We start from the raw sequence: 288,358 nt of genomic DNA, 5'->3' as shown, positions 1-288,358 counted from the left end.
GTCCGTGGATAGACTTTCTTTCAAAAACTGTAACTTTGAAGAATTACAGATCACATCAGAATCACTGCACTGAAAGGCTTCTCTTCTAATGGAGTTCATAAGTGGTATTATCAGGTTTTTAGTAGGATTTGCAGCTACTTCATCAGACTTAATTCTACCTGGTGTTATTTTACAAACTCGGACATTGACAACTCCCTCACAGTGGCAGTTCCATCTTTGCATTGGTGTCATAACCACCAGGATATCTTTTTGTGCTCTGGAGAACAGATTTCTGCTCCATCCCTTCATCCCAGAAGCCTGCCTTTTGCACAAAACAAAAAAAAAAAAAAAAAGAGGACACCTCCTACCCCTTAATCCTCAACACTGCAGTTAAAGACCTTCCTGAGATGGAGGTGTTCAAAGGTTGAACCTTCTCAAGCTGAACAAAGAATCACAGAATCCCAGAATGTCAGGGATTGGAAGGGACCTCAAAAGCTCATCCAGTGCAGTCCCCCCATGGAGCAGGAACACCCAGATGAGGTTACACGGGAAGGTGTCCAGGCGGGTTGGAATGTCTGCAGAGAAGGAGACTCCACAACCTCTCTGGGCAGCCCGTTCCAATGTTCTGTCACCCTCAGTGAGAAGTTTCTTCTCAAATGTAAGTGGAACCTTTTGTGTTCCAGTTTGAACCCATTACCCCTTGTCCTGTCATTGGTTGTCACCCAGAAGAGCCTGGCTCCATCCTCCTGACACTCCCCCTTTATATCTATAAACATTAATGAGGTCACCCCTCAGTCTCCTTTTCTCCAAGCTCCAGAGCCCCAGCTCCCTCAGCCTTTCCTCACACGGGAGATGCTCCACTCCCTTCAGCATCTTTGTTGCCCTGCACTGGACCCTCTCCAGCAGTTCCCTGTCCTGCTGGAACTGAGGGGCCCAGAACCGGACACAATATTCCAGATGTGGTCCAGGTTCCCCATTTCTCACATGTGTGCCCTAGAGACATGGCTCTCCTGCAAAAAGTAGCACCTCCTTCTCCACCCTTTCCCCCACAGAAATGAGTAATGGAGTTGTCTTCTCCAATGCTTGAGTTAGATGTCTAAGCCTAGGGCTTGGGAATTTTCCTTTGACATGTTGTATGATGGGCATGGTAGTGGCTGAATTTGAGTCTGGCTTTTCAAAGTGGTGTAAAAGCCACCTAGTAACATCCATGTTATTAAATCAACCACCACCGCTGGTATGCAAATGCTTATATACTGCCTGGCATGTTTTCGGTATAGGTCAACCAGCGGTCTCCTAAACAGCTCCTCAGCAATCTTGGGTGAGTACAGGTCAAAGAACAGTTCCCATTTCTGGTGGGTCCCTTCCAACTCAGGACATTCTATGATTCTGTGATTTTGGTCATTAAAGAGGTGCAAAGCAGGACCTGTGAGCACCAACTGGCTCTTAGACACCAGCCACATTGTTTTGGAGGACTGTGAGTTTGACAGAACAAGTTTAGGTGGTCCTGTGCTAGTTAACCCTCCAAGCCAAAGAACATTTGTGCATATTTAATGTATAATACAGGCATACCTTTTGTAAGCCTATGTCAAAAAGATAGATTCTCCAAATCTCATCTAATCCTGGTGGTGCCAAGGTCCCACAAACCCTTGAATTATGGGTGCTAAAGTGTTCAGAAAGCACTGCACAAACTTAGAACGACCTCATTTTTTAAGTGCAAATACACGTAATCTCCCACAGAGCAGCATTAGCAGAAACTGCAATGATGCCAGTTTTATAGTCCAGTTTTAAAATATTAAACAAAATTTGGAAAACCTGTGTCCATATCCTTCTCTTTGCTTATTTGGGGCAGAAAGTGGAGTCCCCATCTCCATACAGGGTGGCCCTGCTTCTCCTAAGAGACTTTTCTCAGTATCTGCTATCAAACCTGTTCCTCCTAGGTATAACAATTAGCTGCTCATTAAGGCGGAGACCACACCTCAGCCTACCATATGAACTCTTTATTTGCTGGAATAGGAGAGCAATCACTTCTTTTTTTTGTGGTCATCCCTTCTAGATGGCTAATTTAATAAGAGAAATTTTGTCTATATGGGGGACAGAGGGTGGGTTGTATGTGGTTTAGGTTTTGTTGCTGTTTTTCCAGCTATGTAAGTTTAAGTTACAAAAGGCTTTCTGCAAGTCTAGTGTTGAGACTCAAACTGAAGCAGGTGCATAGAAGGGTTATTGAGACACCAGGAGTGAAGAGTCTGGCTGGTTTGAGGATGCTTTGAAATTTTCGGAGCAGCTGAACCAAGACTGAAAATTGATAGAATTGCTGATAGGAAATACCTCAGGGGAAATAAGAACGGAAGAGGGAGAAATTATTTAAGCTAAAGAGCAGCAAAGTTGCCATGAGTAAAGACAATCTGGAAAACAAAGAATGTTCCTGGAGAGGAGATACATAATTCACTTGATGCCCTAATTTTCCCATCCATAAAAAGGGGATTCTTCCATAAAAAACAGTTTACTGCTGAAGCTAGCAGAAATATCATCTCTATCAGCCCTAGTCAGTATAGAACTATCACACAGTTTACTTTTTCCATGGTTTTCACTGAAGATTTTGTTCAGGTAAAATCTGCATCAGTTTATTCAGCTTTAGTCACAGAAGCTCGGCTTTGAGAAGACAGAAAGGATCTAGAAATCTCAAAAAATAATAATAAAAATAAAAGTCATTCCTCACCTGCATATCAGATTTGGTGTGTAAAGATGTGTCACAGTTAAGGTGTATTTCTAAACAGAAAGTCCTAGGTAGGAATAAAACTCTTCCTGGTGGCACACAAAATTTTCCAGGTTTAAAGGCTGTGGTCACGTTAACCTCCTCCAAATAGATCAGAGAGCTGTGTCTATCTGCTTTAACTGGCTTAGAATACTACCATTGAAAGTGAAGCTATTTTGCCTTGTGTTTTTCTTTTCATAGTCCAGGAAATACATTTATTCTTTGTAATAAAAATGTTTAGACACGGGCAAAAAAAGTGTTTATTTCAATGACATTCTCCAACTTTCCAGTAGGAAAATTCAGACCAAAAAAAGCCTGAATTGCAATTACTCTTTTCATTTGCTTTGTTTCTTTGTTTTTTTAATTAAAAGCATCAATTTTGGTGGTGTTTCCAAGAAGACTTTGTTACAAGGTTTTGTTCCCTGAAATGAATGAATAAATGAATCATAATCAGACTGCTGGAACCCAAGGACTGCCAAAATGTCCCACATCTGGCACAATTAGGCTTTTATTTGTTAACCGCCTGTAATTTCCTTAAGACCCAGATAGACACCACGGGGCACGCTGATGCCAGCCAAAACCAGCAAAATCAAATGGTGTTTAGTGAATTGCTGTTCTAGGCCAGCAAATTTCAAGATTTTGATGAGAACTGTGGGGAAAAAGCACTGACAAAACATCGTCTCCCTCTGTTGGTATGTGGAATGATTCTTCTTTCTATAGACTGTATTCGTTCATGTCAATGAACAGAAATGCAAAACAGAATCCAGACTTAATTAAATATCCTCACATCCTTATTTCTTGGATTTAATTTTCATCTCCATTCAGAGCTCTAGTGAAAGTGTAACTATCACATCACAAGCTGCCTTTTACTGTGAATACATCACTTTCTTAGAATCATAGCATAGTTTGGATTGAAGGGACCTTCACAGCTCACCTTGTTCAACCCCCTTGCCAGAAGCAGGGACATCTTCACCAGCTCAGGTTGCTCAGAGCCCCGTCCAGCCTGGCCTGGGATGAATCCAGGGATGGGGCATCTGCTCTTGCTGTTCTATCAGCACACAAAGAGAATTCAACTGGTCATTCATTGGACAATTGGTCATTTCAAGTGCAATAGCTATAATTCCCCTCCTCAGCCAGAGTTTTCCCTGAAAACATTGGATGCTGGGCAGGACTATTATAAAATTTGTGGATCTAATGCTGCTGATGGTATTGGATCTGCATCCGCTTGCACAAGCAGAATTTACCCACATGGCTGTCAACTAAAAGACGCCATTTTGCCCCATTGAGGGTGTAGCACATTACCATAAATGGATGAAAATTCTTCTGGATCTTGCAGAATGCAAACACTGAGGAATGCATTAAGCTGTTTCAGAAATTAATCAAAGTGAGGAGAGGAGACGCACACCCAATCCCCAGTCCCAAGTGGTAATTCTTAATTGTCTTCTGTTTGGATTTGCAAATCTGGACCAAAAAAAAAATGCTCAGAAATATTGTAAAGGACAAAACTATACAGTTTGAGAAGCACTGCCAGGAATTCCTTCCTTCAGAAGCCATTTGTGAATGTAAACCACTGGCAGAAAGCTCATTTCTAGCAATAACAGCTATGTCATGTTTCCTGGAACGTAGGCAGTGTGGAGTATCATAGGAAAAGGAAAATAAACACGGGTTCACTTTCTGAATCACCAGCCATAAATTCTTACTGAGGAAAAAAAAAAGCACCACACACACACAACTCAAAGGAAGTTAATACAGCACCATAAGAGTTTTCTGACCCCTTCAACTAATGTGTCAAGTGGAGCTAATAACCCCTTTTCCAAGCTAGGATAAACCTATAGCACTGAGCGATGTGAACAAAATAAAGACAAGCCGCATCCTCCTTCACTTTTTGAAGTGGGACATGGTGTAAAGCCAGTCTTTCAACCTGTTTTCTCTGCTTTTTAAACTCAGATCTTGCCACTTTCATGGTTCCTTTTCCACTTTCTCTCTTCTTTTTTGTTGTTCTTTGTTCATTTGGTTTTCTGGGTGGTTTTTTTTTTTTTTTTTGGTTGGTTGGTTGTTTTTTGGGGTTTTTGTTTATTTGTTTTTAAGTTGCTTGCCTCAGAAGAGAGATAGCAAATCACACCAAGTCCCACAACGGTGCCTCCCCTGGTGGCCAACATTTCCTTTAATGCCTTTAAAAATTATTAGGGATTGATCCTGAGCTGGCGAAAATAAACATAGCAGTGCAGAAACTATGCTGATATATGTTATCAAAGCCTTTAAATGCACAAGGACCAGATCGCATCTCCCGCTGCCTGTAGTACTGGGCATATCACCTGAGTGTCTGGTCCCTGAGCCATACAGGCAGCTAGTACCAGGAGAGTTTGGGCTTAGACTTTAACCTCATGCTCTGTATTAGAAGTAGCACTGGGTATGTGTTGCATCAAGATATTTCAGGTGTGTAAGACGCCCATGGAGATCGCTGTCCTGGGGAACACAAGCAAGACCGACAAGTCCAAAGCAAAGTCCAAAGGATCTAGCACAAAGGTCATTCTGGCTCTCCAGTTTGGCGTGGTTTCATTCTACCCAAGTCAGAGCAAGCCAGGTAGTGTAAAACTGGCCAATTACATGGTGAATTAAACCTCCAAATCTCTCACCTGCCTTACACTAATAAAGAGAAAAATCTCAGAATAAGGAATTCCCCAAAGAAAGTTCTACCTGGAGGGATTACTGGGAATATCACTGCAACCTGAATCTTGGTGTCTTTATCCTGAATCCCCAGAGCCCCGTTTGGAACTCATAGCTGACAAGAAGTGGTGATGGGAGGAGGACCCATGATGCCTTTGACATCCGACGCCCTCTGAAGCCGTTCCAGGAGGGTGAAGGAGTCACCCAGGCTGATCTTTATCGCCTTCTTCAGGCAGCCTCTCTCTGGAGAGATGGCAAAAGATCAGTATCTGCATGCTTCAGAGGGACAAATTGTTAGCCTGAGTAGGAGCAACAATAGAGGCTTTGAGGACATCGGTGGCCAACTGCACTGAAGCATTCCTTACCACACACTTACCTTCATTATATCCCTGCTAATCACCCCTCTGCCTTTCAGCGGTGAAATGTTATCGCCCTTCAGCAAGGCATCAAACCAGAGCTGCAGAGGGATTGCTAATGCCGACCTGCCCTTCTCCTCGACATGAAAGGCAAAAGAGAGAAAACAACTTCGGGGCCGCGTTGTGCTGCTGGGAAAAGACACTTTCAGCTTTCTGAAGTAAGGCTGTGCAGACAGCTCAGGCTAGACAAAACCACTTAAAGACCAAGTCAAATACATTGCTTCTCTTTATCTCTTGCCAGTCAGTGTTTCTCGGGCCTTTTAGTCTGTTTTTTTTGTCCTTTGCTTTGCTATTTATTGTGTTTGTAGCTTTGCAAAAGCACAGCCGAGTTCTGCTCCATAGTTTTGTCAATGTGGCCTTGGCAAAATGCTCCATGAAAACTGAATTCTAATGGGAAATTCAGCTTTTGGATTTTGGTTTTTGTGACTTCTGAAATGTGCCTACTTCCTGTAGGGGAAAAAAAAAAAATATATATATATATATATATATATATAAAAATCTAACCATAAGAGCAATTCATAATGGAAATATTTTGGTAAAGATGTACAGCTGGAGTGTCTCACGGACATTATTTTTCCTCATGCTTCTGTTTTTCACTTGGCAAAGGAGGGCACACAGGAATATTCTCTCTATGAGAGTGGTGGGGGAGAAAAACCCAACTCGATTTTAGCAGCTAAATGAATTCTGAAGCACAGTGGTTTGATGTGCACTATGTTTGTGTGACTTTTCAGCCCCGAGCACTTGGGTTTTGTTCACCCTTATGTAAACTAGCATCATACATGCACTATCACACATGAAGTCCACCTACAGAAGCCTGTGATTCTTCCATGGGAACCTTCATCTGGAACTTGATGACTTGTCCAATGACAATACCAACAACACTTTTATCTATTCCTGCTTTGAGTGGCAGGCTGAACTAGACATTCCAAAGATCACTTCCAAACAGCGCATCCATTTTACTCTGGCTGTGTTAACTAGAATTTATCAGCTCTAAAGAAAGCCTGTGCTGACTCGCTAATATAGAGACATTGATAGTAGCAGAGATAATCCCCATTCGATATGTTCAAGAATTTCAAATCACTAATTTATTGTTTGATCACTCAGTATTTTACCAAATCAACCATGTTGTGACTGTTGTCAAGGCAAAATTGATTTAATGTATCTCTACCTGTTTTTACTTGATCTTCCTTTCCTTCTCAATTTACTGACTTGTGCTGCTCTTCTCTACCAGCTACATTCTAAACCAGATCAACAATAAATACAAAAAAATCCAATTGAAACACTACAGTGACCTTCGTTTCTTAACATAAGCACAAGTGAGGCTGATACATTTTAAGAATCATCACTGGTGGGATGAATTGCCATCTGCAGATGCCTTCTCTTTATCAGCTATGGAAGGAGGTTAAATATATAGTTTCTTCAAGATACACAGCTTTTAGGGCCTGAAGTGAGGAAGATAAATCCTATAATAAGTATTTTCAATAAATTAAAACACTTTGGTGGTTGAATCATGCCCAGGCTTTATAAAAACAAAGATCCACAACTCATACCTTATATTCTAGTTTGATTTTCCATGCCAGTTGAAGGTGAACCCCTGGAGCCCAGCTAGGAGTGAGTTAAACCATCTGCTGTGTGGGCCCACTGACAAAACACTGACAAAAGCTTAATTTTAAATTATGCTTAGAAATCAGTGTAAGATATGGACTACTTCACACTGACTGCTTGCTTGAGGCCATTCTAGTATGGGAGCTAAGACTTTTTAATAGTACAGACACAGTCTGTTGTAGCCCAGCTGGCCTTAGTGCCAGAGAACAGCCCTGTAAATATTTAATTGGTGTAGGTGCAATCAATGGGACCCTCCCCTGGCCTATGTCACTATTATGAACCGGTATTAATTAAAAGTTCACCCTCCAACTGATCTAACATCTAACAGATGCTCAATTTATTTCATTCCACGTTTTTTTTTTAATGGAAAATCTCAAGGTGTTGAATTCTCCCCTTGCTGGATTGTCTGCAGGGGAACAGTCTAACATTTGAAGGCAATGAGACTATACATTAAGAAATGGGCTGTAAGCGAAACACGGTCAGCTCATGATTCACCCAGACAGAGTTTACCCTCCTCAGTTCTCACACTTCACTGTTACAGAACAAGAGTCCCACTGTTTAGCATCCCCCCTAATTCTTCGGCTTCTCACTATTTATACTTCTCAGGATTTATTCCAAGGGTGGAGCTGGTGGTGTTGGGAGATGAAATTGCTCTGTTTTTCATGAACAGAAGTTTTCAATGGGTAATTTACTACTGTATAATTAAGCTTCAGATTTTGTTTTTACTTGGAAATGTTTTAAAAAGGAAGCCAGCTATCTGGTCGGATTTGTGATGCACAGTTGATGAGAAACAGAAACCCAAAATGCTGATCAGAAATGGTTCAACAGAAAGAGGTCTCAGGTCCTCATAAGAGAGTGAGCAGAGGCTGGTATTTCCAGGAAGCTCCCAGTATTGCCCCAGTAGATGTTCGCAGCAGTTGAGAGAGAGCTCTTTTTTTGAACAACACAAGGATATCTGTCTCTCTGCAAGTCCCTCCTTACTGATGCAGAAGTGAAAGATAAGAGGGTGAGATTCATAATACAGTTATCTACATGGCTGAAATAATCACCCCAGGCTCCCTTTGCAATCACTGGAGAGAAATAAACTCCCTGGAGAACTTCTTTTCCAGAGGTCTGTGGAGCAAGTCAGTTGTCCTGTCCTGGACACTTTCTTAAGAAAATAACATCCCGGGTACCATAGCACAGAAGTAAGGTCAGTTCAGATGATGACAGCTGGTTCATCCCATCTCCTGAGATGTATTTGAGTCTCGAAGGGGTACTTGTCTCCTGGATTCTCTATTAAGTACAGGGAAGGACTGGACAGCTACTTAGAGTTAGGTGAGATGTATCCTACACAGAAAGATGAAGCTGCTGGTGCTTTAGCTCATGATATTTTCCAGCTTGGAAGAAGTAACATAGCAGTCCTATAAGTATATTATTCTGCCCTCTTTTCCCTGTCTACAGATCTTGCTACTTGTTTTTTAGGTCTACTGTAAAGCCAACATACTGAAAGGTGTATAATAGTTCCTTGTTGTGTCCCAATGAAATGGCTAAAGAAAACCTCACAGATCAGGTATTTTATCATTTTTAGATCATCAGAGAGCTTTCTCTTCCTTTGTTTTTGGCACCATGTGAATGCCAGTTATACTCCTCCTATTCAATTGATTTTGATGTTTAAATCAGGCCTCATCATGGATAACATCTTGGTAATCTAATACAATCATCTCTATCAGGATTTAATCTCCCATTCAGTGCCCCTTCAAAGCAAATATGAGTTTGAGTATCATAATCCCTGATTGTTGGGTAGGAAGCTCTAGTCTATCTTATGGGGATTCCTGCTTTTAGCATGAATCTATTCATCTCATACAGAGCTCTCTGTCTATTTGTAAATACAGGACTTTGTGAAGGCCAGTTATAAAAAAAATAAAAAAGCTATAAGAAGTATAGACAAACACCTAAAATGTGAGTTGATGTGAGCAGCAAATATCAGTAAGCCCCTAAAGCTTTCATTTTCAAAACATGAACCAGGAAGATGATTTATGTAGAATCATAGAATGTCCTGGGTTGGAAGGAACCCACAAGGATCATCGAGTCCAACTCCTGTCCCCACACAGGACAACCCCACAGTTCACACCATGTGCCTCAGAACATTGTCCAGTCTCTTCTTGAACACTCTCAGGCTTAACTGAATGTAATTCAACTTTTTCTAGCTTTTTACTGCTGATGAATCTCAGAGACAGGTTGCTGGGCTATATGGGCAGCTATTCTCCTGTATTTGCCTCTGGAGTGTCTGTACAAGTCAGTGGTTTTGGTTAGCAGTAGCTAGAACACCTTCTTTAGTGGTAAGTCTTCCAACAATGGTATTTCTGTGGGCTTCTAAAGGAGCTGAGATCCAGGTCTTACTGGGTGAGTTGCTGTAGAGACAAAAAGCATCTAACATCTGCCATCTTGCCTAAAAAGCAAACAGTGTGAAAGAAAGGACAGCAAAGAGATCTGGCCAAGTTCAAAGAGCACTGCAGTGCTAGAAGAACAACAGGACCTATGTCCATCAGTCCCAGGTCAGTGCCTCACCTGGGCGCACCACCATATGGGTTGAAAGAATCCACTTGACTATCATACAGCCCAGCAGCAAGCCTGCTCCCATGGCTTTAATTGTCTAAATATGGCAAAGAGCCTGGCCTTCTCCTCCAGTAACTTGGGCCCTTGATAGCTACAAAAATAGCAAAGCAGCGCAGACATCAAGTCGGCAAAACACTCGTGTTCCTTACCATGAAGCACAGAGCAGCCATTTGCTACAGGTCATCACTGCGAGGATCCTCTTTCAGAGGGTATGTCAGCACAAGGTTTTTCGAAAGGCTCTCCCAGGCCACATCTCTTTCCTTGGTATCTGGGGCTTGTTGATGCTGGCACAGCACCTGGGAACAGGCAGGAGGCCAGCCTAACAGATTGGCATGTTTGCAGGCAGGGAAGGAAGCTGAGCATCTGGCTTTAAACACCGGGGATCAGATTTCTCTCTGAGGGTGTTGACAGGAAAATGCATGCCGGTGTTCTGCTGCTGCAAGGACTGCTAAGGGAATAGGACGTCTCTGAGGGATTTGTTGAGACAGTTTCACTTCTGAGGTCTTTCCTTCCTACCTCCTGATCATCACAGAGCCATAAAAAAAGGGTCTGAAACAGCAAGATCATCTCTTGATACCCCACAGACTTGCCAATGGCAGAAGTCACCTCTGCGAGCTCTAGAGGAGTTCAGGTCTGTCAAATGAGCGCCATGAGCCTCAACAAGTGTAATTCTCTGCAGCTGGCCACATTGAAGTGGGTCTTCTTGCTGGCAGGCATCACTCCATGTCACATATTACTTCAGCCCTAAGGTCAATAACTGGCCACTAATATGGCACCTACTTGCTGCATCCTTCCTAAAACAGGAGCAAGACAAGGAAAAGGAAAAAAAAATCCTAAGAAATAAGGGATTCACTGAGGTGAGGTAATGCAATCAACATATCCCTATTTCCCTGACACCTTGGACTGGATTTATCTTACCACCTTTAGCCAGCTGAAGTTAGGCAGACAGTCTAAGCCAGTTCTTTTGGCTCCCTCCATGCTCTAAGGATTCAAAAAGAGGCCCCCAGAGTTTTGATGGATCTTGCCTTAATGCAGACAAGGCAAATCAGCTCCTGGGGGTGCCTGTGTCTCTTGGCTACAGACAGGTCAGATTTACCTTGGACCTCATAGACATCTGTCCCTAAGCAAGATTAATGCCTCTTTATTAATTCAATTCCCTTTTTCCATGTATTCAAAAGTAATAACTTTCTTGCAGCTTTTGGCAGAATTCAGCTTTGTTAGACAGTCTGAGACCCTGAGACAAGAGACTTTAATGGCAGCGTGTTATCTAGACATGGCTGCTGCAATAATTTTGCTCCTTACTGCTCTAAAAGGCTTTCCAGAGCTGCTAAAGAATGACAGAAAGGTTATTTAACAGCAAGGGCTTGGCTTCTGTAGAGGCAGCTGTTTAAATGACATCAGTATTACCAGTCACTGCTGTATTCCCACAGAGAAAGAGAAGTGGTGGCTTCTTTTGACTTATTAAGAACGAATGAAGACAGAAACCGTGGGGCTGAGAGGGGACCCATTACCACTGCAAGAATTGCGGTGCCATTTCTTCTAATGGGTTCATTTGTCTGAGCAACCACTTTGTGATGTGAGTGGGTCTGGTGAGAATGCAAGTAATGAAAACTACTTGTACTGAGTTACTAACATTTTGGAGGGAAAGGAAAAAAATGTTTATTTGTCAATTGATTTTTTTTTTTTTTAATTTATAGTTGTCAGAAAATAAATAGATGTAAAGAACTAAATATTCTGGTGACATTTTTCAAAGAGTCAAAAATCAAAATGTTGCATGTTAAACTAAAATCAATGTCGACAAACACTTTCTTAGCTCTACTAAAAATTGCCACTGAAACAAAGAATATTTTCCAAAGCCTTTTTCCTCCTTTATCTTAGATCAGCAGGCTCCCCCTAAGACCACCTTTCTTCTCAGGAATGAACATGATAGGAAAGGCAAACAGCATCAATAAAATCATTCAGAATGGTGTTGGCACAGCAAGAGAAGCTGTGGGTATCCTGTGGCTTTTAGAAGTGAGTCTTGATGGTCTTTGCAGTTTGTGCACATACATAAATTGGTGGGAGTCCATAGGTCCGGCTTTTCCTTCTGGCTACTGCAGACATTTGTGGTGTAATTTTGGACAAGTTCCCATCCACAAGCCGTTCCTCAGTTTCTCCATACTTAGAGGGTTACAATATTCCCTTTCACATGTGGCTGCGGAGTTCCTGAAGGTGAGGAAAATGATTAGACTCCATAGGCTCCATAGGGACCTGCATCCATATTATTTGATGGGGAAAGCTGTATATTAAACCCACATCTTACCTGTGTCTAAAGCAAGAGACTGAACCAGACATCCCTGCAGCTATACACATAGGGACTCAAGGTAGATGCACGCCATGTATAGTTTAGGTACAAGACAGATTGTCCCCCAAAGAGGGCCTTCTCCCCAGCTTTTCATGAAGCATCAGTGGTTTCCATGAGATGTGATGCCCCAAGGAGAAGAGGCAGTGGACAGAGAAGAAACCTGCTTAATATGCTAAGGAGAGGAAAATGGAATGTAAGTCAGAGCTGTCATCCCCTTCCTGACCCCAGCTGCAGCACATACTTCTGTCCGAAAGTATGTTTATACTGGAAAACAGATATATGTCCAGATTGCAAATATATAAGTGAAAGCATAGGAAAGAGAGCCAACACTTCTTCACTTCAGACCCTGGTATCTGAATTATCCTAGGTTGTATACCTGGGATATAAACACTTCTGTATATATGTAAGTACAAATACACACACGCACACACTTGTAGAGTCACAGATGTGGCACTAACTGTGCAAAGCTAGTTCCAGGCTACTGAGAATGGCCACCACAACAACAACATTGAGAAGATGGTGCTCCTACTGCCAGACCCAGATTGGTTTCAGTCCTACACTTTGAACATCATGAACATCATGCAGATGCTTCCCCAGAGCTTCCACCTGCACAGAGCCAGTTTGCAACCAGTAAATTTAATCCCCAACACCCCATCATTGCCACTTTGAGGCGAGCTCCTTCAAAGCTATCCAGGTGTCTGTACTCTATATGTCACCAAAATTCTGACTTCTGGTTCCAGGCAAAGCCACAACGAGGTCCCTGTTCCGCACGGGTGCATCAGTATTTTGGGTTGTGAGAGTTGTTATCCCAGGGCCAGCACCAAGTCTGAGCTGGTTGTGGACCTAACTGGCATTAAAAGAATGTCTGCTGTTTTCAGGTTGGGCCTAATACTGAATTTTCAGGCAGCTAGGCTCAGTTCTGTGTGCTTGGCGTCTGTATTTCATAACACCTCTCCTATAAGGACAGGCTGAGAGAGTTAGGGTGTTCAGACTGGACTAGAGAAGGCTCTGGGGAGACCTTGTTGTGGCCTTTCCAGACTTAAAAGGAGCTGAGAAGAAAGTTGAGGACAGACTTTTTAGCAGGGGTTGTTGCAATAGGACAAAGGGTAACAGTTTTAAACTAAAGGAGAGGAAGTTCAGGCCAGACATGAGGAAGAAATTTTTGATGCTGAGGGTGATGAGAGCCTGTTCCAGGTTGGCCAGAGAGATGGTGGATGAACCATCCCTGGAGACATCCCAGGCCAGGCTGGACGGGGCTCTGAACAACCTGAGCCCGTGAAGATGTCCCTGCTCATGGGAGGTGGGTTGGACCAGATGAGCTTTGAAGGTCCCTTCCAACCCAAACTATTCTATGATACTATGGTTCTATGACAGAGTGGGGGTCTTTAACGTAGCCTTGTCATTGAACAGCAGCTGGTTTGGAAGCATGGATTGTCTCAAACTTTAAAATAATTCCCCTGGAGCAAATGCCAGGGTGTTAACAGGCTGTTAGAGATAATCCTCCCCAGTAGCAGGTCTTCCAGGGAAATGGCTGCTCCTGAAAGGTGGTCACAATGCTACTGCAGCCAAAAAGGTTTCAGATGAGGAATACTTGCCACTCCCTGATTACAAAACACCTTATGCTTCCTTCACCTCGGTCAAGATACGCAACAGGGAGTGACACATTCTAGCTCTTTTGAACACAAAACATCATAAACAAACATGTCTTTCAGCAAAACACTTGCTCCGGCTTAAAGGTTACTCTTTATCTGACAATGCCAGCAACTAAAAAAAGAGTAAAAGAATAATTTTAAAAGAGAAGAAGAGGCTTGTGTGTGAAGAAGCCCGAAGAGGGATCCAGCCATGTGACTCCTGCTCAATAGTGAACCTCAATAGCTCTGCTTTGGTTACTTATGGCATTTGCATGCTACAACCAGCACATAGAATCATAGAACAGTTCAGGTTGGAAGGGACCATGAAAACTTATCTACTCCAACACCCTGCCATGAGCAGGGACATCTTCACGTGCTCAGATTGCTCAGAGCCCCGTCCAGCCTGGCCTGGGATTTCTCCAGGGATGGGGCATCCAACACCGCTTTCGCCAACCTGGGCCAGGCTCTCACCACCCTCACTGTAAAAAACTTCTTCCTCATAATATCACCACTGCTAAGCCCTTCATGGCTGAATGAGTGCTTTGTGATCTTCTTTTGGGACCATAAAACAGGGACAATGGGTGGGGCAGAAAGAATAGCTCCCATTTTCCAAGGGAGAAGGATCTGCCCGTTGCAAAGCTCCAGAGACTGTGGACAGCTGCAGTCAAGGATGAAGTGCTGTAGTCTGGAGGGAGCTCCTGCAGGAGTGAACTCACACGCTGTAAAGCAGCAAGTGCTTAAGGCCAGACCCCATAAATCCACCAAATTAGATGCTGGTGACATTATAGACCCGTTTTGTTAGTTTTTCCAGCTGAGCTGCAGACCACAGAAAATGATTTATACACCAAGAGTAGGGATGGTGGGGGAAGGGAGAGCAGGATGGGGGGAAGGGGCAAAGGGGAGTGACTCACAGTATTTAAATTTCTAATCAATTCCTTTCTTCAGGAAGGAGGAGAAAAGTAAAAGATAAACTTTTTCCTGTTGCTGGGAAGATGAAAAATATACAAACTGGAGGTGAGAGGGAAGCAGAAAAAGAGAGCTAAAAATCTTGCTTCCAAGTTTGCATCTAGAAGGAAGAGAGGCAGCAGCTGCCCTGGAAGGGGCAGGACATGAGGTGTTGCAAGGACAAGGTAAAGGGGAGGGGAAGATGTGGACCAGGGTTCAGCACATGCTTGGGACACCTGGCATAGAGGCTTGTAGGAATATTACACAGAGCTCCTTGGCCTTCGATATAGACTAAGAAGAAGACAACCTTGAGAACATGACTAAAGGGTTAAATCTTTTTCTTGAAAACAAGGCACAAGTGCCTGTGTGGCTGATGTGGAGACCTCAGCTGGAGGGAAAACCAACCATCTTGGCTTTAATTTCACTATAAAACCAAACTGTAGGTGAGAGTAACTACTTATCTGGGAAAAACTTCAGAAATTGGTCTGAACACTCCTGCCTCTCAGTATTTACCTGGGTTTTGATGGATGATGAAGAACTTAGCGGAGAGTTCTCCACAGCTGAGACTGAATTGGATCATTCCCCATGCATGTTAACAGTCATGTGGTCGGAGATGGATGTCCTACAAAAGCAAATGAGATGATGAGTTCTTCAGGACCTGCATCAGTCATTCCTGAAACAGTCACCTGCAGAGGGACAAAGTTATACAGCAGTAAGATCCACTGAGCTGTGAGTCACAAGTTGTCGGGTCTTCTACTGACTGCTGCCAAGTAGGTTATTTAAATAACTGACTAAAACCTGGCAGATGTTTTCTCCATCAAATTTAAAAATTAAGGATGAACACAAATTTTCCCCTCCAACTAGTATGTGGTAGAAATTTTCGGGGCTCTTTACAGCTAAATAAACTCATACTTTGCAGAAAGGATCTTTTCCTGTGGGGGAAAAAAAATAGTTTAATCTTGGACACAAACAACTTAAATCTTAATTTCTAACTGAAAAATAAAAATGTATTTTGCTGGTAAATGATTAAAAGCATATTTTCTTAAAAATATTCTCTTTAAGCACAACGGAAATTTCTCATTGACCTTTTATTCTCTCTCAATTCCTGTTTATGGATCTAGACAGAAATCCCACACTATATTAGACATCAGAGGTACCTAAATGTAGTTCATCCCCTCATAGCTGATATCTTAAATAGATTAAATGCATCATCCACTAAACATTTCTCTCCTGTGGATAAACCAGCTGTAGAGATTTGAGTCAAACCCTGCCCTGTATGAATCTCAGTTCTTGACCATGAGGACTACTGTTGACAGCAACAGTTTGAATTTATCACTAACTGCTCTTTCCAAGCTTCATAACTGCTTGGCATAGCCTGTGCAAGCTGACACATCATTGGCATCTTCTGACGAGTTTCCTTAAGATGAATGACTCTTTTCAGTGGTGTCCAATGACAGAGTAAGGGGCAATGGGCACAGACTGAAACACAAGAGGTTTCATCTAAATATGGGGAGAAACTTCTTTACTGTGAGATGACAGAACCCTGGAAGAGGCTGCCCAGAGAGGCTGTGGAGTCTCCTTCTCTGGAGACATTCAAACCTGCCTAGACACCTTCCTGTGTGATCTGCTCTGGTGAACCTGCTTTAGCAGATGGGTTGGACTAGACAATCTTCAGATGTCACTTCCAACCCCAACCATCCTGTGATGATTGATTGTATTGGACTTGGCTGGTGTGGAGTTAACATTCCCCATAGCAGCGCTCATAGTGCTGTACTTTGCATTTGTAGATAGGAGGGTGTAGAAGATACCTTGGTGTCTTGGCTACTGCTGAGCAGTGCTTGACCAGCATCAAGGCTGTCTTTCCAGCCCACCCACCAAAGACCAGTAAGCAAGGGGTGGGCAACAAGTTTGGAAGGGCCACAGCCAGCTGACCCAAAGGGATATTCCACACCATACGATGTACTCAGCAACAAAAGCTGAGAGAAAGGAGAAGGAGGGGAGATCTTCACTACTAAGGTATTTGTCTTTGAAGCAACCACTTTGTGTGACAAGGCCCTGCTTCTCACAAAGTGGCTGGACATCACCTGGGAAGTAGAGCATAAATATTTTTTGCTTTTCTTTGTTTTCATGTGTGACTTTGCTTTTCTTTATTAAACTGCCTTTATCTTGATCCATGTTTTTTTCAACTTATTTTCTCCTCATATCCTGCTGAGGAGGCGGGATGAGAGAGGTGGGCATCTGGCAGCCAGCCATGGTAAACCCACCACAGTGGTCACACATGGCCAATGTGGCAACGAAATATAAGCAGAGCCTCACTACTGTGTTAAAGCTCTGGGCTTTTGCATTTCCAAAAGGGATTGGGGGCTCAAAAGGAGCCTCTCAGAAGGCACATGGTCCATGGAAGCAACTGCAGACCATCACATGCACCCTTCAGCCAACCTGGTGAGTCTTCCAAGGGCATGTGGGTTCTTTTCTTCTTCCCTCAGGTTATTCCCAGGAAAAATGAAGGTTATACTCAAAGTGGAGAAAAAAAAAAAAAAATACTGTCATAGTATTTTTGGAGATGAGGAGAGGCTGAGTGATGAAGTCATGTACCAAGGACCACACAGAAAGTCCTAGACTAAGTCAGCACTTAAACATGGAGCTCTGAAGTAACAGACTATTAGTTCATACTGTCTTTTTCCAACACACACACATACACAAAAGATGATTTTCCTTTCCCTCTCCTCTCCTCTCCTCTCCTCTCCTCTCCTCTCCTCTCCTCTCCTCTCCTCTCCTCTCCTCTCCTCTCCTCTCCTCTCCTCTCCTCTCCTCTCCTCTCCTCTCCTCTCCTCTCCTCTCCTCTCCTCTCCTCTCCTCTCCTCTCCTCTCCTCTCCTCTCCTCTCCTCTCCTCTCCTCTCCTCTCCTCTCCTCTCCTTTTTTCAGTCCAGCAGTTCAAGTTTGCTCCCTTTCACACTTGGGCCCAATAGTCACTTAATTGTTATCTAGTATTGCTCAGCATGCTTGATCACAGCCTCAATCAGTAGTTAATTTACTGGAAAATACCCAGAACAAATTTGGAGGCAGTGTGGAATCTATGGGTAAAACACAGCTGTTTCCTAAGCTACCTGTTAAATTCTTCCCCCACCAAACCATCATCCTTGTCATTGTATTTTCAGTGCTTTAAAACTCTAAACATATTTGTTAGCTTTGTTTTTATATAAAGGATTTCTGCTTACCCTCCAATTTCTTTTCTTTATCCACCTGTTGCTGAAGGGGTTTCTCTGTCCAGATATAGATTCCTGTAATGTAGATGTTGCCATGTGAAGAATGTTCCTAAATTGAATAAGATTGATATTTGAGGAAAGTATTTTATCTCATTCAAAAGTGGATGTCTAAAAATAGGTCTAATTAATTCATTGCAACTTCCAAATGATAATTCTTTCCACTGACTATAAAGTGAACTACGAGTAACTAGCTTAGACAAAAACCTTGACACAATAGATATCTAAAATGTGATGAGACCGATCTCACTCATTGAAATTTCTTTCTCACCCTCTGAAAGACATACTGTTGAGTTTGATTTCTCTCAGTCTAGTACCTAGCCATTCAAATCAGAATCATACTACATATGTAAATAAACAGGTTATTTTCCAGAGAGACAGACTAGAGTATTCTTGTTACCTTCTCATTTCATGAGGAAAACGGCAACATGAAACAAGCAACTTTTTCCCTAATAGAAGTTTGTGGAAGGGACAGGAGACATATCTAATTCAGATTAGGAGATTGGAAATGCAGGTCCAAGCTGAAATGTCAACCTTTTAATCTAAAGATGCACAGCACATAGAAGATAGAGATGAACATTTATGGGGAAAAGCCATGTTTCTTTCTCCCTAAATTGAAAGTAAGGACTGTAAGAAAGTTTCTTGAGAAAGAAATCTGGGATATTTCAGGGATTTGTAGGAGTTTTTTGTCCCAGACAAGTTTCATATAAATAAAACCTTCTCCAGGTGATTGCAACAGTGCTGCTCCAATCATTATTGTTTAGTCTGGACTTCCAGCTAATGACAGAGATTTGATGAACATTTAGGAGGGAATTAACCTCATGTAACTTTAAATCCAGATTACTATAGATAAGCTACTCCATGTAGATACCCTTAGTAATCTACAAAGACAAATGAGCAATGAATAGTGAGCATGTCTCTTCTTACCCAGTTCCTATTCTAATTTTAGGATGAGATGAGATGGATCCATGGACTCTAGTTCATCCTGGAGCTCCATCAACATGGAAGGAAACAGTTAATCGGTGCAAATGTAGATGTCTGTATTTAATCAGATAAATTTCATGGTAGAATCCTGATGTTCATAGTTGCACACAGGCAAGATGTACTTAATGCTGTCATGATATACACAGATAAATGGACCAAGAAGACACAATCAGACCAAAGTCATAAATCACATGGCTACTGCCTTTGCTCATGCAATTCTGATAACCACATATAAAGATTTGAAAACAAATATATTGTCCTTCTGACAGTAAAGAAATGTTTTTAAATAGCAAGGGAGAAAAAACAGCTGAAACAAGATTTGAGACACATTCTTTTCTTGATGGCCATTTTGACATGTGAAGGAAAGAGATCAGTATTAAAATGAAAGGAAATATTTTCCCCTCTGATTTTTTTGTAAATATCCTAATGGAACATTTTGACCTGATTTGAAAAATTTTGACAAGCTTGTGTTGTGATGTGAGTGTCAGGTTGCCCAGCAATGCCAACCCATACAAGGAAACAGGCAGGATCCTGCATTTGAAATGGCTTTGGATACAAATAAGGGCTATATTTTGCAAGTTGTCCAGAGTCAACGGGAGATTGGGAGATCAAGGAGAAAGTATTAGCCTTTATGAGGTGAAATATTTAGTACCACCATTTAAGGACTGAAATATTTTTTCAAATATGGCTCTTAATGATTATTACTTACCCAGTGATTTATACAGCTTAGTTAACATGCAGCACAAAACTCTGTTCTTGCTGTGACCAGCTAAAGCACCTATAGATGTCTCTTGATTCGTCATCTTCCTCTCTTCTCTTCTTTGGTTTTTATATTGGACCTTTTTTATATCTCTCCCTCCTTGCAGTAGATCTAATGGCCTGCCAGGAGTGTTTCACACTCACCTTTACAGCCATTACATCCACCAGAATCATCAGTGTTGAAAGAGTTAACATCAGCGTGACCTTCCAGGGCTTTCAAGCTAAAATTTGCATAAGGCACCAGTGGAAAAGAGGAGGGATGAACTTCCAGAAATAAGGTTTCAGAGCCTCTCCAATTTTAGACAATCATCACAGAATCAATTTGTGGAGGAGTTTATCACAGCAGCTATGGGTTATAAAAATATAAACCCACAAGGAAGGATATATTCTGTGGGACTCGTGACAGCCCACAGTGAAAACTTAGGCCCACAGGAGGACCAGAAACACATGAATGGGACAAGGTAAAGGTGTTACCTGATAGCGCAGGTGGAAGGACCCTGTGTTTTTACAGCTGGAGGACCAGGGTGCTAGGACGTTTCCCTGGGTTCAATGCATAATTCAGACCTAGTAATTGCAACTGCTAGGTAAGGGCATGGCTTTATTATATTTTCTTAAGACCTATCATTGCTGTTAGAGTAAGTCTCTTCCAGGTCAGTGCCAGAGCATTAAAGGAGGGGAAAGGATTTTTACCACGAGAACAGATTTTGCTGAAAGAAAGTGTGAATTTTGAGCATGTTTCTGAGCATGTTATTCTGATCTCACCCCCCAGCTCACTCCATGGCAATGCTAATTCCCACATCCTGGGAACATTAGGTCAATTGTTTGTCAAATTACCCAGGTGAGATCACACTTGCAATGAGCTCGCTTTCACCTGAGGCTGCAGCTGGGGTCCAGGCAAGATCTTGCTATTCCCTATTTTTATCCACCCAGGCATTATTCTGTGTAATAATTTCCTTTGGAAGAGGTGGGTAACCCACCACAAATCCTTGAGAAAGACTGACCTCTTCTGGGAAGCCAAAACACAGCTGCTTAGGAAACCTGAAACCAGACATTGTGCCCTGGAACTTACCCCGGGGATTTTGGGCAGCAAACTCTCGGCATTGGCCACTAAACATTTTCAATTATTTTTTTTCTATAGACACTTTCTTAAAGATGATTTCTGCTTGCTGACCGTTTGAGCCCCAAAGGATTGCAGGCTTACACTAGCTAATTTTATATTTTCCCTCATGTCCCTCATGCTTATTTTTAAGTTCAACAAGATTTTCCCAACCCATTTAACCCTGTATCATCCTCCAACTTCTCCTTTCTGCTTCTTCCCAAATGTTTTAGCCCTTTTGCTGGTGCTCAACATTGGTCATAATCCCAAAGTCATAGGTGTTTCCATTAAAATGATCAGTCCCTTTAGCTTGCTGACATTTTATTGCCTGCAGCTTTTGAGAGATCTCTGCACTAATTGCATCTACTTCACCCAGAGCTGCACCAAGGTGTAAACACAGGTGTTTGATATAATAGTATAGTTAATAGGTGTTCTGGTCTTTTGCTTGGGTGGAGTGCTGCACTATGCAGTACAGTGATATGCCCATGTTATTAATATTTATTTACTCCATGGTATCCTGAACCATTGCTTCTCTCCTCCAGGTAATGCAGGGACCCCCTCAGGCATTTGTTGAAGGTTTCAGACAGTCAGAAAACTACCTTGATTGTAGCTTAAGGTACAGCACCAAAAGCAATCTCATACTTAAGAGGCAGCATGTCAAGATGCAGACAGTCCTTTTTGTAAGGTGCTGTGTTTTGTTCAGCGTAGGCATGGTGGAGCATCTTCCCATAGTTTGGTATCAGCAGCACTAACGTTTGGCATCTCCCAAAACAAAGAGTCCTGCCAGGGATGCCTGGATGAAGGTGGCCAGCTTAGGCTGTGGGCCCCATGGTGTTTTCTCTTGCTTCCAAGATATGCCAGACATCTGGACAGTTTGAGCTGGGATATGGCTGAGGGACGTGGTGAGGTTTGTGTGCATATCATCAGGGCCCTGGCCACACCAATAGCTATTAATTGTCCTTACCAGCCATGTTTGGGACATACACCCCAGATAAAGCTGACCAGGAGCAGGATCATGAGCTTGTATCCAGCTCCTGGGCTAATGAGTGGAGAATGTGAAGACAGTCAGTACTATTAAGGTCTATTGGTGCATGCATGGCCTTGAAACGTATCATTTGAAGGATGCAAATTTAAGCAGGAATTTATAAGAGAGATGCCAGAACTGACTTTACAGGCCTGGCCACCCAGATCATAGAATCATTTACGTTGGAAAAGACACTTCGAGGCCACCAAGTCCAACTGTTAACCTAACACTACCAAGTATTAAAAAGACATCTGAAAAAGAGTCCCCTAAGCTTGCAGAACCACCTGATTTTGCACTCCAATATAATGAACAGTGACTTCCCAAGTGCTGTGTAAATTCTCAGTCATAGCTTAGATGATTCTTTACACTTCAATGACTTTAAGAGCCCAGCTTTCACATGTCTGCTCTGTTTCATTGTCCCTCTTGAAAACAAACTATTCAGGGACATAAGAGTCTGGTTCTGGTGTGCAGTCCATCTCATACTGTGAGCAATGCCAGCTATTGTAGAGGAAACTTTGGCAAAACAGGTGATCTGCTAAGGCTTGTCCCAGGTCTCTCATTAGTCCAGGTTGCCTCAAGTTTGACATTTAATAAAACCTTTTAATCCATTCATATTCAGTGATGGAGTGCCTGTTTTTTCTAGCCAGGTAAAAGTCCATTCCTTGAATCTGTTACATTCCTGTGTTAGTGCTCTCCAAGGTCCACTTCCATAGTGTGTGGAAAAACATTTATTTTTATCAGGTTTTAATTTCTCCATCTTTTTATTTAAGTTGAATGTATCACCAAGGTGTCTTTGCCATGGATCAAGGTGGTAGCGGTGTTTATACATATCACAGGCCAAAACATGGTCCTGCCCAGGGAAGCTCACTCAAGGAGGTTGTAGCATGGAGGGTGTTGGTCTCTTCTCCCAAGTAGCAAGTGATGAGACAAAAGGAAATGGCCTCAAGTTGTGCCAGAAGAGGTTTAGATTGGATATTAGGAAAAAATTATTCATGGAAAGAGTTGTCAGGCATTGGAACAGGCTGCCCAGGGCAGTGGTGGAGTCACCATCCCTGAAGGGTTTTAAAAGGCATTTAGACCACATTCTTAGGGACATGGTTTTGTGCTAGAGTTAGGTTAGGTTGTGTTTGGACTAGATGATCCTGAGGGTCTTTTCCAAATGATTCTGTGATTCTATGATTACTCAGCTATCCTCACCATCTCTTAAATCCATTAAGAAGACCATTAGCTTCAACTGATATTTTTGGTGACATGAGGAATTATCACCCATTGAAATTAAAAGAGAGGGAGAGAGAGAGATAGAGAGAACTTTACAGTTGACTTAAGGTGAATAAGAGGACGCTGACCTGCCCAGTCTAGTCTGTATGACCCATGTCCAGGACCTCAGTGAATTCCAGTAGCATTTGACAGAGAGCCTTGGAGCTTAGAGGAGAATGAGATGGGATAACTGACCAGCAACATTTTCCTGCATGAAGAACAAACACCCAAGCAAAGCAAATTTTTCCAGGCCAGGGTTATTGATATTAAAACCACAGAACTTAATTAAAAATGAAGGTAATTAAAGCCAGATGCAAGAAAGTATTTCTTTTTTTCCTGCATACCATGTTGTAGACTCATAGCATGACTCACGGGGAGAGAGCTGTAAGTCAAGGTGACTGGGAACGTTCAAGGAGCGATTATCTGGGATCATTAGTGGGGCTGGTGGGCGGCAGCTATAAACCGAGAACAGGTCCTGATGAGGTGCATGGCCTTTAACTCCTCTGGTATGTAATGAGAGCTGTAAATCTCCCGGTTACAGGCAGCGGTGATGCGGGGGTATTCAGCCAGAAGCCTTGCTTTAATCTCTTTGTGACATCAAGAGAAGAGGAGAGGAGGGGGACCCTTGCCTCCAGGACCTGAGTGATTTGATCCTCTTGAAATGGGCTAAACTACCCATTTTCATGCGGGAATTACATGTAGCGATGTGAAGGTTGGAAAGTAGAGTTCTGGTCCAAATAGCTTTGGTATGAACCTTGAGGAACTGCGTGGGTTTCTGGGGATTTACACCTTTCAGAGCAGAGCCTAGAGTTTTGTATCTAAAATCCCTGAGCTTGTCCACAGGTATTTTCTTTCCTTTCTGGATACGTCTGAGTGTTTCAGAGAGTGTTTCAGAGATGACCGGGTGTTCACATAGTACCAAAATACTGATCTGACCCATGGTGATCCAGGTGTGAAACTCAAGGCTGGGACAGCCTCTGTGTGCAATGAGTTCCCTGACAGGTCCTAACAATGTCTTACTGTATGAACTGGAGCAACTTGTGACCTTTCCCCCTGCCTCTGTGTCCCTCACTGAAATTTGGGCTACTCATTTTGTCCAGAAGACAATGGACTGTGAAAATTAATAAGGACTTGATTCATTTTACCTAATATTAAATCAATATTTACCTAATATATAGATTAAACAACTCAAGGAGGAAAAATAAGGTGGTATGAAGCAGCCAGGAGGCTATGGCCTCTAAGTCAGGAATTGTTCACAGACACTTCACAGTCCTTTCTCCAGCTATTGTGGCTGAAATACATTTTCATTCTTGAAAATGCTGGTGTAAGTGCTCATGTAGTTATTTTCTAGATCATGGGGTTAATTTAGGCAGTTAGACTTGTGTCATTTATCAGGAGCAGGTAAAGGTGTATTAACATGACCAGTGATATCCACTGGTTGGGAGACAGGACTTCACACTTGCCTCAAGCCACAGAGAATTTTAACAGCTAAAAATCCAAAATCTGAGGTCTTCTGGCATTTCCCAGCTCTCCTGGACAACTACCCCTGAATATTCCTGATGTAAGAGTTTCTGCCTCTGGCAGCAAGAGCACTTATGTACTGCGAAGGAACTGCCTACAAACCATTGGATTCAAATGGACCACATCTCTGAAAGGAATTTCCAAAGCTTTTCTGGGCAACGGTTACAAGATGATTAGCCATCTGCAAATCCAGACTGATCATGAGCTCACCATCTTGCTGGCCTATCTCATATTGCAACCATCTAAACTTTAGACCCAGTTTTTCCCATTTCTAGATTTGTACACGTTCTCCAGTGACTATCTCCATTACCAATAAGTTCAGTTGTGTGACTCCATGAGCTTTCTGCCTGTTTCAAAATTTGCTAGGTTTAAGCCAATATCAACGCTTATCACCCTTTTCATATGTCTGTTAAATATTGAGTAGCCTGTATTCCCTCAATATTGACTTCTATGCTCAAGCCCAAATAAGAAGTTGCAGTTAAACTTTGTTCCTCCAAACTTTTGGCTGCAAATTCCTATCTAACCTTTTTCAGTTTATGTATATGTCTCTTTAGCAAATTGCATGAACGCTTTTGCATAAACACACCAGACACAGCTGGTCAGTCTTGGCAAGCTTCAATTATTTTTAGGGGTAAAAAAAAAGTCTGGTAGCCAGTTTTCTGAATATTCCTGGACATGGACAGAAATGCATTTGTTAAGTTTTTTATTAATTTCAGTTCCCCTTAATTTGCAGGCTAAATATATATATATATATATTTTTTTTTTTTTTTCTTGGGTCTTACTGGCTGGCTTACATTCTAATTCTTTTTCTTTCTGCAAAGCCTGAAGCTCCTTGTCTTGTAGTTTTATGTCCTACTTTATACAGTCTTAGATGCTTTCACATTCCGTGAGCTGCACCATTATTTCCTCCTTGAAGAACAAACCACAGTTTCCCTTTTTGGACACTAGAACCCACTGCCAGTGCCAATAGTGGCATTTTCATGCTGAGAAATTAGCTAATACACAGGATTTTGAGAAAAAAAGCATCAGCTATTGGGGCGAGATCTGTGAATTTACAGTGACTGTAGCTAAGTTTCCATTTACCAGAACACAGCAGCAAAAGGTTCTTTCCTCATAGTTCAAAATCTCTTTCTAGACAGCCAAAATGTTCTCTTATTTAGAGGTTTTTTCTCATGTTCGTATGATCAGCATCGGGTTTTTGTCTGTCTCCTTGGCATTCCTGAATACGCATTTATAACTAGATCCAAACAAACCCTACCATTGCTGTAGCTAAACTTCTAGCTTTCTAAGTAGGTTCTGGTCATTCCATACTTCACTCTGGAAAGAAATTTAATGGGATATTCTTTTACATTTATCTTAAGAGATTGGTACCCTTCCCTAAAAATACTTTAAACACTATGACAATGACTGGTATAATTTATCTGTTAGACCAAATGTTTGAGAGGTCCACAGTGCTAAAAACTGGAGGTCCTGGTGTCTCCTCCACCTCTCCCATTCCTTCCTTGCCTCAATGAGAAGAAAAACACCGTGCTTTTCTGCTGCAAATTTGTGATTGCATTTTCCCATGTTCTGGTGTTACGCTATTTTACCTGTCATTGCCTTTAAAACCATTAGCATTTTCATCAGCAAAAAGTAAAGACTTTGGACCTTGATAGTACTCTTTTTGGTATTTTATTGGCAACTGTACAAGCTAGGAACATGCTTCTGGCTCCCCATGAAATCTGAGGTTTTCCCCAAATTGCCAGACTCCATGAGCCTGGATTTTATCTGAAAAGAACAAAAAGAAACATAAAATATTTCGAAACTTCTTTTTAGGAGTGAGCAATTGTGTTTATTACATGCTCGCTTTGTTGTCTCTGATCTGTTTTGAATCCTGAGTGTTTGAAGTGCTTAAGCACTTGATTATCTTGGAACATATGGTACCACCGATTTCTATAAGAATGCCAATGCCCTCACAAAGTTACGCACATGCTTAGAAATGTTTTGTTGGAACAAAGATAAAGGAAAAAAAAAGAGTATCAATTCAGCTGTCTGAAAAAGACTGCAGAACCATCCACTCCACACCACCCACATGTCCATTGAATCTCAGACTTTCGTTAGCATTTTCCCCTTTCTAACCTCTTTTGCCTCTGTCAAATTTCAAGAAAATTTTCCTTCTGCTTTTATTTTATTTTTGCTTACTTTTTGTTTGTTTATTTATTTGTTTTTAATTTTTACAGGGTTAAACTTCAGGAGTTTTTGTAGATAAATTCCTGACTTCAGGAGCATCCTTCCCACCTTTTCATTCTAAGGAAGCTGATGCAAAATTTCTCCAAGAAATAATGGTGTCCTTTCAACTGGCTGCAAAGGGGTTTGAATTAGGCCTAATCCTTGGTGGCAATCATGTTTCCACTAGCTGATAAAATTGCTAATTCAAGATTACTAGACACTGACATCTTTGCAGTTCCAGATCTCAGGCACTTGATTATTTTTCAGTCTTACTTATGGACGAATTGACTTTGGATGTGTGTTGAATGTGCAAAGCAGAGGTTTGACATGAAGCCAAAGACCATCTTTTCAGAAATATTGTCCTTCCCTTATACAATGGTTTGCTTGGCCTGCAGACTTTTTTTTTCCTTTAACTGCAAGCAATCAAAAGGTCTTTTGGTAAACAATATACTGTTGATTACAAATTTAACAGTGCTGTATGCTGTTTGGCAAAAGAGCTAATTTCTTCCTTGCTGAACAATAAAAAAGGATTATGCTGCTGTTTCAGATGTGGCATGCGCATGCCTGGTGAACTCCACTCTTTGTGAAGATGAACATCTGTCTTCTTCCATGTTATGGCCTACGTCTTCCTGCCTCTGACCCAAGTTGAGCCAAAGGATAGAAGAACAGAGGTCTTACACCTCATTGTATATTCTTCAGGTAATGGACTCTGACTTAGCATATTCTGGCAGGATAAGAAGACAAAGTTTGGCCTCAAGAGTTTAGGAAGATGTGCAACATGAATGAAAGTAAGTGGCTCTTCTCAGGTACAGAGGAAATTCGATGTATAAACGTACTCTTAAAAGTTGAAAGCTAACCTCTGCATGGCTGGACATGTACTCTGCAGCCACAGAGCTGGGCAAGGAAATGAGGTACAGGTGATGAGCAGAGTGAAATCAACACTGGCAGGCTGCACCTGGGATTATATCAGATTAAATCTGAAATATTAGAGATTTGGGCCATAGTCAGGCTTTTGTGCCTTCACCAAAGGTGAAGCCGTGGGGAAGCCTGGGGAAAGAACAGCTGAGCTTCTCATACTGACAAAATGAAACATGGTGGATCTGAAGAGGAGCCTGATCTTTTATTTTTCCAGCCACAAAGCTCAATAGTTGCACCAGTTTTAGTGAATTGATTGATCCAAGGAATATTCCCAGGCACTCAACCCTAACTACATTATAGTAAACTGTTAGACCAATCCCTGGCATAGTTTTAGTCTTGGTCAGCTATCACCTTCCCAAACCATTCCTGGACACTCTTTGGGAATTTGAGCATTGCAGGGACTGAACACAAAGGTAATTGAGATGTGGATACTTGCTTCTGGAGACAGAGGAGCAAATGCAGATCTTTCTATATGATGGCTTCAGAGCCAGAGGGCAGACCTTGGAGCCTGGCAGGGATTGTCATGGCAGAACTCCTGCCTTTGGGAGATTCAGGCTTGTGTACAGCAAAGAAAACAATGGACCTGATCACAATATCCATAAATTAATTAAAGGGTGAGCCTTTGTGCCTGGTCTGTTAGTTTTATTGAAGTAGGCTGCTGAAATTGGTGAGAATAGATGCCAATGCAGACATGACTGTCAGCCTCGGATCAGTACATATCTACCAAGCATTTCTGTTGACTGCAAGTCATAAAGCTAAACAAGATCTGAAAACATCAATAAATTAGATTAAAATATACTTTTGGATAAAGGCAACATGAAAGGCCAAAAGGAAGGAACATTCTGCTTAGGAGGAATCATTAAAAACAAGTAGAACTATTCAGGATGGATTGCTGGGTGATGATAGAGGCCTATAAAATTGTGAGAGGAAAATAAATGAAAAGGGATTGACTGTTACTAGTTTACTCCAGTGCAAGAAACAGAGGGGATCAAATTAATTCAGCATGTGGCATGTCGAGTACTTGAACAAACTTTGAAAGTCCTCGCCACAAGAATCTGTGGATGCCTATAGCCAGAATGATTCAAAAAGCAGATTTATCTACAGCTCTTAAACAAATATGTGACCTCTGGCCATGAATTGTTGGAAGCTGAGGTATTATTGGGAGAAGAGCACTGTGTACTTGTCCTGATGTTACATTTCTCCCTAGAGGAACCAGTGGATGTCCTGGGCAATGTGGGTCTTCAGGCTGGTCCGGTGTGACCATTCCTATGGTTAGACATGGATTTGGGGAAGGAAACCTATTCCAGTGGCTTGTAAGAGAATAGCCAGTCGCTGCCACTGCCTCCTGCTTCTTTCCACTCCACCAGACATGAAGCTTCTCACTCTGCCATTCTTCATGCTCCCTGCTCCCTCATTTCCATCCTCTGCATCTCTCCTGCTAGGTGACTCCATATGCCAGAAGCAACTGATCACTACCTGAATGTGGGTCCTGGGGAAGGAGAAAATCCTTAGAACTACATCTGCTGATGATAAATCATCTAGTAGGATCCTCCCTTAGAGGAGCCCTCCTCATTGTGGCTCAGCATGGCACTTCCACCAAATCCATCACTGCTTCTGCTCCCATCACGTAGCATGATGAGGTATCAGATGCATCACTGCTGATGTGCATTGGACACCTGACCTGGCACGGTGCTACCTCCTCTTTGAAGATGAAGGGATCTGACAACAGACCAAAGCTGAGGCAACCAAGATGTCCAGAGTCTTCTGAGTTAGAGTGGCTTCCTGGAGAACCCTTCTCAGTTCCCATTCACATGAGGTCTCCAATTTCTACAATGCATCTTCCCTGAAAAGCACAAGAGACCTCAATAGAGTCTGAGGTCCATGAATAGCAGGATTTGGACCTTCCATGTTTGTTGGTGTCCCAATCTGGATGAGGTTCATCTTGGCAGCCTTAAGGGGAAAGGCTCCCTACCCCATTAGCTCTCCATTGAAGCCATCCAGATTTCCATGCAAAGCTTTTTTATTTGGAAAACGTGACCACTTGTGGCAAACAGTATTTATGATTTAAGTTTTTGTTGTTGTTGTTCCGGCTGATGTGAAACTCCTCAGCTTTACAACGAAGGTTTAATAAAGTCTATTAAAAGGGTAAATATAGCAACTCCTTTTTGGAATTTCTTCCTTTTCTTTCCTTTTCTTTTTTAATTGATGCTTTCTTAGAGGTAAAACTTTTAATGCAATGGCAAAATATCAGGAGTAATTAGATTAAATAGGGAGGGGAGCTGTCAAAATTTTTTTGAGTGCTATAAACCAGAAATGAAACAAAACTTACTTTATATTTGTAGACAACTGTGTGTGTGTTTGTATATTTCTCTAATACTTGCCAGTTTTGCTCTTTTTTCTTCTTTCAAAGCACTACAAGCAATAACACTGTGGATGATAGAACCCTTTCTGTTTATTCCTGTTTTCTTTCCAATAATGAATAAGCTCGAAGGGCATTATTTTAACTAGGCTCTTGTAATCCTTTAACGGCGCTTGTTGAAAATAAGACCCAGCACTGCCAGACACCACACAGCAAAAAGCTGCTTAGTGCCAAACTCCTTGGCACTGGAGAAACTGGAAACTGGCTGATTTTTCCTCCTGTTCTGTGTTTGAATATGCACCTTCCTGGGTCCCAAAGAGAGTAGGAGTCCAGGCAACACCTGAAATTCGGTCCTTTTCCTCAAAGAGTGATGGGGATGACACTTTGTGAACCTCTTGGTTCAATGCATTGCCTACAGGGTGGGCTGAGCTTTAATGAGTTGGAAGCTCTCAGTGTTGCAAGGTTGGTATTGCTGCTTGGTCAATGACCCTGAAAAGCCAGATGAAAGTTTCTCTTCTAGGGGTGTTTGTTAGGCTTTCTACAACTCCTTGCCATTTTGCCAGGGGTATATTTCTCTCTGTAGCTGCTCTGAATCCCACTGTAGCCCCTCTTAGTCATAACCATGAAATAACCTGGGGCAAAAGTAGCAGGGGGGTATTCATTATTACAACATTTGTCTTCCAGTGCAACTGTTACTTGTACCAAAGCTCTACTACCCAGGAGGTGGCTGGATATCGCCTGCTGATAGGAAGTACAGAATAAATCTTTTGTTTTCTTTGCTTCCACACATGGCCTTTGTTTTTGCTTTATTAAACTGCCTTTGTCATGATCTATGAGTTTTTTCCATCTTATTTTCTCCTCATCCCCATCCTCCTGATGAGGGGAGTGATAGAGTGGCTTGGTGGGCACCTGGCATCCAGTCAAGCTCAACCCACCACACTCTGGATTGTCTAGAATATTTTTCCTGATTGCAGGAACCTCTCCAGTGCAGATTTGCCCCTTCAGACAACTCTGATGGTAGCTGATCTGCTTCCTACAATCACGGACATTTGTCACCTCCAACATTTTGAACTTGAGCTGAATGTTAAAACTTTTTCTTGCTTTGCCATGGCCCTGAATACTGACCCAACTGGGTACCTGAGACCTCCTTCTGGACCCCTAAAACCAAAGAAAAGCATCTCTGAGAGCCGGATGAAGTCCTCAATTAATCACATCGCACAAATACAATGAGCACCGTTGAAAAACCTTTTGTAAAATTGAGATAAGCTCCCCTGATTGCTTCCTTTCACCAGTGAGTTCATCAGAGTGCTTTCATTTTCCATTCACGCCTGAAGAGCCTAGTGGGAAAAATGACAAACTGGAGGAGCTACCTGCATGCACCTGGGAAAAACAAACAGGGCTTGGAGATAAGAGAAAGTGAGAGAACAGAGAGATAAGAAGAAGAAGCAAACACTTCTCTCTCCTTTTCTTCCTCTCCGTTTCCTCCCAGGAGCAGCAGAGTTCACAACGCTCTACTCTCCAACCTGCAATTCAAGTGCAGAGTGGTAGATATTAGTTTCCTGATATACCTGTTATTCTTGTTAGCAAAGTGAGGTTTTTCCATGTCTTCTAAAGACACCAGCTCTAGATAGCTTGAACACACATTTTCTTAATGCTGAAGCTGAAGAGTCCCAGGTCTGTAGGTTTCTTGGATAGGAGATGCCACGGGAATTGTGAGCAAATTAGCCCCTGATCCAACTGACAAATACCAAGCCATGGAAAATAAATAAGTTGAAAGTCAGTCCCAGGCCCCACTGCTGAGCTGAAGGGCAAGGATGCAAAGGGGTGAGTGGACATGCCTACAAAGAGATGGGCGTGTGCTACAGCAGGTTGCAAAGACCCTAGTAGTCATGGCTCACACCACGGGTCTTCAAGGTCCAAGGGCCTCTCTGCAGCAGCCTGCATAATCCATACTGGTTTTGCCTACTCAAAACGTCAGCCCATGTCTTTTGTTGTCTGAAGCCAAAATGGTCCCTGTTCTGAGTTAAACAACTGTTTTATTCTACCTTAATGTGAAGAGGTTTCTGCTAAAGGTTTTATAAGTGCTTCTGAAAAGAAACATCCTGCAAATCTGAGAGTCTACTGCACTACTTTTAAAATTATGCGACCCCTAAAGAAAACCATTAAGGAAAAAAAGGCCTATTAGGTACAAGACAGCCTCCATCTGCCCCATGGTGTTAGGACAGATGTGTCCCAGCTCACAAGCTGAAGTCACTTGGTTTGTTCAGTTTGGAGAAGAGGAGACTGAGGGGAGAGCTCATTGCAGTTACAGTTTCCTTATAAGGGGAGGAGGAAAGGTAGGCACTGAGCTCTTCTCTTTAGTGACCATGACAGAACCTGAGGGAATGACAGGAAGATGTGCCAGGGGAGGTTTAGGTTGGACATGAGGAAAAGGTTCTTCACTCAGAGAGTGCTGGACACTGGAACAGGCTCCCCAGGGAGGCGTCACAGCCCCAAGCCTGACAGTGTTCACGTCCTCAGACACATGATGTGCACTGTGGAGTTGTCCTGTGCAGGGACAGGAGTTGGACCCAATGATCCTTGTGGGTCCCTTCCAACCTAGGACATTCTGTGATTCTATGATTCTATGAATAAGTAAATGTAGGTGCGGCCATGCAGGTATCAGTGAGTACTCGGTGTGTCAGCTCACAGCCCAGGCAAGGCAGCCAAGACAACAGGAGGCTGAGGGGAGACCTTTTCTCTCTCTACAACTACCTGAAAGGAGGTTAGAGTGAGGGGAGAGTCGGTCCTTTTTCCCAAGTGATAGGATGAGAGGAAATGGCCTCAAGTTGTGCCAGGGGAGGTTTAGATTGGATATTAGGAGCAATTTCTTCATGGAAAGGGCTGTCAGGCATTGGAACAGGCTGCCCAGGGAAATGGTGGAGTCACCGTCCCTAGAGGGGTTTAAAAGATGTGGAGATGAGGTTCTGAGGTTCTCAGGTTCTCAAGTGCCAGTCTAAAGTTAGTGGTTTGACCTGATGATCTTAAAGGTCTTTTCTAACCAAAACAATTCTATGATTCTATGATGTCCATGGTACAGTTCAGCTGGGAAAGCACGGGTGTGTAGAGCCATCCACTGGAGATTCTCTCAGATACCCAGTTGCCCTCCAGCTCTCATTTCAGGGGAACACAAAGAGGTGCTCCTTCACCCTCTCTAAACCAGTGGGGAATCTGGTGAAATCAGTCTCTAGGGCAGAGGTGGACCAAGAAGTGAACCGTGCTGCCTGAAGTGGTGCTTCAACCCAATCTTAAACCCGTGCTTAAGGTTGACCATCCTTCTTCCTATAGACTGGACTTCAAAGGTCTCAGTGACAGGTAAGACTTGGTGGGGGAATGACCCGGGCACTTCTACACCTTCAGAAAAGTTCTATCTGGTTGACTCCAAGCCAGTGACAAGGTAGATTGGCTTCTCCGTCATTCAAATCTGCTTTCCCGCCCCTATTTGAAAATCATGACCTTTGAGGCCAGAAAACACAATGACAGCAAAATTGGCGAGTCCATCTGTCTACAGAAGGGAGTGAACTTGGCATCCTTGCATGTCTGGAAATTGAGCTGTTTGTACAGGGGGAGGGCAAGGGAGAGCTGTCATGTATGAGGTCTAAAATCGACCACTTACATCAGCATAGCGTGCTACAGAATAATGAGAGTCCTGCTAACAAAGCTGACATAAATAAAACCATGTTCATTGCTTCACTTCAGAACAAAATATTTTCCCCTAGGACAGAGCTTATAGTCATAGGAATTAGCAAAATGCATTCTCACTTCTGTTCAAGTGTGATTTACTCCAGTTACTAAGTATGCACTGGTATAAATCTGTCAGAATTAGACAAGAATAAAAGAAAAGATGGGCTTATGGTTGAAGTGCTGGAATGGCAAATGGTGGTCAGGAAACTTTACACTGCTACAGACTTTTTTTGCTGAATATTCAACTAATCATATCACTATTTATACTCACTCATTCCAGATCATGTAGATCCATCCACACACACAAAAAAACTCCTATTTTCCTCCCCATTTATATAATTGGCTTACTAGTTCTACCTTATTTATCTAGACTGTTTTTTTCTGTGAGTCAATGAATATGTTTACAAGCCAAATATCTCAGTTCTGCTGTGTGCTGGTTGAGGAGATCATTTAACTTTGGTGATTTTGTTCTAGTTTTCAGAAAATTAAAAAAATATATATATATTTTTCATGGACCAATATATTTGCTGTGGCTTAAAGGAGTTCTTTCCTATGATTACAGAATCAGAATTATTTTGGTTGGAAGGAATCTCTGGAAATCATCCAGTGCAACCCACCTGCTAAAGCAGGTTCACCAGAGCAGATCACACAGGAATGTGTCCAGGTGGGTTTAAATGTCCCCAGAGAAGGAGACTCCACAACCTCTCTGGGCAGCCTGGTCCAGGGCTCTGGCACCTCAAAGGAAAGAAGTTTCTCCTCATATTCAGATGTTTCTCTTCCTGTGTTTCAGTCTGTGCCCGTTGCCCCTCACCCTGTTGTTGGGCACCACTGAACAGAGTCTGGTCCATCCTTTGACACCCACCCTTGAGATATTTATCAGTATTGATAAGATCCCATCTCATCTTCTCCAGCTGAACAGAACCAGCTCTCTCAGCCTTTCCCCATCAGAAAGATGGTCCAGACCCCTCAATATCATGAGGCTAAATTTGCAGAAGATATTGAAGAGATCTAAGGAGGACAGAAATGCTGCTCAGCCAGCATGCTGTAGATCAGCTCAATTATTTGAACACATCTGCCTACTTGTGGTGTCCTGAAATATTCCATGGTCTCTTCCACTGCTTCTAGACAGAAGCACCGTTCTGTTAGACAACTTGTGTGGATGTATCAGATACCCCTTGGTGCTTCAGGTGGCCCTGGACATCTGTACTTAGACAGCTGAAGCAACCTTGGACTTCACTCACCCTACTGAGGCTCGCTGTTGTTACTCATGCCAAATGTCTAGGGCTCTTTTGACACCTTGGTGTATCTGAGAGGTTGGCACAAGGCAGGTAGGTGAGAGATGGGACCTATGAGAGACCATGGACCTCCTATGAGAGACCCCGTGACCTCCTGGAACAGCAGCTACTGAAATGGCCTCAAATCCTGATGCACAAGCAGCTGAATCGAGCCCTGGGTGTCCAACCCTAACCAGGCAAAAGAGAGATTGTCCGTGTGCAGCCGCTTACAGCTGGATGTTTAAAGTATTTACTTTGGCTGTGGAAAACTTCTTTGCCTGGTCTAAATTCCTGTTATTTTGCTACCAAGGAACACATCTTATCTGCTGCACATGGGTTCTCCCTTATAAAAACTATTACACTTTGTGTCATGTTTAAATACCCACTGGGACAGCAAAAGAAAGTTCAGCTCATTCAAGAGCTGCAGAGTTCAAGCACATCCTGGGGTGGACCCTCTGCAGGATGAACCTCCACCTCTGCTAGACCCTCTGCTGCGCCTCAAAAGTTGTATGAGCTGACATCAGCCCACCACACTGGAGAAGTGCTGCTGCCTCTTTGCTGAGTGCCCTGATGATTTAAGGAATAGATAAGGCAGTTTGGATTTTGGTTTTGCAAACACTGTGCAAGTTTCTTCCTGTCTCAGTCAAAACATTTCATTTTTCAAATGTTCTTTTTTTTTATATTTTTTCTTTTTCTTTCATTTATTATTTTTTCACTTCACACTGACAAGATCTGTTGATTTTGACTCAAGCTGATGTCAAACTCTGTTCTGGAGTTGGACAAAACTGTAATCTGGGAAAGGGAGAGGTCAGAAGGAGGACAAAGAAAATCAGAGAATCACAGAATTGACTGGGTTGGAAAAGACCTCAGAGATCATCAAGTCCAACCCTTGGTCCAACTCCAGTCCATTGACTAGATCATGGCACTAAGTGCCATGTCCAATCTCAGTTTAAAAACCTCCAGGACGGTGAGTCCAGCACCTCCCTGGGCAGCCATTCCAATCCTGACCACTCTCTCTGCAAAGAATTGCTTTCTCATCTCCAGCCTCAATTTCCCCTGGCAGAGTTTAAGCCCATGCCCCCTTGTCCTATTGCTGACTGCCTGGGAGAAGAGACCAATGCCCACCTGGCTAGAACTTCCCTTCAGGTAGTTCTAGAGAGTGCTGAGCTCAGCTCTAAGCCTCCTCTTCTCCAGACTAAACAAGCCCAGCTCCCTCAGCCTCTCACCATAGGGCTTGTGCTCAAGTCCCTTCATCAGGTACTCTTAAGAAAACAAATCCAAGACCACTTTTGTGCATGTAGGGCTGCTCCCAGCACACTGGGTATCAGCTCAGGGTCTACGGGAAATCTATTACCAACATGGAACAACATGGTCACTGCAGTGACCAAAACTAAAGCAAGACTGTGATATGCCTCTCAGTGTATTATTTGCGTAGCAAACATTTTAACCCATAGAAGAATTATGACAGGAAGCAAGTTGTACCAGGGGAGATTTAGATTGGATATTAGGAAAAATTTCTTAATGGAAAGGGCTGTCAGGCATTGGAACAGGCTGCCCAGGGCAGTGGTGGAGTCACCATCCCTGGAGGGTTGGACAGATGGAGATGAGGTTCTCAGGGACATGGGTTAGTGCCAGGGTTGGGGTAATGGTTGAACTCGATGGCATTGAGGGTCCTTTCCAACCAAAATTATTCTATGATTTGATCATTGACTGTCACATTTTGCTCTTCCAGGGCCACACTGGAGACAGCTGTGGGAGCAAATCTAATCATTCAAGGGGTTTTTGTTCAAATCAGCATCTTTGGTCTGTATTAAGTACTGACAACTGGTCTGTTTAAGCAGTGATCTGGTTCCACTTGTTGAAGTGAATTTTCTCAAGCATCCCGGTCCCTCATTTCCCTCTCCTGCTTTCCACCAAGACATAAATGCAGCTTTACTGCACCCAGCACAGTACACAATCAGAGCAGGGTGTTAATAACAAACAGGCACTGCGGAATTAATATTCCCCTCTGCAGATGTATCCCGGAGAAGTTGGCACAGCTGCTGCAGTCTGCAGGAGCGCTGACTAGTGAAGAAGCACATTTTGTTTTTCCTCTGCTAATAAGACCCCAAGCCACAATTGAGCAATGGAGCAATTATTTTCTTTAAGATGAAATTCTGACTCATGCAAAGGACTCTTAAAAAAATCACTTCTTCCCCCCACCGCCTTTTTGTAGCAAAAATCCCATGGTGACCTTCTGTATCCTTTCCTGTTCACAGTTAACTGGAATGACAGCTCAAGGTCAAGAACAAAAAGAACATGTGATTGAAAGTTATGTGGAATAAAGTGGTAAGTTTCAAAAGACCAGAGATAAATGAGATAGAAGGGAATTTCATTGTCAAATATGAAACCATGGCTGATCTCCAGTATCAGTGTAAGACATGGAGGTCACAAAAAAAGAAGCAACAAACAACAAAAAACACAAAAACAAAACAACAACAAAATCACAAACAAACAAACAAACAAAAACAACAAACAAACACCAACCAAATTTTTCATATTTTTCTTAGTATCCTTAACTGATAGGGAGATACAAGGCTCAATCAACATTCTGGCTTTGAACAATTGTTAAACTTCATCTTGATATTGGATTTGGTGGTGAACTTTGAATGTCTGCCTTTAAAATGTCCTGACGGACTCAGGACTGGTCAGGTCAGGTCAGAGTAGCAATCTGCTTCAGCTTCAGCTAACCAAGGAATTATATACACATCATCACATCCTATTGTGATTTCAGATCATGCTGGGCCAAATGAGGGATATAAACTACTGTGCTAGCTTTAACCTGGGCAAAATTGGGAGGAGAGTCATCATAAGTTAATTATGGAGGCAGAAAGAGAAATCTGGGAGAAAATCATGATAAAAGGAGATTAAAATCTTGACAGAACATGGACAGAAGCTGCTATGGAAGCCTGCAAAGAACTTTGTGATTGGTCTTTAGTATGCATGTAGCTAGGACAGAAAGTATTCCAGATGATCTTTCTTGCTTCTACCTGTCAGCCAGCATATGGACCATGGTGGCATTGGCCAGTCTTCCAAAACTCTAAAAGCAAATCATTGTTGAGACAGAAACAACTTGCTCTGCACTTTGAAGGAAAGCAACTCTTCTGGTTCTCCTGGGGTCATGGCAGGAGCTGTGCAGCTCAGCCACAAAACAATATCATGGAGAAGTTACTCTACCACATTGGACACAACCAACACAAGGAGAGAAGATGGTTCAACTTGCTGCAAATGAAAATATTCCAAGTGTGGCTGATAGATGACGTTTGTCCACAGTGTCACATTTGGGTCCACGCTCTGGCATGAGTTACCTGAGAGACTCCTGGGAATGCAACAAAGGCAGAAATGTAGCAGACAGTTGAACAGTTCCTATATCTCGGGACTGGCCACCTTTCACAGGGAAAGTACTACTGGATTTTAATCCTTTATTATTCAGAAGAGGCCTAAGCTATGTGTGAAGAGGAAAGGATTTCATATATGAAGTCACAGGTTTGGCAGATATAAAATCTGCCAATCATGAAATGGACATATCCTTCATAGCTGGGAGCAGTAATATGCTTGGAATGAAACACTGATGAATGGCCCATTGACAGAAGCCAACAACAGGGCAACCTACATAAAGAGCAGAACTTTCAGCTGTGGATAACCTCCAGCCTCATGAGATCCTCACGTTCACTTGGTAGAAGGTTGAACAGACCAAGTCATCTTCAATGCTTGGTTACATTTAATTCATACATCGTTTTATCTTAGAAGGATCAGGTAAGACTTGAGTTCTGGAAATCTGAAGACACAATTTGAGAAGAAGAACGTACCAGATAAAAAGGGTCAATGCTCTGCAGCAGTTTGATAAGGCAGTGCCAAACAGGAGCTTGAGGAGACATCTTCTCTTGATGTCCAACAAGCAGCCAGGACTAAACTGCAACTAGAGCAGCCACAGACCGACAAAAAGGTATAATATGGAGAAAGGGATATTGTTCTGGTAACGCTGGAATGTCACAAAACAGCACCCCAAAAATTAACTAATCATCTCACACAGAGCTTGATGACCTAGAGAAGTCTCATATGGGAGAGCCAGAAGAAATTTAGGTTGGTGAGCAAAAGCCTGTGGACACCAGCAGAATGAAGTCAACTAACAGAGTGGAAATAAGATTTACCTCAGTGGAGGTGGTGTGGACAGAGAAGAGTGGCCTGACGTTCAGCCCACTTGAAATCATGCAACACCTAACAGACCATAGGAGATTGCAGAGCAAGATCATAGGCCTTTGATAGAACATCCATGGTCTCTGGGGCCACAAAAGACCTGCATGATAAACAGGAATGGTGAAAAGGGCACTTTAGCTTATATTCAATATTTCCGAGCTGGAGTGGGATCAATTTATGGGAAAGTTTGTATGAAACAATTGCACAGGGTGGAGATAAGACACATGAAAATTGTTCTGGCCTACAATGCTAAGTAACAACAAGATAGGTATCTCAGGAGCTTTTTGAAGTGGATCTAGTTTAGTGGTATTCATGGGATTGTGTCCTTGAAACATTATAACAGACTCTTTTTTTCAAAATGACTTCAGCTTTAGGAAGTTCTTAGTAGTCAGTTATCCATGCAGGAAAGCTGTTGTTAATAGCTGGGGTTCCAGTGGGTGAGACTTAAGAAGTGTATCAGAGTTATATAGGACCAATTAAATTCTTACATGCAGCAAATGACTACTTTACAGCTTTCAACGTCTTCTGCAGTCTACCCAAGGTTCTCTTACTTCCTTAGTGTTTATTTTTTTCTATCACCATTCTGAGGCTGCCAGAAAAGAATAAAAAATTAAATTAATAAAAAACAGTAAAAAAGAGAAAAGGAGAAGGACAATGAATATTAATGGAAGGCAAACTACTAAAAATATTAGCAGGCGTTTACAATCAAAGAGAGCCCAAACCTCCCAAGTTGCTTCTGCAAATTGCATGACATTTTTTATAGTGCAGTTTTGTGGGGTACAGAGATTCGAAGCGATGGAATTATATGACTGGGATGGTTTTGGCTCAGGAGTTTTTTTGAAATGCATCCTTCTTGTTGGATTGGGCATTTTCACTGCCTGCAAGCAGTATATTTGACTTTGTTCTGTGTTCAGTGGGAAAATTTACTTTTGTTGAGCAACAAAGGCTCGTTCCCTATGATAAAGCCTCTCTGATTTCAAGAGCAATGATAATGAGTTGCTCCCAAGAAACTAAGGACAATATTTAATCAGCCAAAAGAGTACATGAGATTTCAGTCCAGAGCTACATATGGATATAGGGGATAGCCAGAGAACATCTTGCAAATCTAGCTACACCGATCCGATTTTAAAAGCCATTTCATCTAGCAATGAACTTCCAGTGAAGTTTGTTTTTATAAACTACCGTGCCTGACAGATTGAGCTGCTGCACTGAAGCAGATTTAAGAGTGTTCAGTTGGCCTCTTCCTACGTGTTTGGTTGACAAACCACTTTTGCCAGATTTACATGAGCATGTCCTTCAGTGAGTTGTGATGCCTCCACAGGTCCTCTCCAAAGCTTTTCTACCCCTCTGAGGTGGGTGAGCACTTCTCAGAGTGAGTCCAGCTTGCAAAATGCAACCCCAAAGGAGAGGAAACTGGTTGTGGCTGGGAACCATAGTGTATTGTAACTTAGAGACTAAAAGAGTCCTATGGTCCCACCCAATGCCAACCGTTCTACAATATCCTAAGGGCTGCATGTTTTTCCACATATTGCTCAATTTATTATTTGCCAGTTCCAAGTATAGCAAATTCACAGAGTGAGAAAAATCTCATTTTGAGTTGGTTTTGGCTTTTCTCTTGCAGTTGGACTCATTTGGAACAAAGTCTTTATGCTTTATTACAGCAAATGCCCACGGGTTATTATTTTGGAGAGCCATTAGGGAAAGGAGTCCAAGTAGAGGGGGGCAGTGGGCTGAAGGGGGGCCAGGAGAAAAGGCGCAAAGCTTCTGAAATGCATAGTTTTTCACCTTGCCATAAAAACAAATGGTGGAGAGAACCTGAGCTAATAAACACCCATTGAGAATGGGGTGATTTTTTTCCCCCTCTCTTTGGCTTTTACCACTGCTGGTTTGGTTTGGGTTTTTTTCACCTCTTTTTAAACACATATAAGTCATGGAAAAAACACCAATCTATTCAAACTTACAAAGAAATACCCTGAGCCAAATTAATTAAATATATATATATATATATATATATATATATATGTAAAAAATAAAAGGGGGTAGTGAAATTTGAGTATGGATACAGCCAGATCAAATAGATGGGTGGATAGACATGATATAAGAATGACTTGGGAGTTCTGGTCAACAACAGGCTGACCATAAGTCAATAATGTTTCTGTGTGGCCAAGAGGCCAATGGTGCTTGGGGGGCATTAAGAAGAGTGTGACCAGCAGGTTGAAGGAGGTTCATCTTCCCCCTCTGCTCTGCCCTGGTGAGGCTGCATCTGGAGTCTGTGTTCAGTTCTGGGCTCCCCAGTTTAAGAAGAACGAGGAATTACTGGAGAGAGTTCAGTGGTGGGACACAAAGATGATGAGAGGCCTAAAGCATCTTTCTTATGAGGAGAACCTGAGAGAGCTGGGGCTGTGCAGCTGGAGAAGGGAAGCTGAGAGGGATCTGATCAGTGTGATCAATATCTCAAGGGTGGGTGTCAAGAGGATGGACCAGACTTTGTTCAGTGGTGCCCAACGACAGGATGAGGGGCAACGGGCACAGACTGAAACACAGGAGATTCCATCTGAATATGAGGAGAAACTTCTTTACTGTGAGGTGCCAGAGCCTGGACCAGTCTGCCCAGAGAGGTTGTAGAGTCTCCTTCTCCGGAGACATTCAAACCCACCTGGACATGGTCTTTTGTGGTCTGCTCTGGTGAACATGCTTTGGCAGAGGGGTTGGACTAGATGATCTCCAGAGGACCCTTCCAACCCCAACCATTCTGTGATTCGGTGACATGTAGACAGGACTGGAAGCATGGACCCAGATGTGAGCTGTCCTCCTGTGCAAGGTGCTGTACAGGCACCAATCAGACAACTTATGGAGCTGCCCATATAGGAGGCAGATCAGAAACAATATCAAGATATGTATTAAATCAATAGGACAGTTTTTCTCTCAGTTTCTATGATTATTTTTCTCTGAGTTCAATGTGTCTCCAGCCTTTCTTTGACTGTTTATGTCAGCATTAGGTGTTAAGAACATGGTACATGTCAATGAACTATTCATGATTTGGTAACACTGTTATACATGATTCTATTAAACATATCTTTGTCAAAAAAAATAAATTGTTACTTATGCCTCAATTAGACAGAAGATGGGATTGATATTCAGTCAGAAATAATTACCTGTTCCTCTGTATAGTCAATAGTGAGAAATAACTCTATGATAACATAAGCCACAAAAGAATACGAGTTTGAGATCTAAATTTACATTAAAAAATATAAATAGGTCAAAAATAAAATCAAGCGAGGAGGATACTATACTCCTTAGGCATGTTCAGGTCATTACTTTTTGGAAAATTTATGTTATGGATTAATTTCCTTCAGAAATAGGACACTGCATCCATTGTTCACCCAAGTGTCCACCCACAAATCAAATAGAGATTTGAAGTGGTATAATCAGTCATTTTATTTGGACAAAAATATTGGAGGTGATAAAGTTTGGGGCTTTTTTGGATAAGTATAATTGACAGTTAGAAGGCTCAAAAATTTATATAGATCTTTTCTCCAACAGAAAATATTTTCTGAAGCTAAAGTATAAAAGCTTTTGTGAAAACCTGTTTTCAATGTAATTTTATTTGTTGAGTCTTTTTCACTTTTAAAATTACAGAAATAAGGAAGAAAAGCTTTTTTCCCGCAACAGACCGCCTCTTCTCCTTTATTCTGGAAATAAATAATACAAGAGAGCCAACACCAAACTTCTGTCACAGGTTTAACAGAGTTGTTTCATGGAAAGAAAAATATTTAGAATTTTCCATGAAAAATGAAAATAATTAAAATTTAAAAAAAACAAAAATTCATTCATTTCAGCAGTTGTAATCAAAACCCCCACTTTTGGCCTACTCAGTTCTACACTAATTCCAATCAAGGGAGGCAATCAGCCACAAAATCTGAGCAAATATTTCTCTAACCAACACCATCCTGATTAATAGCATTGTCAGTATACACAAAATCACACATTTTCTGGAACAGGAGGAGGTATTAGCAAAAATGAAAACCATCTCCATGTGCAGACAGAAAAGCACGTGTCTTTCCTTGTTCCAGCTTTACTGCATTCATTACTGGCCATGACCTGCTCTAACTCCACCTCATGGTGACACCAACGATGGAATCCATATGACAAGTTGTGGACTTCACCTCATCCAGTAGCAACCATATAATCAGATGAATCATGTCCCAGAAGTTCCTATTCCTCCCTGTCAACCACAAAGGGACCCCAAAGTGATGATTTCTGTAGCGTTAGTGGAGATGAATGGGAGACAAGGGGCCAAGTCCAACGCAACAATAAACCATATGGTTGCTTGTAATGTACTGAGAACAGATGGATCAGCGAGAGATTTACAGATGTAATAATGCCATATGATCCCAACCCCATAATGAAGTAATATTATCCCCAGTTTGCAGATGAGGAAATTGAAGCATAGGGAAGCGTAGAGCCTAGTCCAATGTCTGGTGAAACCAAGTTATTTGTCTGTCATTACCCATGATGAGGAAAACCTGGGAATATAACACAGGCATTTTGAGCCTCGTCCTGTAATAGGGAATCCCAGACATAAAGTGTATGGTTATGCATGGGACCTGCACCTCACATGGAAAGTCTCCCACTTGGCTGTTCAGCCTTCTATAGGTGTTTAAAAGACATGTAGATGAGGTTCTTAGTGACATGGTTTAGACGTAGACTTGGCAGTGTTGGGTTAGTGGTTGGACTCAATGATCTTAAAGGTCTTTTCCAACCAAAATGATTCGATGATTGTATGATCCCAGTAAACCAGCTTAGCGCACCCTTCAAACTCTTGTTTCACTGCAGCTCTGAGGAAGACTTCTGGTTCTCTCCTGTCTTGCTGCCCATGAGTTCAGCTCTTTGGGGAGACCCCAGAAAGCAAAATAGTGAAAGGGTCAAGAGTGTTTCTGCTGTTAAGAGTCACATTGCTGACCGTTCTGGGAGGACCTTGGTTTGCACCTTTTCTTTCTTCACCACAGGACATGTTCCCAAGATGTGGAGTGTTGGACACTCCATGGACAGTAGAGCCAGCGCTTTCCAGAAGCATTGCAATTTCTGTGCCTGAGCCAGTTGAGCGCATTGCACATTTTCTTTCCAAGGCAACAGCCTCCCAGTCCCCAGGGATCACCAGAAATGGGTATTTGGCTAAAGCTCATGCTGTCAGTGTAATTAATTCAACTGCTTCTGTTTACCATCTTTCTCAAGGGCAAACTGGGAATCAGCAGGTCAGAGTTGGGTGAAGTGGTGACTGTTTGTAGCTGTCATCTTTCCCAAGGGCTTCGGAGGCCTTTTCTTGGTCCAAGTAACCCCAAACCCGAGGGAGAAGATGTGGCATCAGCAAGCACTACAGAAGCTGAACACAAAATGTTCCAGCCTCCGAAAGGATCCATCCATCCCACAGCTTGTTACCATGATGTCCTTGAGGAAGAAGATTGTTGAAGGTGGGACACAGGCTGCACGAGTTGTCCTAGATGGCCCCAGAAAGGTCAGGGGCTAAGCATCCCAACTGCAGAGCATGGAGACTCCTTTCATGGAACATCTATGCAAAACATTGGATAAAAATGTAAAGCTGCTAAAAATAAAGCAAAAGCGTGGTCACAACACCAAGCTACAGAGATAGCTCTGAACTGAAGAGCTGCATAGTAGATCTCCTCTTGCTACAACACCCAATAAAACCTGGGATAATGTACTAAGCCCATGGTTTAATGGTGCAATGGAGACATCCTCCAGGAGAGTCTAAACCAGGGTAGCCCCATGGCACAAAGCACCAAATCAATACAAGTGAACTGGTCTGGATCAAAAACATTTCATAGAATCACAGAATGTCCTGAGCTGGACAGGACCCACAAGGACCATGGAGTCCAACTCCCGTCCCTGCACAGGACACCCCACAGTTCACATCATGTGTCTGAGGACATTGTCCAGTCACTTCTTGAACACTGTCAGGTTGGGGCCGTGACACCTCCCTGGGGAGCCTGTTCAGTGTCCAGCACCATCTGGGTGAAGAACCTTTTCCTCATGTCCAACCTAAACCTCCCTTGGCACACCTTCCTGCCATTCCCTCAGTTCCTAATTTAGGTGTGTTCACTATGCATAGGCTAATTTTTCATGTTGCTTGGCCTTTTGCAGTTGGTGGAGAAGCGACTTAAGGGCCAAGAGGCAGAACAAGCTGTGAGTCCCACCTGCTTGCTAACGGAATGCATGCAATCATCCAGGTTAAGTATTTCCTGACCTGGATCATTACTGTATTGCTGGAGCATCTGGCTGTGGGGAAAAGATTGGAAGCAACTGGGCCCACCACTTTGGCTGACTTGTTCTGAATTTCTGCCCATGATGAGCTTGGTGATGTCAAGTTACCTTGTTCCATCACATGTATATCCAGCTTATACACATTCCCCATCCTCACAGCTGCAGTGTGGGGTGTGGGTTAACGTTACACTGAATCTGGTGTAAATTGCTCCTGTGAGCAGTGATCATCCCCCTTCTCCTTCTCCAGCTATGTGGGTTTTGATACTCTCAATTTTGATACTCCAACAACAGCCCAGCCACTTGATAAATCAGAATAACTGGTGGATCAGACAGAAAACTGAGAAGGTTCACTTCAGATCAGTTCATCGATCGCTTTCACCTCTTGGCTGTGCAATAAGTAGGTCCAGCACAAGGGAGGGAGGGGGAACATGTGGCTGAGGCCACGGAGAGGAGGGAACAGGCCATTCCCTCCATCGCCAAATTAGGTGTGACATGAAAACTCTGGTTTCATAATGGTTTAAATGGCCTAAGGCTGTGGGGATGCTTCTTCCCCCCCTCCTCTCTTAATTCTAGCAACTTTTCCATGCCAGCACTAGCCCTCAGGTGGCTGTTGGATGTACTGGATTAGGTTATTGATGTGGATGGGAGATTTTTGTTTTGTTTTGTTTTTTCCTGGTTAAGGTTGCAACCAGGACAGGTCCCTCATCTGGCTCCCCCCATAGCTGAGCAAGGTGCAGTAGGTGGGAGTTGCAGAGGGAGAGGAAAACCATGGATTTTACAGGCAGGACAAATATAATCATAGAAACACTCACAGAATGGTTTAGGTTGGAAAGGACCTTCAAAGCTGACCCAGTCCCACCCCTGCCATGAGCAGGGACATCTTCACCAGCTCAGGTTGCTCAGAGCCCTGTCCAGCCTGGCCTGGGATGTCTCCAGGGATGGTTCATCTACCACCTCTCTGGGCAACCTGGGCCAGACTCTCACCACCCTCATTATAAAAAATTTCTTCTCAATGTCTGGACTGAATCTCCCCTCCTTTAGTTTAAAACCATCACCCCCTGTAAACTGCTGTCCCAAGACACTCTCCAGCTCGGTTGCAGATAATCAGATTTGGGGGGCAGAGCAGGTCAGCACAGCACCGACACAGCAAACCAACAGCTGACATGCAGTCGAAGGAATTGATAGTTTCAGGTGGGCCAAACGGGATGTTTAAAGAAGCAAAAGGAGAAGGCAGGTGCTGCAATGTGCAGACAACAACCCTACGCAGGGGCTGCTTGGGACGGGTGCTCTGCAGGGAGGCAGCGAGCAACACTCTCGGGGAGAAAAACGCAACAGGAGGACACGGCGTGAAAGAGTTCAGGTCCTTGCAGAATCGAGGCATGATGCAAAACATGCTTCTTTGTATGCCCTCATGTCTGCTGTCCCTTTCTGGACCAGGCTGCTTTCTTTACCCTTCCTCACATCCCTGAAGGGAAGTTTGGGCACAGCACCTCTTGGTTCCATCCACCAAGGTGACTCCACCATTGATTCTGCCTACCCTTTTCCAGCACCTCCACCACCCTGGCTGAACTGGACACCAGATTATTCTGTGAGTGATGTCCCCTTGATTCAAGCTGAACCAGGTTAGTTTTTAAACCTTTTTTCCATCATTCAGAAAAAAACCAATTATATTCTCATCTGTTTAGCTCCAACATTACTATGGGCTTTTCAATGGATTCCACATTGTGCCCTCAGTTATAACATTAAACCAGCCAGCTCCAAACCACAGGATGATTGAAACATTCTGGTTCATCAGGGCGTTCCAGCTCACGTCAAGCCAAGTTATTTTAAATACATCAAAATTCATGGGATGCATAAAGAATGCAGGTCAAACTCAGTCACAGTCTGTGGCTGATAGGAGTGGTGTTCGAAGAATGCTGCGGGAGGAGAGGGTACCCCTCCCTTCTTTGTGAACTTAAAATGAAATAAAATAAGTCAAAAAGTATATACAATAGATCTGAAGTTAGTCCACGTTACCTGGAAGAACCTGGGCAAATATGTCTTTGAGTCCTAAGTCTGCCTGTCTGGAATACGATGAGTCCATGACCTCCAAGGTGATGTCTTAAGAACCTCAACGCCCAGCAACGTCTGGAAGACAGGACCAAACAAATCTACAGACCTGCAGGTGTCCAAGAAGCAGCATAATCAGGGGATGTATCGCTTTCCCCTCCCAGTCTCTTAAAAAAGCGAGGACAGGAGAAATACGGTATAATTTGACACCGGAGCCTACAGATCCATGACATTTGAAATTAGGGAGTACACAGACTAGGAGTATGAGATCACAGGATATGTTTTCTGAAGGACTGTTTTTTATTTAAAATTCCCCAGTCTGAAAATTGTTACTGGAATATATTTATTTTCCTCAACAGAAAACCTCAACCAACCAGTACTATGAAAGTGCTTCTTAAAATACTACAAGAAATACAGAGTTGTGTTTCTTCTTTATTAAATATGTCAACTTTGGGTGAATGAAGCCTTTGAAAATTAAAACCCAAATACCATCCAATTTTTGGAAAATCATTCAGGGTTGGTTTTTTTTTTTTTGTGATTTATTCTATTGCAGCCTATATTCTGATCGATCAGAGCGTATACAATAATTTGCAGCTTTGCTGGATTCATTCAAGGCATCAGAAGTGATTGTTGGCCAGTGTAAACAATAGTAACAGTGATCTTCAACCCATTTGATGTGGTTTTAATATTTCAGTAAATCCATACATTTTTATTTTTTAATAAGAATGAGAAATTTAAAAGTGAGTGTAAATGTATATTGTGTTTGCAATAATAGCTGGGAATTAGTCTGAGTGTATTACATCAGCCTGAGACATTAATTTTTCAGTATTCTGAGCTCCCTTTTGACTTTGAGGCCAAGTCTTCGAGCTGCTGGGTGCATTGAACTTTGACTAGATTTGGATCCCTTGGGGGATGTTTGCAACATCTGTCCTTCCTGCAGTGATGCTGAGCTCCTCTGCTTTAGTTCAAAAGCCTGATTCTGCTATATTTAGATGCTCAGGGTCTGATTATCTCACCTAAGATCCAGTCTTAGGACTGTAGGCACCCTCTAGTCTTCTGTAGTCAATGAGGTCGCAGCTGCGACCAGAGGCCAAATCTTCCCACTAAAAGGCAGGCTGAATTGTCCTCTGGAGGTACTAACTTCTATCCACTGATGATGCAACAACCCTAACGTGACCTCAGTTGTCATGTAGGTGGGAAAGCTCTACAGAGGGATCTGGACTGGCTGGATCATTGGGCTGAGACCAATTGCATGAGGTTCAACAAGGCCAAGTGCTGGGTCGTGCACTTGGGTCATGACAATCCCAGGCAGCGCTACGGGCTTGGAGAAGAGTGGCTGCAAAGCTGCCTGGTGGAAAAGGACCTGGGGATGTTGGTGATAGAGGCTTAATATGAGCCAGCGTGTGCCCAGGTGGCCAAGAGGCCACCTGGCTGGTACCAGCAGGCCCAGGGCAGTGACCGTCCCTGTGCTGGGACCTGGGGAGGCCAAACCTTGAATCCTGGGGGCAGTTTTGGGCCCCTCACGCCAAGAAAGGCCTTGAGGTGCTGGAGTGAGTGGAGAGAAGGGAACGGAGCTGGTGAGGGGCTGGAGCACAAGTGTGATGGAGCGGCTGAGGGACCTGGGGGGTTCAGCTGGAGAACAGGAGTTGAGGGGATACCTGATCTCTGCAACTGCCTGAAAGGAGCTTGGAGCCAGGGGGGAAGTCGGGCTCTGCTCCCCAGGAACAAGTGACAGGATGAGAGGGAAACAGCCTCAGGTTGCACCAGGGGAGACTGAGGTTGGATCTTGGGAGCAATTTATTTATGGAAAGGGCTGTTGGGCATTGGAACAGGCTGCCCAGGGCAGTGCTGGAGTCACCATCCCTGCAGTGGTTGAACAGACGGAGAGATGAGGTTCTCAGGGACATGGGGTAGTGCCAGGGCTGGGTTATGGTTGGACTCAATGATCTTGAAGGTCTTTTCCAACAAAAATGAAACAATGATCCTATGTAGATGCCTCAAATCTGTGTCAACATTGAGGTGGGATAAACATCAGTGTAAGGCACAACCATTTTCAATGTCAAGGACCATTCCCCTTTATGCAGAATCTTGCACAGTAGGATCCTTCAGGCTTGCAGAAACAATTTTAGTAGGAGCAGGAATTAATACCTCTGGAGAAGGGGTCTCAGAAATTCTTGCCAAAGCACCATCAGCCATGCTTTCCACCTTTTGCACTTTTTCACCTCTGGCTCCACACTCTTGGCCTCCCATCTCCCCCATCCCGCCCAGCTGCAGCTCACGCTTATGAAGCCATGGAAAAGAGCTGGTGTGGAAATTATTTTCTCATGTACCTGGAGACCAGCATAATTTCATATTAGAAGCTAAAATTAAAATCCTATTATAATAAAAGTAACTGGAATCCCAGGGGGACAACATACCAAACATTAGCTGAAAACACCTTCCTAAGCATGCAGAGAAAATCATAAGGGAGAATGGCATCTGTTACTAACATCTGAGTGCAAATTCCTTCCACCTGCCACGGGCAGAAAGTCAAAACCCCTTCATTTTCTGCTGAGCCGCCCATCTAAAGGACACTGTAAAGTGCATTAAGTGGCTTTCCACTGTGGCCTCCATGGATGCTATTTCAGGCCCTGCCATCAGCCAGAGACAAGGAGGCACCTGGGGATGCTGGTCCAGCTGACCAGTTTGCATTTCCCAGCTAGTGTGGAGAACAATGGAATGCTTCCATTTCCTGAGCAGAAACCACAATGGTTTGTATTTCTATAGATATATCAAGGCAGGCTAGAAAATAACTTACGAGGGCAATTGCAGTCACTATAGGAAAAGCTCGATTCAAAAGAGATGAACATAGTCTTTGGGTAGCACCAGCAAGCTAAGAACATAAATACAACAGTAAATCATAATATCAAGATCTTATCATGTTCCATGTCAACCACAAACCTCAAAGCTATTTTTGAAGGTCAACGACATTAGCTCCATGTGATGCTCAGGGAAACTGAGGCACACAATGCTGGCCCTGAATTGCCCAACAAAGCTGGAAATATAGCCTGTATCTCTGAAGTCCTCCAGAAATCCTTCTGAAAGCAAAAATCAAGAAAACAGGGCAAATCTGGATCTCTCTGCCTGTTGCTCACACACAGTGCAGATCTGCAGAATGAGTACTTCTGATGACTAATGAACATAATGAAGTTTAACAAGGGCAAGTGTAGGGTCCTGCACCTGGGGAGGAACAACCTCAGGCACCAGTGCAGGTTGGGGTGGATGTGCTGAAAAGCAGCTCTGCAGAGAAGGACCTGGGAGTTCTGGTGGACAACCAGTTAACCATGAGTCACCAATGTGCCCTTGTGGCCGAGAAGCCAATGGCGCTTGGGGTGCACTAAGAAAAGTGTGACCAGCAGGTCAAGGGAGGTTCATCCTCCCCCTCTGCTCTGCCCTGGTGAGGCTGCATCTGGGGTTCTGGGTCCAGTTCTGGGCTCCCCAGTTTAAGAAGGACAATGAATTACTGGAAGGAGTCCTGCAGAGGGCTATGAAGATAATTAGGGGCCTAGACCCTCAAGGGTGGATGTCAGGAGGATGAACCAGACTTTTTTCAGTGGTGCCCAATGACAGGATGAGTGGCAACGGGCACAGACTGAAACACAGGAGGCTCCATCTGAGTACAAGTGGAAACTTCTTTCCTTTGAGGTGCCAGAGCCTGGAACAGGCTGCCCAGAGCGGGTGTGGAGTCTCCTCTGGAGACATTCAAACCCACCTGGATACAATCCTGTGCAATCTACTCCAGGTGAACCTGCTTCAGAAGGTGGGTTGGACTAGATGATCTCTAGAGGTCCTTGTATCAAAGAACCCAGAACTGGACACAGCACTGCAGGTGTGGCCTCACCAGCACTGAGTTGAGGGAGGGATCACCTCCCTTGATCTACTGGGGGCCCTCTGTAGAGCTTTCCCACCTACATGACAGCTGAGGTCACGTTAGGGTTGTTGCATCATCAGTGGATAGAAGTTAGTACCTCCAGAGGTTGCCTAAAGCAACCCAGGACATCATTCACCTTTCATACTGCAAGAGCCCATTACTGGCTCATGTTCAACTTGGTGCCCACCAGGACCTCCAGGTCCTTCTCTGCCAAGATGCCCTCCAGATGTGTGTCCCCCCCAGCATGTCCTGGTGCAGGGTTGCTCCTCCCCAAGTGCAGGACTTGGAACTTCTTGTTGAACTTCATGAGGTTCATGTCAGCCTATTTCTCCAGCCTGTTGAAGTCCCTCTGGATGACAACACAACTCTCTGGAGTATCAACCACTCCTCCTAGTTTGGGGTCTTCAAAGTTGCTGAGGGTACACTCTGTGCCGTCATCCAGATGATTAATGAAGATGCTACGCAAGAATGGACAAGTATTAACACCTGGAGCACACTGCTAGTTACTGGCCTCCTACTAGACTTTGTGTTGCTGGTGACCACCCTGTGGGCCCAACCACTCAGACAGTTTTCAATCCACCTCACTGTCTGCTCATCCAGCACATTTATATGTTCTAAAAACACCACAATGTGACATTTATGGAAAGCGTTATATAAAAGCCAGGAATTGTTATTAAATCTCACCCTTAGTCAGCAAAACGCTTAAACATGTGCTTAAGATTTAGGGTAAGCTTAAAGCACTTCGGGACTCAAACACCTGATTAAGTGTCGTGCTGAAGTGAGAGGGATTGCTGAGCAGTGGTAACGCACTCCCAGGTCACCTATCGCACTTAATGCTTCGATGTTAACAAAGTGCAACCTGGAACGAGGCCAGATTTCCCCACCGAGGTGCTCTGCAGCAGGAACTTGTCACTGAACTGCCCCCCTGCAGCCCAGTCCTGAAATCATAGAATCATAGTATCATTTTGGTTGGAAAAAACCTTTAAGATCATCCAGTCCAACCACTAACCTAAGACTGGCACTAACCCATGTCCCTGAGAACCTCACATCCATCTGTCCAACCCTCCAGGGATGGTGACTCCAGCACTGCCCTGGGCAGCCTGTTCCAATGCCCCACAGCCCTTCGGGGAAGAAATTGTTCCCCACATCCAACCTCAACCTTCCCTGGCGCAACTTGAGGCCGTTTCTTTGTGTCCCTGTCTCCCCTCAGCTCCTGTTCTCCAGCTGAACCCCCCAGGTCCCTCAGCCGCTCCCATCACACTTGTGCTCCAGCCCCTCACCAGCTCCGTTCCCTTCTCTCCACTCGCTCCAGCACCTCAAGGCCTTTCTTGGTGTGAGGGGCCCAAAACTGCCCCCCAGGATTCATGGTTTGGCCTCCCCAGTGCCCAGCACAGGGACGGTCACTGCCCTGGGCCTGCTGGCCACACCAGTGATGGTACCAGCCAGGATGCTGGTGGCCTTTTTGGTCACCTGGGCACACGCTGGCTCATATTCAACCAGCTGTTGAGCAAATCTACACCATCCTTTTGAGAGGCAAAAGCCCCATTGCTCTCCCTCTTCCTTACTACTGTCTCACTCCCATGGGCATCCTTATATGTCAATGGTTTAGCAGGGCTGCTCCAGCTCCACAGGTTTTTCTCTAAGCTGGACCAACTCCACAGCGCTAAGCAGGAAAGCTGAGATCAGCAGAGCACGTGCCTGGCACCCTGGAAGGCTCGTCTTGGAAACCAGACGGCTCAAGGCTTAACTATGTACATCAGGTTGGCCTGGTCAAGGTGCACCAGCTGCTATAAGGCAAAAGCTTATGAAACAATCATCCGTTGCTCTTATTCCCTCCAACCTGAATGATCCAGGATCTAAATAAACTCTTAGGAAACAATAAAATAAAACAAAACAAAACAAAACAAACAGAATCTCAGTATAATAGAAGAGTTTGGGTTCGAAAGGACCTTCAAAGGTCATCTAGTCCAACGCCCAAATCTCGAACTCAGGCTTCTCAACTTAACCCTTCTGCTGCCACATTAGAAAAGGGTTTAAAAAAATGCTAGTTTAAAATTGAAGCCACTTGACAGAAGCCAAGCTGGACTTTTAAACTATTAAGCAAACACTTTCCCACTTCAAACAGGAGGCAGCTTGAATCCAGGGTGCCTGTTTTTGTCTCTGGTGTGCCCTGTCTCCAGGCACTGGATTTACCTCGATGAGGCAAAAACACCCATCAGGGACAGCACGGGCTTGCTGGTCTGGGAATCACCTTCACCACGGGGAAATGCTGGTGGGCAAAGCCCAAACCAGGACTTTCCCACCAGGTCCATGATGGACAAACCCAGCAGGCCCATTCAAGCACAGCACGGCCAGCCAGGCCAGGGGGGTGTTGTCCCGCTCTGCTCGGGCCTCACCTGGAGCATTCACTGTGTGCAGGGCTGGGGACACAGGATAACAAAGATATGAAGCTACTAGAAGGTGTCCAGAAGAGGCTACAAAGTTGGTGAAGGGTTTGGAGGGGAAGCCATATGAGGAGCAGCTAAAGTCAGTGGGTTTGTTCAGCCTGGAGAAGAGGAGACTGAGGGGGGAAGCTCATGGTGGCTCCAGCTCCTCACAAGGGGAGCAGGAGGGGCAGGGCTGAGCTCTTCTCTTCAGTGACCAATGACAGAACCCAGGGAATGGCAGATGTGCCAGGGGAGGGTCAGTTGGACATGAGGAAAAGGTTCTTCCCCAGAGGTGCTGGACACTGAACAGGCTCCCCAGGGAGGTGTCACGGCCCCAACCTGACGGTGTTCAAGAAGAGACTGGACAATGTCCTCAGACACACGGTGTGAGCTGTGAGGTTGTCAGTGCAGGGACAGGAGTTGGACTAAACGATCCTGGTGGGTCCCTTCCAACCCAGGACATACTACGACTTTATGATTCGGACCTTGTGCCGAGTCGCAAACACACAAGCCCAGGGTGGCTGGCAAGCCAAGTGCTGTTTATTCTGCAAAGCCCAGCTGTTAAACCTACGACTAGGACCATTACAAGGTTATTTTTCCCCTCTCCCAGGCTGAGGTTTGACATTGCTCACACGCAGCGAGCAGATACTGCTGCCACGCTTTGTCATATTATAAACACAGCAAATTCCCCTCCTAAAAACTCTTCCCAGAGGCGAAGCTTCAACACTCACAAGCAGCTTCGCTCCGTTTCCTTCTGCGAAGAGCATGCGTGTGGTTTCAAAGCTTTGGAAACACAGATGGCTATTATGAGGCTTTAGTTAAATTAATTAGTTGCCTGAACAGAACTCCTTCCACCACTTCTCTGAGGACTGCAAAGTGTCACGTTTATTACCAGCGTTTCGATGATTCCGCAGGAGATGTTCAAGCTCCCATGCAGAGTTGTATTAAACTCCAGCCACTTCAGGCTCACTCACCATTGCCATGAGCATGCTCCAGATTATAAACTTACCGTATGATTCATCACAATCTAGTTCTGGTTTGCAGGAGCTGAAAAGCTTTCCCAAGTAAAATATTCTTAGTTAGGTTTGAATCTCTCTCGTTTTTTTTCTTATGTCTCTTAAAATCCCCAACTTTTCACATTGTAGTAATAGACCTGCAAAAAACTAACAAACTGTTCATATAAAAGGCAAAACTTATCATAGAAGTACGTCTTTAAGCCTCATGTTGATAATTATTTCAGCATAGAACAAAGCACAATATTGTTTGGCGCATGTTACCTGCTACATCTTCCCCCGCGGAGCATTTGTCCAGGTCTGTGACACTGGAAAATAACAGAGCTTGGGTTTAATGTAGAAGGGAACTTAGGAGGCTCCAAGTAATTTTGGCAATAACGGAAGCTGTATTATTGCATAGAGAAGCCTTGATCAAAGTGAATTCTTTATAGTTGTGTACCAAGAGGTTCACAGAATCACAGAGTGTCAGGGGTTGGAAAGGACCTGGAAAGCTCATCCAGTGCAATCCCCCAGCCGGAGCAGGAACACCCAGATGAGGTTACACAGGAAGGTGTCCAGGCGGGTTGGAATGTCTGCACAGAAGGAGACTCCACAACCCCCTGGGCAGCCTGGGCCAGGCTCTGCCACCCTCACGCCCAACAACTTTCTTCTCAAATTTAAGTGGAACCTCCTGTGTTCCAGTTTATACCCATTGCCCCTTGTCCTATCACTGGTTGTCACCAGAAGAGCCTGGCTCCATCCTCCTGACACTCCCCCTTTCCATCTTGATCCCCAGGAATGAGTCCCCCCTCAGTCTCCTCTTGTCCAGCTCCAGAGCCCCAGCTCCCTCAGCCTTTCCTCACACGGGAGATGCTCCACTCCCTTCAGCATCTTTGTTGCCCTGCGCTGGACTCTCTCCAGCAGTTCCCTGTCCTGCTGGAACTGAGGGGCCACAGCTGGACACAATATTCCAGGTGTGGTCTCCCCAGGGCAGAGCAGAGGGGCAGGAGAACCTCTCTGACCTACTGACCACCCCCTTCTAACCCACCCCAGGTACCATTGGCTTCCTGGCCACAAGGGCCAGTGCTGGCTCATGGTCACCCTGCTGTCCCCAGGTCCCTTTCCCCTACACTGCTCTCTAATAGGTCATTCCCCAATTTATACTGTCTAAATTCTGACATGTCTAAGCTGGGCTTAGTCCACTCACTTTGATAATATTCCACCAGTTGATATTCTCCCCCCTTTTTTTTTAATTTTTAAAAAAAGGCCCATCCTAAAAGCCAAAGTGCTCCATTAAATTCTGTTCCACAATACAAGGGGTTGGATAAAGTATTTTTTACCGCAACTTTGCAGTGAAATGAACACAAGGGAGAAGATCACTATTTCAAGATATTTAATAAGAAGAGATTACAGATTGAAATGAACTCTAGCTAATGCACGGCGCTAGAATGTGTCACTTCTTACAAACAACATTGCCATTTTTTGCTTTGGACAAGTTGGACAAACAAAAACCACAAGATACTGAATCTGACGCAACAGCGAGTGCTAAAAATCACAGCAATCAAAAGTATGGCACAGAGAACGCTAAAGTAAATGCTGTGTAATTAGTGTTTAAGTTTGGCAATCCTGGTTCGGACTAATTCAGTTTAGAGATTCATTCCCAGTAGTCAGCACCAGGTTCAGTTCACATCTATCTTGCATAACCTATACTTTGAAATTCATGAAATAATTAGCTGTGTAAACATCTTTTCCTCTCACAGTAAACCAAAAGTGATTTGGGTATTGGAAACAAACAAGGGAACCGCAGACAATATTTTATTTCACAGTACACAATGCATATATTTATATATATATATCTAATCACCACGGTCAGCAATTAAAGTGCATGCCAGTAACAACTTGGACTGTAAATTAAGAACCTGCAGTGCAGAAGCACTTTAATGCTAACAACCTAATATGAAATAACACAGAACAAGGTAGAGTAAGATCTTGAAAACAACATGCTCCATGTGATTTACCGCATCTTTCTTTAAAAGGAAGGCGGAATTACTCTGATACAGGAAAATCTCACATCAGCTGTCAGTGGAATAAACAGTTCAAAGCTTCACCGGTAAAAATGTTGCACCAAAAGTGTTGTATTTGAAAGCAATACAAGAACTTTTTACTATAAAACAGCTTAAAAGACATTACAACAGCTACTTTGAACTAAAATAGCTGGTAAACTGTAGGAATTGATGAAATGCGAGTTCTCCGCCACAGGTGATGGATATATGGGTTATCAAGTAATTTAGGGGGGGAAAAGGTCTCCACTGTCCTGTAGTCTCGATGGAGCCAATTGTAAACTCAACAAAGCCTATTAGACAACAACTGACATTATTCCCTTTTATTTTAGAGATATAGGTCTACAGAAAGTCTTGAAATGCTTCACCACCAGTTAGTGCAAATAAATAATAGACCCAAGGTAAGACGGATGCACCACAACTATAAAATATTATACAGATGTCTACAACTCTGCCCATAGGGCCCTCAGCCCATGAACCTGGAGCAGACACCCAAAAACCACACGATGCTCCACACAACTCATGAATTTCCCATTTAGAGATTCGGAGCCAAAGAGCAGGGAGATCCTTGGAAAATGAAGGACAGAGCAGGGACACAAGACTTTGTACCAACATCCATCTGAGATGCGGCAGCCCAGATCCAACATGGTATTTAGGGACCACATAAAGTGAACGACATGGTCGTGATGCCAAGTTGATGCCTCTACCAATACATGCACATGAACCTTCTTTTGATTTCCCAGGATATGGCAACAGACACTTGTGGCCACTTCACTACTGAGTACATAAAAACCACGATTGAAACCTATTAAACTATGTGCTCAGGGAACACAAGTTTTTATCACCATCAGCTTACAAAGAAAAAGCCTCAGTGATCTGCAGTTGGACATCTGGCCCTTAGTTCAGCTATTAAGTGTTTTCAAGAAAGACCTTGAGAGAGAATTAATAAGCTGTAATCATCTAAAGTGCTCTCATATGCAGTTCATTTCTCCTTCACTGTTGCAGTAAAAAACCAAAACAAAACCAAAAATCAAAAGCAGCAACATAAAAAACCACATAAAAGTTGATTTAGATTATATCGCATCCCTTCGTATTTACAGGTTTACTGTAGTAAAGAATCCACTATCCTTGTTTCACCGCAATTAAAAAGTGTTGGCTTGATTAATCCTAAAACAGTCTCCAAACATCACCCAAGTCTGGAAACGTTTTCAAAACCCTCAGGAACTCGACAGCAGCAGCGTCATGTTCCAGACAATATTGCGACCGCCTCCCAAGGTGTCTATTAAAGAAACAACTTCAAAAATACAGTTCCCCGATCCTCCTCTTCCTCTCGATACCTGCGGGCGCTATGTTAGTCTCTTTATTCTGCGGTTCTGCTTGTCGATATTCAGCGTCGCGCGGTCGACGGAGGTAGTGATGGAATCCAGAGCTTCGTCCTGTCTCTCCAGCTCGGCCTCTGTCTCCAAGGCGAGGCCCTTCAGCTTCTGTAGGATCTGCCAGAAGAAAAGAACTTTCAGTGATCGACCAGCAGGTTCTTTGAGAAATGTAATAAACCCATGGCAATTAGTTATTTCATTGCTTTAAACAACTAAATTGGAGAAGAGGAGACTGAGGGGTGACCTCATTCATGTTTACAGATATATAAAGGGGGAGTGTCAGGAGGATGGAGCCAGGCTCTTCTCGGTGACAACCAATGACAGGACAAGGGGCAATGGGTACAAACTGGAACACAAAAGGTTCCACTTAAATATGAGAAGAAACTTCTTCATGGTGAGGGTGCCATAGCCTGGCCCAGGCTGCCCAGGGGGTTGTGGAGTCTCCTTCTGTGCAGACATTCCAACCCGCCTGGACACCTTCCTGTGTAACCTCATCTGGGTGTTCCTGCTCCATGGGGGATTGCACTGGATGAGCTTTCCAGGTCCCTTCCATCCCTGACATTCTGGGATTCTGTGTGATTCTGTGGAACTCATTTGTTGGGACTCCGCCCTGGTGAAAAGACACAGGTCTTGCTTCAATAAGCTGAGCTGAGATGAACTAAACAATGAACTAAAGCCCAGAAAAATCATATCTGAAATGTAAGGGTTATACAGGGGTGGGAATAAATTAGAAAACTGGTGTAAACATCAGCTTTTTGCAGGCTCTGTATTTATCTCCTCAGTATCGCTGTGTCTTAAAGCAGCAGCTTGTTGTGCACGTTGGGAGCCCAAATTCAGGCAGGGAGCAGGTCAGAGGATGGAAAAGGTTGTTTGATTACATTACACTGAAGAAAGATGGAGCAGAAGGAAAACGTGAGTGTTGGGCAAAGTAACAAATAACTTTTTAGGTGCTAGAGGGTGGTGTGGTATGAAGGGACGTCAAGGCGGCCAAGGCTGAGGCTGCAACTGAGATGAGAAGCAACAGATGCGCTAGCTATAGCTCTGTTCCAGGCTGCACGCGTTATATTACACATCAACCACTTTACACTACACTTAGAAAATCACTGTTCGTGTGTGGGACTGTGAGCAAACACCCTGAGCTACCCCAAGATTGTGAGGAGAACCTGCTGTCTGAAAAAGGCAATAGATATCGGTCCAAACGGGGCAGAAGCTTCTGAAGTGAAAGGAGAAGCCAGGCTGATGCGTTTTTAATGCTAGGAGACACCCATAACACCCTACGCCGACTTATGGGTACGCCTGCTCAACTTCAATTTTCCATCAGTTCACACAACTGAGTTCAAGAGCAGAGATCCAAACAACACAAGTAAAAAAATCCATCTTAATTCCTCAACCTGCAACACCGGCTCCTTTTTGCAGCAACCCAATGTGTGAGTTATACTGTTGCCTTTTCTTCCCTCTTGTGGCTAATCCCTTAATACGCCTGGTTGTGTGAACCGAAAAGCACCTGCCTGATTGACAAACCTCAGCTGCTGGGATGTATGAGGGGGAAATTCAGAAGCATCACATCATACTGACTGGAAATCCAGCTTCTCGGTCACTTCAGATAGTAAAGGGGTCGTCTCTGCTGGCCTGCACCATCTGCTTCCTTCAAAATCCACAGATATCCTGCTTAATAAGAGCACTTGATCCATCAATTGCAATAATAAGTCTCCAAGAAAGCAAATTATCCCAGCACTACACCAACTGCTGTTGTACACGAGCATCCAGATAACATTACTGAAGATACCAGAACTGCACCCTAACAAAATAAATTGGTGTTTTTTACAGAAAAACAATCGTACTCTATATATGTTTATGTTTTTTTTCTCGCAACAACTGGCAAACTCTATTTTCTTGTTTTCCTTTTAGAATAAACACCAGCAGGCCCCCAAAAAAGCTGCTGTGAAACATCGAAAGCCCCTTTACCCACACGAGGGGCTGAATTCTGCAGCAGCCCCGTGAGTTACTGGTTTGGGTAAAGCAGCGTGAAACATCAGATGTAACTGGAACTGCAGGAGAATTGCACACAGACAAAATGCTTCACAGAATCCCAGAGTGTCAGGGGTTGAAGGGACATCGAAAGCTGATCCAGTGCAATCCCCCCATGGAGCAGGAACACCCAGATGAGGTTACACAGGAAGGTGTCCAGGCGGGTTGGAATGTCTGCACAGAAGGAGACTCCACAACCTCCCTGGGCAGACTGGGCCAGGCTCTGCCACCCTCACTAGGAACAAGTTTCTTCTCATATTTAAGTGGAACCTCCTGTGTTCCAGTTTATACCCATTGCCCCTTGTCCTGTCACTGGTTGTCACCAGAAGAGCCTGGCTCCATCCTCCTGACACTCCCCCTTTCCATATTGATCCCCATGAATGAATCCCCCCTCAGTGTCCTCTTGTCCAGCTCCAGAGCCCCAGCTCCCTCAGCCTTTCCTCACACGGGAGATGCTCCACTCCCTTCAGCATCTTGGTGGCTGCGCTGGACTCTCTCCAGCAGTTCCCTGTCCTGCTGGAACTGAGGGGCCACAGCTGGACACAATATTCCAGGTGTGGTCTCCCCAGGGCAGAGCAGAGGGGCAGGAGAACCTCTCTGACCTACTGACCACCCCCTTCTAACCCACCCCAGGTACCATTGGCTTCCTGGCCACAAGGGCCCAGTGCTGGCTCATGGTCAGCCTGCTGTCCCCAGGGCTCCCAGGTCCATTTCCCCTACGCTGCTCTCTAATAGCTCATTCCCCAACTTACACTGGAACCTGGGGCTGTTCCTGCCCAGATTCAAGACTCTACACTTGCCCTTGTTCTATTTCATTACATTTCTCCCCACCCAACTCTCCAGCCTGTCCAGGTCTCTGATGGCAGCACAGCTTCCAGTGTCACCACTCCTCCCAGCTTGGTGTCATCAGCAAACTTGCCGATAGTACACTCTATTCCCTTTATCTAAAGCTGGACGTCAGCCACGGTAGTGGGATTTATCTCATAAATTATCAGCTTCTTCCTTAAGTCACAAGCAGCTAGAAATTCGTCTGTGTGAATAACGGGTTTGCAATTTGGCTGCCAAAGCAAAAATACAAAACCAACCACGGATCGAGCTTAATCTACCATCCTCTATTCTTGTGAAAACTATGAGCTAAAAATCACCTCTGTTTCTATCCCAAATGAAACGCTTCAAGTTCTTTCACTGAAAGAGGAAAGCGAGGAGCAATTCCCCAAACTGGAGGTGATCGATGTTGTGTAGGATACGCACCAAAGAGAAAAATGACATGATCAGAACCACCATGTGGAGGATCCAGGACATGGGTCTGAAATAAGGTCTTGCCTGTCCTGAGGGAGTCATTTTACTACCTGGAAATGGGAAGTTCAGAGGTGGCTCTCCCTCCATCCTTCCTGTGAGCTTCTTCTGCATATGTTTTTACAGATATAAACATACACATAAATATATCATATAAAATAGCCAGCGCTGTAATACATGGAATAACTCCTACCATTCATAGAGTCACAGTAGAATTAATATTGGAAAAAGATTTCTGAAGTTCTTGTGGTCCACTCCAACCACAAGCAAGACCAGCTTCAATATTGAGTGAAAATTATACAGTTTCAGCCTCCACTCCAGTAAAATTTTAACTCTTCACATTAGGTTTGAAAGAGAAAAGACCTCACTTCTCCAGCATATCCTAAAGGACGGCAGTTAAAGACATTTGCTTCATCATTTGCAAATGATTTAAAGAAGGTTCACAATGGTATTTTTTCAGCAAGTTTACTACGAAGTTTTACCCATGAACATTCCAAAATGTGTTTTCCAGCACAGCCAAATAAAATCAGAAGTGTCCGCTGATGTTTTTTAGATAAATGGAGCTGGTGAGGGGCTGGAGCACAAGTGTGATGGAGCGGCTGAGGGACCTGGGGGGTTCAGCTGGAGAACAGGAGCTGAGGGGAGACAGGGACACAAAGAAACGGCCTCAAGTTGCGCCAGGGGAGGTTGAGGTTGGATCTGGGAACAATTTCTTCCCCAAAGGGCTGTGGGGCATTGGAACAGGCTGCCCAGGGCAGTGCTGGAGTCACCAGCCCTGGAGGGCTGGACAGACGGACATGAGGTTCTCAGGGACATGGGTTAGCACCAGTCTTAGGTTAGTGGTTGGACTGGATGACCTTAAAGGTTTTTTCCAACCAAAATGATGTTATGATTCTGTGGCTTAATGTGTTCTTCGGAATGGTTCCTCTGTCATCACATTCTGCTCCAGCAAAGCACAAACCTTCGGAGGTTTTTCACCAGGCAGCCTTAGCAGTGTGGTAAATTCAGCTTTCCTGAGCCACGTCCTCACCAAGCACATCTCAGTCTGCAAAATCCACGGAGATGAGCACAGAAGAGAAATACAGAGACACACAGTGAAAGCCTCCAAGGGATCTATGCAGCAAAGCTGGGGCTGGCATGAGAGGACGTAGAGAATAAGAAGGGACATTGCCACTTCCCCATCTCTCCAAGAGGCACCCAATTTGTAAATCAAAACTGTGCCAAAAAAAAGGCCCAGGTGTACCATGAAAACAGCTTTAGTTTTGAACATTACTTTTGATAGGCTTCCTGTTCATTAGAGCATACTCAACACTGAAAAATACAGAAAGAGACACAACTGTTGAGAACAGAAAAGCTTTTAAAATACGAAAGCAGTAAAATGGAAACTGGGTCGGCTACAGGGCTCTGCTCAGTTCACCTGCCAATTAGGCTCAGCCTTGAAAGGCAGCGGGTGATGATGATGTGGTTACTCACACACAAAAATAAAAGGCAAGCGGCTCGCTTTCATCTGTTAATTCTTTTTGCCTAAGAGAGTCTGGTAATAGAACCTTAACCCTTTGTCTGTCGGCATCTTTGACTGTTCAATCTGCTGCTCAATCCAACAGGAGCTGAAATGGTTAAGATGCTTTTCCAGTACAGCCCACAGAGCTTGCTGGAAAGAGTTACTGGAATCTGAAGTCTGGCCAGCGCTGGTCACTATTTTTGTGAAGCAAAATGATGGCAAGATGTCTAGTTATCACCACTCCGGTTCTGCCAGCGGTGACTTCTGGGCCAGCACATAATTTGGATGGTGAACCAATACATGAAAACTCAGCGTGAAACTCCTATCTGTTACACAAAGCCAAGGAGCAGGTATGAGCCCATCAAAGATGCATTTTAAAGGAGTATTTTCTCGAGCACTGGTCAATGGCACGTTGAGGCAGCCTCAGATTTATGCCACCAGATTATAATTTGGAAAGTCTGATTTATCTCTGTGGCTCTCCCACAGATTTTCTGTGTGATTTCAGGCAAGTTACCTAATATTCCCACGCACAGAGTTCTTGCTGTAAGAAAAAGAAAAAACAAGGAAGCTAATTTGTCACTGCTCTCCAAATCCACCCTGTGTTGAATGTTCAACTTGGGCCTTGCTGGGAGAACACCAGAGAGACCTGGACAGGCTGGAGAGTCGGGTGGGGAAAAATTTAATGAAATATAACATGGGTAAGTGTAGAGTCTTGAATCTGGGCAGGAACAACCCCAGGTTCCAGTGTAAGTTGGGGAACGACCTGTTAGAGAGCAGCGTAGGGGAAAGGGACCTGGGGGTCCTGGTGGACAGCAGGATGACCATGAGCCAGCACTGGGCCCTTGTGGCCAGAAGGCCAATGGTACCTGGGGTGGGTTAGAAGGGGGTGGTCAGTAGGTCAGAGAGGTTCTCCTGCCCCTTTGGTCTGCTATGGGGAGACCACACCTGGAATATTGTGTCCAGTTGTGGCCCCTCAGTTCCAGCAGGACAGGGAACTGCTGGAGAGAGTCCAGCGCAGCCACCAAGATGCCGAAGGGAGTGGAGCATCTCCCGTGTGAGGAAAGGCTGAGGGAGCTGGGGCTCTGGAGCTGGAGAAGAGAACACTGAAGGGTGACTTTATCAATGTTTACAGATATATAAAGGGTGAGTGTCCGGAGGATGGAGCCAGGCTCTTCTCAGTGACAACCAATGATAGGACAAGGGGCAATGGGTATAAACTGGAACACAGAAGGTTCCACTTAAATATGAGAAGAAACTTCTTCATGGTGAGGGTGGCAGAGCCTGGCCCAGGCTGCCCAGGAGGTTGTGGAGTCTCCTTCTGTGCAGACATTCCAACCCGCCTGGACACCTTCCTGTGTAACCTCATCTGGGTGTTCCTGCTCCATGGGGGGATTGCACTGGATGAGCTCTCCAGGTCCTTTCCAACCCCTGACACTCTGTTATTCTGTGAAGAGGTGTCCATCCAAGCTACATACCCCAAGTTCTCATGTAGACTATGGGCAACTAAATAGATCAGTTTACGTCCCGATTCATCTGCTCTGTTTTATTTACCTGCTTGGGGAGTTCTGCCTGCTCCCCTGTGCTTTGGCTCAAGTGAGAGCCAACCAACCAGCTTAAACTGGAGAAAGTCACGACGTGGATACAAATGGAATGACAGGAGAGGACTCAAAGCCCATGAACCTGCTCAGTATTTAGTGTTAATACTTTTTCACTTTGCCACAGCAGCTGAAGACCTAAATCCCAAGTGTCAGGCACTGCACGGAGACTGTATCCTAAAGATCTTACAACAGAGACCTGGAGTTCGGTTTGGGTCCTGAGATGCCATCATAATAATGCGATTTAGCTAAAGCTTGTGAAATATCATCTACCATCTCAACACAGCAAACATCCAGCAGTAAAAACAAAACACAGAAAGTGCTGTTGTGCAGGAATATTGGCAGCTGTAGTCTGAACTCCCTGAAATCCTCCCCGAGATCCACTCCACTATCCCTGTGCAACCAGAGCACATATAACCTACAAATGGCTCCTGAATGCAGCTTCTCCGTCCAAGATCACCTGTTATTAGGAAACAAAGAAGTGTCACTTGCGCTACTCTGAACTGGGGTGCAAACTGAGGTTTTGACAGTGATAATTCGTTATGATTTCAGACGGTGCTTCACCTCTGTGTTGAACTGATTGCAGGAGAGCAGGAAGGGCTGACAACACCTCATCTATTTCAAATCATGGTCCCATTATCAGCTCAAATCCACAAGCTGAGTGATCTCACACTGAAAACATTAAGAGGGTGTTCACACCCTCTCCTGCTGGACTAGGAAATGGGCAGGGAAACAGCAAAGAGCAGAAACATCTTAAACCACCGCAGCACAGTTTACTAGAGGCCATTTGTCAACGCCTCATGAGACAAGTGCAACTTGCCATAACAACAAAAAAAATATATATCTATGGATTTGCGCTGGTTTAACATGTTTCCTGGTTGGGATTGCAGCTATCAGTACTCACCTGGGGCTACGCAAAGCACAGATGTTCCTTCTGCTTGACTCAGAGTTGCATTTGGTATATGGATACTCCAAGTCTACACCAGCCACTAGCAAAAGTGCTCCTGCCTGCTCTAGAAAATCAGGCTCTCTTAGAGCACAAAACTTCTGAGTGCCGAAAACACTGGTATAGACAAGTCTGACAGGACAGCAGGACCCTTGGATCTGAAGCTCACAAAAGCAGACAAATTTTAAAGCACCAGCTCTTTGGAGCCAGCGGCTGTTAGCAGAGTACGCAACACTCACTTTTACCACCTTTGTGGCTGGTTTCTCCTGTTATTTCTGCTTAGACTGATACAGAAGTCTGATTTTATTTACGTTCTCAGGGAGTACTAAGCACTTACGGTTCCATTAACATACACTGGCCTTGTCTGGAAACAAAAAAATACTCAAACAGCTCCACAGGCTTAACCACCTTTTATTTTAGTACCGTTAAATACTTAACTTACACACTAGCAAATACAAAGTGTTAGTTGTAAAGACCTCAGTTCTCTCCCTGTATTGTGCCTTCCAAAAAAATAAATCCAGGCCATGGTCATTACACATGTCTGTTAAGATCAGTTGCCTGTGGATCGCTATAGGCCATGGAACTAGGCCATCCTATGAGCAAATTTGGTATTTAGCACTTGGAATGAGCGGTTCCTCAACAAAACACCTTTTCCTCTGACCTAACGGTTGTGATTTCCTGCGACGAGGGCACGATAAAAGGGTAAATAAACACTGAAGAGACTTGGAAAGTAGCAAAGGACTGAAATGAAACCGTCTAGACCCAAGCAGACAGCAAAAAAGCAAATATCACATATTGTGTCCAGTTGTGGCCCCTCAGTTCCAGCAGGACAGGGAACTGCTGGAGAGAGTCCAGCGCAGCCACCAAGATGCTGAAGGGAGTGGAGCATCTCCCGTGTGAGGAAAGGCTGAGGGAGCTGGGGCTCTGGAGCTGGACAAGAGGACACTGAGGGGTGACCTCATTCATGTTTACAGATATATAAAGGGTGAGTGTCAGGAGGACGGAGCCAGGCAATGGGTATAAACTGGAACACAGGAGGTTCCACTTAAATATGAGAAGAAACTTGTTCATGGTGAGGGTGGCAGAGCCTGGCCCAGGCTGCCCAGGGGGTTGTGGAGTCTCCTTCTGTGCAGACATTCCAACCCGCCTGGACACCTTCCTGTGTAACTTCATCTGGGTGTTCCTGCTCCATGGGGGGATTGCACTGGATGAGCTTTCCAGGGCCCTTCCAACCCCTGACATTCTGGGATTCTGTGTAAACCATCACCCCTTGTCCTATCACAACAGGCCCTGCTATTGATGAGATGTTTGGACACAAAAGGACAAAGCAGCAGGCTACACCTCAGCAAGGTGGTCAGGCATTGGAACAGGCTGCCCAGGGCAGTTGTGGAGTCACCATCCCTAGAGGGGTTTAAAAGGCATTTAGACCACATTCTTAGGGACATGGTTTACTGTTAGAGTTAGGTTAGGTTATGCTTGGACTCAATTATCCTGAGGGTCTCTTCCAACTGAAATGATTCTGTGATTCTAAGGAGCACCCCATACCCTGGCTCACATTCAGCTGCTTAACACCACACAGCTGGAAATGAGACAAAGCTCCTGGCTCCTTGCCCTGCTTTTTACTCATGGACTTAATCCTCTTCTCAACTATAAAACACTACATCAAATATAACCTCAGATAAAGCCTCGACATACCTTTGATAAGCATTAAATACCCTGCTCAGATGCAGTTGCGAGATCTTAACCTTGATGCCTTCAGGGGTTCAACACCTGAAAGGCTTTGCAGAGGGTTTACCTTGAACCCCACCAGAACACATCCCCAGCCTCCACATCTTTCAAATCTGCTTTTACTGGTAGGAACTCCCCACTTTGATCATGCTTCCCATCACCTCCACATCTTCACGCTTCCCCTCTAAACATCACCGTGCTCTCTCCTAACAAAACCGAAACATCCTGAGCTATTCTCCCTGTGCTTTAGAGCAAGAAGCAGCTGCTGTCCTGGGAGCAGCCGCAGAGATAACGGTCCATCCGAGATGAGAAGCTTCATTCCCAGTTCACAAGGCTCATTGAGAGCTGCTGAATTTCCCCATTTACTCCGCTTCTCCAGTCGCAGCCAAATGATTTGGTGACACCACGGTTGGTGTTCAACCATCAGGATCTGGCCCTGGGGAAGCAATTCCTGGAGACCTTATTTTACAAGGTGTAGGAAAATGTGTCTTCAATTGTAGCCCATGATCAACAACCCTTCATATCCTATTTAGATTTTTTTTGGGTCTGGCTACAAATCAGAATTATACTGCTGAAAAGTTGACATTTAAGGGAGGAACAAATAGCCCCTATGAACACATAACAGCTGAAGCAAGTGTATGTGTGCACAACTAATAATGATATTTGTACAACTACGGGTGAAAAATACTCTCCCTTAACATCCTCCAGAAGGTCAATGCTGCTTCAGAAAATGCTTATTTTTGATAAAATGATAAATCATGGAAATAAGCTCTTTAAAAGATGAGAACAGAGAAAGATTAAAGGGTGAAGAGCCTATTCTGGTTTTGAAAAAGCCCAAATAAGATATTGCAGTTGAAAGATCTTGGTTATATTTTGGTTACAGAAGCACGTTTTGGTCTAAAGCTGTGTGTTTATGTGGTGATTCCTAATATGGAAAAGGAACAGGTGTTTTATAGGAATTATGGAATGTAACTTAAAATTATTAATGACTGGAATAATTGTTACTCTGTGCTCAGCAATTATTGGGAAAAACATACTTCCTAACTACAAGTTCTCTCTGTGTGTTTAAAAACACTTTGTTTAGCTTTGTGAATGTTTCTCAAATAGAACTGCTACTCCTTTCTAAAAAGAATAAGATAGCATAGGGGAAACACAAAAAAGCTGAAAATTATTTCATTGTTAAGCTTCTTAATCTTCAGAAAAATCAGGTTAAAGATTTCCCTTGGCTTATAATCCTATCACTTAATAGATTTTGCCGATAATCCTTGACTTGTTCAAAAGAGTTAAAACAAATATAAAGTTATCAGGGTATTTTAAATCACAGGCTTGATATTTTTAAAATATGCACTGTTAGACTTTGGGAGAGGAATATTTTGTGAAGAGCAATGCCTACATTTCTGATGATTAAAAAATGCATGTTATTAAGGAAGAAGAGCGAGTGAAACAACTCTTTGAGTTATCTCAACTCATACCTGTTTAAGCTCTTTTGCTTCTTCCTGGGAGATCTTCTCTTGCTTCTGGAGCTGAGCCTGGTCATTGTCCATCCCTTCTTTGCCTTCCACCGGAGAGCTGGGCTGCAACACTCCTCCCACAAGTCCCGTGGCTGCAAGAGAAATTCTGTGGTCAGACTGGCACCTCCTGTACCCAAGGTTGTGATCAATGGTGGTTGGAGGCCTCTAGTTCGTGGCGCTCCTCAGGGGTCGGTGTTGGGTTCAGTCCTGGTCAACCTGTTCATCGACAAACTGGATGAGGACACTGAGTGTACCCTCAGCCAGTTTGCTGATGATTCCAAATTGGGAGGACGGGCTGACACCCCACAGGCTGCGCTGCCATCCTGAGACCTGGACAGGCTGGACTGGGCAGAGAAGAGCCTGACGAAGTTCAACAAGGGCCAGTGTAGGGTCCTACACCTGGGGAAGAACAACCCCCAGCACCAGTACAGGTTGGGGTGGACCTGCTGGAAAGCAGCTCTGCAGAGGACTTGGGAGTTCTGGTGGACAACAGCGTGACCATGAGTCAACAATGTGCCCTTGTGGCCAAGAGGCCAACAGTACCTGGGGGGCATGAGGAAGAGTGTGGTCAGCAGGTCGAGGGAGGTGATCGTCCCCCTCTGGTCTGACCTGGTGAGGCCACATCTGGAGTTGTGTGTCCAGTTCTGGGCTCCCCAGTTTACGAAGGACAAGGAATTACTGGAGAGAGTCCAGCAGAGGGACAAAAAGATGCTGAGGGGTCTGGAGCATCTTTGTGATGAAGAGACAGAGAGCTGGGGCTGCTGAGCTGGAGAAGCTGAGAGTGGATCTCATCAGTGTTTACAAATATCTCAGGGTGGGTGTCAGAGGATGGACCAGACTCTGTTCAGCAGTGCCCAGCAACAGGGTGAGGGGCAACAGGCACAGACTGAAATACAGGAGGTTCCATCTGAATATGAGGAGAAATTCCTTTGCTGTGAGGTGCCAGAGCCTGGACCAGGCTGCCCAGAAAGGTTGTGGAGTCTCCTTCTCTGGAGACATTCAAACCCACCCGGACACCTCTGTGATCTGCTCTGGTGACCCTGCGTTAGCAGGTGGGTTGGACTGGATGATCTCCAGAGGTCCCTTTTACAGACATCAGGATAGAAAGTCTATCAGATGCCAGAGCTCAGCGCCAGGTCGAAAAGCTGGTGCCCAGCTGGCTGGGCAGACGGTGCACACCCAAGAGCTTTGGATAGCATTACCTCCCCGTGAAAGGGGAGACAAAAGCTAAACCCAAGTACCAAACCCTAAATCCCTCTCAAGTAATTACTGCAAACTCCTAATCCCCAGAATTATTCGGTTATCAGCCTGAGAGTCGCTGGACTCAGACACCATCAAGATTTAAGACAAGCGAGTCATTCACTGTGCTAGTGTTACTCTGTGCAAATGCTCCCTGTATTCCGGCAGGCTAAGAATCAGGCACTGAAAAACACTGTTTCTGGTTAAATTAATGTCACGGTAATAAAATGAGGACGGAATGACAGACCTTCCTACAGCAGCAAACAGGCAGACGAGATTCTTTATGTTTCTTATCAGTTGAGTGTCACCATACACTAATTATTTCATTAAAAACAAGAAATCTATCCGTATCACCCCATTAATCTCGCTGAGGATAAGAACAGGAGGGGGACATGACAAAGGTGCACAAAAAGAATGGGGTGAGGAATAAGACCTGGCATTTTCCAGTAATTTTCTAGTTTAAAAAAAGAGGCAGAGAACTGAATAGGGAGTAGAAACATTTAAAAAGCGATTTTGTTTCGTGTTACACCCAGTTGGACAGTGAGACTCGCTGCCACCACATGAGGATGAGAAACTACTAAACCTCTGAATAAAGTGCTAGAAATTCATAATAATGAGAACACTCGGACATAGGGGTAAGCAGGAAAAACTCAGCAGCCTTGAAAGGGATAAAAAAACCTGTGAATCCCAGTCTCCAGCTATAGGATTGAGCCAGCACTGCCCTAAATTATCATGCAGATGCATTGGGGAAATCCTTGCGCTTTTTAATCCTGAGTAGCTGTTATTAGATGTTATTGAGGACATTATTGATTAGGAAATTACTGAATCGGAATCACAGAATTGACTGGGTTGGAAAAGACCTCAGAGATCAAGTCCAACCCTTGGTCCAACTTCAATCCACTTACTAGATCATGGCACTAAGTGCCATACTGGCTTGAATCTTATAAAACAAACCTCGCTGCTTCGTCCCAAGTATTTAAACACCCATGCGGGCACGGTCCACAAAAACAGTGAGAAAAGACACGCAAAGCAGCTAAAAATACTTTCAGATAATCTGCTGTGTACAAAACTCTTCACAAATACCTCTCCTAGGTGGAATTGAGCCAAAACTCTCTAAGAAAGGCGAGTTTTTGCTATTTACTTATATAAATGTGCAATAGGCACAACTTATTATTTTTGTTCCTCTTTGCTTTTAGGACAAAAGAGAAAAAAAAACGGGAAAAATCAGTATTTCCACCATGTGAGCGGGCATGGAAAAAACCCAGAGGTGCAATCACAGAGCGTGAGTGCCACCTTGCGACAGAAACCAGACGGCGATGGACTCCGGGGAAGGAACAAACAAGGGTTTTGGTGGAGCTGGAGAAGTCAGGATTTCCATAACTTCCAGTTTTCTTTACTGCCATTTCCAAATTAAACAGTCAAAAATGCAGGTGGGGGTAGGAGAGCAATATTCTTAACTCACTGACTCAGATGCAAACAGGGCAGAGCAGTGGGAAATTAAGCACAGTAGGGCTGTATAACCAATTATTTTATGTAACTGGTCTTAAGGCCATCAGGAACCGCACACCAATTCGCTGGAATAACTCAGGACTTAAGAAACCAGCAGGTTGTTTTTCCTCCCAGTTGTTGTGCTGACATTTTAGTGCCAAATGCCCAAGACTTACTTCCTTCAAAATTAACAAGCTTTTCCAAGCTATGGCCCTTGACGACTTGTCAACAAGAGGATATTATCCTCCCTGCCGAAGTCCAGTTTTAGCTTGGTGCACAGAAATAGGTTCATCATCTGTTTTACTGTATCATTTCTCTGCTCGTTTTTAATGCGTTGGCACAAAATCCATCCACCAATTTGCTCTTTTGTCACTGACAATTTGGAAAAGAAGAGGATTCAGGCATGCTGAGAGAAAGAAATTCCTAACAGACAGAAATTCAACAGTTCTGCAAATGAATCCAGGGCTGGATTACAAAAAGAATAGAAAATACAACCCTCTCTGGAATTTTAGAAGTAATAGTAGTAAGGAATGTCACTCCTATTGTTGTGAAAGGGTTTCAGTCTCCACTGTTTGCTTTAAACAATTCAACTAAACGCTCACCTAATCTGAGTCCTAAAATCTCCTATATACAAACACCTGAAGTTCTGGAACAACAAAACTGTATTTAACATATGAAAATTAATGTGATGTCGAACCCACACGTTACTTAAAACCTTGCTGGGCTAGAAATTTGGTTTAAACTTTGTATAATTAAGTGAATGGCAATATTAATATAAATATGCCTCCAGCTATAAATTGACAAAGGTAAAAACAGCAATGACAGAGGAGTCTGAAGCATGTGGAGGGAGGGAAAAATGGATTTCTGATGACCATTCCCCACACAGTGGCACAATATTGAATGGGTGACCACCGGAAAAAGAACGACATCGTAGTTAATACCCAGGCCAGCAGCTGAAACTCAAATTAAGCTAATCCTTTCACAAAGTGGTGTGGAGGTAGTGACAACACCAGCTGAGAGCTCGATGTTAAAGAGGACTTGGCGTGTTCCAGCTGCCAGGTTCCTGAGGGACACTCAGCTTCACATCTACACGCCAGAGGCTGTGCTGCCATCCAGAGACCTGGACAGGCTGGAGAGCTGGGCGGGGAAAAATTAATGAAATAGAACAAGGGCAAGTGTAGAGTCTTGAATCTGGGCAGGAACAGCCCCAGGTTCCAGTGTAAGTTGGGGAATGACCTGTTGGAGAGCAGTGTAGGGGAAAGGGACCTGGGGGTCCTGGGGACAGCAGGGTGACCATGAGCCAGCACTGGGCCCTTGTGGCCAGGAAGCCAATGGTACCTGGGGTGGGTTAGAAGGGGGTGGTCAGTAGGTCAGAGAGGTTCTCCTGCCCCTCTGCTCTGCCCTGGGGAGACCACACCTGGAATATTGTGTCCAGTTGTGGCCCCTCAGTTCCAGCAGGACAGGGAACTGCTGGAGAGAGTCCAGCACAGCCACCAAGATGCTGAAGGGAGTGGAGCATCTCCCGTGTGAGGAAAGGCTGAGGGAGCTGGGGCTCTGGAGCTGGACAAGAGGACACTGAGGGGGGACTCATTCCTGGGGATCAATATGGAAAGGGGGAGTGTCAGGAGGATGGAGCCAGGCTCTACTCAGTGACAACTAATGATAGGACAAGGGGTAATGGGTTCAAAATGGAACACAGGAGGTTCCACTTGAATTTGAGAAGAAACATGTTGGGGGTGAGGGTGGCAGAGCCTGGCCCAGGCTGCCCAGGGAGGTTGTGGAGTCTCCTTCTGTGCAGACATTCCAACCCGCCTGGACACCTTCCTGTGTAACCTCATCTGGGTGTTCCTGCTCCGGCGGGGGGATTGCACTGGATGAGCTTTCGATGTCCCTTCCAACCCCCGACATTCTGTGATATAGTAGCAAAGTTTTGCTCATGGATTTGGGAGAAAGTAAATCCAACTAAACTAAAACCACAGCCACATGTTTCCGTCATCTTGACCCTCTCCCACTTGGCAAGAGGGTCTAGGGTCACCTAGACGTTATTTCTTGCATTTTATCGGCAGCACGGTCTCACCATTGGGGCAGCAGGGAGGGGATTTGCCTTGTAAATATTACACGTTATTGTGAGTTCAAAAACCACTTGGAAAACTTAGTTCTTACAGATGGATTACTTTGCCTGTCACGTACCTGCTTGCCAAATGGTGGTCCCCAAATCTACCTGAGGAGACTTTGTGGCACCGACAAATCCCAGGGCATCCTCTAAAAACTGTATCTTCTTGCTAAACTGCATCTCCAAGATGGGGATCACTTCTGGCATCTTTGCTGACAAGAGCCGGTAAGAGGTGTCAGGCTTCCCAATAAATCTCTGACGGACACTGATTTCGTATGGCGTATGAACCCTGATATCATCTACATCCTTCGATTCAAACCGGTGAATGACCTGAGAGTTGCAGTCACTGATTTCCAGGCCAGAAGCGAAGAGCGTGAGTTTTCCTGGCTTGACATTTGAGTCTGTTCTGTGGGTGATAATAACTGGAATTCTAATTACGATTCCTTCCTGGTTCTTCGAATCGGAAACTGTGGCAGTTTCCTTTGGCTTGCTTTCCAATGGCGCTTTCCAGAGCTTGCTGCTAAATGGCCACCAAGAAGGAGATTCGAGCTCAGTCAACAACCTAGCGGAGAAAAGAGAGTGTTAGGAGAGCGAAAGCCAAAGCGAAGGTCACACTACCCCACCAGTTCAAAGCAAATTGCCACAGACGCAAAGATTTCTTAAGACTGCATCCAGCCCTCTGTTATTTCGCTCCTCAAACCTATTCACAGCTTACCGGGATCCATCCACTTCAAAAACCAGCTTTTCCTCATTTGCTAATACGCTGGAAAGTGCTCCCAGAATCTCACTGTTCTGATGTAAGAAATCTAGCTTCCAACTGGATTTACTCAGGCCAATTTACACCCATCTGTTCTTCAGCTAGTGCTGCCTTTTATCTCGGTGTTTCCACACTTGGCCGTCACCACCGCTGCCTTTTGCTGCTCCTTTATACCTCAGTCTGATGCTGGATTTTGCTTCGACCCCGCTCCCAAATTCCCATTGCAAGTTAAAACAATAAGAGTACAAGGTTGAGGTTGAAAAGCCCACCAGACTGGCATTCAGTATCTGCCTCACCACCCATGTAGCTCCTGAAGGAGATGGGACTCCTTGTAAGCAAACTTCAGCCTTAGCTTAAAGATGACCAGACTCACTTTATAGAGGAATTAAGCTGGGCTACAAAGTTGTTGAAGGGTTTGGAGGGGAAGCCGTATGAAGAACGGCTGGAGTCACTTAGTTTGTTCAGCCTGGAGAAGAAACTGAGACCTCATCATGTTCTACAGCATCCTCACAAGGGGTGGACACTGAGCTCTTCTCTCTGGCAAACAATGATAGGACCCCAGGGAATGGCAGAAGATGTGCCAGGGGAGGGTCAGGTTGGACATGAGGAGAAGGTTCTTCACCCAGAGGGTGCTGGACACTGAACAGGCTCCCCAGGGAGGTGTCACAGCCCCAACCTGACAGTGTTCAAGAAGAGACTGGACAACATCCTCAGACACATGATGTGAACTGTGGGGTGTCCTGTGCAGGGACAGGAGTTGGACTCCATGGTCCTTGTGGGTCCCTTTCCAGCTCAAGACATTCTACGATTCTATGAACTTCTCACAGGGAAGACCATTGTAGAGCCAGAACCAAACACAGGGAGTCAAGCTCCTTATTTCCAAACAAGAAGATGAAATTAAGTTCATCAGCAGTGGGCAAGAAAGACGTCACATGCTGTTCGGAAAAATCAGTGACACGTAGGACATGATCCTTCTGTTGTGTTTTCCATCCCCTTTTCTGGGGCTCTCTTCCAAGAAAGGATCATGATCACAGATCTCTTTGGGACCAAGCCTCACCTGCACTCTTTCCACCAAAAAAAATAACGGGAATAAGAGGAAAGGTGGTGGTTTTGGTTTGATTTTCCAAGTGCTGTGCTGCCTGTTAACATCCCTCTCCAGGTCTAGACAGGAGTTAGAGGCAGAGCCCCAGAAATACCTTGAATTCTATCCAGTGATCAGACACGTGCCACCAACATGGTGCTCGTAGCAGACGCCTCTAATGAAGCCAGAGCACACACAATAAAATCTTTAACGAAATACTGTGATCTTCCTGATGCTACGAAAGGCTATTTACCAACTTAAATCCTAGAGGTTCAAGCCTAGTCAGACCAAAATACAAAGTACTACTGCTTCACTGCTATTTTGGAGAGTCAGCTTGATTTAATTTGCTTTTAAAGTTTACTCTAGAAAGGTACTGCCTGATAAAATCTGCATCACAGCGGTGCTGCTCTCAAAATACTTTTTGTAATGATTTATTTTCCATGAGAGAACTGGAGTGCGTCTCCGGGAGACTTTGTAATTTTTAAATCCTGTTTAATTTGGCTGCAGACAAAGTCTAATATGAAAGAGGAAGCTCTAAATGAACACGCTTTGTTTACCAGCCATCAAAGTTCTGCACCGGCTTCAAAACAAACCTACTTAAAGAAAATCATCTGCTAGGAAAAGCAGAAGAAGTCCTACTGGGAGTCAACCACTGAATTCACGGAGGCAGAACGAATTGTTCCAAGAATCTACTCCCAACTAATGCATGAACAGCAGATATTTATGCAGATAGTACGAAACATGAGTAATGGGTCTGGAGCTCGCTGCTGCCCTCTGAAAATGCTGCAACAGTCCTTAGAAAAGAAGGGGGGCGAGGGGGAAAGACCAAAGGAGATGTAACAAAGTTCTGCAACAACAGAATTTGAAATGGCACAGTATGATAGATTTAGGGCTGAATTCTGAAACTATGAGGTTCAACTGAAGTTCAACACAAAGAATGACTGAAAAAGCCCCAGGCTCTGCGAGCACAAGCCATCTTCCAAATTAAAAGCCATGTCTAACCTACCTGCTGTAACTAAACAGAAACAAATGACCTGATCTCATTTCTCCAGAATAAAAAGCGCGGTTTCTGTCATTGTGTTGTATGAAAGAGTCACAAGGTGCTTCAGGGCACCAACAGCTTATGCCTGTGTCTTAATCTACCAAAAGTCATTCAATTCCTCCCTCAATATGTGTTCGCTTCATCACATTCACCATGAGAAAAGCGCGTGTGTTCACCCACCGAAAAGCAGCTGCAACGTAACAAGTCTAAACCTCCGTTTACACTGCGGTAACTTATCCTGGATAGCTTTGAGCCTTAATTTTTTATCACTTTATCCCTTCAGCCGTCTCCTCCCCTCTGTCTGCAGGGACTGACATCCTGGCTGTGCAATGTCTGATTTACAATCTGGATATTTTCTGCTGCACAGCTCTAACAAAGTCTCCAGCCAACTTCTCCGGCCTTGCACAGAGGAGTCTCCCCTCTGTATCAACAAACTATATGACCGGTCCTCATATACAAAGGAAAATTTGCAACCGGAGTAGCTTATCCTCTAATAGCAATATATTAAAAAAATGAACCGGGGAATCTGGCTTTCTGTTTATTTTTGGTCCTCGAACATCTGCTAGCATGTCAGGCTCAACTCTGCTTATCTGTCCACAGTTCCACTGAAAGCAGCTGTACATACCCAGGCATACACAAGAACAGAATTAATAATCCAAAAAGCCCACACATACAGGCAAGATAATCACAGTTTTAAACATACAAAAGTAGATAAAGGGGCCTGGTTCTTTTTATAGAAGACACCACCGAACTGGTGTCACTTATATGACCTTGAACGAACGGACACACAAGTTTGTTTCCTTCTCCACAAAATCTGTTCCACGTGCAAAATCATCAAATCATAGAATGTCCTGAGCTGGAAGGACCCACAAGGATCATCGAGTCCAACTCCTGTCCCTGCACAGGACACCCCACAGTTCACACCGTGTGTCTGAGGACGTTGTCCAGTCTCTTCTTGAATAATGTCATGGTCCTTCATATTTTCCCAGTAGTTGCTTCTCACCAAGTTTCTGAAGAAAACAAGAGTCAAAGCACTTTAATAGACATTAGTCTATTTATGTATGTTAATAGTCTGAATTACCTAACACACAGCAATCAAATGAGCTTCAGTCATGGGTCTTCCCCAGATTCTACATGGGTTGGGGACATAAAGAAAGATGCCACCAGTCTAAGAGAAGACACAGTATGAGGCATCAGGGGAGGGGAAACAGCTCTATGAGAAAAAAAACCACACAAACTATGGGAAAAAACTAAGTGTTAGAGCTCCCCAAAAAGCACAGTGGAAGTAAAACACCATTTGGTTAATGGCTTCTGGGCTGCGTTTTAGCCTGTGAGCAAGCTGGCCAAACTCTTCACGCCACAGATAAAAAGGAATCTCAGCTAAAATTTGGTCAATGCCTTCCTTTATTTTTCCATTTGGAAAAAATCAAAGCACCGAGCTCTTCAGATTGATCAGGACAAATAATACCTCCCAGTGCATTTTAACCCAAAACAAAATTCTCTTCCAAAAACAATGAGCAGGTATTTATTTTCCTGCTCATTGTTTATTACTAGAGAACTTGAAAAGCTATTGCTGCAGCTTTCAATTAACTTGGCTTTTCATTAAAGGCTACGGAGAATATCGCCAGAATCATTGTGAAATCAACACTTTCTTTTAGACATGATATCCGTCTAAAAACAGCTGCTTCTTCCAAAAACAACCAGTTTGAACTTTATTGTGTTTATTTCTTCCTGCAGGTGTCAGAGCTTCCACGAAGACACTCGTAGGTACGTATCTTCAAGCTTTACAATGCTACTCTTAACTTTACCGTCTATTTTGGACTGCTGTTGAATCCAGCTTTCAGCGTATGAACCAGCATAGAATGATTCGGTTTGAATGTTAATCATTAAATATTAAAGTCATAACATTCTAATTAAGACACCAACCATCTACTATACACATTCAGTTCTGCGACAAGTTAAACATCTCAAATGGGCTCCAAATCAGTTGTCTGATTAATAAGTTGTCTATTTCTGTTGTCTAAAGGGAGTGTTTGGTGGCTAATGTTGACACTCTTGAGGGCACAAAGACTCTGCAGAGGGATCTGAACAAATGGGAGAACTGGGCAATCACCAAATGCATGAGGTTCAACAAGAGCAAGTGCTGGATTTTGCACCCGGGACATGGCAACCCCGGCTGTACAGACAGACTGAGGGACAATAGGCTGGAGAGCAGCTCTGGGGAGAGGGATCTGGGGTTCTGGTCGATGGCAAGTTGAACATGAGCCAGCAGTGTCCATGGCACCAAGAGGTACCTGTGTCCTGGTGCATCCAGCACAGCACGGCCAGCCAGGCAGGGGGGTGTTGTCCCGCTCTGCTCGGGCCTCACCTGGAGCATTCACTGTGTGCAGGGCTGGGGACACAGGGTAACAAAGATATGAAGCTACTAGAAGGTGTCCAGAAGAGGCTACGAAGTTGGTGAAGGGTTTGGAGGGGAAGCCATATGAGGAGCAGCTAAGGTCAGTGGGTTTGTTCAGCCTGGAGGAGACTGAGGGGAGAGCTCATGGGACTGCAGCTTCCTCAGCAGGGGAGCAGGAGGGACAGGGCTGAGCTCTTCTCTTCAGTGACCAACGACAGAACCCCAGGGAATGGCAGAAGATGTGCCAGGGAAGGTTTAGGTTGGACATCAGGAAAAAGTTCTTCACCCAGAGGGTGCTGGACACTGAACAGGATCCCCAGGGAGGTGTCACGGCCCCAAGACTGACAGTGTTCAAGAAGAGACTGGACAATGTCCTCAGACACACGGTGTGACCTGTGGGGTGTCCTGTGCAGGGACAGGAGTTGGACTCCACGGTCCCTGTGAGTCCTTTCCAACTCAGGACATTGCATTATTCTATTTTTTTTAATACACTGGTTTAAGTGCCTAATTGAAATTACCCTAAATAGTTCATTATTGTCTCTCCACCACACTCTGCAGACAAAGCTCCGCAGTTCAATGGTGCTCAATACTGCTTATTTTTTCCTCAAAATGTATTTATTCCACCTTGATCTCAAGGCAGGGTGTATTCCATGGAGGGGTAAAAGCAGCAAGTGCAGTTTTACAGCACAAATAAGGGAGAACTATTTCTACAGCGTTTCCCTGACTACATCGCATCACCGACCCAATACTCAGTGCTGTGTCTGGCTGGGAAGGAAGTTCTTGAGAAGAAAAGGCCACATAAAAAGTAAAAATAATAATAAATAAATATAAAAAAAACAAAATTAAAGCCTTCAACTACACACACTTTCTATGTAAAACACAGCCCCAAGAGTTGACTTACAAGCACAGAGGAGTACAATCTAATTAAACTAAAGATTATCTTGCAGTTGTCTCCTGCAAACTGGAGGAAACTGTCCAACTCAATAGCCCATCTGCCATACTTAACATTTCTTCTGAAAAGCACCAGAAAAGCAGAACTGTGGTTATGTTTGCTGTAGAACAGCAAAACAGCCTCGTCTAGGACTGGAAAAATTCACTCAACTTCCACTATTTTTCATTTCTGCATATTCTAAGGCATCAAATAAAAACGTGGATTCCATGACCTATCCTTCAGTGGGGACATTAACTTGCACCTCCTGCCCCAAACTGGTTGCCTGTTCTCTCAAAACTTACAAGTTGTCAGTATTTTGGAGACCTGTATCATTTCCACCTGTTGTAGATGAAAGTCATAAGGCCTTGAAAAGTTATTTGAAGGCTAGAGGACACGCGTGTGTGTGTGTGTGTGTGTGTATATATAGATACACATATATATAGATACACATATATATAGATACACATATGTACAGAGAGAGAGAGAACTTCAGCAGGTTGAAAACATGTCACACAGAAAGGACAGAAATACAGAAACATAACAAAAACTAGATCCACAAAAAGAGCATCATGAGCTTAAACTTTCCCTAAAAGTCAATGGCTTCGTTTCCTAAACAGTCCCATTGATTTGCCCCATTAAATTTCAGGCATAAGTGACACAATCCCACAACCACCGCTTTGCTCAGAGATGCTACAGTACCTGTCTGCTACATCCATATCCCCTTCGATCTTGTTGAGGCCTTTCATGATGTTATCGAACTGCTCGCCCTGGTAATGCAGCACTTTTGCTGTGTCCTCCAGTCGTTTCTGGGATCCGGTCAACAATCCGGTCAGTTCTTTTCCCTTTGTTGACTGCAAAGCTGCTGCTTCTGCTCCTGCGCTTTGGCTCGACAGCAGTTGCTCCCTCCAGAAGTGCTCGAGGATGTTGAACACCACATTTCGGTTGGGTTGCAGAGAACTGAACCAGTGCTTGGTGTTCTTCTCTAAGACTGTCAGGGAGCTGAAGATTAAATTCGAAGACTCCTTCTTGATCTCGCTGATACTAGAAAGGTGAAAGTTGACCAAAAGCTCCCCGGTTTTGTCAGCTGTAAATTTGATCGCCACAGGAGTCAGGGAGAGTTTGCCAGAGACCCATTGTTTGCTGGTGTCCAAGTAGTAAGAACAAGGCCAGCTATGGATACGTATGTCTTCGTTCATCAGCTCGCCGTTCAGATCCTCTTCTACAAGAGCGATGCTCTCAAAGCTAGAAGGAGAACCTAGAAGAAAAAAAGCAAGAATCCTTAGCGACATATAAAGGCTGAGCTTAAAACACACAAAGCTGACGTTAAAACACACCCATAAATAATTAGTCCCATCCACAGCTGGTTTCCAGTATTTTCACTGTAACCTTTCAGGTGCATGCCCAGGACAGAGTTGGAAATGGGTGTGGATGGATTCCAAAATTTGGTAACATGAAAGTTCAGCCTTTCAGAACAGGATTGTCAGTATTGTCACTCGCTCCTTAACAGCACTGCCTTCCCTTTTTATAAGGTTCTCATCATGTGATTTACAACAGCACAAACTTCAAGTGACTATTGCATCAATGCCCTGGATATTTAATACCTGCTGTGCTGTTTTGGACAGGGGAGGTGCTTTAGTATTAGGTCAGTCTCTATATTCACATGCATATGTTCATATTTTTGGGTGGAGGGGAACCTTCCAAAACCAGAATCATGAAAACTTTAACTTTTCTGAGTCTTTCACATGCCCCTTTTTATTGGGAAATGATCACGTGAAATGTTTTCCATTCCTCATTTCATTATCAGAAGCAGATTCCTATAGACCAACAGGTATTGAAGAAAATCCAGAGTATATCAAAATGCAAGCCCATCAATATATCTACAACAATCACAATAAATAACTGGTCCTTCCACTCTGGTATCTCCACATCCACATATGTTAAGAACACACCCAGAATGTCTATCCAATGTATTCACCAGTGTGGGTGAAACCAAAATCACCACCGATCAGAACTCACAATCACTAAAGAGCAGAAACATCCAGCCACAAAGGGATAAATATTGTTCCGAAATCATTTCATTGCACCTCGGTGACAAGCCATGATTTCCTGGGAGCCCGTGATGCCATTTGATGACATAATATTAATCCTACAAGACTTGCTCACTGGTACCTGGAACCCCAGCAAGAAAACAAATTGGTGTCGTACACCTCAGACCTGGCTCCAATCAAAATAATCCACATTTGGAAATGTAAATTAAATTAAATGTGTCCGGAGTGGCATCTCTCCACACTTCTAAGGAGGCTTCTTGTACCCAAGGGTGAGATCGTTTCCTGTAACATCTTCAGAACGCTACAGTTTTCAGGCTGAACACTCAAGACCAATCACGTTCGACAACTAATTAATGAGCACCCATTATGTAATGGTGATTTAATTACTCACATACTCATCATCTTCTCAAAGCCTTTGATGCATCACAGCACAATTTACAGATTAGCACTGTAACATTATCTCAAGCTCTTCTGCCACTTGTACGGCGCGATAAACGAAAAGTTCAAGCTCCACCACAAAATTACCACTCAGGTTGACACTGACACTAATTATACATTTTACTTCAGTACGTTCTGTTCCCTTTAAGAAAATGTCTGGAAATCCTAATGCAAATAAAAAAGCAAATAGTCCTTTTGCAGGTAGCACTGGTGTGAATTCCTATAACACACGCCAAATATCTCCAATGCTGCATCACTAATATCCTTTAAATAGGCCTAACTCTGCATCCAGTTCTAATGACTTTTTTATTAAATGCATTCAAACCGTCACTATTACTGAGATAAGGACTACTCGTGGTACGTTGTATTCCACAAAAACTGTTACTTTGGTTTTCATACCTTATTTCCACAGCGTTATGGGTTTTAGTGATGTGAATGGGGAAAAAAAATAAGCCATGAGTTTACAAAGCAGCTGCAGTTTAAAGCTAAAATTCTCAGTCCGTTTAGCCCTAATAAAACTGCAATCCAGTGAGAAATTGTCTCTCTCTGCAGTTTATTATGGGACAAAGACGGGGGGTGAAATCACCCCCAGAAACCTGATTTGAGTAGCTATACAAGTCCTAGGAAATAGGGTTTCTAACAGTTTATCGATCATTCGCTACATAAATTCATAATCTGAACAAAGAGATACATACATATACAAAGAAGTGGAAAATTTTTCTAATAAAGATACAGAATTATGTGCTAATAATGGGATGTTTTCTACTACCATAACTGACAACTATGTCAGTTTGAACAACAGCATAAATGGCATTAGTGTTGAAATCAAAGAGGGTTGAAACGAAATCATGGTATTAATCAGGATTTACAAATCCAGATTAGGTGTAACTGGTTGAAACTGCCTAGGTTTGAAATATGTATGATAGTACAAGCCAACAAACAAAAATAAACATCTTGGGTTACATCTTCCAGCTCCTCACACCCTAAAAATACAGCAAAGGTGAAAAAGACGGAGGGAGGGAGAAGAAAGAGAAGGGAGGGAGGGAGAAGATAGAGAAGGGAGGGAGGGAGAAGATAGAGAAGGGAGGGAGGGAGAAGATAGAGAAGGGAGGGAGGGAGAAGATAGAGAAGGGAGGGAGGGAGAAGATAGAGAAGGGAGGGAGGGAGAAGAAAGAGAAGGGAGGGAGGGAGAAGAAAGAGAAGGGAGGGAGGGAGAAGAAAGAGAAGGGAGGGAGGGAGAAGAAAGAGAAGGGAGGGAGGGAGAAGAAAGAGAAGGGAGGGAGGGAGAAGAAAGAGAAGGGAGGGAGGGAGAAGAAAGAGAAGGGAGGGAGGGAGAAGAAAGAGAAGGGAGGGAGGGAGAAGAAAGAGAAGGGAGGGAGGGAGAAGAAAGAAAAGGGAGGGAGGGAGAAGAAAGAAAAGGGAGAGACGCAAGAGGTCTAGCTCATATAAAGGAGGTGACATCCCCTTCCCTCAGCCTGTGCAGGTCTTTGCTATTTATACCAGTTTCTGAACAATCTCATCAATATCAGCACAGGGCTCACAACAAGCTGAGCTGCTACTTTCTAAATAATATATATAAATAGTGATGAAACCGAGACACTGAAAGACTACACGCCTTGCAGAAGATCACAAGGGAAACCTGGAAGCGAATGCAGGTTTCTGAACGCTCGATGTTGGGACAGACACCATGGAACAGCAAATCATCTGAAAAACAACCCCTAGACCTTGCTCATCCCAACAGGAACCTTCAACCAGGCACAGCCACGCAAGAAAGTTGTAAACAAGCAAATGACCCTTAAACTCTCATAAAAATCTCACCCTAAAACCAATTTTCACATGCAAAGAGTCTCTCAAACTCTCCCCAAGCTCCCCAGCAAGATAGTGTTTTTTCTCTACCCCTTAAAGTTGTGAAAACATTAATTCCCATGCAGTCTCACAAGTGTGCCCTAAAAAGAGATCTTCCTAAACCATATCTGAAGCTCCTTACCTCTTTTTGTAGATGTCAAACTCCCAGGCAGCCTTTTTTGGGCTGCTGCCTTTCCAGAACTGTCCATTTGTAAGCAGAACTTTTTCCTGAGTGTTTCTTTCTCTTTGAAGTCCAAAAAAAGGAGGTTAAAAACCAAAAAGCCCTGAAGCTAAAGCAAAAAATCCTACTATGGTCGTTACCAAAAAGAAAAACTAGATGAAGAATAGAGAATGGATATTTAACCCTGGATCTAAGAACAAAACAAGTCCTCTCAGTCCAGGCGAAAAAAGGAGGCAATCACTTGACCGGTGTGTGTGTGTGTGTGTATATATACATATATATATTTACGTGTACATGCCTTGGGTCATATGACTTTTGACTCACCTGAGAGCTTAAAGGCTTCATCAGCTCCTTTCTGTGCCTGAGGCCAGAATTTCCAAGCAAAAACCTATTTGGTAATTAAATCCATTCATTGTCCTGGCACATTTTTTCCCAATATAATTACGTTTTCATTAGTATCAGATCTACACAACTTTTTTCCTTCCCTCTCTCTCACAGTGGAGAAGGTTGAACTTTGCAGATATATAGATGGATGGAAGGATAACCCAGATTGATTTTATTCAACAATGAAAATAGTCTTCAAGACTACATAACATTTATCACCAACATACTATAATTTATCACAAGGCTTCAAGGAGTTGGATTAAAACACATGAGACATTATCCCCATGTTATACAAAGAAAGAAGAAACGGTCACAACTATGTGAAGTTACCTGCAAAAAGGCATTAAATATATATTTCACCGATGACACTCATGCATTGTGTTGTATAATGTTGGGTATTAACTGTGAATAGTTTTTGAGCAGTTAAAAACCATCATTATCGTGTAACTTTTGTTACTCTGTTCTCCCCAATATTAAAGGAACTCCTTGATCTCATCTCCTGGCAGCATTTTGCCTTTTATAAAACCAAATCTTGCCTTGAGCTGTGCAATGAAATGTTAAATATACCAGCTCAAGATCAAATAGCTCAGCTACTGTCCCTCAAAATGAAAAGATTTTTACTCTCCCCCCTGTATTTCCTATTGAGTTTTGGCACTCACATTTCAGAAACACGGAGCTAGAGGCCTCCTGCCACTCACACAGTTTATTTACTATAAGGAACTGTTACCTAAAATCCAGGATCTCTCTCTTCTCCTCCTCCCACGACTTTGTTTTGACGCCACCAGCTAAAATTCAGCATTAATGCCATTCCTGTTCTATTCCTCCTTGTACAACAAGACATGGAATATTCATGGGTTTGTAAAACACAGGGAAAAAAGCCTCACCTGCAATAAAGCATTTAATTCCAGTATTCACACCCCAAAAAGCAAAACAACAAAACTTCCAACCAACAGATAGAAGTCATTTAGAATAACATGCAAAGCACTAAGTTGTCAGAAAAAAAATAATAAATAAACAAATGGCTTTCAATTACTGGTAGAGTCAGGAATATTTATAAACTTGGGAGGGTTATAGCCCTTAAACCACTTCCACGTACGCAGCAAAAGAGGAGGAGACAGCTAAATGAATTCACAATAAATTTCTTCATATTTTTTAAAGGAACGTATGTTTGCCTACACATTTTTCTACAGCGTGAAAGACACACACACAGTCTCTCCCAATCTGGAGTCCCCAACATCAACACATTATCCACCTCCTGTAAACCACCTCTTTTTTTAGCAAAACATCTGTGTTTTTGACACACCTGCCCCTTGAACCAAGTGCAGTATCACATACGGTGGCACAGAGCGAGAACTTGGATCAGCAGCAAAGAGACATGATTTATATTTCCGGCAGCGTCACCACAACATTGTATAGATTCTTTACCTAACGCATAAATCAGCGGCTGCTTCTATAAAAAGAAGGTGACTCACCTTCTCTTGTGAAGTGCTTTGAGATCATTCAATTAACTGGAAGCACTACTAATTACCCCGGGTGCGAGGAGATGTCACATACACTGGGAAAAGGTGCTGCCAGCTCAGCAGAACATCGTCCCTTCACAATATGTCCATCTCAGAGCTTTCAAAACTCAGTCATGAGCTTCTTCTCATCTGCCTTTGCTAATTACCTGCAGAACACTTCTGCACACATTTCTAATGGGTTGGTGTTTGTTTGCTTTTTGTCCTTCAAATTTCCATAGGGTCATTGTCTTTGGTGGTTTATTCCCAAACCTACCATCTGGCAAATGATGAGTTTAATGCTTCTGTGAACCCAACAACCCTCCTAATAAAAATGTTTATAAGGTCCTAAAAGTGTCTCTCTCCTCATTCTTAAATAAAGGTCTGAGATGCAGTTCCACCAGGTTTCTAACTCTATGATTCTCCAAATGATGCTACAAGACATGAAATACTCGGGGTGACCATCCAAGAGGTGTAGCAGGAAAAGTCACACAGTAACTCCCTACTACGGCACATAAAGAAATTCAGTTCCCCTCATCCCAAAAGATCAACAGATCCCCACTAAAGAGCAGCTCTAGACTGAGGGGCCTCTCTACATCAACATGTTTCCATCCTTCTATGAAAAAAAAAAAAATTAAAAATCTTGACCTCATTCAATTTCTGATACAAAGCAACTTTATAGATGAACAAATTCCCCATCAGCCTCTCCCTAATATATTTAAGTACGGGACAGCCTCAGTTCCCATCTTTTAAACCACACCAACCCCCAGTATCTAGGTTAAAACCTCACCAGCCTTTCTTTCAACCTTGAGCCTGTCTCCATCTCCCCAACCCAAAACAGACACATCTACACTTCCCAAAACTTGGTTACCTGCCCCACCTCTGAGGTGAATCCTCCTCTGTCTCCCTGCTTTACTCCCTCAAGCCTTCTCCTTCCCCAATGCCATCCCCAAGACCCACTATCTACCTCCTTTAGAATCATGGAATGTCCTGAGCTGGAAGGACCCACAAAGATCATGGAGTCCAACTCCTGTCCCTGCACAGGACACCCCACAGGTCACACCGTGTGTCTGAGAACGTTGTCCAGTCTCTTCTTGAACACTGACGGGCTTGGGGCCGTGACACCTCCCTGGGGAGCCTGTTCCAGTGTCCAGCACCTTTGGGTGAAGAACCTTTTCCTCACTTCCAACTGACACTCGCCTGGCACATCTTCCTGCTATTCCCTGGGTTCTGTCATTGGTCACTAAAGAGTTTGGTGCCTGCCTCTTCTGCTCCCCTGGTGAGGAGGCTGTAGTTGACGTGAGATCCCCCCTCAGTCTCCTCTTCTCGGGGCTGAACAAACCCAGTGACTTCAGCCGCTCCCCATCTGGCTTCCCCTCCAAACCCTTCACCAACTTTGTAGCCTCTTCTGTACAATTACCCCAAGCTAGAACTGCCCCCTTGCAAAAAACATCTCCATCCTTTTCTCTTGCTTTTTCGCAATAAAAAGACAGCCTTCCTCCTCATAATCCCAAACACAACACAGTCACCTGCTACACCAGATTTTCCCCAGTCCTGGTCCTTTTCCCTTTACCAGAAGAGACACCATTCTTTCCCTGCTCCTACTATGGAAATCTGTAGGTCAGTCACTCAAAATCCTCTTCTCCCCTCCACTGCCTGGCCAGGCTCCACCCCAATCCTCATCTTTTTCTCTGCCACAGCTCTAAGGCAAACTGATCCCTAGAGCTCTCTGATCATAGAATCATTCTGGTTGGAAAAGCCCCTCAAGATCATCCAGTCCAACCATGAAGCCACTTCTGGCATTACCCCATGTCCCTGAGAACCTCATCTCCGCATGTATTCAACCCCTCCAGGGATGGTGACTCCAGCGCTGCCCTGGGCAGCCTGTTCCAATGCCCAACAGCCCTTTGGGGAAGAAATTGTCCCCAAGATCCAACCTCAACCTCCCCTAGTGCAACTTGGGGCCGCTCCATGTCTCTGTCTCCCCTCAGCTCCTGTTCTCCAGCTGAACCCTTTCTGAGAAGAAATAATTCAAAATATCCCTGGTCACCTGTGATAGGACATGAAATTGGTTCAAAGTTGCAGAAGTGGAGGTTCAGATTTAACATTAAGAAGCATTTTTTTACCAAGAGGACTGTCAAATACTGAAACAGGCTTCCTGGAGTGGCAGTCAATGCCCCAAGCCTGTTGGTGTTTCACAGGCATGTTAACATTGCCCTTAATAACACGCTTTAACTTTTGGTCAGCCCTGAATTGCTCTGGCAGTTAGATTAGATATCACTGTAGGCCCCTTCCAACTAAGCCAGTCTGTTCTATTCTATTATAACCCCCACAGCTCTCACAAGGCCAGACCCACCTCCTCGCTTCATGTCTAATCCTTCCCCTATCTATAAACCCATCCCAATCCCCACTCCTATAACTCTCCCTCGCCTCTAAGCCAGACCCTCATCCTCATTCACTCCAACCTCCAACTAGGCCAACCCCAACCTCTCCATCTTCAGGCTTAGGCCAAGCCACCCTTCTTACACCCCTACCAACTTCCACCTTTCCCCCAAACCCCGGTTAAACCCTCCTAAACCCTCCCAGACCCCCCATTTCCCAGGCCCGGCTCCGAACCCACCTCAGCACAGCCGCCGCTCGCCCCCGCACAGACACTCCGCGCCTGCGCCCGTCGCCCGCTCCTATTGGCTGAGACACCCGCCACCGCCCGCTCCTATTGGCCTAGACGCGCGCCGCTGCGCCCTCTTGCTCATCCGTCCCCTCTCGGGCTCCGCTTGCCGAGCACGGAGGTTCCGTGAGCGGCTGCAGGGGTGAGCCCGTCCCCTCCGCCGCTCGCCCCGGGGTCGTGCCCCGCTCGGGGGACGGGGGTGAGTATCGGTCCCCCGCTGTCCTCTCAGCTCCCGCGGGCGCGCGGGGGGATCGAGAGCCCGAAGCGGGGAGGGCGTGTGCGACGCCCTGTGGCGTCCGGGTCTCCCTCAGGAGCTCCGTGACGGGGGAGTTACCTCATGGCGGTTCCTTCCCCCCTGAACCCCGGTCTCCCCGTTGCCCCCGCTGTTTCCCCTCTCCTGAAGCCCATCCCGGTAGGGCATGTGGCCTCATTTGCCCTCGGGCCTCCTCCCTCCGGCTCTGTGCTCAGTCTCCCCAGACACCTCCCTTTTCTTTACTATTATTTACCCTTTTTGTAACCTATAATTGCTGCCAGGCCCATAGAGAAAAATCTGGGGAGGCTGGGCGGGGTGTCAGAGCTTAAATCTTCACCTGACAAAGGGTTGAGCCTCAGTATCCCCCTCCCCAGACACCTCCCTTTTATTTACTATTGTTTACCGTTCTTTTAATTTAACCTATAATTGCTGCCTGGCCCATAGGAAAAGGTCTGGGAGAGTAAGGGGGTGCTAGAACTTAAATCTTCACCTGACAGAGGGTTGAGCCTCAGTATCCCACTCCCCAGACACCTCCCTTTTATTTACTATTATTTACCTTTTTCTAACCTCCCTTTTATTTACTGTTATTTACCGTTTTCTAACCTATAATTTCTGCCTGGCCCATAGACAGAGGTCTGGGGAGGCTGGGGGTGCAAGAGCTTGTGTGTTTTCTTGACAAAGGGGTGAATCCCAATAGAGTCACTGGGCTTCAGGAGCTTCCCAGGGCCCCAAATATTTCTGGGGTTTCCCTCCCTCCACAGCTGGAATTAATTAAATTAGCAGGAATATCCCACTGACATGAATGTTTCTGCTGTTTTAGGAAGGAACCAGCCTTTGCTGGTCATCCCCGGAGAGCATGGTCGCCCTGGCAAGAAGGTGATGAGGGAAAAGCAACATCTTCACCATCCATAGGGTGACTTTGTTGTCAGAAATCCCACTGGCATTAAACTTCATAAATTAGGGAACATCCTTGTTAGCGCAATGTGGTGGGATGCACCTGCACAACTTCTTGTTTTACCTCTGGCCATTTATATTTTCCCATGAGTTTTCATGGATTTAAAGACTCAAGTCATGTTTTAAAGCAGGATTTTTTTGTTCTTGGGTTTACGGGGTAGCATCTGGTCAACGCTGTCTTGGCCAGGAAGGGTATCCAGCCTGCATGGACAGGGCAACATTCGCCTGTTCCACTGCCTTTTTTCGTGACTACAGCAGTTCATCTCAGGGCACATTCTGCGGAGGACACGTTGACTTTATTGAAAAAGTAGAATCGTTCACTTACTCGGACTTTTTCCGGGATTATTTGATTCCCAACCACCCCTGTATTTTCTCAGCTAAATTCACTGAGGAGTGGGGCAGCAGGAGAAACTGGGTTACTTGGGATGGAAAACCTGACTTTGATTATCTGCTGCAGAAGTTTGGTAAGTCATGACACTTTTAATACCTAATTAAAACATGTATGCTAAATGACATGGCTTTCTTCTTTTAATCCTGGAGGTGGAACCAGTAGACAAAACCAGGCAATTCTCCAGGCTTTTTTCTAAGTTCGCTTTCTATGTTTACTGACGCATTTTTTCACTGATTCCAATCTCGAATTTATTCCCCTAATGAAATAAACCAAAAAATGTTGTATAATTTATCCGTACCAAATTATATAGCTGCTTAACTTTAACCTCAAGAGCAGCACCACACTTGCCCGAGGCAAGGGGAAAATATTCTGTAGTTACAGCAAAATATCTCTTCAGGCTGTAAAATATTAGTATATTTAATAGGAATCAATACCACACTCCTAATGTAGTTTAAGAGGAAAATTCAGGTCCCGCTCAATAAATAACTTAGTATCTGAATCGTGTTTGCTTTGAATGATTGTTGGGAGTGAGAGCTGGGGCAGAGATTGTTGCTTTATGTGTTTGTGCTGTGCTTAGCATTAGAAGACACAGAAATTAGAGACCACTGCCAGTGGGTAAAGTTAAGCGACTTCAATTTCAGCGTCAGTTGTTCTGTCCCTACGTGGGCTCAAAGAGTTTATATTTCAGGAGATGCTGTGGTACCTGTTGCCAACTGTGATGTCAAGGAGTACAATTCTAACCCGAAGGAGCAGCTCCCTTTCAAGGAATACGTAAATTACTGGAAAGAGTATATTAAAAACGGCTACCGGTCGTCCCGTGGGTGCCTTTATCTGAAGGACTGGCACCTGAGCAGGTAAGAGATATGTAAGGCTATATATTTATATATAGATATATATATATATATCTATATATATATATATAGAAAACCGCATAGTTCTTGGCGTATTTCACACAACAAGGTCCTTAAACAAGTTGTTTCCTGACACGGTTGATGTTCTCGAGCACTTTCATTTTATCTGTGTTTTAAATGCCTGTTATCCCATGTGGCTGGAACATTTGGCTTTTGTTTAGCTGCTACACTGTGAACCTTCTTAAAAAGAAGGGGGATATTTCTACTTATGTTGAATTCAGTGAGTGTGTGTGAGTTCTAATACTTTATTCTCCATTTTATTTTCTCTTAACCTTCCCGGACATTAAAATTCTCTTCACCCTGTTCTGACGTTCCTTCTCCTCCGGCCTCCTGCTTGCAAGGTGGATGCATTGTCCCTTCCTCATGCTTGCATAGGACTTTTATGTCATTTCACTCAAATATCTTCTTACTTCCTGCTCTTAATCCAACTTTCTTGTGATGACCTTGTTTTCATTTTTGAGTGTGCCGGTGACTTACAATAGAGGAAGTTTGGACTAGATGAGCTTTGAAGGTCCCTTCCAATGCAAACTATTCCATGATCCAGTTGGACAACCACTCTTGAAGGGATCTCATCTAAAGAGAATATTTTTATTAGGAACTGTCTTTGCCATAATTAGGGGAAGTCTCCCAAATAGAAATTAATCTTCACAGCTTTTCTGGGAGAAAGAAAAACACTATTGTGTGCATTTGTTGTGCAACTTGGAGCTGTCAATGAAATAAAGGAGATGACAGCTAATTAACAGCCTGCTAAAGACCTGATTTGTCTCTGTATCTGGTTTTTGGAAACTGAAGTAGAAGGGGCAATGCTGCATTTTTCTGAGACTGATTCCCAACCCATTATTTTTTAAGAGCTTTCCCGGAGCAAGATGTTTATACAACCCCTGTGTATTTCTCATCCGACTGGCTGAATGAATACTGGGATGCTGTAGCTGTGGATGATTATCGGTTTGTCTACATGGGACCTAAAGGTTCATGGTAAGCCAGTGTGATTTCTGTTATTCTGTTATTCTTCAAGAAAGGCCTTGAGGTGCTGGAGCGAGCTGAGAGAAGGGAATGGGGCTGGAGCACAAGTATGATGGGAGCAGCTGAGGGACCTGGGGGGGTTCCGCTGGAGAACAGGAGCTGAGGGGAGACAGGGACACAAAGAAACGGCCTCAAGTTGCGCCAGGGCAGGTTGAGGTTGGATCTGGGGAACAATTTCTTCCCCAAAGGGCTGTGGGGCATTGGAACAGGCTGCCCAGGGCAGTGCTGGAGTCACCACCCCTGGAGGGCTGGACAAACGGACATGAGGTTCTCAGGGACATGGGGCAGTGCCAGGGGTGGATATGGTTGGACTGGATGATCCTGAGGGTCTTTTCCAACCAAAATTGTTTTATGACAGCATCATGCTGTAGAAGCAGCGTGTGGCCATAGTGGTGTACTTGAACTCAGTGTTGTTTCTCTAATGTGAGCTGTCCTTATGCAGTCAAAGTGCTTTTGCGCTTCAAAAAGTCCTGAATTGTGCCATGTTATATAAAGTTTTAGAGCAGAAACTCCCTGGGGATCCTCATCCACTAGTGATTTGCACAGTCAACAAAAGCCTTGGAGAGGTGCTGATGAGTTGCTTAAATATTTTGCAGGTGAAAAATTAAGTCCAGGTGATAAAGTAGCATTTACAATATTCTCATCAGTTCACGCCACAGAATCCTTTGAGGTATTTGTGGGACAGATTCAAAACTAACTGATAGAGAAGCACAGAGAATAGAAAATACTGCAATACTGTGTAGCTATAGTGATGTTTTAATATTTGAAGAAAAGTTAAATGAAAGGGTTGACAGTTTGGGGTCAGGTTTGCACTGTAAAGGTTGATTTCTGTGTGTCTGTCTGATTCTCACAGGCTTTAATTGATCTTACAGCATTTAAATCTTGTGTTTTACTTCAACATCTGATTTTATTCTTTCCCCACAGGACTCCATTCCACGCTGATGTCTTCCGTTCCTATAGCTGGTCAGCCAACATATGCGGGAGGAAGAAATGGCTGTTGTACCCCGCGGGACAGGAGGAATACCTCAAAGACCGCCATGGCAACTTGCCCTTTGATGTGACTGCGCCCAGTCTTCAGGACAGGAGCATATACCCTCGCTATGACCAAAGCCAACCCCCTGTTGAAATCGTGCAGGAAGCAGGGGAAATAGTCTTCATCCCCAGCGGATGGCATCATCAGGTTTACAATCTGGTAAAATCATCAATACTGATTTTTTTCATAACATTGAGAGACAATCGGGCAACAGGCTTGGATCAGGTCCACCTTTTTTATTGCCACGGCATGTTGTGGATGTCAAAAGTCGTAACTGGGGTGCAAAAAATGTAGAGAAATTTGGGAGGAAAAGTCTTATCAGTGGCTACATGAGATAGTGGCTAAAAGGAAAACTGAACTTATAAGCTCCTTGGGTCATTGACCACTAGGAGCTGGGAAAATGTGCAATCAAAGAAGCTGTCTGCACCCTCTTTTCTTATGCTTTTCTTCATTAGATGCTACTAAACACTAAGAAATAGAATGCTGGGTTAGATAGGCTTATGGTGAGGCTCAAGTTGCTCCAGGGGAGATTTAGATTGGATATTAGGAAAAGATTCTAAATGGGAAGGGTTGTCAGGCATTGGAACAGGCTGCCCAGGGCAGTGGTGGAGTCACCATCCCTGGAGGGGTTTAAAAGGCATTTAGATGAGGTTCTTAGGGAGATGGTTTAGTGCTAGAGTTGGGTTATGGTTGGACTCAATGATCCTGAGGGTCTCTTCCAACTGAAGTGATTCTGTGGATCTTTTAATCTTGTTTTATAACTGCAAGTTATAATTTAATAATGGAAAATGCTAACAAATTGATCTTCCTGGTTACAAACCAAGATTAACAACCTTATTCCTTTCTCCCCACCACCTCCTCTCACCTTTGTACCTTTAAAAATTATGCGCAGACAAAGGAACTAGAGACATTTGCCAGTTTATGGAATGAAACAATATTTATTTTTTTTGAGGGACATTAGTAAAAAGACAGCGTTTCAGCACAGTGGTTGTATTGGTGCCAAAGCAGCACTTCCCTTGCTGAAGGATATGATTTTACATTATGCAGCACTGGTGTTGTTACAGCTGTTTTCTCTCACTTCCCTACGTAAGAGCCTCATAACCATTTAAATTATTCCTTCAGGAGGATACCATTTCCATTAACCACAACTGGGTGAATGGCTGCAACGTGGCTATAATGTGGTGCTTCCTGCAGGATGAATTAGCAGCTGTCCAGCGGGAAATCAATGAATGGAAGGACCCTATGGATGATTGGCACCTGCAATGCCAGGTATGACAACATGATGCTGGTTGCATGGCTCTCTATTTGAACACCACATATTTCGAGGGTGCATTGCACCACCTTGTGAGTTCTAAGACACACAAGTCATTAACCTCACATCTGGAATTAGGACACGTTTCATACGGACACAGGAATTGGTGATGACTTTATTAAGGAAAAGCTTGTGCCTGTGAATATTTGCTATGTCGAGGAGGTTAGGATGTTGTCTGAAAAGCTAATGCTTAAACCACTCTTCTTCAACTATAGAGGTATTAGCATCAAAATCAATCCTTTGTGTAGTATTTACCTTCTCCTTTATAAAATATAAGTGCTTTTTCATGTAATCAGCAGAGCTGATAAGATAGATAACACAGAGGAACTGATTCACGATGAAATGGTGAATTTGAGACAAGCAAAATTAAGGTGAAGGTGGCAGCAAGTTTCTGTGTCTGCAAAGTGATGCTTTCAGAACATGTAACTATACCGAGCAGCGTTGTATCTTGGGCACTTCCAAAATCTTAAGCATGAAACAAATATAAGTTTGATTTCTGGAGGCTGTTACTGTTGCTAGGATGATATCCTTCAAAAGTACTTTCAAAAACCAGCTATTTGGTACTTAAAAGAAGCAGAGTGTTGCTTTTGGGGCTTAGTGGCATTTCAAGTAAGGTAAAGAATTACAAAAAATATTATTAAACGTGGTTGCTTATCACAGAATGGACTGGGTTGGAAAAGACCTCAGAGATCATCAAGTCCAACGCTGGTCCGACTCCAGTCCATTGACTAGATCATGGCGCTAAGTGCCATGTCCAATCTCAGTTTAAAAACTTCCAGGGCCGGTGAGTCCAGCACCTCCCTGGGCAGCCATTCCAATGCCTGACCACTCTCTCTGCAAAGAATTGCTTTCTCATCTCCAGCCTCAGTTTCCTCTGGCAGAGTTGAAGCCCATGTCCCCTTGTCCTATTGCTGACTGCCTGGGAGAAAAGCCCAATCCCCACCTGGCTAGAACTTCCCTTCAGGTAGTTCTAGGGAGTGCTGAGCTCAGCTCTAAGCCTCCTCTTCTCCAGACTAAACAAGCCCAGCTCCCTCAGCCTCTCCCCATAGGTCTTGTGTTCAAGTCCCTTCCCCAGTCTTGTTGCTTATGATTCCAGATAGTTACTAGCTTAATAAAAGATGGTTTTGTAATTCTTACTGTAAATAAAAGAGAGTTGTTTCCATTTCAATGCTGCTTATGTTTTTTCTCCTAGTTGATCATGAAGTCTTGCACAGGTATAGACTACAAGGAGTTCTACAACTTCCTCAAAGTTATTGCGGAGAACAGGATTTCTGTCTTGGAAAACGGCCTTGATGACGAAGCTTCGGCAAAGAACACTCCAAAAGCTGCCATCTCCACCTTGGGCATGCTCCATGCGGTGTTTGATTTAAAGAGGGCTGTGAAGGTGTTAACATCATTGAGTGCTAATGAAGATTTCAAGAAACTAGACCTGACGTCACTCTCTCCACCTCCGGAGGCATTACTCCACCACTTGAAAGCGGCAATAGATACAGCGCTGCTCTAACTTCCTATTTATTCACTTCTTTGTAAGATGAACCTTCTGCAAAAGGAGTGTGTGGAAAAGATGGGCTCCTCCCTGTTTAATAGCTGTTGCAGTTTAAGTACAAAGAGCTTTAATGGAGAGTGAGGAGAGAGTACATTCGTAAGACTGAATACTTTTTAAGTTGACGGTGTTTTGAGTATCTAGTGTGATTGAATAGGGGAAAAGAAAAAAACCGACCACAGATAAAAGAAAAACCCAAATCATGCTCATATTATAATATGAAGGGTGAGTTTACATTCAGGAAAGGGCAACAGAAATTGTCGGTGGATCGAGCTTAAGTCTGGCAAGGCTGAACACCAAGATTACAGCGGTCTGCACCAAATTTCCTCTATAGGGGCAGCAAACCTGCTCTGCAGGCTCCAGCAGTTAAGCTCCACTTTGTCTGATCAAACCTAAGCTGCTTTAAGACCTCTCCTGCTTCCAGCTGCAGCTCAAACTTTCTTTTTTAAATATAAGAAGAGCCTAATTAGTTTGCGGCCCTTGAAGCTGTAGCCTGCATGTGGAAGAGCTTGACTGTGCTATTAATATTTTCCTGTCCAGTTGCATCTCTTTAAAGCTTAAAGTCTTGGTTAGGGCCAGACTTTGTACTGCTGTAGTGTCTGCAGGATTAAACTTAACATATCAGGAAGCTGGAGTCCTGATAAGCAAATCTGTCACTAATAATTAAGCATGTGATCTGCCCAAGCTCAAAAGGAAGAACTTGAATGTACTCTCACATTTCTCTCCACGCTACTTCCAAGGCACAGTGTTTTATCAATCGGATATTTGATTAATCAGGGAAGCTGGCAAGTAGCCTCATATTATCTCCTAAAGAAAAGCCATGCTGTTAACACACCAAATAGCACTACTGCATGGTTACAGAGCACAATTTACAACCTGGATGCTACCTTTGGTTTAAAAAGAGTCCTTCCAGTGAGTATCCCTCTTGTTTTTACTGGTTGGTGAGAAAGCCGAGAAGCACAAATGGCTGCACACTGTTACTTTAGTTGCTCCGTTAGGGCTGACTTGAATTATTGCACAAGAACCTCCTCAATTTTCAACCAGTAAGAGCAACTAAGAACCTTCTGTTTAGAAAGTGCAATAGTAAAAACCTTCAGTAGGCTGAAAAATCTCCTTGTTTTCTAGGTAGTCCCGTGGAGTTTGTACCTGCGTGCATTTTGCATGTCCCCTTTTTGTAGTAGAAGTTCTGCATTTGGAGTAGGAAATGGTACCTGAAGCTAAAATCAATACCCAGAGCATGGAAGAACGCAGTATGGAGAAAACACACTTTTCTTCTTTCATTTTTTTAAACAGCTGTGACTACATCTTAGTGATTCAACCTTCTGGCAGGATCTTTCTTTGGACTGGAAAACCGCCAGTTTTTAACAACTCTGAAATTAAAAGTTCACAGCTGTTACTTATGGCTGTTTACATTCTCAAAGACAGGCAGCTTGAGCTTTCTGCTTTATATTAATAAGGTGGGATTTCAGAGAGGTGAGGAACAGTGGTTTAAAATCCTTCTATCGGTGGGAACGCATGGGTTTGGTCTTGTACTCACCAGTCTCACTGCATGCTGTGTAACTGGTATTGGCACTACCCACTTTAAATACTGCAATTTTATAAAGGGTTTGCTTAGATGAACAGGTTTGGTTTTGTTTTTTCATTCCTGAAGCTGGAACTGCTTGGCTTGGCCGCATGAAAACAGTGAAAATACAACAACTTTTGCACTGAGAACTCAGTATCTCAACAGACCCAGGACTGGTTTAGACACTGGACTGTCCAGCAGATGCCATCCTGGTTTGGATGGATGGCACGAGCTTGCTGTGATGCAGAAATTCTTTCTTTCTCAGGCAAGAAGCATCATTTCTGCAGTTAGTTCCTATTCCCTGGGGAGCACCGGTGAGGAAGACGATGGGACAGTGTGGTAAGATGGCTAAACCGTGGTTCAAGTAAAAGAAAATGGGTCTCAGCCACTTATTTTCTCATCACCTGAGCTGTCTTTGCACTGCAGCATCTTCAGCTCTGAAGATGCGTAACACCCTTCATAATGCTTGTTAAAGCTTATTGTGATAGGATGGGGTAAAAAGTCATAGTTTAATTGCAGGAAGTGATTATAAAGTTTAAGCCATGGCCTCCTTACCGATTTGTCAGGGAACAGAAGCACAAAAATGAGCTTTATCGATGCAGTCTCTTCTTACAGTTACAGTAGGAAACTAATAGGTAGTTTTAATTCCCCATTGCCACAAATGATCAAGGTAGGAGGGGAGCCACATATGTTGTGAAGTTAAAGAGGGAAAGGAAATTACAAGACTGGAATAAAACATATGCAAGCCTGTAATCTCTCTTAAAAATTAAACAGCTTTATTTAAATACAAAATTACTGTAAAACATCCATTAAGGTACTTTCATACCAATATATTAACTATTGTAATCAATGCACTATTTATTAAAGCATAATACTTGTGATAAACAGGAGGAAACAGTCTGTAGAGTGTTTATTTTTCTGAAGTCACAGACCTGGACAACTTAAAATCGAACTGTAAAAATAAAAAAGAGCAGGTTAAAAACTAGTTCAAAAGAGCTTTTGCTCTAATATGCAACTCAGACATTAGTATTTTTGCCTGATAAGAACAGGATACCAAATATCCATTTGCCTTTTATAAAGGCAGCCTAAAACCCAGCCCAATTTGTGCCCCACTGGCGTCAGTGGGTGATCTGTCAGCACAAAGCTGTGCACTTAGGACAAAAATACCTCCAAAAAGCTGTGTTTTTACAGCTTTGTCAGTGCAGAAAAGCAGGTGGGTTTATGTTTTGTCACACCAGGATTTGAGATTTCTCACTCCAAGATAATCTATGTCCTTTTTGTTAGGCACACGTGAACCCCTGCAGAGTTAGAAAGCAGCACTAGAATGTTCAAGGTGCGAGTGTGACATCCCTGAGCTTTAATGTGGAGTATAAATATACACTTTTAAGTATCATAAAACAAGAGAATTAGTCAATAGCAGCTTTTACAATGCAACAGAGAGGTACTGAGTTTGCCAAAGGTAAGAAAAGGAATGAAAAAACCTTCCTCTTCGGGATATAGGAATAAAACATCTCCAGGAACGTTTAGGAGCACGGAGATGGTTTGTCCTGTTTCTGCCAGCCAGAAATAGTCTCACCAAAACACTTATGGTTCCATTTGACCGCTTTCTATACAATAACCTCCCTCATATCAGTTCACTAGTGCAAAACAAACAGAGCATCTGAGGGAACAGTAAAAGCGGTTTCAAAGCAGGCTGCTATTCGCAGGAAAGTGAAATAGAAAGAAACTGTGGCCACTTTCCGCAAAGAGATGCCCAAACGCAAGCTGAAGGCTTAGCCCACAGCATCCCTATGTCTGCGCTTTGATTGTAGCTAGTAAAAAAAACAGCAAAGGGATAAATAACCATCCTTCCTGTTTCTAAAGGAAGCCAGAACAGCGGTGACTCAATTGTGTCTTCATCCAACAGTGTTTGGTCAAGAAAGTGCAGCAGGGAGCAGGTTCCCTTTGTGGCCTTGGGCTCAGGAGCGGTGGTTCACATGACAGTTCTCTCTTTGGTGGAGTCTCATCCTCTGTATGTGTTCGTAGCACGACTGGGCAAGGAACAGAGCAACCCATTAAGGAGGAGTTGTGAAACTTTGGGCCAAAATCTGGTATTTTGCACATAGAAGTGAATCCACGTTGCCCCACAGGTGAATAAAAGATTAGATCTCCACATTATGAATTAAAGAGAAGAAGGGAAATAACCTGTGCTAGGCCTCTAGAGTTCATAGAATCATAAAATAATAGAATCATTTAGGTTGGAAAAGACCTTTAAGATCATCAGGTCCAACCATAACCCACCCCGGCACTGCCCCATGTCCCTGAGAATGTCATCTCCACATCTGTCCAGCCCTCCAGGGATGGTGACTCCAGCACTGCCCTGGGCAGCCTGTTCCAATGCCCCACAGCCCTTTGGGGAAGAAATTGTTCCCCAGATCCAACCTCAACCTTCCCTGGCGCAACTTGAGGCCGTTTCTTTGTGTCCCTGTCTCCCCTCAGCTCCTGTTCTCCAGCTGAACCCCCCAGGTCCCTCAGCCGCTCCATCACACTTGTGCTCCAGCCCCTCACCAGCTCCGTTCCCTTCTCTCAACTCGCTCCAGCACCTCAAGGCCTTTCTTGGCATGAGGGGCCCAAAACTGCCCCCCAAGATTTGAGGTTTGGCCTCCCCAGTGCCCAGCACAGGGACGGTCACTGCCCTGGACCTGCTGGCCACACCAGTGCTGGTACCAGCCAGTTAAATGGGAGTGTAACTCATCAGTGTCTCTACTGCTCAAGAAAGACAAATTCAGCTTGCAACTGTCACTTGAAAACGTTTCCCTACCTCTAGTGCGGTTAACAGAAAGTCATACAGTCCTCCTTGGTTGGTGGGTTCCATCAAGTCTCTGATCAGATGGATTTCAGCTCCCAGGTGCTGTATTCTAGGAAAAATTAAAAAGTCACAACTAGAATAAATCTCTGGACATATGTTTGAAACCAAGGTATGGAGAGAGAGAGATATGGATCAAGGAGTCCATTGCTGATTCCTTGTGCATCACCTTTATCTTCTAGAGATTGAGTTCTTAAGGTATCTGGCACAACTAGATCTCAGCAAAGGTGCTCAATCATAAGAGAATTTCAACTCCTCCATTGTACACAGTCTCTCTTGTTCCCCTCCTCTCCCATCTACAGTCAAGAAAGCTGCCAAGCAAACAAACCTGTACCATCCAATGTGACTGCAGCAAAGAACAACAACAAAAAAGCTTCTGGATTTCATGGCCCCCAAGTTTAAACAAACATTTCACCCTTTTTCGAACCACATCCAGAAAGTCAGTTAAGGCTTTTGACTCAAATTTGCCAGAAGGTCAGTGTTCAAGTTCTTGCTCATCTCTCAACTGAATCACAGGGCCAAATGAGAAAGGAAAATAGAAGATGTACATTTCATAGCTGATGCATTGAAGACATCAACAATTGCTCTTCAAAGGCTTCATTTTCCTAATTTCTGGGGTAATCTGAGGTGCAGCTAAGACCACATTTGCCATGACAACCCCAATAACTCGGTGGGCACTCAAGAAATCCCAAGCCACTTTGTATCATGACCAACATCATTGCACCACAGCTGTCAGACATTAGCACACAGAAACCCAACTACAGCTCAGGAAAAAGCATGTTAAAACACAAACCCCAGTTTTTCATCTCAACTATTTGGCCTGGAAACATGCCTGTCCTTTCTAGGACTGAGTTCTCACACAATGATGGGTCTGGGAAATGAAAAGCTTCCACTTACTTTGCTCGGGATACAACGTACATCAGCAGGGGCAACAGGTCATCCATGGGGAGCTTGTAGTCCTTCTCCACGACCCGGGACACTGTGCTCTCTATCTCCTCGTATGTCTTCTGGAGGATCACCAGCTTCTCCCGGGGATCCACCGTGGTGCTGCCAATGTGAAAACACCCATGTCAATGATGCTTCTACTGCACAGCTAAAGAGATAAAGCCGTAAAACTAAAACAACAACAAACACAAACTACAACAACCTCAGAGCAAACCACCATGCTACAAAAACATTCTGCCAATCATCTCAAATGGCTGCACCAAAAAAGAGATCAAAAAGCTTGTACCAGGAGGCATCACCAGGGTGTAACATCATCCCGATGGACCTTGAGTCTTCCCAAGTCCTGAGTATGAGCTGCTCACCCTAGTGTCAGTCTTTTAGATAGGACTAACCCCAGTCATAATCTCTCAAATAAAAGATAAGGAGTAGGACATTAATCACTTTGGGTAGTTCTACCAACAAATTCCTCTTATCATAGAATCATAGAGTCATAGAGTCATTTTGGTTGGAAGAGACCCTCAGGATCATCAAGTCCAACCATCGAGTCCTCTTACAGGGAACTAGTATGGTTGTCACATCTATAAGGCTATTTTTTCTGCCTGTAACTCCCTGCCAAGAAACATGTAGCCTGTGCTGCTTTCCCCAGAAGAGAAGTCACAGTGGCTTTCACAGGGAGGTTCTCACCAGGCCTAGTGTACTTAGGGACCTGAGACCTCCTGTCTGATGGATTCCACAACACTTCCATGCTCCCCTTTATTTTTCTTCACACATGTTACTGCAGCACCATCCCCTAGGCTGGACTTCAAGCCAGTAAATCAAGCTGAGCTTCTTAAAATGTGCTCTGCTTTGCTACATTAACATCTTGGGGTGCCACACGGGATGGATAACCCTCAGGTAGCTCCTTGTGTCTAAAGCAATGGGCCCTATCGTGACCAGGCAGTCACAGCCAGGCCCAATTTACTGTGCACACTGACAATGCTCCATTTCATTAAAGTCAGATTCTGTGTAGAATCATAGAATAGTTTGGGTTGAACGGATCTTCAAAGCTCACCCAGTGCCCCCCCTGCCATGAGCAGGGACATCTTCACCAGCTCAGGTTGCTCAGAGCCCTGTCCAGCCTGGCCTGGGATGTCTCCAGGGATGGTTCATCCACCACCTCTCTGGCCAACCTGGGCCACCCTCACTGTAAAAAATTTCTCCCTCACATCTGGCTTGAATGTCCTCTCTTTTAGTTTAAACCATCACCCCTTGTCCTATTCCTTGTGTAGGAATGTCTCGGCAAAATTAAGGGGAGATATTTGCCAGGGGAGGGTTGCATATAAACACACTTGATACTGTCTATTTTTTTGGGGAAAAAAAAAAAGAAGTTGCTTTTCCTTTCAACTGGAATAATATCACAAACAACTTTAAATTATCTTGCAGGCTCTGCTTTTGTAAACAGGTGTAAATTTATAGCATTTCCCAGAATACAGAAATTCCCCATCAGCTCTGGTTGTCAATCAGAGGTTATGGTTGGTGACTTACATCAGCTTCTGCAAACACTCGGTGGCGGAGAGGAAACACTTGTCTTTGATGAGGGATCGCCTCTGAAAGGGAGACAAAGAGTTGTGCATCTGTAAGAGCATCTCTCAGAGAGCCACCACGTGGCTCTGCAGCGCTGGACCCCAAATAAGCATGTTTGGTGCCCATAAAGGAGAGCAAATTAAAGCTGTTGAAGACATTGACACTCTGGAGACACTTGGATTTCTCCAGTGCCAGTCTGAAAACAGACATCTTTGAAACATCACCGAGCACCACGTTACAAAGCAGAGCTCATATTCCCATCTGTGGAAATTCATATGTAGTTGCTACAAATCATAACTAATCAACACACATCATGTAGCTCTGATTTCTGAGTGCAGTCTGCCCTGTGGTTAGTCATGTGCAGTTCCATCATTAACCAGCCCCAACACCATCTCATTAACACACCATCTATAGGGTTATTTCTTACCTGGTTGGTTGTCAGGGTGAGATCTTTCAGAGGCCAGAGGTGTCTGAAAGGAGATTACAGAAAGAACATTTAGAAGGCAGATGCCCATGCTTAATTCCATCCTAAGTCAGTCTTGGCTGGTTTTATATCCTCGTTCAAGGTGATGCTAAAGTCTTGTAGGTGCATGAGGCCGTGTTTCCTCCTCTCCTTACACTGCTGCAGGAAGAATTATTGACCTGAGTGTAGGGTTGATTTTACTCACAGATGCTCCTGTAATAATCAGCGGAGAGTTTTCGCACTTTCAGATTCAATGCCTACAACTGAGTCTAGACTAAAAAAAGATTGCCAGATTGAGACTCTGGGTCTTCTGCTACCTTGTGTAAACCCTTAATTTGCAGATGATGCTGTGTTAGAAAAGCTCACGTGCTTCTTGAGTGTGAGTCATTGGTCATCACACAGCACTTCTAAAGATGGATCTAGCTGCAGGAATAGGTGAAGAAAACATCTGGCTCCAGAGCCTTTCCCCTGTGCTGAGACTGTGTGCCTACATAGGATGTACCACTGGTTGGATTATAGTTCTTTCTGAGACACATTTATAAACTACATCTGATTACTTCAGTGTTGGAGCAAACCACTTATTTGATGAGCTAGAAAAGAAGATTTTTGCTAAAGGAAAATGAAAATTAGCATAGGTAAGAGTGGTTTTCCCCTAGTCAGTGTTGTTCCAGACAGTATTGCAGACTCTCTAGGACAGGACTTTCTCGATAGACTAGGGAAAAGTTCAGTGCTACAGCCAATGATGGACCCAGGACCGGGTTGTATATCCTTTCCTCCTGTGCCACCAGAGCCTTCCCTGGCTCCTGCCTTCCCAGCTGGTATCATAGAGTTGCATCCCGGGATGAAAAAATGTCACTTACTTCTGCACATCCAGAAACTCTAGCAGCTTGATATCAGGAAACAGGCTGAGGTCCACGATCCCTTGGCAGTACAGGTCGTCTTCTCTTTCATGATAGAGCATGTAGAGCATGAAAAGCTCTGGGTAGAAGCAGGGCAAGATCAGTGGCAGGACCACACTGCGTGCCTTCTGGTCACTATGGTGAGGAAAAGCAAAGCAGAGTCCTGAAGTGAAACCTATAGCCTTGAGGAACACAGGACACGATGGAAGAGGCAGCTTCTGAGATTGCAAGGTGTTCTCCTTACTCTCCCCTCCTTCCTTCACCTTAGAGTTCAATGTCTCAGCTGGAAAGTAGTGACATATAGAACACTCTCATGCTGCAGATGCATCTTATGCTATAGGACAGGGTAGTGTTTCTCCTCAAGACCTCCTTAGTCACTGGGAGAAACCTGGAGCAACAGAGACCTATCTCCAGCTGTTCTTTCTGAGCTGTTTCTTAAGGAAGAAATGCCAAATAAATTCAGACAAAGCTGTCTACCATTCCACCAACCTCTTGGCATCGTTCAGCCTTCATGGGGATGGCCACATATTAGAGCAAAGACAAATCCAAACCAAAAAGGGACAGCTTAACAAAGATCACAGAATGTCTTGAGTTGGAAGGGACCCACAAGGATCATGAAGTCCAACTCATGCTTCTTCCCACCCCAAAAACCCTAAACCTGTCTCTCCCACAATTACACCTAAACTTTTATTTTAGGAAAATCATATCTTCTACCTCTTCTGCCACATTTCCCACACTGCACTCCCTATTTCCAGGCCTGTCTTTCTCTCAGTGCTGGTATGGAAGTCACCATCCCCACAACAAGTTGTTGTGACTAATGCAAAGCACATGGTAGTGCTGGGACTATGATCTTGCACACAACTGTGCTACTGCACGGTAGCTGGTGTGGGTAGTCTTGCAAGGATGTCTGCTATACACACCTCCATCCAAATCACCATTCTTCTACAGAACATGATTAGAAGTTGCTCTCATGCATCGAGCAGAACTAGTGAAATCTTTGCACTCAGAGGAAAGTGTAGGCACTAAACCTGGCTCAAATGGACAAATACAATCAGTTCAGCACTTAACATATTTTAGAAGATACCTGTAATGTCCAAACAGCTTAAAATTAAACAACCAGTGGTGACACATACCTCGTATCCCCATCCACACACTTTGTGGGGAGTTGGCCTTTCTGCTCTAGCGCCAGATGGAGCAAACCCCTAGAAGAAGAGCAGAGCCAAGGTTTAGTTCCACCCCTCCTTTTTTTAAGGGTAATTTGTTATTCACAAGTGAGGAGCTCAGCTGTCCCAGCATCAAGTGGGGTATTTGTAAATCTCTTTGTAATGTTTGCAGTGTTGTTTCGGTATTCAAGTTTCACTGTGTGAGGACTTTCTCCATTACCAGCAGAAGCTGCCAGGAATAAATACCTGTTTCAAAAATCTCCATCACTTCTAAAGAGTAGGGTGGTCACCCTGGAGATCCTAACTCCAATCTGCATCTAGCACCTTGTATTCGCACTCAAGGGACATGGGTTTCAGGACCTATCACACCAATCAACTCTCTAATCTATCTGTGAACATCAGAGGATCTTCATACTCTACTCAGAAAAAAAGTATCTTGGTGTTGCCTTGATATTTCCAAGCCAAAAATTCATAATCTTAAAGTGAGGATTAGGGAGAGGTTCCATTTTTTTTGGTGTAGAAGTATCAACCTAGGAAAATCAGTTAGGGGCACAGCAGAGTAAGGTGCGTCTCCCTCTCCACACTGCATCTAAAAGGCCTTGAGGCATGAAACAAGCTTTCCAAAGTATGCGCTGAGCTCAAAAACACCTCCACATGAACCAGTGTTCAGGTTCTCAGCCCCGTTGCACTGTTCATGAGCACAGCTCAACAAACTGAATCAAATCGTGGAATGTCCTGAGTTGGAAAGGACCCACAAGGATAATGGAGTCCAACTCCTGTCCCTGCGCAGGACACCCCACAGTTCACACCGTGTGTCTGAAGACATTGTCCAGTCTCTTCTTGAACACTGTCAGGTTTGGGGCTGTGACACCTCCCTGGGGAGCCTGTTCCAGCGTCCAGCACCTCTGGGTGAAGAACCTTTTGCTTATGTCCAACATGACCCTCCCGTGGCACATCTTCCCAACATTCCCTTGTCTTCTGTTGTTGGTCACCAGAAAGAAGAGCTCAGTGCCTGCCCCTGTTCCTCCCTTTGTGAGGAAGCTGTAGACCATGACGAGGTCTCCTCTTCATCTCCTTTTCTCCAGGCTGAACAAACCAAGTAACTTTGGCCTCTCATCATACGGCTTCCCCTCCAAACCCTTCAAGAACTTTATAGCCCTTTCCTGGACACTCTCTAGTAGCTTATTATCTTTTTTAATGCTGACTTGTTCCCATCAGTTTTGCTGATGTTCTCAGGATGCTCTGGGACAGACAACCCCTCATCACAGAGCTGGCAGCCTTCCTCAAGAACACAAGGCTACACTGATAACAACAGAGCTTTTACCCAACCTCTTATTTTTAAGGCAATACCACCCCAGGAGCAGCTAGAGGCAGAGCTCCCCACCTCAGCCTACCACAGCATTTCTTGTATCTTCTCCTAAAAGATATTCAGACACCAACAGGACCCTACTCATGCCTTTGATCCACTCTTTAATTACCTATGGGCACAACCACGCAACTGAACAAACTCATTTTAGAGTCAGTACCTTATCAGTCAAGCCTCAACAATGTTCTTACACCATATGTTGTTAACTCCTGTTGAGTTGGGGCATGTTAAGTGTAAGGTATTTTTAATTCAAACATAGATATCGAACACCACTGTTGTGTGCTCTGATGTACTTCACTGTCCTCATTATTCTAGTGAGGTCTCTTGCTCATATTTGTGCTTGTCTAAATGAAGTCTATTATGGGCGACAGCTCATTGTGTTGCCATAACTCAGTGAGTTTTAGTCACATTAAAGCCCCTGGGTCATGTACTGAACAACGGCTATAATAAACATTTCCTAGGTCCATAGGACGTTAGGTATTGACTCTCTAGCACCATTCTGAAGCAAATCTCCCAAGAAATATTCTGTGAAATAAAGCAGCCCATCACCTGAAAAAAAATATCCCAGTGGTCTACTCCACAATCCCTCTATGCTCTACCCATTGGAAGGACTCGATGTGCTTGACTTACTGATAGAAGTCCCATATTTTCTTGGCATAGTACTTGACTTCCTCTTGTGCCATAGTCAGCAAGTGTCTGTTGGCCCCAATCCCAGAGTATGTTGCCTGAAAAGCTATTGTCAAGGCCTTCAGCAGCTTTCCCAGAGGGTGCAGGGAAGACTTCAATGCCTGCATGATAGAGGAAAATTAAATTTTACAAGTCGGCCCTTGCCATTAGTAGAGGATAACACTAAAAGGCCATCCAACCTTCTCTTGCCAGTAAAGGAGAACATGCCTGGAGGTAATAAACTATAATTTTGGACTATTTTTGCTGCCACAAGCCCATTCTCCTCCCATTATCAGGCAGAAATGTGCTTAGTAGGATTGCTGTTCGGACAAGATCAGCTGTGATATTCAAGAGAAGGCAAAGGGTGCTTCAGGGAAAGGCTGGCTAAGTGAAAACCAGCAACCAGAACTGCATGGAAGTTTATTAATAATATCCAGCAGCTGGTTATTCCCTGACACAGCTTGAGAACCAAGAGTGAAACTTTATCATTACTTCCTGGCCTGTATAGCTGTAAACAAAATGTGTGTCCAAAAAGCATGAATAACCCTCTTCTTTGCAAGCATAGGTATTCACATGTAATTTAGAGAAGACTCTCGTCTTCTGGCAATGTTAGTAACAATTGTCACTGGCAATATTATATGTTCTAACAGAAGCAACAGAAAGTTGCTACAGCCTGTGTCCCTGTCTGGTGGACAAATACAGACCACTATGATTTTAAACTTTACCTTCTCTAAGTAACTTTGTAGTGACTCCAGCCCCTGGTTCTGGACAAGCTCTTCAAGAATGTCTTCTGTCTTCCAGGATACATCCTCAGTCCCCCTGAGAAGTGAGAGGTGAGGAAGGAAAACCTCAAACTGAAGCCCTGGGACAAATCCCAATCAGTACCTATCGATACCGAGGGGGCAATGAGACCACTGGAACAAATGAATTTTTTTCTACCCTTTTCAGTGGAATTGCTCCACCAGCCTACAACATCTGTGAACCTTTGGTTCCCCTTAAAACTAGCCTAGGTTGCATCCTGCACATGCTTGTCTGATCTATTTTAGCTATTTTCTTAAGGGAAGATGAGTCTGCTCTGCATCCACTGATGATTTCAGATAGGTATTCCTCATATACAAGAGGAGCTGGAGATTATTGGGTCACATGCAGATGCTTACATTCAATCAAATGAATCCCATCAAATTTTTCACTTGTAAGAAGCAGTCTTAACATCACAACCTTAAATTCAAGCTGAAAATTCATCCTTCTGTCTCATGAGCAGAGACAACTGTATAATGGTTGGGTTCATAACTTCAACACATAGCAGACACTAATGTAAACCACCATCTTCTCTACACAAACAGGCTTCCCTGTTGCAATGAGGACATGCAATATTCTTACCTTTGGTAGAAGAAGTACTCCTGAGATTTCCGCAGCTCCTTGCTTGTTTGTATGTGGAACCCCATGAAAGACTCCTCCGTTTCTTCTTTGCAGCCAGAATGGATGAACTCCAGGAACTGGTCATAGATTCCCTTCCATCTCTTCTCCACTGGGAACTCCTCAAGGCCCAGCTGACTGCAAAACATAAGGCGGCATTAAGCTTTTTTGTGTCCCTACTCAGTCACTTCAGACTTCACCTTCAAATACGGAAGGTTCTCCAGAATGATATAATAACACAAGAACTATGGGAGCAGAGAAAGATGGAAGTGCCTAACTGAAAATTCAGCGAAAAGCAACTCAAGTCTGATGTCCTGACAATGAGGTACTTTGGATGAAGAAAAATTACTGGTGTGTGGAATATAAATAATCTAAATCTTTGCTGGTGAAATTACCACGGGCTTTCTGCTCCACTTATGGATGTTTCTAAATATAGACTACTTATTTCAACTGAAAGCCTGCAGAAAACATTGATAGCAGGAAGGCAGTCAAGGAACCACCACCAATTGTCTGAAAAACCCAGGAAATAGGAGCTGTTTCTGCAGTGTAGGTGCTCTGATGAACTGGAGTGTTTTGAAGAGTGAAAAAGAGAGGATTTGAGCTGCATTTAACGAGAAAAATTCCCCTTGGAGGACAGGCAACTGTCTTTCCCACTGGGACATCTCATTTGGGTTAAACTGGCTGAATCCAGGCCCTCCAGCCTGGTGACCAGAGCATCTCTCTGCAGGGCTGAGCTCTGAGGACAAGAGTCTGTACCGAAGAATGTGGCCTGATAGATTCATCTCCATTACTCCTGCCCTGCATTCACACCATCACCCATCAAAGCAGTGTTAGCACCCTGCGAAGGTTTGACTCTGGCTCCAGAGTCTTCCTCCTCATTGATCACCACTCAATCCAAGCTCTTCAGAGCTTAACACGCTATGTTTCACTCCTTGATTTTTTGGTAGTTTAACTACCTCTACAATATCACAGAATCATTTTGGTTGGAAGAGACCCTCAAGATAAGTAATAAACAGGAGCCTGTACAAAGGATGGAGACAGACTTTCTAGAAGGGTGTGGTATGACACAACAAGGGCTGATGTTTTAAAACTAAAAGACGGGAGGTTCAGGCCAGGTATGAGGAAGAAATTTTTTACACTGAGGGTGGTAAAACACTGTAACAAGTTGTTATGAGAGGTGGTGGGTGAACCGTCCCTGGAGACATCCCAGGCCAGGCTGGACGGGGCTCTGAGCAACCTGAGCTGGTGAAGATGTCCCTGCTCATGGCAGATGTGGCACTGGGGGAGCTTTGAAGGTCCCTTCCAACCCAAACCATTCCATGATCATGAAGTCAAACCATTAACCTAACACTGTCACTAAACCATGTCCCTAAAAACTTCATCTAAGCGTTTAAGTAGGAACCTTCTCAGTTCATCTTGTGGAACTTTAAAATATTCATGTAGGAGCACAGAGGGACAGGAAAGGAGCAAGTGATGCATTTAAGCTTTGTCTGTGTAGCTTCACACCTGTCTGTGTATGTGCCTCGCTGTGTATACATGGAAATGGGTGTGTGTTCACACAGACATGCAAAAATCACTGAAAATGTTAAGCCTCCAAAACTCTCTCCAGTTGGAGGATGGGAGTATCTTTGGGTATGTGGTGGCAGGATGAAAGTAGAACATCCATTTTCTGCTTCCTATTTGATATTATGATTAAATGACAAACCACTCTCTCTTTTCCTCCTTCTCTCCTTGCATATAAACCAATTTTTAGATCAACTCTTTCAGGCAAGGGCTGCCTTAATCCCTACAGGGATTGATCCAGTACTCCTCTACGTAGAGTCAAAACACAAGCCACAACCCAAGAAGTCAGCAGTTGTTGCTCACGCTTTGGTTATCCTGTCATCCAGCTGCTCATTCGATGTGTTCAGGATGCCATATGTCTGAAGGCCTTGGCCTGATTTGTTGGTAAATGTTCCCTCCAGAGTGAAGCCATTGGCAAAGGACAGCTTCCCCTGCAAGGGAGAAATAAAGGGTTATTCTGCCAAGATCTCATTAGTGAGAGGAAACAAGCTGGACCGAGATCTCAAATTCTCTTTTCAGTAGAGCCAGCTCCTGAAACGGTGACTTAGAACAACGTCCAGCATGGAGGTGCAGATTTGCAGCATCCAAAGCCATAGTGTCATTAGGGTGACAGTGATTGGAGAAAACATGTCCTTTCTATCAAATGACACACATAGGATTCTGAAGGGGAAAGACTGCCACAATCACAGAGTAAAACATTTGCATTACGCTTTACAAATACCCACTATCTTCTTTGAGTTATAAAATTTTCTGGCTTAAATTTGACAATAGTTATTTCTAACCTAGAGTGAACACATGAAACTTCAATTTCTCTGCTGTTTTTCTTCTGCTTGTTAAAACCACAAGCAAGTTTGGCCTCACAGGTAGGGGCAATCATATGAAATTCACCATAAATGCTTTCAAGATGTTTTGCTGCTACCAAGAAAAACCTTAAAGTCTCTGAGGCAAATACAGAAGACATGCAGTAGCTTGGTTCAAACTTAGCAGTTTTAATTAAATCAACTCCAAAGCCAAACAATATCTTAACTACTCTGGCTTTGAATATGAGCCTGAAATCTTCATTGCTAATAGCAGGAAGCACTCCATCTTCAGATAAAGAACAGATTTTTCTAGACTAACCACTCAAACTAGACATTCATTTTGGAGGAAGCTGTATCTAAGCATCACTATCAGTCTCTGCAAAATCCACCCCGAATCTTCTGGCTGAAGAAGATTATGATAAACTCTTCCTCCCATGACAAGTCAGTAAATAACAGAGCTCATTTGCAATCGTTACAAAGCATCTATTTTGACATCCACTCAGTCTGATAAAACCACCCACTTCCTGTCAGATTCATCACAGATTTCTGTAACAAGCCGGAGGACGAGTTTTCCCTGCAACGGGATGCTTTATGAACATTTTGACCAGATATTTCTGTTAAAGATCAACCACAAACTGTTGGACGTGTCAGTGCAGTGTCCAGATTGCAAAATTAAGCTTCCAAGATCCCTCAGCTATGTTAACATCTCAGTTACGTTAGTGTAGTGCTGGTACCGAAACTCCATTTGGTTTATATATAGTTTTCCCGTGTTCCCAACAACTACAAAGGCTAAAATGTTTGTTCTAAGAGTACAAAAGCATCCCAAGTGCAGCAGCAAAGCACAGCCAAAAATGTCTCACAAGCAATTAAAGAAACCCCAAACAAACAAAACTCAAATGCAAACCAAACAGTAAAAACCAAAAGAATGCACAAAGCCCCCAGCTACTTAAAGTTTCTCAGCTGCAGCCTTTGTTCTGTGAATGAGACTGATAATAGAAAAAAAATCAAAAACCAGGAAAGTGTTATTTTCTAGGGGACTGGGGAAGTGGAACGGGAGGGTATGAACTTTGAAATTAATCCATCAGCCCTTCTGGAAAGCAAGCAACTGTACTGAAAGGCTGAGATGAATGAAGTGCTCACCTTTCCAACAAATGTGAGATCTTCTGTGAAGTTCCCTTCATAGACAGAGTCGTCTTCCAAAAGCAGAATCCCAGAACCCTTCATTTAAAAGCAGAAGTAGTGAATTCATTAATATAACTTCCTGTCTACCCAAATTCATCTAGAAACATCCAGCAGCTCGGACTATTTATGAGTTGCAGATTCTGAGATTTTGGAAGCCCAACATACCATTGCAATGTTAAACAAGGAGGTTCTCAAGAGACAAACCATTAGGCACTGTTGCTCAGAGGAGAAGTACTGGGTAGTCAGGAGTCTTTAAACAACAGTATTATTATATTCATTTCCCTAGAACGAGGAACAAAACGCAAGATCCTGTTCTAAGAAGGGTCACCAAGAATCGCCATATGAGTCAAACTCGTGGTCCTCTCAATCCTATGAACTTTAGGTGATTTTAACCAATTGTGTCATTCTCTGCAAGATGACTAAGAGAAAAGAGGAAGACAGTTGTGATATAGAATTATCTTTGACCCTTGCTGTGCAGTCAACAGGTCTTTAATATGCTGCTCTTAAGCATTTGCAAAACGACTCGTTTCATTACCTCCCAAGTCCTACGGCTGCTCCCAGTAGCACACATTTCACAGAATCACAGAACCATTTAGGTTGGAAAAGAAGGAGCACCAAGACACAGGAGAATTTATACCAACTGGGGGAGATTCTTCATGTTCATGCTTAGCCCACGGTTTGGGCCCGAAGGTTTATATGGACCCGTACGAGCTAGAAAACGTTGTCACTTTTAGAGCTGCAACACATTTTCCGCTGGAATGGTTTTCTTGATGGAAAGTGCCCTTTCTGGCAAAAATAAAAGGTTTCTAAGGGAAGCTTCTTGGCTATACCAATTTTCCACTAGGAAAACTGAAGTGACTGCTCCCCACCCGGAAGCTTTGTGAAGTTGCAGGAGCCTTTGGCAGCTGGCAGACCAAAAGACGGCTTTATTTTGGTTTCCCGCAGATGGAGCTTTTATGGAAAGCCCTTCCGACAAAGTTTCCATGCTAAACATTTTGTCCTAATTTGGTGAGTGGGGAAGGGGTTGTTTGTTTCTTTAAGCGTGTATTTTTAATGAGAAGAGATGCTTTTATTTCCGAGCTAGTTCTAGTGATGCCAGTCCCTTTTGCTTTCCCCACCAGCATTTAAACTTTCAATGAACTGGATAGGCAACTTGTCATAGGTAACCTCACACCGGAAAGGTAAAGACTCAATGATCTCAAAGACAGATGTAGTATCATATATAACTAAACAGTAATTAATTTATGAGTTCTGGTCCATAATTGCGACCTAATAGTCATACAGCCAGACCTGTGAGACACCATGTGTCTCAGCATGAGCAAAGAGAAGCAACAGTCTCACATCTGCATCCCAGGAAGGTGATAAGAAACAAGACTTCATCTAGTCCTTGTTCTTTGAAAATGTTATTGTGGTAAAACTTTAATGCTTACGTTTTCTTGCCTTTTATTTTCCCTCAGAGATTAATTATGAAGTGAAATCTCTATCTTGCCCTTGATTAGGAATCCCATGTCCCACCGATCTGAAGCGTCCACTGAAAATGGGTACTCACCACCATTTTATCAGCATGAAATGTTCTTTGATAGCAGACACCCGACTGGGTTACTACAATGCCTTGGCCATGTTTGTGGTCATCAAGCCATGTCCCTATGTATCTCTCCCCTCTGGAATGCAACAGAAAGCAAGTTGTTTTTTCCCTGTTTTATTAAATCTTACTCAATTAGATATATCATTTTTGGAGGCTAGTTTTACCTGATGAAATGCTCAGCACAAGTGCCAGAGATACTGCACAAACTCAATTCATATAATGCTTCCCCAGGAGCTGAAGCCCTATAGCAGAGGTCGAACACATCTCCCCTACATTCCCAGTCTCCCTATCAAAACATGAAGCTTTATCCCTGCCAACAGAGGGACAAAACTCTCAGGCATCTTAAGCCAGCTCTAATCCATACCACCTTTACCTATCTTTGTCTTCCCAGACTCCATATCCATTCTTCTTGTCATTTTCCCATTGTCCTGTGTATTTAAACGAGTGATCAGCTGAGAGGTTCTCCAGTATCCCAAATCCTTGACGCACATTGTCTCTGAAGTAGCCTTTGTAGACTATATCATTCCCATACCTGCAGGGAGAGAGAAAGAGTTTAAGACTGTGATTATTTGATAGCTATTACAGGAGTGGAAAGCCAGGAAAGTGAGTAGATTAACCTCATCTACCTGATAAATATTCCAAACATTTGACTGATAGATCTATAGCCTGTAGTTGTTCACTGTTAGGAATACACATCCCCCAAGCTATTCATCCCATAGTTGGCTTTCAGCGTTCATGAAGGACACAACACTTAGGTTTGCAATTGTCCTGGGAGAGGCCACTCAGTCCTTGACCTCTCACCAGCCAGATCACAGTGACCACTGGCTAATCCAGAGTGGAAGTAGATCAGATCAAGCACGAAGCCAGATCTTCTTTCATATTTCTATGCTCGCCAGCCACCCCTTCTCCTGGGCTCATCCCCCAGAGAAGAATTCCCCTTAGATCCGTCCATGCTGCCCAGCAGATCTTCATTGCTACAACAGAGAAAGCACTTACTCTAAGCAGACCTGTCTACCCAGAGAGGTAGTGAATGCCTCATTCCTGGAGACATCCAAGGCCAGGCTGGACACGGCTCTGAGCAACCTGAGATGTTCCTGCTCATGGCAGGTGGACTAGATTAGCTTTGAAGGTCCCTTCCAACTCAAACTATTCTATGATTCTATGACTTATCCTCTGTAATTATCAACATGCTCTCACGTTTGACACCAGAGACACTGGCACAGCACTGCTCACTGGCTCCAAGTTCCCCAGAGGTTTCTGCGTGTTCTGTTCTCTGAGTTTGATTCATAAATAAGTAGCACAACAAGTAAGTTGTGAGAAGGAAGATGGCCTATCCCAGAGTAAGCAGCTGGGAAGCTGGGCTGTGTGCTTTCCTCTGTCACAGCTGGCAAGGGTATGTGCAGTAACAACAGGCAGTCCAGTCTTCATGTTGGCCAACCCATTTGGCTACAAGCCACATGTGACCTAAGCAAAGATGAGGGTGCTGTTACGCTCACTGCTACATGAACAGAGCAAGCTGGCCTTGTCCACTTAACTCCGTAGGCTGCAAATGAAATCAATTTATACCTACAAGCCACTGAGCAGGCCTCCACTGCCATTTCTGGCCTCCTAAATGGAAGTTAAAAGGTGAATAAAGCTGAGACACTACCATGTACCCACAATACAGTGCTTTACAGATCAGGCTCCATCCAAATTTCCAGCAGTGCTTTGAGACACAGGCATGCAAATGACTGTTTTCCAGAAGCATTTTGACCATAAATAAGAAAACCTCAGACTCCATTTCTTAAGTTAAGTTCTGGGTCTAAGCTCAGAATTTGAGTGAGCAAAACAAGCCAACTGTGGGCAGCAGCCTCCTCCAGGATAACAGTTATGACTCCCAGACCAACAATCCCATCCATCATTAAGAAGATACTCTATACAATATTTAGTTCAGATAGCATGGCCAGGGGAGACAGAGAGAGCTGTGTCTGTCCAGGGCTGATGGCACACCATGTGCTCTCTGCTCTGCAACCACAAGCATGAATGCAAAATTATATCCTCACCTGTATGGCACAGAGGATGCCATGTCAGGTAGTCATGATGCTCATAGCTTGCAGAGAAGCTCCTACTGTTCTAATGCTCACAGGACTCAGGATTTGTGAAGAAGCCATAATGGCCATCTCCAAAGCAATACCTTCTGGTGCCTGATTTACTCTGGATTTTACGCTATGACTACACCTTTCACAGTGAGCTGGAACATTAAATACATGGAGTCCCCTTTTTTCCCCAGAGTTCAGCTTTAGGTTTTACTTACTCACAGATTCCATAGCCTCTCATCTTGCCCTCATACCAGTGGCACTTATAGCAGTCATACCGGTCTTCAGATCGACGTGGGACAAGGCATATTCCAAACCTACAAGGTCCATACGGCAGAGGTCAGCACAGCAAAAGGTGACTCAGTTGTACTGGATGAAGTTTAAAAAATAAGGACCTTCCAGACTCGCAAGCTGATCTACATGGTTGGGGTCAGCTCTACCTCTAACACTATTTCAGGTGTTAATGAACTTGCTCCAAGAAAGATCTCATCTCCTTGTGAACTGCAGTCACAGTTTCTCATTGCTTCCTCTACAGAGCTGCTTTTAGTAGTGGTGTTTTTTTCTTCCTGTCTCTCCCCCTTCCCCAGTTTAGAAGATGAGTTAGACTACCAAAGCAATTGCTTTGGTCTAAACAAAATGTTTTCTTAATCCTGACACAAAGTCTTTGAGACATTTTTCCCTTTAAAAACTTGGCCTATGCTGGAATGTATGTAGAAATGAGAAATCTCTAAGTTTCATTTTCAAAAAGTACTAGGAAAATAATATTTGAATTTCATAGCATGGTTTATTTCCCCTGAAAACTTCTCATTTTAGAAAGATGTGTTAAGATTTCTAAATAATATTTTTTTCCAGGTTATTTCACAGGAATAAGTACACCTAGATTTATAGATTTTAGGTCAGATTGATCCAGATGAAGAGATGTTCGCATCTAAACTGGTTATCTGCCCACACTCCCTGTCAACCTTCTCAAGCTTAAATCAGGTGTTTAAAACAGGCCAGATGAACTGGGCTGTAACTGTGAGTAGAGTCCCTCTACAAAACACCAATGTCCCTGTGCCTCTGGAAGGAACTATTTCTTAGCTTATTTTGAAAGCAAGAGACACCCGGTTTTTTAGGACCTACCCATGTTCCAAGCCATCTTTGAAATCTCCAACGTGGTTGCGTCCGTTGCGCCACTTCAGTGTCCCCCTGCAATTCAAAGGAAGCATTACACAGGGAGATCACTACGGAAACATAGAATGATTTTGTTTGGAAAAGACCTTTAAGATCATGGAGTCCAACTGTTAACCAAGCACTGGCACTACCCCATGTCCCTGAGAAGCTCATCTCTCCGTCTGTTCAACCCCTCCAGGGATGATGACTCCACCACTGCCCTGGGCAGGCTGTTCCAAAGCTTGACAATCATTTCCACGAATAAACTTTTCCTAATATCCAACCTAGACCTCCCCTGGTGCAACTTGAGGCCATTTCCTCTCATCCTGTCGCTTGATACTTGGGAGAAGAGACCAATCCCCCCACAATGTTTTCATGCCCTGGAATGAGAGGGAAAAGTCCTCTTCCAAGTTCCCTAATCTGAAAACCATTTTGTAGAGTTGCTGGGTCATCCATTTAGGACCTTGCACCTGATCCTTTTGTAATTGCAGTGCAGCATGTGATTAAGTCAGCTGAAGTTCCAGCACGGCACATCCCTGTAGACAACATAATAACAACATGAACCAGATCTTCATTGTGCCAGGCAGTTGTGGAAACAAAAGAGACAAGCACTGGCCTAAAGGGATCATATCTTTCTATCTGCTTTGTGTGGGGGTTGTAGAGATGATTACATGAGTTAATAGTGCAAAATGAGACTGGAACCATTAATGTGATGGTCAAATTACTGCATGGCCGTGTGCAGTTGTGAATGAATTTCCCTCCCTCACCATCCCCAACTCCACCCACATGCTGTTTTAACTCTTGCATCATCCCAGACACAACCAGCTCCCTACACATTCCCCAACTAGAGACAATAAAAGACGGTGCAGTACCAAAACCATGACACATTTGTTTGACTTTCACCAGGGTTGTTGTTTTAAACACCTACATGAAACAGGCTTGTTTTTGTTTTTTGCATCCACCACACCAGGTCATCAGGAGTATTGGGACTGAATAGTGAAGAATGAAGACATTTTTGCCAAAGAACCCTGATTCACACTGCTCCAGCTCACTGCTCATGTGCTTTGCCACACCAGTCTCTCCTCCAGAGGTGGACAAGCCACCAAGGCCAACTTTGCTGCTCTGTAACCTTGTATTAGTAACAAGTCACACGGAGTAATTTCAGGAGAAAGAAGGAAAACCTATTACTTAACCAACTTAAAACCCAAATACTTTAAGCACCTGAAGCCACTTAGTTCTGCCCCAAATTTCATGGGATGTCTCAGACAAGTCACTTAATCTGAAACAGCAGAGGTACTTATTAATAGGTTGGTCACACTTCATGTTTCTTCGCAAAAACAGAGACCATGCTCTATCCTACATCAAACAGAATTTTGTTGCGACCATTTACAGACCATTCCCTTTTGGCAGACCTCACTCTTAACTTTAGTTGGATTTAATAGATAGTTCTCATGTTCCCAAGAAACACATTTGAGCATCTTTTGCATTTATTGACTTTCCTTTTAATTCCTTTCCTAATAGTTTGGATATTAAAATATACTTTGATAGAACAGGATAAAACTTTCCCTTCACTTGCAAGCAAAGGCTTTTTATTGTTTTTGTTGATTTTTGGTTTGGTTTTGGTTTGTTGTTTGTTTGTGGGGGGGTTTGTTTTTTTGTGGCTTTTTTTTTTTTTTTTTGGTCATCATGATGGTAAGATTTTATGCCTCAGGCTGAGATCTTGAACATAAACATTAGTTCAAGTCTCAGTCCTAATCACAGACATAAGCCAATGTAGTGCCTTCAATGTGACCACTACCACATTATTAGGGGCAGCCTCTACAATTTACTGCATGAACCAGTATCACTAGTGAGACATCTACAACACAATAGACTATGTGTCAGGACTCATGCTTTGACTAAGCCCTGAAATGAAGTAAATGTGTCTCAGCTGCTCTCTGAATCTGTTCTCAATACCACATTTCCCTCTGGAAACAAGCGAGGCAGGAACCAGACAGGCTGGCACACCCTGAGAGGTCACCAGCCCAGAGTCTGTGGTCCAGGCCCTCAGCATGGGATGGATCAACCCCATGTCCACAGCCCCTCTTCAGCATCTATACCCTCCACCGGTGCACCCACTGGATCCAGACAGTGCTACACAAAGACAGCAGGACCATCCTTGCACGTTCTTGCTTAGGAAATCAGAAAAAAAGAAAGGCTCCTTACTTGCCATGTGGCTTTCCCCAGTGCCACTCGCCCTCGTAGGATGCGCTCTTGAACTTGCCCTCCAGCCTGAAGACGTAGGTGAAGAAGCGGCAGGACGGGGGCTCGGTGCCTTCACCGGTCTTGCCCCACAATGGGAAATCTCGCTTCCCATTCAGTGCCTGACGAACAGCCTGGTTCAACTTCCACTGCCAAACAGCCTGAGGACAGAGGAAGAGGAGAGATGGACTAATGAGTATAGAAAGCAAAATAGCTTCCGACAAAAGAAACTTCAGGAGAAGCAGCAAGAAGCTGTTGGGTTCCCATCAGCCATTCAGCTGGCTGGGCTGGTGAGTTATGGCTCACCTACAACATCAACAAGGTGTTTTCTTGGGTCCCGCAAGTTGTATACTACACCAATGTGCAACACTTACACATCATTCAAGCCTGACTCTCACCATCACTAACTGGCCTTGGCACAGAACCATGCTGATGGGACTGTACTGTCCACAGCTCTGCTGCATCCACTACTGCCCAGGGCAGATCACTTCCAGTAGCCAGACAGTTTTAATCTACCATCAATGGTGTAAGACACATCTGACCATCTAATGAGGTATTGGCTTCCCAGAGGGAAACCAAACCAAACCAAACCAAACCCAACCAAACCACACTGTTCATTATTCTGCTTTAATAAATTTTAAAATGGCAAAAATCAGAGAGGAGAAGCCTCAGCTGCATTTTAAGCAGGTGCAGAGCCCACTTATCTGTCTTCCGATCAAGAAGCTAAAATCCTGATGCTTAATGAGATTTCAGCTTCCACTCAGTAGTCAATGTTTTGTCCCCACTTCAGAGTTGCCACCCCCTCTATGTCATTCCCCTGTTTTAAAACTTGGTGTAGAGCACTTCACGTGGAACAGAAACACCCTGCCCACTGCTAACCTTCATCTGCGGGTCTTTGGTAGAGAGAAAGAATGTTTCTTCTGGGGTTATAACACGGAATCCGTACCTGTGAAACAAAAGACATTACAAAGATTACAAAAAAGCACATTTTTCAGTCAAACAGCAGTTTCCACTCTTCCTATTCCTCTTCAATAACTTGTGAGGCTTTTGCTGTCACTATTTTTTTCTGAAGAAATACTCATCTAGTCATTCATCTTTGTTCTGTAGGTCTGCAGCCAAACCTATTTTATTAATGACTGATTTCAAGATGCCAGTAAACACAAGCAATGCAAGTTGAAGCTGCTGTGATCCCATCTGAGAGATTCTGCAAATACCCGTAACCCAGATGCAATCTCACTGTGTAGAAAAGAGATGGGACAAGCTTTTGAATATTTTTCTCAGTTTCACTATCAAGTTGAACCTTTTTTTTTTACCTCCAAGTGGAAATTTTTCACTTACATTCCTGGAGCTAATTTCTCCTTGCAGTTTTCATCTACCCACACAAGCTTCAGATCAAAACTCTGAAAGCTGTTTCCCTGGAACAAAAGGGAGAAGATGATCCTGTTATTGATGCAAACATCACACTTTTCCCCTGCTCTATCAATCCATTGAACAGCAGAGCAAGATCAACAGCACTGTAAATTCCCTCTTTTGAGGTCCACACATCTATCCTACGCTATGATGACAGACCTTGGAGACTGAAGAAATGCAGAGGGAAGAAAGTTCTTAGTTTATCACCTAAGTGGTGGTCTGTAATGCCATGGGTACAACTGACAGTAATAGACCTTCTTAAAACCAAGATTTTCTTCCCTATCACATGGGAACACTCCCAAATCATCCATGGCATGCAGCGTTCCCTAGTTTTGCTTGTGATCTGTCTTGGATTCGGACTCCAGATGACACAGCCACATTGCAGCCCACAAGCACAATATCTAAGGAGTCACTACTTTAATCAGTAACACATCAGAAAGAAGAAACTGAAAGAGTTGAAGTATTAGGTAAAGACTGAATTTAATATTACATCTCCCTTTCCTGTCTAAAGTCCAGGTGCCCACTCTACAGGGCTGTTGTCTATGAGGATGTAGTTGACCAACGTTAGGTACTAGTACTATGGAGCTCACGGTAGACTCATAGAACAGTTCGGGTTGGAAGGGACTTTTAAAGATCATCTATTCCAACCCCCACCATGAGTTAATCACTAACGTATCTACTAGATTTGGGGGAACAGGAAAGGGAGAGAGGTTCAGATTCCCAGCACCATAGCCCCCATTGTCAGAACCCTGCTAGCAGCCCAAGCTAACCAGTTTAATCCCAGTCCAGTTCTACCTCCCCAAGCCTCAAAAACAGTCCTAGCAGCAGATGAGACATAGCGGGTGGGAACCATTGACTGAACAGAGTTGTCTACAATGTAGATACCTCCATGTGAGCAAGTTACCCTCTGCTCTTGTCCTAGTCAACAGAGTCAAGGACATGATTCAACTCATCCTAATTTTGTCATTTAAATAGGTCGAATGAACCACACCCAGACATGCATGTTGATCTCCCCTGACTATAAAGGGAGCCTGGGGGCACTTGCTCACAGCGAGATCACTACAGTGCTCAGAAATCTACAATGTAAAGTTGGATGAGATAATCATCACCCTATTTCCTCGGGCCTAGACCCTGCAAGATGTGCAGGACTGCCCAGTGTTATCATAAAGGCTCATGTTTGGAGGAACCTCTAAGATCTATCAGCTCACAAGGCAGTCATGTGTTTGGACACCTGAGGGGTTGGCACATGACTAAAGAGCAAGCAGAGGTGCACATAAAGAGAGCCGTATGAGATTACAGGAGCTGTCAGTTAGAGTGAGCAAAGCCAGACTTAGTTAAGATGCTGCAGAACGGCTTTGAACACGTATTATTCATCTAGCTATCCATGGCTGTAGACACTCCCTGTCTGCCCCACACCCAGGCCCTAAATCCCTGAAATGGCCACAAGAACACCTGCAACTTCTGCTCCCATGCTACTAGCAGTCTCAACCATGAAAGATCATATTTAAGCCTATGCATGAGTATTTACAGTACAATATCCTTGACCTACCAGGCCCTCTTTGAATAAACAAGGACAGAAATCATCATATTCATATGCAGGCATGGGCTTGGGTTACCAGAGAAGCGGTGATTGAATTTTACATATTTACTGGGGAAAAATGTATGTGAATGCTCTTCTATTCCTTCTTCATTAGCTTTTCTTTTATTCCTCAATGCAAACCACAGGTGCATGTATCTATGACAAGGTTTTGCCAACAGCCAAGCTACATTTTCAACATCAAAGGAACCTGAATTTTACTGTTATTTATCTGTGCTGCCCTTCTGATCCCTCTGAAAGACTGAAGACTCACCTGAATTAACACAAGGACATCATCGAAGAGTAAGACCCGGTCTGACCGATTTGTGCTGGCAGAGATGGGAAGATTTTTGCTATCTTCCAGCAGCCTCCTTTCAGGTACACAGAGCATGTCCTGCAGAGAGAACCACAGAAGTCAAAATGGTGGACCAAGAGCATGAGGAAACATCAGAATTTGGGAGAGGACACACAACTCAAGCCAACAGCTCCTCCAGAGCCTGACTGAGTCATGGCACAAGCTGACAGGAACAGGAGAACTGGACACAGGGCTCAGCTTCTAAATTACCCAGTGTCCATGTGGTTTCTCGAGGGCTTCCACACTGTCCTGCTTTGTTGGCTTCCAAACCCAGCCTCAAATGCTTGATTCATATTAAATTTCTTCCATGCGTAAGCAGAAGTGTAAAACCTCCCACAGAGCCGCCCATCAAGCCATTTTCTACATCCATGACTCACCGTGAATTTGTAGCCCAAGGATTTCCATAAGGATTCAGTAAAACAAGCTTCATCCAGGACTTGGCTGACGAAAGACTCAAGCTTCGCATATTCCTTGATGGCAGTGGTAACTACGTCCTTCTCAGGGCCCTGTCAAAAGAAGGCAGGGCTTGAGCAACACTCCAGGCATGGCTGTGCAGGACATCTACTCTCTGGGCTACAGCTGCAGAAAAATCTCAGCCGTTCTGAATCCAAAGGGTTAATGAGAGTTAACCCTCCAACCCCATTTCCAAGGAAAGCTTCCCAAATCTAGCTTTATCTCTGCCACAACCAGAAGTGTGCAACCCTAGGCCAGTTACTTGACCTTTTGCAGCTCCTTTATATGGACAATAGCTTGTACTATGCTGGAGTGGCCACTGTTTTTTGCTTCAAGAACTTCAGGTAGGCTGCAGTTCACTGATGATGGTTCCTACCACCCCAGCTGTCCACTGGAAATCATCTTCCTTCCAGCCACAATTGGATTCACTCACACCATCGCAAAACCTTACAACTACCGCAAAAGATGTTAGCATAAACCAATAAAGTAACATCACATAAATCTTTTTACCTCTTTGAGAACCTCCTTCAGTTTGGTGAGGAGCAGTATATATTGCTCGATGTGATCCCGGATAGGTTTGTGAAGGACGGTGTACAAGGCCAGTGACATGGAGGTCTCAGAGGTGAAGTCTGTGAGGAATTGTTTCAGCACTGTCTTATGGTGCTTCCAGGCTTCACTGCAAGATGGTGCATTAAGACAAAGGGTCATTAATTAGGTTTTCTGCAAATTGACGCTCCTCTGCCTTCCAAACTCGATATGCTCTGTCACTCCCAGAAAGGGTATAGAAAGACTTGAAAGAGAAAGAGGTAACATAACACAAATGTATTTACACAGCAAACACACAGAAATAAGGTGATGAGACAAACAGGAGCTCCATCCAACCTGCCTCTGACCCAGCGGTCTCCTCAAATAGGAACCACATCCAGAGATATACAGAATATCACAGAATTATTTCGGTTAGAAGGGAGATCATCTAGTTCAACCCACTTGCAGGTTCACCTGAGCAGGTTGCACAGGATCACATCCAGGTGGGTTTTGAATGTCCCCAGAGAAAGAGACTTCCACACCTGCTCTGGTCCAGGCTCTGGCACCTCAAAGCAAAGAAGTTTCTCCTCATATTCACACAGAATCACAGAATGTCAGGGACTGGAAGAGACCTCGAAAGATCATCTAGTCCAGTCCCCCTGCTGGAGCAGGAACACCCAGATGAGGTTACACAGGAAGGTGTCCAGGCGGGTTGGAATGTCTGCAGATAAGGAGACTCCACAACCCCCCTGGGCAGCCTGGGCCAGGCTCTGCCACCCTCACCATGAAGAAGTTTCTTCTCAATTTTAAGTGGAACCTCTTGTGTTCCAGTTTGAACACATTACCCCTTGTCCTATCACTGGTTGTCACCGAGAAGAGCCTGGCTCCATCCTCCTGACACTCACCCTTTACATATCTGTAAACATTAATGAGGTCACCCCTCAGTCTCCTCTTCTCCAAGCTAAAGAGCCCCGGCTCCCTCAGCCTTTCCTCACACGGGAGATGCTCCACTCCCTTGATCATCATTCAGATGGAACCTCCTGTGTTTCAGCCTGTGCCTGTTGCCCCTCACCCTGTAGCAGGGCATCAATGAAAAGAGTCTGGTCCCTCCTTTTGACAACCACCATTGAGATATTTATCAGCATAAATAGTGTCCCGTCAGCCTTCTCTTCTCCAGGTTGACCAAATCTATAGGATGACTTTCATGATGGTTTGTACACTGAGAGGTAACTCATGAAGTGGCTGTGAATCTGCTCATGTCCAGTGCTCATTATTTCATTTGTTCGTTCTGTGAGAATCTCTTGACATCTGGGACAAGCAGTGGAAATTTCCTGCCATACTCCCACAGAATCCTTTCTCAAGTCCCACTCCTTACCTGAACCCCCAAATTTCCTCTCCTACAAAAGGAGTTGTGCGTGGCTAGAAATAGATGGAGAGAGATCTGTAGAGGAAACATTGCAACAGCTGCTGCCATGGTCTCAGAAGATGGCAGGAGCAACCAGTATGGCCAGCTCAGAGAAGTAGCTGGACCACGAAACAGAGATCACTACAAGGTGCAGAGCTCAACGCAGCTCGCTCTTGTTTAATGTCTTAACCCATACAACATCATTGTGTTCCTACCAACCCCTTCAATAAGCGTTTTTCAGCACACTGACCTCTTGCTCTTCGTGGCGTGTTCAAAACCATGGACTACAACGTAGTTCGCAAAAGTGACGAAATATCTGTTGGCAAGAAAAAACAAACAAACAAAACAAAAAAACCACACAAACATGAGCTGAGTTAGATGCACAATAGCTACATGTTTAAGTGACAGAGTGAAGAAGCTCATTTGATAATGTCATGCCAGGTCCACATTTTCAAGGGAGGCAGAGAGAGTTGTAACTACTGTACCCTCACCTTGTCTTGCTCTCCTTTTGTCCCCTTTGCCAGCTCCTTGGTTTAACTGACTCACTGATTTTTGCACAATTCTTGTTACAAGAAGTTTAAATCATCCTGGCATTTAGCATAAGCAGATGTAAACTTGCGCAACTGTCCTGGAACGCAAATCTACAAAGGCTGAGCTTAAGATTTCAGCGTCAGCTGTATGAATTTCTGCAGTCCGAAGTAAAAATATCAGGTGTCTCACGACAATGTGTCTCATCCCACACTAGAGGGAGATCGAGCCATATTTTGTCAGCAAATACCACACTTTCTTCCAATAGTGGTTTCAGATAAGTCATGTATTCTGTACAGACTAATTAGCATTTATTACATCTTCTGGGAACATGTATTTACTGCTCATTTTCAGCCCCCTGAACAGGGGCTTTGCTTCCTCCTGTATAATTTCAATAAGCATGAGACATTGTAGGCTCAGGACTGCACAGAGTGAGTCATCGAGTCATCAGAGGTGGGGTGGACACCCAACAAAACCAAGTTTTAATTTCAAAATGAGAGGAAATGAGATCTTGAGATAAACTTCTCCTTTGTGTCACCTGAAACCTCAGCATAGCTTTTCATCTTTTAGATGCCTTTTAAAGGCAAACCAATTTGAATTCCCTGACTCAGTGCCCAAATGAACAGCACACACCGTTCCCTTTGCATGAAGGCAAAGTTTGTTGTGCATCACTTTCTACAATGATGCTGTCCAAGCAAAAACAAAATATAAAGTAGCCCTTTCTTCCTCCTCCCTCCACATGCATAAAAACCAGCAAAACCAAGGCAAGATTAACAACTATATCTGGGAGCCAATGCGCCCAATTTCCATTCCTATGTGGGTATCAAACTGCACAAGCCCATTTGGCAAGCGTTCAGCCACATTTGTGGCCAATGTGATGAATGAAGGATTGAACACTGTCTGATCTTTATGTCATCTCAGATGTCCATAAAGCATTTTTCATCAACACACAAGTTATACATGCTACAGTGGTTTTGGTAAACTTTTTATTTTGTGTTGCAGACAGATAGAGAGCAAACATAATCAATTATAGAAACAACAGTAGGGCAGTATGCTTTTTCACATCACGCCACATCCATCACTTGCTATCTTATCCCTTGCCAAAAGCATTAAAATGTGGAAGAAACACATAATATGAACTGTATCTGATGACATCTTCCTCTCCTCATCCCTATGAGCCCTTTAAACCTGGTTGTGCATGCGTTTCTGTTCCTGATGACAACCCAATCTTTGCTCTTATAAATTCCCCAGGCACAAATCCTCCCTCTGTCCACTTCTCATTTTTAAGATGCATTAAAAAACCCTATTCAAAAATATTCCACCTCTTACAAGCACACACAGAGCTACAAAAAAGGCTAATTATTATGCTGTCTGCACAGATGCCATATTCTGTAACATTTCTCCTGAGCACTGAATGCAATCATTTCCCTGTCCTAATTACCGAACGCTAGTGGACATGACTGAACAAATTAAATATACAAATTAATTGCACCAACCTACCAGTTAGCTGATAAATTGGGTCCCTTAACACTACTCCAAAATGCTTCTGTACTTACTGGATATAGAGGCTTAGGAACAGGTCCCCTTTCCAGACAATATAAAAGTCCTGGACACAGAATGCCTCAGACGTGCTGCATTTTTGTTTCAATATCCGGTAATTTTCTTCTGTGAGGTTCCAGAGAGCTTGAAATCGGTCATTCAGGAAGACAAAGAGCTTAAAGATCTCCTTTCCCTTCTGGTCACTAGGCTCTTTGAGGAAAAGATGGGGGGAAAAAGGCAATCAGAAAGCCTTGGCTCCAAGAAGTCTTGTGGAATTCATTGCCTATACCTGATACTCAGGCCAGTTTTTCAGTGTAAAGCACATGTATTCTTATAGGAAAACAATGCTAGGGAGGAAGATGATGATTATTTATGGTTGTGTCCCTGTGATGGGCTTTGTTCTTCCCATTTTTGTGGGGTGTGTGGTCAAGGCAGCCTGAGAGGCTCAGACACGAGCACTGGAGAAAAATTTTCTGCCCCTGGCTTAAAGGGCTGTTCTCTGTCTTTTTGGAGTTTAGACCAAAAAGGCAGTGACATGGAGAGGGAACCACCCTAGATGCCTAATCCAGTTGCACCACTTTTGGCCAGACAGGCTTGTGAATATTTCTACAGATTTGTTATTTCAGTGCAGCTGCTCTGATTTACTGCCAGCTCAGAACCTGCACCCACAAGTTGTGCTTTCAGAGACGGGCATGGGCACTTACTGAGAGCTGGGAGGCAGAATGGGCACAGTTTAGGGGGTCGCATATACATGAGAAGCATTTTGGATTTCCACACAACATGCTGGAAACAAGCCTTTGAATGGGGGTAGAGGCTGACACTTATTAAAAACTGGACTGGTATCTAAAAACAACAGGAACCACAGTCCTAGGCTTGAATGAAAGGCCATAAGCACCCTTAACAACTCACAGTCTTAAATGGAACAATTCTACATATCAGTTACTCCAGAAAACCAGCTCCCAGTGAGGCCATGAAGTTTCAGTTATAATTCCCTTCATAGGTGTGCCAGTGAGTCAAGGCTAGAACTACAGACTAAAAACTGGTCCGCTCTGACCTACCTGCCTGGAGCAGAGGCTTGAGGACAAGAGCATCTATCCGTGCCAGGCATGCTGAGAAGGTTTCTTCCACTTGGAGCAGCGATGCAGTTGGTTCAGCCATGCACATGTCCTGGACACAACACAAAAGGCACATGTAAACTCCTTTGCGAGAGCATTCATCTACCAAGGCTTCAGTGCTCGTTGCAAGCAATCAGCTTTTCCTGCTCTCGACAGCACAGGCAGATGCAGTTGCTGTCCTCAAAAAACGTTTGAAAGTGTTAGAAGAGGAAATGGGAACCCAATAGGTTCAACATGAGCTGGTGTCACAGATCATCACCAAGGCTACAGCCCATTTTCCTGATGCCCCAGTTGAAGATCCTCTCAGGTGGGCCACGATACCTCTTCCACATGGCTTGAAAGGCCCTAAACTTCTTCATGTGTGTAAATCCTGCTTAGTGCCAGATTCATTCTCCCAGAAGAAAATCCCTGAAGTACAAACCAGCAAAGGATGAAGCAGAACACCTCCTCCCATATCTCTCACCAGTTTTCTGCCCAGGTGTCTCAGCCTACACTTTTTGGCATCAAAAGCTATTGTACGGAGCTGCAGAGCCGTGCCAGCCATGCCCACACATCCACCCCTCCAGAGGAACAGAGATCTGGTGTTACTCCTTTCCTGGTTATATGTCACAACTGCTGCGTCAACAAGGAAAGCTTGCCTAAAGTGGAAGTGGGCAGCACTTAAAAAAAAGAGGCAGCAAACCCATGTGAGCAAACTCCAGTAGGTTCCTCCTTCCCAGACTTAGCTCCCAAAAGAAACGTATCAGAAGAAGTGAACACTAAGAACACGTCTTAGGAGACTGCTCTGGAAAAAGGTCTGCTGATGAAGATGTTATGGGCAGAATCAGCCGATACTGCTAATTCAAAACCCTGTGATCTTTTTGACTTTGTGAAGCAAAACAGCAAACTCAAGCGACTGAATATGATCTGTACACATTTATCCTTAGCCTGGCTGCAGTGCATGCTAAAAGGCTACATTCGCGATAGTAAACAAACAAGGATATGGTATTATGCTGCAAAGATTCACATCATTAAATTGGCAGCAGAGACTTTAGCACAACTTTTGACATCTCAGACATGGCCCAGGGACCATTTGAAATGGGTAGTTTGCACATAGTTGTGCTGGTTTGGGAGGTAAGGAGAAATTAGCTATGCATAGGTTATGTCATAAATACTTGGTTATGGAGCAGGACCTGATTTATTTATTAATAGAGTCCTTGGACTGTCCTCAGGAGAAGCTGAACTCAGGCTATCTGCTGGTGGCATATTCTTAGACATCCTGAACCTCTACCCTGATTGCTACAAACAATAGGTGAGATTTATTCTCCTTCTGTTGAGATGCTGGGAAGTTAGACATAGAAACCTAACCGTACTTTATACTTCATGGAAAGAAATTCCATGGACTACAAAAAGGTCACCTGGGTGGGGTGACTAAGTTAGGTGGGAACGTCTCATTTTTATGCTTCACATGTGGGTGGATACCCTGCTATATAAGACTTTGAGCTCCCTAAAGTCACAAAACTCTGCTTAGGAACTGCCTTTCCAGGTCATCCTGGAGCTTGGGCTGAAATGGTGTCATAGAACAAGGGACACTTTGCAGTTTGAACGGTCAGCTAGCCTGGTTTTAAGTGTTCATTCAGATGCAGACCCAACTGACTGCACAGATGAACGACAACGTCTTCTCCTTAGTAACCACTGCCTCTTAGATTTCATTTGTCTGAAAAATGGGAAGCATTACAAAATTCCATAATCTCATTAGTTTGAAAGTTTTCGTACATCAAGGTCTGCATGACCATAAAGCTATGTTTTGCAGGAACACCGACAATTCATCCCAGAGGATAGCTCTAGGAATGCAAACAGGTCAAAAAGCTGGAATCTCAACTCCTCCTGGCCCCTCCCAGGGAAGGAAACTGAGCCAGGAAAGAAGCAAAACAAACCAGTAGCCAGACAGCTCTCACCCCACAGCACAGGACAGATCTAAGAGTTGTTGATTTTTTTGCTATGACCTAATCCCCTGTCTTGTATACACAAAGATGAAGTTGTTTCTCACAGGTCCTAGAGAGCACTCAAGCTTGTTAGAAATTTCTGAGCAGAAGTAGTTTGCTCATTAATGTTTACAGATATATAAAGGGTGAGTGTCAGGAGGATGGAGCCAGGCTCTTCTCAGTGACAACCAGTGATAGGACAAGGGGTAATGGGTACAAACTGGAACACAAACGGTTCTACTTAAATATGAGAAGAAACTTTTTCTCAGTGTAGGTGGCAGAGCCTGGCCCAGGCTGCCCAGGGAGGTTGTGGAGTCTCCTTCTGTGCAGACATTCCAACCCGCCTGGACACCTTCCTGTGTAACCTCATCTGGGTGTTCCTGCTCCATGGGGGGATTGCACTGGATGAGCTTTCCAGGTCCCTCCCAATGTGTAACATTCTGTGATTGGTGAGTAAAATCAGGCTGGATATATGACAACATTTCAAATGCTTCAACAGACCAGCAGGTAGTCAGTGGGGTCATATTCGGCTCACTGAGGTCTGATGGGTTTTATTTATTTATATTTTTTAAAGTCTGACTATTTTGTCTTTTTTGGGGAGGAAGAAGGGAAGACGATTCCACCACCATTTCAGATCACTCTGCTATGAGAGGCTCTTTTTCTCTACTTGGTCCTCCTTTAATTCTGCAAGAAAATGTTTTATCTTGTGCAAAATAAAAAGAATGAATTCTACATTCCAAGATCAGGTGGTCTCCCCCAAACTCTTAGACAAACAGCCAGAGAAGCCACCCATTCACTTCTTACAGATGGCTTCATGTAAACCGAATGACTCAAGCCAAGGATGCGGATACCCACAGCTTTGCTCCACAGGACCATGACAGTCCATGAGCAGAGGCAGGTGGATGAGGAGTCTTCTCAGGGCCGGAGACTACATGTGCAACACTACAGGAACATCACTGCTGCAGCCTAAGTGTTGTTTGGTTACTTCTGTAATGTTCACCTGGAAATCACTACGGATTTCCAAGGTGTGACCTACTGATCTGGATGCACCATTGCCCCTTCCAACCATGAGCAGGTCCCACAATCTGATGCCTGCCCATCTGCAATCCAGGTTTACTGGTGGTTTAAACTAAAGGACATGACAACCTGAGCTCAGACCTTACAGGGATGACCCCAAAGCACTCTCATGGTGCAGGATGTGGTTTGAGAAACCCCTGAAACAACAACACTGTACAGACACCTAACCTGAATCTGCAAAACTCAGAACCATTTGGATAGTCTTTTCCATTAACCTGATACAGAGTTAACACAGTGTTTTGGTTTGGGTTTGGTGTTGCTTTTTTTCTTTTTAGCAATCATGTTCTCACCCTTCCTCAGAAAATTTGTGGTCTACTTCCAGCCTGACCATGACAGTCAGGGATCATTTGCTAAGCAGCATCAGCCAGCTTTCAAAACAGCCCTTCCGGCACTACAAAAAGACATAATTGCCACATCACATCACTCAATAAGGTACATGTGAGTTTCAGCCACTATTTCCAGGCTTTCCCCATCAGTTCTGTGAGAACAGCATTTGCACACTTATTCTAGCCCAGCCAGGCAAAGAAGATTGGAAGTTCGTTGCTTAGTGAACAAAAAAAACGCTGGCTCAGCCACAGAGAGCAAAGGAAACAATAATCAGGACTGTTCAAGGGCACATGGAGGTCACGTCATACATTCACATGTGTGAACAACTGAATGCAAACTCCAGTGTCGCTGGGTGATGGGAGCACTGAGCAGAAACCTGGGGCTGCCACATGCTGTCTTCACCCGGCCTGGATGCAGCTTTCACATGACTCCCTGTGTTGTAATTCTGTGTTTGCTCTGTGAATGACAAGGGAAGCTTAGATTCATAAAATCATCGAGCAATTTGGATTTGAAGGGACCTTTAAAGCTCATCGAGTCCAACCTCTGCCATGAGCAGGGACATCTTCACCAGCTCAGGTTGCTCAGAGCCCCGTCCAGCCTGGCCTGGGATGTCTCCAGGGATGGTTCATCCACCACCTCTCTGGGTACCTGGGCCAGGCTCTCACCACCCTCATTATAAAAAATTTCTTCCTCTAACTTGAATCTCTCAATTTTTAGTTTAAAACCATCACCCCTTGTCCTGTCATAACACGCTCTTCTAAAAAGTCTGTCCTTATCTTTCTTACAGGCCCCTTTTAAGTACAGAAGGGCTGCAATAAGGTGTCCCTGGAGCCTTCTCTTCTCCAGCTGAACACCCCAACCCTCTCAGCTTGCCCCAGCTTGAACAGAGCCACACTTGGCCTGTTCACAAGGTTTTAGTCTGTTCTCCATGGTTGGCTCTGCTGCCAGAGAGTCAAGACTTTTGGAGATGGTGCACTCCTGATGGCCAGAATTGAAGGCGATGCACCTCCAAGGAAGAGTCCACTAGCACATAGCATGGCATCAACTGGTTTTATGTGCAAAATCAGAAAGTCTATGGCCTTCGACAGTGAAGATTTCCACTGGCAAAACAAAACAGCCCCCAGTCTGCTTCAGGCTTCCACGAGGAATGATGAGATCTCCATAGGAGAACATTTACCTATGGATGGAATTCCTTAAATGAAGGGACAAGAAAGCTGTACAGCACAGGTCTGTAATCAGAGAATGGACACATAAGAGTATTCATATAAAAACAGGAAAAAGACCTTGAGAAACAGCTTTTGTAGGAGTCACCAGATTTATGTGGCTTATCATGGTCTTGGCCTGTCTGCTGATCATGACAAAGGGGGCAGAAAAAAGGATGATGGAACAGCTAATATCAACTAAGTGTCTGCTGAGCATCCAATAGATGGGAGCAGCTTGGGTCATCTGGAGGAACATTCATCCTCAGTAGGTTCTGTCTTCTAAATGCACATTTCAGCGAGAAAATACATGTCTTGAGGAGACTCAACAGTTTGTTATACCCAATTTCAAGTAACTGGCAGAAGGGTGGGTGGAACAGATAGGAAACCAAGCAAAGAGACATTTTGGTGAAATGCTGAGCCTCGTCAGCTTTACATGGAATCTGTAGCTCTGAGGCAGCTGTTCCATCAGAAAAATGTCTGGAAAGCCCCATAGATCTCAGATGTGACACAAAGTTTCTGATGGAAACACACATCTAGTCAAACAATCTTATCAGATCCTGTGCATTAAGGAACAATCTGCACATCCACAGAAGGACTATTCATTTTCCATCTTCCTCTTGGGAATACCCCTCTGCTTTGAAGATTATCAGTCAACAAAAGCACTTCTTAGACTATGCCAGATTTAGGGAGTGCTCAAGGCGTTTTATTACTAAAGCATCTGGGATGTAAATGCCGCAACCTATGAGGACAGGATAAGAGAATTGGGGTGTTCAGCCTGGAGAAGAGAAGCTCCGGGGAGACCTTATTGTGGCCTTTCCAGACTAAAAATGGCCTACAAGAAAGATGGGGACAGACCTTTGAGCAGGGCCTGTTGTGATAGGAGAAGGGGTGATTGTTTTAAACTAAAGGAGGGGAGATCAGGCCAGACATGAGGGAGAAATTGTTGCCCCTGAGGGTGGTGAGAGCCTGGCCCAGGTACCCAGAGAGGTGGTGGATGAACCATCCCTGGAGACATCCCAGGCCAGGCTGGATGGGGCTCTGAGCAACCTGAGCTGGTGAAGATGTCCCTGCTCATGGCAGGGGGGGCAGTGGATGAGCTTTGAAGGTCCCTTTCCAACCCAAACTGTTCTATAATTCTACGACTATATTTCCTGTAGGCCCTCCCCTCCTTAAACTCTTTTCTTTCCCTGCATTGGCCCCTTTGCAGCCCTTTCCAATCTCATCCATCCTTGCAGTTCATAATCTTTCTACAACTAACTGTCTCAAAAATGAAGTCAGTCCATCAGTTTGTCACATACATTCCTCAGGTGTTCCTTCTCCAGCAGGCGGATTGGACTAGATTGATCTTTTGAGGTCCCTTCCAATACCTAACATTCTGTGTTTCTGTGATTCTGTTATTCTGAGACACAGGCCAAGTTTTCCCCTCCCTGCCCTTTGAGAGGCAGCAAAATTGAGTCTATCATTGTCACAGAGGCAGAGATAAAGCTGCTTTAATTCAAGCTCTAGTTTAGAAGTAAATAAAAACATTCAAAATTGAAGCCAAGAGGTACTAAAGATACTTCTCTGTCAGGGTGAACCTGAAACTCTTCCTCAGATATTGCTTTTCACTCTCTAGGTCACTTTCTCTCATGTCAGTAATCGTGTTGCTTCTAACTAAAGCATCTAAAACCATCTAAGAATGCAATACAGAGCATAAGCACTTGGACTAGTAAACACCTCCCCACTTTGCAGCAGGATACAGTCTAAAACATTTGAAATTTTAAACTCCCTTCTTGCCAGTCTGTCTTCTAGATGCCCAGAATTTAGTGCTTGGTGTTAAGCACTCACCCACCCTTTACATGAGCATTACATCTTTCCCCAAGCAGTGTATCTCTCTAAAGGATGCACATTACAGGGTAGAATAATATATAGTTCTGCACAAAACCTGCTATTAGGGAATTTCCCCCTCAGAAATTAGCAGATAAACTTATTAAAAGTTTGCTGTTAGAGTGAGTCAATATAGATCAGCGCTGTACGTCACATCACAGAGTGTGACATAACAGACAAATCTCAGGACCTTAGACCAGAATGAACATAGACCTACCTAGCTGTTTTGTCCCCTTGGTCAGCTCAGTATCTGTACAATCATGATTAATATGACAAAAAATAGATTTTTGGGGGGAGGAGGAAAAAATACATTAGCATTAAGGATTGGGCTTAAGGAGATTAAAGAAAAAAAAAAGGGAAAAAAAGGAAAGATTTGTAGATTTGAGCTTGAACCATAGACCCTAACCTTCTTTGCCAGATTATTTTTTACCCTGGATCTGTTCGCTAGCGTAGTTTAACTTACTATCCCATAAACATGCCCACGAGCAGAGTGGGATCTCCTAATTCAATTCGTAGTGCCAGCTTAGAGTCTGTAAACTTAGGAGCTCCTTATGCCATGGGCGTAAGCTCAGGTGTCCAACACGGAGATGTTCCTCTTTCTGTCCCAGCCTTTGCTGCTCTTCTCTAGGATCCAAGTATCCTCACAAATCCTAATTGTGTTTCCAGATGACATCCCCCGCTTTCACATGTCACACTCCAGCTGAGTCTGCATTCAGGCTGGCACAAAGACCATTCTGTCATGTGGAAAAACAATTCCAGGCTTTGTTTAATCAATGCACTGGAGCAAATTCTCTTATTCAGACTCTGCTCTTGTCAAGCCTCAGATCATCATGACTCGGGATGAATTAGTGTTCAACTTACTGGAGCCACCTCATGAGCAGACAGAAACAATGTAGGAGTTAAGAGGTAATTGGGAATAAACAGGGCAGAAAGACAATAGAACCCCAATCCCAAATCAGCCCTTAGCAGCATAAAAAAGAGGAAGAGAACTACAGAGATAGAAGTTACTTGGATTAGGCTTTAGCATGGGGTATAGGTAGTATGCCAATGACAACCATGTGAAGGAACTAAAGGGTTTTTGTTCAACATTTGTTGAATAAAATAAATTTTGTTCAACATTGAGGTTCTTAGGGACATGGTTTAGCGACAGTGTTAGGTTAACAGTTGAACTCAATGATCTTGTGGGTCTCTTCCAATCAAAATGATTCTACAATTTTCCTTACCAAGCGAAATTGCTGAGCAGGAAAGCAATGAAAGTAGGTAGGTACAGTACACCACATAGTTCAAAAACATGAGAGGATTAAAAAACCTATCAAGACTCCCACCCTGAACACAAGACCCTCAGGCTTTCAGTCAGTCCTCTACTCTGCCCTGGTAAGACCACATCTGGAATATTGTGTCCAGTTGTGGCCCCTCAGTTCCAGCAGGACAGGGAACTGCTGGAGAGAGTCCAGCGCAGCCACCAAGATGCTGGAGGGAGTGGAGCATCTCCCGTGTGAGGAAAGGCTGAGGGAGCTGGGGCTCTGGAGCTGGACAAGAGGAGACTGAGGGGGGACTCATTCCTGGGGATCAATATGGAAAGCGGGAGTGTCAGGAGGATGGAGCCAGGCTCTTCTCAGTGACAACCAATGATAGGACAAGGGGTAATGCGTTGAAACTGGAACACAGGAGGTTTCACCTAAATTTGAGAAGCAACTTGTTGGGGGTGAGGGTGGCAGAGCCTGGCCCAGGCTGCCCAGGGAGGTTGTGGAGTCTCCTTCTGTGCAGACATTCCAACCCGCCTGGACACCTTCCTGTGTAACCTCATCTGGGTGTTCCTGCTCCATGGGGGGATTGCACTGGGTGAGCTTTCCAGGTCCCTTCCCATCCCTGACATTCTGGGATTCTGTGAGGCCATACAGCAAACATTTGGAGCACAGTACAGCCACCTCTACCCTCAAGCCATGGGGCCAGTTCAGGACAAACAGCAGAACAATCAACATCACCATGTATAATTAAGCCGTGGAACTCACTGCCACAGAGTCTGTCATTGCTATTAGAATACTACACATGCATTCAAAAGCAGCTGCACCAATCCATGGAGGAAAAATAAATTAAAAGCTAATAAAAACAAAGCCATCAACTACAGCTCGGGAAGTCCCTGAGGAGGCAAGGAGCACACATGGAGGAAGTATTACTACAACCCTTTCCAGGTTTTGTGGTGTTCTTCTCCAGGCATGTTCTTCTGCATTAGGAGAAGTGAGATAGAATCATAGAATCACAGAACAGCTGGGGTTGGAAGGGACCTTCAAAGCTCATCTCATCCAACCCCCGGCTATAAGCAGAGACACCTTCACCCAGCTCAGGTTGCTCAGAACCCCATCCAGCCTGGCCTGGGATGTCTCCAGGGATGGGGCATCCGCATTTTCTCCCTGGGAAACCTAGGCCAGGGTCTCACCATGCTCATTATAAAAATTGTCTTCCTCTTGTCTGGCCTGAATCTCCTCTCTTTCAGTTTAAAACCATCACCCCTTGTCCTATCACAACAGGCACTGCTAAAAAGTCTGTCCCCAGTTTTCTTTTAGGCCCCCGGAAAGCCTGCAATAAGGTCTTCCCGGCGCTTCTCCTCTCCAGGCTGAACACCTCAACTCTCTCAGCCTGTACCTCAAGCCTGGCTTGATATTGCTGATTTTTCACATCCGTCATAAAACTGTTTGTGGTCGCCTCCACGGCAGAACGGACCTCAAGAACTGAAGAGACAGTGCAAGGTTGCCAAAATATCGACCACATAAAAAAACTCAGCAAATTTAGGATAACAGTATGTGGCCAGGAGCTTATGAAGGGTCAAATAAGCATTCAGTACTGTCTTCAGAAAGTGGTGAAGCTGTACAATAGATTTTTCAGCCCAAGGAGGACCTTTCTCCCCCCCCCCAGACTTTTGTTTTCTTCCACCTTCAACACAGAAAAACAGGAAAAACAGGAAGCTATGTGTGGGGGAGGGATGTGTGTTTTTCTTTTTTCAAAAACAAGGAACGCAAAAGCTTTACATAAACCTCATCTGACACAACTTTTTTCTTCTTTCTTCCCCAAACCCAACTTGGAAGCTCATGTCACTTCCTTACGGGCTCACTCTTGAGCCCAATAAAAGCAACCATAAAGCTCTAGTTGACTTCAAAATGACAAAATCCATCTGCCCTTTCTGGCTGTCTGAATGCTGAACTACCCAGCCCAGACTCTCTTTGTCGCCAACAAGGAGACAAGTTCAGCTGAATTTCATCCAGCATCAGTGAGATGAGCAGACCTCTGGGCATACCTGGTCTCTCTCTGCACTAACTACAGAATTAAACAGCTCAAATGAGACCCTCTGCTTCTTGAAAACTAAGGCTAGATAAGATCACTTTCACCACAATCAAGGATATAATTCAGCCTTTGCAAATAGCAAGGCATGTACTATAAGGACCACAGGTGAGATGATGATTACTTAGTGGCTTAATCACCCATGGCCTTGTATCTCCCATTATCATTATCACTTGCAAGCAGCTTATGCATGCAGAAGCATAACTATTTTGACCCAGCAACCTGGGGCTACTGGATGAAACTCCAAACCAAACCTGAAAAAACTACCAGGTATCTGGAGGAAGCAAAGGAGATTGTGAGGAGACTCAATAATTCTCTATTGAAGAAGAAACATGGGAAAGCCAGAAGACAACACCAAGGGACAATTCTTGTGTCACAACTCTGGTAGTAGCTTTGGGATCAGGAGCTCCTCTCCTTGGCTTCATACTCCCAATATCCTTACTCTGCTTTTCCAAAGCAAATGGAATTTCAGCATGGCATCATAAAGCAATAAAAGTGACAGAGTGCTGCACATTTGGCTTTAGAATACATATTACCATCTACATCAAACCAGTTTTGAGTCAGACTCTGAGTATCAAAGTCTGAATTACAGCCTACAAACTAACCCTGAGGCACAAACAATATCAGAGGAGTGTCCCTTGTGACAATGGGAAAGCTGGTAGCATATGCTTCACATATGAGAGGGAGTCCAATGTATAACAATGTCTTCTCCCTAAACCATCCTTTCCTCTCTAGACATCCAGAACTTGAATAGGGCCAGAGAGGATTTCACTTCCTTTGTGCTAAAAGACAGAAAATCACCATGAAACTGAAGCAATAGCCACTTTTGAGGTGTTTGGCTCCACCAGATATTCACAAGTGAGGCTATGGATCTATCCTCTAGCTGCCCTGCCTTTTGACACCACTACTTGCCTCTCCTCCCAGCTTACAGATGTTTACTTATGCTAGAGGCCACGTTCAAAAGCTGACAACGTGTCACTACAAAATGCCACCTACAAAACCTCCCAGATCTGCCCAACCAAGTGAGCCATGCAAAGCCTAAGCACTTCACAGTAACCCCAATACAAGCCAGAAATAGGGCAGGGCTTAAGTCCTTACAAAAGAACAGGAAAAAAAGAACTTGTTTGGATTAGTTTAATCTATGTACTCAGCCTTTCTCTCCTTTCTGTTTGAGTCCCTTAAACTCCCTCATATCCAGAAATATTAACAACAATCGCGACTGAAGAACTGCCAGATTTTTCTTCCTCTAGTGCCCAAGGCCTTTACCAAAGACCAATTGCAGTAGGAAGCTTCTAGTGTTTCATCAAACCCTTCAGGTGGTCTTGGAGGACAAATTACAAGCCACTGAAGGCAGGACAGACTTGCAAAGAGTCGCTAGTGCTTCCTGACCTCTGATCATCATTCTGGGACGCCGCAGTTCACTGAGGTGCTTTGAATGCCAAACCCCAGGTATTTTGATGACCTGGAGAGCTGGTCACAAGATCTGACAAAACTGTTTCACAAGAAAATTCCTGTTTGTTGAGCACAAAGTACTTTGCATGAGCGCTTTCCAATTCAACAGGAATGTAAACAATACCAGACCAGGTCAGGCCAGTGGTCCAGCTAGTCTGGCAGTAAGAATAAGAGCTGTTATTTAGAGAACAAACAGAAGCTTGGCCACTTTCTGAAGTTCATTCCTCTGGTATTCCCCAACCAACCAACTGTTGCATCAGGTATCTCAAAACTCTGTTCCTAATATCTGCCTATGGACCTGTTGTCCTTTGATATATTTTATCCCTTTGAACTTACTGATATTTTTTGCCTCCAAAATGCATTAATGCATTCAAGGCAGGATAATGAAGGACAATTCTGCCCGATTTCCTTGCAGACCCTCAAAAATCTTGTCTCGCAGCTCATTGGGAATTGAAATCATTGCAAGAGGAATAATGAAAGTACCAGACTCGGGGAGCAGCTGCAAGGTCTAGGAAGCTTCCAGGCCATGGGAAATTTCCACAAAGAGACACAGCTTTGGTGCAGGTCCAAATTAAACTAAGCTAAAGTTCAAAAACAGTCCCTCCTGTGAACTGCAGCTCTTCTGGCTCTAAACATGTAGGTTTTTTGCTATATTTAAAAAGCGTTAAGTGTGTCACTGTTCCCCTATAATTGGGCCTTTGACCCATACTTTTCACTTGACACCTGCAAGCTTTTGACCGCTTCCCTCCCTTGCAGAAACCCAGGTGAGCTTATCAGCCTCTCTCACCCTGGCTAATTAGCTGGGTATTGGTTTCTTTACTCTGTCAGGTGAGCTGTGCAACCTCAGCGTGAGTGCTCGGGTTACCAGCCTTACTTCATCAGGCTTGTGTTGCCAGGTTAGGCTGGAAAATCCCTCCCTCCAAACAGGAGCAAGCCTCAGCACACCTGGCATCAGGCAGCTGCCTGCAGGACAGGGACCGTGCATGCACATGCTTCTCCAGCATCCCTTTCTGGAAAACACAAGGCGAAAACAAGCAGAGAATTTAATATCTCAAGTCTGGACCATACTGGGAATTAAACGCCTTAAAGACCACATACTTTCTTTATGTAAGGCCCATGTATTCTCTAGAGGAAGCACAGGGCAGCATGCAAGTGTGTTTTATAGTCCAGGAAAATGTACTCCACACCTTTGGCCACTTGCACAGGTAAAAGTTCTACCTGTAGGAAAAACTCCTAAACTTTACTCTGCCTCAGGACTTTTACTCATAGCACATACAACAATCCCTTCAGCCTGCTAAGGCTGGTCTTAACACCCTTCCTACAGTACATAGCCAAACATAAAACCGAGCCTGAGGATCAATGGGAAAACAACCAGCCAACGAATAGGGCTAATGAAACGCAAAAATAACCAGCACGTAGAGCGACGTACCTTGCATAAGGCGGCCAATTAAATTTCCCCCGTGGTAAAGGCTACGGCAGCAGCTTTTCCAAGCTTCCGAGTCCTGAAATACTCGGTGCTCCCAGAGCCGCCGCTCTCCCCTCCCACCTTTCCCTCCCACATCCATCCGCCTCGTTTGCCGAAACACAGATCTGGGCCTGTTCATTAGATGAGACACCCACAGAGCCCAGAGAGACAATTACGAAACCCTTGCAAATAAGGTTTCTAAAGCAGTTGCTTGTTATTTGCCTGTTTTTCAGAAGGAGATTTTGTGATCTGTGCTCTTTCACCTCACGTGTTAAATAAACTTAAAATACAAGAACCCGAAAGGGGAAAGGACAGGATGTGTTTTCCTTTGTGCAGTGGCTTTTCTCAGCTCTAATTCCTTTTCACCTACAGCACATTCCCACAGCACTTTGCCAAATAGAGGTCCTGTGCTTTTTCTTCTTGTTCTGCCAGTCTCTCCCCTCGTTGTGACTCCGGCGGTTGCTGCAGCTCGCAGACGGAAACCCTGGGAAACAGAACGTTTCCTGCTATTCAGAGCCCGCTGTGGAGAGTGTGTGACAGCCTGCACGTGATGCCTGCACAGCCTGTCCTCTGCTACACCTCGCCCAGCAGTAACTATTTCCCCTTCTTCCAAGAAAAAGCTAAAAACAAACCCAACCCCACCCCACTCCCAAGTCCATCTATCAGGAGGACCCAGAATCCTCCCCAGCCCATCAGTTCAGGCTCAGCCACCACCCCACCTCCTAAAGCACAAAAGAATTGTCCCAGTTGATCCACAATTACAGCAAATCCGCACAAGTGTTTTGTCAAAGCAGCAGCTGCCACCATACACACTCTCCACTATTATAATAGATAATGCTGCCCAACAAAAGCCCCATGACCTCCCGTTCTGCTTCAGAGCACAAACAAAGCCCCATTCTTTCCCAAGCACTCCGACATGTTACGACTCAGCAGCTCACATCCTCCCCGGCTATACGATCTCAAGGACTTTTACAAAACACTGGAACTTACTTCAGGCTGAGGGATCAGGACAGGTCAGCTTCTGTAGCAAGGATTCTCAAGGCGTAACAGGAGGCAAAAGGTGTCTCAATGTCCTTTTGTTTGTAAAGATTCTTCTATTGTGATGACTTCCTTCCCATTTCCCTGGACTCCTGGGATCTTTTCAGAGTGGGATGTGCCCATAACTCACTGTCTGCCTCAACACAATGGTTTACACCACACAGGCAGGCAGAACAGCAGCTCTTCTAGGCAGTGGGGGACAATTCCAGAGGAGGATACAGGCAAGGAATGGGAAGGATGAGCGAGCAATGAGCTCACTGCCGGCCCCCCTACCTGCTCTGCAAGCTGCGAAGTCGAAGAGCTGGTGATCAGGACTTTGATGCAATGACACACCTTTTTCTTCCAGTCTAAAATTTGGAATGAAATCAGATTTTCCACATCCTGAAGGAGTTCTCCCTCACAAGGAACTAGATGGCAACAGGCATCTCAAGACTTTTTGAAGTCTTTGCATTGGTGCTTGAGCCCAGGAGGACTTTGCAGCTTCCAGCACCTATATGGATGGAGATTCCTTCCTGGCAGACCTTACAATAGTGCCCACTCTCCAGAAAGGGGAGAGGGCTTCAGAGGTACCAGCAGCTCTGCTCTGTGCTGGGGGTGATGGACACTGGAGAGCCCACCTTACATCTAAGGTCTTCTGCTTCAACCCGCTGAGCACATTTGGCTCTGGGCCTCAAGCTCAGCTTTGTGGCTTGTTTCTGTACAGTTTTGATCAAGTGTCTTGTTGTGCGTGCTTCAGATTAATGTTTTTTCTCCCTGTTATTCTGTTTAACTCCAGATGAGTGATGCAGTGTTGAAACAAAGAGGGGGTGTAACGGTTTGATTTGGGACACCTCTTTTACTTCTGCTTTTGTTTCTTCTGCAGAATTCCATTTCCAGTCATTTAGTTAGCTTTGCTGAAGTGCTTAGAATTCACATGAATGTCATGTTCGGCCTGAGACCTCCAGGCTGCTTCTCAGCCTTATCCTCAAGGAGCAGCAGCAGAAGCTCCAAGTTCTGATATTTGTGCCTCTGCATTTAATCCCTAATCACCCTTGCTCCTTTGGATGCCTCTGACAGCAGGTCAGACAGCCAAGATTTTTCTTCATCTTCCTCTGAACAGCTTCACATTCTTGATCCCTACATGCCATCTTCAACAGAGATAAGACCTCCAGTTTCTAGACCAGGATATTTCCCCACATCGGCCAACCTGTGCCCATTCCACAGACAATTCATCTAATTGTTCAGCAACCACCAGGTTGCCACAGGTTACAACGTGAATTGATGTTCTTTTACTTCAAAACACTGGGCCAAAAATGACAGCAATTTGCTACTACTTGAGCAACCACTGAGCCAGCCTAGAGTTAGGACCACTCAGACTCTGCTTGCATCCATGATGGGAGCCTTCAACACACTGTGGACATCTTTACATCCAGCCTTTAGGACTAGAATAAATTTGGGCTGGACACAAAGGGTAAGACACAGCATGGTCCATCACCTATATTGTACAGACAGTATTATCTTAAGATAAAGACTGATACAGGGTCTCAACAGTGCTCTGCTGTCCAGGACACTTCTGCAGGAGATAGGACTGTGATGAGGACACAGATGTTTTAAGAGCATCTAAGGCTGTGTTATGAGATGCACTTCTCACCTTGTAAATATAATACTGCAATTGCTTCCTTATCCTGCTGATTTGAGGAGGAAGAAACATAACCAAAGACATATTTTGCAGATAAGTAAGAAAAAATGTCCTGTTTTGATCTCAGAAACTTGTTTTTAAGACTTGAATTAAAAAAGACAGTAGCCCCAAGAGACTTTCAATGCTAAAAAAATAAAAAGCAAACACAGCAAAATAAAACAAATCAAAACAAAAAAAATCAGGGACACATTCACAGATGGAGCTTTTCTTTTTTTTTTTTTTTAAATAAAGAAGTCTATGCCTGATTTTTTGTCAGACCTAAGCTTCTCCTACTAATAGGTTTTTCATTAAATAAACACAGCGGTTTTCCACAGAAGTCTTTATAAATCTTCCCTATCAGCACCAGGTCTCTCTCCTGTAATCTGAGCAGATCGTTGTTAATTAATTTCTTGCTGGCTATCTGCAGCCACAGATCTTAAACATGGAGCACGTGGGATCATTCCTAGCCAGGAGCTTAGAGGATGCTACTAGCATTCATTTGTCTGCAGACAGCAATATCAGCTGGTTCAGGCTTCATATCCTGCTGTTCTGCCTGACATCGGTTTTAAATCTTCATTTCCTATATGCTTGTATGTGTCACTCTGGGGAAGGTGGTACAAAGCCAGGCTTAACACCCTGACTAGAAAGATCCACTGAGGGGATCAAGGAGGGGCAGTTGTAGCGCGATGAAACCAATTAACATCCTGTCTCCAAGAGGTCTGCCCTTAAATAGATGGCACAGCAAATTGACATTCAACCACCTATAGCAATTAAAAGCATTTCCTTGTCTAGAAACACCAAATGAGGTTTGATCAAGAAATCTCTAAGAGAAGGAGTTCACCTTGCTCTTCCTGCTTATGGTTTTTAGCTATGAGGATAGATCCTCCACAAATCTCGCCCCAATTTGTACCTCATGAGAAACTTTCTCCTTTCATAGAAACAAAAATCAGTTTGAGTTGAAAGGGACTGTTAAAGATCATCTAGTACAACCCCCCTGCCATGGGCAGGAACAGGTTGCTTGACCAGGTTGCTCACGGCCCCATCCAACCTGACTTTGACCGCTTCCAATGATGAGATATCTGCAGCTTCTCTGGGCACCCTGTTCCAGTGTCTCACCATCCTCATAATTTCCTCTAAGTACAGCTTCCCTGAAACAAGTTGCCTGTTCCATCAAGGAGTTTTGTTTTGTTTTGACCAAAGCCTATTTATAGTCCAAGTTCCTCTGCTGAAACTGGGTCCTAGGGAAATTCTTGAGTTCTGGGGCCAGTGATGCTGAGTCAGCTCTGTTGGCCAGCACATCTTTGTATCACCAGGGCAATACCACCCCATGTTACAGGAACTGACCATTTTGGAAACAGCTGATGTATGACTCAGTTAAAAGAATATCCTTGACTATGCCAGCTCTGATATGGGGCTGCTGAAACATGTCCCAGAGCAGCAGCAAACAGCCAGCAGCATCCCATGCCCACAGCATCACTCAGTGAAACCTCAGCTCCTGCTTACCCCTGTTTGAAGGCGTTTGAAGACGCAAGAAAAAGAAGCAATTTTTTTTCCCCCACAAGCTATAGCTCCTCTTAACATAAATCCCAGTATCATAAAGCTATTTTTTTAAAAAAAATCAGCAGCTTCATTCAGCTCTCAAGACATCCTAAGAGTTTCAGATGCACATCAGTGTCAAGTAAAACAGGATTAAGCTGGGAGATGAAAGAGTCAATGCAAATATTAGATGGCACAAGGCACATAATCCCAGTTAACACCAAACTGATATTTCTGCTGCCTTGCTACATCCTTTGGAAAGGAACAAGGTAGTCATAGCTGGTGGGACCTCATTGTGTTATGCTTCAGCCAGCTAAAGATCTGACACAGCACCCACCCCAGACAGGAGAAACAAGCTGGAGTACTCAAATCCACTCACCCAAGGGACTCTAACATGGAGGTGGATGTCTGATCCAAGCACGTACTCCTTAACTCAGGTGCCTTGCAAGCCCAGAAGCACAATATTTGTACATGCTGTTGGGAAACTATGCATGGAAACAGTAGCTAAGTGTGCAATTATTCTTATCTCATGCAAAAGAAGTTTCACAATCTTCTTGATAACCAAATTTGTCCTGGTTCTTTTTACTGAGGCAAAACAAGCCTTTTCCCTAAAGGACAAGAGAGGTGTGCAAGGCAAGAATGATTAGAAAACAAGAAACAAGAAACTGGGATAGACAATGGGTACAGACATGTTTTCTACATCTGAGAAACCATTCAGCAACAAACCAGCACACAAAACAAACACTTCTAGAAATTCTCCAGCCTTGTGTTAGGATGCACAGAAGAATTCGGGTACACATACTGCAAAGAATAATGTGTCTGCATCTGCATTTGTGTTCATGAGAGACAAAGGTGACAATCAGACAAAACCAGGGACACATTGCAACACAAGACTGACCAGGAGGAAGGCAGGCACAGAACATGCACAAGGAGAGGAGGCAGGGAAAATATATCAATATGCACTCCACATCTTTCCTTACTGCTTTCATTTCCTTAGGTAGGAAACCCCCATGCAAAGTTAAGAGACTGAGTCTTCCTACAACTTCCAGACTAAGTATCCGCTAGACAGAGAGCTCAGCTGCAAACTGAATGTCATGGTATTGGTCGCACACAAGTTCTCAGCTTGAAGAGTCAAAAGTTAATCCCTGGAAGTGTGCACAGTCTAGACATTTTAGCCTCAGTTGAGCAATTAGATGACCTAAATACCATTTCCCTACGTCTTTACATGACCTTCAGCAAGTCCACTCCACCTGTGCTCTCCTCTGTTAAGACAACAGCTGGTCCTGGCACTGTCTCTGCTTACATGTCCATGCAGTGTGGGGTCTATGGCAGACCCAGTTCTTAGCACCAGCATTGCTGAAGGTCCATCACCGGCAGGGACTTGCTACAACTTCTTTAACTGGTATAATTGCCAAGTCATCCAAAAGTCATTGACAAGACCCTAGACAGACAGTAGCTGGTGGCCTTCACCAGATAGTGCTGGGCTCTCTTTAGAGTAAAGAGAGCTGGAAAGGGGCAAAACCAACCCAGAGCACACTGACCGTCACCATAAGGGACAAAACTTTGGTCCTAATCCAAAGACCAAAACGTACCCAAGAATAACATGTCTCCTTGTGCCTGTTAGTCAAGCTGTACCAGTTCCTTACTGTGTTGGATAAACTCCAGCTGCAATGAGATGGTGCTGAAACTGTGCATCATGAGCTGCACCAACTGGTCCCATCCTCCCCGTCTCACACAGAACAGAAGATTAGGCTGCCAAAGCAGGAGAACTAGATGATCATGGTGGGGATGGTCACCCTTTCAAGGTGTACCCCCTTCTGTGTTACCTGTGGTACTTCCCTCTACCCTGAGGGCAGAAGAGCCAGTCAGGATGTCATTCCATTTGGCCGTAGCTGCCATCCAAAGGTCAGGCTGCTACATTGCTCTCAGAATTTTGAAAAGCTCAGATGGTTTAAAGACACCTTGGGGAGATACCAAGCACCTCTACAATCACACCCAACCCCACATCATATCCAAAGGCATAAGTTCACTTAGGACACCATACCACATGATGTTACATGATTAATATGCTTATTGCTTAGTAAAGCAATTCTAATTCTTACTCCACAGAAGAAACTAGATGGAAATACCTGTCCTTAGAGAAGCTACCTTAACAATGAGAGCCAGACAGTCCAGGAGAGGCATAGGGACTCTACTTGAGGATTACTTCTCTGTGACAACAAACAGAGAAAAAAGGGAGCCTTTTTTAAATAAACCCATGATGGCCACTTAGTTAAAAGAATGAAACATGACTCAACTCCAAAGAATTTACTGCTCTGTGGCAGCTTGTCTAACTAAAGGCTTTGCTGAAGAGGAAAACAAACACTAGCCTCTTGCAGCCAGTCCTAATTCAGTAGGAGGTGCTATAGTCAGAAAACAGGAAACAGAGAAGAAACCCCAACACTTTCTTATGTCAGCACCAAGCTGTCATCTTTCAGCTCAGAACAGCTTCTTCCTCTCTGTAAAGTTATCTGAAGCCATGAGCCTGTCCATAGTTAGTGGGATGGATATGTTTCCAGAAAACCATGTAATAATAAAAAAGTATTGTATTGCCCTTTTGTTGTAGCAGAATGGTTACAACCCTTCTGGCTCTGAAAATTGCATGAAAATTTATCTGAGTTGGAGCAGAGATGTGGTATCAGTGAGACAGATACACAAGTACTTCAGTGCGTGAGTCTTTTAGGCTGCGAAAGAGCCCAGCTGGACAACAGCACCAAGGTCTACAGTGCTTGACTGCAAGAGGACTATGACTTTTCCAGGCCTCTTCCAAATGCTCTGAGCAGGGTGGAACAAACCCAGCTGCAATGCTGAAACCTTCTTCCCACTCCTTGGCAAGTTATGTCAAATGCATCCCACTGATGGATCAGAGGAATCCAATAGCCAGAGGCATCTGGCACATGGAAACATGAAACAGGAGCAAGGGTGTAGAGCTACAGATAAGTGAGAGACCCACTGAGGGAGGATGGAGAGCAGAAATCACCTAGATTTTCATTCTTAATGCATGTGACATTTCTTGTGGCCAAGACTAGTCCCACCCCCATCACCCAGAGGGGTCTATGTACATCTCCTGAGAAAGCCACCATTTGATTTGAGAGGTCTGGGAAAGACTCTTCTCAAACACAGGCAGTGTGGGAGAAGATGACAAGGGCCAGCCAGCACATAAGCAACCCTGAGGAGCACAGCAAGTCTTGGCCCAGCCTTCTCCCCTGTTTCTCATTGCAGTCTATGGCTTCCTCACAAGGGGAGGAGAAAAGGTAGGGGCTGAACTCTTCTCTTTAGCAACCAGTGACAGAACCTGAGGGAATGGCAGGAAGATGTGCCAGGGACAGGTTGGACATGAGGTTCTTCACCCAGAGGGTGCTGGACACTGGAACAGGCTCCCCAGGGAGGTGTCACAGCCTCAAGCCTGACAGGATTCAAGAGGCATTTGGGCAACACCCTCAGACACATGGGATGAAATCTGGGGTTGTCCTATAAAGGGATAGGAGTTGGACTTGATGATCCTTGTGAGTCCCTTCCAGCTCAAGATGTCTTATGATTCTATCCCTCCCAGTTCCCGAATACTACACTGAGATACCAGCATAGACCAGACAGCCCATCGGCAACCTACCAGTGCTGTAAGAGCAATAACGAGTCACTGCCACGTTGTTCCCGGACACAGGGCAAACCATGAGGAGGTGACCTTCCTTCTGCGGCCACATGAGGTTGGTGGCCCTCTCCTTGCCTTTGAGCAACCTTCCCACTGCACCACACTGACCAGGTCTAATCTCTCCCTTCAGTGGCTGAATGGGGACAGCAAGTTCCTGTTCCACTTCAACCTGTCCTTGCAACTACAAGGCATGTCAGCTACATGAGTCCAACTGCCCGGAGACATGGTGCTAGAGAAACAAAGGCACCTTGTCCCACAGCATTGTGGTGAATCACACCATTACATCCCACTGCTACGGCACACACCCTATCAGCACCGGGAGGGATTTTGTGAATATTTGCCTTGATGCAGCTAGGAAATGAGCAACGTTTTGGGTTTACAGAGGCAGAGATAGAAGGATTTTGCTGAATTCTCAGCCTCCCACAAACCATTTTGCATCTTAAACATGGATGCATCCTTTCCTAACCCTACAAAATACCCAAACAATAAACTTTGGAGAGAGACACTGATATTGAACATCACCCCATTTCCCAAAGCTGTAACCCTCTGATCTTCCTCATGGCAGAGACACGAATCTTTTGCAGTAGGACCATAGTCTCCCATGAAATCATTTCAACAGCAATTCAGTAGCATCCACCAGCAGCCAAATCCCACCTGAGCATAAAGTCCATCTTACCATGAGTTGAGCTGTCAGCAGGATATATATCCATGTGAACAGACAGAGGAGCTGGTGATGAAAGCTGCCTGTTCTAACTTTTCAGCTGCTTTCTTTACTCACTTTAAGGGGAGGGGAAAAAAGAAAAGGAGGGGAAAAAAATAATCAAGGAAGTAATGTTCCTCTCCCAAGGTGCACTGCAAAACATTCTTGGTAGACATGGAAACCCCTGGCAGGCTGCCATCACTTGGCCAGTCTCCACATTAAATTTCAGTGAGCAATTCAATACTTGAATGGCTTTTAGAGAATTTAAAGGGAACGGCAGCCGTGGATGGGTGATGTGGCGGCCACTCCCTGTAGGCAAGCATTTGGGGTGTTCCTGAGTTTGCCTTCAGCTCTGTGGGGAAGCTCATCATGCTTCTGCGGTGTACAGGGCAGGCAAGTTATGACAGAGCCATCTGAAGACAAACCCAGCCTCCACACTTCTACAAAGGAGGTTTCCTAGCCACAGTCTTCAGGGACTGATGGTAACCTTCAAATCCCTAAAGGGAAGCTGTGAAGATGGAAGGAAAAGTGTTTCATGGTGCTCTGGGGATTAAACTGAAGTTAAAGGCACTTAAGAAGATTCATTCCTTCCTTCTCCTGGCTTCTACCTTCTCCTGGCTCCCAGCTCTCCTCCCCTGCCCTGGGGCTGCCTCTTCTTTGCTCATGGTTGGGCTGAAGAGTGATGAGGATGTGGGAGAACTCCCTGGAAACCTCCAAACACCTGGGAGAGCAGAAAAGCGCATAGACTTGGGACCTCGCTGCTCTGCAGGAAGACTGAGGAGAGGAACCCTAGAAGTGATTGCTGGAGGTCATGTGGGCTCTTGGATTGTTTGGACAAAGATGATCCCACACAGTGGAGACCCTACACCTTCCCCCAAACCCCTTATTCCCACTTGTTCAGGGACATGCATTCTGCATGGTAAAGGGTTATTTCTTTCTGAATGATGTGACAACGCTGTAACCCTGCATGGTGCTTATCACTACAGCTTCAAGGTGCTTAGAAGCACATGGATGAAAGGAATCAACGTGCACCCAGCAGAACAAGCAGCGCAACAGAGCTGTGACCTGCACAAAAGTTACCCACCGGCTGCATCTCAGATTTCCATCAACAGTGCCTGCAAACAGCTTTATGACATGTAAGTGAACATGAACACACACACACACACAGAGGATACTCAACTTCTCTCTTCAGAACATTTCTCACAAAAGAGGCTTGCATTAAAAATTGCTATTAAGGAATCCCAGCTACTTGGCAGAAAAGTGGAGAGGGACGTTTTGCAAGGGCATGTAGTGGTAGGACAAGGGGTAATGGCTTTAAACTGAAAGAATGTAGATTTAGATTAGATATAAGAAATAAATTCTTCCCCATGAAGGTGGTGAGGCACTAGAACAGGTTGCCCAGAGTGTTGGTAGATGTCCCATCCCTGGAATTGTTCAAGGCCAGACTGGATGGAGCTTTGAGCAACCTGGTCTAGTGGAAGGTGTCTCTGCCCATGGCAGGGGGGTTGGAACTAGATGATCTTTAAGGTCCCTTCCAACCCAAACTATTCTGTGATTCTATGATCTATGAAGCCAGAATAAAGCAAGATGACTCATGTCCCTATTCTTTTCTTACATGCTCAGTGCATTTCCAGGGAGACCAGACCTCAAGTTCCTCACAGCTCTTCATGCTTTTACCAGCCACCCCAAATGCAGGCAGAGAGTGGGAGATGAGTCTGGCAAGAGCCACATCCCCTTTCAGTGGTTTGACCCCTGGGGCTCTCACTGCTCTGAGCCAGCTCGCAGGGTTCAGGACCACGACGTTCTCCCAAACGACATCGTTGTGCTTTTACTTTGCAACAATGCCAACACCGCAGGGCTTGGAGAAGTGACACGTTTAGCAAGAGCCACATTTCATGTATTTCCCAAGAGGATGCAAAAGACACAAGCTATAAATAGGAAACTTACAAGTTTAACAGCGCCTGTGGTTTCACTCAGGGACTGGTGGTCATCCACTAATCAGTGAGTACATAACAGCATGTGCAATGTGGGCTATGGGTAACGTTCTCTGGTGAGGGGTCATTGCTGGTAGGGCTGTATATGGGAAATAACAACTATTTCCCCTCTCTCTGCAAAGTGCACTTCCTCGCTGTTGCTAAATTCAGGAGTTTTGCAACACTTTTTTTTTTTTTTTTTTCACTACAAAATATCCATTTCAAGGGGTCAGGTCAACAAATTAGAAGTAGATGCTTGTATAGAAAGAGTTTGTTGTCTTTGTCATGAAAGAAAACTTAAAAAATAAATAAATCAATAAAAAGAACTCTGAAAGTTTAAAGGAATAGAAAGCCAACATGAAATCTTATAATTTAAAAACCCAGAAGGAGATCCTTCTCTGATCTGCTCCATGTATTTTCATATTGTCCCAAAGGAAGAAGCTGAAATGAAGTTACAAAGTGCTGAAAGGTCTGGAGTCTGCAGAAATCCATGTATTTCATTTTATTTTCCCTTGAAAACTAAAGGAGGCACTCTGCTTCAGTGACCCATATATAGAGTAAGAAATCTGAAGGCTGGAAAAAGAAGATCAGGTTTGTTTGTGCTATTTTTGCATAGCTCTTGGCACAAATGTTTTCCAGCAGAGATTTGATGCCACGGCAAGCCTTGTTCATGAGCACACAGCAGCAGCTATGGGAAAGTCACAGTCTAACGTGCTCAGAGTGTTAAATAAAACACCAACAAACTACACACCTTGAGAACCTGCAAATAAAAGGATGGGATCAGTGTTGAACTCCAGCCCATGAGCAAGACACAATAAACTACACCCCGGAAATAGCAGCCCAGAGGCTTCGGGAGCTCGTACTGTGTTTGATCCAGGGCACAGCAAGTGCATTTCCACAAGCAGACAAGTGCTTAGACAATGTTTTCTAAAAGGAAACAGTCTCATAAGCAGCAGTTTTCCGTGGATTTATGGCCTGTGGTTGCATTTGCTGGTATCTGGCAAGACGCTGGCACAAAACAAAGCTCCCCATGGTTCGGTTGGTCATAGCATCTCTGCACAGTGTGGATCCAGCAAGAATTGTCCACACACTGTCCTTGTTCCTTCCATGGGTCTATAACTGATTCAATTTTTTACCCAATGGCATATTTTTTAAATCAAATGCACAGAAACCCAGTATCTCCGAGGTGATTGCCCCTTGGCCCGTTTCAGCTAAATTAAAACAACCAAGTCCACAGGATGGAGGGCAGGGTGAAGGGAGGAGGAGAGGGTCAAGCAAAATATCATGTCCAAAAGCCCCATTTCCTTAAGAAAGCAAGCTGAAAAACACTTAAACCAGCTCGATGAACAACTGCTTAGAATCTCAGAGCCCCACAGTGGATTTTCATTAGGGAAAGGAGGACCAAGCTGCACAACTTCTGAGGCAGCAGAAGCATAATTCCCTGCCTCGATGCTGCCACCGTCTGTTGTCTGCTGACAAGACCTTATAACAGCATCCTGCATTTACTTTCCCAATTCTTATACCAATTTTCCAAGCACAGAGTTTCCCATCATCTCATGCTTGGGAGCACAATAGCCAACAGTCACCCTGTAAACCTGCAGTGAGCATAAATGCAGCAAAGAACCAAACAGCTGCATTTCCTCTGAAGCCATACACATGTTGGCATCACTCCACCCTCCTCTCATCTTCACAATCTAATCAGTAATGCAAACCTTAAAGCTGGCTTGCCTATTTGAGCTTGTAAAATATTAATTTGCCACAGAGCTCTTTTTTTTTTTCTCCCTGAAATTGTGCTCAGTTCTCTAGAAGTGCTAGAACACAAGAAGCAGAAGTGATGAGATCCTCCTAGATCTCATTGCTTGTTTTCTTGATGAAAATCCCTGGCTTCTCCCAGTAAAGAATACTACCAGAAATTATGAGTATGGGAGAATATAGTAAACCTGATTGATCCAGTCCCTCTCCTCCCAGCCCTCTTTTTCACTCTGTAGATGGAGGTTTTGTTTGCTCCTTGGTGGAAGGACAGTCCAGTTGAGAGTCGCACGCTCCCTCAAAACCCTTAAGTTGTGTTTTCCCTGCCCATCTGATTCAGATAATTTTCTTGAGCTCCTCAAGCAGAGCTGAGCTGTAGATGGTGGCTCTACAGCTTCAGCTTCTACAGCCTGCTATGCACATGCTCTTCCCAGTTGCCTTCAGCTCTCTCCAGAGGTCAAGCCCAGGTAAAGTTGCAGACTGTAGCATCACATCCACAAGATCCTTCAGGGATGAAAAATGCTTTCAAAATCCCAAGATGTCAAATACTCATGTCTAGTAACTCTGGACTGTGCTAGCATATGATGCTGATGATGCATCGTCTTGGCGTACAGCCCTTTTTCATTAGAGGAAGAGAATTCTCTCAACAGACCAGGAGGAAAACAAGAACAAGAGAGCTGGAATCAGTCAGGCAGCTGTTAAGAAAAAAAAAAAATAAAGAAATCCAGGATCTTAATGAGTGAATCGCCTTCCTCTGGGGGAGCGACGAGAGCTCTGAGCGCTGCTTTACTCTCCGCGTCCCCCCGTCACTAAGCCTGGCTTGAGGAGCAGCAGAGCACTCTGTAAGTGACACCAGCCTAATTAATTAATGACTCCCCCAGCGTCAGCTCTGTGGCTGCTGGATTAGAAAGGAAGGCAGTAAAGAAGGGCCAGGACAGCACGCGACTGCTTCTTGGTAAATGCTGAAGGCTGCTGAGAGCTGGCTGGGTTATTCAGAACCTCCCCTGCTTTGGGCTACGACGACGCAGAAGTCGAAGATCAACTGGGGAGAGAAGATGGCGTGGGATCCACCCTTGCAGCATCCTCTCTCCTGGGTGAGGTCCTCCTCCCTCTTCTTGTCCTGCTCAAGAGCTGCCGTGGCACAGTTAATCGAGGTAAGGAGCAACTTGTTTTACAGATTGGGGGGGTAGGGGTGTCCTGAAATAACGTTGTTTTCTTTGCACGTTACGCAGGGGGGACAGGTAGTACGGGTGGCAGGGAATTTAAGGTGGCTCTAAGGAGTTAGAGGCTTTCTCTAGGAGATGCTTGTTGCTTTCTGCTGGCCCAGCACTAGAAGGAAGGTGCTTTTAAAATGCCAATAGTTGCTGAGGATAGTCAACACTTAAGGGCTGCTTTAAGCCCCCAAAAGGGCTTAACACAATATAAAGGGCCGAAGTCACAGCACAGCATTTTCTAGCCCACCACTGTGTGTCCAACAAGTGCCTCACATCAGAGGCTCAGGGAAAGAAGAGAAGGAGCAGACATGACCCAGGTGATGAAACAACTTAGGTTAATGGATGGACTTGGTGATCTTTAGGGTCTCTTGCAACCAAAATGATTCTATGATTCTATCTATGCTGACCCTGGATGTACCTGCCAAAGTTAAATGCTTGGGCTGCATTTTTCTTCTTCTATTTTTCCCCCTTCCCTCTAGTTCAGCAAAGACATTCACTTTTGAAGACATGCTCCTCACCCACAGTTCTGTTTCAGAGCTTTCCCCTGAGGATGACTACACGTTCCCACGGCTCCAGCTCCCTACAGCCAAGCTGGGATGAACCAGGAGGGAAAAGCAGCTTCACAACCCAGGTCTACACCCTGGTAGCAGTCAGAACTTCTTGCCAGCAGTTTCAGAAGTGACAGTCCTATCTGGAAGGACAGCCCCCTAGAATTATAGCTGCCAAAAATGTGGCAGCCCAGCCATTTTCAAACACTTCATCGCTTTTCCTAAGGTCTGAGCCACAAAAGAGGCAGCTGCTGCATTGGCCCAGGGTCAAAGCCCCAGAGCTGCAGTGCCAATGAGCAGCATGTTCTTGCAGCAGAGTTTAATCCGCTCTGATTGCCAGATTTAACTAAAGTGCTCAAAAGTGCAACTGTGCAGGCGTAGCTATGTTAAGGGCTCATGTGGGCTGGCATAAGAAAATATTGATTACAACTTTTTAAAACTTTTCACCCCTGATTACTCTGCCCCCCCTCTGGCGTTGCATCAAGCTGGGTCTGATCTCCATAGCCTGTGCTCTGCAAATTTTAGCAGTTCATCACCAACACATCAGAGACAATGACAACCCTGCTGAGTTAATATCCCCACTCTGTGGCCCATCTTCTGCCCTGACACTCTGGTTCTCTCATTTTAAAGTTACTTAATTCAGGATTTTCAAATGGAATAACAAACCCATCCTATACGACCACAATATAATATCCTCAGCAAGGCAAACAGGAACCTAAAGCTCCTTTACAAACTCACACACACTCTCTGCTGTAGACATTTTTTCACATTTTTCCAGTCTGTTCAGCCTCCAAGAGCTCTCAAGGTGACAAGTGAGGCAGAACTTACTCTTACAGAGCACATTTCGCAAATCACGCTTCGCTGAAGCCGGAGCAATGTGCAGACACAGCATCCACCCCAACCAGAAGATGTTCCCTCATTATGTTTCACAGACACAGATTTACAGGAATTGTCCTCATGACAAAGCAAAACAAAGATAAACGGCGAAACCACAAGAATTATTGTAGAACAGGTGTAATTTTATGGTCTGCTTTGACTTTCTTAAAAACCTGTCTGCTTGTTATAGCATTTCAGAAAGAGCAAATCTCATCTGGAAACACAAGTTGCACGGCAGGTTAACTACAAGGTGTGGTAGTTATGAGATTAGATGAACAGTCTGTTTCTGTATTTCTAAAAGCAGATGAGTTACAGGCTGCTCCGAAGCTCTGCAAGGACTTTTTACTTCAAACGATTACACTATGCAGTTAGCCTGAATAATTCAATTTATGCTAAGCCAGCCCACCGAAGCAAAAGGAGAGAAAGTCAAAGGGGCTGGGCATCAAAGCATTTCAATGAGCTCAGAAACAAAAACCAAAAACAAACAAGCAAACAAAAAAAAAAAAAAACACAAAACAAAGCAAAACAAACAAAAAAAACCCCACCAAAACAAAAACTGCACTCAGTAAGGAAAAGTAAAGAAACAAGAAGATGCTCTTGTTTAATGGTGTTCGAATGTTTTCAAATCTGCAGATTTATGTGCACTTTCCACTTGGGAGCGAAGAGGCAATAAAAGCTGCTGAATATCAAACCTAATTGCATTGACAAAAAGCTTTCCTCTTTCAGAGGCCTTTTCAATGTATTCTCAGCCCCTTAGGTTGAAAGCTAACTCTCCAAGGGTTTGCAAGCTACCGTGGCACTGAGTAAATTTGGAAATAGCTCCATAGGCTGGACACTGCCCCATTGGGTGCACCAGGAGCCCTCCTGGAAGGGCCATTGCGGAGGGACCTCCTGCACCCAGAGCTGCAGACTCTTCCTCAGGAGCCCCCTGTCCAAGTTCAGCTGTAGTTTTCACAGATTTGTGAAGCTACACACCCACGTAACTCTACCAGGGCACCCTTTAGTGCCTCCATATCCTGACTTTTAAAATGCATCCACATGCTCAGATGTTAGCAGGTGCCAGATGAACACCTAGAATACAGGGAAAATGCTCTTTTCCAGCATCACACCGATGTTCTAGCAGAAGACTGAAGAACAAGAGAACACAACTTTGTCTTTTTTTTTTCCTTTTGCACAAGACTGCTCAGACATATTCAGCTCCCATAAAGTAACATCCATTACATGAAATGCATATAGCAATGTTTTATTCCTTAGCTTTCCATCTTCCCCATAATTTCTCCAAGAAACCCAGCTAGGATAAAGTATGTATTTCAAGAAACAGGCATCTCATACAGGGAAGGAGAGACAATGCAATAGCAGAGTTCATATTACTACTGTTTTTGCCCATCAGACCTTGTTCATGCCCAAGGGACACACTGAAAGAGAATTAGGACAAGTGAGAGAGGGAAGAGCATCAACATTTCCAGTGTCTCTGGAAGAGAAATGTCCATTCTTAGAGGCTGGTATTAACTCCAACACTTCTCAGATTCAATCCTCTTCTGGGCCTGGGCTCAAAATTAGCACCATAATGTTTTGTTATTATTTTGTAATCACCTAAAGGAATAGTCTGCTCTGTAGCATAAGAGGAAAAACATCAGGGCTTCGTTTTGGGAAAGCACAGGGAAAACTCTATGCTTGTCTGAGTCACTTTATTGATACTAAATACTGAAAAACCATCTGGAATAGACCACAGTTTCCGAGTCACCCCCAATGATCTTCTCATTCTTATCCCAATTATTTTCTCAGCCCTCATTTGATTTACTTGTGTTTCCTCCTTTGTTATAAACATTTCTGTCTGTCTGCAGCCCCCTAAAGGAGAGAATCAGGGTAGATAGAAACAAACATAAAACATGGAAGTCTGAAAACTGGGCCATGGCATTGCCTACTGTTTTGTAGCAGGTGTCCACCTCCTTTGGGTGGACATTAGGCCCATCAGCCCCATGGGTGCTCTGCCCCCAGATGTAAAGTATTCCTCATGGAGAAAACAATCAGGATAACCTGCATCAGGTAAGGTTTTAAGAGACCTGGATGGGGTGTGAAGTTGGACGCTGAGGTGGGAAGACACATCACATGTTAAAGATGTAGCATGTGGTTTAGTTGATTATCCCCTTATCAAGGCAGATTCTGCATCTTTTAGACCTTTATTAAGCTTTGGCTTGGAGTTTAGAGCCTTCTAGTCAGGAGGAGAAACTCTGTCCTAGGAAGTCATGTAAAATAAACTCTTCAGAAACTTTCTCAGACCAGAAAAAGTTGCCTCTTCTCTCTACCAAGAAAGGAAGAAAAATACAGATACTTCTGATCTTCTGTCATTCTATCTCGAACTCCTTGGAAAAGCTGCAACACAAACTTGAGAGTAGGAAAAAAATAACAGCAAAACCAAACAATTTTAATCATTTCTACTAGTTATGAATAGCTGCAGTGGAATAAAGGCAAATACTGATGGAATTGGGGAAGAAGATCACTGCAAGCTAAAGGCCATTTTAAAAAATGTGAGGTGTTAATTAAAGGTTTTCAGATATTTTCTGAGTCCTCCCACTCTGAAATGGCCATATAAACAAATGATACATTTGATACACAGGGTGTTAAGTGGTGTTCCATTTGTACTACACGTAGCTATATATTGTTGGGCTCTAGGCACAGTAACCCTCATTTGTAGCCTCCAAGTGAGTGTGATGGATGTGAGGCTGTAAGCAATAATCTAAAAATACTCATGTGAGATTGTTGTTTAAATGAAGGCAGGAAAAATTACCAAGGAGTTATAGTGGACTCCTGAGGTTGATTTCCCATGTGGATGCATAGATTTAACTCAATAGCTGACAATAAAAAGAACAAACAAGAGAATAACAGTTCAGGAGAACATACCTCTCAAATCATCATGCATTGCTTGTGTAAGTGTTAGCTTTAAGAATGGCATCTTTAAGGAAGATACCAGTATTTTTGGTCAGCTGGATTCAAAATATTTTAGAAAATTATAAAAGCCATTTTTCTATAAAAAAATTCCTTGACATGGTCTGACTGAGGAGACAGACTCAAGAGAGGTGGGCACAGAGCATATGAAGTCACTGGACCACCCCAGAACCAAAGCTACATAAACTTTAAGAAAAACCAAACAAACAAACCTCAAAAACCTCTGAGAATTTTTAGAATTTTACTTATATACATAGGGATTGTATCTATAACTAAATATATGGTCTCTGCTAACAACTATCCTAAATTCTACAGCTATGCTAAAGAGGCTGTTGTGCAACTGCTGCTGTTCTCAGATGAAAAGAGGCATCAGGGTTCAATCTGAAACTGTTGTTCACAGGTCTATGAACTGGTCCAGATATGGAAAAATCTGCTTCCCATTGGGAACTAGGGATGCTGGAGGTCTGAGACCTCAAGAGAGTCCTTTGGTCAGCCCAGAAGCAGCACTGGTGCAAGTAAACCTCATGACCAGGGCAACACCTACACTGTAATTCAACATTAATTACTAGATTTATCAGCTATCACACTTACATACAATCATTATGACCAGTCTTTTTTCTTTCTAAATACACAATCGCATTATATTGGCCCTCGACCTGTGAAGTCACAAATCAATTATCGTTACTGCATTTTTGATGTTGCATCTGGACTCTGCCGGGGTTTCCCCAGCACTGCAGAGGATTTTGGTGGCCTCCCTAGACAAGTTTTGCCTGAATGGAGATCCATGGTTAGATTGTCCATCTCCTCCTTGTTACTTGGAAGGCAGGGGAAGGAGAGAGTGCAGACGTGCATTTATTTAAAGCTTAGGCCACCAGAACCATCTCTAGCCTTTAGATATCTGTAATCAAATGCAATTAGGAATAAACCCTATTAGTTTTTCAAAGCCCAGCCGTGCTGCAGGCAAAGCAGCAACATCAGTCAAGCCTAATTAGAAAGGGCATGTAAAAAAAATAAAAAGCACAACTTGAAAAGCAGTGCCTTTTACAATTTTGTGTTCTTTGCTGCTTAATGAAGCAAATAAAACTCCTGCCTTGCCTCCAGCAGCTGTCTCCTTTTCCACTTAGGACGATACTGCTGCTTCCCCCACCATCACTGGTGACAGTTTCTACCTGCCTGAAATGAATCAGAAACAAAGCTTTTTTGCCTTTTTTTTTTTTAATATATAGTTAGAAGAACCTGTGTCAAGCTGTTCTGACCTAAAAATGCATCTTGCCTGCAAATGATTTAGTGTTTTGGGGTTTAGCAGATGTTTTACCGCCCTGACTGTCCAATGTCAGTTCAGATCCAGCTCATTACAGGGTAGTTTTTCCTCCTCCCAGCCTTTGCTGAGCACTTGGAAAAGCTTAAATTTGGTGCCTGTGCATAATGTAGAGCTTCTTTTTTCATTGCTGAGACACACTGGGATGAGGGAGACATGTCTGGGCTCCACCACACTTGGGGACAAGCCATCCAGCTGGGCTTAGTTCAGTCTTCAATGGAAGCAAATGTTGTGCCTCCCCAGCTAGGACAACTGCCATGGTGGGTGATAAAGCAAAAGAGAGGCCAGAGCATCATGAACATGGTCCAGCCTTAACTCCTACTTTAGGTCCTCCCAAACCAGCCCTATAGCGTGGAGTGATTGGAAAACTAAAGCATGGGGCAATAATGGGCCACCAGCCCCTGTTCCAGCTCCTGCCAAGGAGCTACTTGATCCCTAGAACATCCCAAAATCACTTTGTCTCTCTTCTTTGCCGTTTTTCCTAGAAATTAAGCAAGGAACTGCATGTCAAGGGTGGAATTTACCTGCTCTGAATGGGGCATCTAGAAATTGGACACCTAAATCTGAGCTAGTCACTGTAGGCTCCACTAATAATCACTGAAGAGAAAAAATAATTTATTCATCAGATCTGGATAAGTTTCCTCAATGGGATGAATAGCCCTATGCAAGTGCCACTTTCTTTCAGGCATAAATAGCCCTGGAATAACTATTTTAGGTTTAACTCAGGTGCATTTTTAAGCACCTAAGAAAGGGTAGATGCATTTTCTTTACAGTGAGAGATTTAGCCTGAAGGTTAAGACACAAAAATACGTTTCCACAGTGTTGGCATCAACAAGTGATCTGGGTGTCTCAGCTTCCATGGGAGATGTAGTTGATGCTTAGTAGAGGCTAAGGGGCTGTTCCACTGTTCTGCAAGAGACACTGCAATCAACAGTCGAGCTTTGGTCTGAACACTCATCACTGGTATTAGCTAGGGGTTGGTTTCATGTCCCTAAACATAGCAGTCTAATTTTAGTTCAGGCACTGGTGCTGTACCCCCACTGCTTTCCAGCTCCTGCTCCAGAGAGTGCAGGTCTTCCATAACTACTACCACATGGAGTATTTACCAAGACCTACATCACTGTGTCCTTTACATTGAAGTTTAGTACCCTAAACTAAGCTATAAGTTTCTCTTGTATGTAATATGATTATACTCTCTTTCATCCCAGAGCCTCTCTGTATTTTTTTTCTGCTCAATTCTTTTTCTTCCTGGGGCCCCAACATCTTTATATTCATATAGGCTGCCCAGACAACTTTGTGTTCGCAGTGTTGTAGTGAGGTTCACCTCGTTTCACATCGTTTTATTTGATATTCTCTCAGCTGCTTGCCTCCAGAAGTCTTTCCCCATTGAATTATGATGCAACTGTTGCTAATGCTGCTTCTTGCCTGCATTTACTCTGTTCCTAACATCTTCCTTCATCTAAAGAGTTCTCTGAAGCCCAATATCTTTTGCAGAAGACTTCTTCATTCACTCCGGTCTTCTGTAGTCTTTTGTTTAGCACAACTTCTTTGCATAGATAAAGCAATGCTGTTGGTCTTCATAGCAAATATAACCTTTTCATCCATCTGTCCAACTTCTGCTTCTGGACCATGCTGGTGGGGAAGGACACAAGTTCACCCTTGATGGAACTAGAATCGTCTCTGCTGTGTTTCACCTCCTTACATGTTTTCCTTTTGTCCCTGATCCAATCATTCTATTATCTTGACATTTATTGCCACGCGCAAATCACTAACTCCAAAACTTGACGTTCATTCCCAATCACAAATCAACAGCTCCAAATCTTGACATTTGTTGCTAAGCACAAATCAGAAGTTCCAGTTTATTTAAGCTACTAAGAATTACTTTCATTAAGATGTTTATTACTCCCAGTGTACGTGTCATCTCAAAGCTAAGAGGACCAGATATGGGCCAGTGGCACATGTTTCATCCCACTTAAGAGTTTGGACACCTTGTCTAATCAGCATGTGTGACAATGCAAACTCAGATATCTGCTACCAGGTCCCAGTTCATACACATGGGCAGTTGCCATAGATCAGCTTATATGTGATAATTTCCTAATCATATGGTAGCTTGACCATTACACTACAGTAATTTCACTGCATACTTTGGCCCTAGCATTTAACACTCACTTTAAGAATATGAAGCTATTGTGATTAAACCAAAGTATCTGCATGAGTGGTCAAGACTGCAGCAGTCTAGCTTCATGCCTTTTCCCTTTGTACTTTTATCTTAAATATGAAATATATTCTGCTACTTTAGGTACTGGTTCACATCAAGAGCATTTGTGAAACCAAGGGAGGCGTCAGGGATCATCAACCCCATTGTTTCTTCCCACCAACTTAAGTTCAGCCTTTTTTAAGATTATGCTGTTCCTCATTCATAGTTTCCTCCAGAATTGTCCATAAACTGGTAGCAAGTGCTCCAGTCACTGGTGTTCCTGCAGCTGATGGTAGGGACATGTTTCTACAGTGATCCAGTCCTAGGCTGTTGTGTGAGGCACACAATTACTGTAGCACCTGATATGTCAGCACATCCCTCTCCTTTCTGTCTATTTATGTCTTCCCCATCTTTTTCCAACCAAAATGATTCTAGATGAACCTAAAATAGTGCCCTTAGCCCGCCCTAGCGCTGCTGTCACACACAGCTTCTTCAATTTACTTTCTTTGTTGCTGGATGCTTTGTAAAGAGTAGGAAAAGGAAGATCATTGAGCCACATATCACAGATTCCTATCTCTTTGATTGTCCCAGATGCTTCTACAAGACTGCAGAGCTCTGGCCAGACCCTTTCACCCTTAGTTCACCTGCAGAAGCTCTGATTTTTGAGCACTGGATGCCCCATGGCCACAGTCCCTGCACTAAGGGAGAAGGGAGGATGTCACGAATTGCAATGACATGTGTCTGGGTGGTGCTGAGTAGCTGCGACAGCTTGGAGGAGAGCAGGCTCACACAGCAACCCTCTTCACCACAGATGGATTCTCAATAGGATGCCCCTGGGAGACAAAGCACTCCAGCCACAGCGGGAAGCATCCTTCATTAGGAAGAGACTAAAATATGGTTTGTATTGCACAAATAGGCAAGTAATTGGAGAGCAGCTCCAGCTCCAATTCACTCTGTGGTATCCATTACAGTTGTGCTCTAACAGCACTTACATGGGCTGAGAAGGGAAGGGCACTGCAGGGAAGCAGATGTGCCTGGTTACGAGATGTTATTTTTTTTAGAAATTAAGTGTTTTCAGCTTCTATCAAAAGGCTGTTGTCAATTCAGATCAGGTCCTGCAGTCAAATACAAGGCAATGAAGGTGTTTTGCTAACAACCCTTCTGAAAGGTCACTAGCAGGTTTTAACTCTGTGATTTGCTGCATCACAATACATCATTGGACTTGGTGATCTTCAAGATCTTTTCCAACCAAAATGATTCTATATGGTGAAGTTCATTAGCAGTGGGGGGTTGTCAAGCTCTGATTTTCTAAGCCATAAACCAAGAGAATAAATGTTGCTGCTTGGTATGTGTGACCCTACCATATCATCACTGTGCTGGGACCACAGGAGCTTGTCTAGACCACCTTGTTTGTCCTCTTAACACACCTGTGAAACATGTTCAGCCCCATTTCAGAGTTGGGGAACTGAGGCATACAAGAGGTAAGGACCAGATCTGCAATGGGACTTTGGTACCTTGTTTGTCCAACATTTAGCTACTATGGAGACCACTAGGTCCTTGTCCTGTTCCCACCTAAATGCCCACTCCAGATAAGTTTATTCTACCAAAGACAGGTATCTGTAAGGCTCTTTGACCCAGAGCCTCTCATAGGTGTTGAAGATCTACTCAATAGTCAGTGGAGCTGAGGTTGCAGTTCACCGTATCTGAAGTGCTAACCAAATCACCACTAAACTGCATAAGGAAAAATCACATCACCATCTTCAGAAGACAAGGTTTCATGATTATTATTCCATGGGGATTTTTTTCACCTGTTTTCTCATTCCCTCCTTACACTTCACTTCTAGAGTCTTTTCAGGAGCTGGAAATCAGACTGTTGTTCTTGTTTCATCAGACACACTGGCCTCTTCAGCCAAATTTCCTCTCTTTTTGAAGACATGCACTAAAGAGGACATCGTCATATCTTATCTGACTTTTGATACAGTAGAAGCTACAGGATTTAATTCAAAGACCTCCTTTTTACTCAGAATAGCTTAACTGATTAAGACATGCTTTCCTGAATAACAATCAGGCTTAAATTGTCTTGTAGACATCGTGTTAAGAGCAGGTTTATTTAGTCAAACTTGCCAGTAGTGACCCAAAATATAGAAGGAAGATTGTTTATGAATGAAGAAAAAAAAGCAGAACTGTCAGTTCTTCTTGTGTTTCATTTTGTTACTAATTAATTTCTAGACTTGTTTGATGTAGAACGCCACTAAAAATCTTTCTCAAAACAAATATAAATTGAAAGAAAAAGTCCACTTACAGCTGGGAAAAGTCCACATAACTGTAAAAATCAAGATGTTATTAAGGAATAGAGGAATTTGGTGTCATGTCCTCTACGTAAATTATTTTCCAGACCATGATGTACATATGTTTATATACATGAAAGTACAAAAGGAACCTGAAAACTACAACATGAAAAGAAATTAAACAGCACCACCTTGCCAGCAGGCAGTCTCATGGTTTATGCATGTGAAGTAAAAAATGAGAGAAGCTGAGATTTTCCTCCTGGATTCACAGCACAGCTGGGTTGTCTCTACACATTTAACATGTTCTCAATTAATGCAAGGGCTCTGCGGAAATACAAATTACTTAGATTCTTCATTGCAAACAGCTGTTTGGTCATTAATGTTATTTATATCTATAAAAGCAATAGGACCCCTGGTCTAAACTTTAATCTTGGCTCCTTGACACTGCATTGTTTAATCTCCCTGTGGTATTTCTCCTTTCTGCTATGAATCTCTCCTACTGCTGGAGCTGTGAGAATCAGAGCTCTGGCTACAGAACTGGAGCCTCTAGTCCAGAATGACCTGTTTTGAACCATTTTTGCTCTCATTTCATGAAATCTGACATCTGTGCTTTCTGACATAAGCTTTAGAGGGTTAAAGCAACATGACTGAATCCCCAGTACTTAAACGCAACCCAAATACCCATCTCACATTCAGCTTTGCTGTTGTGACAGCTAGAGAATACACTGCATGAGAATTACGACCTGCACACTGCATTACCCTTCATGGGTCCATCAACTCCTCATTCCCCAGTGACAATGGGGTTTAAATCTCATGTCCTTTCTCAACTTATAGGCAAGCTCCAATATCTGTCCCTGTATCAAATCCACATGGCATTTCCCTTAAAATATCTCAAGGCAGAAGTAGGAAAAGAACAATGTTTCTCTGCTACTAGTGGGGAAACCGAGGCACTGGGTGCTCATACAATAAGAGGTGGACAGTGCAAGGTGTAGATCACAAAATGGACTGAGTTGGAAAAGACCTCAGAGATCATCAAGTCCAAGCCTTGTTCCAACTCCAGTCCATTGACTAGATCATGGCACTAAGTGCCAAGTCCAATCTCAGTTTAAAAACCTCCAGAGCCAGTGAGTCCACCACTTCCCTAGGCAGCCATTCCAATGCCTGACCAGTCTCTCTGCAAAGAATTGCTTTCTAATCTCCAGTCTCAATTTCCCCTGGCAGAGTTGAAGCCCACGGCCCCTTGTCCTATTGCTGACTGCCTGGGAGAAGAGACCAATCCCCACCTGGCTACAACTGCGCTTCAGGTAGTTCTAGAGAGTGCTGAGCTCCCCTCTAAGCCTCCTCTTCCCCAGACTAAACAAGCCCAGCTCCCTCAGCCTCTCCCCATAGGGCTTGTGTTCAAGTCCCTTCACCAGTCTTGTTGCTCTTCTCCGGACCCGCTCCAGCACTTCAATCTCTTTCCTGAGCTGAGGGGCCCAGAACTGAACACAATACTCCAGGTGTGGCCACACACCCAAATTTATATCGTACATACAGGTAATAAGGCAACTGCTGTGACATTTCTATGAAGTCTAGTGCCATTTGAGATTGTCCTGCAGCGTCTGACATGAGTACAGGAGCTGGCACATAGGACACCGTGCCCTGCTGGATGAGCAAGTGGACAATACTCCACAGCACGTCAGAAAAGGCTAGATGTCTTTATTTAGGCTTGAATCTTACTCCCACTCACATTTTTAAAATTAAGGATCCATGAAACAACATCATAGAGCTACAGTTACTCAAGTTTTGGAGTCCTCCTCCCCTCCAGAGGAGCAATTCCTGTCTGAAAGGTGGGTTATGACATCAGAGGGCAGACATCTGGAGTTTGGACACGAGCCCACACAGAGGTACATGTCTGGAGGAGCTACAGAGAAGGACAGCTAGAAACAATCATAGAATCATGGAATAGTTTGGGTTGGAAGGGACCTTCAAAATGGTAAAAACTTTAGATACAAACTCTTTATTGAAGTCTCTGTTCCTCAAAGGTTTCCAAATTGTTGGGGAGCCAGTAAACTGGGTTCTACCATCTCCTGCGCTATTGGCGTCTTTCTGACTGTTTTAGGGACCTTTGCAAATCTTAAACCACATTTCTCTCTTCTTTTTTCTTTTCTTCTCCTTCCTTTTTTGCAGGCCACCACAGAACCCCCGAAAAAGAAACCGGACCCTGTCACTTCAGAGACGGTGGTGATCTGGGGGCTGCGCCTCTGGCAGGTGATTGGTATCTTTGCCATCTTTGTCCTGGCAGTCAGTAAGTTCGTAATTCCCTGCCTTGCACCAATCACAGCACCACCCCAAGTAGGACCTATTCCTGGAGGACTGCATACCAAAAGGCCTTGGAGGTTGCAGGCTGAAGGTCTTTGGTCTCTGGCCTCACAGGGCAACACACTGAGGGGTTTCTGCAGCAGGTAGAGGCAGATGGGGTCTTTGAAGGGACCAGAGGTGGGCCACCATAACTTCATCTTGTAACATACTGATCACAGAATGTCCTGAGTTGGAAGGAACCCACAAGGATCAAGCCCAACTCCTGTCCCTGCATATGACAACCTTAAAATTCACACCATGTGTCTGATGACGTTGTCTCATGTCTTCTTGAACACTGTCAGGCTTGGGGCCATGACATCTCCCTGGGGAGCCTGTTCCAGTGTCCAGCACCCTCTGGGTGAAGAACCTTTTCCCAATGTCCAACCTGAACCTCCCCTGGCACATCTTCCTGCCATTCCCTCAGGTCCTATGATTGTTTGCCAGAGAGAAGAGCTGTGTCTGCCCCTCATCCTCCCCTCGTGAGAAAGCTGTAGACCATGATGAGAGATCAACAGGTCCTAGCTGGTGGCATTCCAGAGCAGAGGAGAGACTATAGGGCTGTACCATAGCTGGGAATGCTTTCAGCTACAGTTACCACATTCAGGCCCAAACGTGTGTTATAGCTGTGGTCCGTACGTGACCTCTTGTAGTGCTGTCCCACATGCTGATAAACCTGAAGAGGTCTTCAGTCACAGCCCAATCTGCCATTAAGGTCCCTAACTCTCATTGTGGGTGCCAAAACTCTCACCTCCTTTAGTAGAGCTTTCAGGACTCAAAAGAACGCCTCATTTTTTTTTGACCCAGGCACTAGGAAGCCACTGTCTCAGAGCTGGTGACTGCAGTGGGATGGGACCAGATACTCTCCCAACTAACTTGGAGGATCTGTCTGGGTATGGCCAGTTCCCCATTTGAATGTCTTCATCCAGCTTCATCCCCTTGCATCTCGCTCTCTGGGAACAGTATGTAAGGAGCTTCACTGTGCATTGCAAACTGCCATCAAGATCTTCCTTATGAGAATATTATTTAGGACATGGTCATAAACCTATCAAAATTTAAAGGAAGGATCTTCTGCTCATTCCTTGAGCCAAGTATAACTTCATTAAAAAATAGATCAGTTTGAGATGAGTCAAACTTGATAAATCTATTTCTTTCCCATCTTCTTGTTACTCTCTAGACTTTTGCAAAATGTTTAACTAATTCATGTGTTGCAGCAAATGAAGTGACACCAACTTATCTGCAATTCCCTTGAGCCTCCTCTTTTGTTAGGGACAGAGCCTGTCCCCATTCCCTGAAGATAAATACCATCAACTCAGAGAGCACCTGAAATCCTTACCCACACCAGGAAGGATGTCATCCAGCCACATGGACTTAGATTCATCTAAATCTCCTAGGCATTTTCTATCACCCTCTTCTCATTCTGGCTTATGGCCCTAATAGCTTGTTAAAATTCATTTCACGGGTGAAGCAATGAAGCATTTTAAAGTGACTAAAGAGATGCCTTGAGTGCCTTAGGTTTCTGCATCACTTCTGCTGTTACTCCTCATAAGTGATGAACACGCTCAAAAACAGGGTCCACATGCAAGCTCCTGGTGAGGAAAAGCCACAGGTGATGCCAACCTAGACCTATAAAGCAGAAGCTGTTTAGGAGAACACGGGTTTCCTGGGCCAGCTCTATAAAATACAGTATTGCAGAAAAGAGTTTTCTAGTGCTGCCTGTTATTTTTTAATTTGCTGGCAAACCCACGTCTAGATATCACCCTGATTTAATCAAAGAGCACAGCAGCCTGTGTGGGGTTGATTCCTCCCATATCAGCAGAGACAAGTCACTTGTTGGTGCCACAGCTGTGGGTCACCCATATCAGTCTTTCCTTAATCCTCTTCCTGTTGTGTTCCCTTGTTTAAAACAGCCATTCACATTTGCAAACCAAGCACAAGCATTTTCTTCTGTTTTCTTGTCCCATCATTGCCTTTTTCTGGTCAAACACCACACCCTACACCCAAAGTCTGAGGGATAACTACTCCTACCACTTGCCTGCCCTCAATGAAGCTTATGCTAATTCATCACATTCCACAACACCCTTTGCAAACAATCACAAGAAACTCCACAGAGCTAAGTAAATATGGCCAAGTTTTTAACCCCAGTGACTCCTGTGAAATAGGCATCAAAATTAACAGCAGGATCTTTAGAATGCAAGTAGACTGGTGAAAAGGTTTAATTATTTTTCTTGGTTCGAGTGGCATCAAATTGTAAGAAAATTTTCACCCAGTAGATCTGATTGTTTTGCTGTTTGCTAGAAATTGTCTCTGGCATTACCGGGTTATTTAGGGTTAGAAGAATGGAAAGTTTGCTGTGTTGGCAAAACAACATATCAGATGGTGCACTGCTTAAAGGAAAGAAACCACAGGGTTTTTTTGTTACCTAAAAATATCAGTAGAAAGAAGTAAAATCTGTTTACTTGTCTAGCAACAGCCTAGAAAGGAAATATATTACAGAAAACAACACACAACAAAGTTACTGCCTAAGTATTGAAATTGCTGAAAGCAGTGAGTGATGAGAAATTAAATACTTTTAAAGATCTGTGTTTGGACAAGCAAACAAATAGGTTATGTGCAGATCGATAAAGTAACATCTGCTTTAAGCTCCAATTTCCCACAAACACACACAGGTAGTTCAATAAAATCAGACCGTTATGTCAGCCTGCTACAGATATATATTACTGGAGGAGTAGGAAAGTATTTGCTAGGAGATCACAAGGTTCTGGCTTGCTGAATCTCAGAGTAATAAATACATTCAGTGCATCACAACATATGGTAGAGTCAGTTTATAGCCCTATTGCTCTGTTAGTCTTTTTGTTTGAAGAATCTTTCTCTTAATGAGCAGAGGGGTTGTGAGAGCAACCATAACAACTCAGTCAGCTTTATGAAAACAGTAATTATTTGGTGAAGACAGCAACTATTAACCAAGTCTGTGACCCGAGTCAAAACAAGGCAGGTTCAAACTTAATGGCATTAGGATAACAGAATCATACAGTCAGTTCTCACCAATTTCTCGTATCTTGCTCCAGCAACATCTTCCTCCTCCTCCTCCACTTCGCAATCCCCAAAGCATTGATGGTTCCCCAGCTTTACCAGCAAAGCTTTAACTCCCAGGAGCAGACACAGGGTTTTCTGTGAGTGACCTCTTGGAGGCTGCCTTGGTATCAGTCCAGAAAATCAGGCAACGTTGTACTTTTCTAATGGGATAAGAGCAGGAGAAGAGCTTTAGTGTGGCTTCCTTTTCCTGGTTCCAGAAGCACCTTCCCAATCAGAACAAGAGGGTCGCACAACCTTCTAACAGCACCAACCCTCAGCACAAGAAGACAGAAGAACATCCTTCCCAGAGCTTCTCAGGGCCTGCACATGATTTCATTAGCTTACCATCTCACCTTGTTATCAGGGCTTTAAGGGTGTGTCTACTTTGTCATGTCAATTCAGGTGAGGAGAGGAACTGAGATGCTTTTAAATTTAGTGCCCCCAGCTACTTCACTGTGGAGCACTTGAGATTTTCCTTTTCCTTTCAGCCAAAATGGAAAAAAAAGATAATTGCTCCAGAAATGTAGTCCCAGAAATGCATGATAATTGCTAAGGGCAGCCACAGGACCAAACCAGAGCATCCTATCTAAAATACAGCTGGTATGGATGGCAGATCCTCCTGCCTCCTCCACCCCACAAACCTGCTCCTTTTGAGTGACATAGCTTGCAAATATAAATATAATTTGTGAGGTTTCCAACTCGCAATTTTAGCAACTTCCACAAGATGGCATCATCACATAATAAAAGGCAGAAAAAAGGTCAAATCCAAACCACTTAAATTCCCTTACTTAATGAAAAAAAAAAATAAAACCCCTACATAAAGGCATCTTATTTGTCAACACATGGTGTCTAAGAACATCTCTCTGCCAGACCCATCCACTTCTTTTTCCTTTGTTTCTGCTCTGTGATATGGCACAAGAGAAATGAAACTTTGGGGGTAAATCAGCTCACAGTAGAGAATATAACTTAGTAGCACATGCAGAGCACCGCATAACTGCATCATTACACAATTCTTATTCATCCACTGAAATATCAGGAATATCAAATCTTTTTGCTACAATGGGAGAAGGCACATGAGAACTCATTTTTAAAGCAAATACAACCGCTGCAGGGAAAAATCTGCAAAGAAAGGGAGGAAAAATCAAGGTTCTCCAGTACAATGCAGGGTAGCTCAACTCACTGTTGCTCCTTTGCCCCCAAGATTTTAACTCACTTGGTTAAAAGAAACCTTCCTTGCTAGGTATTTGAATCAGGTAGAGCAAGGCAGGCCATTAGGTTGGCAAGTGTTCTGACAGTGGCCCCAGAAATCCTTATCAGGGCTGCCTCAGCAGCTGTGATAATTCAGCTGCTCTGGGTTGCTCCTCCAGTGCTGGTTGATGAGAAAGGAGACCCCTTGCAGGCAGGAGCAAAGACGACAGTTCCATCTGTCTCTCTCTCCCTTGGAGAGACTTCGATGAGACAACAACAAAGAACTGATATGAGATGAAGTGTCAGGAGGATTTTATTCTTTCAGGAGCACTGCTATCTGTTGTTTTGTTGGTTTTTTTTTGTCCTGTCACCTTGATAGGATGGGATTGAGTCATAACCTTGGAATCTTGCACAGCCTGTTTCATCCACAAAGCCTGAGGACTTTGCAAACTGTGGAGCAGAGGATGGTCCTGATCCATCCCTGGGAAAGCCAGAAGCTGGCCCAAGGCTTGCCCAGTGTGCTCTCCATTGAGTCACCATTTCCTTTGGCATCAAAACCATCAACAACATTTTTTAAGAATCTCAGTGGGCTGTTTTCCTCTCTATTACTTTAGTTTCGAGGTCTGTTGGTTTCCTTGTTTACCCAGGTCTGTTGACAGCAGCCCACCGGGGAGGATGCAGACAGCACCTCTTGGAGTAATGCCCTGCTGATTTCTGCAGGGACGATCCAACAACCAGGCCTGGATTCAGGGAAAAATGCCTGGACATCCCTGCTGGCAAATCCCTCTGGAGCAAAAGGCATGAGCAGAGGGGAGAGGGCATGAAGAGAGTGAGGGTATTAGGGACAGTGCTGTGAAGAGGAAAAAATGTCTCTCAGCTCCTACCCAGAGTCCTGACAGAATCATAGGATGGTTGGGGTTGGAAATGACCTCTGGAGATCATGCAGTCCAACCCACCTGCTAAAGCAGGTTCACCAGAGCAGATCACACAGTGTCACACCCAGGTGGGTTTTGAATGTCTCCAGAGAAGGAGACTCCACAGCCTCTCTGGGCAGCCTGGTCCTGGCTCTGGCACCTCAAAGGAAAGAAGTTGCTCCTCATATTCAGATGGAACCTCCTATGCTTCAGTCTGTGCCCATTGCCTCTCCTCGTTCTGTATCCTACCAGATTGATGTAGAAAGTCAACCAGATGTATTTGAGGGACCATAGGTAGGGAGAGACCCTGTTTCTTATCATTCTGCTTTGAATCTCTACTCGAATAGAGAAAGTGAAGGAGAAGGTAGGATGGAACAGTAGCAGGAGGTTCCCATATGGGGTGGGGTTGCAACAATGCTGTTACTGGATCCCACTGCAGTGTTCCAGGCGGGTGCTCATGCCTTGAATTCAACTCAAACTGAAGACCAAGCTGGCTTTGAATGGTACCCAGTTATAATTCCAGGAGACTGCTGAGCTGCCTAAGCTGGTGGTGGACTTTAGACCTCGTGCCTATGAGTGGCAGACCTTTAATTTATTGGTATTATTCAGTGCTGGTGTTTTAGTAAAACCAGAACAGCTCTGGGGCCATGGAAACAAGTTCACTCACTGCATGTCCCCACACGTAGTCCACACCAGGCCTAGTACTACTGGAAATAGGGCTTACCTGCATGAGAAGTGACAAAGCAGTGTGCTAAAGCAGAGACTGATTTCAAAAGCAGGAGATTCAGTTCCAACCTCTTTTTCCCTGTTTTTGTGTCCTCCTGCAAGACCTACCAGAGGTGCTTTCCCATTCTCACCCATGCCAGTCAAAGAGTAACATGTATCCCCAGACATGAGCATCTCCTGATATACAACCACGGACACGAAAGCTTGAAGAAGATGGTCTATTGTCAGGAGGGATGCTTGGGAGTCATGAATACAAAGCTTTTGCTTATCTGCCTGTGTAAACTGTGAGTCTTTCGCCTGAACAAGTTTCAAGAGAAGTATAAAATAGTGTGAGAATACGAGTTGGGCTCACACTGAACAAACGTGTCCCCAGGAATCAAATATTATTTAGCAATAGCAACAAAGCTGTTAAACATCTCAAATTGAATTAACTGGATGCAGCTTAATTTGAATTGTTAGAGGTTTTATTTACCAAATTGCTGTGGGTGTTATAATATAAATGGCAGGCAAAAGATTTACCCTATTAAATAGCCATTACTTTTTGGATGGCAAAACTACCCAGATGTTTTCCTTAATGTGCAGAATTTCCAGTGTGGCACAGATAATTTAGGCTGGCTCAGGGGTGCTTCACATGGTGTTTTCTGACAGAGTCTTTGGCATCTATTGTATTTTTAAACACTGCATCACCAGCAGCCCAGCAAATGAGAAACACTCATCAGGATGCACAGAATATTACATATTACATAGAGGTGGATGAAAGGGAGGGGGTACTGTCCTCTACCATAGAAAACATCGCTTTGGACAAAGTATGGTTCTTATATGGTGAAAATAGGCTTAGCCCCTCTTTTGCCCTCAGCCCAAGTTCTCACATGGGACATTTCCTTCTGTTTTAGAGATGTTTTGCACTTGTGTGCTCACAAAATAACCCAAGCTCCCAAACTTATTGGCACCAGCATGTGTAGCTCAAGCTGAGCACAGAACGGGGTGCTTAGGAGGGAAGTTCAGTGTTGTTCTTTTACAAAAGAAGGTTCATTTTTAAAGTACTCCTATTAATAAGTAGCAGATGTTCTTTATTGTTGTTTATTTTCATATCAAACTATGCTGTTCTTGTTTTGTACTATGTCATCTTAAACTTTCATTCTTGTACATGTTCACAGACACACACCTCCCCAAGGCAGCTACAAAATTAGTTGTTGTGATCCTTATCAGCTAAAAGCACTGAGATGCCATTTTCTGAGGCTGGCTTCTCTGAAATGTGGCAGCCGTTGGGTGGCATTGAGAGGGCTGTGTCTGGAGGCTGCAAAAGGAAGGACCGGGGTGTTGGACAATGTTGGGGCTCCAGAACATCACCTCTGTGTGGGTTTTCCCACCAGCTGGAAACTTAACCTACTTCTCCATTCTTCCTCCCACTGAGTGATCATTAATGCTCAAGGCAATGGCGAGATGGAGATTTGTGCACAGGTGGACTCTGTCACCAGAGATGGCGACTGTGAGGAGCGGCTGCATTGTAGGGCACAGTGTACAAGACACTGGTGTGCTTGAGGTCTGCTTGGGACAAGTATCATAGAATACTTTGAGTTGGAAGAGACCTTCAAAGCTCATCCAGTGCCACCCCTGCCATGAGCAGGGACATCTTCACCAGCTCAGGTTGCTCAGAGCCCCGTCCAGTCTGGCCTGGGATGTCTCCAGGGACGGTTCATCCACCACGTCTCTGGGTACCTGGGCCAGGCTCTCACCACCCTCAGCATCAAAAATTTCTTCTTCATGTCTGGCCTGAATTCCCCCTCCTTTAATTTAAAACCATAACCCCTTGTCCTATCACAACAGGCTCTGCTAAAAAGTCTGTCCCCATCTTTCTTATTGGCCTCTTTTAAGCCTGCAAAGGCTGCAATAAGGTCTCCCTAGTTCCTTCTCTTCTCCAGCTGAACACCCCAACTCTCTCAGCCTGTCCCCCCAGTAGAGCTGTTGCAGCCTTGGATCATTTTTATGGCCTCCTCTGGACCCTCTCCAACAGGTGACTTGTGTATGGATTTTTGGATCTGAAACTGAAATTCAGACTTACAGCCTTCCTGGGCAAACCCACTTGCTTAACGCTTCATGTTCTGATTTATTATGACTATTGTTATTTTGACAGACCATCATAATGTTAATTCCCATTTGCCCTTCATGTGCAATTTCATGCTTGACCCACTCTGTGCATTTTCTCAGCCCAGTTTGGAGAACAGGCACAACGTGCCATCTTGCACAAAATTCAACCAACACCAAACAACAGGGTTTTTGCAGATTCCAAGGGCAGAACAAATAACAGACCATATCCCTGCTTCTCAGCAGATGTAAATTGATGTAGGCAGCAGTCATATGTTACTTGTAATTAATTATGATTTGAAATCTGTGTGTATCCATAGGACTACATGAGGTCTGGGAGTAGACTTGTTTGAGCTGCACAGACTAGATCCAAATATGCTTTTTTGAACTTCCCAAGTCACAAGATTAGCTGTGGGTGTTGAGATCCTGGGTTTTGTTGCTATCTCTAGTTTAACAGAAAAAACAAGCTCAACTTATAGACTATTTTTTTTAATAAATGCCTGACAAGAGGTATTTTTCCTTATTATGGAACAATCATCCTTAGATCTTGCCTTACCCAGCTTAAGCTTTGGCTCCTCCTTGTGACAGCTCCTCTCCTTGCATGGAAGTGATGGAGAGGCTTCAGTCCCAAATCTCTCACCCCCTGGGATGGTAAATGCCACCCCTGCTCCCCATCTTTAAGGTGGAATGGTGGGGAAAGAATGTTAGAGAGCTCCACCATGGCCTGAAGAGCTATTCCACTAGGTATAAAAGACCCCAAGAACAATATACAAAGCATAGTTGAAAGGAAGAATCACTAACAGAGAATTCGTCTTGGTTTAACCCAAACCAGGACAATCAGGAGCTTTTTTTTTTTTTTTTAATTAAGTCTTGTGTTAATGAATAGCTCAGATTGCCAGCCAGAACATCTAACATGGACTTTGTCACTGTGATTCGTCTTACTTATCTAGAGACGCCTTTCAGGTCAGGTATCTAGAGTGACAAGATGAGAGAACAAGTGGGAATAACTAACCTGTTTGCTTCAGATGTCTACCTAAGGATGAGATGACCTGTGTCCTCAAGTGCCCTGGCTACACTCTCTGGGTCTACACAGGTGCTTCAGGGAGCTCCCAGTGACTACATGCTTTTATTTTTCATCCCACACAACATATCCTAACTCAGAAATCTAACTTCGCTCAGATCAAAATTTCCTAAGGAAACACTTGCTCTAGAGAGAGGTCCAACCCTAACCCATATTTTTCACTGGTGAGCTCAGAATAAATACACAGTCCTTGCTGTTAAAGCTGTCCTCCTTCCCAGTAAACAGGATAATAATAATGATGATAATAAAGGTAGAAGGAACAATGCTAGGAGTTGGCTGAATGCATCCAAACAAAATGCAGTGAATGCAGGTGAAAACAAGGATCTATGATTGCGAGAAAGGAATATAGACCTCATCTACAGAATAAACAAACACGCAGCAACTAAATGATAATTTGTAAAATTTAGTAACTATCATCAGAGCAAAGCAATCAGTTAAGCAACACAGTTCATGGTAATGCTGCAGCAAGGAGTTATTTCAATGTTTTAGCTTGCGTTATGGAGATTGAGGAAGGTTTGTTGACCTCTGCATGCTGCCCTAACGAGATGTTAGCATTTATGTATGAAAACAACTGCTAAAAAAGCAAAGGCTTGCAGGAAAAAAGAAAAAATGAATATATCCTCACCTTTGTTCAATGCCTGGAGAAAGGTCTTCAAACCAGAGTCTCACTGAATGCACTTTGTTTAGCTTGTTGGAAAGAAGATTAAAAGGCCACTTAATTGCAGCATTAAAGGACCCCAGGAAAAAATAAAGAGCATCAACGGTCTTTTTAGTACAGCACATAGAGGAAAGAGCAGAGTCTGGAAATTAAAACCAGGTCGATTCAAATGATAATTTGAAAAATAAATGTGTCAGGGATGGTGATTAAACATTGCCACACTCTCCATCCTTTAACAGCTCTCCCCAGGGTAAGGTGGGATTCAATCCAGCACAAGTTATTTCACTCAGACAGTAATTAAACATAATAATCTGTGATATGCAAAGAGGTCAGACCCCCGTTTCCAGACACCAGGATAATATCAGGTGTAAAGGCGGAGTTAGCCATGATGGCTGAGCAAATGGAGCAGCCCTGACCCATTGCAGTTCTTTCAGCATATCCTCAGGGCATTTTACAAAGGTAGATGTATTTAAAAACTTGTTTTGCTTGAAGTCATATTGGCACAACTACTGGGATTACAATCTAGATCTCCTCATTCTTTGGCTCTTATTTTGCTTGCTAGGAAATTAGCACATTAATTCAAGCACTAGATTTTCCTTGAAGCAACAGCCATAGAGAGGGATAAAATACAAGGCTGAGAAGGATTTTGAGACTGGCATCTAATCCATCTCCAACCCAGACCTTAAATCTGACATTTTTACCATCTCTCTGTTTTCCAGCAGAAGGCAGAACCCTCATCCCAAGCCTGAGCCACAAGGAGGATGCAGCTACATGCTCTGTGGATGGTTGCACAACCTTTAGAGGGAAAAATCTCCTTCTGGAGCCCAGCTCAGGAACCTCTTCTGGGGAACTAGAGAACAGCAGTAGCTTTGCTAGAAGCAGTGACATCTTTAAATGAGGTGGCTCAGGCACCAGCATCATCTCAGCACCTGAGCACTCAGGGTGGACCAGTCATATAAGCAGCCACCCAACTACTAACTAATTTTCTTAAGACTTTAGTAGCCCTCACTGATCATTGCATTATCACAATTAGCCACTTATTGACTCTACTGTCAGTAGCTTGAACAGACAAATTATGCTACATCTTTCCTTAAAACATCATTGGAGTTGTGGAGTAAGCAAGTCTCCAGGCTTCTCAAAGAGCATTTGAACACAAGTGTTGCGGTTAACTTGCCATTGAATACATCTGTATTAATTGCTTGCATTATTAACAGTGGAACGGCTGCCTAATTAACTCAGAGCAGCACAGGCCACTTTGCTAAATGTTAATTAAATGCTTCATTGGCAGACTGTATATTTTCAGCTTCAAAGGGAACAAACCTGCTGTGTTTTGCAGCCCATTTCCATTCAATTTATAAAGCTGTTCAGTTCTCAATTGTGGCTCTGCTAAAATATTACATCAAGCAGTCTCTGGAGAAGATATTTCATTTAAATCCTTCCCAGCTCTTGGAAGAACCAAGTTGTTTCTTTCCATCTTTGTTTTGGTTTGAAATTTACTGCCAGCTAAACTAGAAACAACTCTGTTCCTGTTGATGAGCTAAATTCACTTAAGTGAAAAGAAAAAGGAGACCATGAACAGGATAACTTGGCCACATGGATATTAAGTTTAAGCCAACAGAGTCCCTTTCACGGTCTTTTGCATTTGTTCTTAGCTTGCTTCAATTATGAAACAAAATATTTTAGTTTAAGCCAGTGGGAGTAAACACACAGCCCTGATTGAGTCACAGGCATCTAATTGTTTGTGGTGGAAATTATGTGTTTAATATTTGCTGTTACTGTACTTCAAATGATGGGGTTTTTGAGCCATTTCTCAGCTCCTCCAACCTTAATAGTGTTGGATATGAATATTAGGAAGATGTTGCCCCCTACAAAAATAATTAAAACATGCCAAAAATCCATAAGGGAACAAGCCTTGGAGTTTGTTATTATTTCCGAAGTCAAGGGCTTTTTAATGCATGCTGAAGAATGAAAATATATAACTTGCGGTACTTCTTTTATCATCACGAATAGCAAAAAGTTTACTCCTTTTAAATACCTATTTCATAAAGACCACCACGTGTTTGTTTCCTTCTTGAAAAATTGCATTTCACATGATCAGCCTGGCAGAAGCAATGAAAAATGATTTGATATGTTGTCAGCTTGAATCTCCAGTGTGGAAAGAGAACACCGTGTGCAGGATCAGACTTGACTTTTAAATTTAGAGTAGAAATGTTCCTTCAGAATAGGTGACTGAATTCAACCATGTATGTCAGGTAACTGAAAAGGAAAAGAAAAATATGTGAGAAAATGATTTTTAGAAGCCAAACAGCAAAGCAATCCAGAGAATGTTATTGAAAAAGGAAAAGTTTGTGTTTTATTTGTGCAGTTATTGGAAGATGCTTATTGTCACAGAATCACAAGGCTGTATATTATTAATACCAAAAAACTGAGAAAATGGAGAGTATTGAAAATTACTCCACTACATTTTGTTGCACAGGATGTTTCTTTTCTACCTTACGTAATTTGAGAGCAGAGAAACTGTGAATAATGTCACTGTTTCAAACCTTCGTGCTGGATATTTTCATGGACCTAATGGGATGCTGTTACATTTCACAGAGATTGATTTAAACTCACTGTAGCATCAAGCTGCATTTTAGAAGCCTTCTCAAGAATTAAAATGAAAGCTGAAATCCCGGAAAGGAAAAGGAGACCCCCCCAGCATTAAAACGAGACTAAATATTGTTTGATAGCAGTGTGATTAAAGTTTTCACCTGAGGAATAAGAGAATTGGTGAATATTGAATATAAACCAGTCATTCAAAGCATGAAGTCAGGTCATCTACCTGCCAAAAGAAAAGCATAATAACAAATTTTCAAATTACATCCAAGCTAACTGGTCGCCCAAGTACGTCATCCTGTGGACTCAGAATCAAAAGTGATCAAGTAACTAGTGATGAGAGGAAACGGCCTCAAGTTGCACCAGGGGAGGCTGAGGTTGGATCTTGGGAACAATTTCTTCCCCAAAGGGCTGTGGGGCATTGGAACAGGCTGCCCAGGGCAGTGCTGAAGTCACCATCCCTGGAGGGTTGGACAGACGGACATGAGGTTCTCAGGGATATGGTTTAGTGCCAGGGGTGGGGTAATGGATGGACTCAATGGTCTTGAGGGTCTCTTCCAACCAAAATGATTCTATGGTTCTATGACCCAGCTGTGTGCTTTCCAGATGTGGTACATTCCCCACCTGCCAGCTGCCAATGATGTGCTGCCAGTAACGCCATGTGGGTACCTTGCTTTCCTTTTGTAAGACAAGTAAAAGATCAGTTACCCTCAGCTTGTTGCTGACCCTCATGAAAGAGCAAGGTTAACAGTGTTTTGATTGCCTCCCCAGTTACAGGTTATTACAATTTCATGGTGTTTTAGGCAATTCACTTCAGCTTCAGGCATCTCATCTCGTTGTGACATTTAGGTGGCCCTGTGTGTGATTCCACTAGAGCATCTCAGCAGAAAAGTGTTTAAGGGAACTGTTATTTTTGATTTCAAAATTAGGCAAAGGGATAGAGGAACTGCCACGCTTTGCTTGGTAACTTTACACCCATTTCAAAACACTGAGAAAGTTGTTTTACTACTTTGCTTTTCTCTTTCGTTATACAGAGGTCACTCAGAGCTTGTTCCTGGTTAATTTGATCCCTCTTAGGAGGTCTTGGACAGATACATGACAAACTTTTAGGGATTAAAATGTACACCAGCAAATGGTCTACATGTTTGTGTTGTGAAGGCTTTCTGCAGGATGGTTTTACTTCTGGTGAATGAGAGATGCTCATACTTGGAACCCAACATGCAGATTATTTCTTTCATTTCCTTGGAATAGTCTCAAAGATCTGATACTTTGTGCATGGTGATATAAAGCCAGAGAAGATTACCCAACTTTTGAAGTGTAAAGAAAGTTGGACGTTTGCTCGTTTTTCATAGTGGTGATGCAGCATGGGGGAACTCTGGTTAAAATAAGAGACAGAGCATGTGAACCTGATCATACCACTTCTTTCCAAGCACAAGGCTCTGCCCACCTGTAGAACACATTTCCACAAGTTATAAACAAGATTAAGAACTTCAGTAGGTGCAAACTTTATCTTTTATTTAGAATGTAAGAATCCCTCAAACTGTTTTAAGGATACCCACAAAAAAAGCAATTCAAAAGTTCATAGAGCCCCTGAGATCTCATGCTTCTTGACATGTTTATAACCTATGCGGGAAACTAACTTTATGATTGCTCATTTCTCAGTTTCATTGGTCTTTTCTTTGAAATGGATGCTTTGTTATTGTCAGAAGAGGTACATGGATGAACCAATGATCTGCTCAAGCCTATGAAGTCCTAGTCTAGGAAACCAGCCAAGAGTGATTTCATTAAAATGAATTGTCTGAATCATCATTAGATTTGCAGATCAAAATTCTGAAGTAACATATAGGTTTAAACATGAAGAGAAAATATAACATACTAGAAGTAAAAATATCATCTGCATCCCTAAGCACGTAAAGAAGCCTAGCTTATGGAAAGAAGCATCATGGAACAGGAAGTACATGATGGGGAGATTTCGGAGATCTGAGTTCTTGGCCCACCCTAGATTTGGATGAAAGTCAATTCAGGCATATATTGAACTCTTGTTCTAGATCTATTATGAAGGGTATGGAATGTTTTCATGCCAAACTACTCTTTCACAGGCCCAGTATCTACCTACAACAAGAATGAATGGCTAAGACATGTCGTTAGGAACCTTTAGCAATAACAAACTGTTGAAAGGTGAGAGTACATCTGAATGGCTGCTGCCATTTCCAAAGAGTTAGGGAATTTTATTGTTCATAGTCTGATGCTCAGAAACACTGGGGGCATACATGGCTTAGAATCATAGAATCATTTCAGTTGGAAAAGACTGTCAGGATCATCAAGTCCAACCATAACTTAACCTAAATCTAGCACTAAACCGTGTCCCTGAGAACCTGGTCTAAATGCCTTTTAAAACCCTCCAGGCATGGTGACTCCACCACTGCCCTGGGCAGCCTGTTCCAATGCCTGACAGCCCTTTCCATCTAGAATTTGTTCTCAAGATCCAATCTAAACCTCTCCTGGCACAACTTGAGGCCATTTCCTCTTGTACAATCACTTGTTACTTGGTAGAAGAGACCAATGCCCTCCATGCTCCAACCCCCTTTCAGTTAGTTATAGAAATGGAGAAGGTCTCCCCTCAGCCTCCTTTTCTCCAGGCTATAGAACCCCAGCTCCCTCAGCTACTCCTCATAAGACTTGTGCTTTAATGCAATGGTTTACCTTGGTTTTGGTGGGAAGGAAATGCTCAGTCCTTCACCACAGCTCAGTTGAAGACTGCTGGTTCTTAATTTTCAGATAATTCAATTGCTTTGGATTGTGTGACCATATCTCTCAGGCAGGTACTTCCACTGATGTAAATGTCTACAGGTTCCCACTGGAGGAAACTCCTCTGAAATTAGTTTTTCTTCCTGCTGTCTCCCCACTGCAAATAGATGAACCTGTACTAGACAGACATCTACTGGGTAAACTGAGTACTCTTGCTTCCTTCTTTCTTTTCCCAGTTATCACACTGTGCTGTATTTTCAAGTGTCGGATTCCCCGGACAAAGAAAGAGATCGAGGCACGGTATGCCCAACGGCAAGCAGCCAAGAACTATGCAGACAAACTGGAGACGGTGCCACCACTCAACGAGCTGACAGAGATCCCTGGAGGTATTTCCCATGGCCACACCTACACATAAGACCCATCTCTTCTTTTGGGGTTGATTTCCATATGCATGAATGCAAAGGGCTAGGTTGACCCTTAGTGCAAATCAGTGCGGCTCCTTGGGCACGACCAATATTAGAACAGGTTGCCCAGAGAAGCAGTAGATGCTCCATCCTTGGAAACATTCAAGGTCAGGCTGGACAAGGTTCTGAGCAACCTGATCTGGGTGAAGATGTCCTTGCTCATGGGTGGGGGTATTAGACTAGATGACCTTTGAAGGTCCATTTCAACCCAAACTATTCTATGATTCTATGATTAAGGTATCGCCATGACTTGGTAAACCCCTCCCACCCGCCTGCAGTATTTGTGGCAGCAGACACAGTCATTTAGATGAAAGGGACAGTTTCTCTATTGGTACAAGTCAGGGTCATTCCTTTAAAGTTAATGTTTACAATTTCCAGAAAAGGAAATTTCACTTTAAGGGCCAGTTCCTAGGTTGGGGAATCTGAGTAGGAAGAAAAAGAGTTATTAGAATTTCACATTACCCATGAAAGGCTTACCCTATCTGAAAGGCCAAGAGTATCTCTGTCACTGGTCTCCTCTCCTCTCACTCATCTTTCCTGATTCTGTACCCTAGGCTCTACTGAAACTCTCCTAACTCTCTCTGGTCATGTTCAGTCCAGACCTCTCAACTCCCTGCCTGTGGTGAAAGAAGAAGATGAAATGACCCTGCAAGGAAATTAGGGGACCGCCTTCCTGTCTGTCTGTCTATGGCTTCTCTTTTCTGATGGGATCCATCATATTTTGGACTCTCTGATTCTCAGTTCCTTTTCTGCATTTGACTTCTCTTTTCTCAATACTTTTTGAATTATTTTTTTCCTTCTTTCCTGTGTCTCTGCAAGCCCTGTGGTCTCTGGCTTCTTAGAAACTGGGAGTTTCCTTGACTCAAAATGTGATGCCTCAGTCCATGAAATTGGTGAAAGAGGCAGATAATACAATTGTAGACATTTAGTTCTACACCAGCAAAATATACAACTAAATGCTTAATAGTAGGAACTTGTACATACCTCAGTATTTCAGAGGTGTTCAGACCCCTGACTATGCCTATATTGTAAACTGAGGATGGGCAGAACGTTCTCTGAAGCTGAACACGATTGGAATGAATAAGCCCTCATCCATCAAGTTAAATTCTGTTCTTCTAAAGTCAAAGGTCATCCAAAGACCTCATTAGTGCGCTCTAATGTGTGCGAGCAATCATACATGGAAGTGTTTAGTATTATATCCTTCAGTTTCCTGCCCAAAAGACCAAATTCTGACTCTGTAAGGAGCAGCTATTATCAGTAGATCCCAGAGGGTGTAAAGGCTCATGCCTGTAGATAAAGTCAAATCCATGCATATGTTACTGCATGCTCTTTTTACAAAGCTGTTACTTCTTCAAAACCAATAAATCGAGGAGGAGAGTATCCAGAAGTGACAGAAGGGATATTTGGGGAGCAGAATGGCTATTTTACCCCAGAATGTTAATCAGTTGTGACCTCCTGTAAACAGCCTTCACATCTCACAAATATGTTGTCCATCCAAAGGCTGGTGTAGAAATTATTACAGCATAAACTTATTAATAAATTACCACAACAAAGGAATTTACAGGATGTCAGCTGCACCATAAAGACTACCTAAACTTTTATCCAGTTAAATGTATAAGTTGAGTAGCTGAACACCCTTTGACCCTTTGAGAATCCCAGAATCATGGTCCTGGCATGGTGGAGGTGTAGGAGCTGGTGGATAATGTGCTGCTGAGTGACTGTTGATATCTGGTAATGGCTCTTGAACACATGTTCTCTGAAGCTCTTAGTCCTGTGGGACTGGGCTGTTGTAAATATGCCCAAGTTGCCCCAAAGGAATTGGTACTGGGGTGGGACTCATCTGTCCACAAGTACGTTATCCACATCTATGGAGAAGTCTGCATCAGTACTAGTTGTCTAGATTTTATCTCTTCACTGTGGTGGAAAATAAAAAGGATGCAAGACTTTATTCCTTTAACACGATGGAAAGCAAAAACTATGTGATTCCTTTCACAGTAGGGGAGATGTTAAAGTGGAAGAGGTAAATTGTGCCTTAAAAATGCCTGTATGTCTCTAGTCCTGGGGACCCAAAAGGAATGACTCATCTGTCAGCACATCAGCTATCTGTGATCACACCCACTTGTTTGGTCTCCTGAGGTTAATGTACCTCCTGTCCCCAAAAAAGTTTCACTATGTGATTTAGTCATTACGACGGAAAGTATGAAAACCTTTGGGCTTCATCTCTGTGCTGTTATTTTCATCTGTACAGAGTGTGATGCTCTGCCACGTTGCCCCACTGACTTTTGGCAACCCACCTTGATTTATGCAGTCATGAAATATAATATATGTATTTGTCAACTATTTATGTGCTTATATTGTGACAACACCTGGTAGACCCAGCCAAAGCCAGAGAGATGACTTGAGTGATTTAAATTACTGAGTGGCCATTAAATGCTTTAAAGATTTCTGTAAGTGTCAAATACTATTAATCATTCATATATTACAATGCTTAAATACTCTTATTTCTTGGCACTATTTTTACCCTACTTCACATTTAGTATGATGGAATATTCTAACTGCCAAATGGCTCTCCATACACTTTTTTGAGTGTTGTATATAGCAAGCCCTTTTATTTGACATAAATAAAATGGACTTCAAGGGTTCAGCATATAAAATGTTTTATACAAATTGATTCATTTGTGCTCTGTCTCCCAGTCTGTGGGAGAAGTACAAGCAGGACTTGGCATTTGCTCTGGGTGAAGATGTCCTGTCTGAGTTCATGGCCTGGGAGATCTTCAGCTATTTTGTTCTGGGGCTGCTCCAGCTGACTTCTTTGGGAGTTCACCTGATTTCCACCATATTTGTCCAGGAAACAGGCAACGTGGTGATTATTATTATTATTATTATTAGTCCTTTTTAAAAAAAAATAAATATATATGAAATGTCAGTAATTCCTCTGTGGTCTTAACAAATAGTCTGTATTGTTCCACTCCCATTTGTAGACACAAATGAATTGTCAGTTCCCTGGGTCAAAGGATGATATTTTATTTTACTGTGCATGCTGAAGGAATATTTTAGGTAAACATAACAAATTCAGGTTTGATTTGTACCTGTAACACATTGTTGGAATTTGAAAGTGACACTGCAGACATCCATAGCAATGGGAGATTTGGGGCTGCTTAAACAGACTGGAGTTCAATGGCTCCAGGCAATGACTGAGACAGGTCACCAGAAGCCTTTACTAAATTATCTCCTAAGCCAGTTCACTGTCATCTTTCCTTAGCCTGTGATGAACATGAAATAATTTGACTTAACCTAGTTGCCAGCTGAAGAAAGTGAAACAGTGACCAATCATCCTCCATTTGCTGAGATCACTCCCAGCTACATCTTGGCTGATTTTAATTATGAAATTGTGTTAACATGGGTATCTATTTGCTTATCTGAGTCCTATATTGGGGATTTTCAGAGAAGGAAGTCATGGGAGACAACACATTTTTACATATTTTTACAAAAGGTTATATTCTGCTGGTCTTGAGCAAAGGAAAATCTTTCCATAAGAAATACATGAACTATGATCTGTGTGTAAGTGTCAAGTTGCAGCTTGAGATGAGATTTTAGTGTATCGAGCTCTGACTTCAGAAATACTTTTGGGTTAATGAACCACTTATAGAAGAAGAAAAAAACTATGGATGAGGAAAAGTTTTCTGCTACCAAATCCTACAAGTCTACAGAACCTGTGTGATACTTATGAGTCTTCTCACCTGAAATGTGGGCACTGACTCCAAGATATTCCTAAAAATACTCCATAAGTAAAGATATAACCTTCTTATAAATAATATAGCTTGTGTGTTAAAACATAGCAAAACAGGACTAACTGTGTACTAGAGTTAATTGCTATGTGCCCATGTTATGTTGCTGCCATTCCCACAGGTAGGAAGCCAGTCCCATGGTGACTGGATGTGGACAGGACATAAGCTAAGCCTTCTTGGTAGTCCTGTGCCAAGCAAGCCATCTTCTGCTTGTCTGTCTCTGTAAGATCCCCAGCAGAATCCCTACAGTCCACTCTCAGCTGCAGGAGACATATCCCACACAAGAAGATGAATTAGAAAGGCCAACCAACCAAAAAACAAAACAAAATAAAACCTTGAAAAACACAAAAACCCAACCAACTGTACAAGTAAACCAACCAAATCCAAACAAACAAAAAAAACAAAAAACAATCCCAAGATAGGTCTGTACTGAATTGAGTGAGAGATGTTTCTGCTTATTCTTGTGGAAGGAGACAACTGCACATAGAAAGTTATTATTGGGAAATGCTTATGATTATAATAATTCTAGTGATAATAATATTCACGGATCAGTTCATACCAACAGGAGCCATTTTCTCCAATAGATCCACAACTCAGCTCATGAAATTACCAGTTCTGCTTTTTCCCATTTGTCTATCTTCTCAAAACAAAGACATGAAAAACTGGTAGTCGGTGAGGACAGCTGTATGGAGAAAGCTCCAGTAGAAGTATATTTCCTTTGCCCAAGATTTGCAGCAGGGAGGAGGAGTGTTGCCTTCTTCTTGGCTAATGTCGGCCCAAGTTAACTCCTTTCTTGTTTTCTTTTTCCGTCCTCGCATACAGCTCAGGTGGCAGAAGAAAAAAAAGAAGAGGTGCCCACTGTATCTGGAAAAGTGGACAAGGCTCAGGCTAAGAAAGATGGATCCAAAGGCTCCAAGAAGAAGGACAGTGAAAAGGACCAGAAAGAAGACTCCAAGAAAGAAGGGAAGGATGGGGCCAAAAAGAAAGAAGGAGGAAAGGGAGAAAAGGGAGAAAAAGGAGAAAAGGGAGAAAAGGGGGGAAAAGACTCTACTGACAAGAAACAAGGTGGTGGGAAGAAAGGTGAAAAAGAAGGTGAAGCAGTAAAATCAGGAGGAAGCACCAAAGCTAATGGCAAGGCTGGTGGGAATGCCAAAGCCCCAGCAAAGAAGAAGTGACCTTGCTAAAAGAAAGTGCTGGCAGTTTTTCGAGGAGGGCACTGTCAAACTGTTGTGGGTAGAATGCTGGGGGCAGATGGGACATGCTGTCCTCACCTACTCAGGCTGTTGAGTGCCACTGGATGTATGGATTTATTACCTTTTGAAGACCAAGTCACTGTATTTTTGTCCACCAAAGGAAAACCTGGCCATTTGGCTAAACATATATAAATAAAATGCACCATGCAGGGCTATATGGTGACAGCTACCAGAACTGAACTGCAACCTGGAGTGAGAACCAGGACTTTGGATAAGCATGAAAATGCAGAGATATGAAGATCTAAACTAATGAGAGGACGTGATTCATTTAAAATTTATTCTTCTTGAGGACCTTAAGGAGTATGATAAATATTAACTAGCCCTCATCTCCTCCCAATTAGGATTTGCACATGGGTAATTTTTGGGATTAAGTAAATTCTGGATGCTGAAACCCAAAGAATGGAGTTTTCTATGTCAAAGCTCATGTATCTTCTGAAAGGTGGCTTGAACACATGGGAGCAAGCTTTCTTTCCTTTTCAGATGCCTCTTTCTCTGGACTGCTGAAGGAAATATAAAGAACTGCATATATCCCAGAAGGTTTATTCACCTTTTCCTCTTCTTCTGCTGAGAGACACGTAAATCAAGCTGGAGGAGGATGTGCACAGAATAAAGAACAGGTGGATTGCATCTGTGCTACTGTAGGCAGTAACTGTCCTCAGTTCACCATCCCTACAGGAAAGGCAGGATGACAAGAGCCCACTGGGACGAAGGAGATGTGAAGATGCTCAGCATGTTGTCGCAGAAAATCAGGGTCTCAGTGGTGGAGAACTTAATGACTTCACATCTTCACTCTCTCAGCAGTTTTGAAATCAGGGATTTTGCTACACTTTTATGTGGCTGCTGTTTCTCTCACCTCCTGGAAATTTTAAATAAGTGTAACAGGATAAATAAGAGTAGTTTTATCAGGAGAAGCTTTTCTCCTGGTGTGTTTTGTGAAAATCTCATCAGTTTACACCTAAAGATTAACAGCCATGAGGTATTCAGCTAAAAAGCTAATGGGAGATAGCTTGCAAGCTATTGTGATGACTAAAGCTCTAACCATTGTCTTTGCTGAAAACACCGCCTTTGAGTATATACACTGGCATGGCTTCATCTGCTCCATGGGGAAAGGAGGAAGTTATGTCCAGTAGTTTGTGCACCTCAGGCCCTATGAATTAAATTAATATTAACATAACTGCTTTCTATACATCTTGTAGTTTCAATGCATACAGACAGCTGATCTGTCACTGCAAAGACATTTCTCATTTGTCTCACCTTTCCTTTCCTCTCTCTCCTCTCTTACCCATCCCATCCTGGTAAAAATGAACCAGCAAAATGAAGAGTGTGTTCTGCTGTGTTAATAAGGTCACTCCGCTGATAAAAGGCCCCAAAACTTGAGGAGCAAGGAACAGAAAGATGTTCCCAGCCACAGAAATATTTACTAAGAGCATGAACAGTAACAGTTCACTGCCTCCGGGTATGATCTGCCATGCCGAAGGAGTATGGAGAGAAGTCAAGGTTAGAAATTCTGGCCCTATATGCAAATGAGTGGTTGGGGGCCTAAATCTCCATCCACTGCAGTGATACCCAACGACGAGTATGAATAAGTGTGTTACAGACATTTATGTTTAAGTCTGAACCTCAGTCCCACCCGTAATTTTTCAAAGGCTGAAGATGAGTGGGGATTGCAGCTTCCGGGCAGGAGCAGAAGACCTGTTTTGAGTTCCCATCTCAGCCTGAAAGGTCTCAGATGTCCAGATTTATGGTCAGGACAACTACGGGGCTGTAAGACCAGGAAAGGGACTTGCATCCACTTTTTCAGTTGGAATAATAGGGATTACCAGAGTCACACAACTAGCTGGGGATGAGGCAAACAGGAGCAAAGGTCTGTAATCCAGTCTGTGTATGTGTACATGCACGTGTAATACCTGGTAAGAAGTCCTCAGCACAGGACAGACATTGACCTGGTGGAGAGGGACCAGAGGAGCCACAGCAATGATCCGAGGCTGGAACAGCTCTGCTGGGGACAGGCTGAGAGAGTTGGGGTGTTCAGCTGGAGAAAAGAAGCTCCAGGGAGAACTTACTGTGGCCTTTCTGGACTTAAAAGGGGCTGATAATCAAGATGGGGACAGACATTTCAGCAGGGCCTGTTGCAATAGGACAAAGGGTGATGGTTTAAACTAAAGGAGGGGGATTCAGGCTGGACATGAAGAAGAAATTGTTGCCCCTGAGGGTGGTGAGAGCCTGGCCCAGGTTGGCCAGAGAGGTGGTGGATGAACCATCCCTGGAGACATCCCAGGCCAGGCTGGACGGGGCTCTGAGCAACCTGAGCTGGTGAAGATGTCCCTACTCATGGCAGGGGGGCACTGGATGAGCTTTGAAGGTCCCTTCCAACCCAAACCATCCTGTGATTCCGTGAGATATCATTTTATATTAACACACCTTCATCGAGGGACCTGTAGAGACTCCTACTGCCAGAGTTAATGAAAGCACATTGTCTCCAACTGTCAAGGTTGGAAACCTTGGCACCAGTACACAGAAACATGATTTCAATCATTATATTCTGGCCACCTGCTTTCTTCTGTTCTCTCTCTGTCTAACTATTTTTTTCATAAAGAGTCAGAAAGAAAAGAAAGGAAAACAAAATTTTAAACTTGCATTCAGGCCATACTATTTGCCTGTGTACACAGATGTCGCTCTCTGGGAACTACACAAGTTTGCGCGAGTTCATTGTGTGTTTTGGGTGGACCGAATGGGTGCTTATGTCTCATAAACTCTAGTTCACAGGTAAAGGAGCTGTAGGATGGGATCCAGCTGTGATTTGGGCAGGAAAAACTGCTTCCCTGCCCTGTAGCTGGAAACATGGTCTGGAGCTGTTAATCCTGCTGTTAATATTCTTTAGGATGTGGAGAATGAGGATACTGACTCAGTCCCTACCTATTTGGTGAGAGGGAAGAGGAGCAGATCTATTCCTGATCCAAAAGCCTCAATGGAGAAAATCTGACCCTTCACTTTGCCATTAAGTTCACTATCACAGAGTAAAATGGCTCTTTCCTTAACACCCTGCTCCTCAATACAACCACCTTCTCTCTCACATAATAAATAAATAAAAAATTTACTGCATCTGGGACTACTGAAAACCTTGCAATTGATCATAATTCGTTTTGGCCAAGATGAGACGGCCAATACATTAAAAGACTTACACACCAAATCACACTAGTTTGTGGTCATGTCTTACTAGTAAAAGAAAAAGAGGTGTTATGTTAAAACAAAAGAAGTTTATCCTCTGAGAAGGACCAGCCCTGGGTCACCTGAAGGGATATATCAACTTATTTCTATGTTGTCAGAGTGACAGTGTATGGGTGGAATGAAGTGAATGCATTACCAGCGGTCGCAGACTCTCAGGAAAACAACCTACCTAACAAACTTATCGTAGTGCCTGAAGTGGGCATGGAGACAAGTAAATTTACAGGCGTGGCCCAAAACTGGTGTGTGTTTTCCCCTGGCTTGTATTATGGTGACCAGGTGGAATCCAAAAGCCAGATCTCAGTGGACGTAAATCAGACTGCTGGAGCAGATCGCTCTGACCTGAGCTGCTTTTTACACCACCAGATGGAGAAATTGTACTGGAAAAAACATATCCACAGCTGCTGAAGCTTTGCGAAGTGCATCCTTAATGAGAAGATTGGGGTTAAGCTGATTTCTCTGAAAACGTAAGCGCAGCAACAAATCCCGGAGGACAAAAGCAAGATTTAAGACCCAAGGCTCAGACATCTAGGTAGTAATGACAATGGATGGACCTGTTGGGTGTGTTGGCAAGGGCAATGAAGAGAAAAAAACTGAGATACTACGGTCACGATGAGGAAGCACTTGGAGAATCTATTTCTCGACATATTCCGAAGCTTTCCACTAGAGGGGACCTTGTTCTTCCTCCATAATACCTGGAGACAGTTTTAAAAGTAGTTTGCGCTGGATATATTTTGTCTTATTTGTGATGTTAAATCTAGTCTGGCATTGGTAACATCTCTTCTTTGGCCCAAAGAAAGCTTTCCTGGCATTTTTTTTTAATCTACCTGAGCCTTCATATCATCTTCCAGTTTTGTTCTTTCACTGGTTGGCAGAGGAAAGAATTCAGCTGACAGTAGCTTAATACCCCAAAGACATTGATGTAAGAGCCATCAAGAATATAGTCATTGGCTTTGATGGATAAAACTTAAGTCAGCCTAGCACGGTGTCCCCAAGGGGCTGTGGTGAGGATCACAACTCTGGATAACAGGTCAATAGAAGGAGCTACAAAGCTGAAGTTTTAAAATTTAATTCCTGATTCACTTGGGAAAGAAGCTCATGGAAAACCAGCATTATTATTTTCCTATTCCTCATTGGTTTTGCTTTAGTATTTATGAAAAACAGTGAAAAACTAAGCATAGGTTCTGTGCTAATCTGCCAGGAGATACTAAACACAAGGTGCATCTATTGCTAGGAAATTTCGTGATACCTTTTCACCATTAAATTGCAGCTTTTTCAAAAGGATTAAATCCTCTGGAGGAATTATAGCTGCTCCCAGAGGTAATCAAGGAAAAAAGATGGTCTTTTTGTTCACTCTTTGTGTACTTTCTTACACTTCTAAATATTAAGAGTGTCTTGGCTCTGCCTTCAGAAAGTAAATTTGTTGTGCCAAGCTCCCTTTTGAGATGTGGCAAGGAAGAAATCTGGATCACCTGTGCTGTCCTGATCACCTGGTTAGACCCATGGAGAACAAACGAGGTCTTCACTGGGACTGGGAGATTCCCCCTTCCACCAGGTGACACGGTGAGTCCCAAACCTGAGATAGATCTGTTAAAAACACTTTTTTTTTTTTTTTTTTTTTCCCTTCCGGTGATCAAAAAGGAAAAGAATAAACCTCAAAATACTTCCAGGACTGAAGATGGAGCTTTCCATCCGTAGGTCAGATTGGTCACTATGTTACTGACACGGGTGGCTGTTTTTGAAGAGGTCAGGTTTTGTAGGCTTAAAGAAAAGGTTATTTTTCAGAAATAAAGAGCTGCAAGAATTATCCCCTCCCTCTTTTTCTTTCCTCCTTTTTTGAGGGGGTCCTTTGAGCATGTTCCTGCAAATGCACCAGTCAGCTAAATACCCCCCTAAGATGTCTCAGAGATGCATCAGAGAATAACTACGAGATAACTCTGCCTCTGTGCTGTTCCTAATTTCATATGCCATTTTGCATGGCACTGCCTTTATTTCTACACATAGACCCAAAAGACGTTTATGGTCCTAATCTTTTCTGGCTAAACAAAACGCATCATTTTTGTTTGCTGAGTCCCTGAGGTACTAAGTCCCTTTGTTTGGACTCCTGCAGACTGAGAATTGTCATGTAGGGTAACTGGGGCACAAAAGACAATCTGCTTAATGTCAGAAGCAAAATATTGGACAATAGATGGGACCTGAGCACTGATCTTGTGAAACAGGGCTTTGTGCACATTTCTTTCTTAAGATGCTCAAGGGATTTGATCTAACATAATAGTGGCGAAGCCTCCCTGAACTTCGATATCTTCTCTTACCGTAAATCTGCCTGTCAAAGCAAAGATATTTACAGGGAGGTCATAGGACATAATAGAAATTCTCCTATTTAAGACACAAGAGAAATGAGTATTCACTTTTGAAAAAATGCTGTTGAGAAACTAAAGAGGTGAACTCGTTTTGCTTTGAAGAGAGTGAAAGGAAAAAGGAAAACAAGATATAAAAGAGTTTGTAATTTTTGGGGGGCTGTTACTTAGACCTCTCTTGAGTCTGTGATTCTGGGTAGAGAAAATCTCCTTTTGGCTCAAGACTGGGAGAGTCCTCCAGAAAATCTTCAGTCCATACTCGACCTGTTCTTGTTGCCTTTCCTGGGCACTTCTGTGCTACCACCCAGGACAAGAGGCTGTGCTGTGGGAACCTTTGGCCAGTATAATGTTGAAGGGATAGTGGATTTTGTCCCTTGCTGTTTGTTCCTCCTGAATAATGTAGTGCTGCCCTCCCTCCATCCCAGTCCCAAAATGTTCAGGTCTGAAACTCTGACACATCTTTTTCTTTGCTCAAGAGATAGGAAGTAGCTTATGGGAGGCTTTCTCCATAGGCAATCCATTCAGAATACCAGTTTAATGAGTTTATTTTACAGGCCTTCAAATATTCCCTGGCTCCATGCTATCACACAGTGGTATATCTTACTGATGCCAATTCTTCCATATGGGGACTATGATTTTTAAAAATTCGTTTTAAACATCCCTGGAGACTTTATTAAGACTTCCTGTAAGAGGACAGGGAGTCTAATACAGAGGGAAAGAAAAAGGAACTTTGATTTTCACTAGAACAGGGCTTGACTTTATAAATGAAATGCACTCATGCTCTCCCCCACCCTGTCCCCATCCCGTTTCCCCTCTCCCGAGCCCATAAAACAGACCCCAGGATCAATGCCCCATGTGTATAGAAATAAAGACTAATCTTTTAATTTCTGTGGCTTTCTGTCTGATGAGTCGCTGAGCTGGGAGAGGGACAGAACTGCTGTGTAGGGCACAAGTTCCGTCCAGGCTGGAATGTAGAGTCAGGGGTGAGTTGCTGGGGACGGCAGATACATGGACAAGGCGGGGGGGGATGTGTTCACGGAGAGTCACTTGTGTTGTGTGTTTCTGGTTACTAATGAGAGGGCTTAACACATATTTCCCCTTTTCATTTTCTCTCTTAGTCAGAGAGGTGTAAATCTGGGCTGAGCTGACCCACTGGGGGGTGACATGTGGTTGAGAAGAAGAGATACCAGGGAAATTATGTCCATAGCCATTGGGAAACCTCTCTCCTGGGAAACACAGGCTGTCAGGCAACAGCAAACTACCTGAGGAGCACCATCCCTTCAGATCCATCAAGCACTTTCCAGGAGATATGTGCTTCATGAGACCATCTTCACTCTATGCAAGAAAGCTTTGATTGCCTTAAACCTTTTTTTGGGGGGCAGGCAAAACCAACTATCTCAACCTGTTCTCCAGGCTGAACCCCCCAGGTCCCTCAGCTGCTTCCGTCACACTTGTGCTCCAGCCCCTTCCCCAGCTCTGTTCTCTTCTCTGAACTTGCTCCAGCCCCTCAAGGGCTTTCCTGTAGTGTGGAGCCCAAAACTGAACTCCATTGAGAATACTCACCTCTAAATCCTGCTTGGTATCCTAGTTGTCTTATCCTGGCTCCTTCCCAAGGTGTGTATAGTGGAGAGGGGACAGCAGGTGAGACAGAGTCGTGTAGGAACAGGGTAACAAAAGAATCTCCCACAGAACTGGACAGTGATAGGAAAAGAGCTGGAAATTCAGAGCTAGGCAATAGGGAAAATTTGGAAATTCAGAGCTAGAAGAGGCGGAGCTGCAGCTTTGTCTTCAAAAACAACAGTGTGCACTAGGCCAGACAGCTGGGAAAGGGCAAAGAAGTCAACTGATCCAAGGAGGGAGATAGTAAACAGCCTGACATATATGAGGAAAAAATTTCCAGGAAAAAAAAAGACTCAGACATATGGCAATAGTAGAAGAGTAGACATGCATATCCAACAGTTTGACTCTCATGTTCCAACTATTATGTCCATAACGAAGCACAGTTCAAGTTAGGATAGATACTTGTCAACTCCCGGCACAAGTCCTGTTCTCATTGCACTCAGAGGTTGCACCTATGCTGGTGAAGAAATGAGTCGGCACCCGTTCCCTGGACCAGAAGCCATCTGCCCCACCGGGGCGTACATCCACACAGCTGAAACCTGAAACAGTCTGGTTGCATCCAAATTGCGCAGTTGGAAGGGTTCCCAGCTTATGATAATGCCTGAACAGTACCCAGGAATTGTTTTGGAAAATATTAGTCAACCTGGGCCAAAACCATCTTAGAGACTGAGCTAAAAAATTAACAGCATAGGTGGTATTAGAACAACATTTGGCCCATCTCCTGGTCTCGTTGAATTGCTGGTATAAAGACAGCAAATGCTAACAGTCCTGGCAACTGCTGATGGAAGTTGTAGATGATGGCAGATCACACATACATGGGGTTGTGTCTTCTTTTGTGTGCTTGTTATTATAGGTACCTTGCTCCCTGATAATCTGTGACAAAACCTTTGCTTTTTGCACAGTGCTTTGCAAATCCACACCATTTCCTGCAGAGTAATGTACTATCATTCCTGCAGCTGCCTTAGCTCAAGGTTCCCCACCACCTGTCAGAGATATGTCCATGCTCAAATGTCTACCTGCCAAGAACAAGTCAATTGCCATACTTTCCTTTCCTCTTTTTCCTCCTTCATATAAACACCCTGGGCTCAGATCCCAATTTTCACTCAGTTGTGTGTTCAAGAGCTGCCCTGTGTCTAAAGCCCTGTGAAAACAACACAATGGGTGATTTCTGATTCGTGATTCCCCACAGGCATCCTGAGACAAGCAACTCTGTCACAGGGCCGCCAAAAAAACCCAGAACCCTGAGATAAAGAAGAAGATCCAATTTAATTTGAAATTGCCATCCAGATTTTTTTCTAAACCATTAGAAAAAATCCTGAGTATGTATCTTCTCAACAATATACTTTTGCACTTTTTTGAGGGCAAATGGGAAATCATTTTAGAGGAATGATTTGTCCAAGTCTAATTAGAAAGAAGCCTACTAGGACATCCTGAGGCCTCATGTCCTCTAGTTATCTGAAATTGTGACTCATCAATTTCTTTGATTGCCATGGAGTTGTCATGTACCAGCTTTAGGTATTAGAAAATTTGCCCATCTAAGGCATTTCTGAAGCTGTTTCTGTATTGTAAAGCTTTATTTGCACTTTCAGAGTTTTATTAGCATTGTAACAGAGGAAAAAGAAAAAGCTGTTGGGACTCTTCTTACTTTGATGTGAAAGGGTGGAAACAATGGAGTGTGAATAAACTGCTGTGTTTCTCATCCCTGCACACAGATTGCAGTAGAGCTTTTTGGGCACCAGCCTCAGGCATAATCTCTGAGGCATCAAAGCCAAGTAATTGCATTGCATTCAGTGAAGATGTGAGATGGAGGCCTTTAGCTTGATTTACCAACATTCAAGGGGTACAGTGCAAAGCACGAGGGAGATCAGACAGACACAGAAAAAGGATGCTCGAAAACTGCTCTGCTGGGATATTTACCATGCCACCAAGATGAAGTGGGTACATCGCCTTGGTGTTGCAAAGTCTGTGCATTTGTAAGGTTTGGTTTTATACCTAACATCTGGAAGATGGTCAGAAAGATGGAGAAGGTGGGTCACATTTGACTCTTCTTATTTCTAGACATATGAAACAATGGGGCAGGTTATAACCTGTTTCCAAGGGATCGAAATGTGGGCTGCATAACGGAGAGAAGAAGAGGTAAATTTGACAGAAATCATAACCAGGAGACTAGTGAGTGGAAGATACTGGAGCGGTGGCACAACTGAGTCAATACCCACCTGTCCAATTTCCAGGTTAATTTTGTTAAACCAGGCTGCCTAGCAAAAAGCGATATATCACAACACCAGATTTTCCATGAAAATCTGCATAATTCTGGCACATATGAAACCTAGATGTTAATTAAAGATGAAGTATTAGTTCAAGGCCTGAGTAGAACACAAAGCTGGACAAAGTGGAACCATGCTGGAATGAAAGGTGGTCTTTTCTCTTGTTGAAGGATTCAAACTTGGCTTAAAAGAGGAGTAATAACATCTGAGCCAACTGACCTGAGCATTTTAGCTGGTGAGTAAGAACTTCTGCATTTACCAAACACAATAGGTTCAACTCTAGGTTACTAGACCAAGCTTTCAGAATTTTCTTTAAGAACCCCTGTCCCCCTGCTCCATGTAAAAGTCTCCATGTGACTTTGTTGTCCAATATAATCTGTGACTGATGTCCTAGTTTTCCCAAACAGCGTTTTCTTTTTTTTCCAATCAGGACTCTTGCAAGCATGAAAGTGATTTGAGGTTCACATTCCTCATGGAAAATCATCAAGGGGAAGAAATTTTCTGTCCACAGAAAAGCAAAAGTATCTGATCTAAGCCTGTCAACCAGCAGTCATGCTCCTCTGCAGACTTGAAAAACTCAACTGAGCACAAGAACTGGCAAGAACAAAGGACATAAGACTTATGTAAGCACTGACCTTCTGTCTGCTGGGATTTTACCCATGAAATAAACTGAATTTACAATGGGATTTAGGCTTAATGACTTAGACATCTAAAGACTTAGGCATTTAATGAGAACTTCTGAGAAAAAAAAAAAAGAATGCTTGAAAATTATTCTGTTTTCATTTCAGACTAGCATGTTCATTGTGTGGGGGATCTGAGGACTTTTTAAACTGTGTACGTATAGGAAAGCCACCTAGCCTGTATAATTTGAAAAATACTCACCAGTGGAAATGAGACCTTCAAAACACAGTTCTGGCAAAACGACCATATCACATCTGATCCAATAATAGGGTTTAATTCTTTCAACAACTTAGTTTGCCAAATCAGATTGTCCCACTGGCTAGAAAAATCTCAGAAGGCTGCCAAACCTTTTCAGACAAATTCCTCAAACTGAATATTTTGTTTTGTTATGTACTGGAAAGACACAAATAGAAAGAAGAGTCCATTTAATTCTACTTACTGAACATATACTAAACGGTTCAATCTGAAGACTTTCAGAGAAACCTTTCAGTGGCACAGGAAGCTAATGGATAAGAAGGACTAAAGAAAATTCGGACAGAATTAAACCCCTATATTATTAGGTAGTTTTACTTTAGTTCAACTTAAATTTACTTTTCCAAACACTGTTTCAACATTCACACATTTATGAATAGGAAAGGAGTGGCTGAATGTAACTCCTTTGTTATAAAAGAATGGAAAATATGGAAAATTATGGGCAAGGTTTTAATGAACGCTAAAATGCAGCAAAAATTACTGTGAATATTTGGGAACCTCTATATGTCTTACACTCCATTTGGAATTGTTGGTGAAGGTTAATGTGGTCCAGATAGAGGTGACGAGAAGCAACAGAGAAACACAAATAACAGCCTGCAAAGAAAAATGAAAGAAAACTTCTACTGTAGAGAATGCCAGGGAAAAACCTGGTCTTAGTTTTCAAATACTTTAAAGATCACTGAATGGATTAAAGAAATATTGTCCTTTCCAGGTCCACTGTGGACAGAACATGTGAAAACAAACTTAGCTATAGGAATAGACATTTAGAGCAGGTAGTAGAACAGACTCCAAATGGCAAGAGTAATGAAATATTGAAACCTCCCTCATTTTAGGACTTAAAGCACAGGTGAGATGCAAATCATGGTGCGTTTAAGTGGAGCTGATTCCATATTGGGGCTGTGAGAAGGAACTAGACAATCTCTTGAGAGGAAAGGTGGTGGTTTTACACACACAAGATGTGCTAGGTTTCCAGTTCAGGCTAGAAGTCATGAAACTCATATAGATAATTTTTTAAAAAAATATTATTTTGGGGATGCATTTATTTCCTATAACTTTCTGTTTTCAGAGCTCCTTACTACATTTTTCCAGGCCCCATTCTTGCAATACAATGAAAATGGGAAAAAATACACTTTAAAAATTGACTTGAAATCTACCAGTCTTCTATCCATAGAGAAAAATAGCCTTCTTTATTTGAATGATTTGTCCTTACAAAATTTAAAAGATCTGAAGCACAGTAGTACAAGCAGCACAAGGTAGTACAATGGTTGGAGGGTTAGCTCAAATCTTGGGATCAAAACCCTGTTCTGTCACATGCTTCATATTTGGCCTTAGATAATTCATTTCCACTCTCCATGCTGTGACCATCATCCCCGCAGAGGGGAAAAAAAGAGCTCTGCTTGGTTTCATGAGGCTGTTGGTGACGAACGGTGCATTACAACTCAGAGAAGCAGTCCTGTTGGCAAACGGAACAGACAAACCCTCTGAAATAAAATTAAAAATAAAAGGGTGGTAACTTTGATTTTGGCAACTGGAAATTTGCCTACACAGTGATTTCAGATAGCTTTTGGGCCAGTTTGGGTGCTGGGGAAAACTCACAGTGTAGACAAGACTTCATTGTCCTTTCTTTCCTAAAAATAATTCACATTAGCCTTCTTCCCAGAAGTCGTTTTGCCTTTATAGCCATAAATATTTTATTCTTACTGAATCAGTTCCCAACCATCTTCATTGTCACCTGTTAGAGGTTAGTTTAGGATGCAGCATGTTGCCAAAGCTAAGAGCTCAAAAAACGTGACTCAGAACTCAACACCCTACCAGCCTGGCTGATAACCAAGAGGTATCTTCAAAAATGTAAGCGTAAATGTGCTTATGCATGTATACCCCCTGTACCCACTTTTTTTACCTCTGTGTTTTAGACTTCCTCTTACAAGGGTAAGAGTCCTCTTTACCTGGACCAGCTTTTCCCAGGGCATCATCAGGAAGACTGAAGGAGTCCTTGATCCTTTGATCCAGGCTTCTTCAGAACTGCTCTTCCCTTCATGTGTATCCTTCACCCAACCCAGCTGACTCTTCACTGTGCTCCCTCAACCACAATCACTGCGTAAGTGTGGTATCATCCTTGAGGTAGGTGCAGAATATCTGAGAATGTAAGACACTTCAAAGCAGGTTCTTGATATCATTATATTGGCAGCAAGTGAGCTCTAGAAGTTCTTCCTATAGAGTCCTGAAGCACTGTGTTTGTTTTGAGTGACGTATTTTGCTAAATAAGAAAAAACGAACCAAATCAGCTACCCAACAAGCTCATCCTTACTGTAGAGAAATGCTTGGAACTTCTAAAAGAATAAACCGTTAATTTCTCCCTCTTTTCAAACTGATAATACTAAGGGGTTTTTTACACATCTGTACTAATGTTAAAGAATATCAAGGAACTTCTCTGAGTGCAAGAATTCTGTCATCCATATAGTAAATTTATTTTGTCCCTGGCCAGTGCCAATTAGTGTCATTCTAGCAAATGCCTGGGACTCTTTTGGGGTTTGCAAAGGCCAAGCACTGTTCCTAGTATGCAGTGCATGAAGATATCCTGTTTCAGGTTGTCATGACCTAAAAGTAGGAGTAGAAGAACTCAGCTGCAGGGCTGTAGGCTCCACCGTGCCAGTTGGCCACACGACTACCGGAAAGACGCTAACCTATTTTACTTATGGATTCAGATATATCCCTTAAGCTACATCCAGAGTCAGGTTCATGCCAAGGAATGTGAATAGAGAACATGGAAGTCTCCTGTCTTGTCTCACCCTCCAACTTCCTTTCTGTTTTACAGGTGTAGATACAACCCATGAAACCATTGGAGTACTTCCAATGGACAAGCCAGATCCAAGATTTATAGGCTCAGCATAATTTAGTGGTTTCTGTTCTCTTAATATGTGTAGGTTTTATTTTATTTTATTGCTGTTCTTCCAAATCAATCATTGATATTAGGCACATACATAACACAGTGATAAATGTCTTACAAACACCAGAGACATTTTAAGTGTCAGATGCTAAATTCAATGTCTTGGAGATAGATATTCTGAAGTCTACTACCCAACAGAATCAAGGAGGAGAGTTTTTTGCATAACCTTGAAATTCAAAGACAAATATTAAAGCTGTAGTACTTCAACAGAGTTGATTAGGCACTGAATAGATCTCTCAAGACCTTTTAGGGAGACACTGCTTATTAAAGCAGCATTGAAGAACGTTGTCAACTGAATCAGGAAACCTTAGGAGATATCCTTTGCATGTATGCTTTGTGAAATTGTCTGACTTGGGGATAAACTGCTCTATTTATTTCTAATAACTACAGAAGGAGCCCTTGGTCACTAGACCAGAGTTGTGTGGATGCACTGTAACCATACAAAGGCATTTGAGGTTTCTTTCACCATGTGGCATCCTACTGAAGAGCAGAAAAGTATGGCAAGGTCTGGCATTTGTAGCAAGAAGTGATGATGAGTAACACTGCAGACCCCTGGAATGCTCGTTGCAACATCATACACTTGGATAGTAACAGCTTGGGGAATCCTGAAACTGTGGTCCCTGAGACAGCCCGGAAAGCTGCAGGGAAGAGCCAGGAAACATAAATTAGGTTCTGAAATTTGAGGGGTTGATGATAAAACACCCATTGCTTAAGGGTGATGATGTGAGAAAAAGGGAAACTGAAGAAACTCTCTACCACCAAGTTGCCAGGGTTGTGGTTCCTACTTGTGAACGGCATGGTGATCCAAAGAAACTTGCCATTGAGAACTTGACTCTAAAACTCCCTCTAAACCCCTGACCACCTGTTTGGAGATCATGGGACTTTCTCTGCCCTAGAAAGCATTGAACAAGTGAATTAATGGACTTACAGACCTTCCCGTGTTGTTTTCTGGCTCTGCCTTGCCTTGAGATTCTTCTCAGCAACCTCAAAGAACCCAGAACTTGTGAGTACTTCATAAACACCACAAAAAGAATCAAAATATTTACTGTGGGAGATGACTTTTAACTCGAATATTTGAAGGATGATATAGACTGGAGTCTTTTGCAAAATAAAAAAAAACAACAAGCATTGCTTTTTCATTTAAGTGAAACACCAACCTTTAAACATTAAGTGGCTCAGCTCTGTTCTTTAATGTCACCATACTTCAACCTTAACAAAATGAAAATAGCCATGAATATCATCGACCTCTGGACACAGATACCTTTCCACATCCTTCATTCCACATCCAGCAGCCTTTCACAGGCCAGACCAAAAAAACCCAACAAAAACAAACAAACAAAAAACCCAACCAAACAAAACCAAACAAAACAAAAAGACTTTCACACAAAAGTCTAGCCATTCATCAGAAAATCTGCTCAATAAAAAATGGTAAAATTTTAAACTCTCTCCTCCTCTCTGGTTTCACTCAATGACTTCCAGATTGCATCCATTTGATTTACAAAACTAAAGACGTGCTCCCCCCTCCCCTAATTACCAGGGACGCAAATTCAGTTTTGGATGGAAACCTTTTGACAGTGCCTCTTAAGTCCTCCCCAAAAGTTCTGCCATTGGAATTTGTCCAACCGTTTTGTTGATGATGCATAAGCTGGAACCAAATGGAGATGATTTTTCCATTAACGTCTTTGGCTCTGCAGAACCAACAGGACTAAAATATTAGTTTTGCTTGCTAAAGAATCCACTATGACTCAAAGACACAATGAAACAGATCTTTTGGGAAAGGGGCTTATGTTCCTAAAGAATCACTTTCCTAACTATAACCATACCAGTTTTCAAAGCTGTATACAAAAATCTTGTGTATTTTATTACAGACAGCCAAGAGTCCAAAGGTTCAAACCTCCAAAAGGCCTTGAAAGACTTGGAGCAAGTAACTGAATATTCTGTCAACAAGATTTTTATTTTTTTCCTTTACATAAAATGTTCATCTTGACTAAAATACAGATTAAAAGAAAATTACTAAGAACCAGAGTTGAGGCATTGTTTGGATTTTTCTGAGTCCTTGAGTCCATTAAGAGAGTGGAGATAGAGAAGACTGTTTCTCTATTGGAAAATAAAACGTATTCTGAGTGCATGTTAGCTGGTGTGGTTAAAGATACGGACTAGTGAGGACCTAGATGAGGCTGGAGGTCCACCCGGAATGGAAGAATACTTCTGTAGTTACTGTTTATCACCTTATGCTAAAAGGTTTCTATATTGAGTGGTGTTTAACAGAGAGGCTACCACCACCTTCTTACTCCTCTTTTGGTGTGTTTCTGCCTGGGTTTAAAAAGAACTAAAAGTAAGACTAAGGTTCTCTATGAAGTTACACACTAAGGAAGACATTACCTGGACATGGAGAGCTACAGTGGACAATGTGGTGACACAAGAGGTCTTTTCCTCACCTGCAGGTCACAGCTTGCCCCTTGCTTTTCTTCCAGCGCTCACAAAAACTCAATCCCATCACAGATGCATTGGGTTATTAGAATCATAGAATAATTCAGGTTGGAAGAGACCCTCAAGATCATTGAGCCCAACCAAAGGAAAAGATGGAAGAAATGTTTCTACATTATTATGCTCTTTCAAGGTCTTTCATGGCAACCTTGGCTGAAACATGAGTTACTCTCCCAGAGGTGGCATGGGAAATGGTCTTACCTCATATTTAAAACCTCATTTGTGATCACTGCATCTCCAGTTGCACAGATTGGTGTTTAGCCACTTTGTGTTTCTAAGCGCATTAGTAGAGCATATTGCTGTAGAGACACATCTTGATATTAATATTTGCTGTGTCCAAAGGTATGAGAAGAAATCATCTGAGGCATCATTTCTTTTGTATGTGACTGCAATGATAGAGAAATGTGCTCCCTGTTCTGCAACTACTTCCTTATTTTTTCAGTTAAAAAAGGCAAATTGCAGCTGATCAAAATTATAGTTTCAAGACCATTTAAAAAGGTTTAAGCATCAACAACATTTGGCTGAAGAGCAGCAATGACACTTATTCAGTGAGTGTAGCAGAGGTAATCTAAACAATTTTCTTTTATGTGTGTGTGTGTACATGCTTTGGCCTTTGGGTCTACTCCAGACTCATTCATCATGCAGTAGCTTCACGTAGCAAATAAAACTAAGAATGTGTACCACAGCAACATATAGGGACCTCTAGTAGGATCTGGGCCCCATGATGTTTTTTTGCATAAACATTTACTAACAAATGGCTTCTGCCCTAAGTAACAGCAAATCTAAATAGGATAGTAAAAATAAAAATCAAATAGTCAGACAGGAAACATTTTCACTTGCAAGGGCCTATCTGTAGGAACCGGGTCTGTGTTCAGAGGACAGAAATCGTAGAATCATAGAAACATAGAATGATTTGGGTTGGAAGGGACCTTCAAAGCTCCCCCAGTGCCCCCCCTGCCATGAGCAGGGACATCTTCATCAGCTCAGGTTGCTCAGAGTCCCGTCCAGCCTGGCCTGGGATGTCTCCAGGGATGGTTCATCCACCATCTTTCTGACCAACCTGGTCAGATGGTTCATCCACCACCCTCAGAGGCAAAACTTTCCTCCTCATGTTCAACCTGAATCTTCCTCCTTTAGTTTAAAACCATCACTCCTTGTCCTATCGTAACAGGTCCTGCTAAGAAGTCTGTCCCCATCTTTCTTGTAGGTCCCTTTTAAGTTCAGAAAGGCTGCAGTAAGGTCTCCCCAGAGCTTCTCTTGTCCAGGCTGAACACCCCAGCTCTCTCAGCCTGTCTTACCCCTGTTCTCCATCCTGATGGCCTTGCTGTGGCTACCTTGGAAATGCCCAAATGTTTTTGAAAGAGACGAATTTAAGATATGCATTGGGCTGCATTAACATCCAAAACATTGAGCCCCAGAAGAATCCAAACTTTTCCCCCAGGTGGAGGTTCTCCTCCTTAAAAGCTGTGGCTGTGGACCTAAGGCAATCTTGAGGGTTTAAAAAATGGGTGTGTGACAAGGCTGGTCTTAAAAGTGGACACATATTTGAGCTTCACTGACATCATAAACATACCCAGTGCAAAATTTTGGTACCATCTAATGACTGGCTTGGCTTCAAGAATGTATGCAGTGTTACACCTTTATCAGTGACTGACACTTTGCGAACTATTTCATACTGGAATTTCTGCAAATTCTCTCACTTGGAAACCTGAAGAAGTTCAACGATAAAAGTGCTATTGCAAGTAATGCGTACATAAATGCTAAACAGAATCTGGTGGTTGGAATATACTTGAGTTTTATCCCAAAATTTTTTCTTTAATTGTCTGCGCAGTGAACACAGAAGGAAAGAGTTTACAATGGCATAGGAAAAAAAAAGGTTTATACAAGCATCTTATATAATTTGGTGGATGGGATATTTAGGGCAGGTCATGTTTCAGTCAAAGAATGCGTGAATTTGCCTTGATTGCTATAGAAAAAAAAAAAAAAAAAAAGACAAAAAGAAAACCACCAATAAGGTTCTCTCTGACTGTTAATCATAGAGAAAACCTCAGGCATAACAGTTTAGACAAGATACCTAACTCTTAGATACTTACAGTAACATGAAATAACCTCAATTTATTACTCAGTAGTTACAGAGCTTTTTTGTGACCTCTGTATTTAGTACATTTAAGACTGAGAACAAGGACAAGAAGTCCTTTAGTCCTAGAGCTTAGATTAAATAACAAGCTGGCCATGTTTACTCCTCTTTTGGATAGGTAATGTTGTTATAGTCAAATGAGAAAATCTGGGAGTGGGTCCTAAGGGTCATTCTTTGTGTTTTAGTTGGTCAATAGTCTGTGTCTGTTTTGTTGTGTTGGGCTGGGGAATGACCTTGTAGTCCTCCTCCTCCTCGTGGTCTCCTTCATTGTCTCTTCTCTGGAGCAAGTCAACATGTTGACCAAAACCAGATATAGAGGGTGATGGAGATCATTTTGTACTCAAATCTAGAAGACACGAGGACCAAACTGGCTTATTAGCTTGAAAGACTCTGAGAAGTTAAGGTTGAGCAATTACTAAGAGCTGCACTGATGTGGAACAGATCAAGACATGTCTAGGGTGGATGGATGCCTCAGCTAACTTATGCAAAGTTCTCTCACTTGTGAAAAGGTTTCAGCAGTGCATTGTTAGAGATGGGACCCCGGAGTCATTTAAACTGTAAGTGTAAGGCAGTGTTCTGTGTCCTATATCTGTGTCCTTTTCCCATTTTACATGGGGAATGGGAGCTAGCAGCCCTTGCGCCGAGAAGCTGTGGAGTTCCAGAGGAAATCAGGGTAGAGTGTTATGTTCATTTATTTTCAGTAGAGGTGGTGACCCAAAGGCAGGTGTACAGCTTGGAAACTTTCTATTCATTCCATCTCTCTTGGGCTTCAAGTCTCATTTCAGAGCCACAGCTGAACTGAAAAGCTGATAGTGATACCACTTTGGTTCAGGCTTGTAGAACTGTCTCCACCATCATCTTTGTTTCCAGAACTTAGCTTTACTATTCGTGTAGTGCGTTTTAATTAGTAAACTCCCTAGTCTTTACTGCTTTTGCTTCAGTGCCAGCTGACCCCATCACCACTTGCCCCTCAACAGCTTCAGAGTCATGTAGTAGGAAGTTCACTTTATTCACTTTAATTGTCCTTTTTCTGAATTAATACATCTTTTGGAGATATGAACCTTGACAGCATTATTAGTGTAAGATTGTGAGCTGAATTATGCTCCACTTCAATCAAATTGCTCTTGAGTTTCTTTCCTCTTATTAACTCAGAACATTTTACAAGGCAAAAGATTTTATTTTATTTTTTTAGGTTTTTAAATAGACTGAAGCACAGAGGTTAAGTGATCTCGGAGTTTGTGTTGAGCACTCTGTAAATCAGCTCAGTGCTCAAGGAGATAATAAATATTAGCAATGACTATAAAAACATTGAGCCAAAGAAAAGACAGAAATAGCTCTGTGTTAGAAGAAGATAAAAACATCACGTAGCTAAAGAGTGCGAACACATCTTGAACACTTCTGGAATTTTTGGTTCTCCCCCTTTCCACCCAGAAAAGGACACATTTGGATCAGAAGAGGTTCAAAGAAAGGTGACAATCAAATGGCCACATCAGAAGTTCCCAGCTCTTCAGCTTGTTAAATAGTGCAATTCATGAGGGGTGATGAGGTGAGAGAAAATGAACAGGAACCTCTATCAATTAAATGGAACACCCTGTGAATTTTTGGAGTAATATACTTCAAAACCAAATGAGAGGAAGGCTTTTTCTGCCAAGTTCATATCCTGTAGTTCATTGTCATAGGAAGCTGTGGAGTCCAAATGTACAGATAGACTCATAAAATAAAGACACGACCATGGAGGATCCATCTCACGGGATTATTAAATTTAGGAGTCTGGATTCAACTTCCAACTCAGAAGCTTCTGAGCTTTGTAGTGTCAGATCCTGGGACGCTATTTCAGATACAGGATCACTCTCCGCATTCTATGTTTCTTCTACTCTTTCTCTATGAATTGCATTTTAGGACAGGCTATACAGATTTTTGGCTTTGCCAAGCATAACCACCAATAAGAAATGTGGGAACAGACTTGTTCTCATAACCAACACTTCTACTTTTGCTGTCTTCAGGTCACCAGCAATAAAGTGGCTGTTTGTCTGACAGCCAGAAGATGATAGACCCAATCACTTGGGTCTGAACCATTGATGTTCAGATCTTCCTACTATGGTGCCTCCTATTTCTCCTCCAGCCACCACTACTATGAGAAGGATCTTCCTCAGGCTACTGTTTCAGTTCTATTTCCATTTGGGGCACAAGGAACTGTATTGTAATGAAATATCTAAGGCAAAATAAAAGAACTATTTCAATGCACAGAGATCTCCTCAGGTGCGAGTGCACAGGGATGATGAGGTTTCTTTGGGGCCTAAACTCACACCTCACAATGGCAATGAACTCATCTGGGCACTGAGAAATATCCTGTATCTTTTCTGTGAGATAAATTAAGGTTGAAAGGATAAATCCCTGAAAAAAAATCCCTATGAACTTTCTTAAATTTACACAATTTTGAGTGAAACAAAGGTGAAAAAGACCTTTGATTTGGATTGTTTGTGCTGTTCTATGTAACGTATTCGTGTATTCTAATGTTTTGCACAACCTTTTTCAGACCACTTGAATGGTAGCTCTTCAATGACGTTAAAGTCTCATGAAGAGAATGTTCACTGTTCAGGAATTTGTGGTATTAGTCAGTTTGCAAGAGGTTTAAAAAATTTAAGTGAGTCATTGTGTTACTTGCTTTGGACATCTGTCACTTATTCCACAGCCTCTAGATGGGGCTTTTAAAATGAACCATATAATCTCATTACATACCAATGAAGAGTGTTGGATATATGTTAGTTTTCAGAACTGCATAATCTCATTACATACTAATGTAGAGTGGTGGATATATGTTAGTTTTCAGCTCTAACATGAATTAATTTTTAAAAGCTATTAGAATATAAAAGACAAGAGCTACCCAAGATGGGCAGCACAAATGAAAATCAGTACATATGCAATTTCATTTTGACAAAGAATAACAACATGGGTCTAATAAGAAAGACTGCTAGAAAAAAAAATTAGAGCACAGGAAGGTGATGCATGAGCAACTTTTTATGTCTGAAGGTGAGCAATAGAAAATGTTCATCAGCATCGGGTCATCTAGAGAGGAAATGAGGTGGAACCTTGGGATGGTATGGCAATCTCAAGTAGTCTTCACAGCTCGAGAGACCTTGATTTTCTTATAGACACAGACAGTTTTATTGAGTTGCTCAAATATCAGTGTTTTGTACCCTTTTGGACCAGAAACCAGTAATCAGGAGAAATCATCCAGGGCAACTCAAATGACACTAGATGCCTTCATGCAAGCAATCAAACCTTTTCCCAGATCTTCAATTCCGATGGCATATTAATTACTCAAAACACATTTAATCATGTAAATTAGGTAAGCTAGTTTACATGTTGTTTCCCACCCTTAATTTCTCTCTGTCACACAATGAGATCCCATGATCACATATGATCTGACTGTAAGTTTTAAGACATTCTCAGAGACTGTAATATTTTCTTCCAGGGCTGCTAGATATAAACCTTCAGTTAAATAATAGTTACATCTTATAATTAATAAAGTATATTACTTAGGTAGCACAAGAAACAGTGTCTGCTCACACAAAGCTCTGAGGATCTTGTACTGTCTTTCCAATCTGTAATAGGAAATATATTTTATATTTTGCACTATATGAGCTAAACAAAGTATACAAAAAATCTCGTAGCCTTAAAAAAAAAAAAAAAAACAAAAACCCAACATTTTCTTGAAACCTCAGAAAGCTGCATGGAAAATTAAGACTTGTTCTTAGGGACACAGAGATGAGATGTTTTCTAAGAGTCACCATGTAAAGACAATTATCATGGAAGAGGCTAAAATGGCAGGCAAAATAATTTTAGTTTTTAGAAGAAACCTCCTAATCATTGGAGCAGAGGAGTCCTAGGATAAAGACCAAGGAATGATACAGGATTCCTGGGACTGGACATTTCTCAGATCAATTAACAATAGTTATTATTTAGCCAACTGCCTCTGGAGGAATGCACCCTCGTACTTTCAGGGTTGTATCTCTACATTGAGCAAGCCCAACTCTTGCTGTCTTTCACCATAGGTCCCACTTTCACATGTGTCAATAATTTTTTCCTGCTGCTCCATCACTTTTGGCCCCACATCTGGAGCTCTACCCAATGCTGAGCAGAGCTGAAGGACTTTGACTTGGGTCTTGCAGATGCTTCTTTTGCCTAAAGCATGTGTCAGTGCGACACTGGATTTTGTGGCATCTGTGACATTACCAATGTATGGGGAGCCTGGGGTTGACTGTCCCCTCTCGACTTTAACCAGCCATTTAGATGAGGGGATTGAGACCATTATCAGCAAATTTGATGATGACACCAAGTTGGGAGGGAGTGTTGACCTGCTGGAAGGCAGGAGGGCTCTGCAGAGGGATCTGGATAGACTGGAAAAATGGGCCGATTCCAACGGGATGAAGTTCAACAAGGCCAAGTGCCAGGTCCTGCACTTTGGCCACAACAACCCCCTGCAGCGCTCCAGGCTGGGCACAGAGTGGCTGGAGAGCAGTCAGGCAGAAAGGGACCTGGGGTACTAATTGACAGGAAGCTCAACATGAGCCAACACTGTGCCCAGGTGGCCAAGAAGGCCAATGGTATCCTGTCCTGTATCCAAACGAGCGTGGTCAGCAGGACAAGGGCAGTGATCCTTCCCCTGTACTCTGCACTGGGGAGGCCACACCTGGAGTATTGTGTTCAGTTCTGGGTCCCTCAGGTCAGGAAAGAGATTAAAGTGCTGGAGCAGGTCCAGAGAAGAGCAACAAGACTGGTGAAGGGACTTGAACACAAGACCTATGGGGAGAGGCTGAGGGAGCTGGGCTTGTTTAGTCTGGACAAGAGGAGGCTTAGAGCTGAGCTCAGCACTCTCTAGAACTACCTGAAGGGCAGTTGTAGCCAGGTGGGGATTGGTCTCTTCTCCCAGGCAGTCAGCAATAGGACAAGGGGCCATGGGCTTCCACTCTGCCAGGGGAAATTTAGGCTGGAGATTAGAAGGCAATTCTTGGCAGAGAGAGTGGTCAGGCATTGGAATGGCTGCCTAGGGAAGTGGTGGACTCACTGGCTCTGGAGGTTTTTAAACTGAGATTGGACATGGCACTTAGTGCCATGATCTAGTCAATGGACTGGAGTTGGAACAAGGATTGGATTTGATGATCTCTGAGGTCCTTTCCAACACAGTTGATTCTGTGATTCCCCATCCTGCAGTTGTACGAGTGAAAATCCCTGAAGAAATTCAGAACGTGGTGTTTCTGCACAAAGAGATGAAAGAATGTGACAGAGATGGATGAAGTATGTCTTTATCTGCAAATGCCACCAGCCTAAAATTCTCTTCCTCCCTATAAAGCTAGCCTCTCACAAACTCAGATAATGATGTTTCGATCAGTTGCTTGTTTTTCTTGTTACCAAAGAAACTAAGAGTGAATTTCAAAAACTAGCCAAACTTGCAGCTGACACACAGTTTCTTTTCTGACAAATGTCAAAGTTTTTCCTGTTTTAAGGAATAATTGCAAGAAATGGAACAGTACCTTGATACTGCAAAAGTTTACCGTAGTAGCAGGTAGAAGTATAAACCCAGTGGCTGGGCATGGGGTGTGAATGAGAAGCAGCATTCAGTGGGGGAGATGTAATTATCCAAAGAGAAGACTGTTGCCATCATTACAGTGACAAAAGTAGCAAACTTAAGGAAAAACCAAACCAAAGCAAAACAAAAACCAGCCACCAGCCAACAAGCCTCCACTCGTTTTGTTCAGTTATAGGTGTATAACGAAATTGTGCATTGAGATAGTCTTATGAACCCTAGATTTTGACTCTAAAATAAATCACAAACATGTAGATAGATGCGTCAGAGTTTTTCTGTTTTGTTTTGTTCAGGTGTTTAAGAAACTAATCAAATTAGTGTTTAAGAAACTAATTAGTGTTTAAGAAACTAATCAAAACCACAAGATCAAGAGAACTTGCGGCCACAAGTGAGCTAAAATAGGCTAGCAATCATCTCAGCTGCAGATATTGTGTCTCAGCCAGTAATTTCATCCCAGGGATGCAGCATGTGATAGATGGAAGGGATCACTTGCTAGGACTGGTTCTCTCTAACTCAAAAAGGTGCGAGAAAATAAGAATTTGCTAATGGAATAGTTTTGAAAGAGTGGGAAATAACATGCTAAAATACAGAATACTGTTGCTGAGAAAAAAATTAAATAAAATAAAAAGTATGCCCAAACAAACTTCTCTTCTGGAGCTCCACCTTCTTTGTACCAACTAGGCATAACTGGTAATATTTATTAAGAAATATTATTTTGTTTCTAGCTTCATCTCTTTATTATTAGAACATATTTATATGCAATGGGGATTATTAAATTGAGATAAATTTTGGTTGGTTTTGAGTTTCTCCAATCTCTTTCTCTGTTATTTGTAAGAGTCCTGAGCGCTTCTGTAGCTTTAGAGGAATACCAAGGTTTGGGGGATGAGACTGTTTCTATTTTTTCTTTTTTTTTTCTTGGTATGATTGATTTGGTTTTATAAATTCTCTTAATTTCAGTAGTGACCAGTTAGCTGCATGACTTCCAGACTATTTCTTATTTAAAAAATAAGAAGAAATCATTGCAACATAGTGAGATTTCCACCTCCCATTGAGCGTTACTCCTTGACACATTTTTACGCGTGAGTGCCACAGCGCAAAGTGAAGCAGGAGATTCATCACACAGAGTCATCCCCCCTCAAAAGGTAGGATGGATATTTTTATTTTCACCCCAGCAAGGATTTCCACTGGTGACAAACCTCAGTTCAGTTAAATCCCTCAGGCGAAAAGTGCACAGAAGTTGCTACTCTGCTTCTGCCCTTTTAAGAGTCAGAGCAAATAGCTTTACAGTCTTTCTTTCAAAGAGAATACGCTTCCCAAAGGCTGATTCTCAGGAGGCATAAGTGGTTGCAGGAGCTTTACATTTTTTCTCATTACAATTCAGGAAGCTGTAATGCTTGGCGCCCGCTGAGGATTTATCTATCTCCAGAAGTGTAGCCAAGGATGAACAGAGGTAAACTAAGTTTATTCTCTTCCAATTTGGGCAGCTGGCAATTTACAGCTCCGTGTGGTGGGCCTGGAACATCAAATAAGTGAGGTTATCCACTTGTTTATTGACTCCTGAGAAAGAGTCCTGTGCCAAAAGAGAACAAAGATGTCTTTATCATTCCTAAAGAATAAAGCTTGGCTGAGCACGGCATGTCAGATGGACCAGAAAGCTAAAACAAACAGGGCAGAAACTGATTGCAGACTCATTTCCTATGGAAGAACACACTTTTGTATAACTTTAAGTGTTTTCCATTGTGTGGGAGAATCAGAATAAGGCAACAACTTCAGAAGACTGTGAGTGGTGTTCAGGTTGACTCACATCTACCACTGTCAGCTCGAATGCCCAGACCTGGTTTTGCATCTGACTTTAAACCATAGTCTGGTACCCAAGAATTCCCTCTGATATTTTTTCCCCTCTGTTTTTGTATTTTGCCTGCTGATCAACCCCCACCTCCGACGTGCCAGGAGGTTTGATTCAATAGCCTTCCTCTGAATTGCATCAGCTTTCTTATTATCTGATGGTCTTGTTGGTATGAGAGACTTCAGGGCATTAAAACACCTTCTTTCAGGTACTGCATTGGTAAGAGGCAGAATATTTCCTACTTGGCTTCTTGTTATGCTCATGTAAAGTGTTTTAATGATTTGTTTCTTTTTATGGCTTGAAGGTGGTTGGGAATAATCTGCAATCACAGCAAGGAAAGTCATGATAAGTGAATTCTGGAGGCAAGAAAAAAGATCATAGAATTGACTAGCCGTACTGTAATGAGATAAAAAAAGCTGATTATGCATCATAATTATAAAGGAAACATTTGTAGTTTTTCCACAAGGAGGCTGGAGCATTGCACTTTTGGTAGCATCAGGCATATGCTGTCAGTATATACAAAAAAACCCTTTTGAAAGATCACTGAAATTGAAAGTTCCCCCTGACTTTAATGGAATTTGGATCAGGTACAAAACACTTGTTAATTAGCCAATTTATAAAAGTTTAAAAATTGAATATGAAGTCTCTGTAAAGAAAGAATGCTTAATGAGTTTTGTTAATGGCAAACATAGTCCTGAAACACCAGACTTTCCCTACCGTCTCTCAGAGCTCTGAGTGGGGAATCAGAATTTTCCAGCAGTCCCCTAAACAAGATCAGGGACCACCATTTTCTAAATCTTCCTCTGATGTTTGGAATTGATCCACAAAGGTTTTGAAAAGACAGGTGATTCAGGCAGACAGACAGCCCATCAACCAAAACGTCTGTGTGTCAAGCAGGACAAGGTCATACAGAATAAATGAAGCTCTGAGCATCACAGGAGATGGGTGTCATTGCTTGACAGTATTGTATAAAACCATAATGGTAAAATCAAAACCAGCATTGAAATCCGATTGATTGTCCTCCTTTTTGGTGCTGAAGATGACCTCAGCCACAGTAAGTGGGAGTCAGTAGGGAAAATTGCTCCTTTGAGAAGAGCAGCCCATCCAGTGACTTACAAATTTCCAAGAAACACTTGGACGGGTGAACTGAGAAATGGAAAAATTTCACCTGAATATTTGAGAAACCACTTCAAAGGACCCTGGAGATCGATTTAATTGAGGGCTAATTTGTTTTTGTGAGTATAATTTACCAATATTTTCTTCTTGCAGCACCACAGCCCAGGAGGCTCAGAGCAGCCTGGTATGGGAGACAGAGACCTTAATCCTCAGCAACAAACTGTCTCCTGCAGCCAATGGTGCTGTGAATTGTAGGAGGGAAGCTGCTCCTCTCAAAGAAGTCTGTAGAGTCCTCACGAAGCTGGTATTACTCTTGTCCTCCTATTGTGCTTCATCTTTAACTGCATCTTTACAGCTGATGCAAAGATTAGTAAAGACTTGTGATATCAGAGCTTTCTTTATGGTCCTTGCTCTTGGATCTGAACCGTGGGGTGGAAAGTCTCCATTACTTTTCCCATTAATCAAAATAGTTGACAGTCCCTCCTGATGAGAAGACAAGGCCATTAATGAGAACTCTGTAGGCTGTGATATCAGAAAGTCAGAAATGAAATCGTTTGCCTGGATCTTCCCCTCTTTTGGAAAGGATGGCAGGAGGGGACCAAGAGGTGAATGTTGAGGGATGGGGATACTGAGAAAAGGTACTGAGAGAGCACTTTCTCAAAACTGTTGAGCATTTCTTCATACCTTCCCAGAGGTAATCCCGCTGATATGGACAATAAGGGACCATAGCAGGAGATACTGTCTTCATTCAGTGCTGACAGGACTGGAGCATCTTGACAGCATGTTGTGTTGGTGGCATGTGAGGTCTTGGCAGTGGCGAAGGTTGGTGACGGAGCACTTGAGCTGACAAAATCTTGCAGGGCTGAAGGTCCGTGTGAACAGATGCATTTCCCATTTCAGGAGAAACACCCGCCCCACTCTCTTGAGCGATCAGCGTTCAATGCAGATGCTCAATCATCTCTGGCACATGATGTCTTTCTGATCCCCAAACGAAATCTTTCTGAAACCTTCAGATGATCAGCCCATTGCAAACAACTAACGATGTTTGTCTTCATTTCCTGCACTATCTTCTTTCTCTATGTTTCCTTCTCCAGTTCCACATATTTTTGTCTTGCCATGCTTTGTTTTCTCCAGCTTGTGTGCTTTTCAAGGCCAGGTGATCACTGTGACTGCAAAACCAGAGTAAATAAATGACACTGAGTCCAGGAACAGTGAATATATAGAGTAGTATTAAAACACTGTTATGTTTGGTATAATGATTTCATCAATATCTTCAGATCAACTATGGTGTCTCAAGCATATAGGGAAAACCTGGATGCTTCAGTATTCTCTCGGGTGATGCAGCATGTTTTGAAATCCTACCAGACCATTCCTCTTTCTTTTGCTTTATTTTTTTCATGTATTATGTCCTGGCTAGTTCAGAAATATTACTTGCCAGAGAAACAAGTCCCTGTTCTTTTATTAAAAACAAGAAGAACAGAGGACAAGTGTTCTAAGAGGGAACAAACTTTATATAAGGTAAAAAAAATCAGCTTTGCAGTGACCTTCTAGCCAAAGCAATCTTCTCGTTTTCCATTTGCAGTAAGGTTTTGTTCCTTCACTTCCAAAGAGATCTGAGTATCTAAAATAAAAATACGCAAACCATTCTTTCACTTTCCAAAGCTCCTGGCATTGAAATCTCCATAGCAGAAGACTTTTATGTTTCTTAGTGATTCTTTGTGATTCTTACATCGATTTTTTTCTTTTTTCAGAATGACACCATCTCTACCAGCAATTCTTAAGTAATCTATTCTGGTGCTTACTAACCTTTTAAATTACTTCCCTTTCTTTTTTGGTCTTCAATACCTTGTATCTTCCAGGTCAAGGTGAACCAGCCCATCAATATGCTCTACCTTATGTAAGAAAGTAAAGGTCAATAAAAAAAACCTAGTTCTTCCATGCAGTCAAGATTTGGCCAAGCACCTTCATAGAATTACTTTGATTTGCTGAATCTACAATTTCAGCCAGATAGCTAAGTCTCCCAAGGAGTGGGATGGCAGGTACTATGCTCTGGTTTTGCTCTATCCACAACCTCTTAAAGTATTTTCATCCTTTTTCATTCCTTCCCAGTGAACTCAGACTTGGTGACCCTGGACCCAGCTGTTTAGGTGGTCAGTAGTCATTCCTTGGTGAAGAGTTGAGGAGACATGGTTGACTTTCCAGAGTACCTTCTCTCCATTCCCCCATCTTGATGTTCTTCAAAGGTGAAAACTGAGTCACTGCATTCAGTGTAAGTCAAAAAACACTGATGATCAAGATATTTGAGATCTATTTACATCTGCCAGTTAATTTGTTATTGCTTATGCCTGTTGACAGACACTATTAAGAAAATAGTGCCTGCAGAGAAAGTTATCTCCTCTTTACACCCCTTGTAGTCACCTGGGAAACATGCTGTTTCTGATACTGTTATGCGTATATTACGTGGGAAGGGAAGTATCCAGTCTGTACTTTCGCCTCCAGGCATGCTGTATTGATTGTGCTCTCATCAATGCATCATTTATTTATTTCAAGTCAGCTCAGCAAGGCCCATCCTGGGAAATGAGTTGGATGGGTTGCTTCCAGAAAACAATTATCAGGTGATATTTCTTCTAAACTGAATTTTAACTCAAGTCTGGATGAGAAAGCTGCATTAAAAGCATTAGTAAACGTCTTTATTGAGTGTGCTACTTCGACTGAATTTGAATTAATTTTCTTCATGCAGTCAGAAACTTTTCTTTTTCACAGTTTTTCCTTTTCACAGATTTAGTTTGAGAATATTAAGATATTAATATCACCTTGGGACAGAATTAATGTAATTTTTTAGTGGTTTTGAGTTGGAATGAAGAAAATGTAAGAACTTACTGTTAGCTCTGGTCTGGGAGACCAAGGTCTTTCTGGGCTCTTTATCTGCAGGTGCCAGGCACCTAGGAAGGAGGACACAGATGGGACAGACCTTTACTGACACCCAGACTGATCAATGAGAATATTCCATGCCATTAGCATCATATTTCATATTTAATGAGAGTCTGTTTTTCCAGCTGGTGAGACCTGTTCCAGTTCTGCTCTGTTTTGGTTGAGTTCCGTTCAGGTTTTTTAGTTCAGCCTTTTGATGTTCTGCCATTTTTGTGGTTGGCTTCCGGGACTTTTTTGCCTCTTTGGTCTTTTCTTTCTCTCTCCAGGATCAGCTGTTCAGGACCAGGATTCTCTCTTCCCAGGATTGGCTGCTTTGCATGGATGGAGTTTCTCAGGCATTGCTTTGAGTATCACTTGTTTTATGTTTAATTTTCACTTTATATATACTACTAATAGTAGTATATTAGCGTTATTTTGTTATCTTATTAAACTGTTTTTACCTTAATCCACAAGCTTCTCCCTTCACTTTTGATTCTCTCCCCTGTTTAAGGGTGGGGAGGCTCATGAGAAGCTCAGGACAACTGATGCTGAGGTATCTATAAGGCTTTCTGCAATGCACAGGAAGGCCTAGAATTGGAAACCCAAACACTGAAGTGGTCAAGTTCAAAGGTACAAAATCATGCAATTTAAAATAAAGCATGTGAGAGGCCCTTGATATCTCCATAAAGCCAAGGCCTGATCAAGGTGCTCCTCTCCATTGCAAGCCCATGGGCTGCAGACTGAGAATCATAGAATCATTTGGGGTGGAAGAAACTCTCAAGGTCATGAAGTCCAACTGTCAGCCCAACACTGACACTAACCCATGTCCCTAAGAACCTCATCTATATGTCTTGTAAACCCCTCCAGGGATGGTGACTCCACCACTGCCCTGGGCAGCCTGTTCCACTGCTTCACCGCCCTCTCCATGAAGAATTTTTTCCTAATATCCAGTCTGAGGAGAGGTCCCAGAGACTGCAGTCCAACCCAGAGCCTTAACCACCCATAGACTCTTTCCATCGCATGTAAAGTAACCAGATTTCCAGCAACCAATGTTAAAAGTAAATACTGAACACAAGGTTTTGGGGGAATCCCACACTGTATCTCAGTTGCCTAGTTTGATCATTATAATCTTTGGGGGAGATCTTATCTCCTAGCTGTCGTCAGAGATGAAATTTAACAAGGGAAAGATGAAATTTAACAAAGGAAAGTGTAGAGTCCTGCATCTGGGCAGGAACAACCCCAAGTTCCAGTATAGGTTGGGAAATTACATATTAGAGAGCAGTGTAGGGGAAAGGGACCTGGGGGTCCTGGTGGACAACAGGATGACCATGAGCCAGCACTGTGCCCTTGTGTCCAGGAAGGCCAGTGGCATCCTGGGGTGTATTACAAGGGGGGTGGTTAGTAGATTGAGAGAGGTCCTCCTTCCCCTCTACTCTGCCCTGGTGAGACCACATCTGGAATACTGTGTCCAGTTGTGGCCCCTCAGTTCCAGAAGGACAGGGAACTGCTGGAGAGAGTCCAGCGTAGGGCAACAAAGATCATTAAGGGAGTGGAGCACCTCCCTTATGAAGAAAGGCTGAGGGAGCTGGGTCTCTTTAGTTTGGAGAAGAGGAGACTGAGGGGTGACCTTATTAATGTTTATAAATATATAAAGGGTGAGTGCCACGAGGATGGAGCTAAGCTCTCCTCGGTGGCAAACAATGATAGGACAAGGGGTAATGGGATCAAGCTGGAACACAAGAGGTTCCCCTTAAATTCGAGAAGAAACTTCTTCTCAGTGAAGGTGACAGAGCACTGGCCCAGGCTGCCCAGGGGGATTGTGGACTCTCCTTCACTGGAGCCATTCAAAACCCACCTGGACATGTTCCTGTGCGACCTCACCTAGGCGTTCCTGCTCCAGCAGGGGGATTGGACTAGATGATCTTTTGAGGTCCCTTCCAATCCCAAACATACTGTGATACTGTGATACTGTGATATTCAGGGCTTCTTGGACCACAAGGCCAATACTCTGTCCTACACTTCCTCTGTTTCTCAAAACCCATATAAATGTCAATGAAATATATTATAAATCTGGCATCATGCAATTCATGCCATACTTGCTGTATCACAGGAAGGACACACGAAAAAACTTGTTTCTTTTTTATGGGGAGCTGGTAGGTGTGAGGAGGACCCCAACAACATTTTGGCCCCATCACATGTGACTATAACCTCCTCATGCAGGCAGCTGGCTGCCTCTGTACTGCCTTATCAGTGATGACACAGGAAGCCCCAAGCACTTTCTGCAGGTCTCGATTCAGGGAACAGGAAGGATGTGGTCAGCAGCAGCAGTTATCAGATGTACTCATCTTAAGAGGCTCGCGTTTCTGCATGGGAGGTGGCAAATCTCTCCCTCCCACCACTGGTCCCCAGCTTATATGGTTAAATGGAAAGCAGAACCAAAGTATCACGTTTTCTAAGTTGCCTCATTTTGCTTCCTGTTTTTGAGCAGCTGCAACCGAAACCACCTTGTCCTGAGAACATAACGCCTTACAGCTTGATTGTTCAAGTAGATTTCAAATAAAGGCCTTTTAATGCTGTTACTGTACCAAACTCTTCTACTAAAGCCAGCATGCCAACTCCACTAGTTAATAAGAACAGGAGCTTTTTACCCACCTCTTCAGCTAAACACCAGAAAAGCATTAAATAAGAGGCACAAGCTTTTTTCTTATCTTCATGTTCCCATGCATGTTAAGTGTTTGAAAGCTTCGCACCGTGTGTTAGCTGCACAGAGCTGTGGTCTTCTTTGAAATATAACCATTTCCATTCATCCTCTCTTTTCACCTGGTGAGCTTGAACTTTGCTTGGTCAGTTCAGCCATTTCTCTGACGTGGGATCAGGAGCTCAAAGCAGAGCTCAAAGGCAGCTGGTGTTCTGTGCTTAATGGTTGAATAATGTTCAGCACTGTCAGGATCTGTTCTTGACAGCATGTTTTCATTTGTAAAAGAGCTATTTTGATGAAGCAATGAGTGTGTAATCCAAATTCATGTAAATTAATACCAACAGGGCCACAAAAATGTTTTTTTAGCTAAAAGAAATTAAGCCATTAAATTTACTGCACTCTTATGTCAGTCTCCCATTCCATTATTTTCACTCTATCTAAGTTTTGAACTTGTTTTGTTGAACGGTACATAAAAGCAACGTTTTTTTTTCAAATAACAACCATCTATTTAATATTGCGCTACAATTAAAACCTTCTCTTTAACTAGAAAGTTGTTAAAGCCCATTCTTCCATCCAGTACCTAAACCCCAAACACAAATCAGCTACAGTCTCAACTGGAAGCTTAATTTGGCACTGGCTAGAATGTACATTAAATAATGCAAATGTCAGAAGGTGCTGCTGTTAAATACACCTTCACATCAGAGCATTTCGCATCAACTGTTAAACCCCACCCTTGCAAAACAGTTTTTTACCTTTTGGAAGCTCTAATTTCAAAATAGCACTCAGGTTGTTCAGTGCTACAGAATTTTCACACAGGAATGGTAGCACAGACCACAGATGGCAGGTAGTCCAACAAGACATAATCAAACTGATTCATATATCTGAGCTGTCGGAAAACAAGTTGTCACCTGCTGAGCTGGATAATCGTATCTGTCTCCTTCCCTCATGATGGATCAGAATAAAAATACTCATATTTAAAGGCTGGTTTGGCATTAGCACTTGACACAGCTGTCCTGGTGTTAATGGTGCTGCTCAAACTTTTCCCATGACATATGAACTGGGGATGTTTAGCCCAGAGAAAAGGGGTCTGAGGGAAAACCTTCTCACTCTCTACAACTACCTGAAAGGAAGTTGCAGCATGGAGGGTATTGGTCTCTCCTCCCAAGTAACAAGTGATAGGACGAGGGGAAATGGCCTTAAGTTGCGCCAGGGGAGGTTGAGGTTGGATCTTGGGAACAATTTCTTCCCCAAAGGGCTGTGGGGCATTGGAACAGGCTGCCCAGGGCAGTGCTGGAGTCACCATCCCTGGAGGGTTTGAACTGACTTGGAGATGAGGTTCTCAGGGACATGATTTAGTGCCAGTGTTGGGTTAATGGTTAGATTCAGTGGTTGTTGGGTCAATGGCTGGTTGAGGGTCTCTTCCAATCAAAATAATTCTATGACTCTATTATTCTATGACATGAGAGAAGGCATTGCTTGAGCAAGGAATGGAAAAGACCTCCTCAAGGACAACTACTGTGTTCTCACTGGCATTTCTGCCTACTTGTATCCCTGTCAGACCATCAATGGAGAACTGCTCCAGCCATACCTCTGTACTCAGTTCATCCTCCTCTGACACTTCCACTTCTTTCTGTAGTTTGTCTCTTTTCTACAGCTACCACCTTCCCTTCCCAGCAGTATATAAAGTTATTACTAATACTTTGCTAGTGTTTTCTTGAATACACACAGTTATGCAGGCCAGCATTAAGAAGCTGTGTTCAAACCAAATACTGTAGCAACCCTACAAGAATTTAGTCTGCTCCCACCATTGTAGAGTTGGTCCAAATTTCTCAAGCGGGAGTTTTCCATTGGAAAGTGCTGTCTGTGCAGTACTGTGATGTTCAGCAGGAATGTGATGACTTCTTCAAGACTGTCTGCGGAAAGCGGGCAGTCAGGTTAGTCATCTGGTCTCCTGCCAGCCCACCTTGCCAGGAACTCTGGCATTACAGTCACCTATGGAACATCCAACCCAGGATTCAGGCTGCCAACTTTCCAGCTCTCCAGGCAGAAAGGATGGTACAACTTGTTTCAACAGTGGACCAGGGTTTACTGTTGCAGAAGTGGCCTGGTACTTTTGCTCCTTAATTATTCCTTAAGCTGACAGACTCCATGGTTATCTACCACATTTCTCTTTGCTTTCCTGGCTTCTTCGTTACCTAGACATCACTGCTGTCTTCTAAGCAATTGTACAAAGCCATGAAGAATAAACAAGCAGAGATGGAGATTTGTCCAAGACTTACCAGTTTTTGGGGAAAACAAGAAGAAACTTTGTAAATATAAAAAACCTTGAGGGAGGTGATTGTCCTGCTCTGCTGTGCACTGGTGCAGCCTCACCTGGAGCACTGTGTGCAGTTCTGGGTGCCACAGGATAAAAAAGATATTAAGCTACTGAAGAGTGTCCAGAAGATGGACACCAAGTTGGTGAAGGGTTTGGAGAGGAGGTCATACGAGGAGTGACTAAAGTCACTTGCTTTGTTCAGCTTGGAGAAGAGGAGACTGAGGGGAATGCTCATTGTGGTCTACAGCTTCCTCACAAGTGGAACAGGAGGGACAAGTGCCGATCTTCTATCTTCAGTGACCAATGACAGAATCCCAGGGAATGGCAGAAAGATGTGCCAGAGGAGATTTAGGTTGGACGTGAGGAAAAGGTTCTTCACCCAGAGGGTGCTGGACACCGGAACAGGTTCCCCAGGGAGGTGTCACAGCCCCAAGCCTGACAGTGTTCAAGAAGAGACTGGACAACGTCCTCAGACACACGGTGTGAACTGTGGGGTGTCCTGTGCAGGAACAGGAGTTGGACTTGATGATCGTTGTGGGTCCCTTACAACTCAGGGCATTCTATGATCCTATGTCCAATTAAAGATGTTGGAGTGGAGGCGGGAGGTGTGGGAGGGGAGGTGGTGAATTCATGTTTTTTTGCTGATCAAGAAAATATTTTAATTTCCTCCCTTTTTCCTAAAGAATGCAAAGTTTGGCCATGTTTTCTATGATACAGAAGTTGCTATGACGTTCACTGGCAATATCTTTCTATATGTTCTCTACAAGGTTAATTTTAAGTGCAAGACCTGCCTCTGTGCATCCATCAGACCATTTCTAGAGAGCTTTAATGCTGACAGACTATCATTTTGTGGAAAATATCCCTTCAGATATTTGGGAAAACGCCACCTCTTTTTTTTTCCTGTAGCTGACTTGTGGTAGGTTTGACAAACCAACTTTTTCTTCTGACTCAATCCCAACTGACTTGCCAAACTCATTAGATCTCAGGCCAGCTTTTTCCTGGAGTTACTTTTATCTAAGGAAAATGAAGCAGCCTTAAATAAATGAAGCTTAATCCAGTGATGTCCAAAATAATCATTTTGCCTTGCAGTTTACATTTCCAACTGGAGGTATGGTAAAATACATAGACTAAAGAGCAAAGACCAGGTTCATAATGAGAAGGTAGGTCAAAAATCAGAAAACCAGGAACAAAATGGCAAAGATGAGAACCTGGAGGACTGCAGCACATGAGAACAAGATTCACAGTGATCTGAGAAGCACCTTGAGGTTTAGTTGTGATTTGTCTCCCTCCTGGTGTTGTCTGTGTCTCAGGACCCCTCTTGTGGGTTCCATATCCTTGTAATGAACAGAGAATGTATGGCTTATTCTCATGGGTTATTGTGGAAGCTGTCAAATAGTAAGTTAAAAACACCTCCTGAACAACACATTACTTTGAGAAAATGGATTGGGTCACTTCTGTCTCCTTTTTGTATCTTTATATCTTTCACTCACGGAACAGGAAATTAAGGAGAAAATACTGAAGATGTGGCACGACACAATTTTATGAATTAACACCTTTCAGGATGCCTTTGCTGTGGATCTGAATAATTGAGTTGGCTTCTTATGTAAATGGAAATAGTAGTCACAGAGTGACAAACAGCCAAGGAAAGTTCTAACTTCAGAGTGCAAAAAAGTGAGCTGTGAAATGTTAGGGGTTTTTTTTTGGCATTGCTCTTTCTCCCACCAATTGAATTGGTTCCTCTGAAAACAGATTGTGGTCTTCCTCTGATCATTCTTGATATCCTAAATTTAGGAGAAAAATAACTATAACTGCAACAAAATTACATATTATCTTTTTTCAAAATGTACCCTATCATTAGACAGACACACAGCACAGGATTATTATCAAGCCCATAATCATAGAATGTTTAAGAGATCTGAAACCTACACAAGTCCTGTATTATTCTCCAGGACCGTAAATGCAGTACAAAATTATAGCCACTTTCTAAGCTGTATTGCTCTGGATGAAATAATACAAATATGCTACAAATTTGTGCAGATATCAGTGCATCTCATCAAGCAAAGTGAACTGCCTTGCTTCTCTCCAACATGAAGCCACTGAAAAACTGATCCAGGTGAAAGAAATTTTGCAGACCTTCTGTATTGCTCAAATAACTGGTGGTACCCAACTATTTCCATCCCAGACTAATATCTCAAGAATTCAAAAAAGTCACTCCTCATTTGCTGTGAAGAAAAAACGGGAGGAACGAGAATGTTGCAAAGGCACAGAAGCCAAGTTTTTCTCTTTGCAAAAGCATCGTCCGCTCTTGATCTCTGCCTCATGCCCATATGAGTATCCAGCTCTTTTAAAGCAGAATCCAGTGCATGGTTTCCAGTCCTTCGGGAAGGCTGGGCAACCACTCAGAACAAGATCAAAATGGTGACATCTGTAACAGTAAACTAAACAGAGCCAGTCTTGTCCTGATGTCAGTGAGCAGGACCTGGCCACATCCACACTATTAAACTCTCCTATTCTCTCAAATGAGGTGACCACATCCAAATCACTTATTGGGAATGATCTCTGCCCTGCACCAACACCCAAACCAAGCCCAGAAATTCTCAGGGTGAGCACTAATTGGCACAGGTTGAAGCATATCAGGGACCAACGTTAAGAATTTAAAAAGATAACTGATCAAGGCTGTGTAACACACCCTGGCACAATTTAATTTTTTGGTAGAGACACAGCCAAATCCTGGACTCAACTCCTAAATATGAATGAGCTGCTCCTAGTGATGTTCCAAGCAAGCGAAAGTTTGGAAGGGAAGGGATACACAGCCCAAAATCTGCTTTCCTGATGACTACTTCAGACTGTTCTGTTGTTGGGCCTTAGTGCATGTGTCAGCTTCATTTTTGCTTCCCTCAAGATCCTTTTCCACTGTCCAAAAGCTTGTAATAGCTTTTACATCATAGAAAATGGCATCTTACAGCTATAAGGGAAAGCATTAGTTGGCACTAAATATCTAATTCAGCCTCTTCTAATCCACGTGGGGATCCTGACAGAAACACAAATCAAATGCAGACGGTGCATAAAACGCTACCTAATTTTCCAATCTGTTCCTATCTCACTTTGGATATGTGCCTATGGTGCAGTGCAAAAAATCATAGCCAATTATCTTTTTGCTATTCAGTTACTCTTGAAGCACAAATAAATCCACCTGGATCATCTACTTAGCCTTTGGCTGTTTCTGTTGAGGATTACAGAAAGCACAACCTTGATAATAAATTATCAGAGGCATATTAACGCTTATGCCATCAGAACATATTGTTCTTATTCAGTGACATGATGAGGTTCTGTTTGCTTCTGTTCTTTGTTAAACAGTACTAGTGGAGGCTGTTAGAGCAAGGCTCTAGTCAGGTGTGCAAGTCTTCCTCAGAGAGGTATGAAAGCCCAATTTCTGCTGCGTTATTTAGATAAAAAGAGCTTATTTGTTTATGCACCATAAAGCATCATTACAGGACAGCAGGAAAGAACAGAAAGTCAGAAAAATCACAGGCTGGCAAATGTTTAATCATGTCCAAAATGGAAAATCTACCAGGAAACATGGAGGAAAAAAACTTGGAGAAAATAAAGAAAAATAGGTTTCACTTGGATGAAAGGTTAGGAAAGGCTTCTGAATTCTACGTAGTCTGGAGTGTTGGCTTGATATTCAGTGAAGGCAAAATATTAAAAGTATAGAAATCTTTTTGAGTATGTGCCAGAAAGGCTTCTCAAGTATGAAGCATCCATATGGAGGTTCACACCTCCAACTTCTGACATCTACATGTGGAGACTCATTGGACCACCATCAGTCATACCAAATTTGGGATCAGCCAGCCAACCATGTCTGCTATGGGAGGAACCCATACAGCCATAACCCAGCCCTGAGAAATCAGACACCTGTTGCATCTTTATGCTGTGATTCTTCTCCATCTTATGACCCGATATGTACCCACACTCCTCTGTCATGCAAATTAAAGGGCAATGACTGTCCTTGTACCTCACAAGAAGTTTGCTGTTCCACAGGGCCAACATTTTTCTACATTTCCCTTCAAAAGAGGCTTTGGACAACTTTCCCAGATGAAAGGTGGAAGGGAAAACAGGACTGCAGGAGAACTGAGGCCAGCAATATGGAAGAGGTCTGATTGAGCAATGATACTCCATGGTTGTTTTTTCCTTTCCAGGCCCCAAAGAGGGATGTCGAGAAATATGAACTCACACTTGAGTGAATACACAAGCCTCTAAGACTGGGAAAAAGGGCATTTCGGAAACGAGATTATTCTATAATCACCCATTAGAGGGCATGTCTCCCCTTCATGTAGAGTATCTGGAGGCCCCATCTCAGCCTAGTTAGATCATCAGCCCCATCCTGCTCATCTGCTCCGAGCCAAGCCTGCTTTTGACAAGTGCTCAGGAAATTATTAAGCTTATTCTCTGTCTCACTTCACCTTTGAGTATTTACAAATGTCACGGGCAGTGTTTGTGGAAGCCAGCCAGCTGTGGCATTTTTTTTCTCTCCCTCCTGTTCCTTTTTATGTACCATTATCAAAACCATAGCAGAGATAAAATTCAGCATGATCTCATCAGAACTCTGCAAGAGCTCAGGAATCCATTTCCATTTACAAGAGGGTTTGCATTTATCCTTGTCCCCAAAGGCTGACTGCGAGCCTCAAGGTGAGCAGGCAGGTTGCTGTTGTGGTGATTTGGGTTTTTTTCAGGGTTTTTTTGTTTCTTTGTTTTTTGTTTGTTTGGTTTGGTGGTTTTTTTTGTTGTTTTTTTTTTTTTTTCCTGTTGTTGTTGTTGTTTTGTTCATTTGATTGTTTGTTTGTTTTAATCCAGAAGTCTTAATAGCTCAAAACAGTTTTTTAATTGCTCCTTTCCAGCTGTAGTCAAGTCTCTTCTCAAGTAGAAGCTGCAATTTCTGATCAGAACCAGTGTGAACAAGTACTACTACAATAGCAGGGGCTGAAAGAAGAACTGCCACTGGGAAACTGAGACTAGCTTATGAGAACATTGGCATGTTCTTCTAGTATATTTGGCTGTCTTCCTGCAGAAGACTGATCATTTTCTCACCCTCACAACCTCTGCTGTTGGGTTAAACATTCATCTTATCCATAAGGTAAGTTTTCTGCTGACAGAGGCTACGGAAAACTGTAGCCAGGACTGGCTGAAAGACTGGGTGACAAGAATGAGTAAAGTTATCAAACTGGTTTTGCATAAGAAATTATAAAATACACTCATTCTCTTTCCCAGAAAAGAAATTACAGAGTAGGATATGACAGAAACCATAGATGGCCCACAGAAAGTGAGTAGGATATTCTTGCTTACTATTTAATTCAGTACAAGAGTTAGAAAATAAACAGAAATAGCATGAAAACAAGTAGGCAGCAAGTTCAAGGTTGGACCTTAACACATGAACCATGATGAATCTAGACACAGTATTTGAAGATATTAATTCCTCCAGCTCTTCATCCTGGCCTGCTGCCTGAGATTGTCATCTCTCAAACAGAACTTGGATGATAAATAAGCTGTGAGAAAAACAAACTGACTCAACCTTTCTCCAAAACCCACTTCCCATCTCTGTTATCAATGTGGAGACAGGGATCCATTATATGAAACAAAGAATATGCAGATAAATACTTACCATGGGATTAATTTTATTTAAGATTTCCTAACTACCCTGCAGGAAAAAGTGCAAGATAATGAGTCTGGACGCTCCTTGTAGTCAGTGGAATAACAATAAGCACATCCTTGAGCTCATCCTGACACGTGTGTTTCACACAAGTGGGATGATATGCTCTGTAGAGATGAAAGTCACCATAGTCAAAAGGGAATCAGATAGTCTATGCAAGTAAATGAGAGTCTAAAGTCCATGGAGAGATGCCAGTATCCAAGTGTGACTCTCACTGCCTTTTTTTGAGGTTTCCCACTCAGTAGGCTCCGTTTCTTTCTGGAGATGTTACTTTCATTGCACTGCCTGAAGAGGAAGACTGGAAAATTCTCTAAGACTAGAAACATGACTTTAAATCCCACAGAGAATAGAATTTCAAATTAATTTCGCATTGAAAAAATATTTATTGTAATAGGCACAAGGCCAGGTTTAGCAGGTTCTAGGAAAAATCTAATTGCTTAATGTGGGTAGTATGTGTTCTGGTAAAAAATGTAAAAATTAAAAAAAAAATAAACTGGTCAAAAGACAAAAGGACAGTTATGACTTCATATGAATTCTTTGCTCCTTTGTCAGTACAAAATACATGGTGTTTTCTTAAGCAATAAGAAGGCAGAAAAAACTGTTTGGGTAAAAGTATGTGACAACAGAAGCCAGATATTAGTGTCTGGTTTATTGCATATTTGTATAAACGATATGACCTGATGGATTTGGTTATGAATCCATTCTCTCCTCCAAAAATATAAATCTGTCTTCACAGCTCAGACCTTGAACAATTTGGGGTTATTTTGCACCTGGGGTACAGGTTGCGGTCCAGAAGATTGTAAGAATAATTTTGTTATGCATTTTCACCTTGATGTAGCACAGAAGGATTGCCTTATGGGAGGGATTGTGGCCTTATCGCTTCTTGTGTCTATCTAATTAGTCACGTGCTAAGAAAAGAAGGAAAGAGAAGTGTTCCTGTATATAAGAACGAACACTCCCACAATAATATTAGGACAATGCCCAGGCCTTTTGGCTGACAAGACACAGGTTGCTCTTCCAGTTGTCCCAACACGAGACATGACTGAAGGGAAGAGGCTGAAAGAATTTGAATTTCCTTAGTTTGGAGTAGAAAAGCTGGAGGGCTTACAAAAGCCAGCTTTTGAGTGTCTCAAAATGTTTCAGAGTGAAAGGGGACAAACTGCTGCTCTTTGTCCATTGTGGGTAGGTCACGAAACCTTGGACATAAAATACCAAAAATAAGTTTCAGATTGGTGATTAAGACAAACATCATAATAAAATGGGTGGCAATACTAAAAAAATCAATTTCTTGGAGCAGCAGTCACCTCCACTGGGCATCTTTAAGGATAGGGTAGATGTAGGTTAAGGATGACTTATAGTGTTGTTCCTGCCTAAGGACATGAACATGCACTGCATGAGCTTTCAAAATCTTCTATGATGCCACATGGCATTTCTTTTAGTCTTATAACTGGAGTTCATTATCTACTGTATTGGTATGACTGTTTGAACTGTATGGATCTACTGAATCATTCTTAAGTGTGGCCTTAACAAAATCATCACCTTGTTCCAGCTTTTCTTGGTTCACTGAAATGGGAGTAGATTATCTCTGTAATATGTTTGCTTAAGCATATTTTTTCCTCAAACGATTCAGAAAATAAGCATAGGTAGCCCTAGCTAATTGCAATGAAGTCAAAGGCTGCTGGGATGCAGAGAATTCAAAATGAGATGCGAGTAAAGCCACTTAGATCTCCTTTTATATTAATATTCAGCTCCTGCACACTGTTGAGAGCATTGCCAAACTTAGCTGAACATTTCACTTTTTCTGAGCCACAGATAGGCAGACATGGAACATCAAGGCAAGAAAAAGCAGAGGGTTGTCAAAAAAATACAGTTTTTTCCTGGCAAGGCAAGTTGCAAAGGTGAAAAGAATAATCTATGACTATATAAAGTTTATCTTCCTAACTTTTTCCACCTCTATTCTTTTTTTTTCCTAATACCCCCAGATATACAGGAATCTATTGTTGAGAGGGGAATTCATCTTTGAAGCAACGTTGTCATCATGACCTCAGCTTCCCTCTTCCTCTGCAGGGCAGAGTGCAAGCAATAAGAAAGTTTTATTTGGATGTATTTCCTGCACTTCATTAAAAATCTTATGTTAAGTTCTGTAACTTTCACATTCAGTATATGTAAAATAATGTCTGCAACTGAGATCTAGTCATAAGTCTGCCTAGTAAAAGTAAATCCTGAATCAGGAGGCTTAATAACCCTTCCAGAATTCATAGTAGCATTAGACGTGATTAAGATGAATATTTTTGCTATCCATCTGAACACTCATTTTGGGATGTGTTATGCTTTTGGCCCTTTTCCAGAGTGGAATCACAGAACTGAAGAAAACCCTCCTAAGGACTAGTTAGCCCCTTCCTCCTAGTGACGTGATATCTGACAGATGCTTGTCAAACCGACTCTTAAAGATATTTGAGAAGGGAAATTCCCCACCCACACCCACACAATTATTCCTTGTGCCTCATTTTTCACTCCATTAGAGATAAGAGGCTTCTGAAACTCTAACCTTTAATCTCTTTACTCCAAGTTAAGAGCATGACTTCCTATTCTATTCTCCATGGGTCTTGGAGAACAGATTAGTCCTTTCTTCTTATGTATTTGAAGACTAATATTTTCCCCACATGGGTGTTCTTTTTCTCAGTCCAAGCCAGCTCAAAATGCCTACCCCATCCCATTTATGTACTGCTGTTGTTTAGAGTCAAGACTAACAAATCAACCCTTTCTATATCAGAGGAGGTCTGTGCTGACATCAGAATGATAACACAACATCAGGTGTGCACACTCAAACTGATTTTAACCCACTTAGATAAGGCCTTGTTGTTGATGGAACTGTGGAAGGAAGCAAAACCCATCTGAACATAAAGGAAGATGTTGCACAAACTCAGCACTACATGGTTGGCAGGCTTTGTGGCAGCTGTTTTGAAGCCAGCTCAGATATGATTACATGAGCAAAACATCTGGAAGTACATAGCAATGGGTGACCAACTGTTTTCCTTTGTCAGACCCTGGAACAGGCTGTCCAGGGATGTGGTTAAGTCACCATCCCTGAAGGTTCTTAAAAGACATGTAGATGAGGTTCTTAGGAACATGGTTTAGAGGTGGACTTGGCAATGCTGGGTTAACAGTTGGACTCAATGATCTTAAAGGTCTTTTTCAGCCAAAATGATTCTATGATTCTAAACGAATTCATTTGCTCAGAGTAATTTGAGACATTAGAGTAAACTGAGACATCCCCATCGGACTAGAAAATTTGGAAGAGGATATTTCAACACCTGGGAGCCAGACCTGTGAGTGTTTCAGCTGATATTTGAAGTGGTACCAAGTGTTTTTATCTTGAATTTCATTCAAGATGTTGATAGCTTTTTTCACCCCATCCAAAACAATATAACTAAAATGAATCAAATTAATTTTGCCTTGGAAGTGCCAGTTTCTCTTCAGTGGCACAAAAGGGGCCTAAGCAACATCTCCGTTGTAACCACCTGAAGCTGGGTGGGATGAATTCCATCTGGGTACTTCTACAAGACTGGCACATAATATAGAGATATGCATCGTATACCGTCTTACTTTGAGCTAACCGAGGTTGTAGGAATCAGCTAGCTCCCATAACATGGAGCTCTGCACAGGCACATTTACCTGGATTCTTGTCTATTCAGGGAGACAAATTCGTTTATACACTATTCTGCTGCTAATCAATAACGCGCCCCTGATCGTTACCTAGATATCTTTCTCCATGATGGTCTGCAGTGTAAGTAAAACCATGAGTCCTGTGTATTTGAGGACTCATACAAAAATATATAACTGTGTGGTTTGAAAGCCCAAGGAAATTAAAGATGCCACAGACGATCTGTTGTTTCACTCATATTGGAGCAGACTCTCCCATCCCCACATCCTCCATTGGTGCAGTAGCAGCAGATAACAAGGTCATGAGAACAATTCAGCAGCTATTTTAGTTCCTCCTCACAAAGTCACGGGTTGTACTGCAGCTCACTGCAAGTTAATTAGTGATGCTGCTTTCTGGTTTATTCCACTTGCCCTGCCATAAAACGCTCTGGTCCTAGAGGCAATATTTATTTCCTCTTACCCTGCAAAGTAATTAAAGGGAACAAGTTAGTGGTATGTCTGTTCCAACTGCCTGGCTTGATTAACCCCTTCAGTGTCCCTTTTTAGGGGAAGAAGAGAGAGAATTTCGGTGCTCAGAAGTCAGTTCCAACTGTTGATATCAGACAAACGCCTAGACCCAGTGCAATAGCAACACATAAATACAGAAAGTGGTAAAAAACAAAAATTTTGATCGACTGGACTGCTAGCATGTGTGCTGCTCAGCCTTGTATGAATAACCATTATCAACTGCCAATAAACTCTTTTGTGTGGGGGAACAGTGCTTATGATATAATAGTATTATCATGTATCCTCTACCTTGGAGGATGTAAATAAAATTGTATGATGTAGTGGGCAGTGATGCTAGAATGGCTAATTAGCCTAATTTTCAGTGAGCCATACTCTTTTTACCATCTCTTCCCCTCAAGTACACCATCAACAAGTAACATGAGTGAATGGCTTTCAGAACAGGACAATCAGATACATTTGTCACACAACTGGGCCATTATGGACTGGTAAAGATAACTCTTGCACTATTAGAGCCAGCTCACACTGTGAAAAAGGGCAATGAGATATAATCACATGAAACGGAGATCAGTGAGAGCCAATGATGTGATTTTCCTGATTGATTCCCAACATTACCAAGTTGTGAATAGTATTGTATTATCAGTTACCGGTTGGGGATAGGTGGGAAAAAAACTGTGCAAAAACCCTTTACCTGGATAGGTTTATTCAGGTAGTCAAATGCTGTGGGTTTTGGTGTTTTACTGGGGAAATACTGGAAAGCCTACTATGATTATATAGCAGGGAGTGTAGGGGAAGTCTGTATGACTGAAACTAATAATTTATTTGGAAAGAAATTAGGGGATTCACTTTTCTTACATGGGAAAAGCGAGAGAGTTGACCTCTTTCAAGGCCAGATCAAAATTCAACTTGGATTTGAAAAACAAAGAGAGTAACAATGAACATTCTTGCTGGAGCTGTGTCCTCTGAAGTTGAAAAATGTAATTAGTCATAGCTCGTCTCTAGTAATTTCATGTCACAGGGCTTTGGGAGCACTTATGTAGTAATTGAAAAGAGCTTTTGCCAGTTTAATACTGGTTAAAACATAGGTTGCTTCAAGGGAAAGGAAAAAAATATCTTGCTATACAGTTCATGTCTGCAAAATACTTTTCAAAAGGAAGAAGGAAAGTGTTTGTTTTCTGCCTGAACTGCCTCCAGCAATTGCTGAACACATTCACCGCAGTCCACCTGGCAAAGTGTCATGCTGGGGACTGTCTTGTTCCCTTGGTCCTGCCGGAGCTGCCCCCTTGGCTGACCAGGAATTTGAACCCAATGGAAACACTGAGAAAAGGGGTAAAATCGTGCTGGTTCACCAGCTCAAGCAATGGGAGCGTTGACCTGAGTCCGTGGGTCTCGTCCCTGCTTGCGTGACATTTGCATCTTTCTTGTTAAACAGCCACTGCAAATCTCACTGTTGTTAACACCATTAACCAGTTGACCCTGTTTCAGGTTTAACACAGGGAAGCAAATTTACAGAGAAAACACCACCAGCAAGCTCTTGGTGTTGCTTCAAGCTCACGTGTTGGGAGCTTTTTAAAGGGCAATGTCAGAAAAGGTTACATTTCTAGCATTTCAAAAGTTTGTTCCAGGGAAAAGGAATGCAGCGTGAATGTACATATGACCAGGCAGTAGGCAAACTGCACAAGGTCTTGTGAAAAGCAAGTGTCATCTCAGCTAGTTTTTGCTTGTTGATAATGTAGATACCTCCAGCTGAGTTCATTGTCCCCCTCTTTACAATCAATGTCGAGAAATAGACATTTTGGGGTATCTTGCATCAGCCATGCTTGAGATGTCTGCTGTGGGAGGAGATGAATCTCACCCTCTGTTCAGTGAATCAATGGCCCTATGACCAGACAAATCTGATTGAAGACCCAGGCACCAGACAATTTATTCAGCCATCCCTCAGGCAGAAGGATGGATGGGAAGGAGTCTGTCAGGTTGTGTCAAAACAGCTTAGTATTCTATAGAAAACTGTGGAGGTAATAAAAAGACATAATTCGAATGACCAGCTGCTCCACACCTACCCTAGTGGGAGTGCACATATGTAGACATTCTCAACAGAGATGTGCAGGTTGTCTTTAGTCAAACTGACAGAGATGAAGCTCTTTTCTTTCCTGCTGCTTTGAGTGCTATAGAGTATCTCCAAAATAAAAGAGAAAACTGAATAACTACAAGGATGAGGTAATTTCCCCTCTTGAATATCCATATATCATAAAGGGAGGCCACACATAAATGTCTAATTTGTACATTTGCTTGTATGAATACTCCTCATTGTAATTTCCCATATCAAAACTCTGATTTTGATCTCCTTTGGTCTTGATCTTGATCTGGATTTTAATCCCACTGTTTCGCCTCGTTCCACAGCTGTCCCCTGACACCTTTTCTCCCCTTGACTTTCGTCCTCATCTCTGAGGTTTAGTGCTCCTCTGCTCCAGCTCACCTGGGTACCAGCCAGCAGCCATTGAAAATGCAAGAGAAAGGCTTTCTTCCCATCCTTCCCAATGCCAGGCACCCTTTTGATCTCAAAGCAGCAAAACGTAGAGAAAGTCCTCTCTGCAGAAGTTACGTGATATTTGCAAATCCCTCATGCAAAGGGCGATTTTCAAAGTTTTCTATTTCTGCCAAATATGTATGAATTTTGTTTTAGAAAGAGACACGACTTCAAATTCCAATTTTTCCTTTCTTTTTTTTTTTTCATTTGGGCAAAGCAAAATATTTTCCTTTACTTTATTTGTGGAAACTGCTGGATCATGTTCACTTTTTCTATTTAAATAAAGAAGCTAAACCCCTTCATAGAATCTTTCTGTACAGACAATCCAGTGTCAGCGTCAGCATTAAGAGACTGAAATGAGTTGTTTGCATTAAGACACTGAAATGAGTTGTTTACATTTCGAGGTTCATGAAGCCTTATCTGTATTGGGGATATTCAAATGCAGGCAAACATTTAGTAACAGAGGAGGACTGACTGCCATGGGAACCACACATCTATGCTCTGAACCACCACTGTGCACCTCCTGTTTCCTCTGATGGCAGCTCTCTGTTTTCTTTCATCCCGCCAACGACGGCTTCTCGCACTTGGAGTGACTCAACCCTTCTCTGTCCCAGTCTGTCACCTTGCGAAAGCCAACGAAAAGAAAGACTTCCCTGAACCTGCCCAAGCAGTGCTGCTTTACTGTACATACCTTTTTCTTTCAGGATTTGTCACCAGAAACATGTACATTTTTCTATGGTTTCTTTGTCTTTCTGTAGCGATGTCCGTGCGACAACCAGTGCCACCACTCTTTACCAGACCTCACAAGCTTCTTCAATCCTATATGGCAAAACTCCGTGTGACAGGGACGCTGTGTCGAAGTTGTCAGTTGTATGAAAGAAGAGACACGTAAATACACTTAATGGGTCTTTTCCAACCTCTCTTGTAGCTGAGAAAATTTGGGTTGTTCAGCCTGGAGAAGAGAAGCTCTGAGGAGACCTTATTGTGGTGTTTCTGTACTTAAAAGGGGCTAATAAGAAAGGTGGAGACAGACTTTTTAGCAGGACCTGTTATGATAGGACAAGGGGTGATGGTTTTAAACTAAAGGGGGGAGATTCAGGCTAGACATGAGGAAGAAATTTTTTACACTGAGGGTGGTGAGAGCCTGGCCCAGGTTGGCCAGAGAAGTGGTGGATGAACCATCCCTAGAGACATCCCAGGCCAGGCTGGATGGGGCTCAGAGCAACCTGAGCTGGTAAAGATGTCCCTGCTCATGGCAGGGGTGGCAATAGGGGATCTGGGAAGGTCCCTTCCAACCCAAATTATTCTATGATTCTCTGATTCTATGCCCTGTCTGAGTCCTCTGAGAGCAAGGTCTTCTTAGGTGACTTACTGCTCATTTGCACCACTGCTCTGTGACTTCTCCCCTGCTGTATCACCCTTCACCTGTGCAAGACCCAACTAACAGAGGGCATCTTGAGACAACAAGTTGCTTCTGGACCACATGCTCACTGAGGAGTATCAGCTTGGATCTCTGTGCATAAGGAAGCAAAGTGTACTCTGCATTGGTGAGGCCACACCTGGAGTATTGTGTTCAGTTCTGGGCCCCTCAGGTCAGGAAAGAGATTGAAGTGCTGGAGCGGGTCCAGAGAAGAGCAACAAGACTGGTGAAGGGACTTGAACACAAGCCCTATGGGGAGAGGCTGAGGGAGCTGGGATTGTTTAGTCTGGAGAAGAGGAGGCCTAGAGGTGACCTCATCACTCTCTAAAACTACCTGAAGGGAAGTTCTAGCCAGGTGGGGATTGGTCTCTTCTCCCAGGCAGTCAGCAATAGGACAAGGGGGCACGGGCTTCAACTCTGCCAGGGGAAATTTAGGCTGGATATTAGAAAGAAATTCTTTACAGAGAGAGTGGTCAGGCGTTGGAATGGCTGCCCAGGGAGGTGCTGGACTCACCGGCCCTGGAGGTTTTTAAACTGAGATTGGACATGGCACTTAGTGCCATGATCTAGTAAACGGACTAGAGTTGGACCAAGGGTTAGACTCGATCTCTGAGGTCTTTTCCAACCCAGTCAATTCTGTGATTCTGTGATTCTGTTTGAAGTTGCAACTCGTTGTCTCATTCTTGTGTTAAGTGCACATAGTTTGGGCATGCAAAAGTCAAATCCTGACCAATGGGGCAGCTAATAAGGTAACAACATGTGGAAATTCTGGGATGTTAGAGTCAACAAAAAAGCAGTCTTGTGTACACAGATGGCTTACTGTGACATATACAGGATAATATAAGTAGAAAAAAAACAACAACAACAAAAGAGTGTGGGAGAAGGAATACCAGTTTAACAAAATTGACAAAAAATGGTAATTTAAGAGCAGAACAATATCATAAATACTAAATAAAGGCATAAAAATAATAAAGCTAGAGGCAATGGGGAAGATGCAGAGGAGTTCTGTTCATAGGGGAAGGCTTGGAGATTATAAAGAGAAAAACTTCAGAGGTGAAAAGGGGGAAAAACGGAACATAGCATGTTCCATCAAGCAAATAATGGGAACAGGGCTGTTCAACAACCCCTGTGCCTGATCAGTGCAGCTCTGAGCAAAGCAATAAACTCACTGTTTCCACTGTGTTCCTGCCTGACTTATTTCTGTGGTTAGGAGAGACTTAGAGAGTTCTAGTCTGCCATCAACAAGAGAACACTGAGAGCTGTCTTTTACCACTGATTGGGGAACACTTGCTGTGTTTTCCACCTAGCAACATTACCCCTTCCTCTTCTTGAACAGCATGAAGACTTGAGATGACTGTTTCATCATCCACAGGGTGAGAGAGACAACTTAAACCTGTTTATATATGTTTAAAGACAGCTGGAAGCTTGACAGCTTGTCAGAAAGCAACATCCTGGAATCAGCCCTGATACTTGCAGAGAGCAGTTACAGTGATGGAGGACATCAATGTAGACATGTTAGCTTCTGATCCCAATGGGCTGCACATACCACTTTGTGTCCACTCTTTGCCAACTGCAAAACTGCTACAGGTCTTGTGTGAGAAGTCTGCCTCTCTTGTTAAGATGTGACAGTTCTTAGAGCTAGAAGAAGGCAAAAAAGCCACTGTTACCAAATGCCACAATCTTGGCAAATATTTTCTTCAGTGTCAGTGACGTCTTAGAGTCTGGAGGTGAAAGAGAAGATGAAGTGTCAGCTTTTGCTGAAGATAGGATTTTAAAAGCTTTCATAATAGTCAACGTTATTGGCCATTTTTCCATCTACTGCAGCATACAAGTGCAATGTATTTGCTACAGGATTTATGAAGACACTGTTTTTTTGGAAAGAGATAGTCTGAGTAAGTCCTTGCTGCCCTTCTCCAATGGTGCAATCAGTTCTCATAGCTCTGGAGTTGGAGGTATTAGTTGCTCTATCCTTTCATAAATCCAGGTGACTTAAGTAGCTTGTCTGAAACAGTCATTGTGCCTACCAGCTCCAGCCATGGGCCGGGACTTAATTGCATGAGGGGTGATATACAATACTAAAGCGTGGCTGCTGCCCAAAGACCTCATAATGACAAAGACCTTACTAGTATGTTCTAATTAGAGATTTACAGAGAGTGAGCTCAGCAGGCTGTGGACTCAGCACAACCCTCACCGATTCACAGTTAAGAAGATAAATCACGTAAAATCGATAAAAATAATTTATTAATGTCATAAATCAGACTCTGAATTTATTCCATATTTTTCTACCTTCGTTAGTGGTGGAAAAAAATCCCAGACCCGAAGATGTCTATTGGCTTAGTGGTGTACTGTAAATTCATTCAAATTTTGCAATTTTTATGTGTCTCCACGGATTGCATTTATTAATGCCTGTGCACATCATTGTGTGTATTAGAGAAACATCAAGATTGCAGTATGCTAGATGCATCATCCTGGATGTATTTTACGTTCAACCAAGATATGTGTGTTTGGAGTGCCACCACCACAGATTCTCTACCCTTTGAAAACTAACGGGTAGTTCCTGAAGACGGTTCAGCATTTCTGCAATAACTGGAAAGAGTCTTGACTGTGTAAGATCCTAATTTAGGCATCTCATTTTAGTGCCCACAGCCACATGGATGACGCTGGGCTTCTATGTATTAATAGTAGGAGAAAGCCCTGCCATGGAGAAGACTGTTCTAATAGTTAAGGAAAGAAAGAGGCTGGGTTTAATAAAAGAATTATTGTTTGCACCGTGCAGAACTGGACTCAGTGGCCACTCATGTCAGCTCCTTTTGGCTTTAAGTGGTTTGGATCATTGCTATGTTTTCATTACAGCAGTGAAGGCAGGTCCAGGGAGATTAAACCGCTTGCCTACATTCATGTGGGGAGTCTGTGGACAAACGGAAGAATGAGAACAGATCTCCTGGGGCCTTGTCTAATGGCTTAACCACGAGATCCTCATTCCTTCCATGCTGTGACTGCTCATCTTCCAGCTGTCTTGCACACTCAGGGTCGAGAAGGGCTGAATACATTTGGATAGCATACGGCACAAGCTGAATGCCTGCCAAGTTTTTAGCCTAAACTTGCAATTTCCTCTTTTGAAGTTTTAAATGGAGTGGAGTTAAAATTTCTCTGCTTTTAAAAGTCACTTTAGTTTTAATCTTCTCTGTGATGCTAGTCCTACTGGTTCTGATCAGATGGTGGTGTGAGAAATTATGACAATCTTCAGTACTATTCTTGTAGGTTATCCAACCAGACTGGAACAAAAATTTATATCTTTTGCCTTGTCCCCTTCCTTCCCTCCTTCCTTCCCTCCTTCTTTCCCTCCTTCTTTCCCTCTTTCCTTCCTTCTTTCCTTCCTTCCTTCCTTCCTTCCTTCCTTCCTTCCTTCCTTCCTTCCTTCCTTCCTTCTCTTTCTACCTACATACCTACCTATGAATCTACCTACCTGCCTGCCTCTTTGATATATAAGTCCATAACTTTAATCTCCAAGCATGTTCATCATCCAAATACTAGTCTTTTCCAGTTATGCCAAAAAGAATACACAACAGTTACTCTTACCTTCTCCTGTCTTTTCTCATAACTCCCCATCCTGATGGTAATTCTTCCCACGACAGGACTGTCTCAACTTTGCTTCCTGACAAAATGAAAGTCTCTTTTCCCCATGCTATCAGATAATCCCAGGTACGGTACTCTAGATGAAAGGACATTTAGGTGGAAAACAATGTCGGCTTTGCTGCCCTACCCCCATCTGGAGTTTCAAAATGATACTTTGCCTTAGCAGTGGACTGTGGGTCTGAGTCCAATGGAGAATAAAGAAGGCCTTGAGAAAAGACAGTAGCATGATTATGCTTCATCTAAATCTAGTTTTAATTTCCTCAAAGTAGATGTCCTAATTTGCAAATTACTGTTCTGTGATAGAGATCCTATGTCCCATATGTATTTAAAATATAAACAAGTCTCTTGGGATCAGGTGGGAGCTTATTAAAAGTAGCAAACCACATATGACTCTGTTCTTGCATTCATAGTTTGGGTTGAACTCCTCTGGTTTTGGGTTGTACTAAAAGCTTTTGCCTTTCCAAAAAAAGAGGCTCCCACAGTGTCTGAGATGTTTGGGGTTTTTTTTATTTTTATATTTCTTTTCCTATAACTGGAAGGAATATTGCCTTGTGTTTGGGTGGTCAAATATAGTTTGTGCACCTTGGAAGCAACCAAGGGTTGTAATTTTTTTGCCTATCTTTCATAATAGCTGAAATCTCCCAACATCTCCCCTACTGCTGAATTCACAGGCTGTCTGGAATTTAATTGTGGGGTCAACATGGAACATTCTTCCTGGAAAAAGAGATGATGAGGTGGAGTAGTAAAGATGGTTAACCAGAAAAGCAAACAAATTCAGCCATAGACGTTTATTAGCATTTAAAATAGAGTCTTGTCGAGTAATACTTGAGTGTGTGTGTTGGGGAGGAAGGGATTTCATAACTGGCTGTTTGAGGGAGGGAATAACAGCCATTCAGGTTGGACAAACAAGGTCAAAATGTACCCTGTAATTTTCAAAACGAGAGAATTCGGAGCAGGAGACTTGGGATCTGAGGGAACTCGATGTAACAGTCTGCCAAGGGAACCAAGTGGCTACATCAAGCACGGCTTAACATGGCTAAGGCAGCCTCTGCCTATTGGAAAGAAATTTAGGTTAAACTGTGTGAAAAAACTTGTTCTGCTTTCTCTCCCCACAAGCATTGACAACAATACTATGGTCATTAATAGATCTCCTACCTCAATCCTACTTCTCTATATAAACTTTTTGCAGGATAATGAGCGCTAAAATCCATGTACACAGAAATACATTTTGGACATGGAAACTGCATTTTTCTACAAAACAGAAAATTTATGTAAAAACTAATATTGCATTGAAAAGCAATAATGCTGGAAAATCTCAGCCAAACAAGAGCTTTGATAATTTTTTTTGTGTATTTGCTTTTTCTCAGAACCAGATCTCAATACCACTTGGGCTGCTGCTGCGCAAGAGGAGTGGAGTGACAGAGATCAGGAAACCACCACAGTTCTGATTCAACCTGTATCTTCTGTGAAGCTGATAAGTAATTTATCTGCCCTGGTGCAGGGCTGTGGGGGAAAGACTCAGTGCTGAAGTGCTGAGAAGCAGAGGGGCATGCAGAGAGCTGAGATGAAGATGAAATTAGAAAAAATTCTCTGCATACCCCTAGGAAGACTGTACAAGCAGCCAGGGAAAAGACATTTTTTTTACATGTATATTCAGGAGGGATTTTGAGAACATACATCTCCTTCCTAAGCCATAGAAGTCAGGTGTAATGTCCCTCTTTCCCAGATGAAGTTATTGTAGAGTCCTGAAACTGAACCACATCTTATGTAGATACTCATATTCATGCTTTTTGTGCATGGAGAGCTGGTGTTAATTGAAGTGATTTGGGGTGTCTCTGCTTTAGCTCTGCTTGAATTACATCAAAATAATTCTGATTTTGAAAAACTGGCACTCTACATCATTAAACCCATTTAAGACTAGGCTCCAAAAACTTATTTCCCCCAAATCACTCATTGCCTGGGAAATACTTTCCCTTCAGTCCCCAATCAAAATCTCTGCAGAAACCAAACCTGGTTCTGACCTTACTTAAAACACTGAAAATCTCAAATTTTAAAGCCAGATTTATGCCACATATTTCAATGCAATTATTCTCTTGCATATCTATCTAAGACAAGAAACTCTCTCTAGCTCTGTAGCCTTTTATTGCTAGTACGCTTCTTTACTTGTTTTTTTCAGAACTAAAGGATCAAAGCATGAAGAATTGGTCTCCACTGACTGCAACACACCAAGGAATAGATATACTTTTCTTTTAATTTTCTGCATTATAGTCTTGAAAGCCAGCCTTAACAGTTGCCCAACAAGATTGAATTTTTATTACGCTTGTCTAAACCCATTAATGAGAACGCCGGTTTCAAAAGTTAGTCTAAGAAAATACCAAAGTGAGCAATGCCACACTTCCTCAGTCCACCCCTTTTATCTGACTTTTTCAGTGTTTTACTTCCAGCCCTTTCCCTTCTACTCGGTCTGTTCCTATTATCTTCTGTATACGTGTCATACTCATTAGCTGCCAACTGTAATTCATGAGTTGATAAGTTTGGGAGACTAAGAACTGAACAGTGCACCATTTGGAGCACATCTCTACAAGATATTAACACATGGTGATGTGCCACAAAATTGGAGGGTGGAAAGTGGCCCTTTGGTTGACAAAGCCTGGGCTAATTTTTTTATTTCCTTGCCAGCTGCTGAGTAGCTTCCACTGAAGAGCCATCATCCAGTCCCAAGGGGATTTTGTGGAATTTTTAGTTAATCATTCTCTTGTTTCTCTGTTAAACCTTCCAGCATATTGCCTCCTCTTTCCGGCTTTCTTCCAACTTTGGTGGCAGTTTCCCAGGAGCAATAAATTCAAGAGTCTGTGTATCAATGAACAGAAGTGTCCACTGGAACTCAAAGGAGAACTTCTGCCCCCAGAGAAGGAGAGCAGGACCCTGGTGACATTCAGATCCATACTTACCCAATGCAATGGCTATCGAAGATATTTCAGACTTTTCTCATCAGGCAGCATCTCTCTTTTTTTCTCCCTCCAAATCTGTAAATTATGATGTCTTTACTTTTTGTATATTTATGAAATATATTAATAAAATTCACCTTTTGTGATAGCAAATGCTGGGAGTTCCTCCTACACACAGCTGCTGAATAAACACTAAACCCATCATTGTATATCCCACATTTATTTAAATTGTAGAGATTATTTTCACCGTTTTTTGCTGAAATAGAACCAGAAAAGTGCTGTTGCTTCTCTTCTTCACTGTACATCTACACAGGCATTTTCACATTTTGCAGCTTCATTTAATTTACTCTCCCTTACATGTCTTTTGGCAGAGGCAATTCCCAGCTCTCTTTATCACTGATCATCATTTTGGATCTCTTTTAGCTGCACATACTCCTTACCTCCTTTGGCGCCTTTCCACAGATCCTCTGTCCTCATGGATATTCTTGGCACTTTGCACTTGAGTAAGATCTGCGAATTTTATTCATGCTTGTGTTCATTTCTCTGCCAAATCATGAATGAGGATGTTAACTAACACTGATCCATTTGGATATTCCACTAAACTGCTTTCCTGCAATGCCATGTAATATTATGCATGATTCATTACCCTCTGTTCTTTGTTTTCAGCATTTTAGTTAACGATCGGGCTATGCAGTGGCTCAGAGAGGCTGATTTTAATTTATGTGGCAAGAACATTCATGGGACATTATCTCACATGCTTTGGTATGGACCATATAATTTTTTATATCTACTGTAATCACTTCAATGTTGTTATTCTATTATTAAAAATAAAAAGTCCACTTGTATCTGAACTTAATTTATCCATTTACACTCATGCAAAGTCAATGAAAAGCACAACTAACTCGAAACAGTAGCTCCTCCTACATCTGATTGCAAATAATAGAAAACTGAGACTTTTATTAACATCATAGCTCATGTTGCCTTAGGGCAGGGGTCTGTGTGGGAAGGGAGTTGCTTTTCCACCTGCCTAAGATAAACTAGTCAAAAAAAACTCGTTTCAAACTCTTCCTGAGTAAATACACTCTAATTTCCAAAACAGGACTAAATTCAGTCCAAGTGTATTTTTGTGAGTGGAGAGAATGAAGAAGAGACATCAGCAAAAAGACAGCAAAAAGCACCTGCTGTTTTTATGAAGTTGCGCTTTATTATTTCCTATGCTTGAGCTATAACGGTGAAATCTCTGAAATGTCTTTTTTTAAAAAAAAAATTAAAAAAAACTTTAGGTTTTTTTTTGAGAAAAAAAGCCTAAAATGTGTCCCATCATTGAATTCTATAAGGTTTTTCTTGTTATAAGCAAAGGCAATGTTTATTCTCAAAATACAATGCCATTCAGCAAAGAGATTCCAGGAAAACTGGCACCTCCACATCCATCATGTGTCACTGCTGCTTCCCGCAAACCAAGCAGTGATGGGACGATCAGCTGGATGCTGTCCTCCATCCTTCATTTCATCACATCTTTTGCCAACTAAACTTCAAGGGGACAGTCTTTAAGAGTGGAGATCAAATAAGAAGCAGGAAGTGTGAATAAAAAGCTCCATTTTCTGATCCCAGGCCAGTGGAAAAGATGTCTGTTAATTTATGAATGAATCAGTTTTGTGCTGGAAGCCATTTGCAAGGAATGTGTTCTTGGTCTCTTGCTTCACACTAGTCAACGCAAAGCCACCTATTGATGTCAAGCTGCATCTCGGCCACCACTATTTTGCTAACCTTAATATTAATCCTGGTCTCCAGCACAAATGATTCACAAGTTTCATTAGAGCAAAAGGTCTACTGAAACCTCCAGACAATTCCTCTGGAAAGCTGAGAGCGTACTTAGATTCCATAGACATCTGTACTTGGATTCAAATTACATTCTTAGCTATATTTCTCCTCCCACTGCTTTTAAATCTCCAGAAAAACATAACTTTAGAAAGGAAGGCTGCATTCCCTAACAGCCAAGAGGAAGATTTACAAGCCAGATGGTGATACTTAAAATAAATAATGAAAAATTATGCAAGTTAATTTTTCCTCTCTTTCAGTGTGAAAACATCACCATCCCTTCCTCCTACTAATCTCCATCTCAAGATGACTGAGTACTCTACCCTCAATAAATCCTTCTGCACTAATTAAAAACCCTTTCCTAGCAATGCTAGAGACGTTGGAAGATACACCTCCTGTCATTAGAAACAAGAAAGGATGAGTTCGTAGAAATAATAAGTGGAATGGATAGATAAGTTCTCCTTGCTGCCATCCTCCCCACAAAATAAGTTTCTGGCTTTCATTAAAAAAAAGAATGCAAAAATACAGGGAAAACAAAACACAACACCCTGGCTTTTGGTGGCCAACAGATTATATTTTCAGTTTCTAGCCAATGGATTTTGTCAACTAAAATCCAAAACCACTAGTGGCTTTAAGCAAAATAAAACAAAAAGTAAGCCAGCAAACCACTTTCTCAAAATATATCTCTTTCCCTTCAAAAATGGTTAAGGATGAAATGCTTCATTTTGCAACCACAAAATATTTATCTTAAAAAAACAGCAAGATCCTCATTTCTGGCTGCCATACGTTGCTTCCATGAGAGCATTGGGACACATCTGGGACTGGAGAGCTCTGCTTGGGACCAGGGCTTAACACTGTATTTTGTTGTGCATTGCAAAATCACTCTGTGGCTCATCATGAGGGAAACCAAGTGAAATTATAGGTCTTGTGTAACAAAATAAGTCCAACTGAGTGGTCTAATACTCCTTTTTGGCACTAAAATGTATGAATTGATAAAACATTGTGAACTTTTGCAATGTGTTTCCTTCCACATTGTTGTCACTTTGCATGTCATTCATCAGATGACATGCAGATGTCTAAAGTTAAGTAGAAGAATCCTGCTTTATTGTTGTTAATAAAACACTAAATACTGAAAGCAATTCTGTGTCCAAGAGATGATGTCCCTGGTATATCCTACTGCCACCTCTGTGTGCCCAACTCCCGTTTGGAGATTGGGAGTGTGTTGCGGATAAAAAGAAAATATATTTTTAAGCTATTCCTGTTGATCATAAGAGAATTTCCTGCTGCAGCTGGGGTTGCAGAATTAGAAAGCTGTACTAAATTGAGCCAAGGTTTCGCTTTAAAAAAGGGTAAAACTCTGTGTACATTCATGTCAGTTTTCTCAACATGATGGAGATGTAGTTCTACATCCTCATCACTAAAGATCCAGACATTGTAAGAACCCATCAATGTCTTTTGAGTAGTCAGAGCACTTCTAGTGGTTGAGCTTCAGCAACTAAATGCTCCATCAGAAGAGCAAAACACTGAGTCTTAAGACAGCACTCATAGTTTGATACTCAGCAACTATTCTATTTCCAAAACTAAGGAAGAGATTTTAGGAGAAAACTACAACTGTGTTTTGTTTTGCAGTAGAAGTGCAGTTTGGAACTGAACACCACAGTCACCTCATTTATTCTCTGTTGGTTCATTTAGTGTGGAGTGTGCAAACTGCAATCCTTTCGGAAGAAAACTAAAGGGCAGCTCTACTGCAAGAACTGTCATCAACTAAGGGAAGTAGGGGGCGCACAGTGATAGAAGTAAAGGCAACAGACAACAGTTGAAAGAATGAAAATGTCCTTTGGATATAGGGAAATACGTACTTCCAATAGTCAGATAGTGGAAGACAAGCCAAGAGAGGTCATCTTCATCCCCAGACATATTAAAAACCTAACTAGACCAAGTTTAGCTACCTGATCTAAATGGATTCTTCTCTGAGTGGAGGGTTAGACCTAACAACTTCCAGAGATCGCTTCCAACTGAACATTTTCAATGGCAAGGGTCTGAATAAATTATTAATCTTTAAGCCACCTTCATACCACATGAGTGGTCGTTATGTTTAGTCCAGACTCCAAACTCCTTTGATACTAAAAAGAATCCTCAAGGCATATGTAATGGATTTAGAGGGACTAGGCCATCACCTTCTTTGATGAATTGATCTCTTCTTATTGCACCAAATAAAAAGTTATGATAACACATAAAGAGACCCAAGTTTTCAGACAGAGAAAATTTGTATGTATCCAGTATTAAATTGTCCAAAAAGACAAAGTTTCTGCAAACTGCTTAATAGTCTTTAATGACAGATTAAATTCAGGTGTAGTAAATTTTGCAGTTTACTCTTGACAAAACTGTATCTGGCTTTAGGGCACAGTTTGGCATCTTTGTGCTATCACAGTGGAGATGCTTAAGGTATTTCAAGTCTGTAGAGTGATACACACTTCTATGAAGCTCTCATTGGATTAGAGAATCTGAGGACAAACACATGAGTAAAGCTATTAAATATGAAGGATTGTTCAATCATTCCCTTCAATTCTATTGTTTCATATCAGTGCCCTATTCCATAAATCACTGAATAATACCCCCTTGCCACACAGAGTGATACAACTTTATTTCATCTACAGAAACTAAAGATGACCAATGGGCTTAGATTGTTCACTGTATTACGCTCATATCAGTGACGTTTCTCACAGTCCGTTTTATTAGTCCTTTTGTAGGACTCCTTTCATAGTATCTTCTCTTGTGAAATTAATAACAACCAGCCTCAACTTTAGGGGTCTAGTACTGAAATTCTACTTCATTCTTTTTCTTATCTTAATTCTATCCCATTACTCATTCATGCCATCTTTATAAAATGTTCTTCCAAACAAGATACAGATAAATAATGATTCATTTTTTGGCTTGAAAAATGAATCAAAACATTCACAGAGAACTGTCTTCTGGGTTGAAACAAAACAGTCTTATGCAGAAACTCTGGCAAAATAAAAGCAGAAGGTCAAAAAGCTGATTTGGGCCAAACTGATAATAGGTGTTTACAGGACATTGTTTTCTACCCTTTTAGCTTTGCTTTCTATATTAAAATTTTTATAAACGTATTTTTTAAAAAGAAATGACAAAAAGTACCATTTAAAAAAATGTCAAAATTGAAGGTTCCAGCCAAAATACTTTTCTTTGCCTCAGCCAATACACTATGAGTTAAAATACAATAATCCAGCTATATCTAAATTACTTCTGTCCTTCTTCTAGCCTTTTCCTAAGTAACACTTATTTTGGCTAATGTAACTTCTTCCTCACTGTTTTTAAATCTTCAGACTGAAAACTGCACAGCAGACAAAAGAAGTGAAACATGGATTTGACGATAACTTTTGGAAGGAACAGAGGCCCACGTCTCCCCAAAAAACCCATTTCCCCCCACTTTCCCTCCTTCTCCCATCAAATTCCTGGCTCTCTATGGTCTGCAGCATCCAATTTGCTGACGATGCCTGATCTTTCTGCCTCGCTGTCATAATTTCATCTCTAGCTGCCAAACACAGGCTACACAAAGAAATAAAACCCAGTCTATTCCCTTTCACCCAGTGGGGAGCTCCATAAAGATTCCCTCATTAGCAAAAACATAGCTGCCAGCGATGCTCTGTAATAGCTCTCTTTCCCCAAGATGCTTTATGGCTACAAGTGAAGACTGATCACAGGCCAAAATCTTCTTGCTAAATAACTCACACAAATGAAATAGCTTATTTTCTTACCATTTGCAGCAGAAAAGAGGTCAGAAGGATGCTTATGCCATGTCTTTGATAACTGCACCCTGGGTTGTAATTACCTGTGCATCTGAATGTAAATGACTGCAATGACAAGCATATCTATCACCCACAAAATACCAGCACTACCTGTATTTTCTTTTTTACAGAAGGAAAGGGCACATCTTCTTAAGGCTGTTCACAGAATCACAGATTCACAGAATAGGTGGAGTTCAAAGGCACCTCTGGAGAACATCCAGTACAACCCACCTGCTAAAGCAGGTTCACCAGAGCAGATCACACAGGAATGTGTCCAGGTGGGTTTTGAATGTCTCCAGAGAAGGAGACTTCACAACCTCCCTGGGCAGCCTGTTCCAGGACACTTACACCCTCAAAGCAAAGAAGTTTCTTCTCATATTTACATGGAATCTTCCATGTTTCAGTCTGTTCCCGTTGCCCCTCATCCTGTCGTTGGGCATCACTGAATAGAGTCTGGACCATCCTCTTGACACCCACCCTTGAGACATTTATCAGCATAAATATGTTCCCCTCTCAACCTTCTCTCCTCTGTTCTGTTGGTGAGATGGACGTTCATGTAAGGTTTAATCAAGTTATTCAGGAAACTGTTTGCTGTAGAATGATGTCATAGGGTGAATTTTTGGAATTCAGTTTCCATGGTAACACATAAAGTTGGAGGGCAAATATGATGGTGTCAAACCATCAGAGTCTATGCAAGTTTATAGAATCCTAGAGCATCTTGAGTTGGACGTGACCCATATGGATCATTAAGCCCAACTCCCTGCCCCTCGCAGGACTACCTAAAACTAAACCACAAGGCCAAAAGCATTGTCCTATCAATAAACAATGTATTATTTAGGATCTTCCACAGAGAATTTTCCTGAGAAATTCCTTGTGGTATTCAGTCAAAATTCTGACTCTTTGAAATTCAGAATAACATAATGAGCAAAATAGTTCCTACCTGCTACACACCCAACAGGCTTCTCCACAAGAAAAAAAACTAAGGTTACTCATTTGGGATCAGAAAATTTTTGGTCAACAATATGAGTTGAAAAGCTGACACAGGGATTATCTCAAGCCCTTGTACACAGATTAATTCCTTCTTTCTTTGTACACACTTGTAGATAACATAGATTGTAAAAAAAATATATATATATTTACAGCTCTCTTAAAGAGATAAAACTATAGAGGTGCCCAAGAATATAGAGATGGAGAGGACTTGGATCTTGCTGCAGATTTTCTCTAAAATTCTGGCCAAGTGTTTTTACTTCTTTTACAGCTGTCATTCTGTGGTCTCCCTTGTTTATTTAGAGGATACATTTTATGTTGGAGACTATATTTCTGTGACTTTTTTTATGCTATCAACTGAAAAGTGCTTTTGATCTCGAAGGCATATTCAGGAAAGTAGGACCACTAATTTGAGAGCTTAAAGATGATGTCCTTCCAGGATTCACGAAGAAAGAAACCAGATCATGACCTCCCAGGTTTTTATTAACTTTAAGAAAGTTTAAAATATCAACCTAATGAAACTGAGGTCAAGCTGGATTTAAGCTCTTAACCAGCATTTTTAATGAGAGTAGGAAATCTTACAGAAAACCAATAGTTATAGTATTTCAAAGATAGGGAACCTGAAAAAAAGAAAAAAAGAAGTGACTCAACCAAGTAAAATCACAAATAAAATCCTGGGTTTTCAAGACTTTAGGGCATAATTTACCTTCATAGACCACTCTGTCTTTTTTCGGGAGAGCTCCCACCCTGTTTTCTCCTTAGACAGTAAACAACTCAACAGGACTATGAACTTCAGGCCAAAGTGAGTAGTCAACCTTATGTCTGTTGTTGGCCTGAGTGGAAATCTTGGCTCTTTGTAGCTCGCTTGGAAAGGGAAAGGACTCCTTTTTAAAAACTGCATTTTGACATTCTTGGAGATTGTTGCTCTAAGGATGCTATCTTGCCCTGACATATTCATGAAATAGCTCAAAGTTTTACTACCCAACTAATTTTCCGAACAGCAGTAAAATATCCCAGTATTGCACATGTCACTTCAATTTACTCCATTTTCTCAGCCTTTCACCTCGTTAAATTTTGATTTGTGCCCAGAAGCAATCACAGGACATGAAATCGCTCCAGTGAGTCTTAAAGAATACTAAGTAGTCCTTCAACATTGACCTTGCTTTCTATACACATTAGTTTCAGGGCTCTGGCCTGTGGATTTGGGACAATATAAAAATAATACTATTAAGAAAAATGTGACCGTGTGGCTCTTTCCATATCTTAAGTTCATTATAAGCTCTGCCTTCAGTAAGAATATTTCCAGATGGAGGGAACTTTTGCAAAAAACTTTTTCTTTTTTGTTTCTTTGGGAGTTTTGTTGAAAAGAATTTATTTATTTAAGACTTCTAAACTTCCTTTGCTAATGATACCCTACTTCTAGGTTGCACTATGAGATCAAAGCCTTAGAGAATTGATTTTAAGTTGATGGCAAGAACTTTCATCGAGTTTGTAGGAGAATCACTTATAAATCCTCACTCAAATAATTTTGTCCTTTCAATAAGATAGAATACTTTCAGTAGAAGAGTCTGAAAGCATATCCCATATTTTCTCAGATTGAGGAAAACAACTTATCAAGAACTAGACTTGGAGGCTTTTCTATGAAGCTGTTGAGGTTTGGGGGCTACTTCTAAGAAGCCATAAAAAGCAAGTACTTTGTCAAGAAGCTTAAACTCTCTATGTCAGGGATTGCAACTCTGCTGCAAAATGTGTTTGGATCTATAACTAAGGAAAAGCTTACACACTGTAAAATTATGAAACCTTCTGACTGAATACTCCGTTTACCATGGCAACCAGGGAAGGCTCAGCATTTTATTTTGAGTTCCGTTTTCTTTCCATTAAAATACTCACACAGTTTTTGTTTCATCCCATTTCACTACAAAGAATTATTTTTTTAAATGTCAAAATTTTTTTTGCAGAACTGGACCAGAAAACCATTTCCTGCCCAATTCTAAAAATACAAATTGTGAAGCAAGCATCCGGCCTCCACAAAATAAAATAAAGTAATATAATGTATTTCATTCCAGTCAATAATAAGTCACCTAAAAACATTTCCCTCACCTGTGATCTGGATATCAGTGGATCAGACAGATCAGTTAAGCCCATCCTATCCAGACATCATGGTTATTGGAAGCATTTTTTATAGCCTAGGTAGACCTGATACCCAGCTGTTAGTTGGTCTAAGTCCCCAAGCAAAAAAATATTGGAATTACATAGATCAGTCGAAGTAATGGAAAATAACAGAGGGAGGAAAAGGGTGCAACCATAAGGAGAAAATAATCAGATTAACTCCATACCTCCAAAGCATGAACAACACTATCATCTTTGCATGTGACAACAGGTGTTTGGCTTTCAAAAATTAGGAACATTCCAATGAAGAAAAGAGGGACCTTTCTTAGCTGGGACAGATGAGTACATTTGCAGAGCATCAGTGGCTCCTTCCCTTTTCTGGAAGCATTCAGGAAGAAAAAGGTGATAAGTAGGACAGTTTTCATCCAAAGAGTCAACTGTCAACAGCACTTTAATCTGTGAAAATATAACTGAAATGCAATATAATAGAGATTTAAAAGATCATAAATTATACTGAGAAGCTGGATAGGACAAATATTACTTTATCCTTTCATGAACAAATAGAGTGAGTAGACCTCACATCAATGAAATTATCTAACATGTTTAAAACCAAGTAAAACACAGAATTCTTTTCATATAAAGAATAATTCAGTGGTTGATCTCATTAGCATAGGATATTGGGGAATAAAATATAACATGGCCCTAAAAAAGGAATTGGAAATATTGGTGGGAGAAACAGTTTGGTGGTTGTTAGAAAGGACAGACACGACCTGCATCTCTGAAAGTCTCCAAGCCTTTGATTGCTGGAAGCGCTTGGCCACGGAGTCACGCTATGTAAACCCTGTACATAGAGAGACTGTCTATACATTTACTCCAGACCACTGGTAGGGGAGATGAAGATCTAAAGATAAAGGGAATCTTGGCTGAGAAAATTAGTGTTTTCATGTGGCATAATGAGTGCTGCAGTTCAAACATTGAAGGTTTGTGTAGAAAGTACAAGTGTCTGTCCCTGACAATTAAAGGCGAAACTGCTACAAGCACAGCTAAGAGAGATCTAACCATTTGGTTACAAAATACATTAAAAAAGCATATTATTTAATTTTATCAAGAAATGACATGACATTTGTAAAAAGTGTAAGGGCGGGAATTTTACAACTTTTCAGGTAGCTTTCCTTTATTTATGGTGGCATCTGCAGAATCCAGCCATGGTCAGACAAAGGAAATACCACAAGGGACACCATTCGTGTATTTCTTCTGCCTCTGTCAGAAACAAGAAATATTAGAAACCTAGTGACAAACATGAATCTTGCTTCCATTAGATGTTTTTGATTGGTCTTGCGCACATATTGCACCAATTTCTGCTCTAGGTCCCCCTGGCATTAATCAAATTATTCAGATGGAGTTCCTGGGAAGACAGCTGCTCCAAAATCAGTGTTGGGTGATGCAAGCTATCTCGTGCAATCTCACACTGAATGACCTGACCCATCCAAAGCTGTGCATTTCTCTCATCTCCAAAAACAACGAAGTCAGGCTTCAGAGGAGAAATTCTTTATATAATGCTTGATCTAGAGATCCACCAAGTCCTCAGGATGTCTTTCTAATAACTTCCCTCTGAAATGGGTCATGGTCACAAGAGAGTTTACAGGTCATCCTGCATCCCAAGCAGAAAATATTGGTGTAAAATGTAGGAACAGTGATAGTATTTGGATCTACTGAATTTTTTATTTTTATTACTTTTAACCTTATTTTAAATTTTATTATTTTCAGCTGCTTTTAATTAAATGCTCAAATCCTTCCGGTGGCTTTAGAACTTTACCCCTCCCTCCCAAGAACACACAAATTAAAGAATGCTTCCCCTGTATTTAATTCATTAAAAAACAGGAATACAAACTAGAGGTTTTGGATTGCCTTTTTTTTTTCTTTTTTTTTTTTCCCAAGCTGAGACATTCCTCATTTTATTATTTTCCCACATTTTTAACTACTGCATAAAAGGCTTCCATCTGCAGATGCATTTGAAAAACACAGGTCACAAATTCTGGCTAGAAGTCCAGCTTGTAAAATGTTCCCTGACCTTTTAGACAGAGCCGTACAGTATAGTTATTTATATAAATCTTTTTTTCTCTTCCCTCTTAGGAAAAAGAAAAAAATATGGTGCAAAATCCGTATTGCCAACTATGCTGCAACAAGTAGATCTGGCATTTCCTTCACAGAGTTCAGCTGATGCTTTTCCTTCAAAATCAGCAGTATTCTTCTGATTTACACCATCTGTCGATCCATCCTAAAGCAACACTCCAAAAAGCATGTGGAATTCATTTATGTGGGTACGAGTGTTTTGTTTGGCTTGACAACTTTCTTTTGAAAATGTACGTGTTGGACTATCTTCAGGGCTTTCCAGAAGTGCTCAAGATGGATCAGGGCGGAAGGGTTGTAGGTGTCCTTAATGACCTTCCCCTGCTCCTGGCTGGCCTGGGTACAAAGCCAAGCTTACAGCAGAAGCCTAAAGGCTGCCTTTGCCGGGAACCGCTCAACCTGTGCCACACACCCTAGAGAACATGAACAAGGGGAACTGCTCATAGTCATTCACGGGTGGGAGCTGGTCATGCTTCTCCAGATCTCCACCAGTTGTTTGTGGGGTGGAGAAAGGTGAGGTGTGAAACTAGGCTTCAGGATGGCTCAGTGATGACAGCCTTGGCTGGCTTACTTCCCCCCCAAGGAGAGATTTGTGTACCTTGTGCCAGCTGGGCTCTAGCTACTACCAGATTCAAACTTCTTCTGCAACCAGTGAAGATCAAGAGCTGCCAGCTGGCCACAAGTACTCTAATTTTTCCAAATTTCAGTGTGTCTCTCTAGGAACTTCACAATTGCCAAAGTTCAGTGGGACAATTAGCCCACGGCAGAAATAATATATTACTACAGTTCATATCATTGCAAGATTAGGAAGTAAAACAATAGATTTTAGGATGTGGTCCGACCTATACATGGCACCTTACTCAGTAGCCAAGGTTTCATAGTATCCCTTAACACTCAGCTGAAGTGTAGAGCCCAGAAAGCCAATTGTATCCTGGGCTGTATCAAAAGAAGTGTGACCAGCAGGTTAAAGGATTCTGTCCCTCTACTCTGCTCTGGTGAAACCCTACTTGGAGCAGTATGTCTAGCTCTGGAGCCTCCAGCATAAGAAAGACATGGGCTTGTTGCAGCAAGTCCAGAAGAAGGTCATGAAGACACTCAGAGGGCTGGAGCACCTCTCCTGTGAAGACAGGCTGACACAGTTGGGGTTGTCCAGCTTGGAGAAGAGGAGGTTCCAGGGAGACCTTATAGCAGCCTTCTAGTACCTAAAAGGGACCTACAGGAAAGCTGGGGATCAACTTTTTACAAGGGCATGTAGTGATAGGACAAGGGGTGATGGTTTTAAACTGAAAGAGGGGAGATTTAGATTAGATATAAAGAACAAATTCTTCACTGTAAGGGTGTTGAGGCACTGGAACAGGTTGCCCTGAGAAATTGTGGATTCCCCATCCCTGAAAGTGTTCAAGGCCAGATTGGATGGGGCTTTGAGCAACCTGGTCTAGTGGAAGGTGTCCCTGCCCATGGCAGGGTGGTTGAAATGAGATGATCTTTAAGGTCCTTTCCAACCCAAATCATTCTACGATTCTATGAATATTTATTTTAAAAAGAGAGCTTAGACACAGCAGTGAAATTTATCTGGCCAAATGTAGGCATCATCGTGAAGTAGATGGCAAAAAAGAAGAGAGATGAACCATACTTTAAAAATGTGATGTGTCTCCATCAACTGTGAAAGCAGCCAAGTGTGACTAGTGTAGCTGTAGATATCTGCCTTGCAGACATATAAAGCTGGGTGAGATGAATCCCACCCAAAATGAGCTGGCAGAATCATGCAGTGCATCTGAGATGAAACTTGGAAGAAGTTTGCAGATCTCCCATACGCCAGTGTTATTGCTAATGCATTAGCCTGTCTTCCCTACTGTATGAGCAGAAAATAAATTATCTACAGAGAACACATGTTTGGAAAGCCCAGAAGGGAAATCTTCACATACAAAAAGGGTGAGCATTGCCAAGGCTTCATCTGCAGAACAGGTCAGCTTCAGCTGCTGAGTGGTCATCATTGACCTGGCCTGCAAGGTGGCCTGACCTCATCTCACAGTCAGTTTTTTATGGAGATGAGCTGAGGCCTGGAAATACATCTGTGGTTACTATCCACTTGTGTCATGGGAAAAGCCTTCAGCTGGCAATGGTTTCTGACTACAACTGACCTCAAACAGAACTGAAGGCTCTTTTTGCGTTTTTCTCATCCTCAAGAACCATGTAGTTCACCATTGGATCCAGCATGTTGGTGAATGAACATTCTCTTCTGATAAAATTTCTGGTATAAATTTACTAGGGAATGACACAGAAAGCTAAAAACTACAATATTTTATTAAAAACAACCCTTGATATACAGCTGTTGGGATTTGGTTATGGGGATTTTTTCTTTGTTTGTTTGGAGGGGTGTATTTGTTTATTTTTTTGAAGGTGCCAATGTGTTATGTACTTGATAACAGGCACACTATGAGAAGTCCACATTTCCATCACAAAGAAAAAAATGAGTGCCTGTTCCATGCTAAAATTGTCTGGTCCTTATGTGGGTTTTCACGGCAGTATTAAATGATCGAGAAAATTTTCACTCAAACTTTGCTCTTCTGTTTTGATAATAAATCCAACCTGCGGTGGTGATTTTTGTTTTGGAGAATTGTTACAGAAAATAATGCAAGAAATAGATCTGGATGATAGCTGTGAGGAGCTGTGTTGGATTTCTCATTTTCATTAGAGGGAATTGCAGGTGATCAGATATTTTTCTTAATTAAACTTACCTAGAACAACAATGTCCATTCTAAAAATGTGCACAAAACACCAAAGTGAAAAACAAGTTGGGAGAAAGAAAAGGTAGTCTTGCAATTTCAGTTCTGAGCTAAATAATGAAGGTTAATTTCTCATATCTCTTCAGAACTGTATGCATAGAGCCTGGTTTCTGGGGGCTTGTGGGTCATCACTGATCATAATAATTGTCTAAGTAACATATGAATAAGTGTCTCTGTTTGCCTCCCAGTTGAGTACTGACCAAAACTAGACTGTGGGTCTATCTGGGAAAGGAAGAGGAAAGGTGCAATTTGCAAAAAGTTGTAGCATTTAGAATCACGGAATCACTTTGGTTGGAGAAGACCCTCAAGATCCTAGAGTCCAACTGTTAACCCAACACTGTCATTAAACCACGTCCCTAAAAACCTCATCTACACATCTTTAAAACCTCTCCAGGTGTCTGTAGACACCAACCTCATTCTCCTAGGAAGCCATCAAGAAGCACATTAGAGAAATGCCCATATAAGTACCCAAAAGAGGATTCAGGTCAATACTGAACACTTAAACCCTTTTGCCGCTACTTAACATTTTCCAGGTGCCCCTCTTTGCCCTAGGGGGTCTCGCAGTGACAGTTCACATATCACCTAATCTTGCTGAAGTTGTGTCTTTAACTGCAAAGGCTCACATAATTTTCTTAGATCTAAAAGAAGGAAGGAGGAGCAGGACAGTATCCAAGAGATGCTCCTAAAGTTTGCATGCAAAATTCATTGAATAATTAAATAATCGTCTGGAGAGTAGAAACATGGACTTGCACTTTGTGTTTTTTTTGGCATGCTTCCAGGAAGATTATTTGGAAGATATGATGCCCAAATACTCTTTGATCTATGACATGCTTGTTATTACCCAAATACTGTACTAAAACTTCATAATGAAGAGTGGAACTGACAGTTAACTTTTAATTTAATACAAACAAATAATGTCTCCGAAGATTAACACTTAATAACTGATTAATGAAGAAGGCATAGAGCCACAGACTTTAACAATAGTCTCAGTCACGGTTGTATGTCCCCTTCTTTTTTTAAAATATAATGTTGCCATTTGGGATCTGTAATTGAGTCATCCCTCTTTGCTTCCCCTTTTCAGTAAAAAAAAAAAAGGATAATTCAAAAAATCCTGCTCCATTTCTGGTAATATGATTCTAATTGCCTCTCATCCCAATTTTCTCTGTTCTATTAGTGTTCATATTGAAAAGAAATAAATGCAATATGTGGAAAAAAAATCTTTATTTATTTATTTACAGACTCCAGCTCTGGACACAGAGCCATGAAAATAAGAGCTAGAAATGGTGTATTGTAATTCCTCTGTTTTCCTCTACAGATATTTTCGTTTATGAAATAATAGTGATGACTTCAATGAAACCACAAATAAGCACTGCAGCCAAGATCAGAGCCCAATATGCTGGGTGCTTTACAAACAAAATGTTAGAGGCAATCCTTTTCCAAAGAGCAAAATGATTTGGCTGGACAATACCCAATGGAAGAAGCAAAACTAAGGTCATATCTACTTGTAGGAATGCAGACAGATTTGGGATCCCAAAAATTCTAGGCCTGAAGGCAGCCCAGAAAACATTAATAATAGCCATTTATGGTAAGAATATCAAACAGTTACACCTCTTCTACAAATATGGCAAAGGTGGCAGGTCCCACACAGACACAGCCTTTTTTAGAGCATAGATCAGATCCAATACCCACCTTGGGCTTCACATTAATAAGTGTCCAGACTTCTTTACCCAAAAGAGTGGAAACTCCTAGTTCTTGAGTTTGTCCATTCCTATTTTACCATGTTATATGTAGCCTACTTGGGAACCACCGCTTCAGATTAGAGGGAATATTTGTCTTATGGCTTAAGGAATAGCAGACATCTTGCAGAAGAACATACCTAAATGGAGGTGGCTACATGGAGATGTCTGCATGTGAGCTAGGAGCACGAGTTCACATTATCAACAGTGGGAAGACTAGTTAACAGAGTTTAGAGAGTGATTCAACAGGCACAACAGTGTATGATTCACTTTCCTGAACTCTGAAACATAGTAGTACTAGAACCACCTCAGGACATGTGAGATATGCACACAGGGCTGCCAAATTTTATGTGAGCTAAGTGAGACCCATGTCTTTCTGCAGTGCCAGCTGGAAGGCAAATTAGATTCCCTGGGACATCTCATATGGACACTAGATATGGTCAGCTGAATACCCCCATGATTGTCTTCTTTAGGAAGAACCGAGTTGCTGTCTGCATTCAGTTGACTGTGTTGACTGGCTCTGCATTTATTGCAGTGTAAGCTGGGACATCCAGCACATGCACAAGCACTGAACTTAAGTCTTGATCCATTAACTAAATTTATTTTAAATACCACTGCTGCTAATTAGATCTGGCATCATAATACTCTGATCACTAGAAGATTGGCATCACAAGAACTTCCTGTCTTACTGAACTAATGCAATTATTTTCTCCTTCATTTAAGCCAAGAGACACACAAGTTGAGGGTTGCCTAGAGTGTAAAAGGAAAAAAAGTGCAGAAAAATGAGAGCCCATGGAAACAAAAATATGCCCACAGTGAAAAATTAACCTATGGAATTCACTAGGACAATGTAATGTTGAATGAAACTGTATGTTGCTGCTACAGTGTGATGCAGAAGATGACTGAGTTGACAGAGGACAGATGTCTGGAGTTGAAATAGTAAATTAGAAACAACCTGACCAAATATATAAGATTATCTATCTATCTATCTATCTATCTATCTAGATATACAAGCTTTCCTCTGTCAAAGGAATGGGAACAGGAAGGTGCTTTTCTCCAAAACAGGCTGTTCACTGAACTGCAGGATGCTGTGAAACTAAGGGTTTTCCAGCATCATCCTCTGAAGGAGCTAACACCAGCCATTTCAAAAGAGAATAACAAACCAGAGGACTATTTCTCTGGCCCTGTGTTATCCATTACCATTCCTAAACAATCAATCTTTGAGATGTACGTAATTAATAACCGAACTAAAGTCTCGAACCACAGCTAATTGGGGTGAAATACGCAAGTTTATGATTTGCTGGGATGCAGCTGAGATGATTGTTCCCCAGCACTGCTTTCTCACCAGGCTGGCTGAAGCGTGTGTTTAACAAATCAAACCATCACACAGACGCATTCCTCAAGCAATCATTTTTTCTTCCCTTCTAAAGATGAGCTGAAGTGTGTAATTACTCATCAGCTTCCCTGCCTCAAGGCAAACTTGGAGATGGTTGCACTAATGATAGCCTCAAATTAGTGACTGAGAAGCAGATAATTAGACTCATGCTACCAAAAGAAATGAGGAACAGATTGAGTGTTCAGGAAAGCATTTTGTAGGTACTGCCACAAATTAAGACCTCTTTGATATCAGGGGAAACAGTGAGTCAATTTGTGGATTCTCATGGAAGGCTCAATTTCAACATTGTCACTAGCTTTACTGTTAGAAATGCTTTGTACCCTTGAAGGTGCATGTTCCTGAAGACCTGGTGCAGCACATCTCAGGGAGCTGGATGGAAAGGCAGAGGTGTTAAATCATCGAATGATTTGGGTTGGAAGGGACCTTCAAGATCACCTACCCTATTTCCCCAAAAATAAGACAGGGTCTTATATTAATTGTTGGTCCAAAATATATTACTTTTTCAGATGTATAGCTGCCTGGACACTATTTAAATTGACTTTTTAAATGAACTGCAACTAGGGCTTATTTTTGGAGTAGGGCTTGTATTTTGAGCATCCTCAAAAACCCTGAAAAATCATGCTAGGGCTTACTTTAGGGGTAGGTCTTATTTTGGGGGGAAAAGTGTAGTTCCCAGGAACTAGGCAGTGGAAGGAAGCCATCCAAACAGAAAATAAAACTGATACAGTGTGTTTATCTGATAGGTGTCCGATTCCCATTTTTGCCCTCTGGTTCTGTTCTGGAGACTTCCTATGGAGATACAGATCACCTCTCGCACTGCACTCATTTGCAGGCAATCTCGACATCCTTGTCTGAATGAGACAACAGCAGGACTAACTGCAAGAGAAGGCTTTACTTAATTTTGTTCCCAGAGAATGTTAATAGATATACAATATAGGCTGGAGAGAAAAATATGCTGCTGATGCTGCTATGCTATTTAGAAAACTCAGTGGTTTCCAGACAATAAAATCATTTGGCACTAAGACCCCCAGGTAGCTCATTCTGTAGTATAAGGCACTGTAATAGCTTGTATCAAAGTGATAATGTAACAGCACAGAAAGCTCAAAGAAGTATCATACTTAAGCAAAACTTAATAAGGTGAATTTTGTAGTTATTACCTAGGTAGGTTTGCAGTTAAGTCAAGGCACCTTCGTTCTATTAAAAAATTTGCAAGGTTGATGTAAGCTTAACACCTAAGTGTCCATTTGCAAATGTTCCTTCAGTTATTACCCTGGCAAGAATTAAATGAGCTGCATTTGTACATACTTTCTATACTCTTCAGTACTTTTTGCTTTGATTCGCAAGAAAAAAGATACGCAGGAATGAAAACAGTGAGAGGAACAGAGATATACATTCAAGTATTGGTTGGAGATTTGTCGGTGCATCTGGTTTTATTCACAGCAAGTGTTTTTTGCCTATATTTAGGCAACTCCCAAGCTTCTCAGAAGACTACACACATCACCAAGGAGTTCATAATATTTTAAATACCATAAAAAGATGGACAGACACATTTAAAATTAATAAGAGCAAAAACTTGTAGGCATTGCCACAGGAAAAAAAATGTATTATTAAGAGTAATAGATTGGATGTCATTCTAAGACAAGAATCTTGACTTTCTATGGTGGGATGCTATTGTTGGCAGTTCTGTAGGCTGCTAGTATTGTCTCCAAGTGGATGTGTAAGCTTTTGTTTATCAGGAATACAAACATTTCTTGTTGTACAAAGCCTGTTATCTTGGCATGGGGTGTCACGGTACTGAGTATATTGGCATGGGTACATGCTTTTTCTCTTTTCAAGGTCTCAGACGTAAGCAAAAATGTTGGATGACTTTGTTTCCCAGCACAGAACCAATTTATTTTGCTGACTGAATGCAAGCTGTGTCCACATCTCTTTGGGATGCAACCATCAGAGCTGGACATCAGAAAGGGTGTTTGCCTAGTGCTGTAATAACTGTGTCATTAATAAGCTAATGCCCTTAACATTTTTCAGATTTCTGTATTATTTTTCTTGTCATTTGATGCACATTGCTCATCCTGTCCTGATTCCTACAGTTATTTTTCATCTCTAAGCTAATGTCTGCATCTCCAAAGTCAAATGGAGATGGATGAAGACTCTTAGGCTGACAAATCACCAAGATCATACTCTCCTCCAAGAGACCAATGTGAGCTGACCTTCTAACTCCCGTGTTCACATTTTACCATCCAAGAAAAGCTGCCAGCCATAACTATTCACTTGCTGTCTTAGTTGCCAAATGTTTGGTCCGCCAGCTTGAAGCTCCTTTGCCAAGCTCTAGTTGTGATGAGTTCCCCGGCACTGATCCAAGCTCAAAATAGGCGCAATTGGATCCGTAGGCCTCTTTTTTTTTTTTGTATTTATTCATTGGGAGAGGAAAGCAAAAGACCAGGAAACGAAGCTGAGTGTTACGCAGACATTGTTACAACTCACAGGAGGATCTCAGAAGGACTGGAAGGAGAGTTTGACTCACACGGAAAAACTGAATAATCCAGATGCTTATCCAGAACCTTTTGATCTACCAGCATGGAAAGTCTAGATCAGGTTTTCAGGCTCTTTTTTTGAAATTTTTGGTACTTTTTTAGTCCTGCTTGAAAGGCATCCATCTCTGCGTACTTCTGTCTGTCAACAAAATTCATAAACAAAGAAGGCAATGAGTAACTAAAATTTCTGAATGTTCTTTCAAATTTTGTGTGTCTTTTGAGGTTTGTTCTCATTTTGTAGTTAATTAATCTTTAATTGTTACCAAATTTGTTCACAGTGGATTTCCCAGGCTGAACACACCAAGAAGAACAGTGTTCATTCTAAGAACACAATGCTATTATTGAAAAAGCAAATACCTTAATTAATTGAGTATATGGGCAAAGAAAAAGAGCAAATGTCATTACTTAGACCCTGTTACAGAAGAAAAAATTGCGAAAAGATCAAAGATCTCATTTACACACAATAAAAATTACTTTTCCATTAGAAAGGATGATGGCAACCAATTAAACAGCATTAGCAATTATTTTAGAGGAATAAATAGGGGAGGAGAAAGAAAGAAGGAATAAAAGCAGGAACAGATCAGAAAATACGGTATCTAAAGCATTTTGGTGAGATTTTCTACCTACTGCTTTAACTATTTAGAAGATATGGCAGTTGTGCACATAGTGCAGAAATGAAGCACCAGTTTCTCTGACATCTTCATCACAGATGTTTATTCAATCATCAAATGGACAACTGCAATGATCCAGCCACTGAAGTCATTAATGCAATCTGTCTCATACTGAAGTTTAGTACTTTAGGTGAACTACACTTAAACTGCTTCTGCTCTTGAATGAGAAGGGGCCCTGAAATGATGAGTTCAGATGCAGATCTCTACACTGGAAATAGCTAGATTTAGGTTAAATTCACCTTCCTCTGCAGACACCAGAGGTTGAAGAGACTATTGTGATCATTTGCACTACATAGCACCATAAACCACGTATGGGATGTTTAGAAGGTGAGAGATGGGGTACTGCGCAATATTGTATGATCAGATTGCATGTACTGAACTAGACAATGTTCATGAGATGGTCAAAACACCCATAGCTTTCACCATAAATCTGTATTTCCCATATATATGGGCTGTTCCATTTTCCTCCCTCGGACTCCCCTGCACCTGATGGCAGTAAAAACAGACTGAAGTCAAGTTTCACTCAATCTGAGAGGTATATAATTCCACCTTACAAAAGTGAGATAATGTCTCAGGAAGTGGTGGCCAGTGGAGGAATTAGGGCTGATTTTTCCCCCTCCCACTACTCTAGCGTGTACTTTTCATGTCCAGCAGCAGAGACAAACGTGGGAATGAATGTGGAAATCCTTTCCAAATTGGGTAGAGAGATCTGTAGAGTCAAGCCCTGGAGATGAGAAGGATGTGGGATGTGTGGACAAGACAGGACTGTGGTGGTAGGAAAGATGTCCTTCTGGTGACCTCTTCCTTTCTGGCCTTTGGCACTTAACTCTGTCTCTCCTGATCTCAATGAGACAGAGACCTACAGAACATGCTATTATTCACATCACAATAGTCACTGTGAAATTTCAAGTTCCAGATCTACTAACAGAGAGGCTTTCTCCAGAAGAAATGGCTGATCAAAGAGACTGTACCTGATTTTTTTCAGAAAGTATACAAACTGGAAATTGCATTTCCTTACTACTAAGAAAGTACCACAACTATTTCATGACACTGCTCCCAAATATAACCAGAGCTCCAAAGTGAAATGTGTAATTCTTTGTAAGGTTAGGCCAATATACCATTTGCTTTGTTTTGAGAATTACAGATTCCCATTCATGACATAAAGTAATCATATGAAAGTTTTACCTAGCAATATTTGTTTTTTGTCAAAGTTAAGCATTGTTTTCTCAGTGTTTGCACCTGAAGAAGAAACAGAGTAATCATAAATCTTCAAATTCACACATGCATTTAAAAAGTATTTTATTTCAGATAGAAGCAGGAAAAGCTGAAAAAACTCAACAAAATGTTTTGATTTAACTGGCAATAGTAGCAAAAATAAATGTCGCTAAGATTATGCTTGTTTTCTTGGATATGTTTCTGCAGTATGAAGTCAAATAGTCATTAACTGCCAACTGGCTGCCAAATTTATTTCCAGAAGTTCAAGTTTCTTAGTGGCTCTACTGTAACACTTAAGTGTGAAGAGTTTGCCCAAAGAGCCTCATCAGAGGAAGAAGGAGTGGGCTTGATCGTAAATTGCAGCACTTATAAGGTCTTTAAGAGGAAAATTAAGTATGAGGAGGTGGTAGAATGTGTTGAAAAATTAGCCCAGGGAGAGCGTGTTGATGACATCCAGGATAGGGATTAACAATGGGGCCCTGTTGTAATTTGAAAACACTTTACTTCAAGCAGCAGTGAAACTCAGGAAGTCTGGAAGTGGCTCTTTCCTGTGCAGATCTTCTTATGCCTATAAGGGGTAAAATTATTCTTCCTTACATTAGGGGATTTATTAATAAGGTTTCTCTCCTCTATTTGAGGAGCTTTTACTACAAAATCTCCACAGAATCTGTATTTTTGAGAACGCATCAATCAAATTCAGTCGACGCTAACATTTGGTTTTAAAAAAGGTTGTTGAGGGGAAGGATATAGAGGGAGATATGTAGAGGCAAGATGAAGAGACACACAAACAAGTAAACAGACACAGACAGCACAACTGGGTGCATTTTCTTAGGAAGATTGAAGAAGTTAAAATACCGTGTGACAAATAGTCTTCATCCTGTCTTTTGTGTGAACAAGCAGATGAAATATCTGAGTCCTGTACAGAGTACTGTGCACAGAGACACAACTACAAAGTATTATCTGTCTTAAAAATAGCCTTGTGCACTGAATATGACAGGGCCATCTGTCCAACTGTCCTGCCACAAGGAACATGTGTCATTTGCCCAGGAGATGATGTAATATTTTTCAGGTTCTGGTTCCCTCCAAAAGCTCCACAGATAATGGGACACTGCAGTGAGGAGTCTGAGGCGAGGTGCCAAGGAAATCTGGAATTTCCCTTTTTGTAACAGTAGGGACCTGATTCTCCTCCAAACCATGTGGTTATGAATGTGATGACTGATGCCTGATCCTATATTAGGGCATTCAATCTGCCTTTTTTTTTTGTCTTGGCTCCTGAAACCTCGTTTTGCCACAAAGCAGCTGGCAGAAACAGGTTCAGGCATCATAACTTCAGTAGCAGAGGGAGTCCATGAGCCTTGACAGGATGCATGCATGAGTGCTGAGGGAGCCAGCAGAAGTCATTGCAAGGCTCTTCTTGGTAATCTTTGATTGATTTTGGGCATGGAGAGAAGTGCTCAAAGACTGGAGGAAAGCAAACATCATTCCTATCTTCAAAAAGGGCAAGTAGGAGGACCCAGGGAACTGCAGAACACTCAGCCTCACGTCAGTCACCTGGGAAGGTGATGGAGCAACTAATTCTGAAAACCATTACCAGGCATATTAAGGACAAGAACATCAACAAGAGTAGTCAGCATGGCTTCACAAAGGGAAAGTCAAGTTTCATCAACCCAATAAACTCCTACAATTAAATGACTGGCCTAGTAGGTGAAAGGAGAACTCCAGATGTTGTCTACCTAAATTTCAGTAAGACCTTTGACACTGTGTTCATAAGACCCTCGTAGAAAAGCTGTCGATGTATAGACCAGATAAAGAGATAAAGAGGTTGGCTGAAAACTGTCTGAATGACCAGGCTAAGAAGGGTGCTCACCAGTGCATGAAGTCTAGTTGAAAGCCAGGAACTAGTGGTGCACCCCAGGGTTCAATACTGAGTTCAGTCCTGTTTAACATCTTCATTAATCATCTGGATGATTACTGGGCAGAGTGTACTCTGAGCAAGTTCGTTGATGGCACAAAATTCCAGGAAGTCAGTGAGTGGAAGATGATGACATTTTTGAAGGTGAAGGTAAAGGTAAGAGCTGTATGACTGACACTTACCTGCACGCTAAAGGGTCTTTACTTGTCAGAAGGGGCACCGTGCCCTCCAGACGTGAGAGTCCATGCAGCATTGGTCCTAAGATACTGTGTCATGTAATATGAGGCTTCATATCTTAGTATGGAGTACTAAGAATGGAATAACCTGGTGTCAGTTGACCATATTCAGAGACACCTGTACGCTACATGTTACAAACACTACAACTCCTGCACTATGGGCTGAATGTACTTCGAAGTAATAGGAAGCCCAGAAGGTGCCTTCATGCTTCTTAAACCAACAAACTTGGTTCTGTTATAAGGTGCAAAAATGTCAAAAAAAACCCCAAATGGTTATTGCACATTTTGAGTTTTGGACATCAGTTTTATTCCACAGTACTGAGAACAATGGGAGTTGACAGGGCATGACAGATTCATGGCATAACCCTCAACCTCGTGTTTGTCCTCACTAAAATCTTTCATAAAATAAACATAACTCAGAAATACCTTGCTCTTAGGCTGCAGTTCTCTCAATAGTAATTAGAAAGGCCAGGGGAGAGGTTAGTTCCCAGTGCTGGTTAATAATCCTACCAGCAGTGTGAGGACAAGAACACAGGGGTGGTTTGATGACTTGATGGAAGGAGAGCACTTTACTCTTCTTGCTAACAATGACAGCAAGGCTGTGTAAGAGAACAATAAACTAAGGTTTTATAGTCTGTGTCAGAGCAAGACCTGCAGCAACCTCAGACTAGGATATTGTAGAGTCTTATCAAATGAAGATCTGGCCTACTTGATCAGACGACCCTGACACCCTCAATATTGGATCGCAAGCTTCTGTCGCTCTAAGGTTTCACATCACTAAATAGCAGACATAGCAGGCTGTTATTTTTGTGCTCATAACCCACATTTTAAGCGCCTGATACATTCAAATACGCCAACAGGAAGGCTGCTGTGTTGGTCTAGCAGTCCTATTTAGGGGTGCAAAATCCCCTTCACTGATGGGACAATCATAAGCAAAACAATTTCAAATGCTTCAAAAGATATTTTTTTTTTTTCCATGGCCAATATAAAACGGAAAAAGCCTCACTGAGAGATTGGATCAGATTCCTCACTCAGCAAAGGAAAAACAAGATGACATCCAAACCTCTTAAGTCTTTTCACACATGGAAAGCCAGGCAGCCAAAATTCTCCTTCATCATTTCCACATTCAGCTTTCCACACAGAAACACTACAGAACAGCATTTTTTACATAACAAATACCCCTTCATCAGAGGAAAAAAAATAAAAAAAGTGGAAAATCACATACATATCTGCCTGTATTGTCAAGGATTCCTGTTGGGTTCCTTTTTGAGTTCCTATAAAAAAATAATCTATGAAAATGGGAAAGAGCATTGTCTCCTGTTGTCCAGGTACCTTACCCCACATTTGTTGAGGTCAGTAGTGAACTTCTCACTACTTATCCAGACAACACAATTCTACTCTTTCCAGTTATTTTGTTTCTATTGGCTAGTAAGATTCAGAGTTCTGGCTATATCAATATTATCCTAGATAATTTCACATTCGCATTTTAGCCACTCAAAGCTTACTCATCCTTCCACTTTCACATTAGCATTTTTGCTGCGTTCTTTATTTTAAATGACTAGTGAATGTTGGGTGAGATAGAGAGGGAATGTATTCATACATTTATTGGTTATTTGTAGAGTCAAATTATTTTCTATGGTATTGCTACAATTTTTGTTCTGTGACAGTCTGTTCAGAACTGCCATCAAGTGTCATCAGCAATAATTGATAGAGTGAGTGGAAAAGGCTTTCCACGCAAACATCTTATTGTAAGGAGGCTAGATCTTGTCAAAATTGTCAGAAATCCAACAGAGATTTACAGAACTTGACACTTTTGCATCTTCACATGATTAAAAATCTTCTACTAATACCAGAAGATGATGGAAATTTGGGTTGGTATGAACAGAATATTGAACTGTGAGGCTAAGGGTCACAGGACGGATAATGTCCCATTTCCCATCATATAGATGGGCTGCAGCATTTAAACACATTCATCTATAAACACACACATGCGTATTTAACAGCAGTGAAACACCTGCAGAAATTAGCAACCAATTTTCAAGTTAATGGCATTTTAAAGATAAAAACATATTTGTAATATTGGCAGAGGTTTGTAACACAACTTAAATTGATATTTAAATCTAAGAAACTTCTGGAATTCCTGGCAGTGCTACTAAACTGGGATTTCTTGTACTTTCTGGGGTGTTTTTTCCGTATAGAATTTAATTACATTCCATGTTCTTTCTTTCCATGGGTCTAAATTTCTGCACCTTTCTAAACCCAAAGAGATGGGTAAACTTTTCAAAGTTCTGGGCCCCTACTCAGGTTCACAACAGCACCTTTGGAAAACTACAGTATGTTTTGGTTCTCAGAAACCATCCTGATAAGCAGAAAGCATGGATTTGGCAGAATAAGATTATATGCAAAACATTAAGCAGCTAGCAGTGTCAGAACGTTTCTGCTGTTTCTTCCATATTGCATTGCACTGTGGTGGTGTTATCTGGGCAATTTTTGCAATTTTGATAATTGCTATGAGTTGGCCATGATCTGCTAAGCAGGAAAACTCAGTGCCTGGAGTAGAAATAGAAGCTAACTGTCATTTCTGGATTTGCTGTGCTACATGAAAATTAGTTCTATGCAGAAATGTATCTGTAGCAAATCAATGTAACTTAATTGGAGTGCTAATGACTCTGAAATCACTGGCTTAAATACCAGAGGAGCTTCTGGGTTTATTTTCAGGGCATGGGAGACCTGACTGCAAAACCAACAGAAAATCTATTGCATGAGATATCTTCAAGAACATTTATGAGGAAGATGGCAAAAGATAGCCTTTGCATGCAGTGTTCCATTTTACATTTACAGAAATATAAGTGCAGATGTCGTCTTGTCTCTGGGGTATCTATGCTTCAATTAGGATAGGATTAGAGGAAACGGCCTCAAGTTGCACCAGGGGAGGTTTAGATTGGATCATGGGAACAATTTATTCCCAGAAAGGGCTGTCGAGCATTGGAACAGGCTGCCCAGGGCAGTGGTGGAGTCACCATCCCTGGAGGGGTTGAATAGATGGAGATGAGGTTCTCAGGGATGTGGGGCAGTGCCAGGGGCAGGGCCCCTGATCTTGAGGGTCTTTTCTACCCATAACGAGTCTATGATTCTATTATTTACAGCCCATACAGATACAAATAATACCATGAACAAAGACCAGAGTGATTCAGCTCATTTGGCAGTGGACGTTGATCCCCCCCAGTTTCATGCACATAAGCATTTGCTAATATCAGTGATGCAACAGGGTTCTTGTGATGTCCCATTGGGTCTGTATACATGACACCATTTGGTGCAGGCCAGGTGAAACATGCCAGGGTAGCAAGTGGCACTAGACACAGATTTTTAAGTAAATTAATCCTGACTTGAATCATGGCCCATCCATTAGTTTCAACATCTGCCATCTGGACAGGAAACCTTTCTGAGGATCCTTTACCCTACACAGTTTTAACTTGGCAGTGTGCACACACTGGAAGTCCCAAAACATTTCTAATATCTCAGGATACCTTTGTTCAGGTGAATATATTGTACCAACCCTGCCTTTGATACTGCAAGAGGGGTCTTCCGTTTTGTTTGGATGCATTTTACCATTCTGTTCACTTATGCTGAGCAGCAGCCCTGTGTCTTAGTGTATTATGCTGAAAATTAGCTTAATGGATGACGGATTTTAGTAAACGCTGTTTTTGTCATGTGAAACCTCAGTGTCAGCTGAGCAGTTTCCAGCCTCTGACTACTAATAATAAGCACTTTTCACCTGCTTAATTCATTTTATGCAGAACAAGGATCAAGGACATGAAAGAAGATGTGGTGTAAAAAATATAAAAGTTGTGGCTTCCATTTTTACTTTTTGTTTGAGCTGTCAGGTTTTCTGTCACTGCATTTTCTGCATGAGCTCTGATAATGGTAGGAGTTTCTAAAAATGTGAACACCCAAAGAGCACCAGCCCTGAGTGTGTGTGAGCATCTCCGATGGAAAGGAGTCTGAACCTGCAATTAAGGATGGTATCCAATGTTGTGCTGTCTCTTCTGGAAGCACCTGATTGACAGGTCAAAATACTTTCCTGTAGAGCATCACTGCTTTGCAGAAAATAGCCTGATCTTTGTGAAAGGGATTACTTCACAAAGTGACGTCTCCTGCCTTGCAGGGGAAGAGTGCAGCAGTGAAAATGCTCAAAATTATCCCAAAGAGGAGGAAATATCCACCTATTAGTAACATGACACATATCTACCTAATTATTTCTGTCTCCGATTCAAGTGTCTAACTCCTGTTGTTCGTAATCAAGGCAGGAAGGCTCTCATTGCTCTCAATGAGAGCAGAACGGGACAATCTTCTCAAATCTTTTGAAATACCAGTTTTATGTATGTCACTCTTGTTTTTCCAGTTTGTCCAGAGAAGTGTCTTCATAAAGCAAAAATGAAGATGAACCCTGAGTTTGGCCCGTTTTGAACACCAAGGTCTTAGGAGGATCCATCTATGAAAAAGTAAAAAATCTTCCTTTCTCACCCCTTGGGTGTATTTCTATAAAATGCAACACTATTTTTTGTAGTGATCAATGAAATTTTTCAGTCTCGCCTTTTACAATGAAATCTAAACCCTTATCATCTGTACCCAAGTGTCTGAACAAGACATTAAGAATGAGTTTTCAGTTCAATAAAAAGAACAGAAACAAATGAACACCTGGGCTTCTAACTCTCACATTATTTATCACAATAAATGCCTTCTTTGATCTTAACTTAGGCGTAATTGTTGCAGAGAATTGCTTGGAAATCTGATTTTCCTGAAACTCAAAATCTAGAAGCCAAAATATAATAAAACAGCAACAATAAAAGCAACAAACCACTACACATTTTATCTTTTACAAATAAGTTTCTGATTTCCCCAAACTGATGGATGAGGTTATTGTAAGAATTTTAGATAATAAGTCTCTTTTTTAAAGTGGAACACTTGTGCTACAGTGCTACTACTATTAAAAATAATAACTTTGAAAGCCACAAGCAATGGAAATGACTGCATGACATTTAAAAAACTCCAAGGTAAACAGATTTTTCACTTGGATCTATTAACCTTCTCAATTTAAACTACGCAGAGCTGTACTTCAACCTGACTACCACAACAGTGAAACCAAGAACTGGGCTCCAAAACAGGCAGGAAACTGAAAAATGTAGCTTTCATCTGGGACCTGTGCTCTGAGCAAATATAAGTATTGCAAAAGCTCAGTGCTCTGAAACAACAGAATTTAGACATTTCGCCACCCTAAATGCTGGGAAGGTCTGGACATTTTCTGTACATCTTGCAGTCTCCATATACCCAACAAAGTGTAATAACACACCTTCTTCTATGGGTCATTTTGTGAAAGTCAGCTAGTTAATATTAACGAGGGACTTCAGATATGGAAATATGAGAAAATTAAACTCCACAGTGTTGAAGGAAGCAGAAAGGATGGGGAGGACTACCTGGCTGCCAGTGGGACAAAGGAGAAGCCGGGGTTATAGTACTTAAGCCAGTGGGTGGTTTTATGGTGTCGTCTGAGACATTCCTTCTGCAGGCCATGAGGGTCAGCCAACAGCAGTGAGTGTCAAGCAAATCCATACCTACAACTTTGGCTGGGGTCCCAAACAACACTGGGACCTTGTGGTTGAAGATGGAATTGTAACCGGAGATTTGTTGGGTTTTTTTTCTCATATGTCCTGATTTGCAAAAGTTTGATGTCTCAGTTACACGAACATGGCAATACGGTCACAAGTTAGGCACCTGTTACTAAAAGCAAAGTTTGGCTTCTTAGTGTTCTCAGCTTTCATTGCAGGTACTTTTAAAATTTGTCTCCTTGTCACTTACTGTTGAAAAGTACTGTTTCTGCAGACTGAAGTGACAGGACTTTTGCAGCTCCTCTTAAATCCTTAGAAGTAATTTCAACGGAAATAAAAGATTATGTCAAATGACAATGACAGAAGACTTGATGAGAAATAAAGACTTGGAATTCAACTAGAAAATTGAAATTATCATCTCTTCTCTGAAAAAATGCTGGCCACCCATTAAAGTAATGAATAAGCAGAGATGATAGAAAGGAACATTTTGCATGTCACCAGCACAGCAGCCAGGCTGCAGGCCTGAGTTCTATGTGTGTTTTCACACCCTGAACATAAGAATGTGTTGAACAAGCCCAGTTCTTTGGAAGCTGGTGTGATTTGCACCCCCAAGTTCTCAAGAAGGATATGTCCTGGTTTTGGCAGAGCAGTGGGATGAAGTAAAGCCCGTAGTATGTCAGCCCCACCTGTTGGACTGATCACCAATCAGAGTTGCCAAAGCCTTACCAGAAGGATGAGTAATCCATCCTGGAAACATGAGAGAATTTTCCAGACCTTGTTGTTTTGTAGTTGAAGAGTTAGAGTTGTTGGTATTGTATATAGTTGGTTGTTGGGATTAAGCTTCTTGGAGGCAATAAAAAGGTGCATGTCATCACATCAACTTAAAGTTGTGTCTGACTTTTTCCCATAAATCTAGAGTAAAGCAACCTCCTGCCTTTTTCGTGTAATCCCTTCTACAACACCAGAGAATGTTGTGTCTTGCCAAACAACAGGGAGGTGTGCAGGACAAGCCAAAAATCATTACAGAGGAGTCCTCTTGTGAGGCTCTCAGCAGGGAACATGCCATGTAGGTGGCCACTGCAAGTTGAAGACAAGCCTGTGGAGAAAAAAAATAGGATAGTGTGACTTAGACAGTCTACGAGGCTTGTGAAATCTGTCCTCCAACCAGTCCTTGCTGCTAGCAAACAGAACAGCTTGTTAATGTGTGCTGCACAAAGAGGCTGTTGAGGGATGATGGAGAACATCATCTTCTGTGGCTTTCTGGCTTCACTCTGTCTCCTTGGTGTCACTCAGGCTGACATGGGTACAGTCATGCCTAGTGAGATGGGCCGAGCCATACTCAGAGCTTCTCTGCCTTGGTACATGGAGACATGAGTCCTGCCAGCTCAGCAAAAACAGAAAGCCATTTATTATTTAAACCATTTTTCTTTTGAACACACAGGGCAATATTATGACTTTGAATCCTCTTCTCTCCAGGGCCATAAAAAAGACCCACAGTGCCTAATTTTGCAGGATGCTCATTGAGTCATGCTTGTCTTCTCTTCCTTTTCTACTCAGCACTGACATTGCATAGCCTAAGTGTTATGAGGAACTAAGGTTGAAAAGAGAACATACAGGTGTAACCAAAATGCCTTTGCAGTCCACTCAGAGAGATGAGCTGATGTCCACAGACTTAAATCACGAACGCGATTTGAGAATCCAAAGGTCATCGCACTGGAATGAAGGCTGGTGAGGAACTGATATTCTCCTGTCCCACTTTGTAGCTTTAGTGAAATGTTTTTCCTCTGCTGACTTGGTTGTCATTATTTCCTTCACTGCTCTTCTTTGAAGAGCTTTAGAGGAACAGCTGAATCTAGGAGCAAGACCTCCAGGTGTTCTTGGAAGTGTATTCTCAAAATTACTCCGAGCTGCATGATGCAATGAAAGTGTAAGCAATGAATGAAACATCAATTTGGGTCCCTGAGGTCCCTTTTCTCACTTCTGCCTCTGCTGACAACTCAAGATGTGACTTCAGTGAAGTTCTTCAGCCCCATTAGTCTTCTGCTCCCTGTTTGATAACCCTTCTGTAACTTAAGATATGGAGGAAAAGTTAGATAGCAAATTATGCAACACTGAGACATGGTGATGTGAATATTCGAAGGCAGTAAGAAGAAAATATTTGACAAGTAAACAAGGAACAAGAAGACCCCCTCAGCTGGAGTAAACTGGCACAGGTCAGCCGAAGTCCAAACAATCCAGGTTTTTGCAAGAAAGTAACTTAAATAATGTTAAGACCTTAATAACCAGACAAATTACTGTATCACAAGCTATCAGAGAGGACACGCTCTTCTCTTCATATTTCCTGTTGTTTTGTGCCCATGAGCATCTCCAGTGTTGGCCTGTTGTTGCAACACATGTTCAGAGAAAGCTGTCAGACCATGACTAATCCAGGGGGAAGTCAAACTAGACAGAGATAAAAATCAATGTACATTCTTCCAAATGAAACTCATCTTTCATTGCTTGTTTTAGAATTCCATTCCTGCTCTCATCTCTCATAATTCACACAAACTCCCAAAAAATCTTGCCTTTGTAGTTCTGCCCTGTCTTAGATATTCCAAAAATTGGCTTCCTGCAGATCATTTTGGTGACCAGGGTTTGTTTACTCCTTCCTGGCTTTGGACATGTTTTCCACACCATCAGCCATTGTGCCACAACTGCATACCAGCTACCAAGTGTCAGCTATGCCCTGGGAAATGGGTCACACACATTTCCTCATCTGTTCCAAAAATAAATAAGGTCCATTATTTCAAATGCTCTGCATTTGGACTGCATATACTAAAGCTTTAGAGAATGTACCAGCAACTTGTTACTCATGAGGTGATGTACAGCTTGCTATATGGAATTTTCTCAATCATATATAACCATGTGAACATGCATCCCTACTTATATGAAGCATGTGGGCAGAGAAGCAATTTAAATAAAATAATAAATAAAAAGGAAGTTTGTGATTTCAGTCTGGATATTGAGGCTGGGAAGGAATCACTGAGCTGACAAAAGTGCTTACATATTTTAGTAAATAAAGATTTGTCTGAAAGTCTGGAGAAATGAGTCCTCGTTATTGCTTCATCAATTATAGCTTATGTAGTTTGATTGAGTCTCTTAATCCTTTTGCCTTTGATGGTTTTCACTCATAAAGTGAGGACAACGTTATTAATTCATTCATTGTTGTGAAACATTGGAAGAGCTTTGAGGTAAAATAATTGGGTTACCATCTCAGATAAACCACATGTGCAACTGTCTCTTTCTAAACCAGAAAGAAAGACATATTGCTTGCACATTCACTAGCAAATAAATATCCCGGAACAGGCACTGCCATGACATTTTGAACTTGAGAAAATCCCTTGCTCAAGAGATAGCAGGAGCCAGGGACACTTCCCAAAGGGTAGTTTGGATGTGGCCGTTTTCCTTTTTGGAGGGAAAGAGTTTCTGTGTGTAGACATGAGTCATGATGTGTAACTTGACCTCAGGGTCAGAAAACAGGGCCTGACATGTTTTATTGAATGCATAATGAAGTGGCAAAGGAAAGGAGAGAGGGTCATGCATGGGAAGTAAATACCATGGCCTCACATTAAAATGTCAGTGTAATTGCATACCGCTCCGTTTCACTGACCTTTGTGGTCACCTTGGGCAACACTTTGTGCCTCTCCTGTACTTTGTCCATTTTGCCTCTCAGTTGCCTCAGAGAAGGTCCTGAAGCTCAGCAGCTGAGTCCAAAATCCTCCTGTCCCTGCAGCTGTCCCAGTAGTACCACTGGTCTCCTTTTCATAGAATCACAGAATATTTTGGGTTGGAAGGGACCTTCAAAGCTTGTCTAGTCCAACCCACTGCCATGAGCGGGGACATCTGCACCCAGATTAGGTTGCTCTTAGCCCAGTCCAGCCTGGTCTGGGATGTCTCCAGGGATGGGGCACCCACCAACTCTCTGGGCAACCTGGGCCAGTGTCTCACCACCCTCAGTGTCAAAAATTTCTTCCTCATGTCTGGCCTGAATCTCACAGAATCACAGAATGTCAGAGATTGGAAGGGACCTCGAAAGCTCACCCAGTGCAATGCCCCCTCAGACTCTTCTTCTCCAAGCTAAAGAGCCCCAGCTCCCTCAGCCTTTCCTCACACTGGAGGTGCTCCACTCCCTTCAGCATCTTGGTGGCTGCGCTGGACTCTCTCCAGCAGTTGCCTGCTGTGCTGGAACCGAGGGGCCCAAAACTGGACACAACTTCCCTCCTTTAGTTTAAAACCATCACCCCTTGTCCTATTGTAACAAGCCCTGCTTAAAAGTCTGTCCCCATCTTCCTTCTGGGCCCCTTTTAAGTACAGACAGGCCACAATAAGGTCTCCATGGAACCTTCTCATCTCCAGGCTGAACAACCCGACCCTCTCAGCCTACCAGGATGGTTTGCAGAGGTGTAGAGAAAGGGAGTTCTCCATGTTGTTACCCAGTCTTCTGCTTGAACCTGCAAGATCCTCCTCCTCTCACCCCTTGCCCTGAGACATGTCCCACACTGTAACACATCACCCTGCTCCCCACACATCCCAAGAACCTGTTTACTAAGTATATTGCCCTTTGCTGTGGATGCAAACATCCTCCATCTCCTTCTCCCCACTTGCCACTCTCATCCTGTTCCCTAGAAAGATAAGGGATCCTGATATTGGGAAATATGCCATGCACATATAGACTCATAACAAGACATTTGGGAACGACTTCTTCCCCACTTTTTCTGGGCTCCGTCACCTCAAACACCTCCTCAGGGCACCTCCCATTTTCCACTGCTCCTCTCGTCCCTTCTCTTTGGCTGGCAAATCTCCATTCCCACTTTCCAGACGCAAACAAGCCATGGCAGCCGCTGACAGAGCAGAAAAACATCTTCCCCCACCCAGGATCCCCTCTTTCTCCCATCTTCTTCTCCTTTGCTGCTGGTATGTTCCTAGATTTTAGCTTCCAGCAAGAATAAACTCTGCATCCATCCAGTCAAAGCGGATATGGAGTCAATTCCAAAGGGTTCTCCAGTTTCTATTTATAAATCAGCCAGGGTATTATTATTATTAATTCTGGGCCTGAAAAAACACAAGAAAGTATGCCTTATTTGTGTAGATTTGATGTCCTGGAACATTTTGGGTGTCGTTTGCAAATCCGCTTACAACCAGCAGATCAAGCCTGCTGTGGCTGCAGCAGAAAGAAGAGGCAAACTCAATTAGAAGTCAAGTCATGATAAATTTTCTGTTGCCATTGGCTAGCAGTCTTGGATGGGAGAGACAGCCAGCTCTGGTGCCAAGAGGAAATCTGACACAGATGACAGTCTGACTTCCAGTACCTAAAAAAACAGGGCCAGCCAGCTCTGTGTGTGCACATGCTTTTTTTTTTTTTTTTTTAATTCAAGAACTTTCATACGTTTTAAGAAGGGAATCCAAGCCTCAATACGCTCTTACTTATGTGCATAGGAACAAAACACAGCACTTTCTCCTGCTTCTGGCAGGGCTTGAGGAGAAACACTCCAGACATTCTGCCGTAACCAGGATCCCCTCGTCCACCTTCCCAGCCTTCCTTTTTTCACATGAGGCGACCTTAGAGGAACTTGCCTAGTGATGCTATTTTCCCCTTCCCTGAGCTCATGGCAGATTGACAGTGGCTTGAGTTAGACTGGGACCTGGCATCTGACAGATGTTCCCAGCTGTGCTGCTCTCCTGCACAGGTGGCCATAAATGGACACTAGATACCAGTAGCTGTCCAGTGTATCAGACCAGGAGTCTTTTCTCTTATTCAAAAGGCATCTGCTTTCAAAGCTTTCAAAACAGCTTCAAACCTCAGACTCAAAGGTCCAAGCCCTAGAATATGGGACTGAGTTTCCATCTCTTTACCTGCCTAAGTAACCCCATTCCTGGTGCAAGTTCATTGAATAAGGAACAACTATCAAATGCAGAGGAGATTGACTTTCTAAGTATTTTATTATTGTACAGAGATGTTTATGGCTTCCATTCAGAATTGTGATCCCCTAACGCCAGAGGCACTACACAGGTACAGATATAGTTTCTATAGTACTATACTTAATATGTGCATATGTCTGTATGTGTGTAAATCCAGCATATATAGAAATATGACATCTATAAACTATTAGATATAGTTCCTACACTGACTTTCCTGGGGTGTTAACCCTGTCAAAGCTGAAATGGATAGAATCATAGAATCACAGAATGTCAGGGGTTGGAAGGTACCTGGAAAGCTCATCCAGTGCAATCCCCCCATGGAGCAGGGACACCCAGATGAGGTTACACAGGAAGGTGTCCAGGCGGGTTGGAATGTCTGCAGAGAAGGAGACTCCACAACCTCCCTGGACAGCCTGGGCCAGGCTCTACCACCCTCACCATGAAGAAGTTTCTTCTCAAATTTAAATGGAACCTCTTGTGTTCCAGTTTGTACCCATTGCCCCTTGTCCTATCACTGGTTGTCACCGAGAAGAGCCTGGCTCCATCCTCCTGACACTCACACTTTATATATTTGTAAACATTAATGAGTCTCCTCTTCTCCAAGCTAAAGAGCCACAGCTTCCTCAGCCTTTCTTCATAAGGGAGATGCTAAATAGTTTCTGGGCAGAAAATGCAGCTCTGTAAAATTAAAATGTCCTGAAGATGGTAAATGTACTGATTAATGTCTATTAGGTAAATAAAATCAGAATGTTTTTGCTTCTGTGATCTGGTGTGAGTTACTTCATCACCAATAAGTTCAACAGTATTGTCCTATTAATGCATTGCTTTATGGGAATTGTGGCTCAAAAATCTCATTCTTTCTTGTCAAATGAATTGCCTGGAAGATTTTTCTCACCATTTGCTTACTATAAAACACACATTCTTTTGACAAAGTTTTACTTGGTGTATGACAAAAGATTTAATATGACTATAAAGCCTTCCTCCTGCAAGAGGAAAAATATTCATACCACTTTGGAGACTCTTGCTCTAATGCATCACGTCGGGGAAACATCAGTCTATGAAATTATGGTAAAACATACTATTAAAACTGGGAATTGCACTGGATATTTTTTCCCCATAAATTTTTGTAATCCAAAAACAGTTATTTTTTTTTCATTATTGTTATTATTTGGTTTTAAGCATAAGGGAGGTAGAAAGGGAAGCACACTAAAACTAGAAATTAAACCTAATCCTTTTCTGCTCCCTTATGCTTTTAGTGTTCATTGATTGCCTATATCAAGCTGGAGTCCCTAGTTCTGTACAGTTTCAGATACAGGAAAATTTCTAATAAACAATCCAGTCCATGGCTTAGGCTGTGTAGAAAAAACACTTGCTCTTTAAAGAAAAATAAATAAATGCCAAGTTTCCTCTTTGAGAAGCTGAGAGTTTAAGATCTTCTCTGAGATGAATGTGAGCAAATTATTTGTTCTATATTTTGAATGGGAAATAAAAGTATGATCCTGTCCAGGGATACTCATCCAGTGTGATAAGAAATGACTTGGCAAAGAACAGGCTTTGCCTATCTAAAAAAATATTTACAGGCCATTTCAGAGAGGCTGTGGATGTTACCTAATTGCCATAAAGTAATTTCCTTGTTTCCATTAGGTATCAGGGGCTGCAAGAAAAGGCAGCTTAATCATTTCCTAGAAATGTGATAGAACCTGATAAGTGGATTTGGCTTCACAGATTGAACGACAAGTGCAATGCAGCTTGCAAGCTTTATTTACATCTCTTATTTTCCAGCCCAACTCCTAAATCCATCCTGAAGTACCACAGGATTGCCACAGCCCTGTGCAGATGTGAGGCCACCTTCTCACCAGACTTGCTTTTCGAACTACGGAGACCTATTTCACAAATAAAAAGTTGAAGACCAACATCCAAAATGCAGTTGTATCTCTCTCTCCACCTCCTTTAATTCACAGGGAGGGGTGGGTCTCTAAATGGTGTTTGCAAGTGCTTACAGTGAGCTGAAGAAATTATGAATGGATGTTTAAAGCAGATCACAGATAATCAATTTATAGACACTCATCCTACACCAACAGCCACGGCATGCCTCCTATTGTCATCAGACAAACCCTAGACCTCTCGTAACATCTTATTTTCTTTCTCAGTACGTCTGTCATAAAGTTCCATTTGGTGCTGGAACAGACCTTGAGAGCTGCACATCGTGGTGATGGCTTTCTACAAGGTGTAGAACCTCTAGAACATGGAAGGTGATCTGAAGAACCAGACCATATGTCAGTGGAAAAGGAAAACAAAGGAATGAACACAAGTAAAATAACAAAAAAATAAAATAATAATAATAAATGTATATTTACTAGCAACCTGATCTGGGGAGAAAATGCCTTGACTTCAGATTGCTTAGTGGCAATGTGTAAGCAAGAGGGATGTGTAAGCAAGGCACTTGCAAGATGTTAATATGAGTAAGTGCCCCCTGTTTTTATCTTTAATGGTTCTTGGATGTTTCCAGGGAAAGAAAAAAAGTCCTCTTCCCTTCACATAAAGATACCCACGAATGGATGCAAGTACCTTTCTGCCTCCTGAAGGGAACCAGTGGAAGCTCAGAGTTTAAAATGATCATCCGTGTGATAAGCAAACACAAGTCACAAACAGCAATCATATCACTCTTCAAAATCTTCAACCAATAAGATGCTTGAACACTGATATCATAAATATCAAATTGCAAGTTCATTCAGTACCTTGGTAGAGTTTTCACACTTCTTTTTAAAACATATAGACGTGTTGTCCCTGTAAATCTCCAGAACTTCACACTACTAATGCCTGGAAACCTGATTTCCAGTCTCAGCTTGTTCACAGTCAAGTCTGTTCCTTCCATATACACTGCCTGATGGCTTAACATCAGGGTCAAGGGGTCTAATGTCATAATTTCATCTGGGAACCATGAGTGTTTTAAAAACAAAACTCAATGATCTGACTGTGGAGCTGAATTCTAATGTAGAAAGAAAGTCCCTTCATCAATATTCACTTCGTCTCTAGACTGACAGGAACCTGGACAAATTGTCACATCCAACATTGCTCATTTAGGGGTGGTATGAACCTGATGGAGAATCACATGCTCCATTGAACAAACACTGAAGGGGTCATTGCTTCTGACACCATTGGGGGACCGTGTTCACACATTTTTGGGCAATTTCAGGTGCTCAGGTGAGCACCAACACTGATTAATTATACATGGAAAGAGCCATGCACACACCCTGCTCCAGCGTGTACAGTCATGGGTAGATGTGGTTGATGAAGGGGAAGGTGAGTCAGTTTGTCCTTCTTTGCTTGTTAGGATTGAACTGGTGTGTGCCATGTAACACTTGGCATCAACCACAGGAGTGGGGTCAGTGTTGCGTCTGTCCATGCAAAAATCAAGGTACCTTTCTGAAAGGAAATTCTGAGAAGATTCCAATTGGACACAAGATGCAGTTTTTTCACTATGAGGACAATCACTGATTGGAATAATCTCCACAGGAAAGTGGTGGATTCCCCAACATTGGGTACCTTTAAGATTCAGCTGGACAAGGTGCTGGGCTATCCTGTCTAGACCATATTTTTTCCAAGAAAGATTGGACCAGATGATCCTTGTGGTCCCTCCCAACCTGGAATTCTATGATTCTATAATTCTGTGATTCTAATCTTCTTGGGATGGAGCAGTGCTTTCTAAACAGAGCTTGAATCGAGCTGAATTTCAGTTAGACATCCTGCATGCAGCTGGGATATAAGAGGGTAAAGAAAATAACAGGAAAGAGTTTTTTTGATCCTACTACTCATTCAAGGTTTGAATTAGCAAAACAGAGCAGCATGGAGGGGGTCATGATTTTATTGTGTAGCAATTTCCTTAACTCTGATGTTTTCTTTCAGATAAACTGTCATGTGCAGAGATGTCTCATCTTCCACTCATAATGTTTTGTTTGTTTGTTTTCTCTCCATTCTCTGAAGTTGAGAGATGGAACTCCATTTATTTAGTTAACTGAAGAGTCATGCTGCTCTTTGCATAGAAGCTTAGACACCAAGCTCATGTGATGATGCTGGTATATAGACACATACATTTCGTCTAGAGATTAATCCTGAGTGTTTTTTTTCTCCTTTTTCCACCTGTTTCCAAGACTTCCAGCTGTTTTCTAGTGAGACTCCACATGGAGTACTGTGAACAACTTTGGAGTTCTCAGTGCAAGAAAAACATGGACCTATGAATATAATAATACTGAAAAAGCCAAACAATCCCGGGCTTGTATATACTTCATATATTCCAGATTGCCAGAGTGGGAGAACTGGCAGGTGCTGTTGAAATAAGGTCACCACCACTTCCATGGGGGTCCTTTCAAATTCTTGCTGTGACCTAAATAGAAGTCAGAATGAAGGTCACAGGTAAACAAAAGTTCAATCCATCTCGAGACCTGCCTTGTGAAAGGGGCCATCTGTGCCTGTGTGATGAATCTGGATCTATTTTTTTTATTTTCTAGGATAAATTTGCAGCTTGATCTGTGGATCATGATCTAATAGTTTTGTAAGGTTAGCTGAAAAGATGTGCTGAAAGTGAGAGGCTGAAGAGGCTAAGGAGTACTTTGAGGTTACTCCTTTCAGAAAAAGTTAAGATTTGCATGAGATTATGAGCATCATGTTGTAGTGATGTTCACCAAGGACAGTACCACGTAGCAGACAATTTTTGCCCCAATAAACCTTTATTTTCCCCACAAGGAGCAACATTTGGATGACCAATGTATTTGGGTGAACCACAGCGGGTGCTGGATGGTCGTAGAAGCTCCACCTCTAAACGAACCTTGAACTTAGCTGCACATAGCAAGAAAAGAAACAGTGGCTTCCCAGTCACGTTGCCAGAATGTGGTTCATTGCAGACATGATTTATTCTGTATGTAAAACACTTTGCCATGTATATCAATATATGACTGTTAATTGATGTCAGAATTGTTAGCATCTAAGGTATAATTATTAGGTAACTTGATTGGGAACGTGTCAAGGATGTTCTTACTGTTTGAGGGACCACTGAAGCTTGCAAATAACCTTTAGAACCAAATATTCTGTGTGTGTGTATGTGTACTAATGTGTGTCTACAAGGCTGGGTCAACTGAACTACAAACCTCTTGATATCCAGCCACTGAGCCTTTTGTTTACTCAAACCCAGCCTGAGATACTGAGATACACAATTCTTTCCATTTTTCCCAGCATCCAGGCTCTCCTTAATGATGTTGCTACTCTTCTGAACCCTTCCCAGTTGCTCAATGGTGTTTTGGCTCCAGGTTCCACAAAGATCGGCTACAGATGGATCACAGGCCTCTTGCCCTGTAGCACAAGGACATCCTGATGCACACAGTCCAGAATTGCCTTCATAAATCATTCAGTAAGACTTATACAAGATAATAATGATGATAATAATAATGATAATAATGATAATAATGAGGATAATGATAATACTAGTAGCAATACTCAATCTAAATTAGGTCTGTTGGGTTTTGGCAGGGATGGTCGATGCTGGACAAAGAACAATGCTTATTAGAATTACGTGAAGCAGGCGGGTAATTTAATACACATACTCTGGGTTTCTGCCCTCTGGTCAGTGGTTTCTGGGACAAAGACACAACAAGGAACACATTCTCAGAACTGACAGGGCAATGATCTCCCAGAAGTGGCTATTAAATTTATTTAATGAACTGAATGGCTTAAAAACATCCTCAGGGAAGGGAAAAACACAAACGTCACCAGGTTGAGATCAATAGCAGCTGATGAGTGGCAATGATTCTTCTTAAAAAGATGCTGGCATGGAGACTTTCCAGGTATGGGTTTATTGTAGATGTTTCAAAAAGTTTTAAACAGCTGACTAGTTTAAAAGGGCAAAAGGGGTCTGAATTACAGTATAAGTGAAGCCAAACTATGTCCTGGCTAGTCTAAAATAAAAGTTGATGAAGCCTAAGTAGACATAAATCTTTGGACACTTTTTGAAAAACTCCTTTGTGCAGTAATAATGTTAGCACTTGTTATTAATATCTGGCTCTTCATCAGTAGAATTTAAAACACTTTACAAGGGAGTTTGGTTTCATTCTCCTGTCTTTATGTAATAAATGGGGATTTTGAAATATAAGAATAAGAATTTACTGCTCAGAAGGCCAAAGGGATTGGGGGGAAGAGGACCATGTATTCTGTGTCCCCATCCAACACTCTCAGAACTTACTGTTTGTGTAAAGGCAGAGATCAAATTCTGGGCGGCTCCAGAAATATATCTGAGGACAAGCTTTATTTAATTACCAGTTATAGAACCAAGACATGAAACTCCCTCACTCCACCCTTCAATCTGGCCCTGTCTTGACCCAGGAGACCAGAGCGAGATGCAGCTCTCAACACAGTGAGTGAGTTTTCAAAACAGTCACACATCTGTGCAAGGCTGGCTCTCCCTCAGTCGATTTCACAAGACAGAGGCAAGCAAGAACTGTTTTGACTCTTTAAATAACAATGGAAAAGTTGTGTCCTTTTGCGAAGTTTCCCCCAGATTCTGTTTTGGAGGGAGATGAAGCACATTAGATCGAGGGTGCAGCTCATGTCATGGCCCAAAATCCCTGGTCATCCATGTTGCTGATCTGTGTACTCACCTTCCAACTCTCATTTAGGGTAGCAAGCTGGCTCTCTAGGCTGCAAAGCTCAGGCAGAGGGAGCCTGTTTTGCACTCAAGCTACTTTTCCCTTCCATTCAATGAGGGTACAAGTGACAGTAGCCACTTGGATGTGGGAATTTCACAGAATCACAGGATGGTTGGGGTTGGAAGGAACCTCTGGAGATCATCTAGTCCAACCCACCTACTAAAGCACATTCACCCAGAGCAGATCACACAGTAATGAGTCCAGGTGGGTTCTGAATGTATCTAGAGGAGGAGACTTCACAACCTCTCTGGACAGCCTGTTCCAGGGCTCTGGAACCTCAAAGCTTCTCCTCATATTCAGATGGAACCTCCTGCATTTCAGTCTGTGCCTGTTGCCCCTCATCCTATAATTTTGCCTCTAAACTGATCAGAGTTACCGACATAATGTTCTTATAACCTCTGGTGTCATATCTGAGATGTTTCACTGTCTGGCTTTAAGAACCTGCTCCAAGCTGAGTTTCTGCGTTTCTTGTGCAAAGCTCAATGGCTTAAATGGCCAGAATAAAAGACCCCTGCACCAAAGGGGTAGAGATAGAAGGAAATTATATGCAAATGACTCTCTGGATCCTGAGGGCTTGATCTAGAATTATGTTGACAGGTGTCTCTAATTAGAACCTAAAGCTTGAAAGCCTCTCTTAAGAGAAGGCCTCTAAAACTTGTATTTCCAGGATTGTGAAAGACTTTATGTTTCCTTCTGTAAGGAGCACTGTCAGTATGATGATACCATGTCATCACAGGGAACACTTCCACCTAGGAGATGTTTTACCCCAATGAGTGACCTACCAACTACATTAAAACCCTGCTTACTCACGCTCATTCCCCTTCAAGCTTCAGGAATTGTCTGTTCTGCATACCCTCCCAGGTTTGGCACATTGGGAAGAAGGCGTTGCTGTGCAGGAGATTCTAGAGCCTGGAAATTATATTCCACAAAACTGAGAGCTTAGAATTCATTTGACTGGAGAGTGGGCTTGTGCCTCAAAGTCCCACTTTCTACGTGGGTGCTCCAAACACCATCAGCAGCTTTCAATCTTTCCAATTTTAAAAATTTCCTACCATTTCCCATGAGAAGAATGAAACTTAAATGGATAATCCAAGTCAATTGAGAACAGGATTTGCTTACACTGATTCTTAGTGGTAGTTCAAAGTTACCTACAGATATCCAGGACACTCCTGAAAACCACTCAATTTGTCTGTTAATGAAGGTCCTTATAGCTTTTGTGGTGGACTTATTGTTCATGAGTTATCTCAAGGCTGATCCGAGTCCACAAACTCCACTAGGTCCTCAGTAACATGGCATTTCCTCCTAGTTTCTGTCTCTTGATGGGATGTAAGTGGGAATGAAGATTTTAGCCAGAAAAATAGAAATGAATGAGAAAAGATTCAGGCTGCAAATGACAGAACTGTGTAGAGATCAGGGATGGCTGAGGAAAGAAAAGCTACATTGCATGTTAAAACTGTGGCAACTAAGACCTACCTGAGCCTTGCTTAAAGCTTTTTTAACTCAGTACAAAGGGAACTTGTATCTGAAAACTTGAGGATGTTTGCAGGAAGTCCAGGTTTGACCTTGAAAAATCTTTTCACACTCCTTACCACGACAGACAAGTTGTTTCCTCCTAACATCTGCTGAATTAGCTCTGGTACATGGGTTCATGAGAACAAAGGTTACCATTCAAAGTGCCTGTGCAGACAGTGCCTACAAGTAATAAGTAATGGATATGGTACAAATACCAAGATCCTTTTGTAACAGAAAGCGCCATGTAGTTGCCTCAAGAACTGCAGCTAGCCTTACCTCCCAGGGCTTTTATGTTTTCTGGACAGCTCAGCTTGAAAGGAATGTATGATGTCTTGGTGTGACATCAGCCCTCTGGCTTCCATCAAGCAAATTGGAAAAATCAGGTTGTACAGGGTGTCCATATGCATACCAAGCACTTTACAATGATACGTGAATATGGAAATGCACTCAGAGAAAAAAAATTAAAACATAATCGTATTTTAAAAACCATATGGCTGATTGCCCAAGTGAGAAAAATCTCAAAATTTTCTACAAAGGCCATCTGAAGCAAATTGATTAGGAGCTGTAATTTAAGTTACCTCTGTTACCCTCACTTGCCCAGTAACTGGAAAAAAAGGGACATATCTCTCAGGAGAATGGAAAAAGTTTGTTTAGTTCAGTAGAGGAAGGCAGAAGCGGGATGTACCTACTCCCTCGATACATATAAAAGAGAAAAAACAAACCTTACACTAGGAGGAGATCTTTGTAAACCGAGAAATACCACTGTCACAGAAAGAAGCAGTTATAACCTGGCATTTCATACCTAAAGCCTGAAACTTGAAGAAGACCACAAGAATGAGGTTCTGGTACAGGTTGTGTCATAGAAATATTTCTGCAATAGCCAGACATTTATTCAAGGTAGAGCTAGATAGGATCATACACAGAAGTTAATGACAGTATCTGTTCTGACACAGGTTTCTAGATTAGTCACAGGATATGGGCCACTGTGGTCCTCCTAAAAAATCAACATGGCCTTAAAACTAGCCTGGTCTTTAACCTATGAAATTTGTTCTTGGTTTTACTTATTTACCTGCTTAACTTTTCCTTCGGATTCCCAGGCGACAGATGAGGAGAGAGTTGACCTGCTAAGTCTTTGTTTAGATATATTTGAGCTCCTGAAAAAAACATTGCAAAGAATATCATATTTCAGAGCTCTGAATTGTGCCCTACTCAAAAAAGCAAAAATCTGTACATTCAAACTTGTTAATTTAGTCCAGATGAAAGCAGGGAGGAAAAAAACACATCTACTATTGTTGAGTTCTGCTGCTAGCCATTAAATGCAGAACCTTAAGTCGATTCTATGCATCTTTTCTGAGATCCCTTGATGCGTTTTTAATCTTATATTTCTTCTCTTATGATTTGCTATAAAAATTCATCCAGGAGAAAAACCTGGAAGACTATAAGAGATTTTTTTACTTTTCCTGGCTAATGTTGTAGACTAAGTGAGCCAAAATTCAGATTAATGCCTAATGAGTAATAATGTTGTTTTGGAAGGTAAAGAAAAAAGCTCATTCTAGCCTTAAATGATAACTACTTGGCTAATAATTGGCTGACAATAAATAGTAGGAGGTTTAAAAGAGACAGCTGTAAATAATAAGATATTTAGGATTAGGCTAGTAAGCCACATAACTTTCTGGTACATCCAAGGAAGTTCAAGAACTATGATATTACGATGTTGGTCAAGATACAACTTATGCGATCCTTAAATAGTAGGTTAAGTCATTCTCTAACAACAGACTCCAAAACAAATCCCAGAAGGACAGAAATCAAATAATCACAGAAATTCAGGGCTGGAAGAGACCTTCTAAAAACATTTCATCCCGTTCTGTTCTCTGAAGCATGATAATTACTTCT

The 288,358-nt window shown here is 42.7% G+C and overlaps 4 protein-coding genes and 1 long non-coding RNA gene across 14 annotated transcripts; 3 read left to right on the top strand and 2 right to left on the bottom strand.

The window, feature by feature from the left end:
• Nucleotides 1-56,594: 56,594 nt before the first annotated feature.
• SNAP47 (synaptosome associated protein 47) lies at nt 56,595-89,398 on the bottom strand. 4 transcript variants are annotated; one of them, XM_065050227.1, is made up of 7 exons: nt 89,319-89,353; nt 85,930-86,086; nt 85,143-85,206; nt 81,006-81,561; nt 74,175-74,659; nt 69,219-69,349; nt 56,595-58,769 (listed from the first exon to the last, which is right to left on the bottom strand). In XM_065050227.1, the coding sequence occupies exons 4-7, from the start codon at nt 81,500-81,502 to the stop codon at nt 58,623-58,625; spliced, it is 1,260 nt and encodes a 419-aa protein (XP_064906299.1). In that variant the 5' UTR covers nt 81,503-81,561; nt 85,143-85,206; nt 85,930-86,086; nt 89,319-89,353; the 3' UTR covers nt 56,595-58,622. The 4 variants fall into 4 exon arrangements, with proteins under 4 accessions (XP_064906299.1, XP_064906298.1, XP_005512170.2 ...); XM_065050226.1 differs by lacking the exon at nt 85,143-85,206 and having other exon boundaries at nt 89,319-89,358; XM_005512113.3 differs by lacking the exons at nt 85,143-85,206; nt 85,930-86,086 and having other exon boundaries at nt 89,319-89,398.
• Nucleotides 89,399-90,562: 1,164 nt separating this feature from the next.
• JMJD4 (jumonji domain containing 4) lies at nt 90,563-99,240 on the top strand. Its single transcript, XM_005512114.3, has 6 exons — nt 90,563-91,037; nt 91,653-91,818; nt 92,725-92,850; nt 93,823-94,090; nt 95,054-95,200; nt 96,436-99,240. The coding sequence occupies exons 1-6, from the start codon at nt 90,779-90,781 to the stop codon at nt 96,745-96,747; spliced, it is 1,278 nt and encodes a 425-aa protein (XP_005512171.1). The 5' UTR covers nt 90,563-90,778; the 3' UTR covers nt 96,748-99,240.
• Nucleotides 92,101-150,603, bottom strand: ALS2CL (ALS2 C-terminal like). Of its 7 annotated transcripts, none has more exons than XM_065050224.1 (26): nt 150,465-150,603; nt 129,124-129,232; nt 128,083-128,275; nt 126,249-126,314; nt 124,579-124,744; nt 123,993-124,121; nt 123,535-123,654; nt 121,613-121,689; nt 121,154-121,220; nt 120,239-120,435; nt 118,004-118,069; nt 117,100-117,198; nt 115,180-115,338; nt 114,771-114,882; nt 113,180-113,257; nt 111,543-111,670; nt 109,641-109,814; nt 108,986-109,079; nt 108,225-108,382; nt 106,199-106,267; nt 105,027-105,200; nt 104,131-104,173; nt 103,665-103,726; nt 102,093-102,242; nt 101,151-101,247; nt 92,101-92,448 (listed from the first exon to the last, which is right to left on the bottom strand). In XM_065050224.1, exons 1-26 carry the CDS (start codon nt 150,465-150,467, stop codon nt 92,404-92,406), a joined length of 2,835 nt encoding a protein of 944 aa, XP_064906296.1. In that variant the 5' UTR covers nt 150,468-150,603; the 3' UTR covers nt 92,101-92,403. The 7 variants fall into 7 exon arrangements, with proteins under 7 accessions (XP_064906296.1, XP_005512172.1, XP_005512177.1 ...); XM_005512115.3 differs by lacking the exon at nt 92,101-92,448 and adding an exon at nt 99,104-100,380; XM_005512120.3 differs by lacking the exons at nt 92,101-92,448; nt 150,465-150,603 and adding exons at nt 99,104-100,380; nt 142,860-143,137.
• A 4,366-nt stretch (nt 150,604-154,969) lies between these two features.
• On the top strand, nt 154,970-189,420 carry TMIE (transmembrane inner ear). Its single transcript, XM_021300724.2, has 4 exons — nt 154,970-155,364; nt 167,767-167,884; nt 183,241-183,390; nt 188,079-189,420. Exons 1-4 carry the CDS (start codon nt 155,170-155,172, stop codon nt 188,429-188,431), a joined length of 816 nt encoding a protein of 271 aa, XP_021156399.1. The 5' UTR covers nt 154,970-155,169; the 3' UTR covers nt 188,432-189,420.
• A 37,907-nt stretch (nt 189,421-227,327) lies between these two features.
• LOC110366004 (uncharacterized) lies at nt 227,328-246,281 on the top strand. Its single transcript, XR_002425984.2, has 3 exons — nt 227,328-227,642; nt 227,852-228,087; nt 241,778-246,281. It is a non-coding gene; the product is annotated as an uncharacterized LOC110366004 (long non-coding RNA).
• Nucleotides 246,282-288,358: the final 42,077 nt, after the last annotated feature.

The sequence above is a fragment of the Columba livia genome, chromosome 2 (genome assembly GCF_036013475.1).
Source record: "Columba livia isolate bColLiv1 breed racing homer chromosome 2, bColLiv1.pat.W.v2, whole genome shotgun sequence".
In the NCBI taxonomy this organism is placed as follows: Eukaryota; Metazoa; Chordata; class Aves; order Columbiformes; family Columbidae; genus Columba; species Columba livia.
The sequence above is the reverse complement of the archived record's forward strand: the minus strand, read 5'-3'. Positions and strand labels throughout refer to the sequence as shown.

Excerpts from the sequence above, each read along its gene's own strand:
- ALS2CL (XM_005512117.3), bottom strand. The coding sequence starts at position 129,724 with ATGGCTGGCACGGCTCTGCAGCTCCGTACAATAGCTTTTGATGCCAAA. Across the intron at positions 121,690-123,534 it reads ATGTCCTTGTGTTAATTCAG|GGAAACAGCTTTCAGAGTTT; the intron begins GTGAGTCTTCAG and ends CTTTTGTTCCAG. Across the intron at positions 111,671-113,179 it reads ATCTCACATTTGTTGGAAAG|GGGAAGCTGTCCTTTGCCAA; the intron begins GTGAGCACTTCA and ends TCTCCCTTGCAG.
- TMIE (XM_021300724.2), top strand. The coding sequence starts at position 155,170 with ATGCTGAAGGCTGCTGAGAGCTGGCTGGGTTATTCAGAACCTCCCCTG. Across the intron at positions 155,365-167,766 it reads CCGTGGCACAGTTAATCGAG|GCCACCACAGAACCCCCGAA; the intron begins GTAAGGAGCAAC and ends CCTTTTTTGCAG. Across the intron at positions 183,391-188,078 it reads GCTGACAGAGATCCCTGGAG|CTCAGGTGGCAGAAGAAAAA; the intron begins GTATTTCCCATG and ends CCTCGCATACAG.
- SNAP47 (XM_065050225.1), bottom strand. The coding sequence starts at position 84,846 with ATGGACAGTTCTGGAAAGGCAGCAGCCCAAAAAAGGCTGCCTGGGAGT. Across the intron at positions 81,562-84,779 it reads TTTGACATCTACAAAAAGAG|GTTCTCCTTCTAGCTTTGAG; the intron begins GTAAGGAGCTTC and ends TTTTTCTTCTAG. Across the intron at positions 74,660-81,005 it reads GATATGGATGTAGCAGACAG|GTTGTTGACTGAGCTCGAAT; the intron begins GTACTGTAGCAT and ends TTTCTCCGCTAG.
- JMJD4 (XM_005512114.3), top strand. The coding sequence starts at position 90,779 with ATGGACAGGGCAACATTCGCCTGTTCCACTGCCTTTTTTCGTGACTAC. Across the intron at positions 91,038-91,652 it reads TTATCTGCTGCAGAAGTTTG|GAGATGCTGTGGTACCTGTT; the intron begins GTAAGTCATGAC and ends TTTATATTTCAG. Across the intron at positions 95,201-96,435 it reads ATTGGCACCTGCAATGCCAG|TTGATCATGAAGTCTTGCAC; the intron begins GTATGACAACAT and ends TTTTTCTCCTAG.